Genomic DNA, 237,519 nt, shown 5'->3' with positions numbered 1-237,519 from the left:
ACCTCCTCTGCCCCACGCCCGAGCTGCATGACCGCAACCCACATCGCCGCACTGTTCCCACCTGCGACACCTCCTTTATCCTCTCCGCCTCCGCCTCACGCTCCATCACCCGCTGCCGCTCCAGAGCCACCATAGCCCTCGTGCGCTCCACCTGGAGGGAGGGAGGGGTTGATCTTCCGAGTCACAACAAGACGCGCCTTGACCCCACACCACACTTGAACCGGCTAGCTCCCTCTCGTGTACCATATAGGCAACATGGGGCTGGAGGAGAACCCCCATATACGGACGGAGGGAAAAGAACTCAAAATGCCAAAATGCCAAAAGTCCAGAAATCAAAAGCCAGCAAACGGGGGGGGAGAAGCTCGCAACGGGGGCCCCGGAGCCCCCCCCCCAAGCACCCGAGGTAGGTGGGCAGCGTGTGTGTGTGTGGGGGGGGGGGGCCGGGAACCGCCAGATGATGACCGGATGACAGAATCCGGGCGCCGGCCGTTCCGATGCGCGGTAACACCAGGAAAAACGGTAGTAGAGCTTTCGTTCCCAAAGCCAATACATGAGATGTGCCCCTGCTCCCTGCTCCCTGCCGCGATTTCCCCCCTCACAACCCCCCACCCAGCCAACTCCCCGTGGGCTGTACCGCTGTACGGCGCAGCGGGGGAGGGCGCCCTGTGTATTGATGGACCCGCCGCCAAGGCACAATGCAGCGGCTTATTAACCCACCTCCACCACCACCTCCACCTCCATTTCCAGAAAAACACCTCCATTTCCAGAAAAATAACATGGAAATCATACACCGTGCCGTACCTCCATGGCCACGTAGTTATCCAACACGGACTGCGGAATGGTGGGCTTGCTGACCCGCACCGCGATGATTTCTATGCCGGGCGCGTAGCGGTTGCAGTCCGCCTGCAGAGCGTCCTTGAGCTGGCCCTCGATCTGCGGGCGCACGGAAGAGATCTGGTCTGGCTGAGAGCACCCGGTTGAGGACCACAGCCAAGAGCAGCTGTGGTAGCTGGCCGCTGTTTAAAGGGCTCTCTACTTGATGGGCGAGTTACCTTTATGCTTGCGGCATGGCACCTTAGCGTGTATTTAAAGACGATGTGTGCCGTACTGTACGACAGCTACAAGATCAACCCAGTCAGGTCATGGCGCCGGGGGGGGAAGACGTGCTGCGCCCTGACTGCATGATAGGATTGCTCCAGGTGTGGGTCGGGGGTGGTGGTGGGGGGTCGGTGGGGGTTTCGGGAGGGAGGGCTCGCGGATGAGCGCACCTCTCCCGGGGGGGGGTTGGTCGGGCTCTAGCCGCGTCCTTGCATGACCCTCCACAACGCCCCCCACAGGGCGCGAGGTCGGGGCCCCTAGGTCACATCTTGGGGGACGTGACGCAGCTCCAGGAGGGGCAATACACACACAGACACACAGACACAGACGCGCACATACATTATATACTACATACATACTTATGCATGTACGCATGTCACCTGGTCAAACTGGGTGATATAGACCTCCTCCAATGTACGACTACTGCAGAGCTGACTAATCTCGTGACGGGCCTTGTCGTATATCCAGATACGGTCGTACTGCACGCCATAGTCCCGTATTGTCTCGTATACTAAATCGCGCCGGAGCCGGTTTACGACCTGCGCGCGGGTGCCACATCATCACACCGAACGGTGATAAGAGTGCGGCTGCGAGTGCGAGTGCGGACTCATAAGCATGACACAGACGGGCGTGAGAGGAAACCCCTAATGGCAACAGCGGTCATGGTTCAATTGATGATGGTACGACGACACTTTTGGCACGACCCCAGAAGATGCACATACACCGCCCGGGGAGTGGAAAGCCAAGTCAGGCACACGCTCCTCCGCACCTCTACGTTGTCGAACGTGATGGTGACGCCACCCTTTGTACCGCACAAAATGTCCGTCAACCTGTCTGTCTGCAGTACGGGCAGTACGAGGGGGTGCGGTTGCGGGCGCAGCAAATTTCCCCCCCCCCCCCGAATTAGCCCCCGATTCCCCCCCTGTGTGCCCCTATCATCATCATCCCGCTCGGCGGCGACGACGACGACGCTACGGGTGACGAGAGCAGCTGAGAGCCCAGGACGCGTCCATCCTGGTTTGTGCGCATCTACGTGAGTGGGCCAATAACCCGCATGGGACCTCTCCCGAGTGGGGCTTATCTGGGTCTTAGCTGGGTCTTAGCCGGGTCTTAGGACGACATTCCGCTGATACAGAGTCGGTGATACACTGCGGCATGTCGTGGCTTCGACCCGCCCTGTAAAAGCTGTACAACCGCGCACGATGGAGCTCGCGGAGTGCGAGGTGAACAAACACAGGCACGCTGTGAGCCACCTGCCCCTAGCCTACGCCCTGCCCAGTCAGACGCTGCTGTCCTGATGGGCGCCTGGTGGACACACCGCCTGTCTGGGCAGGTCCGGGAGGTTGCCCGATATGCTACTGGGCGGCACAGCAGCCCCAACCACCCCTCGAGAACGTGGAACATGGAACATGGGAGATTACTCGCACGGCGCATTGGTCCATTCAATTCCTTGACACCTCCCTTGCCGTGCCGTGCCCCCTGTGCCTGTGGCCCCTGTTTCGCCCTCTTTGGGACACAGTTGCCCTTTCATCAGCAATAAGACCATAACGTTCCCCCTGCACATCAACTCATTCGTTGTCGTAGCGTCATACCCGGCACGCGACAATCAATTGGATACTGTTTTCCCCCCAACCTCCAAGGCCCTGGCAGCCACCCCCATGGTGGATGGTTGTGGCCCTGAACGGCCACCCCCTGAGGCTGGCTGCCTGCTCCGACACAACGGAGGTGCTGCCGCATGTCCCCTCCCTCCTTCTCGCTGACACGGGAGTCTGTACATGGTCCGTACCTGCATGGTGGTCTGTATCGCCTCGAACGTGTCCAGGAGCGGCAGGCGCACGCGGATACCCGGGGAGGTGGTTCGGTGGAGCAGCACGCCGCCGCGCCAGTAGACACCCACATGGCCCTTACAGAAGTGGCAGGTCAATCAACGGGGCGGATTAGAACGGGGGTTTACAAGGAAGCTGGAAGGGAATGGAGCGCACAATGGTGGATCAAAATGCTGAATGCCATCGGCCCAGGCACACATCGGTATGTAGTAGGTTGGCTTCGTTCACGCTCCTTTCAAGCACGCACGGTTGGTTTGCATGTGGCATCTGCTATAGGTGTGGTTGCAAAGTGAGAATTAAGCCCTTTCCAGAGAGCTCCAGAGAGCCTCAATGATAGACATCAGCGTCGCTGCTCGCTGGCAAACATACAGACCGGCATGCGGCTATGTCGGAAGCTTGATTGTTCCCTACCTCAGGAATTTGATGGACAGCCGTTTTGATAAAGAGGGCCACAGCTATAGCGATTATGGAAATATAAATGGGCAGGTTCAAATATAGAGGAGATGGCGCCGTAACCCGCCGGTCCGCCGGGCCAAGTCCATCTCCAGTCAGAGGCACCCGGTTGCTAGGACCTGATTGCGAATTCATCCCCTCGTGTTGCCGCGCAGCTCCCTCGGTAAAGAGTCTTTTAACCGCGACAATTGCATTGTCGAGACTTCCCACACGCCACAAGAAGTGCGTCTGCCATTTTCAATGAAATAAAGGACTGTGTGATCTTGAATATGGGACATTCCAGTACCACAAAAGCTTATCGAAACCGTTGGCTGGGACGAGACATCCAGTACGGTACAGCACGAAAACCAACGCAGCATGTAAGCTTTCCGCAATCCCAGCCTCCTTGGCAATCGCGTCCATTGTAACTCCTCGCTCATTGAAATGGCCATTACAAAACTTTCTGTAGCAGCGTCTAAGGTAAAGGGAGAGATTTTAACAGCTTCCATTATAGAAGCAGAAACTACTAATAAAGAACCAGTCCCTAGCACGAGTTTATCACTAAACTCTTTTTTGTAGAACTAAGTTTGTGGCGGTCAGCCCACTGAGCGAACTGGTCTCGGTACCATGACGTGCAGATTCCACGGGATCTCTAGTCTCCTGCCTTATTAGTCTTTGCGTTTTATCTCCCAATTCTGTAACAGAACGATGTGCGAAGGTTGCATGCAATACGTGCTCAAGCAACAGAATTGTCACTAGCGCAAATTTAGGTTTGTATACACCGGCATCTGTCCTACAAGATAGAGGCGTGGGGGGAGGGCCATTTGGCACCACACTGGAAATCTTCTTTTACATGGCGGCATAAGCTTTAAATTGTTAGGGGGGAGAACAAACAACACCAATAAGGATAATATCAGAAGCTTGGAAACGACCTGATGATAAGCCACAGGAATTCGCTCCCCTCGTTTCGGGCCCCAGCTCCCGACCCCCTTCCTCCTGGCCTTCAATAGTCCCCATCCACCAGTCCCGGTGTCTTCCTACCCGCTGCCCAGCAGCCTTAAGAGACACAACCCAACTAGGTGCGCTGATCGCAACTAAATGTTTGCCTCTGCATGCAGAGCATGCCGAGTACATCTCAATTTCCAGCTCGCCACCAATCATCCTCAACTCTTTTCACGCTCATGGCACCCCACGACAACATTGCAAATACACAGCTCAGCTGCGTATACACACAGCTAGTGCCGTCAGCACAGGCGCTTCGGTCGGTGGTCCCACTTACTGGTGCATCATTTACTTCAAATTCAGCGCCCTAGGCCCCCTTGGGGCGCTGGTTAATCCTCGCGTTGCAGCCGCATACGTCACTCATCCTGACGCATAGGCACCCTCCCTCTTCGCACGCACATACATACGCACATACGCACATCCACACGCATCTCGGACGCAGCCACCTCGTTTTCGTTCCTCTAAAGGCCCTGTGTTTCTTTCCGTCTTGGACTACCCTGGACATCCCTCTCTCCGGGCAGGATACGACACGTCCGCAGCGGCACCATAGCGCACCACCAGCACAATGTAGTGCAGTACAGCACAATGTAGTGCAGTACATGCAGTACATTACAGTACATTGTGGTGAAGTAGATTGCAACACAGTGGCCAACTCCTCGCCCGCGATGCCCGTACTACACTAACGGAATGAACGCCTCACGAGGGGATGGAAGAACCTCCATGAGCTGCACCCGCCTAAGCGCGCAGGTCCTGTCACCTCTCGAGGACACCTCTTTCAAGGAGGCGGTCACAAGTGTTGGCAGCGCCACCCTTCCCTCTTGGACCCCCCCTCTTCGTCCTTTTCCAGTTCCTGCCTCCCACATCCCTTAATGTGTCGTCGGCTGTCCAAGCAAAAGGACAAACCAAGGGTCCCGAAAGAGGAGCCGAAGAAAAGAAAACTCCTCCACCAGCTCCTGCATGCTTGAGCTTTACCGCCAGCAGCTGAAACCCTAAGTGTTCGGAGAAAGCAGCGCCGCCTATCACGCGCTTCCCTGGCTGAGTGCTCGACGGTGCACAGCTGCAGCCTAGCTATCTAGCTGCCAGAGGCTCAAGTCAAGTAGCCCAGGCAGGCGGTGCGCTGCTGCCGGCACTGGCGCCGGCATTTCCACGGCTGCCGACGCCACTGCTAGGGCCCGCATTAGCCGCACCCGGATTAAGACCGGCCGCTGCCAGTAGCAAGGCCTGAAGCAGCTTGGGGCCATCTAGCTGGGGTCGCATTAGCAGTGGAGGGACCCCTGATGGGCCCGTTGCCGCAGGTAGGGGCTGAAACAGCAACGCCTGCAAGACGCCCTGCTGCTGCTGCTGCTGCTGCTGCTGGTCATGCAATGGCAGCTGCTGTGGCAGCAGCGGCTGCAGCGGCTGCTGCTGTAGTTGCAATTGCTGTTGCGGCTGGACTTGCTGCAGCAGAAGCGAGGCAGGTTGCTGTAGCAACCCTAGACTTGCCGACTGGCCCATGTACCGATTCCAATCTAGCTGCTGCTGCTGCTGCTGATTCTGTCCCGCTGTCGTACCTATCGTACCTGTCGCTGTCGTACCTATCATGGGCAGCGGTGCCAGGTAGTGCTGTAGGGGAGGTCCAAGCGGTTGGGTCGACTGCAGACCGCCAGCGGCCGTAAGCTCGGCGCCGCCAGCTCCTACACCTCCTCTGCCGCTTCCGCCGGCACCGGCGCTGCTGCTGCCGTACCCTCCAGGGTTTCCGCTGCCTGGTGACCGCGCCGCGTCGCCCACCGCCGTCGCCGCCAGGTCTCCCTGGAACCTCGGCCGCGGCCGCACCGGTGCCGTGGGTTGCTCGAAGAACGGCGGGTACTTCCTGAGACGGAGCCACGGATACCACTGTCCAGGGCGAGTCAGGGTGATCGGCAGCCGCCGTACCGGAGGGTGGGGCGCAGGCACCGGCGGCACCATGGGCAGTCCCTCGTACGGCTTGGCGCGATGGCGGTTTGCAGCCGACGCTGCGGCGGCGCCGCGAAGGGCACCTTGAGGTGGCGGTGCGCAGACTGCGACGGCTGGGATGCGACGGATCGCTCCCCGCCGCTTCGCCGCGCTCCGTGAGCTGCTGACCACTCCGTCGTCAGTTTCGTTGTCGTAGTCCGAGTCGGAATCCACTTGGGACGGTGGCTTGCTGCTGGCGGCGGCACGTTTCTGACCGACGGGCAACCGCCGCCGGGAGCTCTGAGGCCGCTCCCGTGCGGGTAAAGATGACCGGGGCGCAGGCGGCGGAATTAGCGGCATTGGCAGCGATGCCGGCGGTTGAGTTGGTTGGGGCAGTTGGAGCGGTTGCGGCTGTGAGGGCAGTGACAATGGTCGGGGAAGCGGCGGCAATGGCGACAACGGCTGCCACCGCTGCTCATTTTGCCCTATCTCCTGATCTCCTTTCATCTGCTGCTGCTGCTGCTGCTGCCTTGTTTCCATGCGTTGCCTTCGCCGCTGCGCAGCACTGGAGGAATCCGTACCGTCCGTACCTTCCAACCGTACCTCAGCTGCGTGGATTCCAGGCATTGCGCTCGATTCGTCAGACCGCTGTATGCGGACCGCATTCCATTCTCCTAGCTGCAGCAGCTGCCCGTCGCCCGTCGCCCGCACTTTAATAGGCAGCGGCGGCAATAGCAGCGGCGCCGCTGCGGCCGCCACCGCCTCAGCCGCCGTTGGCCGCAGCGCGTGCCTTTCCTGCTGATCTTGCTGCTGCTGCTGTTGCTGGCCCAGCCGTCCTAGCATCTTCCGCTGGTAGTGCAGCCGATGCGTATTCGCCCCCGCGGCATGGTTGCCTGCGTCCATTGCAAGAGCCGCCGCGCTGCCAACGTCGGGACCCACTGCCATCTCGCAGCGCTCCGAAGCCGCCTCCCTCCAGCCCCTGTGCGGCTCCAACGCCTGTCTCAACAGCTGCTGCATTGTCGTACCCTGTACGGTCTCCCAGCTCAACGGCTGCGGAGCCGCGCCGTCGTTGTTGACGGTGGCGGCGCCGGCCCCAGCATTCTCCGCCATCACCGTCGGCTGCTGCTGCTGCTGCAGCTGCAGCTGCAAAGGCAGTGACAGCTGTGGGCACGGCAGTGGCATATGTCCCATAATGGGAAAGCTGTTGGGCGTCGTCAGCAAATGACCCATGGGTCCTACAACTATATCTGATAGGCCCATATGCGTTACGTCCAAGCTGCCTGCCAAGTGCTGAGCAGGAGGACACGCGTCATGGTGCGGCCCTTGTAGCAGCTGCAAATGATGAGGTGGCTGCTGCTGCTGCAGCTGCTGCAGCTGCAGCTGTAGCTGCTGAGGTTGTGGTTGTGACGGCAACGGCGGCTGTACACTAGCTGCTGGGCAGGGCACTAGCGGTGCCACGAGCAAGTGGGGAGCGGAGTGCTGCGAGGGTGGAGGTGGTGGCTCGAGGGACGGCTTGGTGGCAGCGGAGGCGGCGGCCGCAGCCTCCGCACCGGATTCGTGGCTGGCTGGACGCATATGCTCGTCCAAGACGTCCAACCGATGGCAGTTAAAGTCGTCCATCTGCCGTACATACTGCCCCAAGAGCCGCTCCTGAGGCTGTTGCTGCTGCGGCTGCCCAAGCTGCTGTTGCTGCTGCAGCTGTTGCAGTTGCTGCAGCTGCTGTTGGAGCGCCATTCCAGGTATTCGCATCGATAAGGGCAGCTGATGCAGAGCGCCAGCAGCCTGAGGCCACAAGGTCGCCCCCTCGGCGCCGCTGCAACCCTCCGCAGGTGCCGACAGTGCTGCCGCTGGACGGGCGGCTGCCGGCAGCGGCTCCGCCAGCGCCCTTCTTCCCACTTCGTCGTCCAGCGGCTGCTGCTGCTGCTGCTGCTGCTGGTCGCTAGCACACGGGACGGCAGGAACACCAGACGGCGCGGCCTCGTTGTGCTGCTGTAGGAGTTGCTGCTGCTGCTGCTGCTCTTGTTGTTCTGACAAGTGCGGGAGAGGTAGCTGCTACCAGCCACCAAATCACAATGACGGATTTCAACATGGTGGGAGGAACGGACAGGGGTTGCAGGGTCAACAGCACCAGCAGCAGCAGCAGCAACAACATGGCACACATTGGCGGCGTTTTTGCTTCTACTGCGGTGTCAAGATGCCCAAGGAGGCTATCTGACTAGGACGTATTGGTGCGCCGCGCATTGTACTACTAACTCATCTATGTACCTGCGTAGCCCTAGGGTAATGTCGTACGTCACAAGTACACACAAGTGGTCAAAGGCGCCGTGTGTGACTACCAAACGTTTCATATCACGTAGCTCTGACGAAATGTTTTCCTTCGTAACATCAATGCTTCGTGAAAGAGAAGAAACCCGGTAGGTTGGTAAGTCTTCTCGTACAACCCGATGCACGTGGTGACGTTGACACCACGAGGACCACATGCAGGGCGAAATGCAGGGCCACTCGCGCTGCAGAGCTCCCAATAATCGGCCCCAATCAGCCTAGTCCTACCTGAATACCATTGCAGCCCTCCGTGCTGCACCCTCTCGCCAGCCATACACCGTTGTCGCACAGGTCAGCTCGGTCCCTAGCGTAAACGCCCTTGTCGCCGCCATCACCGGGAAGCCTACCGCCGTTACCGCTGACGGCGGCAGCGGGAACCGGCGCCGTGACCGCCGCCGCCGCTTCCCAACTCAACGCCGGGCGCGGCCATCTGCCGCTCGCGGCATTTCCATCCCCCGCCTCCGCCGGGCATGTTACGGCGCTGGCGGCGACAGGGCACGAGGGCCCCGCCGCCGTCGCCACGCGCCTGTCGTACAATCCAGTCTGCAGCTGTTGGGATGTGGGCATCGCCGCTGCCTCAGGCTGGCGCGGCGGCCGCGGCAGTGTTCGCACTCCCACCGCCCGGGTGTCGCGGTCCACAATCTCTAAAGATTGCCTCCCGGACTGTCCCACAGGGTTGACAGACGCCAATGACGCCGGCGGCTCCTCCGGCGCCAGCGGCGACGCAAAGAGCCGCCGTACAATGCTGCCCACACCACTCCAACCACGGTCACCGTTGCCGCCGTTGCCGCCGTCCACGTGATCATTGCCGCCGATGGCTTCTTCGAGCGCCTCGTCCGCCATCAGGTCCTGCTCAGTTGCGACCCGCGGGTCTGTTGAGGCTGCCGCAGCGACCAGGTCATCGTCGCTCGCACTACAGGCGGTACCCGTCACAGAGCGGCCGCCATGGCGCTCCGGGCTCCTGGCCCGCTGGGCCCAGCCGGGGCGACTGCCGTCAGCCTCCCGATATGGGCTGCCGTACGTACGGGGCTCCCCTCGTGATCGTCCCCCGGGTGACAGCAGCATGGCCCTGGGCATGAACGCTGCGCCGCCAGCTGTAACAGCGGACATCCCCTCCAGCGGCGGTAGCGGACGCGGCGCCGTCATCGCATCCTCGATCATGCTCGCTGGTGGCCGTCCCGTGGGTCGCTCCTCAGGCGCTGTGCTCCCAGGTTCCCTGGCCTCGGCGACCCCGGGCCCCATGGCCCCTGCTGCTACTGGCGCGACTGAGATGAAATGCGGAGCCGACGGTCCGGCTCCATATCCACCTTCCTTGGATGTGGCTGTGCTGACAGGCCCAGCCGGCGAAGACGCGCTGCCAGCTTTGTACAGCTCCGCCGCTGCCGCCGCCGCCGCGAGGGGTGGTGCCGCCGGGGTCCCCCCCGCCTCCACATCCCGGGATCCCAGGAGGCGTGGCGATGCCGGCGACGGCGGCGCTGATGGCGGCGCTCGCGGCTCGATGGACGTCGTCACCTCGGATCCCGTCTCGAACGCCGCCGCCAGGGCCGCCGCCGCTATCAGGGCGGACGCTGCCGTTGCCCCCTGAAAACCCCCCTCCCCCGTTACAGCTGACACCTCATCTCCGCCGTCCCCCGTCACGCTGCGGCTTCCCTGCCGCGCCTGCGCCCTCGCCGCTGGCTCCACGCTGACCCGTGGGCCGGTTGCAGCACACGCTGCGCGCACCGTTTCAGTACATGTGCGCTTCGCGCAAGGTTGTTGCCCCTGCACCCCGCCGCCAACCCCCCTTGCAGCCCTTTCCTGGAGTCGGCAGCTCCTGCGTCGTACAGGTAGTAGATTCTGCAACGACCCTGGCGGCGATACCGGTGGTTCCGGAGCCGCATCCAGTGGCGTCGACAGCACCGATGGTGGCAGCGGCCTGGCTGCACTGGTACGCGTTTCCAGTTGTGCTTCCTGCCAAGGACCGTCGTCCCTCGGGTTGTGGCCATCCCTGAAATCCGGCCGAGCCGCCCTGGCTTGGAAAGCGGTGCCGTAACCCGCACCGATTTCTGCCGGAACCGCCGCCGCCGGCGCACCGCTTCCCGCGTATCCCCGTCCAGGGAGCCATGTTTTGTTGCTGCCCCCGTCAAAGAGACCACCTGGAGCGCCGCCGAAGACAGCCTCGTTGGGGCTACCGCCGCCATTGCCGCCCTTCGGTAACCCCCCCCCCGCCGCCACCGCCGCCGCCGCCGGCAGCGCAGCTTCTCCCCCGAACGGCCAGGACCCCGCTAACTGACCGGCTGCGTGATCCTGTAGACCGCCCTCCTCCTCCTCCTCTTCCTCCATCTCCTCCTCCTCCACCTCTGGATCGTCTTTGCCTTCGCGGGCAGAAGGAAGCGTGGCGACTCCGCCGAGGTGGTTCGGGGCGCCGCCACCTGTGCCGCGCCGGTCTGTGCCGCGGGGCCCGGTCGCTTGACGCGGTAGCTGCCCGGATGCTGCCGCTACTGGTGCTCCGCCAGTAGTGCAGCTGTTTCTGACGCCGGTCCCGACGGGGTCGACGACCGTATCCAGTACTTCAGCGCCGTTCTGGCGGTACAGCAGCCCATTGCTCTGGTCAGGTCTGGGCAAAGGACGTGACGCGGGTGATGGCGGCGGTTGTGAAGGCTGCGGCGCTGGCAGAGGCGGCGGCGGAGGCGGCGGATGCGGAGGCTGCACGGGCGGACGCGAAGCCATCACCGGCGACATCCCCGGCATGAGCCGAAGAGTTCCTGGACCCAGGCGCCCGTCTGGATATCGATAGCACGGCGTGGGTGGCACTACCGCCGCGTGACATGTTACGAGTAAACGAGGAACCTCTGCGGCCGCCGCCGCCGTCCCCGCCGCCGGCGGCGCCCTGGGGGTCGTAGGCGGCGGCCCACCAGCCTGACCTTCCCGTGCCCCCACGTCGCCCGCAGCAGGCGTCCTGCCACTGGAATGGTTCCGGAGCCCTTCGGCTGACCTAGCTATCTCGCTACTCGCCGCTGCCGTCGTCACGCCTTCCGCCGGCGGTGTTGATGGCGGCGGCAGGGCAGTGGCAGCGGCAGCGGCAGCGCCGCTGTCGCTGCCGCCGTCGCGGTCTGCTCCCCGCGATACCGAAAGCAGCGCCGTTTGCGGCTGCGGAGAATTTAAGATGGAGGAGAAAGAGGGCAGGAGATCGCCGGTTCCGGAGGGCGATGTGAGCAAGAGGGAGGGCAGACGCAAAAAAGCTGGCAGCGGCGAACCAAGGGACGGCATCGTCACCATGACGACGGCGTCGGTGTTTCCGTCCCCTGCTGCTGTCGCCGTGGCCCCGGGCTTATCACCCGCTCCAGCAGCACCAGGCATCAACGCATCCACAGCAGCATCCTCATCAGCTACCTTTCCACGTGTTGTGGTAATTTCTGCAGCTGCCGCTGCTGCCGCCGCTACGGGGCCAGCCGATACCGTCGCCGCTGGGGCAGCGCTGTCGCCGGGCGGCTCCATCGGCGGCGCCGCCCCAGCCTCCAATGCCAACGCCGACGGCAACGATGGCCGTGGTGGCCGTGAAGGCGTTACATCGTGACGTCGCTGGCGCTTGCAGGCAGAAGCCTCAGTTCCCGAGTCTGCATCGGTGGGGGCTTTCCGCCGCTGGCGGAGGCCTTGGTACGGCATGTACGACGACCGTTCGAGCCCATTGCCAGGTGAGTCTTTGATAGTTGCAGCTGCAGGGCCCCGGTCGCCATCGCCGGTACCGGGTACCAAAGGAACTCCTCTTCCTCCTGTCCCAGCCTCCAAGTTAGCCGACGGCGATGTGGCTGCGCCATTTGGGGCCGCTGGGGCGGCGGCGGCGGCGGCGGCGGCGGCGGCGGCCGGGTGCCGCAAACAGCTGCCGAGCTTCGGCCGTCTTGCGGCTGATGGCGCAGCTGTGTGACCGGGGGTCGCCGCTGCGGCGGCGGCGGCAGCATCTCCACGTAGGGATGTCGTCCCTCTCTCTGGCTGCAGAGACGGCTGCCGTACTGCACCCTGTACGGCATAAACCCGACGGGCCGGTGCCTCCACCAGCAGCCCCTCAATTGCAGTTACTGCGTTTAGTAAAGTGGCGTTATGAGTTGGGACGCAAAGAGGAACATGGAGTGAAGCAGCGGGAGGGCGTTGCGCCCACTCTCACCGGGACACGAGAAAGGTGATGATAGCAGATGGCCATTCGCAGCGACCGTCGAGCCGCCGCGCATATTTGCCGTACCCATCGATGCCGCTGTGGGGCTGCGGCGCTCGCTATTAGCATTACTGGCCTTAGCAGCAGCAGTAGTAGTAGTAGCAGTAGCAGTAGCAGCAGCAGTAGTAGCAGACGGGTGTTGAGGTGCACTGCCGCTGCCGCTGCCAGGTCCTTCGAGCTCTACGCGCGGCGCTGCCGCCGCCGCCGCCGCCGCGTCCGTGCCGCACACGAAAGGAGCACCGCTAGGCTCACGGCAGAGGGTGCTCAGATACAGACTAGAAAACTCCAGCCCGCTCCGTAACCGCCCCGACAGACTAACACCGCCGCCGTCGCTGGGCGCTCCAACGTCACCAGCGTCGCCGGCGACGCCGGGGGCCCCTATCAGCGCCGCTGGGGACGCGAGACCGGCGGAGGACCGGAACCAGTCCGACGGCAGATGAGGCAGAGAGAACACCGCGGGGAGGGACAACACCCGATTTGAGGGCATTCTGGAAATTTGCAATGGTGGCGGCGGAGCTGACGTGGGCGCCGGCAGCTGCAGGCTGGGCTGGCGCTGAGGTGGGGCCGTGGTGGCAGCGTCCGTCGTAGGAAAGCCGTCCTGCCAAACCGTACCGCCCAGTAACGCCGCCAAGTCAGCGGCGACGCTGCCGCCGCCGCCGCCGCTGCCGCCGCCGGCGCCATTCGCGGTCATGTTACCCGGACCGCAACCGCTGCGCTCTGCCGCCGCCGCCGCGCCATCGCCGCCGCCGCCATAGGCAGCCATCGGAACCACGCTGCTATCCGCTGCTCCATGGCTCATGGGCCTCGATAAGGTGTCTCGGCCGTCAGGCTGCACAGACGCATCCATCAACTCGTCTGTTGCTGCCGCAGGAGTGGTTTCGGGGCCGCGGCGGCCAGAAGTACTTACGTGCGCTGGCGCCGGCATTGGCAACGGCCGTGGAGAGGTGAACCCGGGTGTTGGCGACCCGGGCACGAAGCCGTACATCCGGCGGATGAGGTTGAGGTCCAGCAAGGGCCCTACATCAAGAAGGAAGGCCGCCATCAATCGCTGGATGGATCGGGAGTGCCGGGCGCTGGATGGATCGGGCGGAGTGCCGGGCGGTGACGTCATCACTATATTGCACCCTCGAGAGCTCTTGGGCTTCTCGGTTCCTAGGTCCAACTTCAAATCAACATTCAGGCAATTCCGACAATCCGTCCTTCGGAGACACCGCTGGGGGGCCCCCTGCACACCAGACAAGGCCTCCAGAAGTGGCGCCTCCGTTTTCCTTAAAATCCTAAAAAAAACCTAAAACCCTTCTGGACTCACCCCCGGGGCTGAGTACGGGCAGCTGCAGGGATAGCACGGAGGGAAGCGACTCCAGGGAGGGGCCTTCCCCCCCCGGGGCCGACAGCAGGCTCCGGGACGGAGTCCACCCCTCCCCTAGGGAGGCGGCGTCCAGCAGCAGCAGGGGGTGCAACTGGGGTTGCAGAGGTGACGGCTCCGAAACCTGAGCAGGCAACTCCCGCGCGGCCCCGTTCAAAGCGGTGGCGGTGTTGGCTGTGGCGATGTGGTTATCAGTCAAGACTTCTTCCGTAGCACCCAGTTGGCGTTGATGGTGCATCTCCCCCGAGCGCTCAAACGAGCCGGAAGACGACAAGGGAGGCAGGCGCGGCGGTGGAGGCTGGGCCTGTCCTTGCGGCGGGAGTTGTAACGGCTGTACGGCTGCCGATGTGTACGGAAGGCTGCCGGGTAGCGCCTCCGCTGTCGTCACCTCTGCGGGTGGCGCCTCCGGTCTGAGCGGCCAGGGGGCCCCCGGGGGCTGGGAGGGCGGGGCCGTATCAGGCGCCGCTGCCGCACCCACCGTCTGCGAAGAGGAGGGGGAAAAAGACGAACCACGAGCGAGTAAAGCTGATGCCAAGGCAAGGCTGCTGCGGCGGATGTAAAGAAAGCATAACTAACCAGCCGGAAGGGGGGTAGGGGATAGCGCCGCATATTCAAGAAGCTAAGGGCCAAGTGTCGGCGCCCCAGGCGAAAACGGCGGAAGCGGTTGTACCAGACACGTCTTCATATTGCCGCAGAGACGAGTCTTTCTACTTGGTGCGGTGTCAACAACTCGGCCGCAGGGGTAGGAAAGGTTGCAAGGTTGCAAGGGGCTTCCCGGTTACCGGAAGGGGGGGGGGAAATATCCATCCCGCGTTGCTGGCGGTGGTGGAGGTGATAAGCAAACAATTCTGTGATCTAACGGAAAGCTCAAGGTGGCTGACCTTCTTCAAGAGAACAAGATTAAACGTCGTGGTGCCGAGCAAAGAGATGGATCAGAATACGGCGAGAGTGAGAAACACGCGGCTGTCGTGTCGTGCCGTGTCATGTCGGGGGTGCATTTTGCCATTCATCTAGGCAGTGCACCAGTCATCCAAGCCCCACCCAGGGCCCCCAACCCAGGCATTGCCAGCTGCCAGCTGTCAGGCACCCACCCTGGGCACGGGGGCCGCACTGAGGGGCTCCAGGACGAAGGGGGTTCCCGGGGGAGAGGCGAGCTCGGGCAGCAGAGCCTCCCTGACCCGGGGGCGGGAGGGGGGCGAGGAGGCCGCATTCCGACCTGCAACGCCACGTACCAGTAGGACGAGGAGGAACGGGACCAGGGAGGGACGGTTTTCATGTTTACTTGCGTCCACCGCCGTGCCGTACTGTCCAACCGACTCTGTACGGTTAGTAGTGCTGGGTGGCTAGCGTGTCAGTTGCAGTGCTGGGCGGCGAGTGTTATATAACATAGTCTGGAGGTACGCAGGAGGTACGCAATAGGTAAAACACACGAGCTCACACCACAGGCGTCGTGCGGGTTCATCATTCCTGCCGTCCCCCCGAGCTGTTATGGGCCCCCTCTCACCGCTAAGCGATGGGGGGGGACTTAGCAGGAATTGCAGCTCGGTGGACTTCGTGAAGGTCCCCGACGGGAAGGTGAATTCTGCGTCGTCGTGGAAATCAAAATGTTGCAATAGTTGGAACGGCTGATCAGTCTGCGGTGGCAGTGGCGGGGACGGCGGCTGCAGCAACTGCCGTTCCCCTCGTTGTGGCGCCATGACCCACGGGTCGTTGTTCCGCGTGTGTCCGCCCGCGGCGCCATCGGAGTCTTGTAACACACCACCATGCGGTCGTGCAGAGCCAGAGACCAGTGCGTCCCGTGTTGCATTTTGGGTTGTATCAATAAGCCTTTGCAGATGAGGACGGTGTACTGCTTCTGTGAGGGCGTACGGTGATGCGGTACTGGTGTCGGCGGCGGCAGCGGCCGCGCCGTCGCCGATTCGCGTGCATGCGGGGCCACCATGCTGTGTTACATCTGGGTCGTTGTGTGCCTTCGCCGCATGCTGCCCACTATGGCGACGGAATGACATGTAGCTATCAGTATTGAGCGATTTCGTGTTGTCTGGTGGACCGAAGAAGTCGTGCCGAACTGCTTTCGCGACGAACGGACGATATTTTTGCGCCAAGCGGCATCCAAGACCGCTCACAATTTTGGTTGGAAAGTTATTGGTGTAATAATTTGCTGCGAGCTGCTTTAAAATTACTGGTCCTGTCGCTAACGATAGAACACCTCGGACTAAGTGAAGCAAAACGGCACGGAACTACGCAGGTGACATGTGAAATGCTGCGAGAGCTCCTATAACCATGTGGCGCGTCAAAGTGTTAATTACACGCCGACGGTGTAGAAAATAGAGGCCTGCAAAGCAAACGGTGCATGATTTGAGCATGGATCGCCGTCAGATGCGCCCTGAAGGAAGAGTCCAGGGACCCCGACGAACGCTGCTGCGCCGGGGGTTGCGAACATACTTTCTGTACCTTTCCATCCTTGGAAGGGGAGGGCCGCTAGGGGACAGCGCAAATCGTTTCAAACACGTACTTTGGCGCGCGCGATTAAAAAGTCTGCTGCCACCAGCTGATCGTCGGGTCGACCGCTTGCATCATAAGCCTTTTACAAAAGAAACAACTCTTACCTCAACACGTGCAGCATGCCAAGCCAGGATAGAGCTTGCATGGAGGTACGCGGGTGGCGCTCTCTCTGCGACCGGGCTGGAGCCGAAAATGCTCTGTACAGCACAGCGCAGCGGGGTTGCTAGGGGATAATGGGGCGTAGTGGCTTCCAGAGTAACTTGACGTTTGTCATGACGGGGAAAACGAAAGGTAAGGGACCGTGAATGCTTGTTGCATGGGTGACCTTCAATGCATGGGCGCATGGGCGCCTCTTTGGGCGATCGTCTCATACGGCCTCATCGCCAAAGAAGCCAAACCAACGTGGAGACTCTATGACTCTATGACTCTATGACTCTATGGAGACTCTATGACTCTATGGAGACTCTATAAGGAAGGTCTCCAGACCAACATGCCTATATCAACGCCATCGCTTAACCGCATTACATACGAGGTTATCTCTGACTTTTGGGCCCGTTTAACTGCTTTTGCGGCACGGGATTACTTGCCAAAACATTGGGATCATGTACCTCACAATCACCCTTTCTTATATGTCAATGACGCAGACATGGTTGCTTGCCGTTTACCGATATACAATGACGAAGTTTGAGGGCGCACGTCGGAGCCTCAATTTTTTGTTTAAGCGTACTAACTGAGGCCGTGTGTCCAGTGAAGTTAGTACGGCCTGGCCGAGTTCTTTTTGAATAAGGCCCACAGTGTTGTGCGGGAGGCGTTCCTATGGGCGCTGCACTCGACCCGTTCGGGGTCCACTGTAACAATCGCATCTCTATGACGCTTTATGCGTTAACGTTATGAAAGACAGTCGATTAACTGTCAAATTCGGCGTTCGAATTGCCTCTAGTCGTTAGTGAGCTTTGCGCGGTAGGGCCTTGGCTCCTTCCAGTTTGGGATGCGATATACGTCGACAACCCTCTCCAGGCCCTCGCAACCATTCGAGCTCCAAGGAGGCATACGCTTTGGGACCGGTACAGATCCGGGGCCGCGGGATATTCTATCACTGCATGTCAACGTTTTTTCTACCTCATGTGCACGAAATTCCTGGCCATCTTCCATCTGCGACAAACGCTAAAGCTAAAGATCACTTGCAGACAGAGCATGGACTGTTACGCTCGCATGCAGTCCTCTGAGTACAGGCGCTTCAAGAGAAGGCCACCGGCTGGGCTGGGCCGTCGTGTTCCCTCTCCTTTCCTCGTTCCCACAGTACATATGGAGTTTTGCATTATGACAGGATCTGTGTATGTCGTCGTCTTCATCCAAACAGGAAATAAAAGTGAGCGTAAAAGCAGTGGCATTATTACTAAGCAGCCACGAAAAGCTGTCGCTAAACTTCGCCGAAAACGCTGACGGTGTCAGCCCACTTCCGTCCTGTACTTCCTACCTTTTACTATTATATAAAAATTGTTCCCAGAAGCCATGTCGCCACGCCTATCATTGATCATCATCGTGGCACCACCGCATTGGACTGGGCTTCGCGACATGCCTCTCGGTATGTAAACCTTTTTTGGTAAACAACCCGTCCAAACTATAAGATCATGCAGGAACACAGCGTCGCCTTAGGTGCCATATTGTGCCAACATGCGCCAGCTGCCCAACCCCGCTATCTCGGCTCCACCGCATGATGCATCCCATGGACTCGATGTCTGCACCGGCCGGATCGCGCCCGGCGGACCGGGACCAAATATGCCTCAGCCGGAGCCGCATTCTAGTGCCTCTCACTCCAGTGAACTCTAGTGTGAAATTCCGGGAACAAAGACGAAAACGTCCGGCCGCTGGATACCTTATACACATGTAGCTAATACACCATAGCTGGAGAACGTATACACCTATCCAAAATGGCGAGAGGGGGACAAAGGAAAGGCTAAGGCTAAAAGGACTGCATAGTCCGGCCGCACATTTCCGATAGCATCCCTCCCTCCCTCCCTCTCCCTCCCTCCTTCCATCCACCCCTCCCTCCCTCCCTTTATACATCCCTCCCACCACCCTATGGCATAAAAGGGTTGGTAACCGGCCGGTTAGTTATAACCCAACAGGTAGGGTAACCGACATCTCGAGATAACGACCCGGCAACCGACCGGTAACTTTACCGGTCGGTTACCTTAGCGACCGGTAACCTATCGGCCGGTGACCCCCAATTACTGGGTCGTTAGCTCGTTATGCCGGCTACCCTACCGACCAGGTACCGAAGCGACCAGTTGCCGACAAGTTTGGTAGGGTTACCGACTGCTGGTGACAAGCAAGGATAAGTCTGTCTGTGGCCCTGACGGCCAGGGCCGACCCAAAATTGGATAGCCCTGCTTCCGAGATGGAAATAGACCAACCAACCAAGAACACGATTGCATCCCTTCGCAGTATGCTGCACACGTACCCAGCAGTTTCACACTGCCCTGAGCCAGACTTCGTTGTGCCGGTTGAACAGCCTGAAAGGGCTGTCGTACCCGGCGTGGAAGAAGGTGCTTGCATCGTACGTCAGACCTTGGTCCTCCAGAAGCTGCATCAGGCTCGCAGCCTTGTCCACGATCTCCTTTTCATTCGTGCGGCCGCCGTACGACAAGACGTAGTACTTGACGGACGGTGCGGGGTCCACGAACAGATCCTTACTGAGGGGCAATGGTGGCACGTCCTGGCGCACGGTGAACCGGAAGGTGGGTGAGTACGCAGGAGCCATTTTAAAATTTATAATATTATAATAATATTATTATTTATTATTTGTATTTTTCGTATGAATTGTTAGTTATTTTTATTGTTCGTATCTCCAATATGAATATCAAAACTGCCAGGTGTCGCTTGACACCACAAAACCCCAAAAGTTATACCACGAAAACACGCACAACACCAGACCACGGAGCCCTACGGCGTCACATTATTGAGGCCAGATGAGAGATAAGACACAGTGCTGCGAACATAAAGCCACATCACGCGGCGGAGCCCACCTGCAGGTCGAAGGGCACGTAGAAGGACACCTTGTAGTGGTCCTCGCAAAAGGGCCCCGCGCCGGGCGTCATCTCCACACGCACCGGCGCTGTCATCTCGATGCGCTGCTGCCCCTCGTTGGCTCCGCTGATGTAAGCAAACAGGCGCTACGGGAACGGGGGGGGGTAGGGATGGAACACGCTGATCAACCGGCGCCCAGAGGGGACTTGGGCGTTCTTAATTCCCATGGAGGCAGGGAATTGAAGCTCGTCGGCTGCTTGGACACCCATGCCGAAGGGCCACCCTCCCCCCCTTCTCTCGCAACGTGCGTGCATGAGTTCAGGCACAGTAAGCGGCCAGCAGGACGAGGGACGTGTACCCGTCAGCCAGTACATCAGCCATGCGCTGCCCTTCCAGATGCCTCACCATGAAACCGGTCCGCACAGCCTTGTCGTAGTCCATGCCGGTCAGGTTCGTGGACATCCACACGCCTGCACGTAAGCACGCAGATGAGGAATGCGACACATGCGGCGCAACAAGGCATGATTGGCTGGTGATTTTGACTTGACGGTGAATGTGCCACAGATCTTCTGGTGTACAAACATGCGGTGGGACAGCTGGGATGTGATTAGCATCGTGTGAATTAGATAGAGCGGGCACAGAGGTAGGAATCATGCTGCGGGAAACTCGACTTTCGGAGTGCGTGGTGAGTACTGAGGTTTGCGAGCTTCACCAGGCGGCCGTATGGGTGGGACGCACAGAGACGCGGTTTGGCAGCTTCCCGTCGCGGAGTGGGGAGAAGCCGTGCAGTTCTTAGAGGGTAGGTAGGCATCGGTGCGACTTTGATTTGGGTCCATTTCAGGTGGAATAGCTATGAGGGCTCGAGCAAGTCTGGAGGGCAGGGTAAGCACACTTCGCACTCCATGCAGTTCAAGGTGTATAGAGTGTGGCTCCAGAGTCAAGTAACAGCTTGAATGCGGTTAGGCTCTTCCATGACGGCATCCCCGAGTCTCGGTCGTCATCGCGTCACAGTCATCGGCTGCAGTGCCGGTCCTAACCGCCGCACCCCGCGGATCGCGCAATATGTTACCTACCCGCGTCGTATGACCTAAGCTCGACATCCTTTCCAAGTGTTTCAGTAACTTCGTAGGGTGGACAGTCAAGGTCATGGCAGAACCAGGGAACATGGCCAACAGAGCAATGCTCTGGGGCCTTTCCAAGAGCCAACAATGTAAGGATTGTGCACAATATTCCAGCCATAGTTCCCGAATATCCCAGCCTCGCACAAAGCATAAGTTGTGATTGTGATGCCCTGACCGTAACGGTTGTACGGCGTTGCTAGAGGTGTCATGTGGCGTAATGTGTAATGTTGGGCAGAACACCGTTTGAACGCCAAATTTGTCGTGCATAATTGTACACATCTTATGTAGCAACGATTCTTATCCAAGGCAGGAAGGCGGGTATTAATTATCCGCACAAGAAAACTACAGCTTGCCTAAGAACAAAGAGCCCAAACAGCATGACGTTGTGGACCCTATTGCAAGTGAGGGCGAGGCCTACTGCAATAGGCGATACGCCGAGCATTTAAACAACTTGGATTGACCTGCGTTTCGACAATCATTCACATTCCCGCAGGCAGTCCTTCTGATGTTCAACGGTGTTGCAGTATTAAACAATGATCGATTTCTGGAAAAACGTGAGCTTATCAGGAGGATGCTATCTGCCGTTGCCAGATGGACCATTACATCCTGACTGTCGCCGCAGGGGGCTTCGGGTTTTCTCAAATGCGGGAGTCCAATTCGTTAAAGATGTCTATCATAGGCGGTATACACGCCGTCCACTATTTTCGAGGTAAGGGAGTCCATACATGCCGTGCCAAATACCCTTGCAGGGCTTACCCCCTTTCCGCCGCCTACCCCTGTCCTTCTGCCTGTCTCCAACCCGACAGGAGTACTAGTGCCAATAAACGTCCTCGTCATCTTAATCAAATTAATATTTGGCTGATTGCAAACATGCACTCAGAGCCAGGACGCATCCAAACGTTACTCGAAACCAAACGGATGAGGCAGGGAACGTTCTTGGACGTCGCGTGCTATAGCCAAGGCCATTCGTCCTCACCAAGTACGAGGTGAACGTGTCCGCACGCGAAGTTCTAAAAGGTGGCGCCGGATTCACGCACGGAGGGTACAGTGCCTATCTTCAAGTTGCAGAGCCAGGATTATTATTGTAACATAGCGACCGCTTTGTGGACCTGCATATGCTGCCGTTAATTCCACACAGCTTGCTCTAGAGACACTCACGACTTCCACCATCCACCCATGATACGCCCCTACGGGGTACTTGTGCATGAGCGAGCATCACAAGCGGAACGCATCATGCGTTTCGACAGACACCAGGGAAAAAATACATCGAGTACACGCACAACACTTGTAGACGTGCGGTTCAATATCTGAACTGAGGATTGGAACATATCGCCGCGCATGGGTGCCCGGCTTGCACTATACACGCGTGTTGCTGGTATACGAGCTTGAAAGCGACCAATGCAATCCTTTCTAAATACCTGCAATGTCAGGGCGAAATATTCGCCGAAGGATAACGAAACAGAGCCCTCCTGGGTAACCAACAAATACGCTCATCAGTCCACTCCCTCACTGCACTAGTCGCTACGCAGCGAGATCACCTCACAACTAACCCCAGAGCTCTACGCCCAGACTATATCCCCCTCCAATCCCTTCGTGGTGGACGGGAGACAAGAATTGGGCAGTTAGGTACAGACCGGACACGCTGAGCATTGCGCATTCCCAAAATCCAGCTCAGCTCTCCCTTGCCTCAGCCTCGCAGCCTCGCCAGTAGCGCCTCTGCCGTGGCCGCGTGCCGCTTCATGATCTCCGGTCGCCGCGGCTTCATGGTGCGGGTCAGGGTGCCGTCGTCCACGCTGAGCGGTGTACGCACCACAGTGATATGCGCCACGTGCTCGAAGTGGTGATAATCAGGGCGCGAGGAGTTGAGCCTACACGAGTAGTGGGACCCAGATGTGCAGTGCAGGTCAATATACTGGCATTGCAACGATAACCAAAAACAGTTGCAAGCGAACAGTTCACGATTCCTCTCAGCGCCGCCGATCCAAACTCAACCCACAACGGCGGTGGCCTGGTGACACGAATCGTGGGTGCGAACGGGATGCCCCAACTCAGGCGGCGCGACACAGGCAAAGCCCCGCCAAAACACCGGTGCAAACCCTCCAGAGAGCGACTCGTCGTCCAAGTCGTCAAGTATCAGCTGACAGGCAGGCAATGCACGCACGCACCTGGCCACCTCGTCCAACAGGCGGTCCTCCAGCTCCGCCGGCGACAACGAGTTCTCCGGGGTTGCCGACAGAGCGTCCTCATCGGGCCACACAAGGGCCCCCAGCTCGCGCTTGTCCTGCATTGAGGGGGGGGAAAGGGGTTTCAAAGGATCGCAACGAAGAACCCACGGGGTGGGGTAAGGTTGAGAGGAATTCAAACATGAAAGCAAGGCAAGAGCCTGACAGGGCCGGGGTCTACTACCGCAGCTCATATCCTACCTGCCCGACCAGTACCACATGCTTGATTAGGCCCGACGCTGCCACGGCGTCCTCGATGGGCTGCGGCTCCACGTTCTTCCCGGAGCTGAGCACAATGGTGTCCTTGGCCCGGCCCGTCAGGACCAGGTGGCCCGCGCAACGGGAGCCTGTCACGCCCGTTGGGGCTACCCAGCCCAGGTCACCTGCTCGATACCAGAGGGGCCGGGAGGTTGGACAGGGGGAGGTGGAAGGCATGAAAAGCCAGGCCTGAAAGTTGTATTAGGAGGAAAGGGGGCAGGTATGGGGAGATGGGGAGAAAGACGCACCACGAGCAAGTGAAGCATGGGAGATGGGGGATGGAGGAGAGCAGGCAAGGAGGTGGCGGCCCTGTTCAGGCGCGGCAGCGTTGGCAAGCAGGACATCTCAAAATGAGGATAGGACGAGGAAAACGCGGACCACTCTGGGGCCCACCCACCCATTTGGAGCGAACTGGAGCGATTACGACAAGCAGCGCCGGATTACCCCGCTGTTCAACCCCGCCAGGCGGTAACCAGCCCGCTAACCAGCCACAGCGCACCCGTGTCAAACCAGCCGTCGCCCGCGCGGAAGGCCCGGGCTGTGGCCTCCTCATCAAGGAAGTAGCCAGCCATAACACCAGGGCCGTTGGCCAGCACCAGACCCTGACGCCCCTCCGGCAGGGGGTCCAGAGTCTCCGGGTCCACAACACGCAGCTGTGTACCGGGAGTGGGCACACCCACACTGCCGCGTATGTTCTGTTTGCCCGGGGAGGGGGGAGGGGAAAAGGGGGAGGGGGAAAGACGCACCACGAACGAGTGAAGCTCGGGGGAAGAAAGGGGAAGGGGGAGTAGTGCGTGTGCGCAAGCGGATCACAAGGGCTGGTATAACTTTTGTCACCCGTAGAATGATAATAAGCTGGAAGCGGATAGAACTTCGGCAACATGATCCTGGTCGGAGGGTCGGAGGGTGGGTGGGTGGGTGTATAACGGTATCTCACCAGACACGGCCAACTTGATACCACGGCACCACGGCAAGGGCCCCCTGCTTCCCAACACTCCTTCCTTAGTCGCAGATAGACCTGGCGCCCGGAGCCGCATCACCACCACCGCCACTGCCTGAGCCGCACGCACGCCTACGGCCGAGCCGCACCGCCACAGCAGTAACAACAGCAACCGCAGTCCCGTACATCACACCACGCGTCTCCCCCCACCACCACCTGCTCCGGCGGGTCGGACCTCCTGCAGGCCAGCACTGGAGACGTCTCTGTCAAACCCCAGCCGTTCAGCACGGGGAGCCCCAGAGCCTCGTAAAAGTCGTCCAGGTGAGCGGCCAGGGAGCCGCCCCCGCTGACCACCGTCTTGCGGATGCCGAGCGCCTCGCGAATCTGAATGCCGCGGTGCAGTACAGTGCAGTACAGTACACCGGGTTGTCAAGGGAAGAGGGCACATAGATCCACACCGGTTATGAAGCCGCGTCCCGGTGCCGGTGCCGGTCACAAGTAATTGAGGCCACCTGTGAACGTTGGATGACTGAGGCCCTACCGTGCCACACGGCTATTAACTTCTTCACACTTCCTCAAACATGTACCGCCTCACCTTTACCGTACCGCCTCACCTTGCCGTACACCAGCTTCGACGCCAGCCAGTGCAGCGGCGTCAATAGCGCCGCCAGCACAGCGGCACCTAGGATCTGTGCCCAGCGCCGCGCCAGGCCGGCCGCCGTCGCCACCAGTCCATCGCTCGTTCCCCGATCCGCCGGCGGCAGCGCGTGCTGCACCGACAGCCCCGTCGCTACGCGGCGCGCGCGCACATAGGCAGCGCCCGCCGCCAGCAACGCTGTCGCGATAGCGGCACGGTGTCGGGGCCCCGCTGCCAGGCGCTGCCGCACCCTGGCGTGGAGTGTGTCCAGCACCAGCGGCACACAGACGAAGTGGTCCGGGGTGAAAGCTGTTAGGTCGTCGCGCAAACGCCGAATGTTGGTGTAGACCTGCGTTGGCGGCGTACGTGGGGTTTTGCCAGAGGGCGGGACGTGTTCTTGTGTCAAGACAAAGACGGCAAGAGGTAAACCGTATCACGGGAAAAATGGAATGGCCCCGAGCCCGGTCAGAGGTCAGTTGTAGGTAAGGGCAAGCTACGAAGGTGGCCTGAGAGCTCGTATGCGAGGAAGAGATCCGGTTTATTTTCCTCATGCCCACGTGCCGGTACGGCATTCAAGCAGGTTATGAACCCGCAACAATATACATGCATACATACATACATACATGTACATACACACATGTATGTGCAGATGTACATACACAAATCCATGCGTTCCTGCTCGACAAATGAACCCAAGAACGCGTACACATGCGTGCCAATAGCGCATACACAGCCCATCGAGTTCACGCGCGCATTATCCTCGACATCCACGCACGCTCCCGCCTTGGCCTTTTCGCCCACTAGGCCTCCCTCCCTCGCCCCTACCTGCTGGCCACCTCGGCTCAGGACAAAGTAGGAGCACGTGCGCTCGTAGATGTGCCAGGGCGGCAGCAGACTGAGCACCCTGTCTCCGGGTTGCACGGCCAGGAAGTACGACAGGTTGCGAACCTGGTACGTCAGGTTGCCGTGAGTCAGCATGACGCCCTTGGGGTGGCCTGCAGGCAGCAAAGGTGGGGCCCGGGTTGGGGATCCGTGTATGTATGTAGTATGTATGTATGTATGTATGTATGTATGTATGTATGTATGTATGTATGTATGTATGTATGTATGTGTGAAGGGGGGTTTGAGGGGGGTAAAGACGAACCACGGACGAGCGAAGCAGATACCAGAGGTATACGGATACCCCAGGATTAGACGACAGAATCTTCGAGGAGTTTTTATTGAGTTACCGAGCAATAGTGACTTGGATAGTAGTTAAGGGGTAGTAAAACAAACTTAACACTGGCAAATGAAGTTGAGGGGGGAAGACGAACCACGAGCGAGTGAAGCTGATGCCAAGGAAAGCCTGATGCGCCAGAAATAAAAAAAGGCGCAACTAATAGCCAGTTGAGGGGGAGGAGAAAATCAAACTATGCAAACCGCAAAGAGGCAACTGCCACAAGGATCCCCAGCGGTGATGTGGGGGTAGGCCATGGGGAGACACGCGCGGGCGTGTATGTTTTGTGTGTACATGTATGTGTGTCAGGCAGGACATCGAGGTTACGGTAACTGCTTTGTGGCGGAGGCGGAGGCGGCAGCAGCTGCGGACCCATCCAGTCCATAGCGGATGTACGGACGGCACGAAGATAGACAGGTTGCCCTCATACGCAGGCGGTTGCTCTCACATGTACACACACGGCGAGGAAGCCGCTCTTCCCCGAGGGCAGCCAAGCCGCAGCGAATGGAAATCCTGGATGACTCCATTACGACCACCTACCCCTACGTGTGACAATCACCACCAAGATAGCGACGGCGACGCTAAGCACCCGCATGCAACCCCCATCCACAAAGCAAAAGGCGCGTGTAGCAGGCAGCACTGACCCGTGGTTCCCGACGTGTACACCAGGGTTGCCAGGTCGTCTGGAGACACCTCAGCGGGCGAGAAGCTACCCGCCTTCAACGACGCCTCGCCTCGCCGCAGTACGTCATTGTACGACAATAGCGGGCATGTCAATGATGACACATGCGCTGGCTCGGCTTCTCCCCACAGCAGCACCACGAAGCGGAGCGCGCGGAGCGGGTTGGGCTCCTGCACACCCAGCACAGCGGCAATGCGAGGGCAGCGCCGGCGAACACGGGAATCGATAATGCCGTCAATAATGTCATCCAGGCCGTCCTAGGCACCGAAAGTGTGCCGGGCGGCATGGCCTGGGCTGCCGCGTTACAAGACACCGGCAGCGACCATTCAGCGACTAAACCCGCGACCCTAGGGAGAACATGACCCCCCTCCCCTGCATGGCGCCTGGACGCTGCTGCAGGGAAGGCACCGGTGTGCCACGCAGAATGCAGCCCTGGCAGCAGTACAGAGTCCTAAGGACCTGGTCCCCACCCCATGGCGGGGCCCCCTTGCAATAGGGCGCCATACCGCGCGGGTTGCTTTCCAACACGAGACACCTCTGTGCCTTCCCGCGTGTTACCAGGGTCCAGCGGTGTTGGCGGGGGGGAACCAAACTGGCTAGTCCTAGTGCGGACCTGTCCGAACGCCCCGTATGATCTGCAGTCCGCCAGAAACACATGGCTCCAATCAAGATACAGTACCCTGTGACGCGCGACGACGAAAAAGCCACCGCCACCACCACCACCACCACCAGGGCGGTGCGCTAGGGTACAGGTCCCTTGGAGGCGGCTGGCCATACGGCAGTGGCAGCATAGGCCACTGTCCCTGTGGCCCGTTCCTTCACCCCTACACCTCTTCCACTCCCTCCTTGCTCACTCCTACCTGCGCCCGCTCATGCGCCTGTCCCGCGGCCAGCAGCTTGCCCAGCGCCGCGCCATCTTGCACAACCAGCCCCACGGCTCCGCTGTGCTTTGCGATGTAGAGCAACTCCTCGGCCGGCGCGGAGGCGCCTCTCACCACCCCCGCGGCGCCGCACGCCATGATGGCGCCGTCAGCCACCAGCCAGCGGCTCGAGTTCTCACTGAACAGCGCCACCTGTTACGTGATGGACACGCAGCCGGTGAGCAATAGCAGCAGCAGTCGCAGTAGCTGCAGCAGTAGCAGCAGCAATCGCAATAGCAGCAGCAGTAGTAGCAGCATGATGAGGATGTGGAGAGGTACGGCATGCTGGTGTGGTCCCGTGCCGTGTATTAGCAGGGGGTGGGCCGGGACGAAATAGAACGGGGGAACGGCAGCGACCAGGACCTGGCGGCTACGGGTGTTGCTCACGTGCGAGGATTATCTCAATGGGGAGTCAAAATGCTTGCAGGCGATTATTTCGGCGTGCAAACATACCGCTGTTAAGCCGTGTGCCTGGCGACAGCAGGTTCGTGTGTGGAATGGGAAAATGAGCTGGAAATCAATATATATACCTTGTCATGTTTGGCGACCCCCAGCTCATGGAAGCCCGCCGCAAAGCTTTGCATGGTGTCGTACAGATGCCTGCAAGCAGGAGAGGCCCAAGGGGTAGCAAGCCCGAGGTCGCGGCATGCCGTGCACCCGCGAATCATCCGGGGGCTGTATGATAGTTTATGCTGCGAGGCACATCGTCGAAGCAAGCCGCGCGCGCATCAAGGAGGAGAAATCTGCGTGTAACCTTCATGACCGAAAGATCAAAGCTTGAATGCTTGAATGTCTCACCTGAACGTCATCTCGGGGCTCCCGTCCTGGTGTGGGTCACGCACCGCCACCAGACTGCCGTATTGGTCGGCATTCCGTGACCATCTGCTCGGCATGTGAGATTGGTTTCGAATGTTACAGCTGTAACGTTGACAGGACCATTTCATGCAAGGCCAAGGCTTCAGAGAGCTTTTATTTTTGAATTAAGGCCCACTAACCAAGTCCATGAACCGCGCGCAACAAGGGCACTTATCCCCAAAACGTTGATGATTGCCACAAAGGGAGAACTGGAACCTCCAGCGTTAAAAACATTCCAACCTCACAGAAGTCACAGGGACTCTTGACGAAAGACCCTGCTCCGCCAAGCAAAATTCACACAATACTTACATGTCGCACAAAGTCTGTAGTGGTTCCAATTCCACATATTGCTTAGGATGAGATTCTGGAGCAGTACTTTTAGGTTCGGCATGAACTGTTTCAGTCGGCTCGGCTATGGCGACCTGCCAGGGAAGGCAGACGACGTGTTCTCCAAGGCAATCGTCAATACTACAGACACTGTGACAGACCTGGCGGTCCACCTGAGCGACCCGCAGTAAGCGCGTTCTCAGAGCAACCCTGTTAGCCGATATAACTGAACGCCGACCAGCGAAACCACCATGCTGCTGGCCAATAGCTTTGTTAGATTTTGGGGCGTGTTGCCGCATCCTTTGCAAAAAGTTTTAAATGCAAACGACTTCTGCGGTTAAAAAGTGCTCCAGCAGCGGAAAGTGCACAAGCCGTTGCACTTCTCTGTTCTGTCACGCCTTAGCGACCATTAACTTTTTTGCCAAAGCTGCGGAAAGTTAGCTGTCATCTGTATGCATCTAATTGATCATGCCACTGGCCGTAATGTGAGATTGTAGTACTTTTGACGCCGTACTGTGGTGTAACTAACACCAATTACCTGTTATAACATGAGTAATCACCCAACAGCTTCCGGCAACCTATGGTGACCCAGAGTTATGGGACCGTCCGTACCGGGCGCTTGCAGATGTTAACCAGCTTAGTTACGGTGAACCTTTCTGACGAGTAAGCACGTTGAGAAGCTTTTAGGCACCAATGGTCGTTCTATTAATGAACCTGACCATCTGGCCGTCGGTCCTCCGGTTCCCCTTGGTTTTCGCCCTTTTCCGCGTGTGCACCCTGTTTGCCTTAAAACCTGCCAGGGACGACTGTTGTGTTGCCAGAGAAAAACTGATGTGTGCTAAACGCGCTTGTACATATTTGAGTTGCCGATGAGGATGTTTGCTTCAATCATTGCAGGCGGAGTGCTTCGCGTTGCGTTCTGCAGAATACAATTTCACCCCACACCATTTCTTAATACCCGCGAAGCATCCCATGGCATGGCGAAGGCAGAAGTCAAACCACGTGCATCATATGAGTTTCTGTGCGCAATCCTTCTGCGCATGACTGCGTGTGCCTCAGCGCTTGGACATCCGGTGAGGACCTTGCGTGTCAGGATAAAGCAACCTCAGGTGCATCACCCTCATACCAGTGACTGTAGGCACTACGTAACAAAAATGCTACGTAACAAAAACGCCCATGCTAACGGCCTTCAGGTTGATTTGTCGGTGTGACGGGTAATTTGTCAGTTGTTTGTTGCACAACCTGGTTACATTCTTTCCAAATGCAGCTTCCCATACGTTTTAGCGTCTAAGGCGTCAGCTTTGCATAGTTCTAAGTGCATTTTGAAGCATTAATCGGAAGGGTTTAGGCGTCAGGGTTCAGTAACTTGCGTAAGGAGTGCTCGTGCAATCGTCGTGTTCCTTAAACGTTATATTTAGCACATTAGGTTCCATAAGGATTTATGTACTCGTAGAAATGGATGCTTTAAGTGGAGGACAAGTTTTACCAGGCGGCGTGCTTGAGGTTCGGACGCATAATCGGAAAGGGCGGAGCCTGTACACCACTCGACTTGTGAAGGGTGGCGAGACTGTCCTGGATGAAGCACCGCTGCTTCTCCTCGTTGCCCCGGAAACGGCGCAGTCCACCTGCATAGCATGCCTACGGGCCGTTCGGCCGCAAGGTGAGAGGCGGTGCAAACCAGAACAGCTGGCATTTGCATAATCCTTCTTTGCTTGTATTCATCTCAGCAATGCATGGCACGGCTAATGCTCCGCTGCGCCGCACACGCCGCATGCCCACGAGCATCTTCGCTTTATCACTCCGCCATGCCCGCGCTCCGTGCCATGCTTCTTTTACATGCAGAGTGCATCGAGTGCTCCGTGTGCCGCCAGGCGTGCTTCTGCAGCGCGACCTGTCAGCAAACAGCCCAAGGGACACCTTGGCTGCACTCGCAGCCCCTCTGCAGGTTAGCGCGGGAAATCGGAACGCAACCATTCTCCCGGGTCACCTACAGCCGCCCACCAGTTTCTCGGCAGTGTTTCGATATGGCCGTGTGTGTACGTACGTATGTACGTATGTCTGTGCGTGGGACAGTGTGTCACGATCACGCGCCAGAAGCAGCACGCCTTAGCAGGTCGCCTCCTTTTGGGGGAGTCCAGGCATCGCGCACAGAAACGAAAAGAAGTGAATGATTCATGAATGCTTTTTCTTTTAATGGAAAGCCTACAGTGGTCTCCTGGCCTCGGCTACCCTCGCTTCGCTCTATCCCACTGCGCGTCCCCATGTCCGCTCCTCCCCGCAGCGCCTACGCACGGCTCGCCATGTTTGGGCTGCCGCCTGAACAGCAATCCCAGCTGCGGTTCCTGCTGCACGCTCTTGCGCTGCGGCACGCGGGCACTGCAGAGGCAGGCGAGTTGGGAGCCGGACCCCAACCACTGGGGAAAACCCCAATCGGGCGCCACAACCAGGAAAAAGGGCGTGCAGCTAATCAATCCATCCGTTCGGTCCAAAACCTACCTGCTCTGGCTCAACCACTCCGTTTTTAAAAGATCTGTCTGTCATTCAAAGCTAACCGCCATAAACATATAACGATCACAACGTTCACCGCTTGAGAGCGGAAGGAAGAATAATAATTGTGGTTGGTTGTGTGGTTGGTCGAATCACACGGTGCATCTTACAGGCCGGCCTTCGGTGGCTTCCCCCGGTCTCCCTCCGCCCTCGCCCCTCCGCCCACGTAGAACGCAGGTTCGCCGCGCTGTCATGTCTGGTGGGCGAGGCCACGGAGGCGGAGCGGGCTGTGGCGGCTAGGCTGGCACCCCTGCTGGTGGAAGCCCTGAGAGGTGCGCGGAAGGGAAGGACGTCAAGGAAATAATACATGAAGACAGCATGCAAACATCACCTACTCAAAACTATTGTGAATGCTCTAGGAGCAACGGAGCTTCCAGCACGACGACCGCGATATCCAAAGCTCTCCTCAGGGGATTGGTTTCGGGAGGCCGCAGGGAAGGGAGGGAGGAAACGGCGGGTCCTGAGCCACTTGCCGCGGTTTGGATCGCGCTCCGCCAAGTTCTCACAACTGCGAACCGCTCCAGCATTCACCACCTGGGCCGACCACCATCGCCACCACGAACTCAAGTCGTAATGTGCTTCCGTCTCATATCCCTTCTCCCCTTCTCCCCCCCGCAACTTCCACTCCGCCTCCACCACTGGCGGGTGCGACCCGCTGCTCCCCAGATCTCCAGGGAGTCGGCGGCTCCCTGCCCATACCTTGGGACGTAGAGGAGCTGGCCAGGTTGCTGCGGAAGGAACAACTCAACTCCTATGGCGTGTTGGCGGCACCCTACCAGTACCAGCACCATCACCATCACCATCACCATGGAGGAACCGCGGCGCCTGGACCCGGCTGCAGCGGCGAAGGTGGCAACGGCCAGACGGCCCCCAAGAGCAGTTGCGGTGCGGGTTGCAGTGGCGGCGGCAGTGGCGGGGAAGCGGGGGATGGCGAGCGGCGGCTGCGGGGCAGCGCCCTGTACGCGCAGGTGTGTGTGCCAGGCGGGTAACTTGGGCTGGGTTGCCCTGCCTGTAGCCTTCCTTGACCCCCGCCACCAATCCGCAGGCCTCCCTGATCAACCACGAATGTCTTCCCAACGTGGCGCGGTTTGACGACTTTGACAGCGACCTCCCCGACCGCACCCACGTCACATTCCGCGCGCTGCACGACCTGCCTCCCGGTACGGAGCTGGCTCAGAGCTACGTGCCGCTGCACTGGGATCTGGCGGAGCGGCAGGCGCAGTGCAGGGAGGTGTACGGCTTCGCCTGCACATGCCCCCGGTGCCAGGTGGGCCTTACCGCACCCGGCGGTTCGGCATGGGGTGGGGTGGGGTGGGGTGGGGCGGGGTGAAGAGAGGGTTCTGGATGAATGAACAACGCAAAACCCGGTAGACGTGCAGGTGCACGAGGATTGGGGGGGGTGTTTAAGGAGAGCAGCAAAAGGCTCGTGACCGCTGCCAATCGGCGAATGGTCCTTCATTGCGTCTGGCGGAGTGGAAAGCCACACTCTGCATTTTCTCTATTCCCATTTTTGGAGCGCCGTTTCCTCTTTGACTTTTCCTGGGCTCTCTTATCTATCTGCAGACGGAGTCCCGATGGAGCGATGATGATGATGATGACGAGGGTGAGGAGAGCGAGTGGGAGACGGACAGCGGCGGCGGGAACATGGAGGCCGATGGCGAGGACCGGGGGGCACCTGCGGCGGGCGGCGGGGAGGCCGCTGCTATGCCGGGCGATGGCGGTGTGGAGATCGAGATGCAGGAAGCCCAGGTGCGGTGTCCGCGTGCTTGGTCCTGGCAGACGTGACAGATGGGCAGTGGCGCAGGGCAGTGCGCGGGGGCGGGGGGGGGGAGACGAACCACGAGCGAGTAAAGCTGCTGCCAAAGAAAGAGTGCTGCGGCGCCGGGGGGCCTCAGGTCGTCGGTAGTTCTCTCTAACCGCTGGCTCGAGTTGTGCTTACGCGAACGGTATTGGGCCTCCGGGGCGTAGGGGGGCCACCGGGATTGTGTGAGATGGCGTGTTCCGGACGGTTGCAAGATGTGGGAGGGAGGCCGGGGGTTCGGTAGGGGGGGATAAAAAGGGAAAACGTGACCGTCGCGGTGGTTCCGGAGCACGACGGGAAGTTTTACTTCCGGTTTTGGAAAGTAGAAGCTTTGTTTGTTTGTAATAGTTCAAATCTCATTGGCATAATTGTTTGGGTGTGTTTCTGTACCTGCTAGTCAGGTAGTTGCTAGTCAGGTGTTCCTGTACCTGGTACTTGGTAGTGGGAACCTGCCAGGATGGGATAAATTGCGTTTTGTTGGCTCATACTGCTAATCGTCGTGTGGTGTCTTGCAGCCGGTCATCACCGCCCCGCCGGGCGAGGAGGGACCCTTGGAGCCCGCCTACCTGCGCCTCTTCCTCCTCAAGTATATGTGCGCGGCGCCGGGGTGCTTCGGCACCGCTGCGCCGACAAAGCCAGGGTCTTCCCTGCTCGAGTGCAACATATGCGGATGCTCGCGTTCGGAGGAAGACTTTCTGCGCGAGCTTGAAGGATTGCAACAAGACGAGCAGCAGCAGCAGCAGCAGCAGCAGCAGCAGCAGCAGCAGCAGCAGCAGCAGCAGCAGCAGCAGCGGCGGTACAGGTGCACAAAGCGCTGACTGACCCGACGGGAGTAATAGCGCAGATGGAGGGCTTAGCAGAGGAGGAGCACGCGCTAGACCCGGAATTTCCGACCCATTTCCCGCTTTTAGAGCTGGAGGGCGGGCTGGACCGCGGCTCGAGTGTAACTGCGCGGTTCACGATCGCATCGGTAACGGTTTGGAAGACGCGAACAAGGAGCAGTTGCCAACTTGGGAATTGATATAAATGATTTAAGAGAGTGGCCTTGCGTGGTTTGTATATTGACCAAGGCTGGACCTAGCTAAAGCGAAGTTGCCCCGATCGGTCGGTTGCTGCTGCCCACTTCAATTCGAGCTTGCCCGCGCTCCTGTTGCAGGTCCTTAGCACAACATCAATTGAACCGCTAGCTTTCAAACGTATTTGCTGACAAGATTGATTGCTACATGTTGCGTGCTGGTGTCCTGTGGAGTTCGACTTTGCTTTTCCAGAGTGTTGCGAAAAACGGGACATGTGCCGTTGAATCGCTATTCCGCCACGAATTCTGCTGACACGAACCAACGGTAGTTAATCGAACCACTATGATTTGTTGCGCGGATGTCAGGAAGTTAGTGAGGACTGTTCAGTTTTGTGAGCTGGAGCTGACTGGAGCGCGACTTTTTAAGCGCTGGTACGGCCATTGTTGTATATGTGAGAGCTTTTTGCCCATCGCAATAACTCGACTTGGTAAGTTGATTTCTATACTTCCTGTCATTACGTTGTGGAAGTCCGATAATGAATAGAGGCGTCGCGGTCGCATGAGTGTTGGGGAATAGGAATTCTACTCGTGTGGTATTGCCTACAACTCTACTATTTCGTTATTTTGAAGCTTATAGGAAGTACCTGTCACCGGCCGGTCCCGCGGGACGCCTCTGCTGTCCGTTTCCCTTAATCATGTACTAATCAGACGTCCGGTACGGTAAGGTACGCCTCGCGGCCCACACGGTCATGTACATTGCTTGTGTCTCTGATGCACAAAATCTGGCACTGTAGGAAATTGGACCTGCTAATAGTGTTATTGAAACATGTAGCTTTTTCCTTCTGGTGCACGGGGGGACGTAAGAGCCATACGTAGCGGTCCGACGGACGGAACGCGAGAATCTGTCGTCGTACTGGCAGGCGTGCAAGCCACGACAATGTGGAGCAACATCGCAATACAATAGATATGATTTCTTTAAGGACGTTTTATTTGCTTCAAATGAAGCTTCCTCATATCGGATAGCGACTCGGATAGCCGCCGTACGAGTAAAAGCGTTTAGCGCCCGCCCTATGACGTTATAGGCAGCACGACGCATTCTGCAGGAAAGTGCATGTTCTGCATGATTACCTCCTCATAAGTTATGCCTTGTGGTGTGGAAAGTATGCAAGTTTTTTTCGTTATGCCTTTCCCAGATGCCGCATTGTCACGAATGCATGCCATACTCAACTCAGCCCTTCATGCAGGAAAAGAGAAACAGTTCCACGCTGAAATATATAAAAGTTTTGTCTTGGTTCGCGGTTAATTTTCAGTTTTTGTTCCTGTTGAATTTGTTTGATGGTACGGAGCTCGCGCCTGCAAAGTGCATGAAAGGTCATGAAAAGTGGATAAGGTGTGCGCGAAAGACAGACAGCAACCTAGAGAGGGTTTTGTTTAATTGGAGCACGTTCACAATGTTGATAATCGTGTAGCGTTGCGAATGCCATCGGCTACTTCTCAGTACTTCTCTGTAGTGCGTGTGAAGGACCGCGGCTGCTCCGAAGGATGACTGAACTGAACTGAACGTCACTAAACATGTCCATGTCATTTCAGCAATATTTTATGGTCCTGCAGCGAAGGCCTTTTTGATTTAAAAATCTAACAGCTTTGTCGTTGCAAATCGAACTACGATCGAGCCGTGCACAGATAACTTGATTTTTGCCGAATATCGTTAAATGTAACCCAATTGACGGCATAAAGAGAGTATCGGCCGACTGCAAAATGGGCATTGCAGGTAACCAACCATACTGGCCTGTCTTGGCCGTTTTGATTCAGCGCCTGGATGGCGCCTGATTGCGGCGGGCGCCGTCATGCACGTACGGACTGACCTGAACGTATCAGCGCAGCTCACTGCAAGAGCCTATCTGTCAGAATGTATTGGCTGGCACCGATGCCGCCAGTGGCTCCCATTCCTTCATATTGTATGCATCCATCTGGTTTCTTATCCAGACGTTTATTCTTCCATACTCCCCGGCTTTCTAACGAAGCTGTTCTGCCTTGTTGGCGTTCACGTGCGTAAGCTTCGACCAAAAGAAACCACTTAAACAAATCTAAGCTGGTGGATGCTGATCTAGTCCCTTATTGGGGAGTAATGGCCATTCGCGCAGTGGGTGCGAGAGTTCCAAGCATGCCCTGGATCGTGTGTTGACGCCAACACCAGGCAGGCAGGCCAACCAGCCAGCAGGCAGGCAAGCAGCCTGCCCTGCAGCGAACAAAGGGCGAGGAAGCCCGAGGCCCTTTCGGGGTCGAGGCCTTCGGAGAGCTCTAGGCGCTTGCCTCCGCTGCATGCATTGAATCCAGGTTCCGCTATCCGTGCGTGGCCGGAATGAACGGTGGTAACCGATTGCGAATATGTCCATGTTGCTTGGTTCTTCTCACCGTCTGGCGCCATGTCATGCTGGGTATCGGGGATTGTTGGGTTTTAGCTTATACCATTTCGTGGCGTTGCGGCCCTACTTCGGTACGGCACCGTGCGGTCGGCCGGCCGGACACACGATCGTGAGGAAGTCGGGCGAGACTATGATGAGTACCGGCGTAACTGGACACGCTGTCATGTTCTTCGGGCTCGGATTGAGTGATCCAATACAGAAGCACCTTGGCATTTCCAAACATGGCATCAACAAGCATGGTGTCCATTACATGAGTTATGGAATTTGCGACCCTGATGAATTGTTGTCAAGGATTGTTCCCTTCCCTCTTAACCCCAAGGAAGCAGCACCGAGCTCCCTGGATGGGCCAGAGTAGTCACAAAGTGCTCGTGATTCTTGGGATCACAGCCTAATTTGCCTCATTTCTAAGCAAGGCGCTATCCTATTTTCTCATGTATGGCGGCATGGCAACGGACCTTTTTGACCTTTTATTACACCGAATTGCACAGCCCTTGCGCCTGAGGCACACTGGTGTTTCCGCGCTTCGTTATCTCTAGCTTAAACAGATATGCTCCGGTGTCATGAAGCCGCATGGCTTGCCGTTGCAACCGGCGTACTGCATGTATTAATGCACTTTTGGGCATAAAGAGTGATTGTTTGACACTTACGAATCCATCGACCGACTGCCAGGTACGGTCTCTAAAATTTAGAGAGTATAGGTGAAAACTGTGCTGGATCCTGGAGTGCGACTTGATAAAAACGGCAGCAGTTGGCTTTGTAACTGTAAGGGCGATAGCTACCGTAAACCTAAAGCACTTTTCCTGATCTAATCCAAAAAAAATTTTAGCAATAGAGCTACACATTTCATGTAAGATTAGAAGTTGTCAAAGCCACAGGAGTCGCTGACCTGAATGTGGCGAAAACTATGTGGCGGGCGCAGTCGTCCAGACGTGAAATGACATGCATGAAGCTTCGTAATTAAAATAACTATAATACGTGCCAGGATGTATTAGAATCAAGCTTCTCAAACAGCAAGGGGCTACATGCCTATCGTCACTGCCACTTAGGTGGGCGCGACCAACACGCCGTACCTCGAGGTTGAACATTTTCGTGGCAGAGCCGACATGTCGACGTATTGTTGCGCCTTAGTTACAGGTTTAAATTGGTTCGGTCCTGTTTGCAGCCACCGTATTCCACTTGCTCACAGGCTGCAGAGATAGACGTGGACTTGTTCAACAAGGTGTTAGGTGGCAATCCTTAGAGAGCAAGTAGATCAATACGCCCTGCTGTTGTGCTTTGCCAGCACGTTGGACCATCAAGCAGCGGGACTCTCCCAACTGCAGCGGCATTCTTTGACTCGCTCCTCTTCGGCGTTCGTCCGATCCTTCTGTCTTGGGAAGTTGGATTGTAAAGGACATTTTTGACGAGTTTGTGGGCGCCTGGCTGCTGCGCATTTCGCGTCACCTACGGGACACCTGTCCCCAATGGAAGCCAGTTGTTCGCCCTGCGAGGAAACCGCTATGGATACGGGGGCAGCCCCTCCAAGGGCAAAGTCCAAGACCGCCTTGAATCGAAGGCCCTCTGGCTACTGGAAGGTTTTCAGTAATTGGTGGCGTGGGAGATACGCAGCGCTGAAGACCAGGCCGACCGTCAATGAGGTCATCGAGTGAGTCTTGCGCCACAATTCGACCGCACTTCACGGGATTTACGGGAAATCAATAGCCTATATCGCTCTGTTGGTTGGCAACTTGCCAAGGCCGCCCGGCAACCTTGCATTTCGGCAACAACTGCTCAACATGGGAACGGATGTTCGCCGAAGTGGAGGTCCAGCAATTGCAAACGATATCGACAGCAGCGAAGGATGAAATGCCTTCGTCTTCATGGCTTTGCGGATGCCCGCAAGTTTGCATGCTGGGACTTCAGTATCAGCCCCCGTCTTCGTCTCGAGCTCCTGAACTGCCTGTCGCCGCTCCCTCACGCACCACCGTTCTCCTTCCCCTCCACCCCAACACCGCCGTCACCCTCATTTCCTCCTTCCTTGACTATCATCCCTTCTCACCCCCGCCCGGGGACCTTCGCACATTCCTACCGTCCTGCCCCTCCCTGGGAAAACCTCGCGCTCCTCCGCACCCCCTGTTCCATCTCCCCTTTCCATCTGCGCTCCCTCCTCCTCCTCACACCCCTCCGTCCCTACTCCTCCCTGGTCCCTCTCCTCTTCCCACCGGTTTTCCACCATCGCCTCCTACCATAACTGCCCGTGCTGACCACCTTGCCGGGTTTTACGGTAGATGGTATCACCGCAATGCTGCCACTTCCTGGCCTGCTGGCCAAGTTCCCTGTCTCAAGGCCGTACTGAGGCAGAGCAAAGGTGAGGGGTCACTTACCACGAACTGATGTACAGCTGTCAAAACTCACGTCGTTGAAGCCGCCCTCCGCAATACTGAGTTTTTCTGTAAACTTCGGGTACGGCAACGGCTCTACCGGGAATGCGTGATATCCATGTCTTTCCTTCCTTGTGTCGCAAGGCGGCCGACGGGTCGTTACCATACTACCCGTATTGTCCGACAGAAATTGTTGGCGATTACAGAAGTTGTTGGCGTGGTCGCCAGCAGGGAACCTTGCCTGCATGATGGCTTGTACGGCCATCGTGCCAACTGTGTCCTTTTCAAGCACGTTTGTGCTTTAACGGAGCCCACCATAGCTACTTTGACTGCTGTTTGACTTTCTTCGTGTTTCCTCAATGTAGGGTTGCGGCCCATCGACGGCCTCAAGGAGTACTTCCGCGAGTACCGCAAGAAACGGAAACAGCAGGCAAGTGAGGGGCTGGACCCAGGGGGCCGCTTTATCGCGGCCTTGTCACAGTGCTGGGACTTCCCTGCATGCATGATCAGCTAATACAGCAGATTTTTTTAACCACACGACTTGGCCATGTGTTTGTTGTAACAGAAAGTAGCTTTTTGGCTTGCGGTGTTGCGTAAAACAAATGCTCCGGTCAACGAGCATAAGGCCCTCTTGGTTGCCTTCCCTCTGTCGGTCTTGTCTGCGTTCGGTCTTATTAACTTTACCACTTCCGCTGTTCACTCACTTTCACTGATTCTAGGGTGGTCTCGCATTGAAGGCTGGTGAGGATGCATCGCAGCGGCGCGCCAGGGCTGTGAAGCGCCGGCGGGGTCGTGCAGCCCACAAGGATAGCTCTGACGAGGACGACATTGACGAGCTTGAGCAAGAGGGCAGTGTATGCTCCGAACAGTCCAGCGAGGAAGATGACGACGACGAGTTCGAGAATACGCCGCCACGTCGCCAGCGCAGCACATGCGCCGCGCGGCGCGCTGCTGCAGCCATTGCTGCCGAAGAGGACGCGACTCAAGCCGCTGCTGGTGAGGAGGATGAGTGCATGGCCCCTTTCCACCCTGTCAGCACCGATGCTACTCCAGACAATGGCGAGGCCGCGTGCCCTGCCGGTGGCTTGGGCGCTGTGCAAGCCGTGTTTGACGCCTGGCATCAAGTTGCACCAGGCGCCGCTGCCGCCGGTCTGGCCCTAGAGGACTGCTCAGCTGCGCCAGCTCTGGCGGATCCCGTGTTGCTACCTCCGGAGCTGGCCTGCGTCACCGACGACGCCGACGGCTCCTTCCTTGCACTGGCGCACCCACTGGCAACCGCGGCATCGTCCCCTGGCGACCCTGTCCACCCCGCTGTGGCGGATGGCATGGTGCCCATTGCACCCAGCGGCTCCCCACGACCTCCGCACGCGCCCATGTATGGAGCTTGTTCTCCTCATGCACCGTATGCTTCCTACGTCCAGGCCGTAACAGTCCGCCGCCGGCCGTCACTGCTCGCTACGACAGCTCGGAGCCGCTGCAGGACTCCGGTTGGCCTCCCGCCGCTGGCCTCTGCCCGGGCGGCAACTGCTGCCATGCCGTCGCCCGACACGATTAAGTCTGAGGCTGGCGCCAACAAACACGATTCATTCTCATCACACGAGGATGACTACGCCCGTGACCGCTGCAGCACGGGCGGCGGCATGCCCGCCCCCTGTGATGCCCGCTTCCCTCGCACATACACGCACGAGCGCGTCTTCGATGGCTACAATTACGAGTACGGTGCCCCCTACGACACGCCGCCGCCATATGCCTGCGCGCCTCCTCATCCCTGCTGCTACCGCGCGACGCCGTATCCCGTGCCGCCATACCCCTACCGCGCAATGCCTTCAGCGTCGTACCCGCCACCAGATTGCAGCATGGGAGGTGGCGCGACGAGTAGTTTCTCCCCCGCAGCGCCCTGGCCGTCGATGCCCACAGCAAAGGATGCCAGCGGGGTGTTCCCACAGCGCCAGAGCAGCGTGGAGTCCCCGGCCCAGCTTGACTCCTGCTATGTGCACCCAGCCCCTCATCATCACCTCCACCATCATCCCCATCCAGCCGCCTGGGCTCCTTGGGGACCTGCTGACGCTGCCGCCAGCGCCTGGCAAGGCAACCCGCTGCCACCCTTTAGCCATGACCCGGCGGGATGGGGCCGCAATAACATTGGGCGCAATGCTCTCCCGCCAATGATGCCCTGCAATTTCGGCCGCGGTGGTGCCATAGCGCTTGCCTGCCACTGCGGCGCCTGCCCCGAGTCGGCGGCCTTCCGTGGCGCCGCCAGTCCATGCCACCAGCATCCACAAGGCATGCATCCACCGCCACCGCACATGTGCTACTCGTTCGGACCTCGCCATGGCATGCCTGTCTACCCCGGTCGCCTTGACATGTGGGTGGCGCCACAGCCGAGCCCGCGTGATCAGGTAGAGGCACCCATCGTTGAGGGCGAAGCCTGCAGCAGTAGTGTGTCGGAGCACGATGGCCAGGAGCATGGCCGCTTGTCCCCGTGCAGCGGCACCTCGGCCTCGCAGCAGCCTGGCAAGCCGTCATGCGTTTCCCCCTCAGCTGCGACAAGTGGCATGCACTGGGCCCGCGGCTGTGGCCCGATGCAGCCGTTCCATGTAGTGCCGCACGGTGGTCACCATGTAGGTCCTCACGGATGCTGTTACCCCCTGGCCACACCGTATCAATATGCGCGGGGGCTTGTGACTGCTGGCAGCGTTACGAGCATGGCGAGTTTGGCGCAAGTTCCAGAGGAGTCGCCGTTCATGGCAGGCGCCAGCAACGCCTTTGACGCCGACGCTGTGCGGCGCGGTGAAGCCCCAATGGAGGCGCCGGCAGCGCCTGCCGAGACCACCACGGCCTGCGACGCCTGCGACGTGTTGCCGTACCTGGCGGACGACCCGGCTGCACCGGATGGCACGCCCGAGGCCCGTGGCAAGGAGGTTGGTTCGCCGGAGGCCGACGCAGAGGGATCGTCAATGCAGCGCGATGAGCCGCAGGGCCCACCACTCGATTCAGCCGAGTGCGGCCTTGGCCTTGGCGATGGGTTTGGAGGTGTGGCGCGGGACACGATGGACCAGGACTTGGCCTTCGCCTTCGAGAACTTCGTTGCGTGTGACACGCCCTTCGATGCCCTGGCCTGTCATTAATGGATCGTGACTTAAATTGCATAAGGCCATGAAGAGGGAATAGTTAATGATGGAAAAGCTGAATATAAGGATGATGGCTTACGATACTAACGTGGAGTGTAGTTCAATTCGGTGCAGACGAGATATTAGACCGACAGGCATGAGGTTGATGGGGCAGCGCGACTGTGTAGTAATGCATGGCCACAGAGTGCTGCTTTCTCTTCCCTGACGGCCTGGGCATGACTGCGGTTTCTATTGCAGTTGTTCATTAGCTGGAGATGACTGGCGCCGGCATTACAAAGTAGGTACTCTTTCTTCGCTGTGCATGGATGTACGGTTGCAGCAGGCTGTGCAGCAGTACCTGCACCGTGCCGATCGTCTAAAGCATGTGGACCAGTGCTTGAATGTGCGCAGGAGGGTCGTGAATACGCAAAAGAAAGCATGTTGTGGTACAAAATTATTCGTCGGGAGATGCATCACCAACAGCGACTATGGCTCTTTGCCGAGTCCACACTTCTAATTTTCATGGAACGCTAGTACTTGTTAGGGTTTTGCGAGATCGGAAGCGGAGTTGTCTACGCGATTGTGAAGTGATCAGTTTGGCATATTACCTGTTGGGTTCTTTGGTACCTTTCATCCTCGTTGAGTCTTTTACTACAGAGAAGACACGTTCTGACACGGACGATAATGGTGTGTGTGCTTGGATATCTCTTCCATAGGTTATGGCGTTTTGTTCGGCACTGCTAGCATCGAACGTGCACCTGTGAGGGCGCACGAAGCATCAATCTTCATTCTGGCGCCAGTGCTGCGGGGATGTCGACAACTACGTTGTTCCGCTGCACGGTTAGAAGCGTTTTTATTATTGTTTAGTTTTGGGACGTCTTCGGACGACAAGATCATAAATTCAGAGCGACGGATGCATTCTACTCCACGTGATTAACCGAAACTTGCTAACTCGGCCAAATTTTTAACCGCCTTGTGACTATTTTAGATCGTGCTGCGGCATGGCATCATATTGGATGGCAGGGAACAGACAAAGGGGTCGCTGTACAGTTTTAAGCGGAAAGATGCACGGTGTCCGTTTCGCGATTTATGTAGGGGCTATCGTGGCAGGTGTTTTAATGTTCGCCCATGAGGAGCTGTGAACTGGATTAGTATTTGTAAAAAATGCTGGCACCGCAAGCGTCACAGCTAGTCCTGCAGGGGAAGGAGGGGAATAAAACCGGCTGTGACTGTGCAGCAACAGGCTGACGGTTTTTACTCGAGTCGGAATTTGACCGGTACCAAAGGAAAAAGCCACAACACCCACGGACGCCATCCTTCTCCAAATGCTGCAACCGAAAACTCCACTCCCAACCATTAGCCGTTGCCGCCACCATTGCCGCCACCATTGCCGCCACCATTGCCGCCACCATTGCCGCCACCGTTGCCGCCGCCGTTGCCATTGCCATTACTTTGCGGTACAGGCACGGTGAACACAGCGGTAAGGCCGCCGGGAATGCGGAAATTGCCGTACGGCCCAAAGTTGACGGCTGTTGTAGCGAATCCGGGCCCCGTGCCCGTTATGACCCAGATGGGTTTATAGTTAACGCTGAACTCGCAAACACAACAGGGGCAGGACAGGGCAAGGCGGGAGTAGTGAGTTCTGGGGTGTACAACTCTCAAAAAACCATTAAGGCGTAATTGTTGTCACGACCACTCCCAGGCTTCACCAATTTCACCAGTTCTCGCGGGTCACGAATGCGAAACCCGAAAATGGTTTACCTACTCCGTCCCTTCCATCTGGTCCCCGCGCACCGGTCAAACGTGGAAGTGCCGCGGCGGTCGAGCAGGGACACCTTCACAGAGTCAGGCCGCAGCCGACCCTTGGGTCCTTGATCCACGTCGGTTTGCTGCAGCGGTGGGAGAGCCGCCGCGGGGTCAGTCTTACGGAGCTATGCCGGCCTGTGCAGACTTGCAGTCCGCCCTAGCTGCTGCGCCCAGCTGCAGTTGTGCCCTAGCCCCGACATCTGTGGGTCGGCTAGGTCCGCAGGTGGCCTACCGCCGCCTTCGGCCGCTCCTACCGGAACCCCTTCCCGCCGGGCGCTACTCCACAACGTCTTCCGCAGTATCCCCCAACCCCATAGCCTTAATAACAAGCATAGGCTTGAGCTAGGGCCCTGATACCAGCACCCAGGCGCTCCTGAACGACCCCGACAACATCGTAGCAGGATCCAAAAGCCGCCGTTGTGTCATAACTTCCGGGCAGGGACTGCACGAGCTGACATATACCTGGCAATTGGTGTGCATGTATGAATTGTTCGGGAATCTCGAGTCTAGGGGTGACAACGCAGCGCGAGAGCGCAACCCACCGCGAGGCGCAGTTGATTTCCGGCGACTCCGTTGAAACCGTTGAACAACACATTGGATGAGAAGCGCAGGGCGTTGGACTGCGTAAGGGAGCTGGTCTTCGTCCTGTCGTAGAAGTTGGGTGTGGTGGTGCCGACCAGGGCGCGCTGCGGTACGACATGTGCGTGAGGTCAGGCAGGTCACACGTGTGAGCCAGCTCAGACACCGCGAGCGAGGCCGCCTCATTATTGGCCTCAGTACAACGATATAATCAAGCCGCGGCAGCATTTACACATGCTCAACGCAGATTGATAGTGGGCGTAATGGCAAAGGATGAAATGAAATGGGGGTAGGAAGGAGGGCAGGAAGGCAGGCCCTCTCACACGTAGACGCCGAATACATTAAGTATACCTGCGAAATGGCGCCGATGCCGGCGTACTGCTGCACTGTTGGGTCGTACACCACCTGCAGCAGCACATGGGAGGTCTTGGCGGCTTGCTCGTTCGCATCACATCATGCTGCTCTGACACCGCCCTCAGCAGCAACGCGGCAACCCTTTCACCGAAACCGCTGCCGCGCCCTCATCCGGCGGTTCTTGGATCGCCCAAAACCTCATCCAGCGATTTTGGCACATGCCCAAACGGAAAAACGAAGAGACACAGCCAGGAGGCCAGGACCTGGACAGAGCGAACCACCACGAACTGACACCTAGTGCTTCATCCACATCGCCTGACTGTCGACACCTCCGACCTGATCGGTTGTCACACCCAGGAAAGTGACCAAGTCGCGGTCCGCGCAGAGGAGGTACGGCGGCCGGCAGAAAGGAAACTTCTTTTTGCCATTCTTATTACCCGTGCCGCCATCCCCACCGCCGCCCCCACCGCCGCCGCCGCCGCCACCGCCGCCGCCGCCGTCGCCGCCCCCACCACCGCCGCCGCCGGCCCCACCGGGCTCTCCACCTGCGCCACCGTCGCCACCTCCGTCAACCATAGTACCCTGTCTTAGCCCTAGTGCAAGCCCAACGCCTCTCCTGTTGGCCGACGTTAGTGACCCTGCGCCAGTGTCTGCTCCTGCGGGTTCCATGCCCGCCCACTCGCCCGTCCCCCTGCTCGCTGCACCCTCGGGCCATCCGCCGTGCTCAGGAAGCTGCTGACGTGGCTTCCACACCGGCTTGCTACCGGCAGCTTCCGATCTACCGACGCCAGTGCTGCCGTACACATCACTGTCGTACTCATCATCGATGGCGTTCCCGTCAGCAGGTTCGTCAGCAGCGGGGTCAGGACCGCGAGGACCAGAGCTGTACAAATCGTACAGACCCCAGAGTACATCATTGGAGGTCAGGTTCTGAAGGGAGGCGAGATCAATTACAAGCCCCACGCCCTTCACCCTGTCGGCAACGATGTCGCGGTCCGACGGCGGCGACGAGACGGCCGGCGGGGGTGCCGGCAAGCCACGATCGCCGCTGCCAATGGCGGCGACGGCTTTGCCATTCCGTGAACGGGCATTCAAAGCGACTTCCTCTGCCGGGCCCGCGCCTAGGCTATCGCTGGCAGTCCTGCTGTCGCGGCCGTTACTACTGCTGCTTCGACCGCCAGTATTATCAGCTGCGTTTCGAATCCTGTCACTGGTACCATAGCTCCCACTCAGGATCCCCATGCCCATCTCGTCACCTGCCTGGCGCCACGCCTGTTTCAGCTGGGAGATACGTAGGGGTCGTGGCGCAGCATGTGGCGCTGGCGTCCCCTGGGGCTCGGAGATGGCGGAATGAGCGGCCCCTACGGCACGCTCGTGCAGCTGTTGGGGGGCCCGATGCTGCAATGGTGTCGAAGATGCTGCTGCCGGACTGGCGGCAAGCTCCATAGCTAGCTGCTGCTGCCGCTGCTGCTGCTGTTGCGGTTGTTGTTGTTGCCCCTGGAGTTGCGCCCGCGTTGCCGGGCTCAATAGAGAAGCTGTGAGCGAGTCTGACATGACCAATCGCATCATCTGGTCTTCATCATGCCGCTGTTGTTGCTGCTGCTGTCGTTGCTGCTGCTCCTGTTGCGACTGAGGTCGCTCGTCTCTTTCCTGACCCGCGCGCGAAGCTGTTTGGTCAGCGCTGCGGCGCCGCTTGCCATTGCTGCTGCCATCGCCCCCATCGCCTTCCCCGCCGCCCTGCTGCAACAGCTTGCCCTCCCGCTTCATCATGTTCGCGTAATGCGGATTGCGCGATGCCAGAATTGATTGACCAGGCTGGGCGACGGGCTGGCCGGTCATATCGGCCCTGTTGTAAAAACTAGGCACGACGCCGTCAAAGTACGGCATGGCGGCGGCGTCGCCGCCGCCGTCTGATGCACCGGCGCTGGCGGCGAGTAGGAGTTGCTGCAGGCGGCGCCGTGTTGCCGCTGGCGCGGAGTAGGTGCGGACTTCCTCAGAGCTTGGCGGCAGCAACGGAGGCGTATCTTTCAACTTGCCGGGGACTCCGCGGCTATGGACCCTTTCTGGATGGTCGCCCTGGAGAGGACCCTGAGGCTGTTGCAGAGCGACGTCTGCAGCCGCCGCCGGGCTGGACAGCGATATCATCAGAGCCGCCACCAAAGCCCCAACAACCGAGGGACTGCCCATGGTGGGTACTGGCAGCGGGTTGTAACGCCTGCGGAGCTGCCGCTGCACCGACGTTGATGGGCATCGCCGGAGATAAGGATGCCGTGGCGCCATCTTACAATTGGATGTTGCCGGGGTCCGGCAGGTCCTAGCGGGGCACAGTGATCACAATGCAGTCGTATGAGGTTCCCCGCTTGCAGCCCGACCTCGCTGGGATGCCGCTACTGACAGTGCTGAGCGACACCGTCTGTGCTCTGTCACTCTTATTCGAGGTTCCGTTCAGTTCTGATGACCTGGCGGTCCTATACGTCGGTATCTAACGACGCAACGCAATGAATCACGAGGGGTCACTAGGGAAGTTCTTAGCTCCTGGGGTAGAGGCTGGAGTCGCGATTGCGTGAGGGAAAATAAACCAGGAGGGCGGCACGGAGGGCGGCAATGCTGGGGGGGAATTTGGTGCAATCGTCTTGAGTGATCTGAGTGAGGGGTGCCGAGGATGCCGAACGGGCGGACAGATGAGAGGTGCGCCGCGAAGGGCCGGGCGGATGTGTTCGGATGGATTTGGTTGCCGCTTTCTAGGACGGTCCGACGATCCGACGCAGGGCCTCCTTCCTCTTCATATTCAGTACTATCAGTACTAAGGAGGAGGGACGTCCAAGGCCCAACCCAGCGCTCAGCCGAGTCATGTGCTGTGTCTCAGATACGTGGACGTCGTGATGCCACAAGATAATAGAAAGGTCCGTCAGCCCTAGCCAGCCTGACCCAGCATTGCACGCTGGTGCCGTCGCCGCAGGTGTGTCAATCTCCTCGTGGCATCCTTGCGTCAGCAGAAGGTGCGCTTAGGTGCGCTGCCATGGTCAGCCTGCCGTGTCTGCAGGGGCCCCTATTTCCGTTCCCGATTGCCTGCCACCCGTGAACAGCCTGACACGATTCCCGGCGACGCCGCGTAACATGTGCACGAAATGGGCAGCCGAGCTTTAATGGCCTCCACTTCGGCGGCAAAGCGACATCACTAATGCTTTATGCTGGTGATCTCAGTCTGCTGGCCACATCCTCGGCACACACACAGGCACTGCTCGATCCCGTTAGGGATTTCAGTTCCGTTTTTGGGCTCAAGCCTAGTGTTAGTAAGTGCGAGCTCATGGTTTTTTCCCACTCCAAGGAGGTGGAAAGCGCGTGCCTAGCTGACTGTGAGGGCCTGCGGTTGGTAGGAGAGGCCATCCCTGTTGTGCGGGGGGCCCGGTACCAGTCCATGTCGTCATGAAGCCATGAGAGGCTGTCTGCAGTAAGCACCTCAAGGTTTTCTCTCGGACGGGAAGCAACCAGCATTAAATTGGCTAAATACAAGCAATGGATGAGGTGTGCCCTAAGCCTTCCTCGCGTCTGCGCCTCCTCAGGCTCTCCGCAGCAAAGCAGCGCGGAGTGCTAACGATGATACTCGTAATGACGACCTGATATGAAACATGTAGCAGGCCTGGGTGAGACGCGCGGGCCTTCCCTTTCCCAACCGGATGCGGAAGTTCCAGCCGCCATTTCGCCCTCACCTGCCTGCCATCAAACAAAACCTATCATGCTCATCTTGTACACGATCAGCCTGCAGTGAGAAAATACTCCTTTACTTCACAAAAACTGTAGTCGAGAGAAATTACTCCCCGGATGGGTTCCTCATGCCCACATGGGCCGCCGATCTATCAAATCCCTCGGCCGACAGACGCAGCAATACAACAGCAATGACACACGATCCCGCGGGGCGCCTACCCGCGTGGGTAACTGAGTCGCCCCTTCCAGAGGAAACGCCAGGACCAGCGCCAGGACCAGCGTGGCGTGGGATCACAAGACATGTTTAAACGTTGTGAAGGTAAGGAGGAGGTGCACGGGGTTCCAGCCACTAACGAGGCTTTCTGCCCTCGCTCTCTCACCCCCTCCCTCACGGCATCTCTCTCTCTCTCCTGCCCTCTCGCACTCTCCAGAAACTTCCTCTCCTCTCGGCAAAGCCCCTCCACGTGCATATACAGCCTGAATTTATTCTTGTTCACAGCGGCAATTGATTCCTTAATGTTGCCATGCAACTATCTTGCCCATTCGGAGATATGATGTTATAGTGGATAGGGAGGGCATCGCCATGTGGTTTTATGCAAGACGCTCCTGCTGCCCCACCTCCCGCCTGTCCCTTCAGCTGACGACACCAATGCCGCAACCTGGCACGGCATCATCCCATATCATCATCCACAGCTTCAGCCACAACAACTCCACTCGTGGCGCTAGACCGGCCCCCCCAAGCGCGACGCGTGCGCTCCGGCATGCACATACGCGGAATGGAACACCCGCAAATACAGAGCTATAATGCGAACTATCATGGCGGAAGGCCCCCCTGTAGCTGTGGCTAGTTTTATCTCTGGGGGTTCTGGGAGACCAGGAGGCACATCGCGCTCAGGCGTGCCAAGCCCAGGCGAGCGGGAGAGGGCGTCCACGTCCTTACCCGGAGCCACGATAATGGCAACGACCGTCCATGGGCCCCCCTCAGGCTTTTACGGGCGGGCCCCGCATTTGTGCGGAACTTGTAACTTGTGCAGCACCCAGACAGACAGACAGACAGACAGATGTGACAACGGCACGCATGCACACGCGCTCATGCCCACGGGACACACAACACCGCACCTTCCCGGCGAGATTCGCTCGAGAGATGCCTATGCGCACGACAAGGGAGAAACGTCGCAGTCAGTCGCTCAGAACACACCACCTAGGTAGCCGGCTACTAGATAGTTGACGACAAGGTGATAAAATAGAAATGACAGCCCAGTGCTACAAAACATATCTTCATGCTGGCAACGATGCCCGATACCACAAAGCGACGATACCAGAAGAGCCAACCAGCAGGCTACAGGGCCCCAACCCCGCGAATGCAGGGGCCCCCTAGGAACCCGAGCTCTCACGCCACACGGTGTGGCCTGAGGCACGGCAGCCTGGAAACACACGCCAGTCAGCCACAGGAAAAGAAGTCAACGCAACACCACACCAGCGTTACGGCCATCAGAGGGCACCTAATTCTGTTCTCACACAATCCTCTATTGCACCGCCGTGCCCATCACCCACAAACGTAGTGTGGTTGCTCTCACTGACCAACAGGAACCAACAGTTCCTTTAAGAACCTCCGAACGAACATTTGGATGGGGCGCCGTCGCAGCCCTTTCTGTGTTTGAAGTCTTCCAGGTCGCACTAGGGGCCTCTCAACATTCCAGCGCATCGGCCCTCCATCCCAACACGACAGCTCGACGCCTTCGAACGCAGACATCCGAAAAACATGCCCAGGCTACGCAACCTCCACCCTTCCCCAGCCCTCCTCCAGCGGCTTCGAATTTTAGTCCGGTCAGTCCCCTCACTCTTCCCCCTCACATCCGGCCCTCCAACTCCGCAGCCAGCACCGGCTCCAACTCCACCTCCCACTGACTGTACGCCTGACGCAACCCCGCCGCTGTCGCCGTGTCAATACCTGCCGGCATACCGCCGCCGCTGCGGCCCCCTTCTGCGCTCCACGCACTCGCCAAGCTGGCCTGCTGCTCGCTCAGCCACGCGGCGCCAGGGCAGCAGTTGGCTCGCGCCAGCGCCAGCACCAGCCGCGCGTGACTGCACGCGTCGAAGGCATCAAAGCGTGATGCGGCGGTATCCGCGAGCAGCTGCAGCGCCGCGCGTTGTGATGGCGCCGCCAGCCATTGCCGGTCGTCGGCGACCGCCACCACGGACTCTAACAGTGTGACCAACTCGTGGGCCCGCGCCTCGGACAGTGAGGCGCAGAACGAGGTGAGCATGGCTCCAAGCCAGGGTGCGGGTGCTCGGCAGCCGAGCTTGGCCAGCGCTGAGAGTGTGTCCACAATCTGCACATACAGATGCAGCAGTGGCAGTGGCAGTGGCAGCAGTGGCAGTAGTAGGGTTATTGCAAGGGAGTAGCACTGGAAAGGGAGCGGGCGTTGCAGTAGCGGCCACACCAGCCTGCAGACTCATCCAGTGTTTGAATGCAGGAGGCACCGGTGGTCCTCTCCATCCCCCGGTGTAAGAGGAGTACTAAACTCAGCAATCCACGTGTCGCTGAGTAACGACAGCAATGCAACCACGAGCAGCACAAGGAATGCCAGCAACAATAGGAGAACGTGCAGGACATGAGTAGTACTAGCAGCAGCAGCAGCAGCGCGGTAGTAGGGCGCGCCGAACATCACCTGCAACGGGCTACGAGCTGCACCCGCACCGCGACTAGCAGCAGGACTTTGTAGCACATTGCCAGCTGCCCCGAGCTAATTCATTCGCAAGGAAACCAGAAATGAAGTCATCAACCCAGGGGTAAGAGGGTTAGGGGGAAAGGGGGACCCCGTCTGCAGTCGCACCTGCGCGGGCGGGTAGTCGCTCAGCCTCCGCCCTGAAGCCCGGAAGAACTCATCCAGGAACCTCGGAGAAGGTTTGCAGTCCCAGCACGCCAGAGCCCAGATCAGCTCAGATAGGGCCCGGTGGCGCAGGTGGGCGAGCTTGGGGGTGCTCACCTCGATGAACTCCCGCAACCAACTGAGGAAAGCGGAGGGAGGGGGGTAAGCGGAGGAAAGGCTCAGGACCTCAACACAAGAGACCACCGAAGGGGGGTTGCGGACTGGCCGGCTTCCAAAGGAAACCACACACGGGTGTCATTGCTGGGCATAGGGTGCAGGGAGTAGGGTGTGGAGGCTGTGGGGGGGGAGAGGGGTCATAAGGGCACCGAGGACACCCAGGCCAACCAGGAAGGGGGGAAGAAGGGGGAGATGACGCAAATGACACAAAGGGCCTAGAGAGACCAGGGTAAGATGGGGAAAAGACGAACCACGAGGAATAGGCAACAATTTTCTTTAAATCAAAGGTAAAGCTGCTACAAGGCAAGAGTGCTGCGGCAGATGTACAAGAAGATGGGGAGATGTGGGCGGTAATGGAGGCCCGAAATGAGAGTTGCGGCTTGGGAAGGAAAGAAGACACGTCGCCACCCATACGCACCTACATACACACATAAGCATACACCCACGCACGCACGCACGCACCTGCGCGGCGGCGTGCAGTCCACCCTCGACAGCGACCAGAGCAGTCGCGAAAAGTCGGCGTACGATAGAGTGGGCCCACACGTCAGCCTATCCTTCAGCACCGCATACAAGTCCAACATGAAGGCGCGACCCGGCATGTGGCTCATACACACGGCCTGGTGGGGTTGTAAGGTGTGTGGGGGGGAGGGAGAGGACGTGTTGCATGCCCGTGTAGTTAATTGCAATCTCAGAAGCATAAAGAAGCCAAAGTATGGAATTTGAAAAGCCAAACATAGAGCTCGCAAGCTTGCGGCAGAGTCTCTGAGTGTCATGGCATGCCTGTGCGGTTAAGGGGTGCGACGGGCAAAGCGTCAGTCCGGGAGGTGGGGAAATAGGAAGACACGGACGGAGGACATATCGACTGGGCAAACAGACATGACCGGTGTGACCAGGAGTTAAAGAGGTGTATGACGTGTGGGATGCAAGGGCGCTGAGAGGCGGGAGGGAAGAGAGGAATCATAGGCAATGTCAAGGTAAAGAACTGATGACTGATGCCCCAAAAAGGAAACGGGACGAAAAAGGGACAAACCGGACGCATTCCCGCATTCCTCCTCAGCCCTCCCCCGACTACCCCCCTCCCCCTTCGTTCCCTCCCTCGTGCCCTAGGAATGACCTCCTCAAACCGATAACTCACGTCCATCCATTCATACCGAAACCAACGGCACCTGCGACCGCCACCACCCCGCTATCCTCCCGGCCACCCGCTTCCATGCACCATGCTTCCATCCCCACCGTTACTCAGCATTCATCCCCCTTCCCCTCCCCTTCCCACCCCTCCCCTCCCCTCCCTCTCCCCCTCCCTCACCGAATGCACGACCGCCACCAGGTCCCCGGGCGCGCCCCCCCTCAGCCCCGGCTGCATGGCCGCCAGGAAGGACCCCAGCACCTCATCCCCAAGCCGGTAGTTGTACGCGCAGTAGTACCGCGCAAGGCACGTCAGCAGTGTGGCCCCATCCGCCACCGAGTGGCTCCTCCGCAGCTGCTCCAGGCAGACCGCCATCAGCTGGTCCATCAGCCAGACCTCCGGCATCAGGTCCAGCTTGGCCAGCCCCCAGCAGAGGTTGGCCAGGTCCGGCCCGCTGAACGACTCCAACTGGCGCTCCAGGGAGGTGTAGAAGCACGATAGCCAGGAGCCGCACGGCTGCACACCGGCAGTGGCCAGCTGCGGACGCAAGGGGGACGGGGGAGAAAGACGAACCACGGGGCGGGGGGGGATTAGTTTCAAGGATACTACTAAAACAAGGTAGCAGGAGCTAGGCCCAGTCAGTCACAGGGTTGCGGGAGGGAGGTTGGATGAGGATGCAAAGAAGGTGCGGATTGGGTTGGGAAAAAACCCGCAGATTAAAGTGAGAGGTCTCCTGCCCTCAACCCCCGGTGGCCCCCCCGCACATCTGCCTCCATCGGGCCCCAGCCAGCGCCCCCTCCCTCTCCCCCCAATCCCCCCGGTCATGAAGCCAGGACAACTGTCCCCCGCTCACCGCCCACATGAGGTTGGCCAGTGCCTTGGTGGTGAGTCCCGGCAGTCGGGGCTCCAGCTGGGTCAGGAGGGCGCGGAAGACGGAGGACTCCACCGTGGAATAGCTGCTGAGCTTGGCCTGGAAAGGGGGGGACGCGGTGGACAACACAGGAGGAGGGAAGGAGGATCAGATCCACCGCAGAAGGGACAAAAGGCGAGCGGGATGAAGGCGGAAAGGAGAGCAGCTCTGTGGCTGCGCATCATGTACATGCAATTCTGTGAAGTAAGAAGTTACGTGGGCGATGCCACTTGCCACCTACCAGCCCATCTTCTTAGCCCCAGGAATCACAAGACCCAACGCAAGGCGCACGCAACCCACCGGGGGCCCGGGCCCCCTCATATACACCCCAGCTAATACACCCCACCTCACCCACATCCCCCGCCGCCCGTCTGCCCTCGTTCGGTCTGCCGGGCCGCTCATCATTCGTCGCCCGTTTCGATCTGGTTTCCCCACATGTCCCACCTCCTGATGCAACCACCTCCTCGACGCCCCAACTATTGGTCCCGAGCCCGAAGTAACCCTCCCCCCAATCCCCTGGCAGCAGCTTCACTCGTTGTGGTTCGTCTTTGCCCCCAATCCTAGGTCGCACTCCTACCCCTCCTCAGCTCCCTGACGGTGCTGCAGCCAACTCACCAGCCCCACGGTGACCGTTACCAGGCCGTTGGAGTCGAATTCCCGCAGCCTGATCCGCACCAGCGCCACCACTCCCCCCACCAGCCCACTCAGCTCCCGGCTGTCCTGATCAGACAGCTGCAATGCAAACCGCTGATGGCCAGCAGGACCGTTCGTACCCGCCGCCGCCGCCGCCGCCGCCGCAGCAGCAGCAGCAGCAGCAGCAGAAACAGCGCTGTCCGGGGGGTTGTTGGCCGGCGCGGAAGGCGCCGCTGTCGTAACGACAGGTACCGCTGCACGTTGCACAGCTCTAGGCAGGCTAGATAGGATGGCTACGAGACATATTGCGTCGATGAGGCGACCGCCTGCGGCGATGATGGCCGCAAAGTCCTGTAAGCTGCGCGCAGCCTTGACGCAGCCAGTGAGGCGCTTTTGAGCGTCCAAAGGAGACAGTCCCTGGAGCTCCTGCTCCAGGGAGGCTGCCGGGAAAGGCCGGGGGGTGCTGGATGATGAGGAGGATGCGGAGAGCGAGGTTACCTAGGTGGGGCGGTTGGATAAGGTACAGGGGTTGGGTTAGGCGGGCACGGTAGGAAAAGTTAGCGCAGGTGCGTGCGTGCGCCAGTGGTGTTGAACAGAACGGTTGGGCGGTTGGAAGAGGGAGGCAGGGAAGGTACATGGTAGGGAAGGGGCTGATGCGGCCAGGTTCGGCAAGGAGTTAGGCGGTGGTGGTGGTGGTGGTGGGTGCAAATTTTGTGGCAAGCTAGAGCTTTATGTCCCTCGCCATAGTCGAATGGAGCGGAAATCGGTAAAGTGAAGAAGTCGGGAGCGATAACGACTGAAAGAAGGGATACTGACGAGCTTTGCAACCGCCATAGGACTGTGATTGGCCCTGCATGCTGGCGTGTGTTACATCACCGCGATCACCTACGGCGGCTGATGCTTGCACTCTCAAGTTATGAGGTGCTTTCAGAAAGGACGCTGCAAGAATGTCGCGCTCCCATTCGACGGAATGAAACGCACGAGCTGCTACCTTCTCAAGGACAGTCAAGTTGCTCGGCCGCACTGTCCGCTCTCTTCTCGATATAATCTGCTTGACAACAACATCCTTGGCCCTCGGTGACTGCATCAGAACGGACCCGTTCAGCATCAGAGACCTCCCACGACGGCTGCAGCACGCGTATGAGCACAACGGACCTGAGCTCTGGCGAGACAAAGGATTACTGCGCGCTCCCTAGTGGTCAATCGTAGGGGACAACAACGGTGCGGCGTAGATATTGTAGTAGCCATGGCCGGCGCATCGGCTAAGAAATACACCGATGATTATGGATTGTCATTGAGCACGTATTGAGAACAGCAACCTCTACTGCAATACTGTCAATGGACCGTGAAGTCCGACCGGCGTAGGATGGATAAGCTCAAGGGTCGTAAGGAAAAAACGATGATGCTTAGCTCCAGTTCCTTATGGGTTTCCCTTAGTGGTTACTCTGTGTTTCTGAAGGGAAGATACGCCGAATGGTACCGCCCCGGTTTTCGTGCTGTGTGCAATGAGAAGAGGGCTTGCCGTAAAGCGGTCAAGCGCTTAATTTAATAGGTTGACTCAATGATTGTCGTCGCATTAGGACTTCTTCTAGTTGTCTTCTTATGGTGGTTCTTGCGCTTGCAAAGCCGAGAACCCAAAAGTTACACGAACCATCGCGCGCTGCTTATCGTCGCACACCCGGATGACGAGTCACTCTTCTTTGGAAATTACATTTCAAGTGCGGTGAATGCTGGAATCGAGTTACACGTGCTGTGTATGTCGACAGGTACGTCTCCACCTGCGAGGTGTCACCCCCCCTTCCCAACATCACACAATACGCAACGCAACCAGGTTGCTTTGCACAGGCAATGCGAACGGACTTGGTCATATTCGCGTCGGGGAGTTGCGATCGGCCTGCGCAACCTTCAAGGTATTACGTCAGCACGGCAGGCGTAATCACGGAACGCCGTATATGGCGACACCGCATTGGGGATCTGAAGTCGGTCATCCTTGACCACAGGCCTTACAGACAGAGCGTGTCCACTAGCAGGCCAATGCCAACCAATTGCGATTCCACCTGTTGATCCCTTAACACATAAACCAGAGGCGGAGAGACTGCATCGCCTGCTCACCGTTCTGCCATCTGCGCGTTGCACACAACCTCCGCAGGTCCCCAAGGCCCACCTCACCATATTGGATGATCCAGAACTCCAGGTGCGACCCTTCTCAGATGCTGCACACAAGCCTTCTGATACAAACGCGGAAAATCCTGACACACGCAGCTCGGACTCCTGATATGTAGGCGCTTCGAACCACAAGCCTGGCCAGTCGCCAGGGTCTATGGCTGTGAGCGAGCGTGTGCGCATGCGCATAGACAGGTCATGGTTCTTTGGACCACGCCGGCAGGCACCCATGTACTCGGTGCTGCGACTCGTTTCTAACCCCTAGGCCCGTTTTAGGGTTTTAGGCCTTCCTCACTACCACTTGGCCTTGCTTTACGAAGGCCAAGTTGCAATCTACCTAACCTGATGTACCTTTTCCTATATTGTGCGTGTGTTTTGAGTTGTATCCTGGACCCGCTATGCTGCTAACCATGCAAAGCTCTCATCCATTAAGAACGCCGTGACCCCGGTGCGGTTGCTGCGCTCCGTAGGACGGCTTCCGGACCTGGGGTGTGAACGCCGTATGCAAGCACGTGGCGTGTACCGTACAGTCACTCCAGCCAGATGAGGTACGGAGGCGCGTTGAAATGAAGCGCAACTAACGTGGACTGGGAATAACTGTTGGGTCCATTCCGAAGCCACCCCAAGCCGCTTCTGACACCGAGCAGCCCGCTCGGATTCGATTACGCATCCTCACCTCAGTCCCTAGCGGCCCCGCCTCGAGTACCGGTCTGTTGTTTGGACCCTTCCTGAGATCCTGACCCTCATTGTCCCCGTGCCTTCGTTGCCCTGCACCGTAGCTGGTAACCTTTGATGCGGGTGGAGTTTCCGGCCACCCAAACCACACCTGCATCTACCACGCCGTCAGGTGGGCATTGGGTGATCGCCGCTACCATTACGTGAAGCCTATCGGACCTGTCCGGATATTTGGATTGTGTTAGTGCATTGCGGCCCGTGGTTGTGCTCTTTTCCTATGCGCTGCAGCTTGCAGGCCGTCTGCAGCTTTCCCCTGATACGCGGTGCACCAGCCACTCGCTTGGTGCACTGCATAGTGGCAGGTGGACCCTAAGAATCTGGAACTTACCAAGTGTGGGAAACCCTGGTGGCAGGCACGTAATGGAGGCCCGGGGCGCGGAAGTCAGCGGCGTGAGGAAGGGAGGCGGACGTGGCAAGCGGTGCCGGGTCTATACCCTGGTGGGTGGTGACGGCCTGTGGACCTGCAGGCTCTCTGCAGGTCTGCAGGCTTATGTTCTATCTTGCGCCTCGTATAGGCCATCGGAACCAGCCGCTTTGTGAACCACACGAGACGGTCACTTTTCTAATAGCATGGCAGGTGCTGGGGATGCTGCCTGCATAATTGCTTGTTTGTTGACTGGCCGTTACACAGCAGCCCGGCGTGTGTCGGCTTGGGCTATGTTCTGCGGCAATCAGTCGCCCACTTCGTCTTGCAGCCCCCCGCTGGCCTCTTCGCGGTCCCTGTACTGGCGGTTGGTGAAGTAAAGGTGCTGGTGGTGCCCCATCGTTCTCTTGCGTGCCCATCCCCCAGGTAACCCATCCACTGCTGCTCAAGTTCAGCGGCCCCCTGGGTGTGATGTTGATCACGGTGCTGGCGGCCGTCACGCCCAGAAGCAGGCCAGGTGACCGGATGTTCCTGACCCGTGACCCAACGCTGTGCTTCAGAGCCATGATCTGCCACTGGAGCCAATTCGTGTGGTGAGAAGGGTCGTCGGCTTACCTGCAGCTCTGGCCTTCGCACAGTCGGTTCGTAGCAAGCAATGAAGTTACCTGAGTTATGTGCGTCAGTCCGTCATCACTCGCCCATTAGAGCCAACCCTATAAAAATTCTGTTGCGATGCCGGCAAGTCATGTACAAGCACATTATGCACCTACAGTTCTTTTGGACCCTCTGAACCATCGCCAAGACTCCAGTGCCTGTCGTGCTAGTACTACATCGTATTACCCTTCCCTACGCGGTGCCTCTTCCCGACGCGCCACTTCAGGTACCGGCTGCTGTTTGTGCTCTTCTCCACATACACCTACGCCAACCAGCTGCGCCCCATTGGCGAGTTGCACCTGGATGTATTCAGACCTCAATAGGACCAGTTCCAACGGCAACAGAAGAAGCAAGAAGCAGTGGAGTAGTAGCTGCTGCTACGCAGGCCCCCAAACCTGATAATGGCTTCGAAGCCGAAGCCGGGCCACCCAAATTGCGCAATGCCAATCGAACAGGAAGCGCTTCTGCCGCTGCCTGAAACCCGCATGCGACGGACGACCGGGCAACGCGGACAAGGAGCGGCCGGGACAACGAGCGCCACCACTGTACATTCCTTTTCCTGCATGTAACAGTCGTCTCCAGCTTGTCCATGCGATCGACGCTCTTTTCTTCGAGGTCGGGTAACGCAACCGACCGTGCATTTTCGTCAAACAACATACCCGTTTAGTGCATCCAGGTTACCCAGTTCGTTGGTGCTTTTCCATCCTCAATACAAACCAAGCAGCCCGTGCCTGTGCAGTGTGCACTTGTGTGGTTACCCATCACGACAGCCTCCTGAGCGATAGCCGCAGCCGTGCGCGCCGCCGTCACTCCCCCTTGCCCTGAACAGCTCGGTCCATTACCAGCTACACGGGTAACTCGACTATTTCCGCTTCCGTTTCAGGGCCGCAGCAAACCCGAACGCGCTGTTGTAGTCCTTCTCAGGCGGCCTGCGTGATAAAGCAAAGAGCAACGCGATTACGGGGTGAACATGATGCGCGACGGTGGGAGCATTGGCTGATTGGCACACGCACATGGCGGGGTTCCTTCAGTAGCACGAGCGCGCGGACAGCTTGGTGCTTGCGGATACGCTAGGGTGTGTCAGACTTGGGAAGGGGGACACGGCCTAAGCCAGAAAGCCGCGTGAGTGTTAAAAAATGCACGGTGTCAAGTGTGTGTTTATACCTGCTGCTACCTCAGTCGGGCACCTGGGTGACAGTGCCGTGCTGGATGCGAGCGAGGCAGCCCCAACACTGTTGAGCAGCCGTACCCGTGTCCATGTTGACAACACACCACAACTTTGATGCATATATGCACAGGCGGCAGGAATGCGCGTTGATGCATCCTAAGCAGTTAGGCTCCAACGCAACCCAGGCGGAGTCACATGAACGGTATAAATCCAAAGTGTAGCCGACGCACTCCATTTGCTCCTTTGCAGGTGTCCGGCCCAGCTCTGCAGGCCGTAAACTCACCCGTCCGGTAATACAGCAGTTTTCGCTAGCAGCCCCCGCTGCTTAATGCGCTCCTCTTTCTCTCTCTGCAGCCGCTCGCCCCGCAGTTGCTCAATCGACTTGGAAGCGGGCGCGCCCGCGGTAGAGGACAGGAGCTTGCGATCGTCCCGCTTAGTTCTTGACGTCGACTTCGACTTGGATTTTGACTTGGACTTTGACCTTGATTTAGTTCTGGATTTGCTTCTCTCGCTGCGCCGGTGCTTACGCTTCTTGCCGCTGCTCCCGCTGCTATCATCGTCACTGGGCGACCGTCGCCTCCGCTTGCGGCGATGCTTGCTGCCACGGCTGTTGCTGCGTTCCCGGGACGGTGACCGAGAGGACCGACGTCTCCTCTTACGCCGCCCGCCGCTGTCGTCGCTACTGCTATCGCTTGTTGAGCTGCTGCTGGTGCGGGTACTGCCGCTGGTTGTGCTACCGCTGTCGCTATCCGTCGAAGACTCCGAAGTTGAAGACGATGTCGACGTGGACGCACTGCTTTGGTCCGTCTCATCATCACTGCTGCTTCCGTACCCCTTGCCTTTTCTATGTCGGCGCTTCCCCGGCTGCTGCTGCTGCTGCTGATGATGATGATGATGGGGATCCACGATTTGCCGGCTCCGGTCCGGTCTAGCCGCCTTAGGGCCACAGAGCAGAGGCTGGGTGTGGACTCCAGGCTGCGTGGGAATACCTGCTGGCAGTCCTGCTGCTGCAGCCACCGCGGCGGGGCCAGTAGCACGGTCTTCAGGCTTCAGAGCTTGAGCGTACCAGGGCTGCGAGATGTTATGGTTGCACGTTGGATTAATGGCTCATCATGCGGTTAAGTTAATTATGGGGCGGCAACTCAAGAGTTCCGGTCGCAGATAGCCAATGAAGCAGCAATGGGGCCAGCAATGGTCCATGCCGGCATGCTGCCTGCGCAGGGGATCATGCTGTGCCATAAAGTCGTGGAGCATGGTGTTCTCTCGTCCTTAGGCGAGTACTTGCAACGAAGAGAGAAGGGCGTGGCACGTTTTATGACGACCGTTTTAAGGTGCCGGGTGCTCCGGGTATGTGCGTGCGTTGTTGTACCGGGAGGTTTGCATTTAGCAGGCCAACCGGCAAAGGTTAAATTCTGTTAAGGTTAGTAATGCAGGTTGCCTATCAAGCTGTCCTACAGTGTAGAACCCTCCCCTGCAGAACCCCCGGACAGGGCCCTTCTTCCCGCTGCGGTTCCAATCTGCGCCGGGCGCCTGGTTACCACACATCGCCCCTTAAAAACCACATCGCATCTGGCCTTGGAGCACATATATTTTCTGTCTCGGTGGCTCACTGATGCCGACCGCTCCCACAGTCTTACTTTTTCGCCGACAAGGCCGTACGCAAGCGCGAACCGCTCATCGAACTTGGCATCGCTCGTGTAGAAGTCCGGGTTGCCACGTCGCTTCAACTCATCCCGTTGCTGCTTCTGCGCGGAGTTATTGCCAGGCACAGGAAACACCAGGCGAGTGGTGGGACATTGGACCCAAGGTACGTGTGCATGCGGGAAGGCTAGGACTAGGAGATCTTTTTATGTTTGGATTCAAACCTGGCCAACGAAACGCTCGCCATAGCGGGAGGCAATCCCGAGCAGGTCGATAGCGATGGCAGATCGACTTGTACTCGTGGACAGAAGTTCTGAACACGTAGAGATCTCAGTCACGCTATCGACACGGAGGCGTAACGCAAATAAGGCTCGTGTGCCGTTGGCTGAGCCGTTCGCCTGCCACTTGCCTGATGGACACGCCTAAAATGCCGTATGAACAACGGGGTCAGGGTGCGATAACGTCGTAACAACGTAAGAACACCAGAGAGCTAACAGTTGCTACCCAGGACCCCACCTCGTTCTCCGGGTGTTGCAACTTGGCCTCCTCTTCCTTCCAAAAGTTAATATGCTCCAGATGAACTGCCGAGGGCTCCCCTCTTTCCGGGCTGTCTCCCCGCGTATGGTTGCCAGCAGCAGCATGGCGAAGGAGAAGTTGGTGTCGGTGCTCACGCTCCGCTTGTTCATGGCGCTCGCGCGCCTCATCTTCCTGTTTCTTGGCCTTCGCCTCGTCTTGTGCTACTTTAAGTCGATTATCTCGATTATATACTGCGTTCCCAAGGGCCGCCCCTTTAGTTGCAGCTTTAGGATATTATTACATACTGTAGAAAAAAATTGTAAGCTCACCGTTCCAGCGCTTTTGTGGCAGAATATTGAGACCACCGTGACCACCCATGGCAAATTATCTAACCAGTTACAGCTGCTGGGCTCTGGTCTCACACAACTGCCGCCCGTGTACGACAAGAAAATTTGGCTAGACCTGTCGAAGATTTGTTGTTCATGCCACACGCCTTACAGAGATGTTGAAATGAACTGTGTAACCTTAAGCATGGAAAATGGGTTAATTTGCGCATGGCATGCGGACTCACGATGGGATTTTTGCTGTTTGCCCAGGAAGACAAGGTTATGGGCATTTTTTAGAGGATGCTAAGAATAATTTGGCCTTAGGCTGATTTCTAGGTTTGCACCCTGGCCCGCGGGTGCTGCACCTGAAATTGTCTGCCACATGCTGGAGATATATGAAGTATTTGATGCCAGCAATGAGGAGCTGCTTTCGGAGCTACGAAACTTGCAGCAGCTCCTTAGGGGCGCGGCAGGCCCAAACCATGTCCAGTGGGTGTCGCAAGCGAAATACCCCCTAGACGCGCGATTGACCCAGAAGAGCCATTGCTAGGCCCCAGCCTCTGCCAAGCCTCGGGCGCTGCCAGCCCCCATCCGGTTACTAACATCTGCACCATCTGCGTGCCCTTGCCAGGTACAAAATGCTATATGACACGGTGCGACAGGAGCTGGAGGAGCGTGGCGTTTCATTCAAGGTATTTCAACAGCTGGCTCCCGCAGAGGTGGGTGAATCGCTGGGAAAACGGAGCGGGCTGCGTGTACACAGGAAGCGATGGATGGGCCGTAACCTTCGCCGGGCCCGTGCAGCGTGTGCTGTAGCCGGAGTACGTAGGGGCCCGCATGGGGCTTCCTCCGGCATCCCAAGTCCTTTGCAGAATTATTGCCGAAGCTTAACACGTCTATCCGCAACACCTGACCTGCATTGTCTCGCTTCCATTACTTGATATTTGGGACCCACAGCACCTGACTACACAGCCATCTGTTGGCGCTGGCCTGGGACTGGGCGCACCGAGCCCCATAGGGGCGGCCTACCCACCCGCCGTCGTTGTGCAACAACCTGTACAGCCTGTCGCGGCGCTGTACTCCTTCGGCTCGTTTGGAGCAAGCGGTGCCAGCGGTGGCAGTGCTGGCGCCATGGCTGGCAGTGGCGCCGCTGCTGGCAGTGGCGCAGTCGCAACCGCAGCCGGCGGAAGTGCTGCCGCCGCGGCACCGAGCGCCTTGCCGTACGGTTTCGGCAGCGGCCAACACCACTTCCTGCTTTCTCACCAGCTGGGCGCCCAGGCCGCCAGCGGTGGCATGGCCCAGGCGGTGAATGCCATGGTGGCGGCAAGCATGCGGCACAATCAGCCAACGCAGCTGGCCAGCGCGGCCCAGTCAGCTGCTGGCGCAGCAGGCGCAGCTGCGGTGCTCCGTCCTCAGCTGGCCAACCTGCCGCCATCTGGGTTGTTATCCGGGTCGGTGCTGGCGCCGGCCGCACCACCTGCGGCCGCCAGCTCCGCCAGCGGCGGCGCATCCGCTGTGCATCCGCTCCTCCGCAATTACGACCTGAGCGTCCCGACGCCTACAGCAGTGGCGAAGCCTCCGCCACCGCCAATGCCTCCGCGGCCGCCGCCACCGCCCGCGCTGACGTTGCAGCCGCAAAACCAGCCTCAAGCACTGCAAACGCCACAGCCCCAGGCAGCACTTCAAATTCAACTTCAAGCACTCTCCCCGGGCCCGACGCCCACAGTTGCAGCGATGCTTACACCGGCGGATTTGGGAAGCGCTAGGAGGAGAGCGCATAGCAGCAGCAGCGGCGACGGTGGCGGCGGCTCCGGTGGTGGTGGCGGCGGGGCCATTTCCAGCAGCGCCGCTGGCAGTGAATCGGAGGGTGACGGGCTGGCAACGCCGGCGGGAACGGCAACCAATGGCAAGGCAGTACGGCTCGGTGCCGAGGGCAGCACCATAAGCGTGGCCGGCGGCGGCGGCGCGGAGGGAGGGGCAGCTGGCGGCGGCAGCGGTGGTGGGGCTGGAGGTGGCAAGCAGCTGACTCCCTGGGAAGCGGCGATGCTGGCTTTCCAGGAGGAGCAACGCAAGCTGCGGAAGGTGTGTGTCCGTCGGCATGCCGAGCACTTGAGCATCCAGGGGCTCCCTGGATTCAGTCAGGTGGCGCGAGGCGAATGGTTCGCACCGCCACGGAACAATGGACAGTCTGTACTTCCTCACGTCCATCGGGGACTATGTGATGGCACAAGAGCCTGAGTTAATGAGCGTACGGCTTACCGGATGCTGTGCACCCCCTCCCAGCTGGTTGGGCAATAGGGAAGAACCGGAAAGGCTTGGACAGCTACCCACCGGGACGGACATTTCATTCAGAGGTCGAGGGGGAGTCCTGTGCCTTTGAGACGTCTGGCATGGGGCTTCCTAGGCTGTTTCTTTTTCCTTGGTGCTTCACAACTGGGGGGACTGTGAAACCTGTGGCTTCATCAACCTGTGATGTGGCTTAATGAATGCGCAGGGCCCCCACCAGCAACATACGCCATCCCCCTGCGATCTCGCCATGTACTCTTCTCCTTGATCATTCTTGTTTGGGGCGCTATCGTCTGCACTGTAGAGAGCACCGCCTGGGCACATACACTCACATACACTCACCAGCTGAGACATGCAACTGGCAGCAGCAAAGCCCGCGGGATAATTGTTCCTTCGTGCAATGAGACCTTCCACTGCTTGCCAGCAATTATGGAATGCACAAAAAGGCGGATCATGATGGCGTGTGTTCCCAGTTTAGGAGCTTCCTAGTGCCCCTGCGCTCACGCATGCATCGGTGCCGCCGCCACGTTTACGCAGGCGCGCAAAGCCATCCGCAAAGGGGCGCCCCCAAAGCCCACGGCGAAGAAGCCCGTGGTGGTGGTGTCGCCTTCACACGCTTCCAGTCACCACCAACAGCCGCCCCTGGGCGCCGAGTCCTCCTGTAGTTCCACGCGGCCCGGGGCCAAGGCGCCAAGGCGCTCCGGGACCGGTACCACGGCGACGTCGCCTGGCGCCGGCCGGTCCGCGGTGGGGCCGGCGGCGGCATCGCCTAACTCACCACACGGCGCCGCTGCCCTGGCGGCTGGCGCCGCTGCCCTGGCGGCTGGCGCCGCCGCGGCGTCAAAGGGTGTGGCTGCCTCGGGGGACGGGGCCAAGGGCGGGAAGGCCGGCGGCGCGGCGAGTGGGCCTGCGGGCGGCGCCGCGAGGGCACCGGTTGGAGGTAATGGCAGCAGCAAAGCAGCTGCTGCGACGTCCTCAAGTGTGGTGGCAGCGGCTCCAGCTGCTTCCTCTACAAGCACCGCAGCAGCAGCGACAGCAGTGCAACCTGCACCGGCGGCAGCAGTGCAGGCGGTAGGTGCAGGACCATCAGACACCGTAGCAGGGTCAGCAGCAGCAGCATCGTCAGCAGCACCAGCAGTAGCAGCTCCTGTGGCGGCGGACCTGGACGCGGTGCCTGAGGAGCACGGGCTGGCGGCACGGACCCAGGCTGTGCCGGCAGACGCGGCGGCGGTGCAACACCAAGAGCCGTCTGAACCGGAAAGCGTCAAGGTACAGGGGAAATGGGGGTTAGGGAACAGGAGATTCAGCACGATGCACGATTTGCACTTGCCTTTGCTGCACGTAAGGTAGGTTACTACAACACGTCAGTAGGCCGTGACCCTCCTTGCAAGCCATGGAGTTACAAAAGTAGCGGTCCCGCAACCCCACGCCATCAGATCGGGCCGCTGCCCGGACACTCCCCGGAGGCTCCTGTGCGATGTAGTAAAACATCACCCGCGTAACACGCGTGTGCCGACGTTCCCTTGCGGTTATTCGAGCCTCGTTACCGGCGGCGTCCGTGATTGCTTTGCCCATCCATGCGCCATGCATGCGGTGCACGACAACGAACTCGGCATCTGCATTTGGGAATGTATGAACCCTGCAGCCGTCGCAGCCAGCGAAAACACTACTGCGGCCGCCGCAGCACCCTCCACTGCGGCCGCAACCGTCGCAACCGTCGCAACGGCCCTTTGCACTACCACCACTACCGCCGCCGCCACCACTACCCGCCAGACCGACGAGGAGTCAAGCGAGCTGCTGTCAGCGGCGATGCGCGAAGCTGCCGCCGCTGCCAACTCCGGGGGGAGGGATGGTAAGTGTGGCAACGATGACAGCGCCATGTCAGACTCCGACCCAGAGTCCGTCAGCTCTGGATCGCAGCACTCAGGACAGGAGCAGGAGCACGAGGGGCAGCGAAGGCCGCGGAGGCAGGGGCAGCCTGGCCCGCAAGGCAATGCGGCGCGGGTGCAAAGCGGCGTGCGGAGCGCTCCCTCCGGACCCGCGGGTTCGGACGGTGCAACGGGGGCACTCAGCGTGACTTCGCCGCCGAGGACTATGTCGGCATCCCACGCCTCGCCTGGGCTGCAGCAGCAGCAGCAGCAAGGCCAGCAGCAGCAACAGACACCGCGGCCAGGCCAGCCCACTCTGGTGTCAACAACATTAAAAGCCCAGCCTAAGGCCGTGGTTTCAGTCGCAGCGGCAGCAGCTGCAGCCGCGCCGCGAAGTGCCTGGGGTGCTGCGCCGGGGCCGCCTGAGCCGGACATGGTGTCTTCGGATTCAGATTCGGCTGCAGGTAGTGACGTTGGAAGCATCTCTGATTTCGCGGAGACGCCTGGCACGCGGAGCCGAGCGGGGTCAGGGCATCCTGCCCTGGGTAACGGTCGACACCGTCAGCTGCATGGAGGAGAAGAAGATGAGGAGGCAGCTCGGCAGCGGGCGATCGCGGCGGCCGCGTCAGCAGCAATACAAGGCCGTAGCGCCGCCGACGCGTCTGCATTCGTAGGCTCAGGTGCGTCTCTGCGGGTAGTAGGTCTGAGCGGGCTTGGTAGGTCGATGACAGCTGGTGCTTAAGCGTGAATGGTCTTAGGCGTAAGGCTGTGCCCTTTTGCAGGATTACTTTTAGCCTGATGGTCCCTGAAGCGAGCCGGTCCACCCGCCGCGGCATCTCTTGGCGCTCTGCATCCCTGGAGTCCCCCTCGACCGCTGCCCATGTCTGGGTTCGGTGTTGCCTAGCGCCCAGCCAACAGCTGGCAGCCGCATGTCTCCCGAGATGCGTACATTGGTGCTTCAGGTGCCAAAGCAAAGTGCAGGAAGAGAGGACCGATATCTGTTCAGGCACGTGGCGTGACCGCCTCCGCGCTCTTCCTCCCGTCCCGGGTTCCCCTCCCTTTCGACCATTGCGTCCTGCAGTGAACCAGCTCGCCCGGGCGGTGATCTCCGACGCGCCTATGAAGGTTGATCGCTGGTCGGACTGGGACCTGGCGGACAGCTCCGACTCGCTGTCCGCCTGGGCAACCCACCACGATGGCGACCCGGTGAGGGGTGGCCATCTACGGGCGCCACGGCCCGTGGGTCACTTGGCGCCGCCGGAGTCCCTCGTCACGGGGCCGCCCGGCGCACACGCGCAGCCGCAGGGACCGAGGAGTGTTGGGGGCGCGGAAGGTGCGCCGGTGGTAGGCAGTAGCGGTGGGGGATCGCGGCAAAGCTCACGACCCGGCGACGCAGTTACGGCGGCGGCGCCGCGCGCGAGCAGTGCGCCACACAGCAGCAACGGACGGAAGGCAGCGGCGGCGGAGCCGCCGCCGCCGCCGGCAGCGGCTGCTGACGGAGCCAGGGACAGCGACGGAGCGGATGGCAACGGCGACGGCGACAGCAATGGGGCGGGAGACGCTAGCGGGGTGGGTTCTGCACGCGGCGGCGCGGGGTTAACGTCTCCGCCACAACCTCTGCCACGCTCGGGCGTCATCCTGGCGGGCACTAAAGCATCAGCACTCGCGAACTGTTCCGCTGCTCCAGCTGGCGGCGCTGGGATGGCTGCTGCAACCGTGCGCCGGCCGCCGCTGGCCCCGGGGCCATCCACGCCGCCCCATTCCGCAGGCCGTTCTGGCCCATCCTCCTCCAGCGGCACACCCTCGCTGCCCCGCGGCGGCGGTGGCTCCTCTGGAAACCTTGCCGCCTCTGCCTCCCCTGCCTCTTCTACGGCGTCGCCGCCGTCAGCCTCCCCAGACTCCGCAACCACCGGTGCCGTCGCCGCCACACCGTACTTGCAGTACTACAGCGCGTTTCACGAAATCCTCACCGTCTGCTACAGCTCCCTTCCGGTCATGCTAGACGCTGCCGCCTTGTCCTCCGCTTCGGTGGCGACTGTGGCCGGCGCCGCCGGCGGCAATAGTGGCGGCAGCTGCCGGCCGCCGTCACGCGCGTTGCTCAGTTCCGCTGCCGCGTCAGGCTTCGACCTGATGGAGCGGTACACCAGCCTGTTGGCAAGGTGCGAGGCGTGGCAAGCGAAGCTCCGCCAGTTGACCAGCGCCATGCCAGAGGATGGCCCTGCGGCGGCGGCAGAGTTGCCACAGCAGCAACCGCAGCAGCAGCAGCCGGTGCCATTACCAACGCCGACTTCGCCGCAGGCAAGGCGCTACGTGGCGATTATCGACGACACGGTACATCCGGAAGTCCGCAATGTGGTGGTGGCGGCGCTGCAGCTGCTGTCGCCGGTCTGGGCGCTAGACCCGGCTGACCAAGTGACCGAGCAGGCCAAGCCTGACGCTTCGGCTGATGACGACGCCGGCGGTGGCGGCGGCAGCAACCCCAGCAGCCGGCCGACGACGGCGTTGCCGGTAGGATCTCGCGCGGGCTCGGCCACAGGGTCCAGCGGATTGGCGCAAGGAAGCAACGCGGCTTCGGGACCAGGGCAACATGGGTCCTCCGGATCGGCGACAGGGAGCGGCGGTAGCGGCAGCGTCTGGGCGGGGGGCAGCGGCGGCAGAGGGACGAGCGGTAATAGCGACGGGAGCCCCAGCGGTGGTGGTGGAGGGAGCGCCACTGCTGCTGTCGGCGCTCGGTGTCACGTGTGGAACGTCCTATGGAGCTGGAGTGTCAAGGTGCGGGTGCCGGTGAGCGAGCTGCTGGTATGGCAGCGGGTCAATCATTTCTCGGAGGCTCGGCAACTGACGAGGAAGGACCTGCTCAAGAAGCACTTGGCCAAGTACCAGGTGCGTTGGTCTGGCCCGGCCGGACCGGTCGAAATAACTACGGTGAAGCTCGGTTTCAACCCCCACCACACCTGCTCTGAACATCTTATATTGGGCCTTGTTCAGGTGCCCTGGGTAGCCTGGCCAAGCAGGCAACCGCCGCCGCAACAGGCTCGTCCCCTCATGACTCCGCAACTTCAGGGTTTCCTGGGCTTCTTCTCCGCTATCCTATGCCTATGGCGGCCTGCCCCCTTCTCTCGCCCTCCTTGCTCTACCTCTAGGCCATGCACAACACGGGTCGTTCCGCGGCGCTGTTCGACCGGCTGACCCCCACCACCTTCGTGCTGCCCAAGGAGGCGGCGGCCTTTGAGGAGGCCTTTGTGCGGGCGCTGCACGGAGTGGAACCCACGTGCGTGCAGGTGAGTGCATACATAGCTTGCAGGGAGCTGAGCTGCGAGAAAGGAAATGGGGAGGATGACGCACATGCGTGTATGTGTATCAGCATGTGCGTGTGTTTGGTTGCTTGTGTGGGTGCGTGCCTGCTAGCGCACGCGTGACCAGTGCCAAAGGTTTGCGAATGTGTGTATCTGTAAAGTGGCGGAAGGAGCCGACACATACTCGGGACTTTGCTTGTTCATGCGCCGCCCTGGGCCTGTGTGGGGCCGAGGGCGCCCTCCTAGAGTTAGGTGGACAAGGATTCCACCGGCACACAACCATCTTATCGTGCAGTTCCTGGTTGTCCGCTCCTCCGGCAGCCTGTGGGTCTCAACCTGTGGATCCAGAAGCCCGTGGGACTGTCCCGGGGCCGCGGCATCAGCCTCATCAGCTCGCTCAAGAAGGTCAACATGGCGGAGGCAATGGTGGTGCAGAGGTAAGAAAAGGCGACCCACGGGTCACACAGCTTCGAACAAGGGTTGCAGTAACCATGTGGCTTAGCACGGCTGCAAACGCCACCACGGGGTTTTGGTTTGCGTGCTACTTGGTGTATTCTTTCTCACATGGCTCCCGCACCTATGCTGGAGCGAATTGCTCTCTGCCATTAACCTCTCTAGCCATTAACCCGTTTGGGTAGAGCCGCGCCGCGACGTGCCTGTCCCCCTTTAAAGCGCAGGTACCTCACCGAGCCGCTTCTGGTGGAGGGGTACAAGTTCGACCTTCGGCTGTACGTGCTTGTCACCTCGTTTAACCCCCTGGAGGCTTGGATGTACGAGGAGGGCTTCGCCAGGTGGGTGTACCCCAACCTGCGCCCGTGCCCACGGCCGGGCTATGTGTGAAGAGTGCATGTCTCCGGATGTATACCCGCAAGAGGCGCTACCATCTGGAAGCGCTTGGGTATTTTCATCAAGGTCAATGTGAACAACCTTAGCCGTGTTGTTCGGTGGTCGTTTAGGATTTGGCCTGCGCTGAGCAGTCTGGAAGGCCAGTTGGGGTTAATATTTCCTCCTGGCTTCCCTAGCGCGATTAAATTAGAAGCTGTGCAGAAATGGTAGGAGGGCTGCCTCCATATAGCACCCCGCCGGCTGCTTTACAAACGGTGCCCTCCCGCGCGCGTCCTTCTGAAGAAAGATGGCCACCATAATTCGCAATCAATGTTTGACTGATGGATTTATCCGCCATTGTCTTGTGGCCTCTTTTTTCCACTTTTCCACTTTCTTTCCTCTCATCACATGCTCTCTTCACTGCACCTTTGCTGCCCTTGATTATCGTTATGCCAGGTTCACGACACTACCGTACACATTGGACGAGGCGGAGCTCGGCAACATGCACGTCCACCTCACTAACTCGTCCGTGCAGCGCGTCCGCGCGGAGGCGGGCCAGCTGCCTTCCTTCCTGCAGGCTGCAGGTGTGTCGGTGGTTGCGTCAATCTTTAACCCAACCGCAAGTCCCCGCCGCCACTCAGATAGCATCGGCGTGCTTTTCCCACCCGCGGCCGACTCCCCCGGCACCTGCTCAGACGCCCCGGGAAAAAGCTACGGGCTGTGCCGTGCCGAATGCAGAGCAATGCGCTCACCATCCGCGTTGTCCTCGTATCTGGGTCCCGTCTTGTTTGCTTTATCCCCTCCTGTGGTGGTAATACACTGGACACCCGCGGGACGCCCCTGTTTAGTCGCCGTTCCTATCCGTGTTGGTGCCGCCACTCTGCTGGGGCATCCCGCAGGCTAATAAACCCCCCATTGGCCCCGCCCTCCGCAACGCACCACGGATCGCTCCCCACAGAACCCGCGGGCGGCTCCAAAACCAGCTTGGCTACGTTGCGACGGCTTCTGTCCCGTCACGGCGTGGACTGGCCGCTACTGTGGTCGCGCGTGTGTGAGGTGGCCACCGCAGCGCTCTTCGCCGCACAGGACGCCATCCCGCACTCGCCCAACAGCTTCGAGCTGTTCGGCTTTGATTTGATGATCGACGCAGAACTCAAGGTACCGTCATGCATATCTGTCCTGGTGGATGGTGTTGTATGGTGTGATAAATCGTAGAAATGGCAATGTGTTCAAGTGGCCCAGAAGCCTCCCACTCTGTAACAATTCAATTCAATTCATATCTGTCCTGGCCGCCAAGCAGGCCAGTCAAGGTCGTGGGACAGCTGCCATGCGGTTGGGGTAGTAGGGGGAAGTAGTTATGCCCGACACCGGTTGCCGGAGTCCGTTCCCGTGAGCTGATGGTCCGCTGCCCGCGCGCCTCCCTAGGTGTGGCTGCTGGAGGTGAACAGCAGCCCCAGCATGGGTCTGGATACGCCGCTTGACCGGGCCATCAAGCCCCGCCTCATCGCCGACGTGCTGGAGCTGCTGGCACCGCTGCCCTTCGACCGCGGCGCACTCTGCAGTGCTCTACGCGCCCGGACGAACACCAGTAGGTTGGGTATAGCGGTGGCGGCTACCTATGGGAGCGGCAGCGACAGCGACCTAGGTATTTACCCCCGGCTCCTATCTGCTGTGATGGTGCCTTGGGTGCATCTAGGCAGGGAGCAGTAATTGTGCTGAGACGGCACCGACGAGAACGCCGTGTCATGTGTTGCGGTAGTTGCCAGCTTTATACACGTTCCACGTTCGTGGCGTTTGCGGTATGCATCCTGACTTTGCGGAAGTGTTGATAACTAACTATTCGGGGTTAGGGTCAGCCGCTTTTCAAGTCCTGGGTGCGGACATGTAGCGCGGGATTTGAAGACAGCCGCATTGCAAAACCCTTGGGCTGGGGCCCATAATGTGGGCAGAGTGTTTAGTCCGCAGCGCAAAAGTGTGGACAGTTGGGCTCCCGTCTTCTTTGGTTCCCGGGGTGTTTATCCTCGGACTTTCAATCCGTTCCGGTCCTTCTGCAACCTTTCCACCTGATCCTGACTTCATCCCCCGTCCCTTGCAATCCGCCTTTCATTGCCCCACTCCCCCGAAGGGGTTGCCCTTGTGAAGGTATTTGCATTTGATAAATTGCGTCTCACCGTCCCTCCTCTCCTGCGCGGCTCCCCGCGCTGGCAGGTCGCAGCAGCCGGCGCGGCAACCAGGGCTTGCTGAGCGGCACGCCCAGTGAGGAACGGGAGCTGTGTTGCGCGGATCTACAGGCCGTGCTTGGCGGCGCTCTACCGCGGCGCTACGGCGAGCGGCCACGAAGCACGGGCGGATTCACCACGTGCTTGGCACCATCACCGTTTCATGACCGATTGCTGAAGCTGCGAAGGCCGCTACCCTGATTTTGACGCGTCTTTGTTGGGGGAATCGTCTCGCATAGTTTGTTGTACATTGTGCTTAGCGCTGCAGCATTTTGTTTGGCGGCGTTGGGGCTGGAGGGCTTTTGGTGGGGTAGCATGTCTTTTTGACTGGTGTGGCGGACTGGGGAGCGGTACCAGGGACAGGTGAGGTGGCCTACGTTTATACATCAAAGTTCGAAGGCCGCTGCAGCTCGGTATGCATTGGCGTACGACGATGTACGGTGCCTTTGTAGGTTCTCCTAAAGGCATGGGGCATGGGGATGACATACGCATGCGCTAGACACGTGGGCTAGGACAGGGTGACCTAGACCCTGGCCCCAAGATTAGTCGAGAGGATGTTGGCGTGTGCTGTACGCCCTTCAGTCTGAAATGCTAATGGAGATACAGAAGCAACTCGAGAGGAGCGGTACATGAGGAGAGCTGAGCAGGTCGGCTGGTACACGTGTGCGGGCCGGGCCCTTCGCACAGCTCCGATAAATCCCAACTGATTGTTAACCTTGCTTAGAGTACAGTGCCATGCGCCCGGCTTTAAGTATTCTGTTGTTCTGGATATGGCCTACTGTTTTCAGTACGCTGTTCGTCTGCTTTAGCGACAACATAACAGGCCAAGTAGTGCGATGGACCTCACACCCCTACACTTTTTAATTAGCGGAAAGGCACATTGCATGCAGCAAAAGGTTGCACTCCACGGATCTTGTCTAGGCAACGACACAGTCTTTGGCCGCTGACTAATAGTAGGTACCACCGTAATGCAAACGGGGCTTCTACGAGCCAGGCGGTAATTAAGAGATGTGATAGAAACGACATAATAAGACAATTGACATTATTTAGCGATTGTTGTGATTTTAGCCCACCGCCGGTGGGCGTATGGACTCTCACGAAAGCAAAGTAGTTATGCACTGTGAACTAAATATTTAAACAAAAGTGACTTCATTATGGTATAGCACGTTTAAAACTCGCCATTTGCATCTCGCATGGCTCTACGTCCTGCACTTAGACGCTGGCATGTAACCTGATACATATAGTGCAGAGGCGACAAATGCAGAAATATGATATTTTAGGTCTTTACATAGGTGTTAGCTGCAGACCTGTGGCCTAAGGCTGTTTCTGGATCCAGACGCCGTACCCACATACAAACAAACTGCAGCCTGAGACAGGCGTTCCTTCGATGTGAACATGTTTCTGTTGAACCAAATATAACTTTGATTGGACTTGTAGCAAAAGAAACGCACGCAAGCGCGTGCTCGGCAGAGGACGCCACGATGCTGACGCTTAGGGCTGGGCGGCAGCCGCAGCGGCGAGCTGGGACATCTGGACGACCTGTCCGCAGGGTAAGTTACGATTCGAGTCGTCTGGTCATTTCTTGAGCGTCTGCCAGTGTTGGCATGTATAATTGCCAACTCAAAGGCGAAGACATCCTAAGATGCACGGATCAGAGGATCATACTAGAATAAAGTCAAATGTGGTTTTGGATGCAAATTGCGGTTTTCCCAAGAAGAGGATTCGCGAGTCCCTTTGTAATGTGTCGCGCCGCAGGCCTCGGAAAACGCTACGAAGGTTCCGCTCAGCAAGAAGTGCAAGCTTGACATTAAGCGAAAACACCTGCGTGCCGCGATTCCGGGATGCCTGGCGGTCAACTCATACGCTGTTAACCTGCAGCTGCAGGTGTGTTCTTCTGGTGCACGCAGCACGACTAAGGTTATCCACGCAATGCGCAGGATGTTGCCTAAACATGATCCACAGTTGGCTTGGCACTTACATTACAGTTAAGCGGGCACAGTATCACCTTCTGGCCCAGATATGCGCGTTACACACTTTTTGTGTGCCATATTCCGATTCTCGCGCAACCTACAGATTGACGGTGAAAAGCTTCCAGACCTGTATAAATGTACCATCAAGAAGCACGTTAACAACAAAACGTCTTGCGTTTCGTATCGCCTCCAGGTGAGTGTTTCCGTTGAAACAGGTTACCAGCTGAACCAGGGGTCGCTCCTCTTAATGCGTGTAAGTTAGGAATGAGGTCATCAGTTTCGGTGGTGGATGTATCCGTGACTCAAAGGGAGTTCCCAGCCACTTTGCAACACACCAGCGATTTACAACTAGCCTTCACCCATTCTTCCACGCAACGGTCCTGTGAGTAGACGAGCACATGTTGTCCGTGTATGGTTCATCAGGGCACGGGCATCTACAACCACCTGCGCGGACTGTATATGCGAGGCTTCAGCTGTGGCGAGGAGCCAGGCGTTGTGGTGCTTGTGGCATCACGCCAGGCGGCGCCGGATCTGTCCTACAGCGTCCAGTCCGATGGCGAAGATGCGGACTGCGCAGGTGCGGAGTGCGCGGCAGCCAACGACGACACCGATTCGGAAGCTGAGCGGCGGCAGCAGCGACAACGACGGCAGCAGCGACCTCGTCGGCAGCGGAAACGGCGGCGGGAGGATTCGGATGAGGAGGATGTGGAGAATGACCGGTTTGGGGACGTGGAAACCAAGGATGAGGTCATAGGACGGCCGGCGGGGGCGTTGCCTGTCACGGGACCGTCGAGCCACCACCCAGGTTTCTACCAGGAAATCGGGGCAGAGGCAGCCCTTACTGTCCACCAATTCCAGCAACACCAGTTCCAGCATGTACATGCCCACATGCATACACAGTTCCAGCACGTGTACCATGAGCATCGCCACCAGAGGCTTCGGTCCCACCCTGTCCAAGCGTTCGACCTGAGTCCCAACGGCGAGCAGGTGGAGGGCTTCGTTGGAATCCACGCACACACGTTGTCTGCCCCGGGCGACGACAGTGCGGCATTAGTGTGCCACGAACATCCCCATGACGATGCGGTCAGCACTCTCAATGCCGCATGCGTCGAGGCCGAGTTCGTTGCAGCCGTGACTGAAGCCGAGCGGCGCACGGGACATGCTGGGTCCGGGCCGGGACCGGGGTCCAGCTTGGACCCGTTCGACCACCTAGCTCTCGGAGTTAACATGGGTTCCATGGCCTTCGGGGGCGGCCTTGTTGACAGCAACAGTTTAGTGAGCAATGCAGTGCCAGGACATCCCTCGTGCCTAGTTGGCCCGGGTTTGCTGGGGCCGGACGCGGGGGTTTGTGATGCAACGGCAGCAGCTCAGCTCCAGGACGGCGTGGGGATCATCGGTGCTGTCGAAACTGACGGCGGGGGGCTGCAAAACGCCGTGCCTGCCCTGCCGCCTGGTTTTGCGCCGCAACGGGACCCGTTGTTGGACCTACCACTCACCTTGTCGCCTTTCTCGCCGCGCCTGCTGCAAGAGTTAACGGGTCGGCCGCACTTGCCTCGCGTCGGAGGACACCAGCCGCCGTCGCAATTGGTGAGGCGCTGTATCTATTGGGTTCTGAATCAATGCGCCCTAATCGGTGCCTAGAGATGCATGTCTTCTGTCCTGCATGCCATTGTCAAGAAGTGTTTTCGTTCACGGACCTCTTCCTGTATCCGACATGGATTACTATCCACTTGACCAACTCGGTAACTTACAAGCTGCGGTTAAGCCGCATTTGTTAATCGTAACGAGCTGCCACGCTTGCCTGCTGTGCCATGCAGATTAACGGTTGGGGTGCCTTGCCGCTTGACTTCGACAACGCGTGGCCACGGCAGCATCTAACATGGCCAGATTCGCTAGGGTTGGGGCTATGAAGGGTGGACCATACTATTGGACAAGCGTTCAATTCCGTGCTGTCAGTTGGAACCGTCCCTGGTTGAAGTCCATGTTTCATCAAGGAATGAAGCTGCGCGACGAAAGGAGCGCTCTTGCAACTTAGAACCTTAAGCACGCTACGGATGTCTGCGAGTATCCTCTATGGCTCTGCGTGCTTGTGGGTGTCCCGTATTCCCTGGCGGCTGGTTTTGTGCCGTTGTGTAACAGGCGGCATTTGGGCTGGGCTGAAGCCGCAGTAAGGGGCGGCATAGAGCTGGGCTACAGCCGTAGTATTGCGTGATGGCTTAGGTTGCAGCAACTCATGTGTCTAAGGCACGAGCTCTTCTTAACTGTTCGTAACTGCCTTACAGTGTTTTTACGTGCGGTGAGGCAGGGCTTGGATAAAGTCAGCGGGAGGCTGGCGGGCTGGACAACAAGTACTGACTGTCACAGTGTACAACCTTGCTTGTCCTTTCATATTGCGTGCGCTATTCGAGCATGATGCAGATGTCTGTGCGATAGTTAGCTATGACTTCTGCAGTAGCTTGTTGCACTGTGGTAGATCAGAGACCTTCGAATATAGAGAACTGTATCCTGGCCTGAGTTGACCAATGCCTGTACCCTGGCTTGACTTGACTAATGCATAGATCAGGTTGCATAGATCAAATCTTGTAGGCAATGCAGGCAGGCTGACTATGACATCCATAGGTAGGATTGGTGATCTGGCATGCAAGAAATTATGAGCTACGATATTCTATCCGTTAGCATATATAGCGGGATAGTCGCGGGAGAAAAAATGGTTACATCCGGTAGTCACCCATCCAACGCATCTGCCGAAATATGCCTGTAAACCATCGCATTCTTCACTTAAATAATATATTCATTGCCGTGTCTTGCCGCATGAGGTCCTCGTAATGCTCGCATAGCCTCGTCATGCTCGCCACCGCTCGGCTGATTCACATCATCATCTGACGCTGGATCTGCGGAGCAGGAAAGTAACATAGGCTTAATCACTTAGTTTAACCACTGTTCAGGCGCACAAATAAACGGGACACATGCGAGAGCTTCCATTTCCGGCGCCCCGGCCCTGACTACTCACGTAGTCCGCGGACTCGCACGCAGCGTACTCGGAAGCCAACTCCGTGACTACCTCCTTCGCATCGTGGAACTCCTCCAAAAGCACCGTGCCCCCACCGTCGGCGAAACGGGGTACCTCCTTGTACGCTTGCAAGAATGCTTGTCGCTCCTGTAACACACCGTTCGGCCCAAAATTTGCCGCGCTTAACCTGTATATGATAGCTATAGCTACAACGGGAAAGGCGATCTAACCAACACGCGAGCGGGTGTGTAATAAAATTTCGTCAAAGCTGCACACAGGAGTTCAGCACCACTGTAATTTGAAAACACCTCCCTTACACTGACTTGCATGGGGTAAGGTTCCCATTCCCCGCACCTGCTTCGGACCCATTAGCTTTTCATAGTCCCGGAGCACTTTGGCGAAGAGGTGCCGGATGGACGTGTGGTTTGCCAGCATCAGCCCGCTCACACGGTGGGCGGTCTGCACGTAAGGACTCTTCTTGGACAGCGCAACCTGCATATGGTGTGTTCCTTCAATCAGTCAATACACTGCTTCAGGAAGACACCTGACAAGCGGCGTTCAATGCGCCTTCGCTTCGCTAAGCCAGTACTCAAGAAATGCAAAATGCAGGATTACTAAACCCTAACCCGCTGCAACGCGGTCAAATTTGCGCTATGCACACAGCACAGGCCTCAACCCGTTCCATTCGAATATCGAAGCACACCACACCTGTGTCGAATTCGGCCCATGTGGCGACAGACAAGGGGCTCACCTGGATGCTCGCTGGACCCCACTCGATGAAGTTGGCCTGGCGCCGTTCGCGAATGCGCTGCAGGCTCTTGTGCACCTGGCTGGGGTCCACCTCGCCCTGTATGATGTTGAGAATGGAGATGTACTTGGCCGAGCTCATGTCCCGCGACTTCGTATGCGTCGACACCTGCGTAGGGCAGGACATGGCGTGAACAAGGCAGCTCACGCCGGAGCGCCTCCACACAAGGAAATGTTGCAAGGCAAAGACATGTTTCATCATGCCTTTACAGTGATGAAGTAGGACATCATGGCGGCAGCGGGCTGAGGCCATGGCCGATGGCATTTCAAGAAAAGCAAAAACGGAGGACCCGCCAGCTACTGAACGCTCCAGAGTGCCACCAGGGCACGCGGCGCACCATGATGTTCTTGGGCTGCAGTAACCGCCGCATCACATCCAACACGGTTGTCTTGCGGATATTGGATGTGACCTGCCCAGCTGCGTTCTCCGCTGTAAGTGGCGTGTAGCCCGTCATGAGGAAGTGGCAGCGCGGGGTCGGGATGAGCGACGCCACCAGACCCACTAGGTCGTTGTTCATGTAACCTGAGTATTAGGCCAACAAGGAAGGCAGCACAGCAGCGCTGAAGGGCTTGAGCACAAGCGCACGGCGGTTAAAACGTCCCATGGGAGTTGATGGGAAGGAAGTGACCTGCGGCGAACAACGCCTTGCCATCCCGGATCCCAAACGTACATGGAAATTTGAAGGCACATGCATAAAAAACAAGCAGTCCTATGAAACCGCCAGGGCAGCGGCGCTTGCAGGGGTACAGTTCAGTTAGGAATGCGGCGCCTGCCGCAGCACGGCATTTGGGTCCTGTGCACTATGGGTGTCACTCGGGCCTGATGGCTGATACCCTCTCATGCAAACCTCTCGCTGTTGCGCAACGTCATGGGCACCTTCGCCAGCATACATTCCTCAACCATGCAAACCCAAATGCCACCAGCACTTCCCTGGCGTAATCCTGGTTCTCCTACCAGTAATGCCGAAAGGCACATGCAGAGGAGCAATTTGGCGCACCTGGGTACCGAAGTGTGGTTGTTGATGCAGCCATGACCGTGGCGATGAGGCTGTTGATCTGTTGTACGTCCGGCTTATGCAGGTGTAGTCGTTCCACAGCGATCTTATCGAGCGCTGTGTTGTCTAACACCACAACCGCGTCGGCGTGCAACGTGAGTCGTTTAAGCGTAAGCAGTGAGTTGTACGGCTGTACGACAACGTCACTGGACTCGGACTGATTTGGGAAGACACTGCATGCAGATGTTGTGGGAGGGAGACGGAGGGAGACGTGATGCGCGGGCGTATTCTGCAGGAAACCCGCAGACACAACCCATTAAGGAAACCCAAAAGGCCTCTGCATGTAAAGTTGTTAGCCACGAAGTTGACGGATGTGCACCTGGTCTTCACCGCGTGGTATGTCGTAGAGGGGACGTTAGGATCTGGCACTTAGAGCGTGGGCATGCCGCAAAGTCCATGGAATACACAACCGTCGCGGCTACGGAGTGACCCTAATCAGCAAGCTTTGTAATTGTTAGTGCAAAAGACAGCGGGACAAATAAGCATGTGGTTAGCACTTGCCTTCCCATGAGCTGATGAGGGAGCTGATGCGGGAGCTGATGAGGGGACACAGAAGGCCCCCACGCACAGGACACTCCACCAACCTGTATGTCTGGATGAGCTTCTTGCTGTATCGGTCGCTGAGCAGCTCTAGCATGTACGACCCCATGCCCGAGCCCGTACCACCGGCGATGGAGTGGCACATGTTGAAGCCTTCGAGGCTGTCGCAGTACTCAGCCTCGCGATCTGGTAGAGTTCGCAAACATTGGTGCACAATAGGATCCCGTAAAAAGGTGACGAGTCCGACGGTGCCAAGTATGAATTGGGTCAGGCATCTCACCGGGGCATCTCACCGGGGCTGGTGCAGTTCGGTCGTCTCTGCTCCGGACCTAAGGGTCCCTGCCCTCTGCTAGAGTATGAAGGTGCGATGACTCTAGTGAAAATGCACATCACGTTCAACCCTCACCAATCATGTCTAGGAGCGTTTCCTGTACTGCTTCGCCCTGTGTGTAGCCGCTCGCCCAGTTGTTCCCTGCGCCACCGCCCTCCTTCGATATGAAGATGTTTTCAGGGTTGAATAGGTTTCGTAGATCCGACGTTTGGATACCGTTGATAACCCTGCATATCCAGGATGATTATGAACTCCCCAAGCATGACCCGCTACCAGGGGTGAACCAGCAAACCCACCGTGGCTCCAAGTCAAGGAGGATGGCACGGGGAATGTATTGCTCATCATCCGCCTGGTAGAAGAACACATCTTTCCGGTCGCCTCCCTGCGCGTGCCGCGGTTAGGTCCTGAGCTCCCTGCTTGCTCGCCTTCACCAGCATTGGCGCGAAAACTACTCACCAGCGTTGCGAAGTCCTCAAGCCGTCCATCCTTCGCTATGCCATGCTCTTGACACAGCTGTCCACAAGCAGGAAATAAAAAAGGAGCTGCTGAGCAATTGTATCGGAGCTGTTCCAGCCGGTTTGCTCAACAGTACGCCCACCTTTCGCCAGAACTCACTGCCAACTTGGTTGCCGCACTGCCCTACTTGCAAGTTGATTATCTCCCTGGGCATTCCCTACTAATTCCCAACTGTTAGAAGATTGAGCCTTGCTCAGAAACGATGCCGTTCAAGTCTCGGAAAGCAACAACGCATACGTTTTCGAATTCTAGATTGAGGTGGCAAGCAGGGAGATTGCACTGCATTCAGCATACTAAAGGTAGGAAGTACGATTTGTGTACAACATTTTGCCAAATCACATTCTGCTCAGCTTGTATGCTACCACTCTATGTAAAGTTTACGCAATAATTGCAATCCAGTAAATTTTGGGATGTGTAAGCCGAAAATCGGTTGACGGCCGCGGCGTAAACCTTATTAATAGTCCATAACCTCCAGCAGTGCCTGACTCCAGTTAGGTCCAAGCGAGTAAACGTTGCATGCATAATGACGGGCCATGACACAAGCGGAATGGCTGGTAGCGGTGCCATGTCGGGCATGGGCGGGATGATGGACTGTGAGGGGAAGCCAATCCCCGAGCGACAGGGCAACACACAAGGCCATGTGTTCCCGGGTATTATCTTCCTTATTTGGGCCACGCATGTACGTCTGATCAGTTTTAGACTCTGCCAAACCTCCCTCTGAGCTACCCAGCATGCACATTGAAGCTGGTTTGTGCTGAATTCGCAGTGGTTCATTTCAGCTAGCTGGCGACATGTCACGGCTCAGCGTACCGGTCGCCCGTACCAGGCGCGCTCCACCGAAGGCCTCCTGCCTATGATACCCGCATTAAGCGAATTCAACAGGTATGCATGCTTGTATACGTGTGCCTTGGCAAATCATGCAAGGAGATCGACATCTCATCCCGGAGGTTACATGCTGTTGGAAGTTTGGAATATGACCGGAAGCAGCAGTAGTGGAGTCCCCCATGTGCGGGCCATGCCGTCGGGGCTTCCGCGACAGCCCGTGAAATGAGCACACGGGGCATGATGACATGTAGCATCAATCGTTTGCCTAGGCGAGCCACGGCCGGATCCACTTCTAACCCAGATTGGGCATTATGGCCCTTTCCAGGTACCCTGTGGAATCAGCCCTAAAGGCCATTGGCGGAATACTTCTATTCATCCTGCAAATCACATATGGAGGGTACAAGTAAGCCTCATGGTGGAATGGTGCAAGTTTTCTTTGTTAGGCAGGTGCCCGTCCGTACCTGCCAACACAACGTCCACAGCATGGATTATTGGCCCTTTGCTTGAGGTGCAATGGGCTGTCAATTGGCACGGCGTCATCCTGTTTATTTGTATGACACGCAGACTGAATACAAGGTATCGAAATGACACTGAACGCCTTCCATCGTCGCGCAGGTACCTAGTTTGCCCTGCGAGCATACGGACTGGCCGCCTCGTTACGCAGCATCTTAATTCGTGGTCTCATGCCACCATGAACCTGGGGTTCAGCTTGTCTGGTGAGAGCTTTGCATAAGGAGTTTGCTTCGTGTTATCCATTGTGAAGTGGGTTACACGGCATGGCATACCCACTGCCTTAGTTTCCAGACAACGAACTTGCATACAACCTTGCCCAATCAATTCCTTGCCAGGTATCGTTGAGTTACTCGGTGCATACGTCAAGTTCCCTGCTGGCACAAATCTGGTGCGTGCTTCATTGCTCGGGAACACTGTGATTGGGTTATATGATGGTCCACTGTAAATATGTTTGGGCGTATTGCGTGGACGTTTAGGGTTTTTTAGGACAAGAAAATTTGTTGACTCACGTGGGTACCTGGGAATAGGAGCAGAGCATGCTGGGGCTCGTCTCGGAGGGGCGTTGTTCGTTGGTACCTAATTGTTGCTGTTCAGAGTTCTGGAGATAACGCCCTTTTCCTTTTTCGCTTGCCGTCTGCTCACCCAGGGCATATTATCTGGAGCTTTCCTTATTGAGGCCATGCTTTTTAGTATGCACGAGAAGAACGGACATCTGGACCAGACGGTCCACTGGCTGCTGGCGCAGGCCTGCTGGGCTGGCGCAGTGTTTTCTGTGCTGGAAGCTGCCTTTCCAGAAAACTTCTTGCTTACGGCTGGACGCGCGGGCTCCATGCTTATCCAGGGCACGTGGTTCTGCCAAACGGCAGCGGTCTTGTTCGGAGGTGCGTTTCATCATATCTAGGGTGTATGGTAGCAAACCCTACAGTTCGCGATATTGTAATTTGCCCTTCTGCGTTGGTTTTTAGCAGAGCCGGGGTACTGATCAGGGTGTCTTTCACCTCGTATCCTTGGAAGCCTACCCTTCCACACAGTGCCACCCATCCCTTGACCTCTAGCTACGCATCATCACTTTCCCCCCACAAATGGATGAGTCTTCGAACGCTGCATGGTATCTGTTTCTTGCTGGTGCACATGTTTCCATGGCCTCTGGTGATTATGACGTGGGTGTGTCCCTCCTACAGGGAAGCTGATTTGGAACGACATGTTTACCTTCCCCGACAGCGCCTCGGCAATCGAGGATGAGGCGCCGGCCATGTTCCTTCCGATGATCTTCACCTACCACTTGCTCTTGGTCACCATTTACATGGTTGCAGGCAAGTCGTAGCCTTTGTAATACTTGCTTCTGTTTCTTATTTGAACTTCGGTTACTCATGGCAAGCTGTGTATCTGTGCAGTGTACGCCTGTGTCGAGGCCTACAACAGGCGCCTACACCCTGGGGCTACAGAGGGAGTCAGTGGCAGTCCATCTTTCGGCGGCTTCGAAACATCACGACTGTTGTCTGATGAACCAGCACAAGAGCATGGCGTAATGATGACGCCTGTTACAGGGTTGCGGAACGGATCCCGCAAATAAGTAGTTGGATGTTGCAAACGTTGTCTGTCCGTATATGTACCCGTACAACCATGGTGAGAGGAGCGAGCTGCATTTATATTTAATGTCTTTCTTAAATAAGATATTTATGGTTGAAGCAGGGCAAAGCGACCTTTGGCTTAGTATTGTAGGGACACCGTGAGTAGTCATGTTGCTTCAGGCGCACACAGTCCGGGTTTCGGCTGGCCCAAAGCAGCTTCGACTCACCATTCCGGCCGTCCGTGCTAGGGTGATCCGTGTTGAGGCAGCTGCAGGTGAGAAGGGCCATAGCAGGCTTTCGGCGTTGTAGGGTTCTCTGGTGGATTGTTCGCAGAGGTAGACTCCGCTGTTTTGAGTTATGCAGTTATGATATGTCCCTTCCTGAAATGTGGCAAAGTATATTATCAAGGATCTTCCTTATGTATTTGGACAGGCGGAACTGTAACAACGCCGGCTTCCGCTATCACCTTAACAGCTGAGGCTTTAGAACAGCTTAGAAAGCTGAGAGCTGAGCACAAAAACCAGGAGAGTTTGTTACTCCGAGTGGGCGTGAAACAAGGTGAGCATTCGGTGTTCCTCCTCCGAGACTTCTATTGTGAAGGAGCCTTTGTTACTTCACAAGAGAGGTAGCAAAGGCCCCACAAAAGATAAAAGAAAGATTTTGCAGCAAGGCGACAGCAGCGATGGGGGCTAAGATTTTTCCGCGATATGAGCAAGCAGCTTTTATGGTGGCTAAGACATGTACCGTTTTTCCGGGAGAGAGGGGGGAGCTATGTTATATCCGCACTAGTCGTTTCTGCGTGTCGGGGATCCAAGGCAGTGAATACCGGTACTGCATGCAAAAAGCCGCTACTCCCTTATGCCGCCTCCCCCAATTTATATGCCACACCTGCATGCTTGTCAAACAAGCATCGTTGCTAAGAGCCTTAAAGGGGGGCCACCTTTACCACAAGGCCCCTCATTTAGCCTGTCCAGTCTTAAGGAGCATGGGAAAAGCGTTCAACTTGGCTCGGTGCAGGTGGTTGTTCAGGGCTATCATACCATATGGATTTCGAGACTCAGGACAAGGTTTCCGAGGATGACCACGTGATGTCGTATGATGACGGGTTTCGACTAGTAGTGGACCCAAAGAGTCTCCTATACCTGTTTGGCATGCGCCTGGGCTACAGTTCCGCTCTCATTGGCGGCGGTTTCCAGTTCCATAACCCTAATGCCACCGACTCGTGCGGCTGTGGGAAGTCCTTCGGTGTTTGACCGTTGATAGAGCGTATGAATTGCGTGGCCTATGACCCAAGGGCCTGTACATTAACGAGAGCAGAGGTGAGTGGGTGGCGGGACTAGGTAAAGCAGTACGCGACTTGGTAAAGCAGGCACGAGAGCTGAAAACGAGCGGGGCCGAAGGTTGTGCAGAATGCCATGGCCATGCCAAGTGCGTTATGCAGCGGCCGTACCCTGCAACATATCCAAGTCGGACTGGTGGTATGTGAATGGCTGTGTAGGGGTTGCCATAACTCTGGAGAGGGAGGGGGGAGTCTGGTTTGTATCTGTTGGTTGATAACGCGCCATATCTGCTCGCGTATTTGATTGTGCTCGAGCGGTGCGAAGGGTTGTGATATCATGGGACACTACCGCAGGTCAAAACCAACCAAGAAGCTATAAAATATCCGTGAACTGTAAAATTTTATAGCATCCTTGCGTCTGTCATTCCACTATCGGGATGTTATTCCCTTATATTTGAGCCTTGGTGGTATCCTGCTGCCGTCCAAGGTGGCATCATCCTATATATACCGGCACACAAGAAAAGACGATGGGTATACAAATAATGTTGTTTACAAACGTAAACCCAAAGAAACTTCTGAGGACAACCGACGACACCTTTGTATACAACGCGAACCATATGGAGGCCATCTGCACCCAGCGTATATAGCCACTCGCCATCCCCACGAGGCTTCTGCACCATGAACACCTTCATGGTAGAACCTGCTACCACCACAACTCCCTTCGAAACCAAACCTTAAGACTACAATGCCGGCATTCGTAGACCTTCCGACGGCCCTGCTTCGCTAGACAAGCAGGAAACATTTGATGCCCCGCCCTTCGGTGCACAAGCCGAAGTCGGCCGCGGCAGCTACAATACCCCTCACCCCTTACCTCTATCCAACGGCGCCCCATACGCCTCTTCCAAAGTGCCGCCTTGTCAACTTCGCTTTTGTCAAATGCTTGCACCGAAGAACTTTAACCCACTGGCTAACGCCAACCCAGCCGCACTTTCCGTTCCCATGGAAAATGACCCCCCCCCGCAGCTCAGTCCACGACTGCATGTACCACCCTCAACCCGTCGCTCAACCCGCAATGACCCCAGTGCTCAGTTACAGTTGACCTTGACGAAAGGGCCCGGCGTGAGGTCGTCAACCAGGCCCACCTCCCGGAACTGCTTGACCAGCGCGGGTGGTACCGTATAGTCGCCCTTGCCGCGGATGATATCATCAATGAGGCCCTCCATCTGCCAACAAATGTAAGGCCCCGGCCCCAGCCCCCGGGAGCCACGAATGAATGAAGCGGTTTAATCGGGCAGTTCGTCGTGTGTATGGATGTACAAGGAGAGCGCCCCAGACATGGGGCCCTGCATGCGACACGGCTACAAAACACTCCCTGCCTCATTCATGAAAAACAATCTTGGCGATTTGAGACATGCGATGGGCACCACGACGGGCAAAGAACACGTTCGTTGCATCACCAATCCAACGTGTGTGTACAATTAGCCCAACCTATGCGGGCTATGGCTGCGAGCCCGCTCACGCGCCAGTGACGTCACCTGTCTGTCTAATGTCGACACCTGGTTAGCTACGTTAGTTACCTGCAACACACCGTCCATGGCCGCCCGGTCGATTGTCCCATCTCCGCCCCATCCTCTGCATGTATCCATTCCACACCTCACCTCCCCACTTCCCCCCCACAGCGCACCTTGGCCTGCTCCGGCGTCATGAAGTAGTCGCGGCAGGTGGCCTGCTCCACGGCGTCCTGGCTCATGCCCGTGAAACGCATGTAGTAGCGACTGAAGATCTGCGCGGCCAACGCCAGCAATGTGGGTCCAGCCATATGAGTCCCTAGCGGCGGCATACGACACCCGCGAATCACTCGCCGTGCTGTGAATGCCATGCGACATGGACACGAGAACCACATATCCTGTCCCCCTAAAGGCCACCTAGAGGTGCCACAACATCAAGGCTCATCCAGGGCGAATCCCCGTCCGGAGTACTCCGTACAACGTTCCTAATTACAAAAACCTGGACCCACGGAAGCCCTGCAGCGACCAAAGCCAAACCCGCCCGCAGTCATGTAACCGCTCAAAACTGTGGAGGCAAACCGGGAAGAAAAGGAACTCCAACTTCCAGGTCGCAGCCATTACGATGGATTGCGGAGGGCCTAGCAGCCTCCCCTTTCCCCACCCCCCCACACCTGGTAGATGGCATTCAGCTCCTCCACGGTCTTCTTGATCTGATAGATGTCACCCTGGGAACCGCCTGCAACCGGACGCATGCACGCCAGGAGCAGCAGCAGCAGCAGCAGACCAGCGCAAACCAGGTCACAAATTCGGGGGTGCTGCGCAAAAGCAGAACGAAGACATTCCACTAACCTTAAGGAGCGTGCAGGACTCTTAAAATAAAAATTTGGGCGATTGCTTCCTAGTTCCGCTGGGGCAGGCGCATTTCCTGCCCCTTACCGAAAGCGAAAGGTTCCGATTGCCTCAGGGTAAGAGGTGCCGTATCGCATCAATTTGCACAATCTAGGTGTGCGGGAGGTGCCTGCACACCTTGGCCGGGACCCTGCACCCTTCACAAGGGTTTTCCAAAGGCTCACCCAGGGAGACAAGAGGGGCACAGAGGCGAGCCGTTCCTGCCACTCCTAGAGTCCTGCCCAAACCAAGGCACCCAGCTAAAATCCATACCAGCCCAGCCGCCCCTCCAACCCGGCTCCTGTTCTCCCACCAGCGCTTCCGTCCACCCAGGGGGACACACACATAGTGGCCCGGCATCCGCCCTCCCAACTGTTATTCGTCATCCCCCAGATTGAAAATTGAGTGGAAATCGCCAGACAGCCAAACCCATGCGCGGAGAGCAGGACACACGATTTCGCACAACCCCCATCCCGCATCCCCCAGTGCCGCTGCGGGTGGCACTGGCCTCCTGCTGACGGAGTCCAGCAGCTGCTCCCCCTGCGGAAAAGGCCATGGCGCCAATCCAGCTGGAAGGCATCACATCTGCTGCAGCTCCTGCCCCAGCTGCTGCTGTTGCTGCTGCATCCATACCAGTGTCACGCTGCAACAAGTTCTAGCCCAGTGCTGCAGCTCCTCCGCTGGCTGCGGCGGCGGTGACAGCGGTAGCGGGCCCTGCCGCTGAGAATGCCCTTGCGTGCAGCGTCTACGTAGCATAGCTCCACAGACAAGTGAAGCATCCCTCTGATTCAGGTTATCACTTCGGCCCTAACCCCGCCAACTGCAATCGTGACCGCCAACCCCAGCTGCACAGCTGGTAGGCAGAACCCGGTCATCTGCGCTCATTGCTATCACGGCCACGTGGCCCCCACTTGCTCCCTCCCCGCAGCATTCTTCCTCAGCAGCCCAGAGGGAGTCTGCCCAGTCATCATTTGCGGTACAAAGCCCTGTTTCCAGCCGACCCAGATGCTGCGAGCGTGCGCTCCCGGCACCGCACCCAAGGCCAATACCTTGAATCCTGGACTAGCGGCAGTTGCGTCATTGCTTGGGACTAGGGTAGATGGTGTTTTGTATTCCGGAGATAGGGCTGTCGCACGTCATTCGCCACAGAACGCGGCAACTCTAATGCTGCCCACACATCCCGCCTTTATATACTCCCGGAGTCTCACCCATGGGTTGCGTCATCATGATCCGAGTGTTCTTCATGGCGTACCGCTTGCCCTTTGTCCCCGAGGCCTGCGAGGTGAGGGAGTGAGGCGCCACCAAAACCCCGCAAGAGTGGGCCAGGAAGGGCGCCAGCAGCTTCTCTAGTCAGTCCCACGTGTAGCCCAAAGCCCAGATCGTCCATGGAAATCAATGGACACGCTGCCACGCCGCATGTGGTGGCATTTCGCTACTGGCCGCCACTTTCAACATGATGCAAAGGAATGTGGTTGTAGTGCAGCAAGTGGGCCTTTAAACGGCTGATTCATAAAGTCTGGATAAGTAGGAATAAGGCACCTTGGATAATCCAGCCCATGCCGGCCTCCGCACGAGGATGCTACTTCCAGGCATGGCAAGGCCGTGATGGTAAGGGAAGCAGGAAGATCGGACATGGGTTGGTTAGGGCGATGGCACGGGTGGGGAGGCTGTCGCGCCTTACCAACAGCAAGCTGCTGTAGCTGTAGCAGGCCCCCAGAGCCACAGTCTGGACATCCGGTTTGATGGACTGAATTGCGTCCACCACTCCTAGGACAGAGTATGGCTGGCCACCTGCAGGGGAGGGATGGGTGTTTAGTGGTACACTCGAATATGGACCACGGGTGCTCAATGGATCGCAAAGGGAGCCATCTGCCTGCGTGTGAAGCACCTGGAGAGTTTATGTACAGCCGGATGTCCTCATTTTCGTCTATCGCCTCAAGCGCCAGCAGCGAACCAACGATTTGCGTGGCCATCTGTCAGGGCACGCAGCCGAAACCGCGTGTGATGGTGAGAAAGGCTGGGGAGGAAGGTTAAGCCCTAGCGACATCCCTAAGCCTTGCCTTATCATTGATGTAGCCGCCGACGAAAATGATGCGGTTCGTCAGGAGATACCGATACAAGTCCATTTGGATCTGTCCCAAAATAAAGGCATAGCTTATCACAGACGTGGTGTGCATCAAGAACAGCAATCAAACCGACAACACTGCGCATACCGCGTCTTCACCCTGTCCAATCTGAATGTCAGGCGTCACAACGGGGCTGCGCCGAATACCCCGGGCCTCCACATTACGAAAGCTGGACCTAATGTGAAGAAATGTAGAAGTTTCATGACGCAGAATGTGGCCCAGGCATGCAGTGGTATTCCGGACAGGATCAACCGCACCTCGCAAATGGGGTAACTGTGAAGACTGCGTGCTGATGGTGGCAGGGCTGGCGAAGCGATGCCGTCGCCAGCGGTGAACAGCTGGTCACGCACCGCTCCGACGGCACCGTCAGTACTCGCCCAGATTGAAGTAAGCTCACCATAGCTATATATTAGGAAAATATCCTTGAGTGGTAACTATTCGTGGCGATGCACCATACAACGCTCCCTGGCTACGCCGTGCTCACGCTCAAGCACCTCGGTCCTACCCTATCGGGGGCTGTGTAAAACCATTGAACAGTCAATATTGGGTACGTTTAACGTGCGATTGTTGATGCGATTCGCTCTTCCACCGGGTCCTCCTCCGGATGGAGTGGACGAGCAAAGGTCAGCTGGCCTCCATGGTTAATACTTGCTTTATCCAGGAACAGCCACGGCCGCTTCCATAAACATCCTTGCATACACGAATAGACACACAGCACACAAAAGAAGATTAAACTGATGCTGATATTGCAAACAAGTATTACAAGGTCCGATCAATGACTCCTTGTTAAGTTCGCTACGTTTCCTCTGTTGCGTCTATAAAACCAAAGCTGCTATGCAACTGGTACTCCGATAGCATGTTTTTTGGGTGCCCTCTGAGGGCTTTTCCTTTAATACCGAAAGAGAGGAAATGGCACGCGGAGGCTACACGGAGGAACGCGAGCAAAGGTTTTGGTTCGACATTCTGTCAGCTATAGTGCTGTTTATGACGGCGATCGGCGGTGGGTTCGGCTGCAACAGCCCGCCTCGGTCTGAGGCACAGTGTCACAGAATTCTTGGCTTTGGGCATTGCAGGCGCGTGGCTCCCCAAGTATTTGTGCTCGCATGGAACGCATGTCAGCAGCTCAAAGAGCCTTGCATTTCATGTCGGCAATATGCTGTCAGCAGGAGGTAAGAACTGAACCGGCTGGTGCTGTAATACATGACGGACGCGCACTAGGGTCACTATTTTTAACGGGAACGTGAGAAATTATGGACGATAATGTAGCAAGCACCGTGGCTCTCTACTGTTGGGTGCCCGGATTGGTAAACCCCCGTGTGTCACGCCGTAAGAAGGATGGAGGTTATGGATCTCTTCTGTTGCCACAGACGGGAATACCTACGCAACAGGTTTTAGCCGCTGGGTTGGAGAGCGATGACGCTGGGACGCGGTAGTCCTGAACACCCAGGAGCCGTGGAGTTTTCCGCGCTCCCAGCGTTTGACAGCCCATGACATGCTCTGAAGACTTCTCACCTTCAGGCCGGATGTTGCCAATCCCTTCCATTGACAGTTTTTTCCGGCCTATTGACCTGCAGTGATGCTGTCCGCGGGCTTCTGCCACCTGCTGGCGGATGCGCACCGTAGCCTCCTCTTCCTGCGACGCTTTCCTATATCCAACTTCCTGGCAGCTACCGGCTACATCGTCACGCTGCTAGCGGACCAGGTAGGGCCGTTGGGTTCCGAGGATGCAGTCAGCAGTGTTGCCCCCCGCAAGCATGGCTAGCGGGTTCTTATGCTCTTGCACTGCGTGTGCATAGAGCGCCAGATCAGGGTGAGCTTACCAGCCGGCGTCGCCCGCTGACAGTCCCGCTGTTGCTGCTGCCCTGCCTGTGCCTTTCCCCCCAACGCACCGCAGATTGTCCAGTTTGTCAGCGAGCAGCAGGCGTCGCAGGCCAGCAAGGTAGGAGGAGCAACTGGGCCTGGCAGCGGGTTGCCGCCACTGGGGGCAGTTCTTCGCAATGGGGGCTATCATAAGCTGTCCTCGGGTGCGGAGCTGACGAGCATGGTGCCATCTGACAAGGTGGTGACCTCGACAGAGGGGACGTTTACCACGGCGGTGCACCGGGAGGCTGCCATAGTCGCCAAGGCCGGGGCGGCAGCGACGGCGGTGCACAATGCGGAGGTAGCGGTGGCTGTAGCGCTTCCCATGGCCGAAGGCAATGGGAACTGCAACAACCTCCTTCCCAACGGGCGGAGCCACAACGGCTTAACGGGGTCCGGCCGCAAGCACAGCCAGGGCAGTGGCATGGGAGGACAGGATGACGCCGACGGTGAGCCCGGCTCGGGTCGGTTGGTGCATCGCAGTCCGAGCACGGGTGGGGACTGCCACTCGACGGGCGTGGCCGTGCTGCTGGGCGGAGGCCGCAGACTGTCCTTCGCGACGGCAGTGCTGCTGGCGGCTGCGTTGTGCATCCACTCTATCCTAGAGGGCATGGCGCTTGGGGCGCAGTCTAGCATGCGCAGCACGGAGGACATTATGGTGGCGATTGCGGCGCACAAGGGGCTAGCGGCGTACGCGCTGGGGGCGAGTATCATGGAGAGCGGTGCATCCTCAGACAGGCAGGTTGGGGATGGACCCTGAGGTCTTCCGGTGGCGGTGCTGAAACAGTACTGTTGATTTGTATTAGGATGCGGGTACAGGCGGGTAGGTGCGCCTACAAGCTTTCGGTACTTAGGAAGGGGTCCGGGGACTGACGGGCAGGCGTTGCGTGGGGCTTGTGGCGTGACATCAATATTACCGGTGCGCCTAAGAGATTGGATGGGTAGTGTGCTGGTTAATTAGATCGCTGGAAGCATGGTGGCAGGGCGGCAGGACCAAGGCAGTTCCAAAGGCCACACAGGGTCGAGCTTAGCTTGGCTGGTTTTCTGTGCCACCTGCATCGGCCAGCCTGACCCCACGTGAGCCCGTCTCCCGTCTGTGGGCGCCCATGGCCACTGGGGGCGGCTCGTTATGGGTGAGGCAGCTGGCTGGCGGCAGGATCCGTATTAAGCGCGCTTTCTATCCTGGCGACAGAGATGGTAGCCCAGATAGCCCTTTTTGCTCCAATCATTGAAAAACTTGTTGACACAAAATTGCGCACGGGGCCTAATTGACAAACCAGGTTTTGGACCGTCATCGGTTGCTTCTCGTTGGCCACTCCGCTGGGCATCTTCGCCGGGTACGGCATGTCGACCAGCTCAGCAAGCGGCACGACCGGTGCCGCGCTGTCAGCGCTGGCCTCGGGCACCTTCCTGTATGTGGCTTTTATGGAGGTACGGTAGGGCGCGCATCAGAGCGACGTTGACGGCAGCGGCAGAGGTTCTTGGCCCCAGGATGTGTTTGTGTTGCAACGCCCAGTTGTCATTCGCCGTGTTCGCCCGTAGTAAATTCGCTGCGGTGAGCAACGAGGTTTAGCCGTCGAGGAACGCACGAAGAGCCGTGGCGTAGGCGCCTTGGCAGCGCAGTCTGTGTCGTGTTGAAGAGATTGCTACTCCCTGCTGTCAGGTCCATCCGGCCCCATTCTCATCCTCATCCCTTATCCACCGAACACTGCAACGCGTGTCTCAGCCGTGAATACCATGTGTCTTTTTACGTACAGTGCGCAACGGGTGTTAATTCCTGCTGAGAACTTAATTTACCGCGTCACTTATTTCGCCAGGCCAAGCTCGCCCTCCTCAGGCTGTCCGCTTTTTCCCTCCAACCCCTTACAATGCGTTCCCCACCAGCGTGACCAGCTCGCTCAGCCCTCCGCCTGATCTCGCCTTGGGGCCACCATGTGGCTGCGGGCGCCCCGTACCTTGGCTGCCCTCCCTCGACCATCTCTCTCTACCGCCAGGTCATACCCAAGGAGCTGGCCGATGGGAAGCACCGCATGGCCAAGATGGCTGCTTTCTTGGTGGGTTATGGCCTCATGTCGCTGCTGGCCGTGTGGGCGTGAGGACGGGGCCAAGGCCTACTAGACGATTGCTCCACCACCTCCGGTAACAGGAAATCACAATTGGGGGGTTTCAGGCGAAAGAGGGGTTCAGACTTCTTTTCCTACTGCTGCTCCGGAAGGTCAGGTCAGGGTGCAGGGGCGGACTGGGCGTGGTATGTTGCTGCTGATATGGAAGTGTGCTTGGTCCTCCGGAGTGAGGGTTGTACAGGGTGAGTGCTTATGTGGTTGTTGGTCAGTGGCGAACAGAAGCTTGCTAGGCAGCCATCCGGTCCTGGATGGAAGCGAGCGCCAGGATGGGTCCAGGCGGAGATAGGCATTAGTAACTATGATGACGATGCGGGAAGAGCGCTTAAGGGTGCCGTTCATAGCTACGCGTCACAACGTCAGAATAACGTAAGGCGCCTGATTCATGCAACGTTTAGACATTAGGGCTCCACACTTGCGTGCGTGTGTGTATGGGCACCGGGCGTGGCCTTAGGGGAACGCATGGTTTGTTGAGCAGGTTTTCACTCGTCCCGTGCGGCAGGTATGGGTATTTGGGGCTGCGGGCCGGTAGTTGGAGTGCGCTACTCAGCGCCGGGCAGGCAGTTTTGCCCGTTATCATTGCATGTATTGCGGTGACGTCCGCCATTTAAGTTGTTGGGAAAGGAGGTTGACAATGAATATCGCTGAACGATAACATGGCCGAGGAGGCCGGCAGTTCACGTGTGGGGCCTCGCCTGCTGAGATATTGTGGATGGGGGTAGGTGAGCTTACTCGATATCCCAAGTGTGCCGACGCGGTAGTCACGGGTCGATATTGTCGTAGCTCCTCTTCACCTGAGTAGCCGCAGGACCACCAATGCCACCAGCGTCCAGCAACAGTCCACACACGTTTGGGGAAGATGGCCAGTTGGTTCGTTCTGACTCCTGGGCTCTCCGCTCTGGAAAGAACGGGTCCATGGCCGAGAGTTGCTCGCGGGCGGCAGTCGCCGCGCCCGTGTTTTTGCGCGTGTGGTACTGGTGCTGAAGTTCTGGGCACGGTCTAGCACAAGAGGCTTCTATCTAGCGTTCGCGTGAAGGGGTTTACAGTGTGTGGCACAGCTGGCAAGGCTGTTTGCACCAAAGCGTCTCTGATGCATGCCGAAGGAAATTTCAGTTTTTATAGGTTTGGAGGCGAAAATAGCGATAGGCGATAGACGGACGAGAGAAAAGCAAATTGTAGAGTGCTGTAATATACCTGGGACGGTAGTGCTGTGCTGTCCTTGGGTTTGCCAGAAGCGGGTGGGTTGCGACAGTCTTACCATTACGGGATATCGTCTCCAAACGGAGCCGTCATTGCCACGAAACCGTACCTGCCTGTCTACAGCAGTGTACAGCAACAAGGAACCAAGCCTTTTCAAGGCGGACACCGCGCTCTGCGCTTAATGCGGCATCGAATCATTACCGTGAATGGTAACAGGGCTAAGGTTTTCCACCATTACACGGGCCACCGCAGCAGCAGGCCTAGTGAATGGCGTTTTAATCCATCCAACAGGTAGCAACGCGACAGAAGCATTAAAATCCTAGGAAAACACTAAAGAAACCGTCGGCCCTGCCCGCTGCTTTCCACTGGCTGACACGCCGCACCGTGTGTGTGCACCTAGGCACGTTTGCATGTCTGTATGTTGCGTAAGGAAATGTGCGCATGTGCATGTGTGTATTTCCCACTCCTCCGTTGTCCCTCTGCGCGGTTGCAAGGTTTTCCGCGCTCATTGACAGCCACAGTACGGGACTGTCTAACGCAGGACTGAACTTACTTGGACGACCGATCGTTTTACCATATGAAAAGTTCGTGCTTGTATACAATGAATGGCGGATCAAACTGTGTACGGGCATACGACTCTAGCTTCTTGGCCACTGGGTTTGGGCGGACCTAGGCATTTACGTAGGTGTGTAGCAGCGCCTGCTGCTTCAGCTGCCAATTTGGTCGGCCAAACCGGTCATGATGAAGTGCTGTAAGCGTGACAGAGCGGTTTCACGTGCCATTCACCTCCTAGCCAACCCGGTGACGAAGGTGGCGCGGTCTCTTTAAGGGGGCTTAAGGGGACACGGGAAAAGGAGGCGCATGGGTATGGTCAAGGAGTGGTCTACGCGTGGCGGAGTCACGTGCCGTACAACAGGTAACACGCAGCCACACGAAATGCGCAACTGTACGATATGGATGCAAGCTGAGCTGGATTCGGCTGGGAACGCAGGGCTGGATGGTTTCTGCTGACATCTTTGTCCCGGGGATCGTACCGAAAAGCAGATGCGGGGATTAATACCTCAGCCACGCCGCGAGGATTGCTCGAAAATCCCGGGTACCAAAATCCATCTAACGAATGACTACCGAGCCCATCGACCGTCTGCTCCTCCATGCGCACAATGAACGTGCCAGGCACATGCCATGACATTGCCTCGCATCCAGTACTTGCCTCGCATCCAGACATTGCCTCGCATCCAGTACTTGCCTCGCATCCAGTACCAGTTCCGGGACCACGTATGGCCTCCATGTGGGCAGCAGGCGCGGGCAGGAAGCAGGCGGCGGGAAGGGGCCACATCAGGACGCATCAGGCGCCCAACAAATCAGGCGCCTTGTGTGTTTCAAAAGTAACGACATGTAAACGAAGCACATATGTGCAACACCACTACACTAGATTCAACGAGCTGCAACCCGCCACATTCCAAACCCGTACACATAATAGGTATATACAAGTTATAGTTGGTAACTTGTACCTTGTTGTAACATAAGATATATGTGTCTGTGTGTGTGTGTGTGTGTGTGCGTGTGTGTGTGTGTGTGTGTGTGTGTGTGTGTGTGTGTGTGTGTGTGTGTGTGTTACACCTTGAGCATTACTTTCCGAAGGTGTACCGGGTCCATATTAGTCGGGGCCCCAAGGACCAGCCGAAGGCTCATACGCAAGGTGGTCTCGCCTCCGGTGCTTGCAGCGGCCTGCGGGTGAGAAACCTCGCCCAGCCATGGCCAAGTGATGTGCGCCATGGCAAAAGAACGCAAGCACTTGGTCAGGCCAGGCAATACAAGACCCGTTCTGTCATATTGACAAACGAGGAGCGCTCACGTGCATGCCTGTACACAGATGCGGACATGCCCCGAAATGGAGAAATTATGCAGCTGGCGGGTTAGCGGCTCTGATCAAAATTCCATCCTATGATTGTATGCAGAAAGCCGGAACATATAGATGCGTGTACGTGCAGATACCAGTCAGTTAGTCACTCCTATATGGTGGTACAATATCTCCGCTCACGCGGGATCTTTGATTCTTTGGCATGCCCAAGCGGCAGCCTCAAGCCGGTAACAAGCACGCCAGTCATTGCCACTTCTACTGGTTTGCGTCCGTTGCCGTGGTGGACGAGAATGCTACCTATGGTCACTTGAACGCCTGAGCAGTACGGACCATACCCGCCGGGCGACGGGGCCCAGCCTTGGAGGAACCCCCCTGCAATCTAGCCCTGAGCTTACGACACCTAAGAAGTGTCGTCTTTTAAAAATGCACCTTGCCTCGCGGCCCGCAGCAACAGGTAGGTTGGCGGCGCAACTCTGCACAGTACGAGCTGTTGCAGATAGACATATTCACGTATATGTGTAGCCAAGAGGAAGATTTAGGGCCGCTGCCAGAGCTCCATGATCAAACTGGAAGACAATGACCTGGAATGATATCCCTGAATCTCTCTAAACCCGTCCGAGAACTAGGCAGGCAAAACAACGTTTCAAGGCCTGCACTGCCCCGGAATCAGGGGCTTCTCATGTAAGATGTCTATTGGCGCAGGATTGGGCGAATCAAACGTTATGAACTAACCAATGCTACATATTCCGTCCTGCCGGGGGCGGTTAAACCGGGTGCGACGATTGGTAGGATCATTATGAATGTATAGGTGTTGCAGAATTGACAGTCTGCGTGTGTGATTTGGCGAGAGCTTGGCATGACTGCGTTTAAGGTAGGCAAGCGCGCTCCGTCAGGAAGGTACCAGAGCCGTAATACCTGCTAAAGCCTTCCCGCACTGCACATGTATGGCATAAGTAAATATACGGAACAGCGATAACACTGTCATGGCAGTTTATATTGATGAATGTGTGTTCCAAGCTTCCAACGTTCCAAGACCCAAATCGAGACAAAGTGTTGTCCTTGTGGGTGAGTGGAGACATCGGCAGAGGAAAGTATAACGCGTGTGAAAGACCCCCAATGCATTTTGGGCCGAGGAAGATGATTTTCATGTTATGGACGCATGAAACTACGTGGTTTAGCCTTAACTCCACTCTGTGGACCAACCTTAGCTGTGAATATGCGCAAAGTCAACAAAAGGCAAGGCAAATATCGTAACCCAAGGTAAGGCGTCGATCTATTGCTATGTCCTGAACTATTGCTGAGTTTAAGAAACTGGAGCCTACCTTGTCGGGGTTGCTGCAGCCATATCGCTTAGTCAGTTAGGCACAGGTGTTATTTTTCCTGGTAGGTTGTACATTTAACTTTACTTGTATTGTTCAGAAGGCAGACCTTGCTTCGTGGTACCTGGCAGTCATCCGCACACAATGCCGTACAACAAAACACTTTTCCCTTCATTGTCCGAGTCCCCCGGAAGTGAACCTGGCTAAAACATTTCTATTGTAACACTTGTATTCAAATGATCAATACATAAACGGAGCTTTACTGGTCCTGACCTTCCTGACCTCTTCTATTAGAGTTAAATTTATTTCTTTGCAGCAATATATATTCTACGGGAACAAATTTCTGCAATCCGCGCTGGCCGCTGTCGTCGGAAAGAAGGCGAGCCATGTCACGATACCCCAGGAACTGATGACTACAGAAAATTGAATGAACCTTTTCACACACTACGATGCGTTACATATATTTATTATGGAAACAGCTAGGGTATTTGGAGAAAACCCGCGTTGAGCTGCCCGGATGCGTAGTCGTCGCCTTCCTACTCATACATTGGGCAATCCTCTCTCAAGGGCAGGACGCCGACCGGCTTCTGGAATTCTCGGATTCGTGCTCTACTTCAAGTCAGTTCGTCGGTTGGGTTGCAGGCTCTGACGCCTGCAGCTTCTCTGGCGTCACCTGCACGAACAGTGCCGTCACGGACGTTGAATTAAATGGTTTGGACTTGAACCTCTGCCAGATCCCCACTACCTGGAACATCGGTTAGTCGGATTTGGGGGTACGGTGTGGGCACAAACGCTGCGTTGGGGGGCCATCCCCTTTGTTTTTTTCCCCATCCCCTAAAGGGGAGTTAAGGACAAGAGATGTGGAAAGTGTCCTGGGCTGCGCCGTGGCGATTTCTTACACATCTGGATGCTTGTGCCACTTGGGGACCCTTGTGGCCGCCTAGGGTGCTTGTACCAACGCGGGTGATCATGTGTTGGCATAATGCACAGGAGGCTCCTCATATGGTACATGGGCACGAAACCTGCGCCCTGTGTGTCCTTGTGATAATGAGCCGTTCTATACAGGCCTCGACAATGTGTTGTAGTATCCTCTTGCTGTGGCCCATGTAGCATCACCCAGACCCTTGCTTTGTACGTCGTCATGGCACGCTTCGTTGGGGCCTGTGCAGTTTCCAACGACTCACGCCTAGCTGACTTTCTGGACCATTTCACGTGTCCCTGGTGCATGGCCAATTCCAGGTGACCCCAGCACGGGTCTGGAGCAGTTGACGCGTCTGACCTTTAGAAATTGTAACAATTTCCTCATCTCGAGCGATCTTATGTTCGTGACCCAGTTGAAGAAGCTTGAACTCGCTGACACTACAGGTGCGTCCATGCAGCACTTGGCCCGCAGTAGGGCCGCAAGAGTGTGCCGCAGGGGTTTTTAACCTCGACCTTGTTTGGCACGTTCAAGTTCGTTGCGCAGATCATGACCCTTATCGAGGACCCAACTGCCGCCGAACGATGTTCACAATGTCGTGCATTCGGTTGCACGGTTACTCACAAGCCTGCACTTGCACTTGGAGTCGCAGTGTGGTTACCATAGCTGTCTTGCAGCGCTAGCTAGCCGCGAATGCCTGCCTGCTTTTCGCAACTGCCGAAGGATGGCATTTGCCCAGCGGCCTGACCTACCACCATTGTCCATGCTCCTCACAGAGATCGATCCCTTGCCGGCGCTGGCGGATTTCAGTCAGATGGTCAATCTCGTTTCCTTGAGGCTGCCTAGCGTCGGCTTTACGGGTGAGCAGCAGCCAGGAATCTATCGTCTGGGCTGCACAGGGTTTATGCTTGCCGAGCCAAAAACATTGCGATTCGTGGAGGAGAGAGCTCATGTGCCTTACCGCTAGGCTGATCCGGACTATTAGGATGGCCTCCAGTGCTTTCTTAGGGCCTGTAGGATGGAGGCCGGGGTGCATGGCCACCAAGTGCAGTGCACTCCCTTTGCATGACGTAGATGCGATATTGTTCGTGAGCCTTGTCGCACATACAACACTTGCAACACCTGCAGTAAGATGGAACTAGGTTCACGAAAAAAGTAAAGCATCTGGCATCTGGCTTGTACTCTTAGCACAACACGCATTTATTGCGCGCGAAAACACGGATCATGCTATTGTACTTCCACATTCTTAAATACACATCGTACTTTTATAGCCGGCGCAATTCTGGCGCACGCCTTGCATGTGGGCCAAAACCATCCCTTAACCAGGCTTGGCCTGACCCTCGCCCGATCCAGATCCGTTTCCTGCTGAGTTTTCCGCGCTAACGGCTCTCACGGAGCTCCGACTGGGGGACAATGCCATGACTGGCAGCTTACCAACAGTACTCTCCACCCTGAGTAAATTAGCAATCCTGTAAGTTTCGGACTCTGCGTTGTTCTTGCATTAGGGAACTCACGGGCATGTAGCTTGCGGGGACGTCGGTCGGGCACCTTATGGTTTTCCGTGGCTTGGGGGAAGCGCCATCGGCGCCATGAACACGAGTGGCGTTGTCCTGGACGAAGTTCGAATAGCATCCGTATGGGAGCAGGATTGAAGTGACCCAGATGGCAGAAAGAGGCGCTATCCACGTCCATTAGGATGCAAAACTTGTTTATGGTATGAGTTCCAGGGAGGCGCATGAACACAGGTGATGGCGCTCCGAGTGTGCCAATTACTTCAGACGAAACATGTGAAGCTGAAATGCGAAGCCTGCTGACAGTCCTCGTCTGTATGCCATATGAACATCATCCTATCGGATAACAAGTAAATCTTTGCCTTGGCAGCTCGGAGATTTGGAAGCCTACCGTACTGCGGAGCACCAAGCAGGATGCCAAGAGCATGATTGGTTGACGGCCTGTCGTATTTCTGCCGGGTCTCATGCTGTACAGGGATGTACATGGCAACACTCGCATGTGTGGCCCGATTCCATCAGGCCTCAAGGCGTGTCAGGAACTGAATTATACCGGGACCTCCATTGGTATGTAGTGAGATAGTGAGAAAGCCTCGAACTTGCGTGTTGGTTGCTTCAGGACAGGTCGCTGCAGCTTCGTACTGCTTCTCCAATCCCCTGACCCCATTCAGCGGCCCAAATTATGGTGTGACTCCGCGTGATGCTTTCAAATGAAGTGAACATCTGATACTATGTTTTTAGGACACGATGTGTAGTGGAATTTCACTGCGCAGCTATCCTGGTCTGGCAGCTAAAGGTTGTGCCCTTTTTCACTTCTTGCATGCCACCTGCAGATTACGGCTGTATTTCTTCATTACCCCTGGGAACTGCATCTTTGCGCGCCGTAGCCTGTGGGAGTTCAGGAGGAGCCTCTCCGCCGCCGAGCCCCTCAGCCTCTCCACCCCCAGTAACATCCAGCCGGCCACCAAGTCCAGCACCACTGCCGCCAAGCCCGACACCACTGCCCCCAAGCCCGACACCGCTGCCGCCAAGCCCGACACCGCTGCCCCCAAGCCCGACACCGCTGCCGCCAAGCCCGACACCACTGCCCCCAAGCCCGACACCGCTGCCGCCAAGCCCGACACCGCTGCCGCCAAGTCCGACACCACTGCCCCCAAGCCCGACACCGCTGCCGCCAAGCCCGACACCGCTGCCGCCAAGCCCGACACCACTGCCCCCAAGCCCGACACCACTGCCGCCAAGCCCGACACCGCTGCCGCCAAGCCCGACACCGCTGCCGCCAAGCCCGACGCCATTGCCGCCAAGCCCGACACCGCTGCCCCCAACCCCATCCCTCCATCTCCTGGCCCCTACCCCTCTCCCCGCCACCGGAGCCGCCGAGCCCGATCCCTCCATCTCCTGAGCCACCTAGCCCCTCTCCGCCGCCACCGGAGCCGCCGAGCCCCATCCCTCCATCTCCTGAGCCACCTAGCCCCTCTCCGCCGCCACCGGGGCCGCCGAGCCCCATCCCTCCATCTCCTGAGCCACCTAGTCCCTCTCCGCCGCCACCGGGGCCGCCGAGCCCCATCCCTCCATCTCCTGAGCCACCTAGCCCCTCTCCGCCGCCACCGGAGCCGCCGAGCCCGATCCCTCCATCTCCTGAGCCACCTAGTCCCTCTCCGCCGCCACCGGGGCCGCCGAGCCCCATCCCTCCATCTCCTGAGCCACCTAGTCCCTCTCCGCCGCCACCGGGGCCGCCGAGCCCCATCCCTCCATCTCCTGAGCCACCTAGCCCCTCTCCGCCGCCACCGGAGCCGCCGAGCCCCATCCCTCCATCTCCTGAGCCACCTAGCCCCTCTCCGCCGCCACCGGAGCCGCCAAGCCCCATCCCTCCATCTCCTGAGCCACCTAGCCCCTCTCCGCCGCCACCGGAGCCGCCGAGCCCCATCCCTCCATCTCCTGGGCCACCTAGCCCCTCTCCGCCGCCACCGGAGCCGCCGAGCCCCATCCCTCCATCTCCTGAGCCACCTAGCCCCTCTCCGCCGCCACCGGGGCCGCCGAGCCCCATCCCTCCATCTCCTGAGCCACCTAGCCCCTCTCCGCCGCCACCGGGGCCGCCGAGCCCCATCCCTCCTCCTGAGCCACCTAGCCCCGCTCCGCCGCCACCGGAGCCGCCAAGCCCCATCCCTCCACCTCCTGAGCCTCCTAGTCCCTCTCCGCCGCCACCAGAGCCGCCGAGCCCCATCCCTCCATCTCCTGAGCCACCAAGCCCCTCTCCGCCACCACCGGAGCCGCCAGAGCCCCATCCCTCCATCTCCTGAGCCACCTAGCCCCTCTCCGCCGCCACCGGAGCCGCCGAGCCCCATCCCTCCATCTCCTGAGCCACCTAGCCCCTCTCCGCCGCCACCGGAGCCGCCGAGCCCGATCCCTCCATCTCCTGAGCCACCTAGCCCCTCTCCGCCGCCACCGGAGCCGCCGAGCCCCATCCCTCCATCTCCTGAGCCACCTAGCCCCTCTCCGCCGCCACCGGAGCCGCCGAGCCCCATCCCTCCATCTCCTGAGCCACCTAGCCCCTCTCCGCCGCCACCGGGGCCGCCGAGCCCCATCCCTCCATCTCCTGAGCCACCTAGCCCCTCTCCGCCGCCACCGGAGCCGCCGAGCCCCATCCCTCCATCTCCTGAGCCACCTAGCCCCTCTCCGCCGCCACCGGAGCCGCCAAGCCCCATCCCTCCATCTCCTGAGCCTCCTAGCCCCTCTCCGCCGCCACCAGAGCCGCCTGCGCCGATCGCGCCATCAACCGATCCACCAAGCCCCATGCCTCCATCACTTGAGGCAACAAGTCCGTCGCCAAGCTCCTGATGCCGCCTTCAAGCCCAACATCCACGCCCTCACCGCTGCCGCCACCTCCCACCGAAACATCAAGCCCCACCCCTCCCACCATACAGCCTGCCAGTCCAACGCAGTCCAGTTCCGATCCACCGAACCCGCCACCCTCAAGCGCTGGGCCTGTGCCGCCTCCGTTCAGCAGCGCGCCACCGGCGTCTAGCAGCTTACCACCAATGCCGCCGCCAGTCAACAACACAACGCCACCTCCCCGTAACTGGGACCGGCTTCTGGACACTTTCCTGGAGACCCCTCTGCAGCGTGTGGGCCGCCCGCTCGTAGTGCTGCTCCGCTCGCACGACTCCCTGGACCAGGCGAACACCCAGAACTGGACAGCTGCAATCTCCGGTCCCGGCAACTATATGTCAGTGCAGTCGCTGGGGCCCATGTCAGGGCCAACCCCTGTGGCTGCCGAGGTCCAATGGAACGTGACGGTACCGGGAGGCCAGCTGCAAGAGGTGAGTACTCGATCGCATGAGGGTGCAGCGCTGGAGACAAGCCATACACTGGAGGCTATGGGGGCTATCTTGCATGTTGCCTGATGACGGGTTTGTGCAGCACGGAAGCTAGGATCTGCAGCGAATTTAGGTCGATTAGTGGCTCTTCTTGACTGTGGGATGACATCTCTGATACGGCTCTGGTTTGGCTTTCACTCTCTCTTGTTACAACTACTGCTGCCGTGTCTGTCGGTGTACCGGTGCCTCCTGTTGAATATAGGCTGGCAACTATACGCTGTTCGTCTACTACAACGGCAACCTGTCCATGGCGCCAGCGGTCCAGGGAAATGGCAGCACTGTCAGCATATACCCTGGATTGCCCCACCCGTCGAACTGCAGCCTGCAGGTATGGATAGGGTTGCTTATTATCGGAAAAATGTGATAATGCGTACGGGCAATTACAGTCAATTAGCTATGCAACCAGAGTCCACTACTGCACGTTAAAATGCCAGTCACCGGATAAATCAACGACTGCGCTATGCGCCTATCGATTTTCTCACCCTTTTACTGCTGCTGTTACCGCTCCCAGGTCAAGCCGTTTACGAACACAACAGCTGTGGGCGATTACGTGGCTGTTGACCTGCGCCTCCATGATGCTTACGGCAATCCAGCTCTTGCCGCCCGAAACGTCTCTGTATCGCTGCTGGGCTCTGTTTCCAAGCACAAGATTGTGTCGGGTGCGAACTTCACCAGCCTGGAACCCGCCGGCAGCGGGCTGTTCCGCTATGTGCACGTCCTGGAAGCCAGGGAGCAGCTGACCGTGTGGCTCAACGTCTCGGGGACGGCCGTCGCCAACGTGACCCTCAATGTTTCCGCCATCTCCCCTGCAGCGGTTGCATTCAATGAATCGATGAGCTCGGCGGTGATGCAACTGTATGGTAGTACGACGGTGCAGCATCTGCCGCCACAGGCCGCACTGCGGCTGCCTGTGCTGGTGGTGCACCGGCTCGAGGTACCCGTTTTGCGATCCCCTTCCACCTGGTCTTCTACGAGCCCCAGTTTTGGTTCTGACCCGGGCCTGGTGGCGTCCCTGGAGTTGATGGCACAGAATGGAACACAGCTGATGTTTAGTGGCAGTTGGCACGGCGGCAACCACTCATATGTTATCTTCTTTCGTGTCCTAGCAGTTGGGCGGTATACGGGCACCGTCCGATTGCAGCACCCTACCAATCAAACTGCGCAGGTAGGTTGGGAAATCCGGACTTCACCAGCGCACGGGGCAGAAACGTGCATTATCGCAGCGTGCTGGACTACTTGGGGAAGAATGCACCGCAATGTAGTGTGATCAGGTTGCTTAGCAGAGGAGCTTAGTAGTGGGAAGGAAATCGTTCTAAGCTAAAACCTCAAGAGGACTGGAAACGTCCTGACAAGCCCTTCTCTGGCCATGGACTTCCCCCTCAGGCGTCCCTCACCCTGCCGCTCAACGCGACTCTTTCACCGGTCGCCAGCTTCAGCCTGGTCGTGGCTGCGGCAAACCAGTCGCGTGTGGGTGACTGGGTGTACATCACCCCCACTTTGTTGGGGACATTGGGTGAGCCAGCAGCAGCACCTACCGGCCTCACCCTCACTGCTCGTGGCACCTACAGCGGTGCCCAAAGCCTGAACCTCTCCATTGACGGGATCCGGTTCTCCCCTGTACGGTACACGTTTCAGATCCAGGAAACCGTCACATTCGTGCTGGCAGTTAATCAGGTGGCGGTTACAAATGCAACTGTTATCGTACAGGGGGTTGCACCCTCACAGCTGGACCTGCCACGGTCGCTCGCTGCAGCTTGTTTTCTTGATGTCGTCGGCGGCGCGGCGGCAGGTGCGTCAGGCAGCTGCTCCACCACCGCCTCATCTTCGGCTGCTGTGCGGGCCAACACGACGTTCATGGTGCAGCAAGGCCGGCAGGCGACTGTGGAAATGCCAGTATACACGGTGGATGGGCAGGTGTGGCAGTCGGACCCGGGTCTGAGTGTGGTGCTGACACTGGTGCCATCAGCGCTTGTTGAGTACATCGACAACGCATACCCGGGCAGCCTGAGCGAGGCACGGCGGCGAATGCTGATTCTAGCTGTGGAGCAGAACAGCGGGCATTCGGTTGAGGAGCTAAGTGCTTGGGGAGGCAGCCTCAGGGCCGGCCGGTCCCTGCTGCAGGAGTACGGCAGCAATTACGGCGGAGCGCAGCCTTACGATTACCCAGTGTATTACGGTATGTTGTGAGCAGTCAGTATGGAAGGGTTTGGGCGTGTCTACAGAACAAGCTACTGCAAGAAAGCGCTTTCTTGTTCTTACTCATGGTTGGCCTCGTTAGGTGTGTCTTCAACATGACGCTGGTGAGCCCGGCTTAATGAACTTGACATGCACGTTTGCAACGCCTGCAGGCGAGTACGCAAATATAAACGCCGCCGGTGCGGGCTACGACCCGGACTCGTACGATCTGGGTGAAGAGCCGCTCAGCCCTTGGCCAGCCTCTGGCAATTGGAGCTTGCCGGGTGCTGCATCGCTGAACATTGACTCCCCGGACGGCAACAGCACACTGCAGGAGCTGCTGGCCGAGGAACCCCAGGTCATTAGCATTCGAGGTGCGTTGGTGGTCAGAACGTGATGCTGGTCGGTGATGGGGACTGCAGGGAGTAGGAAGAACAGCATGGCTAGGGCTACACTCCCTTTGGTGTCCACACGCCGTTCAGTCGTAAATTTGGACGCTTGTGCATTTGGCCCCACCTTGGCCCACATGCTGGCTTGGCCCATGTACATTCCGCCTCACAGGCAGCTTCTCGACCTACAAGCAGTCCTACCAGGTACCGGTTCTGCTCAATGACTCGGACACGTACCGGGCTCTGCTCTCAGTACGAAGCCCCGCACTGAATGGCTCACTACGTCTCTCACGGTTCTGGGTTACGGCCATGGACGTCGCCAAACTCAACACTCTGGGTGAGCCGGCGGGCGAGAGCACGATAGCGGGACTTAGCTAGAGCTGCTCGGCTGGCATCAGGTGGTGGTTGGTGGTGATGGTGGTTGATGATGGTGGTTGGTGGTGGTGGTGGCTGGCATCATCTGGTGGTTTCGGACCGCTGTGTACAAATTGGCAGCCCGTAACCTTCCTTTCCAAATCCCTTTTTTAATATTCCGCCTTCATGCCTGTTTTCTTGCCATTTCGTAATGCATCTTTCCCTCGCCCTTCCCTTGCTACTCGCAGTCAGCAGCAACACTACGTCCTCAGCGTCATCCGCGTTGGACCCGGCGGTCAACCCTGTGGTATCGCTCAACCTGACGCTGTCAGCCGCTTCAATAACCTCGTACCCCGGAGGCCCCGAAACCATGCTGGCGGACTACCGGGCGCTGCTGGCATCGCGGGCCGGCCTGACATCCACCGACAACGTCACCGTCTCCATTACTGCCGGAACCATTGGCATTAACAGCGGTTCATCAGGCACCGTCATGCTGTCGTTCCAGGTGGGCTGACGGCCGGGCTGCATATTGGAAAAAAGGTTGGGATACGGCTTTGCAGAGCGACCCGTCGGCTGCACTAAGTTGCAGGCACGGGCAGGTTATTCCCCGGCCATATGACGGCCGGAGGACATCACCATTCTGCCCAGGAAAAGGCGACCGCTTGATGCTCTGGATAGTTTTGACAGTCTGGCCTTGTAGCATTCAAGATGGGATTTGCCAAATTACAGAACGTTCGCCGATGGTGATCCCTTGGCGGCCCCCCCTCTGTCATGAACAGGTCTACTTCGACGCGGATTGGGCTAATACAAGCAGCAGCTTCACATCCATGACCTCCCTGGAGTGGTTTTACTTCCGGATCATGAAGTTGCCGGAAACCGTACTGCAGGATACGGCAACTTACCCTGCTCTGAATGCGTCAACAGTGCAGGTAGGCGGTTTGGCAAACCCCGTCCCTGGCGTCCCTCCTTTCGATCGACAACAGCTCGTGTAGCTGTCCGCATTCCTCCAGAAAGCCTGCATTTTGCTACTTATATTACATACACGAGCTGATGGGACTTTAAACTTTGAGTTCATAATAAGTCTGCGCGAGTTGGTCTCCTTCGGGGACGCTATGCGGCACCGCATGTTCCATGTTATAGTGTGCAGTACCTGCTTGCAACCATGCGCCCGGATATGTCTCGCATCTTTGTGTTATTTGGATATTGCCCTTCTTCCTTTGTGGTAGGTGACTGCTGTTTCCCTGGACGAAGCGACTTCATCAGCTCTGGCTTCCAAGGCAACTGCCTCAGACGTCGCTGGCAGCACGGCCGAGACCTCCATTACAATACTGTCCGAAGACCTGGACAGCGATACTTCAGCCGCCACGACATCCTCCTCGACGTCCGTTGCGACCCTCCCAGCCTCCTCTGTTTCTTCTCCTCCTGTGATTACGTTGATTGGGGATCCCTACATGGAGGTTCAGGAGGCGGACACCTTCTCTGACCCTGGCGTGTACGTGTACGACTCCATCGATGGCTTTGCCGTGAATGCGCGAGTGACAGTGCGCATCTGTGCCCGGACACCAAACCTAGAGGCGATGATGTATGCTCTCGATGCGGCGGCGGCCGCAGCTAGCACTGTCGGTACGGCAGCAGGGAGCGGAATGTCCGTTGCGGCCGCAGCAAAGGCAGCGGCCCAGGCGGCACCGCCGTCGGTGTTCACTTGCGTTGGTGGCACAGCAGGCAGCAACTCCACCACTGGCCAGCTGACCATCTACCCCAACGGCGGCCTGACGCTCGACAACAGTTTTATAAACGCTGTGACCCAGATGTACCTACTTTCATACAGTGCCGTCAATTCCCGTGCTACCGCCGCCACCCCGCGTTACCGGGCTGTTGCTGTCAAACCGCGATGCAGAACCGCCGATGGGGAGTTTTGGTGCCCTTCGCTTTCCGCCTGCTCGATTCGGGGTGTCTGCAACAGCACCCTGGTAGCTTTGAGCACCGCGCTCCAGAGCGTCGCAGGTGGTTCAACCTCCTTATCCGCCGACACCGCTGTTAGCGCCGCATCTAATGCCATTCCTGGAGTTGACCCCTCCACATTGACCGTCACGTATACTCCTGCGGGCGATATGACCGTCGTCTCACCTGACGGCAGCCTCATCATCGTCGACCCGCTGTCGTATGCTCGTTCATCATTGGCAAGTCCTGATTCTGAATCCTTCGGTATCCTGGGTGCCATCATGTCTGGCGGCATTGGTGCTTCAACCGCATCTGCAGCGGCCTCACAGCAGCAGCCAGTGTACATCAAAGACACCCTCCCCCCGGTCATCACTCTCCTTGGTTCGGGTAAACTCGCACTGACCCCTAGCGGTGCAGCAGTTATGATTGACAGCGTGTTGGTGGGTTCGGAGTGGACAGACCCCGGCGCCACTGTGTGGGATGCGGTTGATGGCGACCTCACGGCCATGCTTCAAACGTTTGGCGCTGCTGCGGTGGACACGAGTCGGCCAACGAAACAGGGCTCCTTGTACTCCTACATGGTGGAATATCAGGTTCGTAGGGCTAGGCTCTTGGAGGCGGCAGTGAACACATTATGGGGTACCAGGGTTCCTACTAGTAGGGTCCCAGGATCCTACTAGTAGGGTTCCTACTAGTAGTGGACAGTACTGTCCACTTTGAGGTTCAGAGGTGCAGTGGTCTCCCTTCAGCGCACCAGAGGCGGATATGCATCCTTCGTTGCCCTCCATCATGTCGCTATGTATTACCTTGACTCATAGACAGGATTACCTATCGAAGAGGGTGTAGGATCCTTGCAAAGGATGGACTGCTAGTAATAGGATCCGCTCCTTCGCACACTAAGATGAAATCGCAATTTTATCGGTTAATGTTTTAGTGTTTTAGGGCTTTAGGGTTTTACCATTCCATGGCTCTGCTTGTTCTCTCCGCTTGCAGGCAACCGACCTGACTGGCAATGTGGCACAGCTGGCGCGTCGTCTAATTAAGGTAGTCTGCCCCAGTAATGAGAGCTACTGCACCGACAAGGATGATCTGCCATCCTGCACAAGTCAAGGCATCTGCGGCGACACCCTGGCCACCGTCTCCAGTGGTGCCACTTCTGGCTCGTACAGCACTGGGTTACCCCAAATCACAATTGTGGGGCCTTCCACTATCCGGGTCCAGCAGGGCACCAAGTACGACAGGTGTACAAGTTTAATACCGCAGAACCAGCCGTGCGACCCAGGTGCAGTGGCCCTTGACGCTCGGGATGGGAGCCTGGACCTGAGGGTGCAGGTCTGCGGCATTCCACTACGTGCGGCAAGGGCAGGTCAGACACTGCTGCCACTGCTGATTGCATGCAACGTGTCTGTTTCCAGACCTGGCAACTACACAATCACGTACTCGGTGGCCAACAGCGCGGGACGCTCTGCTAGTGTGTCACGTGTCCTCATCGTGCAGCCTGTCTGCCCTTCTGGGAAGATACTCTGCTCGGATGGCATATCCTGCTCCGAGGACGGCGGTGTCTGCAGATCTAATGTGGAGAACGCCAGCGTCACAATCTCTTCAACAGCTGCTTCTCAAACCGCTGCAGGAATGAGTGTTGCTTTGAAGCCGCGGTTAACTCTAATCACAGCCACTGCAGCCCCAGCACGAGTGCTGTTGCCACGCGGCAGCACTTATGGCCCATGCACTATTGGTGCTGATCTCGCAGCCGCCTCGACCCCATTCTGTGAGCCAGGCGCTACGGCCGTCGACTCCGCTGGCACAGTCAACTTAACGGATCGTGTAGTGGTGTGCCCGCCATCGTCCTGCCTATACGGTGGCGGCTGTTCCGCAGATCTGCTGCGAAGGCATACCCTGGCTTCCAAGGGTCTAGCGGGTTGCGGGATTAACACACTCGCACCACCAGGTGCAGTTTTCCACATAAACTTTTGGGTATGGGATTACGCCCGTCCGCCGAACAACGCCACCGTCCGCCGCACCATCGTCATTGTGGATCCATGTGCAAATAAGTCCGCACCTTACTTCTGCTCTGATGGGTCCGGCGGCTACCTATGCTCCCCATTGCCCTGCACTGCCAGTGCATCCCTCCTGCCACCCAAGGTTCCTGGTCCCAATATTACACTGCTGCCACCTGCTGACGTGGCCTACGTGGAGTACGGAAGCGTGTCACCTGTGTACCTGGGGCCCTGCACCTCCATGTTTGATACACGCAGCTGTGGCGCTGTTGCGACTGGTGTGCTGCTCCCCACATCCCCCGCTGCCAACACTACGACTGTAGACCTGACAGCCCAGCTCAGCGTTATCAATACGACGCCGTGCAATACGACATCTGGAGGCAGCACCACTTGCCAGTCTTGCAGCTTGGAGGCACTCGCTATGGGCAGCAGCAACTGCTTGCCTGGAGTGTACACATTCCAGTACTCGGTGACTGATGACCAGGGCGTTACTGCGACTGCAAACCGGACCGTTGTTGTTTACCAGCAAGCGATCATCAGCGTTAACCTGACATGGTTGGCTGACAAGCTGACCGATGCTGAAGCTGCCGCACAGCTCAGTATTAATCTTCTGAACAGCAGCCATCCCGACCATGCATCTGCAGTACAGGACCTTGCGACTCGTATGGCCAAGTACGGTGTGCAGGCATCTGATGTAGAGATCTTGTCAGCGACAGTATCGCCCACTTCCCCACCTCCTACCAACAGCTCGCCAGCGAGTATGCTGGTCGATGTAGCCATACACATCTACAACCCGCGCCGTGTGCACCGTTCTGCGACGGGCCTGACATTGTCAACCCCCACCAGCAGTTCTGCCTGGCGCAGGCGCCAGCTCCATAATGACGACGAGAACTCGACACCGTCGTCGTATTTAATCTTACATGGTTCCAGTAGCAATCAACGTTATCACTGGGACGTGGGGAAAACGAATGGTATGGTAAAGCAGCCACTCGAGGAGGTGTGGGAAGTTCTCCTTGCGGCACGTATGCAGGATCTGCAACACCGGCACCAGCGGTTGCTGCTGCAACTGCAGCAGCCTGATGCCATGGACCGCGCCTGTCGGCATGTGGAGACCGCAGGATTCCGTCAGGGTGACTTCTCCCAGCCTGCCTCAGCTCTTAAGAACGACATGGCCATGAACCTGGACCAGAGGCGCCATGGCCTCCGCAGCCTGCTCCAGGCCGCTAGCAATACCAGTGCCAACAGCACATCGGCCCTGGCCTCTCTGGCTACATCTGCGGCGTCCTCCCTCAATGCCACCTCTGTTATTATCACGGTCCCATCTGCACCGGACCTGACTGCCGGCTACCTTGAGTCACTGGTGGGCCTTGTCCAGGCCCTGCTGCAGACATCAGATGCCGCTTACACGAAGGCCAGTACGCTCAATTCTACCCTTCCTTCAATCCTGGGTGACACAGCGGCGACCGCAGATGAAGAGCGTGGCACAGCCATTAAGACAGCAGTGGGCGCTCTTGCGGTGGAGGCAGCCGATGCACAGAACCGCACGCTGGTGGTTTCAGCGCAGGTGGAGGCGGGGTTCGACGCCCAGTTGGCAGCCGAGCAGCAGCTGCTGGAGCAGAGCAGTGAATTGGACTTGGAGCTCCGTGAGCTGTCTGCGCTGACACGTGCCCAAACGGACCGCGCACTGTACATGGCGATGGTCGCGGCGGAAGCGGCCAAGGACGCAGCTGAGATAGTAATGGACCAAGACTGCTACCGGCTGCAGTTAACAGGTTTCCAGGCGGCCTTCACGCTGTCCCGGTTTTCCTTACCGTCATCGGCGGGGTCTCCTAACGCAGGCAGCAACGCGACTGGCAGCAGCTCCATGGCTACGGGTACCCGCAGGCGGCTGTACCGCGGCACTGAAGATGAGAGCAGCAGCAGCAGTGGCAGCGTGGTGCCATGGCTGGGTTACTATTTGTTGACCCAAGGAACATCCGCTCTGGACACTCTATTGGCCGAAAGCGAGCTGGATGTTGGAGCTGACCTGCGGGTTGCTGTTGCGCGGCGCTATGCCGGCACACGAGCTGAGAACCGGGTAGTGGGCGGCCTGCTGTTGCATACGACACGCCGAACTTTGCGGTCGCCAGCAGAAGCCGTGGGGCGGAATGTATCGTCAGAGACAGACTCATGCAGCGGTGTGTTCTCGGGCTTGGACGCCAGCTGCCACTGGTTTGACGTCGCGTTCCTTCGGGACGTCGCCTCGGGGTCCAGCTACCTGCAACGCTTGTACGCCGGGACAAACAACAGCGTGGCACCTTATGGGGTTGACCCTGTTTTCCTTAGGTAGGTGAGGTATGGGGCCGATGAGGCTTGCCTTTGGCATTGCCTGAAGTTACGGGAAGGTCGCGGTTTGCTCTATCTCCTTTCGGCAATAGGTCGTCGCCTGACAGTCGATGCATGCACCTGCATACGTTTATTCATCGTCCCTAGCCCTCCTCCCTGTGTCGCGTTCCCCTGCATGTCACTAAGCCTTTTCCTGTGCATATCATCGAAATGCCGTGTTGACCTGCTGCCGCGGCAGGTCCTCCCCACTTTACCGAGAGGACCTCACCTCGCAGCTCAGCTGGTACTACAACACGTCGGACCCGGCGCAAGTGAGTGTCACGGGCACACCCTACGGGTTCACTTCCCGGGCCCTATCCGGCCGCTCACCCGGCTTCCCCGTGCTGCTGGAAAGCGGACTGTCCGCCAGTCGTGCGGCCCAGATGATGCGCTATCTGGCGGATGGAAATTACTTGGACCATCGCCAAACCGTGGAGATGACGGCCGAGCTGCTGGTAAGCTTCAGGCAGGGAAACCATTTACTTGGGGGCCGACACTGTAAGGAAGGATGTTTCAAGGAGTTTTTTTCGGGCAAGGGCCTCGCATTGGAGAGATAATCGTTTATCGTTTGCACTTGAATGGCTGTCTGCGAAATATTATAGGTTGATGTTGTTATTATTTTGTAAAGCCAATCGCTAATGCCGTTTCCTTGCCTGTTAACCTTTCTCGGCTCATTGTATCTGCACAGGTCTACAACCCTGGCCTCCACGCCTTCGCCTACTTCCGTGGTGACTTCCAGTGGTCGGAGGCGGGGGCCATCATAGGCCACCTCTCCACTGTGGGCTTCCCTGCCATGGCCTACCTCGAGGAAGGCGAGGCGCTGACGAGGAAGGCTTTGCCTCGCATTTTTGCAAGGGAGTTACTGCCGCTGTGGGTGCTGACAGTCTTCTTTTCGGTGGTCACCATTGTCTCGACTGTCTCGGCGACTATAAGGGCTGCACGCTTCGCAGCTGCGGCTGCCGCGGCAGCCGCTCGTGAACGCGCTCTCACAAATGCTCTCAAGGCCTTTGAGGGGCCTCTGCAGCGCACCTCGGGAGGTGGAGGCTTCGAGAAGGGCGCCAGCATCGCCATCATTGCCGCCAGCGGCATTGCTGAATCTACTGAGGGCACTGCCGGGGAATTGCCGGCCTCGCGACCGGGCGGCTTTGCCGCATTGGTCGCCGGAACAACAGGTACCGTCCCATGGGCGCAGACGGGATCCAGCGGTGGCCAGGCGGCGTCAACTGCTATCGGCGGCAGGGGTGGCGCCGGAATTGCCAGCGCTTTCGGTGGCCGTGGCGGGGTTGCTGGGTTGGTCGGTGCCTTTGGGAGTGGCGGCGGAGGAGCAGCTGCCTCGCACATTCGGATCCTGCGGGATGAGGTGGCGGCGCGCCGTGAAGAACGGCTAGAGCTTCTGGGTGCCTCCAACTTCTCGGCCCGCCGCGTCTGGTTTAGGGAGTTTGTACGGCGTGATGGTGGGCTGCTTTACGACATTCCCTTGGCACTGCTGCTGATTGCTGTGGCAGCGTACTGGACAGTCTATGTGGAGCGTCACCTGGTTCTGTACAACGCTCGATCTTATTACCGTGTGTACGATGCATCGGCGTCGACATCGGCTCGGTGGCTTCTTGCAGCTCGGCAAGACCCTGGCTCGGTTTCTAACTCTGCATCTGTCTACGCTGAGGCTGCCAGTATGGGCATCGACCTGCCTACAGGCGCTGGCGACCCAGGCCGGTGGTTGCTGCCTACGGAAGACTCGGACTGGGACGCACTGAACGACGTGCTGCGTAACGCTCATACCCTGGTGGACATGTGGACCACATACGGCATGCTGCAAGCGGTAGTCATTGTTGGCTTGGTTGCAAAGTAAGCAGTGCGGGGCTAAGCACGTTGGCCAGATAGTCCCTTGGGAAATTTGGATAACTAGTGGCTCGTCTTTTCGTTTCCATGTATAGCTTGTGTGTGTGCACGATCAGTGATAGTGTTTTGAGAACTGGACGTACATGACATCAGCCCGCAAGGATGGCCCGTAAGGACAGCGTCCTGATGCGAATTCATTACTACGGAGCCTTTCAGATGTTCACATTCAGCGCATGGTGGCTGGTGGACTATAACGGCAAAGTTCATACAACCATCACCCCCACGGTGCCTGTCCCTGCGTTCGCAGGCTAATCACGGTGATGTCCTTCCAGGCGCGCCTGGGCATCATCTGCCGCACCCTCATGACCATGTTCACCCCCGTGCTCCACCTGGTCATTATCATCGTGGTGGTAGCCGTCATGTTGGCAGCAGCCGCTAATACCGTTATGGGCGACCGCATGGCGGCGTTGTCCAGCCTGGGGGGCGCCATCAGCGATACCATGTCTACCATTTTAGGCCCAGCTAGCATGGACAGCGTCGACCTGCTGTCCAGGGGCCTGGTCATGCCGGGCGTGCTGCACTTTGCTGTCGCTGCCGTGCTCGTCACCAAAGTCTTGCTGATGCTGTTCATGATGTTCAACTTCTTCGTCGCCGCCATGGGGCATATCTTCATGAAGCAGAAGCACAGCATCGACTGGGCACGCGCTGCGTCAGTGCCGCAAGACCTGATACAGGTTGTAGTCCCTGATTTGATGCGTCGGATCATGGGTGCGATACCCGGTTCCGAGTCGCGGCGCTGGCGGCGCCGCGGCGAGGGCGCTACTGCTGCCATCACAGCCTCCAAGGACGGAAGAACATCCGGCGGCGGCGATGGAGATGCCGAGGCCGCTGCCGTCGCCGTGACTGGCTGCACGCGGCTGTACCGCACCGTGGATACACCCACCAACACGCAGGTGCTGCATGCGCTGGCGTCGGGAGGTATACATGAGCTGATGTGTGCCGCGGAGCTGCCCAAGACTTGGAACGGCCGAGTACGTGCTGCAAAGGTATCCGGCGGACGGCTGCTAATCGACAAGGCCACCATGCGCCAGCTCATCGGCCTCGTCGCGTCCAGCCCGTCCGCTGCAGCGGCCAGGCTTCCATTGAACGATGATGACGAATCTGAAGGAGATGCTAAGCGTCGCGCCGCTGAGCGAACCGTGGCGCAAAGGGAGCTTGCTATGTCGGTGGCGCGGCGTGTGATGGAACGCGTCGGCCGGACTTACGGCTCAAAGGCGCCTGAGTACCTGATTCTGGAGAAGGCGGCAGAGGCGGAGGCAGGGGCGCGTCGGCGGTCCAAGGCAGCGCCGACGGTCGTCGGTACGGGACTCTTTAGGGCGCAGGCGCCGGTTTCGCAGCAGGAGGAAGGTAGTGATGAACAATTGTCCTCCGAGTCGGCGTCTCGGCCACGGCGCAGGCTGAGCAGCGAGATCCAGATCCACTTGTCCATCTACGACGCGCTCAGAGCTGCGATGGAGTCCATTGTGCGGTGGCAGAGCGGCGTGCATCGCTGGCAGGTGAGCTGATCTTCGGCAAGCTGCATGTGCTCTGGAGGACAACGTAATTCAAGATGAAACACACACATATATGCGGTACCGCGACCGTGCATTTGGGCCAGTGTCACCCCAATCCGTGGTGCAGGGGTGAAACTGCTTTCATCCCACAAGCTCTTGGCGCTGGTTGCACGAAACACATTTATTGCACTAGTCCTTTTCATGCTCCCCTCGTCCATGGCCTCAACACCCATGCCTCAACTTTTGCTCTTCCGCGATGGCTGAACACACTGTGCTCCACAGCCTTGTCATAAGTTAGTTACAAGTCCCGCACGAATGCGGGTGTCTCCGCCCAAGCCCGGGGGCCATGGACTAAACATATTGAAAATTAGTTCCACCGCACGAACTGAAACTCGAAGGCGGTTTGGGGTCCTGCTATCTAGATCCCTCCTCATCCAGTCACCCGACATCCGCAGAGACATATCGGCAATCACCACCAATCCAGCTTGCGAAACTTACTCCATCAACTAGACCTCATCTCCGCACCTCAGTAGCTAGCCGTAAGCTCATCCTCACGATCATTGTCGGCGTCCACCATTGACCATCGCACCATCACCGAGCCCTTCCCCGCGCCTGGTTAACGCGACAGGTTCGCACCTGGAAGCAAATGGCCTCCGCTTATCTCTTTAACCAGCAGCTGCTGGCCGGTCTAGGTGTGGCACCTGGTCCTGCCTTCGTGGAGCGGCCCCCCGATCTGCAAGACGACGACTTGCCGCATGTGGCACGCGTGTCGCTGCAGCGGCAGCTAAGCCCAGCACAATCCATGCAAGTCCCGCCTTTGCCGCTTCAGGGCTCGATGAGGAGCTGGATGGGCGATGATGCCAACGGCATTCTGTCGCCCTCGCAGCTGTCTGTAGCGGATATTTCGCGGCGCTGCAGCCGGACCAGCGACAGTCCTATGCAGCTTGGCACAAGGCGCAGGACCTCGCGTTCACCGGCTAGTGTCTGGCCGGGCCTGACACCCAAGCCGATGACACCACCCTCGCCGCGTGTACAGAGTCCAAGTCAGCGACAGTCGGCGTTGCTGGAGGCGCCGACCGGCGCCCAGGGCTTTGAGGAGCCGGCTGTTGAGGTGGCTGCTCTAACTGGGTCTCGACCATCTTTCCCGCCGTCATCAACAGAGGCGCCATGTCTCGCTGCAGCTGCACCAAGCCCCGGGTCTGCTTCGTCATCTGTGCACAACCTCAGCGCCGCCGAGGTCCCGGCTGTGTCGTCCCGCAGTTATAGCATCGGAGGCGTTCCAAACACGGCGACGGCAGTGCCAACACCCTTCAGGGCGTCGTGGAGTCCCGGAACCGTCACTGGCGATGGCGCTGCCGCCGCCACCGTTATTGGCGCCGGAACGGGCGGCAGCCTACCGTCCTTGCCGTCGGGCCGGTTCCTTGCGTTACGGGCGCCTTCCCGCTGGATGCATGCTCCAACAGCGGCAGACGGCGCAGTCAACGCGGGCTTGAGTCGCGGCCAGAGCTACAGCTATGGCTTCGCTATGGTACCGGAGGAGGAACCTAGTAGCCCCGAGCTCGACGAGGACAGCGGCAACCTTGAAAGTCTGCGTGCAGCTTCCGACGTGGTGGCGCGAGCGGCAATACAACCCAAGGGCCTGCCCTCGGCGCGGGATCGCACCCGCTGGGGTGGCGTCGCGCCTATGATGGACGAAATGCGTGAACGGCTGATGGCGCTCATGAACCGGCGTAACAGCCGCACAGCGACGTCGGCCGGCGCCGGCAGCGGTGGCCGCCGCAGGCGTAACTACTCGGGGTCGGGGTCGGGACCTAGCTCACCCATTTCGCCCGTGTCGGCTGCCCACAGCAGCAGCGGCGCTATTGGGCCGAGCGAGCAGCGGCAGTCTGGGTCTGGCGGTATGCAGGACGACCCCAACCTGGTATATGATATTGCCCCCTCGAGAAACAGGCCTGGGATGAGGGATGAGGAAAGTGCTGTAGACAGTGACTTGGTGCAGGAGCGGGGAGGCCGCCGGCCGAGCGCATGACGTTCCGCTTAGCATGGATAGATTTTGACGGGGCATGCCTAAGGACGCGTTTTATGCCGGAAATGACAGGTAGGGCAAGCTGCGGGTACATAGGGGCGTTGCAACGTTGATGTGTGCAGGCTAGGTAAAGGAGACCGGGTTAACCATGTGCCTTGTACTTGTCGTTTGGTATGTGCTAAGGACACGTTACCCCTGATGCTGCAGGGAATTTTTAAAATTTTAGGCGTAGGTGAGGGTCCGGCCAGGGGGTTAAGGCTTCTCCGTCTATGTTGTTGTTATGAACGTCTATACTGTTCGAGAATTACGCAGAGAGGCCCTATTAGAAGCTGCGCGGATCTGCATGCAAATAAGGACTTGGGGGCTGGCAGGTTATTGGATTATGTAGCACCCGGAAGTACTGGCGGTGAGTATGCGTATGCACTTGTTTTATCCGTGATGTGCAATTTTTTTTCGCTTCTTTGTTACGGTTACAGACTGTATGCTGGCAAATTATGGTACAAATTATTCCTTTACCCTTATTAATATCTCCTATGCTCTTTTGATTGGCATTTATGACTGTCGTACAGTGACGTGTATGACCGTGTACGCGGCGGCCAGGTCACGATGGTCACGCTGCACTGCAATACGTTGGTTGTGCCTCTTCGACGTGCTTAATACGGGCGGCCGGTTCTTGACATGATAGTTTGATCCCGTAGAAGGAAATTCATCCATATGCCCTTTTTGTTGTCTTTCTCCCAGATGGATTAAGGCACAAGTTCAGTGCTGTATGTAGTTGGACTGTAGGTTCCGGGCTGTACATAGTTGGTTACGTTGTGTATTATGCAAGCAGCTGTTGTGGAGACATGACCACACCTTTTCGTGGTTTGGCTTTTGTGACCTGGTCAATCAAAGCTGCCGTGCTCTGTTGATTTACATGTTATTAAGCGGTCGTTAGAGACTTCGCAAGGGAGACATCCTGGGGCTTTAGGGAGGGCGGCAGTTGCAGTATCCCGCATGCCGGCAAATTCCCCAGACGTAGCCTTAATGGAATCCTCCTCTAGTGAGTCCTATAAACCCGACTGCCTGTTAAGGGAGATTCAACGCGGTTACCAACGCAATAGTTGCTGCTGTGATGAGCGTGTGGCGTCCGAAAGCTTGTCATCATAGCATCCTAAACGTTTACCCAACTGCCCCATAGAGCACCTCTTACAGATCGGCAGCAGATGCAATCCATTAGGGTACCATGCTATCATGAAGTCACGGAAAACAGTAAGGGCCAAAACCTACGTCAAAAAAGAGGAAGTAAACAAGCAAGCTGCGTATTATGAATGGCGACCATTCGATGCAGACATGCACAATCTCCTGCCATACGCTCCAGTCCCCGGGACCCTCACTGCCTGCCCCTGTTTCACCTTCGTGGTTACGTATATGCATTCTTAACATACATGCCATGATGGCTACAGCTACTGGTTCCTACACGTTTGGAGGGGCTTGCTTGCGGTGAGTGGGAGCCATAGACGTATGCCTAATGGCGAACATAGCCGACCGCCATACTTACATATGGACAAAGCACTTAAAACGTACTACAGATGCGCAGAGTTTCCATGATAGTGCCACCGGCATGGCACAGAGAACGCCCCGCTAGCGCACGCACAGTCCGGGCCATTGCACTCTCTGTAACAGACGCAATTTCCATACCCGTGGCTGCCGGGCCACACGCCGTGGGTCTGCGACTCGTGGCTGCCACAACCGTACGAATGTGTCTGGGCAGCGCCACCAGCGAAGCTGCTCCAAAACCTGGAGTGCTCGCCATACGCATTCACACTACTTGTCGCAGCTATGAGAGGCCAAGGAAGTAGCGGCGGTAGCGGTGGTGGAGGTGGCGGCGGAGGCCGGCTCCATCGATGACTTTCCGGCCGCCGCTGATGTTGATGCTGGGAATGCTGCTGATGAGGCAACGCTCCGGCGTGTTTTGCTGAACCATCAAACGCAGGCTTCATGAAACCATGTGCAGGGGCCGCTGCTGTCTGCACCTGCGGGACTGCGGCTGAAGCTGCAAGCGGCGCTTGCTTCGCTGTCTGCTGCCGCACTGCGCTGGAGGACTGCATCTTGTGCATTGATGCCACCGCGTGCTGCTTCGTGTTGTATTGTTCATGGTGCCCATTCCTAGCGATTCCAGGCCGGGGAGGTAGGGTCCCGCGGCGTGGATCCCCGCCCGGCACGGCGGAATCACAACGCGAACTGGAAGCAGCCCGCCCTGAAGCATGTAAGGTGGCCTTACATAAACCGGATGCAGTCGCCAGGCCAGTAGCGGCTTGTCCTGAACCTGACACGGCTGCCTCACATGCGGCCGCTTCTGAACAAGGTAAATGAGCACCCAAACGTGCAGGCCATTCAGCGGCGGATGCGCACGGGGCGCCGTCGCTTGCCACGTCGTCAGCCTCAGATTTGGCTTCAAGCGTGCCGTTACAAGGGCTGGGTTGCAGGCCCGAATCCTCAATCGTACAGGGCTGCTGTCGGGAAGCCTCAAGAATGGGCCCTGACCTAGGGGTCGCAATCTTGCCGTTGCCTACAGGTGCGGCATGTGCCGTTGGCAGCCTGCGAAAAAGTTAACATACAGTGACTCCCAAAACCTGATGGGCGGCGATAGTGGTCCTACGAGCCTCTTACGCTTTGGTGGCCGCTCCGTGATATTGCTTGTATTTTTGAATTGTCAGTAGGTAGGATCTGCAATCGCTCACGAAAGTGGAATTAGACGCCTTCGCTTTCGAGCTGAATCCGAAAATGCTTTACTGTTCTGGGAATAGCCTCTCACTTTACCAAGAAGTCATTTGCCAAGTCCTCCAATTGGCCGAACATATTGCTTCAGCCCTGATGGTATCGACTTGGGCACCAGCAGGCAAAGATAATCTCAAGGCAAACCCTTAACTAATAGAATGCCAGGATATACTCTATAATACTATGCTAACAACATCAACAACGGCTGACACGCGTGCACAACCTCTGCGATCTAGTCAGGTCCTGAGGATTACAGGAACCTCGTTGACATAAGACCAAATTTAAGACGCGTATCACTGCATCACGTATCGCTAGGAATCATAACATGAATATCCCCCATGCATAGTAAGTAGGACGGCTATACAGCACGGCACGGTTGTCCGTTGGCATGGGTTTTACTTCACCAACGCTTGGTCAGGGACATTAGCAGCTCCAAAAACTCCAGGGGGTTTCCCCTCTTGTCCCTTCGTGTTTTAACAGACGGGGTTTCCTCCTGTTAGGCAATGCGGAACGGCACCCACTCAACAGGTCTCGTAGAAGAACAGCAGAGCGGCTGTAGCTGCAACTTCGGTGCCTGTAAGCTGCAAAACGGAGAACGAAGAACAGAGAAGAGCAGGAGAAGAACCTATAGCTGCAAAACGAAGAAGAAACACTGTATCATTTGCTACGGGCTCGGAAAGGAGGCTGAAAAGTGGCGTGAGGCGGTGAACGGGGTGCTGAAACGACGTCATGACCTACACGCAAACCCACCTGCTTAGTGAGGGCGGCGAGCGCGGAGCGCCAGCCTACCAAGAGCACCCCATTAACCGCCAGTCCCACCACGATGAAGGGCACCGGGGGCACGTAGCCGCGGAAGAGGCCCCGCAGCACCACACCCGCGGGTATACCCACCGCCCAGCACTTGATGGCTGTCAGGGCGGCGGTTCGGACGCCCTTCTTCCGCGCGTCAGCACCGAAGCCTCCAAGGAAAGGCGCCGTCACAAACCAGCCTAAAGAGCACAAACAAACAATTGGTTGGTTAACTACGCAAACCTGGCCGAATTGTGTTCAGCGGCATTGGACTGGTGCAGGCACAGAGGGGGTGGCTCCACAATGCACTGGTTGTGTAACGCCAGGCAACATCATAAACCCCCACAGGGATACAACAAGCCTGTACCGGTTTCCGCACGGGCAGCATGCTTTACGCTAATCCCCGTCACATCTACATCCTAGGGCCCCTGACGCCACCACGAGCAACAACCTAGTACAAGCGAACATGCCGCCGACGGCAACCCGTTGGATTGTTGAGGGATTGTTCAGGCCACTGACCCAGAATGAAGGGAAGCGCGGTCGAGAAAGTCTCCCCGCTGATTGGTTCACCGTGATTTGCACGGCCAGCCGCTGCGAAAACCAGCAGGGCCGCCAAGTCACCAGCGGCCAGGATGGCAGCGCTCCTGCGAAAGAGTTCGCAACAATTGAATTTCCGTATAAAAAAAAGGCCCGAGACTGAAATAGCGCGCATGCGGGTATGCCTTGAAGCTTTGGTGGTGTACGTAACGGGCCTTCTGCTGTCAGCGGTGCTCTGGGCGGATGCTCCTGTTGGATTGTAGACTTGATCAATATGCCATATGCGTACGGTAGGACCTTTCCGTGCTGTTTGGCGCAATGGTCCCATAGCGTCACTAGTGTACAGGGTGGACGAGGGCTTACAGCCAGTCAGACTCCTGCTTATCACCGCGGTCCACACGTGCAACGCCGGCCCAAGCATCATCGCCCGTCTTCTCGACGGGAACAACCTGCAGGGGAATTGATGGGAAACAGAATTAGCCTGAGCGCTTGAATGTTATGCTCTGCCGAGGTTTCGGGTGCCGGGGCCATCGTACCGATGACCCGTACCCTAAAAGGACACGAACAGCATTTCCCAACGCGCACATCCGGGCTTGGGGCAGGACTTTACCTCAAGAGGCTGTCCGTCTGGTCCTAACATGACACCAGGCCTTGGAGGTATACCAGGAACCGGCCGCGGCGGAGGCATGGGCCGACCGGTGACCGGTCGGGGTCCCGGAGCTGGCCGTGAGGGCTGCGGAGGTGCGCTTGCGGGACCACCTTCACTAGCTTGTAATCGAGCGCTTCGGCGACTGGAGTTGGCAAAAGGTAGAGCACGCCGCTGTGCGCAGAGAGTTTTGGTAATCATACTTGTGGTGTCTTACTGATGCCAATCTATGATACATCAATTAACACCTTGTATCTCCTGTAAATCTCTTAAAAGTTGTGAAGCAGGTTTTCAGTGCTCGGTTCACTAGCTTGTCAATACCGTGTCCCGTACGCAGGGCCAAAATCAATGACGCTCCAGCCGTTGGTATAGCCACAAATGGTGTAAAGTCTACAGGTATACCCAAATTGTTATACACGTGCAAAATTGCACCCTCGTAGCACTTACGATAATTGAGCTTTGAGGTAACTGACCGATAGGGCCTGTACTGTGTCGTGTCAGAGCATAAGGGTCCTACTTAAAAGTACAAGTGGTCAAGAGACCTTCATGGGGATTTAACCCTGCGCCTGACCCAGCCCAAAGCTTCTGGGCTGGGGAAGGCTCGGTGCAATTTTCGCATAATTCATAGGCTTTAGCACTCTGAATTAAAGGGGTTTTGAAAAATGGTGCTCGCGGAGCTAGGAACCCGCATATCCAAGGCCATCTCGTCGATGGGCCAGGCGATGATCATCGACGAGAAGGTCTTGGATACAGTACTCAAGGAGATCTGCACAGCCTTGCTTCAAGCGGACGTTAACGTTAAGCAGGTTGCAAACCTACGCAACGGAGTTAAGAAACGGGTGAACATAGCTGAGCTGGCGGCCGGTCTTAACAAGCAGCGTGTTATTGAGAAGGCGGTTTTTGATGAGCTCTGCGATATGCTGGACAGCGGGGTTGACCCGAAGAAGTTGGAGCTGAAGAAGGAGAAGGGCAAGCAGCACACGGTTATGTTTGTGGGTCTGCAAGGCAGCGGTAAGACCACCACCTGCACGAAGTACGCGTATTTCTACAAGAAAAAAGGCTGGAAGCCTGCGCTGGTATGCGCGGATACGTACCGTGCCGGTGCGTTCGACCAGCTAAAGCAGAACGCCACGAAGGCGCAGATCCCCTTCTACGGCAGCTACAAGGAGACGGACCCGGCGGCGATCGCGCAACAGGGTGTGCTGCGTTTTAAGGAGGATGGCCGGGACCTGATCATCGTCGACACTAGCGGCAGGCACAAGCAGGAAGCTGCCCTGTTTGAGGAAATGAAGCAGGTAGCGGCGGCGGTCTCGCCGGATCTCATTATTTTCGTGATGGACGGCAGCATTGGGCAGGCGGCGTTCGACCAGGCGAAAGCCTTCAAGGAAGCCGTCGAAGTTGGGGCCGTCATCATTACCAAGCTTGACGGTCACGCCAAGGGTGGTGGTGCGCTAAGCGCTGTGGCGGCAACCAAGTCTCCAATCATTTTCCTTGGCACGGGTGTGTTCCTGACGGGCTGCTGGGGCCGGGGTTTGGTTGCCTGAGGTGCGACTTGGGTTCTCCATGTATATCAGGGGTGAAATGGGATGACAAACGGCCTCTTATAGAGGGCCGTCCCCTATCCTTAGCAAGCGCGTGGTGCGAACACCGCCTTCCCAAACCGATTCTGTGTTTTGTGCCTGGCCTTCGCCACAATAGGCGAACATATGGATCAGTTCGAGTCGTTCGAGACCAAGCGTTTCGTGCAGCGGTTGCTCGGCAAGGGTGATGTTAGCGGGTTAATGGACAAGATCCAGGACGTCATTCCTGAGGATAAGCAGCCGGAGCTGCTGGACACGATCTCCAAAGGAAACGTCACGATGAGTGTATTGAAGGACATGTTCGAGAGCGTGCTGGAGCTAGGCCCCATGAGCCAGGTGGGGACTTGGGCGGTTCTGGCTTGGATGCAGATGTGGATGTGCTAGGGCCAAGGATTAAGGGAAGGTACGGAACTACATGAAGGCGGATGTGGAGCGGATAGAACATACCTCCGTGGGCGTTGCTCCTGGGGTGATGGTTCCGTCGGTTGACGGAACTGGGTCATCTCCCATGGCTCATATGTAAGCGCTGTGTTACTATTCGGGCACTTACAGGGTGACGTCGTAAGTAGATGGGCGGTCCCAGGATAGTGGATGGATGGCTATCTCCAATATCTCCACGTCAATTGCTAATATGGTTATATGCATGCGGCACGCGTTACAGGCGCCATGCCCACCCAAGGCGGTCAGGAACATTTTGATTCCTACCTGCAAGGAATCAGGCTTATATGCCTGAACATGCAGGTTGGAACGGGGTTGTGCACACTGTGCCAAAGACCGACGCCTGCGCGTCTGTCAAGACATCTATCAAGGCTATCCTGTCAAGCTGTTAACGTCCTTACCCCGTCCCTCTGCAGATGATGTCGATGCTGCCAGGCTTTAACAGTGACCTGCTGCCTAAGGGTAACGACAAACAGAGCCAGATGATGATCCGCCGCTATATCACAATTATCGAGTCCATGACGGACAAGGAGATGAACACAACCAATATTAAGATCCTCCAGGAGCCATCGCGGGTTAACCGCCTCGCACGCGGGTCGGGGTCGACGCCGCAGCAGGTACTCGCGCTGTTGGAGTCGTACAAGCACTACTCCAAATACGCCACGCAGGTGTGTATGGTTGTGGACAGTCTTCATAATTCATGGATAGCATGGGCACGACGCCCATGTCACGCCCGAATTTCGCGCATGCTGTGTTGGCACCTTGGACAACTGAATCCGTTGGGGGGGTTGTTGCACGAAGTGATGTTCCGTTACAGATGGAACAAAGTCGGATGAACCTCTCCTTGCCGATGATCCGTGTGTCTGGTGCAGGCCCTCAAGGCGGCGAATCTCCCGAAGAACCTGAAGTCCATGAAGGGCGACGTTCAAATGAATCCGCGTCAGATGCAGCAAGCTCTGGGCAAGATGAGCCGTGCCTTGCCGCCGCAATTGCTTCAGCAGCTTGGCGGCGTGGGTGGCCTGCAATCGCTGATGAAGGGGCTGGATGGGAAAATGGGCGGACTTGGAGGCTTGGGCAAGTGAATGTTATTGACCACTGGGCTGTCGGGTCTCGAAACGTTGCAGTTACTTGATGGTTCTTGTTCAGTGTATCAGTGTATGACCAGACAATTTGTGCTATTACACAAGTTGAGGGATATCATCCTCGCAGTGTTTTCCGTGTCGATCTGGCTTTGTTTTTCGTTGGTGTGCTTGTGTTCCTGGTCAAGATGTGGTCTGATCAGTCGTAAATTGTAATGTGTGGAGTTGCGAAGTGGAGTTGAGCTGTGCATTTCCAGTGCCACTTCTACATGTCCTTGTCTCTGGGCCAGTTTGGCAAAAGGCCTCGGGGAGTTTCTTAAGGCGAAGTTACAACCATTGTGGCAAAGATCGGGTCAACAGTTTAATTTGGCTTGTACACATTCAAATTGCGTGCGCCATGCGTCGGCCGGCCTTCCACTGAAACTTTACTGCTGCATGGATACGGGTAACTGCCTGGCTGCATGCTTGCATAATTTCACCCTAGGTATTCAACGGGGACATGCAGCATATTCACGTTACAGGTTGCATCCGCTTAAGCCGACGCCGAGCCGCTGCGCAGACGCTTCGCCAGCTCCACCTTGGTGAGCTTGCGCTCTTTGGTGTCCTGCGCACAAAGGAACAGTAGGACACATCATAAGTAGCACACCTTGCCCTGCATGCTTTCACAAAGCCCGAATGGTTAAGCCAGTCCCGCAATTTCTGCATTGACATTCGGTCAAGACTTCCTGGCTGTTCGTCCCAATTGAAAGCCGGTGATTCGTTTCAAATCTCCAAGATTCGCCATTTCAACCAGCTTGCACATTTTTGCGTTTCAAGTTTCGCGGAAACGGCCCCTCAAATCCTTGATTCTCCATGGGATGGCAATTAAAGGTGACAGGTCGATATGCACCTCAGTGTCAACAGGCATCGTCGCCGTAATGCACGCGTAAACATGGCCCCAATCCTTCAGGCCGCACTAAAGACGCACACGCAAACACCATACCATTAGGACGGCGCTTGCAAAAATTGAAGCCCCCGTTTGATATAATGTATGCAGGTTTCCCTTTCCCTTATCTGCAAGATGACTCATGTTACCCTTGGTCCACAGCAAGGCTGTATAAATTCGGGTCCTCACTTGCAACACCATTTGGCAAACACCTCCCAACGACCAAAGAACTAGTTCCGAAGATGGTCTAGCGCCCCAACGCGCTCCAATTTCCTGTACCCACCTTCTCGGCCTTGACGCCGGAGGACTTCTCCGAAATCATGAGCTCGATGTGGCACGGTGAGCTCATGTATGGGTTCACACGACCGTGAGCGCGGTAGGTCCGGCGGCGCTGCCGCATAGCCCGGTTGACCTGGATGTGCGAGATGTAGCAGTTGTCGATATCAAGGCCCTTCACCTGTAAGGCAGCATTTATCGGGTGAGGAAAGGCAGCACTAGGTCACAACGTCTAAAATGGCGGCCAAACACACTCCGCGTGGATGTGCCCCGGGTGCATTTGCAGACGCGGATTATCCTTCCTTGTCGGATAGGTTACACCACTGAATCCGCTGACCCTTATTTGTAATGGGCTCGTGCCTTCCACCAGAGTCCGGCCCCTATTCCCCACGTGGCGTCCTATGGCATAGAGTTATGCATCCATCTGCCAGTGCCGCTGTTACCAATGCTAATGGCGCATAACTGTCGAATCTTCCACAAATGGCTCGTGAATGCGCCGGAACCTCTGGTTCCCAATACGACGGCAACAAAAACCAGGTGATCATGGCCCGCAGTACTTGGTAACCCCCACTAGCAACGCTATAAAGCCATGAGCAGTCGGAACCCTGTAAGCTGCTGAATCCACTGCCGGCCACCTCCAACACGTCCAGGGGGTCGCTGCCATTTCTGCTGCTGCTGCCTCCCTGCCCCTGCTCAGCTCCGAAATGCCCGGAGCCAGCTCCAAGACTGATTATGCTGATCTGGCGCTGCTGATTTGCTTAATTGGATATCTATGGTCTCTCCTTGTATGTACCTCAGCGTTGCTCTCCGCGTTCTTCAGGAGGTTCAGGATGAACTCGGCCGACTTGACCGGCCAGCGACCCTGGCCGCCGGGGTTGCCCTCATTCTTAGCCTGGGCAGTGCGGCCAACAGCGCCCTGGTACCGACGGAACGGGATGCAGCGCTTGTGCGCAATCACGTCCTCAAGGTACTTCTTGGCCTTGTTCAGCGACATCTTGCGAAGGGCAAAAGCGGTTTCCCTGGTGTTCTTGAAGTGCACACGCAAGTCCGACCCCTTGGCCTGCGAAATTGGGAAGAAGTGCCGAGTTCATGCCGGCGCCAAAGTAAGAAGGCTTTATCTTATGTTTTTCGAAGAGCAAGCACTAAAAGCCTCTACATCTTCTTGGCTGTACTGATACGAAGGTACTGCTATAGAGGCTTTCAAGGTGCAGGTAAAATGACGGCCGCAGCGCCGCACCTTAGCGGTCTTGTCCGCGTTCTCCGGCTCACGCGCGTACTTGACCATTTTTGCGTCGTTTCGCTACGTGCAAAGCGCGACGAAAGAGGAGGATACCTACTCCGGTCGGGCGCTCTGAAGGGAGCCGCCCGGATGCGCATGCGCCGTACAGTGCTGCCCCGAAACCCTTCTGGACTTCCTATTGTTTTGTCTTCGACCAACCATGTATGCACAAGTATTCTACCGGACGGCTGCCTTTTCGCTGAATTTACATACCTAAATTACACTCTGAGTAGTAGGATTATTCGTTTGGTATCCAATCATGCAGGCGCTTGCCGCTGCAGCTGCTTCTACCTCTGAAATTACTTTACGAAGTTTTCCTATGCTGGTGCAACATCTAGGCCGGCGTCTTTACCACAAGAACGTTGTGGAACACTATGAGCGACCACGCAACGTGGGCTCCTTTGACAAGAACGACCCTGATGTGGGCACCGGTCTTGTGGGCGCACCAGCGTGTGGCGACGTCATGAAATTGCAGATTAAGGTGGACGCGGAGGGTAACATCGTGGATGCGCGGTTCAAGACTTTCGGTTGCGGGTCTGCAATCGCCAGCAGCAGCGTCGCAACGGAGTGGGTCAAGGGAAAGTCGCTGGACGAGGTACTCCAAATTAAAAACAGCGACATCGCGAAGCACCTAAGCCTGCCCCCTGTGAAGCTGCATTGCAGCATGCTGGCAGAGGACGCTATTAAGGCAGCTGTGAAGGATATCAAGGCCAAGCGCTCGGCTAAAGCTTAGGTTGAGAGGGCTGTTTTAAGGCCCAGAGGAGCGGGCTCAGTGGATTGATTGAGGCTGTAGGCTAAGCTTTGGGGGCAGTGGATTGATTGAGGCTGTAGCCGCAGCGCTTCGTATGCTGGAGCGTGGGCTGAATAGACTGTTGGCACGCAGTCGTTGTGTTTTTACTTAAGCACGCAGGGACATGAAATGTGCACGTGTATCACGTGTATAAGAATTGATGTTGTGGATGAACACTGATTTTGGTGGCGGGCTGTTGTATGCTGTGATGCTTGCAGTTTGATGCTTGTTGTGTTTTAGGTTTTGGGGTATTATGTCTTAAGCCTCATGGCATTCGCATGCTTGCGTCGTGGGAGAGACTAAGCTTGGGAGAGGAGAATTTCATACAACCTGTTACAAACGATCCGTTTGACTGACAAGATACGTTCCGGGTAAGGACCAATGGTTCCGATAGTTACCTGATACGACATGAACGCAAATCCCCGATTTCGACATGGCATGTGCCATACAGACTGACGCACTATGTAACCTATGGCCATGTTACTACGTCAATTACCATAGCCCCACGTCGGCAAATATCCTTGACCGTGACCCGCGTCGACACGAACCCCTGAACCCCATCCACATATCAGTAAGCGATGCGTACACGATGTGCCGACCAGCCACCATATTAGATCCGCTCGGTCCGCAAGCCTGATGCATGTATGAAGGACATATCCCACCACCGCTGGCGCGCTCCTATTCCCATGATCTTCATTTCTTCGCCTCAAGGACAGTTGCTGCGTCCACGTAGTCTACCACGGGCACCTACAGGGCATGTCGCAGCATTGCCGTGTAAGCCGGAGCCCAGGACATCCCCGCAGCACAGAACAGCCCCAGGACACAGGACAAACACCGGCCCTCACCCACCGAGTAGTCGGCCGGCACGTCCCAAGCCTTGCTCTCTGAACAGTCAGGGTAATATATCGTCATTGTCTCATATATCGTTCAAAAAGGCGAACATCAATACGCACCAAGCATGTAAGAGACCAGGCGTTCCTCCTCCTTGCACTCCTTAATGAGCTCCTCCAAGTGCGCATCCAGGACTTCCTCGATAGCAGCATCTGACTCATTTTCCTGGCACACCTTCATGCGATAACTGCACGTCGCCTCAACAGCCTTCCGGTAATCGGACGCCTCGGGTGCTGCCTTAATTGCATTCAGCACAGAAGACAGCGCTTCAATGAGCGCTCCTCGTGTCCCTGGCTTTTTGCTGAGATGGTCCCTGATGCCAACATACTTTTTCAGCACCTCCCGGTTATTAAAGTCTATCTCAACATCGGCCACCGCCTTGAAGCTGCGCGTGAATGCAACTGGAGCAATACCACAAGAGCTGCGGAGCGTTCCCGGAAGAAGAAAACTTAGCTGCCTTAGCATGTTCTTTGCAAGCGGTTGAGCAGTTCAAGATAACTTAAAGGAGAAATGTCTAGCCGCTGCGTTCTCCGGAAGCGCGCTAAGACCGACACTGTATTAATTACCATTTCTTCCTTGCATGCGTTGGATGCTTTTTCCCAAGAACTCATGTGGTCGTACGGCGTACGAATACGCACTTGCATTCGACATTCATGCCCAAGTGCCACCGCGTGTAATCCACATTAAAACTTGAGTGCTTCAACGCATCTTGCGCTCGCTAAAACTTTCATTGCTGTATGTCATGTACACCTGAGACGCCGGTGAAGACACAGCCGTGTGTTCGCGATGTCGAAGATGTCTGCCAGAGCATAAGGTTTCCCGCGACTCCGCGCAAAACGGACATGAGGTTCCTATGCCCATGAGGAGGGCCCCGTGCAACAGTTAATTTACCCCTTGGTGCACCCAAAGAGCAAGGCCTCCATGGCCATTGACGATTAATTATCGTTCCCAGTGGGCATCGATTGGGTCCTGGAGTTTTAATCAACGTGCTCATGAGCATATCCTGCGCAGGAGTGAAGGTGTACTGCCTTGTTGTTATGATTAAGGACGAACATACTCTTACAGCTTGGCAGATGTTAGTTCGCGACGCTACGGTCAGCAAGCTTGTCGCGTCAAGCATACGAGCAAAATTGGCCTAAGTGTGACATGGCATTGACGCACGATCGATGAAGTGTCACGACATGCCAAGCGGGTTGACCAGCCGTGACTAGGGCCCATTATCTGCGACGCTTCTGCATTGGAACACAATGGTTGACGCCCGCTGACCCGGTGACTAGCGCACTACCAATATTTGCTCAAGAGGCAATCTATATGCACTGGGGAAAGGCTCTACCAGGCTACACTGCACACTTACGCACATCAACTGCATCATTATTTCGCGGTACTGGGCTGCCAAGTGCTATCACATGTATGTACAAAGCAATTGACTTCTTCTTGAGCGAGCTGTTCAGTATTTACTGGTGCCACGCCCCAGATACTTCCCTCCCCAGCGGACGGTTGCAGGCATCAGCAGCATGGCCTCTAGAAATTCGGACATCAATATGTAGATATCATGTCGCATTCGGTCGAACCTTTAGAGGATAGTTCTTGCTGGAGGACGGAAAATAAAGCCACCTAGGTTAAAACCACCATCAACCGATGCGATGTTAACCTCAGTGGCCTACCAGCCGCATAATTGCTAGTTTTTAACTTTTTGACGTGTTCGAAGCTTTCGATCTACATTGCCCTAACTGAGCCGTCCACGTTTGGCCTGCGACAGCGTACGGCAGGAAGTGCTCAGAGCGGACAATTCAGCAATAACAAGGATGCCAATTAACTGCCTAGGCGTGAGGAGTATGGCGCCATGAAGGATTCATCTTACTTTCATTGCAAATTAGGAAGGTATTTGTAGCAAACCATTCTGGGGCCCAGTTAAAGGCACGCACCGCAAAGAGCCAGTCCTTTTTGGTGACCGTTTTTTACAGTAAATTAATAAAAATAGCTTGTATGAATAGGTAGATGTCGGCGTCCCCAAGGAAGCAGGTATTAGTATGTTATATTGTAACCTCTCCTAGGTACTCTTCCGTAGATCAAAATTCGATGACGGTAGCCAAGCTTCCTTGCTCCTGACTATGTACATTGACAGGCGTCAGTGCCGATCGGCGGCAGGTATCTACCTTTCCTACCGAAAGACAACCAAGCGTGGCAAGCTAATGAAGTCATTGTATCAATAAACGATGATCTAGCACACCTGCTGAGCTTGCCTGCGGAGGACTTCTGGTCGACCGTTAGAAGGGATGACTCACTGCATGTATGCCTCGACACTTACCTTCGGTACAAGAGGTGGGAAGCTGGCGGGACATTGGCGCCCATCGCCAGGGCCACTAAATCTTCGGGAACATAGGCAGCCCCCGGGGGAAGGGGTTGACTTGGGCACTCCAGGACGGTAGGAACGGATGCGCTCCACGAATCCACATCTGATTCTACAAGGGGCCCCCCAACAGCATCAAAATTATCGTACTAACAACAAACTCACCTGCAGCAGCCTTGTCGCTCCTCAATCGCTTTGATCCTGTGGTGCCCTTACGACAGGCGTGTATATGATGATTTTCGGGAGGAGGTGGAGGGCGCATCCGCCACGAGCCAGCAGCTGGCGCGCAGGGTATTCATGGTCCTCCTACGAATGTGGGTCTTATGGCAATGCATTTGACCCCATCGCCGCATGTTCTGCTAGGCAGCAGGCCCACCATCACCCCACATCAGGTTGCCTCACCCCACTTCGCATACGCAGCACAGGTGCACAGCATGGCTTCCCCTAACGCCACGCCACAGCATCAACTTAACGTGATGGCACGGTTGAGGGCAAGGGCAAGGGCGTGGGTGGTTCCTGGAGAGGAGTTGTGATAGACCTGGCTGCCGCGCCCGTACGAAGTGAGCTACGCTGACCCCCCTCCCTGGAGCGCAGCACCTCCGAACTAGGCTACTGGTTCGGATCTTCACTCTGGAAGCAGCCAGAGGCGATCCGGATCCAGATCTGGAGGCCATGGCAGGCGCGAAATCCTGCGCAGGGCATCTTTCCTGCATAAGAATTTTCTGTGCCAAAAGCACACGCCCAGCATCTATTCCGGTCTCCCTGCGTCTTTCTGCATCCTTGTGCTTGCTGCTGCTGCTGGCCGCTGTCTGCGCTCAGGGTTACACCGCGCGAACGTGACCCGGGAGGCCCCCCCCGGGACCAGCAGGCGCAGATGTTGTACGACATGTGGCTGCTTGACATCCCTAAGCTCATGGATGTGGCCGTACTGTACGGCACCCACAACTTGGACCTCACACGCAAGTTTCTATGCCAGGCGCGTAGGATCTTGGGACACGTGGGGCCCTGTAACATCTTTTTTCGTGTAATACCTTGATGGGGGTACAAAATCACCTTAGGCGGGGCCCCCGGTGGAGGTAACCTGGGCGGTGCACACATTCTGATAATCCTGTAACTCGCTGGCTGGCGGAGCACGGGTTTGTGGGGCCGAGGTGGAAGCTGACGCTTGCGTGGGTTAGTCTCTCAGTGTCGCATTGAGGCGGGCATGTCCCCGCCGCAACCAGATGCGCAGCGCCACGAACCCCACACAGCTGATCTGCAGCTGACACGGACAGTGAGACCGCCAAGAACCGACATCCGCTAATAGTAGGCACTCTGGCATCCCTCACGGTTGGCCCTGGGCACGGCCAAAGCCACCCACCATGTCCTGTGGAGTGTCCTGCACGACGCTCGTGCTTTCTGGACCATACCCCGGTCCGTCTGCCTGGATCACCCTACTCCTGCCCCTGTCCCTTGTCACTTCACTCGGCCGCCTGCCCGCAGGTGTTTGAGCTGCAGCCCCGCTACAGTGACGACCTGGCCGCCTCCGCTCCGCTGCTGGTGGGGAACCTTGCGGAGGTGGTGAGTCGCTGCGGGGTGGCCGGGGACAAAGCGCTGAAGACGGGGTCAGCAGCTGCAGCCGCGCACGCGAAGGAGCTGCGAGGTGAGCAGGGGGATCAGTGAAAAGGGGGGAGCTCGGGACTTGGTGTAACCGAGGTGCCCGGACGGTTAGGGCGTCGGTCGGTCGGAGTCCGCGTCATACCGATACCGATTGCGCCGAGAGAGCAGCACTTTGATTTCCGACACCACCCGTGTTATCTGGCTGGAATGAGGCTCGTAAACCTCGGCACAGTGTCATGAAATGCGTTTCCTCAGGCCCAACTCTTTTCCCCCCCCCCGGTCCCCTGCCTTAAATATGCCCCTCGTCCTTGTCCACTGCCACCTAGACGCGGTGGACTACCTGCGCGACGCCGCCGTGACGCTGACGGCCTTCGTGGCGTGCTACAGCCCCGCTGCGGCCGCATTGCTACAGCCGGATCACGGCGCGTTGCTCTGTACTCTGGCATCCGCGCACGACAGGTTGCTGCCGCAGCTGGCCCGAGTGTTCTCACAGCCCGGAGCGCAGACGCCCAAGCAGCAGGCGGCCGGCAAGGCGGAGGCGGGTGGCGGAGGCGGCCGGGATGACATGGGTGCCAAGCTAGGTCAGGTGGCGGCTGGTTTGCGGCGGCTGGGATACCTGCTGTTGTTGTACGGCTGCTGCGGTGTGGCGGCCCCAGGGTCCAAGCGGCAGCCCAAGCCCTCGCAGCAGGTAGGCGCACCCAGTGTGATTTGCGGGACCTGCAGGCGGCATGTGGGTCCCATCTCCCCAGCGGTTGGGCGACGCTGCGTCCCGGGTTAGACCCGGGTTGGACTCGGGTTAGACCCGGGTTGGAGAGGTTAGACCCGGGTTGGACTTCGCCACGTGCAGCTCCCGGCAAGCAGCTGGAGGGGTTGCTTTGGAGCGCAGGAGGGTTGTTGAAAACAAACCCCATTGGGAAAGCAACTGCTGGGCATCATGGGAAAGATGGCGGGCAAGGTGAACGTCCCTTGCGCTTTACATGTTGTGGCCACGAAGCCAGGACATGGCAGGGCAAGGCAAGGCAGGGCAGTAGAAGTCGCGAGCGAGTCTGTTTTTACAGGTTTATGACACGTCACAGCGGCGTCTGCGCAACAGCTTCCGCAGGTACTCTTCAGCATGGGGCACGTCAACGCGATGGCACATGTCCACAGACCTCTCCGATGGCGAGTGGGGTTCCTTCTGCGCGGGAGTAACATTGCGAGAGGAACCTACCTCCCTAGCTGGTCCCTGTCCTCCGGTGCAGGTGGCGGAGCTCCGGGGCAACGAGCTCATGTCGTTGCTTATGGCCGTATCGTCTGCCGGTGCGGCACCAGGAGGAGAAGGGCAGGACGGCGCTAGTGGCGCGGGTGGCTTCCTCGGGGTTATCAATCAGGACAGTCGTTTTGACGCACAAGTGGCATCTGCCCTGTTGGAGGTAAGATAAGGGGGCTGCAGTATCGAGGAAGACGGGACCCAGGCAAGATCTAATCCGCCGGGGATGCCAGTGCGTTACAGAGCTGCAGCCCGGGCTGAACTGCAGTTGCGCCGGATGCTCCTATCCCTGGGCCAGGGTTACGTTTTTTGCCAATTGAGTTATCATGTTGTGAGGCATGTGGGATGCAGGTGTGCTTGCTCACCGTGTTGCCAGCTTGAACTCGTGTCTTTGTCACCATTGCCCAGGGCCTTCCTGGCGGCCGCAGTCCCGCCAACACACTCACAGCCTGTGAAACCTACTCCCTCACAACCCGCCAATTTCTTCATGTGACGTCCCTAATTCCCCACGTGCTATTCAGGGCACGATAGCGCTGGATGATGCGCAGTTCGATTACCTGCTGGCCCTTGTTGGGGGTGACCCACGGGTCATGGACCGAGTCAGGACGCAGCGCCGACATGGGGAGCCGCAGGCGGGGCCGCATTCTACGGGAGCAGGGGCGGCCTCCTCCTCCGCCGGCGCGGGTCCATCTGGTTCTTCCGGCGCGGGGCCGTCCGGTTCCGGAGGAGCTCCTGGTCGCAGCGACGACGACGCTGCAGCCGCCCTGCGGGCCTCCCTCGTCAGCCAAATCAAGGAGCTACTGGGCGACTATGGGGACGGCTTCTTGGCGGCCTGCCTGGAGGTGCTGGATAATAGCCCGGAGAAGGTAATGGATGCGCCTTGTCACCCTTCGGGTTGGTGAGACTTCGGCCTAGACCCTTCCTGAATCAGTGCCGCACGGCCGGGGCCTGCTGGTCCCCGGGGCGGCGGGCGTGCAGTCGTTGAGTGCGTTACCGCACCGGCCACAAGGCAGCTTCAATGTAGACTTTGCGGCGTTTTTGGTGTGAGCGCGGCAACGTCCACGACTCTGGATGCCCTATGCGGTACCCGCTCTCACCCGTTTGGGGTATGTGAAGTATTTATTGGAGCGGGGAGGAACGAGCCATTTGGCAGTGGCGGGATAACACACACCTCTCCCGGGCCCATGGGGCGGTGCTGTAGCGGCCAATGGAATGATACGCGCCCCCACCTCCCAAACCCCTGGTGCAGGTGATTAACGCGCTGCTGGAAGACAATTTGCCACCCCAGGTCGCTAAGCTGGACAGGAAGCTGGCCACGTGGGGCGGGACAGAACCCAAGGTGGGCAACTGCGGCTTGGAGTGCGGTTTACCAACGGCTATAAAATCCAGTGCCTCGTGCCGGTGTGAATGCAGGGAAAGAAGCGGTCTACCGAGTTCCTGCACACTTGATGCAAACTTCTTGAAGTTCGGAGCTTTATCTTCCTGGCTCTGCTCGGTTTTGACTTGAGCGGCTTTTCCTTCCTATGCACGCACGCACTTATTCTACCAATGGCAGCTCTGCGAACCCAGTCTCGCCCGCCTCATCGCTCTGCAGGCAGGCGCTGGTCCCTCTGGCTCCGGAACCAACTCCGCGCCACAGGACGCTCTGGCGGCCATGTCTTCCTGGAACGCACTGGCGGGACTGGCTTCGGCATCAACGTCATCACCGGCGGCGGCGGGGCCAGGGTCCGCCCAGGTTGCAGGAGGCGGTTCCGGTTCGGGGTTCTGGAGGACAGCAGTCGGCGGGAGTGGTAGCGGTGGCAGTCTACATCGGGGCACACTCAAGATCCTTGACCGAGTGGATAAGGAGGTCAAGGCGCTTACGTCACGGCTCGGCGACGAGCTACAGTGGGAGTACGACGATGAGTACGACGATTCCTTTGACGACCTGGCCGGCGGCGGTGCTGATGGCGTGGCGGACGCAGAGGGCGACGATGAGGACAGCGGTGCAGGTCGGCGGGTGGCTGCGGCTCGTGGTGCCGGGGCTGCGGGGCTTGGCCCAAGCCGCTTGGGCGGGCTTGGGAGAAACAACCTGGCGGCGTCGACGGCCGAGTACGAGGACGAGCCCAACGACGCTTCGTACAGCAGCCGCGGGCCAACGGGCACGTCCAACGCCTATAGGCCTGCACCCAGCCGTGGCGATGCTGGTTCAGCTGCGTCGGGGTCGTCTGCAGCGGGACTGCGCGGTACAGGAAGACCACCCGCGACGGCGGCTGCGGCCGCTGCAGTGGCCGCCGCGGCGGCAGCCTCCGCAACGACAAAACAAGACGGCGCACCTCGTCGTGCTCCTACGATGGTCGGACACGGGCCTACGCCGCCGCCAACAGCCGGTGGTCGGACTGGCGGTCGCGGCGTCGGGGCCGCGGCCATGCCAGTTCCGGGTGGTGCAGGTCGGGGAGGTCGCGGAGGCCGCGGCGGGGAGCGGTTGTGGGTGCTGGACGGCAAGATCTACAACTATGCCAAGGAGGGAGCGCAGATGGTCAGCAGCCGCCAGGAGGCGGATGCGCTGATGGACGCGGCTCGGCAGGCGGCCATGGTGAGGAAATGGGGATTGTAGCTGCTTCTTGCTGGCTCTGCTGAAAGGCTGTGTCTGCAGTGGCAAAGAATCCGCGACATTTGCGTCCTGCCTCTAGCTGTAGGAGGGATGTGGGGCATACCATGGATGCAATGTGGTAGCTTGAATTCATGCGTCTTTCCTGCCCAGCGATCCGCAGCGCTGATCCAGGCGACTCATGGTACGGTCAAAGCGAGGTTGGGCAGGTGGTCCAGCCCAAACGATCCTCTCGTCGCGCAATGAGTCGGCGCCATTGAATATCTCACTTGCTGCCTTCAGTACATTGCACCTCTCCCCAACAAGTTGCCTAAAACCCCACCGGTTGCACATCGGTAAACAGGTGCTTTTGCACTCGCGGGGTCAGTGCCCTGGGAGCTGTGACGAGTCTTTACTCGGGTTGGTCGCCCCCTTCCATGTAGGCGATCCACGGGCTGGGCCCTGGTGGCAACAAGGGCCTGATGCGGCAACAACAACAACAACAACAGCAGCCGGCAGCGGATGGGAGCGACAGCAGCGAGGACGAAGGGCGAGGAGCGCAGGCAGCACATGGCCGGGGTGGAGGTGGTCGCGGTGGCCAGGGTGGCGCGGGAGGCCGCGGCAGCGGTGAGGGAGGCGGGAGTGGTGACAGACGGCAGCACGACCGGAAGGAGAAGAATAAGGCGGCGGTTGCAAATCACCACCGGAAGGATCGGGCGCTGCGCAAGCAGGGCTTGCTGTGACATCCAGGTGCTGGGCTGCGACGCGGCGCCCTGATTAGGGCATCATTAGGAGGTGCATTCGTGGTTGAAACAGCCGGATACAAATGACTTGCGTGGGTTGGGTGCCGGGGATATGTACTAGGTAGGCAGACAGACGACGCCAGCTCCGCAGCTAGTTTGATGCAGAGCCCCCGAGCAACCGTATGCCTCGTGAGGACAGTAAAGCGCTTCGGTGCCGACATGCGCGGATTGAACACGAGGGCACGGCGGCTTTGGAGAAATCCCCGGTTGAGGGAAAAGCCGCCGGGGACGGAATGGCGGTTGTTCCCAGCTTAAGGCTCATGTGCTAGGGCACAAACCGTAAGCTGGAGACCTAATGTTGCATTCCTTCTTGGATGTTAGGTTAGTTGTAGGCTGTGTACAGGCTGGACATACGCATGTGCTGGGGCTCTTCGGATACGCTAGAATGGCCTACTGCATAGGAGGCATGGCTTCTGGGAGTTTTGCATGGTCAGATTCTGTGGACGCATGTGGTCGTGGCCCGTGGCAACAGGAAAGGCAGGACCGCCCGGCCTTCTGCGATGGCAGGATGGCGTAAGGATGGCTATTCACTCTCTTTGTCGTTACCTGGTTTATGTAAGGCACTGACGGTCGGGACACCTTGGGGTATGTGAAGTGGCATGACGTGCATGCGGTGCGCCAATCTGTATGGAGTTGCTGAAGTAGGCGGAAGTTAAGCGGGAGGTATGGGGCGTACATCTGGCTCCATCTTTCCCCACCCGCTTACCCTTCAACTCGCGAATTGCATCGCTGCTGAAATGTCCTACAGTGCCGGACATCCGGTCTTAAACAACCGTGCACGTCGGAATAAAGTGGGCGGCTCTTCGGCCGCCCGGAACACACAGCCGGGTCGTTGCCATGGCTGGAAAAGCTATCTGAGGAGCACTGCACCAACATATGCAGCATCATTGGAGAGCGCTGAACTGCCAAACCTGCGGTGATGTTCAGTGGCAACCGCAAAGCCCTGTAGCGTAGGGTTGCCACGTGTGCACGTCCGTATGTACATATACCTAATTGCTGCATTCTAGCTGCGCCCCAGTCCCTTACGAAGAGGGCCGCAGTCTAAGCCGTCTCGGAACATGAGACCCGTAATCGAGACCCTCAACACCCCGTCTGAGATCCCTCCTGCCCACTCCCGGTTCGCACCATCTCCAGAAGCCAGGAATTGAAGTATGAATCCAGCGAGGATGGGCAAGCAAAAATGTACAACGACATAGCGACATGCTCTTCCAGTAGCTCGTTCCTGTTTATGCGAGGAGCGTGCAGTGTGTTGTTGCGCCGCCCTAGGGTGTCAGCCACCGCAGACAGCTCTTTCCCCCCAGCCATGCGACTCCGATCACATCCTACCACACCGTTACTGGCTCTCGCTCTCGCTGCTGCTGCTGCCACTGCTGCTACTTCTACTGTCTTCGCCGTCCTCGCTGCTGCTGCCGCTGCCCGTATCACTACTGCTCGGCACAGCGGGCCCCGGACCATAACCCTTGCCCTGGCGCAGGTGCCGGTCCATTGCCATAACTTCCGCAGCGCAGCCGCCCAGGCCCGCAGGGGCCGACGGACCGCCTAGCTGCTCACCAGCGCCCCTGGGCCTCCCATGGCCACCAGGCTGGCGGACGGGAACTGATATCTCGTCATCATCGAAGCTGCGGCTGCGTTGACGGCTGCGGCGGCTCCGCTTCCGCTCGCGCTCCCAGTCCTCATCGGTCTCCTCCGCTGCCTCCCGCTGTTTACCCCGCCACTCTTTCCTGCGCACGTCCCCATCGCCATCCCTATCCTCATCCCGCTTGCTCCGCCGCCTTTTAGAGCCCCTTCCTTCCCCTCTATCCTTCTCCTCTTTCTCCTTCTTGCCCTTCTTCGACCGCCGCTTCTTGTGCCGCTCCTTACTGTCACGGTCCTCATACCCTTCGAGGTCCCGATCCCGGTCCTTGCCCCTGCGCTTCCTCTCCTTCTTGCCCTTTTTTTCCTTCTCCTTCCCCTTGTCCTTATCCTTCTGCTTCTTCTTTTCCTTCTTCCGCTTGCGGTCCTTGCTCCGATCCTTCTTGCTTCGGTAGTGACTCTGGAAGAAGCTCAGCGCGGTCCGAATGCGGTCCTGCACCTCGGGGTCCACGGGACCCAGGATGCCGCCTGGGGCCATTACGGCCCCTCCCGCGGCGGCGGCAGCAGCGGCGCCTCCGCTGGTCGCCGTTGGTGCGGCACCCGCCAGCAGCTGCTCCTGCAACGCCTCCGCCTGCCTGCTCTCCCTCGCCTCCTGCGCGCGCTTGGCAGATACCTCCTGAGCCCGCATCAGCGCCTCCGCAAGCGACTTGGCGGGACCGACTGTGGTGCCGCCTCCGCTTGCAATAGCGGCCGCTGGAACACCAACGGGGCCCCCTTCAGCGACCTCGTCGCCTGTCCGGCCCCCTGCATGCTTCCCTGCGCCTGCCTCCTTCTCCTGCCCTTGGCCCTCCTCCTCTTCGTCTTCCTCCTCAGACTCAGCCTCAAAAATAGCAGCGAACAGGTCCAGGGGCTTGTCCAGCGGCATCGTTATAAGGTCATCGTCCTGCAGCACTGGTGGAGGCTGTTGCTGCTGCGCCACCTGACGGACGGCCGCATCTTGCTGTGGCACCCCAGGAATTCTGGATGCGGGAGCTGTTGGAGCCGGCAGCACCTGCAAGGATGATGACGGGGATTGCGGATGCAGGCCAAAGCCTGGCTGCGCGGCGGCAGACGAGGGAAAGGGCAGTGGCGGCGGTGGCGGCAAGGGCAGCGGCGGCACCATGTTGTCAGCAGAACCCCCGCCGCTGCCGCCGGCTGCAGGTGGAAAGAGGCTCTGCCCAAACGCTGAAAGGAAGGCGCTGGCTGCATCGACTGCTGAGTGCCCGCCGGCCTCCGGAGGTCGTTGCCCAGCCGTTGGGGGTATCAACGACGCCGACGTAGTAGCCACCGCCGGCAGCAAAGACTGCGCTGCCCTGGGCAGCGGTGGAGGCCCTGGCAACGGCCCTTGCGGTAAGGTGTGGCTGAGCCCAGGCGGTGGCGCCGTGGCATAGGCCGCTGCCGGACCTGCCGCCACACCTGCTGATAGTCCGCTGGTCGGGCCTGCTGGCAACGGCGGCGGTGGTGGTAGCGACAGCGGCTGCACTGCTGCTGTTGGTGACGTTAGCAGTTGAGAGGGCCCCGGCGCTGTGGTGATCGCAGCAGCGGCGATTGTTATTGAGGTGGAAACGGTGGTGGTGGTGGTGAGGGTAAGGTTGCTGGTCTCTGGGAGGGCCAGCAGGTCGGTTCGGAAGCGGGGTGCCTGCGGCATTGGTGGTGAGGTGTGGAGCGGCGAGGAATCAGACAACCGCACGATGTAATGCGGGAGCAACCTGGGAAAGTGCAGTGTGAGTGCCCGGTAAGAGCACACGACGATACGCCCAGTCTGACCCAATGCTGATGATGTGCGTAGTGTGACGGGATGGGCAGCGTTCAGCATGGCATGAGCGATTCGTGAAAGGCAGGCATGTCGCTGCTCTGTTTACGATTACAAGAGCAGCTGGCAAATCGATCCAGTTGAACCAGCCTCTGTGAGCCACACCTGTGACTGGCACCTACCATAAAGGCGGCTCCCCTGACGCTGAGGAGAGTCCGTGACCGCCGCAGGTGCTCGGCGAGCCCTCAATCCAGCCAACAGGACATGCAGCCGCCCGACCCCGGCCCCATACCCGAATTTTAATTTCACCCAGGCCCAGCCACCCACGCACACCTGCAATGGCGGCGGTTTTCCCTTGTACGGGTCAGGCACGTTGAAGCGCTTACACACCAGGGGCTCCGGGCGCCACTCCTCCACGCTGCGAAGTGGCTCCTCTCGGGGCGCCGTTGAGACCACTTGGGCTTGTTTGCCACCACCGTCACCGTCCTTGCCGGCCTTCTGTTGCTGAAGCCCACCGGCACCGTCAGGTTGCAGTACGGCGGTTTCGGAGGAGGACCCGGTGGTGAAGCGGGACAAGAACGCCGCGGCGGCTTCAGCCGGGACGGTCTGCGGCGCGGAGTCGGTAGATAGATCCTGGGGGAAGGGAAGAAGCGAGAAGGTAGACGGACAAGAACGCTTCTGACGGATGCGGGAAGGGCGCGGAAAGAGGTTTGTGACCTGCGCCACTGCCGCAGTGTGGCTGGATGCCACCAATCTACACGCCTAGAAAGCATCAGTTACAATATCGCTATTCATTTAAGGATCAGTAAGCGCCTCCCGCATTGGGTTACCTGTATCTCCCCGCGTACAAAGTTGCTGCTGAGGAGCGCTTGCAGGTGCTGTCGGTCCGCCTCGGCCACTTGTGGGCGGGACGGCGCCGCCGCCGCCGCTGCTGTAGGAGCGCCGCCGCCGGCTGCCGCTGCCGTCACCGACGTCCCCGCCGCTGTGGCAGGCAGCGGTTGCTCTCCCAGCATCGCCATGCGCTGCTCCACCGTCAGGGGCTCGGGTCTCCCGCCGGCCGGCCGTTGGGCTGCGGACCCAGCGGCGATGGCCGCGTTGGCGGGACCAGCCTCGGACGGCGGAACAGCGGCGGCAGCAGCAGCAGGCGTAGCTCGATGCGGCTGCGGTCCGGCATTAACTGCTGCTAGTGCCGTCTGCAGGACCAGCACGCGCAAGGTTGTGTGTTGGGGGGGAAGCACCTGCAAGTGATACCGAGTGCAGCTGCCCAAGCAGACAGGGAAAACGCGTGCGTAGTGGCAAAAGCACAAACTGCTGATGTCCATCCTGCAAAGCATCCAAGCTTTAAGAGACGCCAGCGGATGGTCGTACTAAAATCCAGAAGGTTACTTCTGCACTGCCAATATGGGCGACCCGGCAATACTCCTCACGTGGACTCAATGTCAGGTGTACAATATCCAGCATTCTACAGCAGCAACACATCGATACACCAATCGCCGCCCGGCTCCCCCCACCTGTATCTTGTGTAGGCGCCACAGGTAGTACTGCAAGCCCTCCCCAGTCAGGAAAAAGCTGTACTTTGTGCGTCCGCCGCCCTCCACCGCCCCTTTCGCACCATCGCCGCCGCTAATGACCCCTGCTCCCGCACCCCCTGCTGCTGCGGCGGCTGCTTGCTTGCGGGCAATCTGTTCCAGAGCGGAGCCGCTCCGGGCCACCATAGCTGCCAACACCTCAATCTCCCGCCGCAGACCCGGGTCCGTGGGCGGAGGTACTTCGGGCGGCGGCGGCGGAGGAGGAGGACCGCCGACAGCGCAGGTTGCCGTGATGGCGGACTGCGACGCGGCGGACCCTGCACCACGCAAGACGAGAGGAGTTGTGGCCCATGCGTGTTGTAACAGGGACAGCAGCGCCAGTAGCCCGCAGAGAGCGCCCGTCTGGGGCGGAGCGAGGGCGCTGCGACCGCGTGAAGCAGTAAGCGTGGTGAGAACTACGCATAGTCACCCGCGTGGGGGCTAAGCGGCAGGCAGACGAAACTGACTCGCTCCTGCACGGCGGCCATGCCTTAGGCGGATTGGAACCCTCTCTCCTCTGCTTCTGCCCTCCAGCCGCCGCGTTGGAGCATCAGCACGCATTTTTTGCGACCTTGTCTCTCAGCTCTCTACCCGCTGCACTCTGCCGCTGGCTGCCTGCCTACCCCCGCCTACCCCCACCTCACCCTCACGTCATATTCGCCCCATCCACTCCGCCGTACCACGTTCCCTTCCCCAACATCTCGTCCTGCGCACCTTCACCTTCACTCTCACCTTCAAGACGGAACTAACCCTCGCCGGCGTACCTGCTCCTGCAGCCGGTAAAGCAGAGGTGAAGGCCGCCCGCAGATAACCCGCCCGCAGCCCCGCCGGGAACACGTGCCGCCCGCTGAAGTCCGGGGGCACCTCGGGCGCCAGGAAGTACTCAGGCACCACCACACCGCACGCGGAGGAGGAGCGACTGGGCCGGAAACCGGGGATGAGGCTGTCGGGCGCGCGGCCGTGCCCGCGGGCCTGCAGCAGCGGTGGTGGCGCTCCCTTCCCGCCTGATTCCAGTAGCAGCGGTTGACGCCGCCGGCCGGGGCTACGAAGAACACAGCAGCGGGTAAAGGCCGTTCAAAAGAACCCAACACGCTCGACCTTGTGCTATGTTCGAGATGTCCTGTCCTCCGGTGAGCCGGACAGCTCCTATATTTGCATCAGCGCCAGTGGACATGGACCCCCAGGCGTACAAGCGATCAACGACTAGCTGCACAGCCGTGAAACACATCCTCCAACCCCGGGAGCTCTCACCCACCGCGCGGGGCCCCCACGGCCGTCGTCGTCGGACTCGCCCTCCGAAACCACCTCGTACGACAGTGCTAACTGCTCCCAGTGACGAGCTACACCCCCGCCGCCGTCGTGGGCGCTGCTGCCCAGGGCCCCAACTGCGGCACCTGTTAGACCTCTGGGTCCCTGCCTCCCATCTCCGGAACCTCCCGGCAGCCGCTGCTGTGGTTCATCGTACACCTCCTCTACGTAATCCTCCAAGTAACCAAAGGTATCCGTATCCTCCAGCACTCCTGGAGTCGGAAGCAAGGGAGACGCGGGAAGGGGAGAGAGGATCAGAGCCACCGCTGCATCCGGACGAGGGCCAGACGTGCACGGCCCCAACCCGCGAGTTACGAGGGTGTTGGACTGAGGAGGTGCATGAAAGTGGCGACGCCCATTACGACATTGCCATCACCGTCATCACAGCGAGTGTGTGCAGCTATGCAGCTGCAAACTCGACGGTCCGTCATTCATATGTACGTGTAAGTACTCAAGAACGGGTGGTGAGGATGGCTGCGAATGCTTGGTGGACATTCTCTATGCCGCAAGGAGGAGTGTGAAAGGAGAGGCAGGAGGGTGGCGCACCAGTTCCAAAGGCGATGCGGCCGCGCCGCTGCGCTGCAGATCCGCCAGTCCCCCGGTCCGTGTTGGAAGCACCACCCGCAGCGCCCTCCCCCGGCGCCCCGCCGCCCGCGCTGCCCCGCTCCGCCACTTTCCGCCTCTTGGCCGCCTGTCGGAACTCCTCCGCACCTTCGAAGGGGTCATAGCCCAGGCCGTGAAGGTCCGCCTGCAAAGCGGAAGGAGACAGGAAAGTATGACATACACGTCCGTCCGTACGAGAGTGCAGCTGGAAGCATGGAGTGGGTGGACTAAAAGGGCTTAAGGGGGCCAGCCCCTATTCCCGCATCCAGGGTGGTGGTGAGGCTTTACATCCGGACTCGGTATTCGTCAATCAATCGAAATGGCCGGGTGATGGCCGCTGATGGCCGTACTCCAAACGGCAATCCCGTCTGTTCGTCGGATTCGACATCCAGATCCCAAGTGAACAAATGCCTGCAGGACACCCCCGTGCTGAGCCTCACGCCTGAAGGAAACCCCTTTTCCTGAGCCCCACGCACGTACAAGCGCAACTCCCAGCACCAGCAGCTGCCGCGAAGTACTCACCAAACCTGTACTGCTGCGGCTGCCGCCTTAACGTCCCCCTTTTTGAGTCCCAGCAGTGTGGTTACTAAGAACCCCGGCCCAGCCGGTCCCGCTCCCCCTGAACCTCTCCCGGCCGAACCTCCACCTGGGTCAGTGGCTCCTCATATAAAGCCCCAGAGCACTACCCCAGTACCTCACCTTGGGCTCCAGTACGTAGAGCGGCGTGTTCTCCAGACTCACTCCCGCCACACTGCCCCACTTGCTGCCGGCCTCTTCCGCCTGCCGGCTGGGCGCCGCGGTACCCACACCCTTACCGGGCCGCCAACCCAGCTTCTGCAGCAGCCGCATGCCTGCCAAGTACGCGGGTTAGAGGGGGAGCAACACAAGCGACATGGAGTCCACCCAGGCGGGGGGAATATATGGGGCATCATCCAAAAGTGCGAGCGGGCGAAGGAAGGTGAAAGCAGCAGGGAGTAGCGGCAGGATGGCGCGTCAGCACCTGGTAATGCAGATGGCTGGGAAGAGCACAACATGGCCCCTCTTGCCAGAGACAAACACACGCGGGCTGCCCAGGGAACGAAAAGACGGCCTGGCGTAGGGAAGCCTGGGCAGGTGCTAGGGTAGGGGATTGGTTCAAAGACCCCACCCCGCTCACTCAATCGGTGCGGCACACACGTGCTACAACCCTAACACCCCTGCAAGCCAGCAACCCCACCGCCTTCCGAAAACGTACGATACCAAATACCACCCTGTCATGCGTGCTCAGAATGGCGTAGAGGCCCCGGGTCGCAAGGGGCCCCAGTCCCCCTTTACAGAATCATAGCAGCACTCATAACGTCCACCACACTCACGGGCTGTCGGCCCCTCTCACCCACTCCGCTGGCCACCGGCACCACCAGCTCCTCAATGATGGGCCCGGGGATGAGCGAGGGGCGCTGCTGGGCCTCCCGCTGCGCGGCGGAGCGCGCGGTGTCGGCGGCAACGGTTCCAAACGTGTCGTAGTCATTCTGTCGTGTGGAAACATGGCGCAAAGGTAGGGCGGTAAGTTCAGTACGGGTGGGGAGACGACGTGGTAGCGTCGCCAGGGTTTATGGGCTCCCAGGCGTGTGATGCCAGGGGCAGTCGTCTGACTACGAAGATAAGCCTATGACAAGAACCAAGGTGGCACCACATGTCCTGCAGACGTTAATTCTATGTAGCTTCGGGCCGTGATGCAGTGGGCCAGAAAGCTGCTTGAGTTCATCGAGTATGTGTACAACTGGCACGTTCACAGCATGGTCCAGTGGCCTACTCCACCCGAGTCAGCACCCCTCATGTACGATACAAGCCAGGACATCTACGACATCGTACCTTAACCGTCAGGACAGTTCGACTGCGCGCCTCCCGTTCATCCTCGTCTAGGAAGTCGTCCACGCTCTGCTGTACTACCGCCTGTCGGGAGCTGCGTGAACTCTTGAAGGAGGCGGGCTGGAAGCCCTCCTGGGGTAACAGGTAGAGGGGGGCGAGGAGAGGCAAGCGCCAGGAGGACGATCGCATCAAGGAGCGTCAAAGTGCTATAGTACCTACGGTGGGCTACGCCAGCGTCTGTCCACATCAGCAACAGTGGGGTACCGAATGTGTTTTTGCTCCCAGGCAGGTACCCTACGTGAACGACATGCCTACCGAGCTCCCGACGCTATTGTAATAGCCGGCGCTGAAGCCACCCGTAAAAGCGCCATGGAAACGCTTCCGTCCTTGCTCGTCAGTCGCCTCCTGCTTCCAGATCGGCAGTGTACGTATCTGAGCTGGATCCTTCACGGGCCTACGGTATGCGCTAGCCCTGCCCTCTTGCTCGTCCTCCAGGGGCGTCCCGTAAAAGTGGTAGTCTTGTTCCTCTGATTCCGCCATATTAGCAACACGGGCTAATTCATGTTAGATGTCTTGACATAGGTGAATAGGTAACCAGCAGAATTGAGCGTTCCGATGAAGGCAGATAGGAGCAGCAAGGGCCGACAGCTCGATCCTTGTTTCGTAACATACGAAGCTTATTGTCAACTCAGTAGGGTGAAAAAAGCCGTTTGATGACTACAATAGAGTACAAGGGATGGTCAAGTCGATGGCAACTTGCAGATGGTTCGGCCCATCTGGACCCTATGTAATAAAAGTAGCTAAGGTTCCTAGGTCATCTTCTCATGTCATGTCTAGGCTATGCACGCAATTTGCTTCTGCAAAATGGTAGGAGTACGGAGTAATAGTGTTCAGTATCCGTACATGGCGAACATTGGGTAAAGTACGTACGGCTGGCGTGCTTGCGCCACCCAGACAAGCCTGGACCTATCATCGCGGTGGCGTCAGAGGATCGCTTTGCCAAACTTTTCCCCGATGACAAAAGGGCGGGCAGGCAGACAAGCAGGTCCCGCCTAGGCATCCATTCCTGATCCCTGGGGCGTACTAGTACAAAGCCCTTTCGCGGCAGCGGCTAAGACACCAGGCGCTTGCCTTTCCCGTCCTTCATCATCCACGTTTTTTATCTTGGAGCAAGCGATGTTTCCGTCGAGCAAACGGTCCTAGTGACCCCGAAACCCGGAGTTTTTAACGGACCAACCAAAGCTCAAACGTCGGAGCCACCTCATCCCTGCCTTAGGGATGCTGCCTCCTAATCACGACTGCCACAACAAGCCCAATCTGGCACGCTTAATCCTATTGGGGAAACTCCCAGCCGTACAGCTCCTCCGTACAGCTCCGCCAAGTAAGGGTCAAGCAACAGGGGCCAAGAAACCCCCGGCTCAACCGACCCTGTGCCATGCAATTCAGCTGTGTGGTAAGCAAGCTCAACCGCAATCGCTGACACCCAAGGCAACGAGAAAATGCACACGCCGCAAGAGCAAAAGCAGCACCAAGCAATCAACTATGAGCGGGCGACCGCACGGGCCTTTGGAGATGTCAACCAGCTGCATGACACTCACATACGGGACGCAGGTGAGCCGCAGCCGACAACACCCTACACCCGTTTAAGCAACCTGTCCAAACAGATTCCTACCGCACGTGATTAGCAACAATACGGGCGACAGCCCTTGGGCAAATCCCATCAAAACCATTAAACACAACCTGACACAACCCATTCGATGATCATGGACATGCTTGCAGATGCTCCGCCGCCGTCAGGCCAGGCCGTGCAAGGGCAAGGCCGTCGGGTGCACGAGCAGCATGCAGAAAAAAATAAAGACACGAAACAGAAAAGAGGGCCATTACCAAACGATTGTCCATTGCTAGCAAGTCAAGACAACGCCCTGGCTGCCCGAGATCCGCGGAGGGGACGTTTAGAAAGGTTATTAAGGGAGAAAGAAAGCCAACACTGTCATGGCGCAGGGAGGGCTTGCATCCGCAAAACCCAGTCCCTACCCATCCTGGCACCGCAGCGTTGACCAACACAATGAGATTCATGTGAGCCCAAGGCCCGGTTGGTCCAAACACACCCGATCCAGTTGTACTCAAGGAAGCTTCGACAACAATCACAACAGATTGTTGACGGGCCGAAACGTGTCGCCAGGTTGGCGCTACCCAGAGGTAGCTCCCCGCCCACGAGACGCCTCATGCAACCACAGGTTCGCCAACAATACTTCCGCATCCTGCATGACGTGTCATATACGGCATGGCGACGTCGCGCATACCGTCAATCACTTTCCATCATTGCCTTCCCCCCGCACAGCAGCTAACCCACTAAGCCCACCAACCTACACACCTACGTACCTTTTTTTGCACCCCAACAACAAGGCGGGCGTGCCGATCGATGCACTGAACTAAACACCATGCCGCCATTCCAGGACGACGGACTACAGCACCGTGTACTGACAACTAAAGCCGCACATCTTCCTACACAACGCTCTGCATGTCCCACAGCACCTGTAACAAGCTTGCATCAGCACCTGCATCTGATGCCTACTCCGCCTAGTGCTGAGCTGGCTTGGTCCGATTCTAGCATGAGGATGCATGACCCGGCCCTTACCGCATCTTAAGCCACAGAGCCGCACTCTCCTAAGTGGAACCCTAAGCAGCCTAAGCAAGCCACCTTCAGTCCCTGCTGCAGTTTGCTACTAAGTGCATTTGAAAGAATCCCCACGAACGCTAATATCCTCGATTTAACGGGCTGCGAGCAAGGCATTCAACACGGCTTTGCGAGCAAGCTCGCCGTGCCTTCCTGCCGCCGCCTAGCAAACGATATGGAACTTCACAACCCGCCGCACAACTACAGCACATTCCTGGCAGCGGCGCTCCCCAGCAGGCAGTCCGTCAGAGCAGCCAGGGACATGGTCAAGGCGCACAAGTTACCAGCATATAAAGAGCAACAGCCCGTGAAACACACGTAAGCAGTGTGGTGCGAAACACAACTCCAAGTAGGCTAAATGTCAAGAGGACCATGGCCCCATAAGCAGCAGCCATGGATCCGCCGCCTAACTACCGTCAAACCTTCAACGGGGTTCGGACATTGTCGATGTCATGCCGTCTTTCCCACCAGGGTTACCCTTCAAAGTGCAGCTGAAAGGGACAGAACCTCCGACGGACCAGACACGGAGGCGACGGGATGGCCCCGAACATCACGTACATTTCCACGGCGAAAAGCATGAAAAACTCAAAAAGGTACATAGCCAGGGGTAGATGTGGATTACCCGTCCCAACGCCCCGCGGTGTTTCAGGCGGTCTAAGATTTTCTTTGCCACATCTCGAGTGTTAGTTAGTCCGGTCAAACACAAAAGAAAGAATTCTTCGAAACCAAGCAACTGCAAAACTGATACCGACTATTAAAACTGCTATAGAAAACCAAAATAGCCAAAATGATGCTAATCACGCAAGAAAGAGGGACACGAGGACGGCCGACTCGTTACGTTTGGTCTTTGGATATCCCCTCATCCATTCGTTCGCCAATGCCTCCGCCGCATGTATGCGATGATGCGCTACGGTCAATTCTCCAAAGACAACCTCCTCATGAAGCCTTAGCACGACACGCAGGCGAATGAGCTGGGCATTAATAGCGCCGCATCACCCGCGGCAGCGGACCCGCGGAATGCACAGGCCCACCACACCACGCACTCTCATGCAGTCCCATACCCCAGTTGCCACAGGCATCCAAATGAGGTCGAAGGCAATAATGCCCGCAGGACACGCGCGGTGCCAAAGGCACGACCCGAAAGTCGGCGTGAGGTGGGGATGCGCGAAATTTGGAAACAACCTTACTATAACCATTACCACGCTGCGGGGAAAATGTGGTGTTCCTTAAAAGTCCTGCAGCCAGTTGGTCGGTGGCTGCTGAGGATGTGGGCGGTGTGGCGCCTGCACCTGCTGTTGCGGCTGTTGCTGCGGTTTCCCCGGTGCCGCAGGCTTGGGCACCTGTTCCGGCACAGAGCTGCCGTAAAAGCCGAAAAAGCATGCCACCGACTCGGCTTCCTGTTCGTGCGGCAGCGACACCGCCTGCGACCCACCAAACAATAGGCGCCTCAACCACTCATTTCACTCCGTCGGTCAGCTAGTCGGCCAATTCGTCAATCAGGTAGGTGGCGCAGACGCGAGAACATGCTCGGGCAAAGCCTTGGCGACGGGGCCTGGGTTACGGCTTACGGGTCCCCTAGATGACCTCGCTGTGGCAGCTCCCGATGCAATCCGTATTGCGGCCAGCAGGGCTGAGGGCCGGGGTACATGGTCCCGATTTAGGAACGTGGCCACAAAGTCACCGGAAGCGCACGCCGCGCTCGCAAGTAGACGGCCTACCCGACCCCATCCCATCTCATCCCACCCCATTCCATCCCATCCCCTGACCGCACCTGGATGGGGTAGGGTGGCGCCATCTTGCGCTCCTCGTAGGCGTCCCAGTCGAAGCCCTGCGGCGAACAACGCAGGGGACGCAGGGTCTTGGAAGGAAACCGACGGGAGAACCCACCCGCAAGCGGAAAGGCATGTCGCGTGTCGAACTTGCTGGTGGCATTAATGCCTGGCTACTGCTTCCCTGCGGCTGGCTGCTGCTGCTACTGCTGTTGCAAGCAGACGCGGCAGGCGCTGGCAGGATGCAGCCTGGAAGGAGCCCACCTGGAGCCACCAGCGGGCTCTGGGAAGTGCCAAGATGGCGCAAAAGGGCATTCAATCGCAAGACGGCCGCACGGTAATTCCATGAAGCCAGGTACCTGGAGCTAGGTACCTAGACACATATTTAAGAACACGTTACACAGAGCTCGACGCCCTCCGCCTCCTCCTCCTCACCCACAGGTCTGCGCCCACCCATCACGCTTGTAGCCACGAGGAAAGGCGACACGAGCCCTGCACATGTCCTTACCGCGAAGAAGGGATGCGCCCGAATTTCTTCCGCGCCCCCGCCCCCGCAGCCCAGGCGCCACTTGGGTTGCCGCACCAGCAACCGCCGCAGCAAGTCCTTGGCATGCGGGCTGAGGTACACGGGCAGGGGCACCTCGTACCAGGGATTGATGATGCGGACCAAGACGCGGGTCGGGTCCTCCCCCGCCGCCTCAGCCTCAGGCGGGCAAAAGGGCTTGCAGCCCGTCAACAGTACGTACAATACGGCACCGTACGACCACCTGGATTGGGAAAAGCGGGGTGGGCCAAAGGGGCGTCACACGGGATGCACAGTGTTATCGCACAAGGTTCCTGCGTGCTTCATACCGCAGCAACAACGGGGGGGGGAGGCGTCATGGCCGGGGCCAAAGCAAGCTGCGCTCTCGTCAGCGATTCTCCAATCGTGCAACTCCCAACCCCCGCCTTCAGCTGTTGCAGCATGCTCATATGCTGCTGCTTATCGCCTGATCGGCGCAGCAATGGGTCATATGCCCTGCTTCCCCAAATAGACAAGTCACGGGACGCAGAATCCCCCAATCTGAGCTGCAAATTGCTCACCAATCCACGCCAAGACCGTACGCGCCCTGACCGCTGTCTTCGCGTCGCCGCCGGCCGGGCCCTGCCTCCCCATTGCGGCCGCCGCCGCCCGCCGCCGCCCCTCCCGCCGGCCCAACCCGTCGCAGAGCACGCGACTCCACCAAGTCCTCCAGCACCTGCGCCTTGCCCTCCTTGGCCAGCTGCTCGCACTCCAGCTTGACGATCTCGGGAGCCTACAGGGCGGGATGGAACCGATGAGGGGCGAGCATGGAGTACCCGAACTGGCGGTAGGAACACGCACATTCCTTGTCCAGGTCAGGTGCAGGTGCAGCTGCGACACGGATACGGTCATAGACACACAGAGGCAGCAGGGCAACCAAGGGAGAAGCATGGCAGGCAGCTACCCGGGAGCCGCGGCAACCCCCGGATCAGAGTAACCATTAGGCAAATGCACCAGTCTCTGATTTTCCTCGCCTTGAGCTAGCGGCACAGTGCACGCTGCGCTTTCCAGGGAGTAGCTCTCCAGCAAAGTATGTGGGTCCGTATCCCGACGGCAGGATCTCTCACCATGTAGTCCAGGGTGCCGCAAGCAGACGTGGCGCGACCCGTGGGTCCATTCAGGACCTTGGCCATGCCGAAATCCGCCAGTCGGGGATAGCCGCTGTCGTCGATGAGCACGTTTCCAGGCTTCAAATCGCGATACACGATGAAATGCGAGTGCAGCTCCTGCCGGTGATCGGGAATACGGCGGGGAGACGTGAGGTTGGCTGGGCTGGGCTCGGCTTCAACTTCTTAGTTATGGGGGGGGGGAGTTCGGGTGATGAAAGGAAAGTGTCTGCGGTACGCGTGTGTGTTTTGCAAGGGGAGCTTTTCCACGCATGACCAGCTGCAAAGTGGGAATGTGCTGGGAAGTGCTTTCTAGGGGTCCGGCATCCCAGCGCGCCCAAGGCATGGCATGCAACGCCAGCGCCGCAACCTGGCCACTGACAGAGTTAGGCCCTGCGCCTCAAAGGCACATGCACATTGACTTCGTGTTGTCCAAATCTGCCGTACATGCATTCAGGCATAGGTACAGGCACACATGCCCCCATGCATGCCCACAGCCGGCCCCCTCTCGCCCTCTCGCCCACCTCCAGCGCCAGCAGGATACCCGCCGCGTAGAACCTGGCAGCCGCCTCGGGCAACCCCCGCCACGCCACCGCCGGGCCCCCCACCACCTGCGCCAGCCAGCTGCTGCGGGGCACCAGTGTCTTGCGAGCCATGGTCCGTACCAGGCGGTCCAAATCACCTCCCGAGCAAAGCTCCATCAACAGATATAGGTACTGCTCGTCCTGTCGAGGGAAGCATAGGAAACACGACGCACACACGACGCACACACAGGCTCAGATCACTGGCCGCAACACCTCCTGCCATTTCCACCTAGGCGGTGGTGTGGATGAGGCTCTACAGCAGGCTGGTCTTCCCACATGCGACTACACATTCACGGCATGCATCCCCAGCATCTTGCCGCCAAAATGGCTTCATGAACAACGACCTCGAATCTTATAGCCCGCTGTGCTCCCGTGCGCCTCAACCCAAAGCCTGGAAGCTAAAAATCCTGAATCCTAAACCTCGGCGGCTGAAACAAGCATTCGACAGCCATTTCCAACCCCTCCGACTCGCACAGCCGCATGACACAAACGTCTGCCCACTTCGTGCCTTACAAAACCCCACAAGCCCCGCCACCCCTGGCACTCAAATCTTTCACACAGACGCGGATACCTGGAATGTCCCCAGCTGTCGAACGCAGAATGATGGGCCCCGCCGCCGTCTGCACCAGCAACGGCGTAGCTCCTGCAGCTGCTGCTGGTGTGTCTGTTGATTTTGCTGCTGCAGCAGCTGCTGCTGTTGCCTTTGCTGCTGAGGAGGCGACAGACCCGGCCAACCGCGCGCCTGCTGCTTAGCCAACCACGCTGTACGAGCTGCGCCCATCGTCTGCACAGCGGCATCACCATTTCCCGCCTGGTTACGACCACGCCCCGCCGCTGCCGCAGCAGACGTGCAGAAGCGACACTGACACGGCCTCTGCGACTGGCCGCTGCCCACGACCGCGGCAGCAGCGCAGCGAGCGCTCCCGGTCCGCTGCGCCCCAGCTGTAGCGGACGACCCCGACGCCGACGACGTTAAGGAGCCAGCGGATCCCGCGCACACATGCAAACCATAGCGTGCTGCAGCACCCTCATCACCGGACGCATGCGGTCCTGTGATGCCTCCACAACGGCTGCAGACGCCGCGGCCTCGCGGCAGGTTTTCCTTCTCCTGCTGCTGCTGCTGGCCACCATCAGCAACTTCCGCGGCGGCTCTCGATGCGGCAAGCTGCTGCTCCGTCATCAACAGACGCAGGGCCTGCTGCTCCTGCATCACATGCTTGGGGCTGATGGCTGAGCGGCGCAGGCGTTTTAGGGCGTAGGAACGCTCCGTGACCGCGTCTGAGGAGGGGAGGGTGGGTGGCATGGGTGTAGGGAGGCATGAGTAAGAAAGGGCGGCAAGTGGATCATCCGGCGTGGTGAAGCCCGCACCCCAGCAGAGCGGGGCTATAGAACTGACGCGTGGATCCAGGACTGGAACAGAGGACTGCGTTGGGAAGAGTCAGGGCAGGGCAGCGGTACCTGGTGACATTGCCGGGCTCACGGCGTGGGTGCATTGAAACGGATAACCGCCCACCCCACTCCAGCAGCCCGCTTCAGCCTCCGGCGCTACCGAGTGCTAACCAACCCATTCGACCTGCTCCAGCCGCCGGCGATCTCCATCCAGTACCCACATCCCTTGGGAGAGTCCTCCTCATGCAACCATCCGAGTTCTAGCTGAGTGCCTATACTAAATGCTCCCTCATCCTGGTCCCCATCAATTCCATCGCTCACGCGCAGCTGCTCTGTGCGGTGCATAGCCCCAAACAGAAGCCGCTCACCAGTCACCAGCGTTACGAAGCCGAAGGCGCCGCGGCCCAGCACTGCCTCCTCCACAAACAGCAGGTGACCGGGCTGGGCGCAGGTGCCCTCGCCGGCAGCCGCCGCTGCCATGTGCCGGGCCCGCGGGCGGCACAGCGGCAAGCTCGCATCATCCACATGGCCCCGTGCGGTCGCCAACATGGAGCCGGTTACAGGGTCGCGAACGATGCAGCGGAGACGTAGCGTTGCTGGCCGCCGGTGCGGTAGCTGCAGGCCCATAGAGCACAATCCCACGTCCTGAGCCGGCAGCTGCAACCGTGGCTCCCCTGCATTGTCCGCTGCCCTTTGATCTGCGAGCAACCATTCCCCTCCAGCAGCGCCTGCCACCGTCGCCGCTGGCTCCACCCGGAGGCCCTTACCCTGTGCCGGAGCCTGGGGAAATGCCTGCTGCTCGCGCTGGTCATGGCTACTGCCGGTGGACAGGCTGGTGCTGGAGCCCGACCTCACCGGAGCAGAGGAGGTAGCTGCGGTAGCCGCAGCAGCTGCTGCAGCACAAGGAGCGGCCTCCACATCCGAGGAGGACTTGCAAGCTAGGCCGACACCGTTATGCAAGGTGACATCTTGGGTGCCGGGCAGCGCGGCCAAGTTGGAGAGGGAGCTGCGGCGGGAGGATGGCGGCGATACGGGAGATAGCACTCCGTCGGGGCTGGGACCCGGGGCTGCAGCCTCGGCAAGGCGGGAGAACGCGTGGGCTGTAAGCGCTTCTGCGACCGCAGGCACAGCGCCTGCAACACCAGCGGCGGCTCTCCCATCCCCTGCGCTGGTGGGGTGAGCACAGGAAGGTAGATGTATATCGACAGCCGGCGCTGCTGTGGTTGCAACAGCGGAGGGCTGCGTGCCTTTGCCCTGACGCGGGCCCCGTGCAGAGCCCTGGCACAGGCCTCTAGGGACTCCCGCCAGGGCGTCCGAGTTGGAGGCCGCGGAGCAATGCGGACAGGAAGAGCCGGTGTCTGAAGCTAGGCGCTGAGGTTGACCGAACTCCTGTTGCTGCTCGCCGTTGCGACATTTCGGTCGCAGGTCCAGCGTGGCCAAGGTGGTTTGCTGAGCCAAATCACGCTCAACCCGCCGTGCGAGGTTCTCCTGTGCGATACAAACGTTTCGGTGAGCGAAGGAGTGGGAAGGGTGGATTGGTGGATGGTGGTAACATAAAGATGAAGTAAGTGGGGAGCCGTGCGACAAGAAAGCAGCTAGCATATCCAAAACCGCAATAACTTAAGCGAACAAGGGTTCGACATTTCATTCCAGGATGCACTTGGAAACAGGTATCGCGACAGGATAGCAACAACCGTTACGCAAGCAGACGGACGACAGTCATGCGGCTGAACCGTCACCTGAAAGGCATTTACAATCGCTCTCCATGGCAACGCCGTTGTGTTGAATATGTTGGCCATCAAACCGATGAGAAAGGTATTGTTGTGCGCTCAGTTTACACCTCCCGTTGCGACCACCGACTAATACGGAAGCAACACAGCCCACCGCCACTTTATCTTAGTTCAGACGTGGGGGAGCTGCTCAATAGATCAATAACTAGGTCAAGTCGAAAACTTGGCAGTGCCATGGAGAAAATGTGTGGATGCTCCTACATTGACACAGACTCCAACACAGCCTCAGCTATCAGCTGTTTTCATGCGATGCTCAAGCCCTGTGGCCATGCCATTTTTCGCCCGTGTAACAAGAACTGCCTTCCCTGTGGCGAGAATTCAATATGCAGTGCGAAGCTTTAGATATTGTAAAGCATAAGAACGACGCCATTTAAAATGTATGCAAGACACCGAAAGCACATAAGTGCGCCATAAGGTTCACGGCTCGAACATCATCCCGCATCAACAATCACATGGCTCCGTGACATATCGCATCCCTGCACCAATTTGGCGCTTCTTTCTGCTCCACCAACTCAATCTGCGCTGATTTCCCATATTGCAACCCTCTGAGAAGTCAAGTCAGCCGTTCAAATAAAACTTTTGTTACCTTTCTCAATGACCGTCAGCCAACATCGCGGTTACTTCACCTTTGGAAATAAGCAAATATTTGATGAAGCAATTTGCTACCCGTCCCCCGCCGTAGTCCAAGTCCTCACCACAGAAGTCGTACATTTCGAAACCCCGGACCCATTAGAGCATGAGTACCCAAGCAGGATACCCAAATCTTAAATTCTTCTCTTTCCATTTATCCACGTGTCTGGATTTCAGCATCTGGTCTGGCCTCATCAGCTAGCCGCCGCTGAGTCCCGCGTCTCAAGGCCCCCAAGCCCTGTCGCTCCCTCGTACATTTTGGCCGCGCCGCCGCTCCCCAGCACCACCTCCCCTTCACTGCCACATAACCGCTCCAGAGCATTCGGATCAGTCTTGTCCTGCAAGCAAGGACACAAGAAGGCGCCGTGCGGGACCAAGTAACAACGCAGCAGCGACGCCATAGGCATGCAGGGCCCTCCCCAAGCCAGATGCAAGAAGGGAAGAGATTTTGCTGCCACCAGCACCCCGGCCCTAGGCCCCAAAACAATCCTCGGGGGTTTGAGATACCGCAGCGGGCGCAGTTAAAGCGGAGATCATCATAACCTCACCGCCCACAATGCCCCATGTCACCAACAAATTCACCGTCAGCGGCAACCCATCCCCTATGCACATCACATCACATCGCGAAGGAGCTTCCCGACCCCAGCAGACCTCCCACGCTATCCACTGAGTACCCATGACCTGCCTGCCGTGCATCCCCTCCCTACCGTACTTTCCGCTGTAAGCACGCAAGGTCGGACCTGAGCGCCACCCCCACCGTCGGCATATCCCACACACCTCAACTACCTGTCCTTTCTTCGCCTCCTTAGGCCAACTTCCCAACACACACCACTAGGGCTCTGTTCTGCCCCACTGGTCCTTTCCCGCACCTTGACCAGCTGCAGGAACTCCTCCAAGTCGCAATCCAATGACTCGTCCGACCCCTCGCCCCCACGACCACTCGCGGCGCTGCTGCAGCCAGGCACTGGCAGCACCTGCTCGTTGTACAGCAGCCGTACCAGGTGCTTGGGCCGGCCTCTGGGGTGGGGGAATGAGGGGAGGGTGCGGGGACGTACGGGCGGATGGAGGCGCCCGGCGGGGTCCGACGTCAGTTGCAAGCTGGTGGGATTTCAGTGGTGGTACCCTTGGAAGCACAATCCGGCGTCCAGGGAAGGCACAACTCGCCACCAATCATACTTCACCACCTTTTAGTGGCGAGGTTCCGAACACCCGGGACTCTCCATGACCCTAAAAACATGTTAAATCCCGTTTCCGTGGCGGCTTCGCCCCCTTGTCGACGTCTCGGCGCACACCCTTTGCCGCCCTCAGATGGCGCGGCAGTCCCCACACAAGCCAGGCGAGCACTCACAGCCGCACCCCCCTGGATGCACCTCCCACCCAGGGACCCCGGGCGCGCAACCTCCCTAACGCCGTACACATGCACTCGTCAGTCCTGTTCGCTGTAACGACTTCCAGGAAAACAGTCCTCCGTCTCTTCAAAAACCTTTGATCATGAAATTTTCACTACTCACGATAAGTTCTCAGCTTGAACTTCTTAACTTATTTCCCGGCGCCCTCACAGCCGGTTGTTCCCCTCCCCCACGCGCACCCACACACCTACACACACCTTGCAACTCCAGTTGCCAGGCACACCAACGTAAACCATTTCGTCAACACCCCCACCACCACACACCCCAGTCACCTGGGAGCTCCATCGCCCTCCCTCCTCCGGTATAGCACCAGCGCCATGTTGGCTCCGAAGGGCGCGATGCGGGCGCCCTTGAACATGCGGTAATCGTCGCAGGTGAACATGGGGTACCAGCCCTCGGGGGGCTCCACCCAGTCAGTGGGGGGGGGAGGACGGCCCTTGTAGCACACGTGGGAATCTTCACTGGCCATGCTACCGGGACTGCGGCCTCCGCCTCCGCCGCTTCCTGGAGATCCCGAGCCGGGGCCCCGCCGCCCAATGGCATTCAGGTGCTGCAGCCTGTACAACCGGTGGCAACGGGGGAAAGACGAACCACGAACGAGTGAAGCTGCTGCCAGGGCAAGAGTGTACGGGGCAACGGGGGACGGGACAGGGCGTCTGTTTGTCTGTCTGTCTATCTATCTGCCTACCTGTCTATCTGTTTCACGTGCAGGTTATTTGGTTAATGTTTGGGTTATACCTGGAGGTTTGCGTGACGTGACGTGGGTTGTGAGTCCTGTCTTGAGCCGCGACGAGGGAAACTTGTATGTGTGTGTATGTGCGGCGGCTTACCCTCCTGGCGATTCCCCCCTCTCTAAACACCAACCCCCCCTCCCCCCAACCCCCCTCCCCGGGTCACGTACCCGGTCGCCATCATGTGCAGGTCCTCCAGGGTGTCCAGCCTCCGCAGGTGCCGCTGAGCGGCTGCGGGGGACACGGAGGCCGCCAGCTGCGCCGAGGTGGCGCCAGGGGGCGGCGGGACAGGGGGCCGGAACAGCCCCAGCAAGCTAGCCAGAGGAACCAGCGTCTCGCAGTGCGCAAACAGGAACCTGCGTGTGAAGCCATGTGTGCGGGTGTGTATGTCTGTATACGTGTGTGTGTGTGTGTGTGTGTGTGGAGGGAGTGCCGGTGGTGGTTGGCGGTGGCAGTGTCCTAGGGAGGAAAGTGGTGGCGTGCTCCCTCGGTGCCCCTCGGATTTTGGAGGTGCGAACCGGAGCAAAGCACAGCGAGGCAATGAGCAGATGCAACAAGAGTTACTTCATACACAGAGATCAGAAAACAGCGACGAATGCTGTCAGCGCCCTCACCTAGCCACGGGCGCCATCGCGCCGTCCGGCGTGTGGGCCGCCGCCGCCGCCGCCTTGAGCGCCTCCGTCGCGTCGTGCAGCAGCGGTGCCGCTATTTCGTAGTTGATGGTCGCTCCGTAGCTTTGCGTCTCCAAAAGGTGGATGTCGTCCACCCACTCGAGCATCATCACCTCCTGATCAATACGGCCAGGAGGGGCGGGGGGGCGTGCAACGTCATTGTTATTGTCATGGTCGTGTGGAGGAGGTGGCGGCGGGATGGAGCGGGCAGGCCCTGATGGCAGGCCCTTATCTCCCCTCCTCCCCCCAACAGCCTGTAAGCGAGCTGCCCTGACGGCCCCGACCCCGACTCACTTCGCCCGATGACATCAAGCCAGCATGACCTGTACTAAACCGCACAAGCCTCCTCTCTCTTGCAATGCCGCCTCCGGCTCCCTACTTCCTGTCCTGGATGCCCTCTGACCAAGCTAAGCAATTTCTTGCCCGTTCACATGCCCATCTGACAGTCAGTCTGTCTATCTGTCCGTACTTTTCCCGTCCGTAGCTTGTACGGATCTGTCAGCCCCTCTGACTCCCCTCCCTCTCCCACTTGCCGCACTGCTGCCAGCCGGGACCCCTCGCTAACAGTACTCCTAACAAGCACCACATCCCCCCTCAGCCTCATCACCCACCTCCGGCTCAAACAGGCTACACGCCTGGTTGGTTATGTCGTACAGCCCCGCCTCGAGCAGGCAGAGCTGCCACAGCGCCTCCACTTCGCATGGGCTCATGTCACGAGGCAGATCCAGACGCTGCTCCAGGATGGGCACCAGGCGGGACCAATTGCCCTGGGGACGAGGCGAGGGAGAAAAAAATCCAATTGCCGCCTGGTTCATGGATAACGAGGCCAGAAATCAGAAAGATGACTGGATATGCAATATGAAAACTCAACACGGGCCAAGTGGGAAAAGAAATTTAAATTTTGACCTGAGTTATGGCAAAAACCTGGAATGCGATATTGGCTTAATGCTCCGGGTGCTGCGCGGCGGCGCAGGGCTACAGGCCCAGTGAACGTGTTCCGGTGCCGCAGCCCGGCTCCTTAGACCTCCTCTTGCCATGTTAGGGGGTCACCCACCTGCATCCAGGGGCCGATCCACTTCTCCGTGAACTCGTCATGCTGGGCGTACGCGGGACAGACCTCGAAGAAGCGCAGTAGCGGGTCGGCGTCCTTGGGGGCCATGCTGATGGCCACCGCCTGGGCCCGGGGCCAGGGTGCGGGGTGTCGGAGCGGAGTCAGGGGGTTCTGCCGCGGTCTTGAGAATGGAAAAGGACCCTGAACCGCACCGGAAACGACTTCTCTTCCTCACCCTCCTCCTCCTCCCGAAAGGGCTCCCAGGTTTTCCTTCTGCTCACACACACCCCACAACGATATCTCATATGACGGGAGGCTGTGTCAAACGGCACCGTAAGGCCCACCTGGGGTCTTCGGATCTTGGGCGAGTCCCGCAATGTCTCATCCAGCTCCTCGTGGAGAGCAGCGGCCGCCACCAGCGGGGACTTCAACCTGCCCACAGCGGGGAGGGGGGAAGGGAGGTACGGGGGCCAAGAGTTAAGGGATCCCACGGAGGCAGGGAGAGGGGGAATACTGCCCGGGAAGATTTCCAGGGAGCAAGACCTGCCGACGGGAGCTGCAGAGGAGGATTTGGGCAAAAGTCGTGGGGATCACCGTAGCCATCTCATGTACACAGGCACGTACAAACGACTACAGGCGCAACAGGGATTCATGGGAATGAACGTGCGCTCACCTGCCTCCCTGCAGGGCCACTCGCCGCGGCTGACCCGCCGGGTCGCTATTCATCACCTCGCCGCCGCTCCGCACCGCATTTGCATCCGCCGGCGCCCGAGGCGGCTCGGGGTTGACGTCGCGCGAGTCGTCCGCGAGGTCCTTGGTCCCCACGCCGGGGAAGAATCCGGACGTGAAGGCGCTGGCGCTAGCTGCCGTACGGGCAACCTGAAGGGGACGGGTGGGTAATCGACCCGCCGGGGGAAGGTGAGAAGGGGGAAATGGACCAGCTGGTACGGCAGGCAGACACGATGGACGATGCATGAAGCCCCGATATGTTACTTCGGACGTATACAGCCATGCCGTACTGGTAAGTGACAACACCAGCTATGGTGAGCGCGCATGGTACGGCACACATGCCGTCCCAGACAGCTCGCCCCTCATGTCCCCATATCCTCTCTCTCACAGAGAGAGGAGACTTCCGACCCGCTCTTCCCCCCACCCCTCCTCTTCCCCCCACCCCTTCCCTTCCCCCCTTACCCCACACACACACACCTGCGTGGACACCACAGGAAACCGCTTGGGGAGGTAGTCCTGGCTAGAGAGGGAGGGGAAGCGCTTCCGCAACCGATAGGCCAGGTTCCAAAGCTCGTCCGCCCCTGCCCGGGGGAGGGGAGGAGGGAGGCTGTGAAGAAGTTCTGACAGTGAGCGGGCAAGACGCAGCTGGATAGAGGAAGGGAGTTAGGGCCCGGAGCCCCACAGGGAGTCACATGAGGCGGGAGGGCAAAGGGTTCAACCCAAGAATTAGCTCGAAGCAGGTCCTGCGCACGCTGGGAAAGGAGTCAGATGTCTCAGTCCAAACCCCTGATGTATGAGGTCGTGATCCCCCGCTGATCTTCGCTGTTACGGACTTTGTGTTGTGCGGCCGTGAGACTGTCAAGATATCGCTGCTGTCACATTCCGCCTCCCTGGCGAGCCGCCACGCCGTCACGCAAACCAGTTCCCACTCATCCATCCCTTTCGTTGTTTTTCCCTTCCCAGAGCCTTCACCCCTTCCCGCCTACGCCGCCACTGCCGCCACACCAGTGGGGTGCAGCTCGCCGCCCATCAGAGCCACATTGGAGAAGGGCGCCGTCCAGTTGCGGATCCACGGGTGGTCGGCGGTGTTGCGGGCATCCTGAGGGGACGGGGGGTCCAGCGGTGATGGTGAAGGGGGATGTCATTCGACTTGCCGGGCGGCTTGCATCACTGGCTGAGACGTCCACTCGTTCACGGGGGAGCAGCATGGTTAGCGGTATTCCCGCCCGGGCCCACGGGCTGCGTCTCACCGCAAACAGCGCCTCAAGGCTGTTGATTTGCCGCATGCGGTCGCCAGTGGGCCACCGGGTGCCATGGCGGGCCAGCAGATAGAGATGCACCGGGTCGTAACCCTCCGGATCCGGTGCTTTGTAGACGGAAGGCGAGCTAGAAACTGCCAGGCGAAAGGCGTAGCGAGTCTGCAGGCAATGGAGCGGACTGAATGCTGGGTTTTAGGAGATAGGACTATTACCGAAGTGCGCAGCATGCCTTACCTTCGTGCCTAGGTGACGCCTGACGTCGAAACCGCGGGCTGCTAGTGAGCTGAGACAAACCACTGTCAGTATTAACAGGGGAGCAGCGGAAATGGGCCCCATTTTCAGGTCAACCGTCGACATAGCGCTTGCAAGGTAATCATGCCCAACCAGGGCTGCAAGCCGCAATATCCATCCATAACATACAGATCACTAAAAGTATCTAGATTCACTTGCCAGCATATGCGTTAGAACTGATGCTCTCTATGTACGGGGATTCGTACTCACTTGGCGCAAACCGGAAGACGGCCCCGCGTGTTCAAATAATTAACAATGAAGCGACCTATGACATTCGAATACACCAGCAATTTTCCAGGAATAACATTTGATGCTCAGCGTAGCTCTACATAATGCCAAATTCGGAACTTATGGATGGCGCATCAGAATCATGAGGCTGTGCTCCAGAAGAATAGTAGTTGTCTAAAGGTTGAATTTCACAATCTCTTTGATATAGTGTCGGGGTAAATTGAGCAGTAGAAGTTGTAGGTGTCATGAACAGCGTGTAAGCACAGACATTCCGTTTAGGATGCGTTGCACTGCAATTGGACCACTGTAAGTGCTGTACATGTGAGGTTGCTTTCTTCCTAAAGCTGAAACAGCCATAAGTAACTCGCATAGTACGTCTCGTACGTCGGCTCGCAATCATTGCCAGTGTTGGCGGTGGTATTTCTTGTTGGGGAATATTTGACTATGTTGGTCGCCATAGTTTATCGCCAATTTTTCACAGTAGCCCCTAAATGTTCGAATCAATACAAAACTGCGTTCTTTGCTGCCAACCGAACCCTATCCATGCTGTAAGGCATCCCTCTTCAGCTGAGCTGCTAGGACCTTCAGATTCCACCCCGATTATGGATCCCCTGGGCAATGTTGCATAATTTGAACCCATAAACGGCGTCAAATCGTGGCTCGTATCCCGTTACAATAGCAATCCAGTTGCGCTGCTGGCCCAGCCACTGCAGTTCTCCAGCTCCACCTCCGCCCAGGACGAGCAGGGCGCAGCAGCGGCACTCAGCAGAACCCGCCCAGCTGCTCTGACGGGGCGGGGGCCTCTTTACGCGGCGGGGGCCTCCTCGCCCGCCGGGGCAGCCGGCCGGTCGAGCTTGGTGCCCACCTCCTCCGAGTAGTCGCCGTGCACCTCCATAAGCTTCGTGATGTCAAACTTGGGCGCCTTAAGCACCTTCACCTTACGGATGAAGGTGTTCTGCAGAGCAAAGCAGCAAACCGTTAGTGAAACACGTGGTAGAGCACGTGACAATAGAGGACGCTGTTCACGGCCCCATGGACAGCAGAAAGAACTCGGGGAAACTACAGCGAACCTCATGTCCTTCACAGCGCAAGACCAAGCGTGCGCGCGTCAAGGGTATCGGAATGACCGCAAGCCTTGGTGTGCCGAGGAAATGCAGACCACAGCGACCATATGGCCACCCAACGAATCGCCTAATGCAAGGTCCCAAACGACAAGAGGAAACTATTGTTTTAAAACCCACCTGAAGGGGGTAGATACCCTGGCACGACTTCTCAATGTCCTTGCCGATAGCCTCCGGGATGAACTTAGCCACGAGGTCCTTCAGGTCGCAGCTGGTCGCCTCGCGGGTGATGATCTCCGTCATCTTCTTGCGGATTTGGCGGATCTACGAGGGGGGAAGGACGAATCATATAGGGCGACGGCTAGATTCGTGGGTTCCAAATTTCCAATTCCATAATTGCCCAACATGGTAGGCTTCCTCTATGTGTCTATCGTGTTTATGCATGGTCCATACTACATATGGAACAGCAAGGATCACAAATCCATCCTTGGGACGCCAACACACCCCACTCCTTTTCAGCCGCGCATCCGAACGGAATGCATGTAATTCGGCTTGAAGTTAAGCTTGAGGGCGCCTTTGATGGCCAACGGCAGGGTGAACCCATTTCAACGTACAGGTGGTATGCCTCTGTTGACACGAGACCGCGGAACCATTGCATCGCCCATTGCAGCAATACTGTCGTGGCCTAGCTTCCCAAGATGGCACGCCGACTGGTTTACGGAACGCAGGTACCCGTTCGGTCATAAGCAATTGCTGCCACATCAAAGGAAATGCCATCCCAGCCACCTCACAACCCCGCTTATCCGGACTGCACGAATCCGTTTGAACGTTTGATAAACAGTTTGGAAAACCCGCGCCGGTCCAAAGACCGATTACGAAGGGCTGCGGATCACAGCATATCAGGTCCCAAACAACATCACCGTGCTTATTGGCTATTTCCAGATTCCATGTAGGTGGACCAGGTGAATAAACCAGGCCGGAGCTTCCTAGACATTCTCGAGTCGGAATGGCACGGATCGTGCCTCGTACGCCCATGCATGTGAATTAAGATTGCGTGCACGTTTCCCCGAACCAATGCCCGTCCCTTCCGAGCCAAAACCCTATCTGCGGGCGTACCTGCGCGCTCTGGGCGTAGCAAGTACGCTTAATTTGGCCCTGGCGCTTCTTGGTGAACGAGATGCAGAACACGCGGAGGGTGTAACCGTCTGTGGTCTTGACGTCCACGTGCGCCTCAATCAGCGTCTGCCACTTGCGGACCAGCGAGCGGAGCTTGTCCGTCGTGAAGTCCATACCCTGTGAGTGGCAGCACCACAGCACCCAGATTAACACACCTAATAAAAAAACTGGGTCCGAAACCTGTCGTAACCCCCTCACGTTGCTATGGGAATACTCGCTTCCAGAGTACCCGTTCCCAAACGCCAGCCTAGGAGGAAACCCTGCTATGCAGCAGGCCGTAACAACACAAATATGTTGTCCTCGACAGCCTCCGGCTGGGATATCAGATGATAGCCTACTGATGCTGGAATCCCACACTGGGGGTCTACTGCTGTAGCGCGCCCTGTCCGCAAGCCCCAGCTCCAGCTGCTGCAGGTCCTTCTACAGCATCCTCGGCGCAGCCGAGCTGCTGCATTGGCATGACTTATCCGTACTTGTATCAGCAAGCGAGTGTAGGCACCGATGGTGCCGAGAGCTGCTTGCCTCCAGCAGCTGCTGCACCTCGCCCCGATGCAAGCCCAGTTATAAGCGCGTCCAAAGATAAACTATTGCTCGCAACAGCTGCTTTGGATTGGTGTTCTTCAACGGCGCCGCCGTGCACCCTGGTCCCTTGCGTGGGGCACATTCAGGGCCAAGATATGTTATCAGCCCGTAAACTCACCCAGAAGTTAGTGAGGCAGTTGCGGCCCTGCACGTCCTCAACGCGCAGGCGCATCTTGCGGAAAGCATCGTCCTCATTCTGCAAATCCGATGAATAATTAAATGTTATCAGACCTGGACATAATCTTCTGTTCATAGGTGTTTTAAAACAAGCATTTTCTGCGTTTGTGCGGGTAGGCCGCCGTCATCACCTTCTGCAGGTCGGCTAGGGAGACCTCGAACACGCGGCCCTTCAGCGCCTCAGACGCAATCTGCAAAGAAATTTGTATTTGTTGGCCAAGCAGAGCATAAGTCGCTAATGACATCCCTGCGCCGCCCCATGGCTGACCTTGGTACCCTGAGTCCTGGTCACCAAGGTCTTGCCCACATTGCGGACCGTGAAAACGGTGGGAGCCTTGATGTCATACCAGTCCTTCTTGGCGAAGGGGTCCGAGCTGCGCCGCGGCGGGAAACGACGTGAGAGTGGGCCTGAGCCTGGCGCGCTACATGGCGTACTTACGCCTTCTTCTTGCCTCCCTTCTTCCCCTTGCTGATGCGCTTGTTTTTGCCGACAGCCATGGTTGCTGCGGTCGTCAACAAGCAAGCTGCTGACCAAAAGAGGGAGCCAGTGTATGCAAACGACCTGTAACATCATGCCGAAAATTGGTTGGCTCCAGGAGAGCGGCTGCAACGGTCATATTTGCGCCCTGTTACATGTATCTTCGTTATGTTTAAAATGATAATCTCATTGCTAGTATTTCTTGCATGCTATAAACAAAAAGAAATTGCTGTCGGCCAGTGGAAAAGCTCCCCCCTATGGAATAAAGTTCTGGAGTTGCAAAACAATGTATTTTCAGGGCGGATCTTTCGTCCTGTATTAAGGCAAAGCGCTGGACAAGCCTATCGTTTTTCTGCTTTACGCCGGCGTGTAGAACAGCGTCGCCTTTTGCCTCTAAACCTTATGCCGCACGTTCACGGCAGGGATTGGCGATAGCCACTTAGCAAAGGATTCAGTGTATAGAGAAAATAATGCCCGCTGTGCCGTAACTAGCTTGCATCGGCATCTTGTGATTTCCTTGGTGCCGCGGAGGACGTTTGCGAGCAGCGGTCCTTAGCGGGCTGTTTCAGCGCAGACGGAGCACCGTATGGCCTCATGGCGCTAAGGATAGCACTTCTATGGATGCCCGTACGGTACCGTTGTTTGTAACTGTTTGTAGGCTGTGCCGCGTTCCGATGCGCCGCCCCAACCCCGTACCATGTGCTTGGCTGTGACTTATACACGGGATTACACACAGTGATACAGCAAATGGTGCCTAAACCTTTGTGCTTCGACGGACTTGACATGACGCAAAGCACGCATTGGGCTGCTTATCTGCAGTCGGAGCTTTCAGCCATCCTGAGCAACGGGCTTTAAGCACAGGCAAAGGCTAAGTTGCTCTCCTGCCTGGGTAAAGAGGATAGGTGTTGTACCCTGGAAGGGCTAAGCTACCTTTCAGATATGTGCGCGAAATGACCTTAAATCTATGGTATGCAGTTTTACTTGGAAAAGGGGGCCCCCAACCTTGGCTGCAGGTCGATACGGTCACAGGAAGGGAAGCCTTTTCGGTACGACAATGCAGAATCACCGCAGGCTTCGCAGGAGTCACGAAAGTAGCACGCAGTACATGTCAGGCCAACTGGTATACGCAGGCCCTCGTAAACACAGTGAACTACGTGCCCAGCTACCCCAAGCTCGCATCTAGTTCGTCGCCTGAAAGGTTTCCTTCGCGTGCGTTCTGTTTCCCTGTCCGAGTGTAGGAGGACACTGCGACGCGATGAACCCCACCGCAATATCCCGCCCTCGGGATGTCACACATCCTAGGAACCATGGCCTTATTTACGGTCGCGAGACACTCTTCCCCCTCCTGACCAGATATGCCGCTGGGCGCTGGCCTGAAATTACACCTCTATGCAGCATCGCATGTGTGTCGGGAAGGCTGCTTTGTCACGCCAAATAATCTGGTTTGTTACGATGTTAATGGCTTCGTTCTCAGATTGCCCCACAGTGCGCATGGGCATCGGCTAGTAAGCCAACGGCATCTGGCTTTTGTTGACCTTAACGAAGCGTCACACAGGTCAGGGCACATAGGGCAGGTCAGGATCGGCAGGGTATTTCAAACTTCGCCAGACTGCGAACTCGCGCGTAACGGCAGGCTGCAGCCCATGGAGCGCCGCCGGTTAATTGCGGCACTCATCGGGTTCTTGTTTTGAGAGTGGTAGGTTTCAGTTGCGTGTCAACCGTTCGTTTGCGGCTGCCAGGGTTTGTATGCTCTATTCGTCACGGGCAGGTACGGGTAGGTACGGGCACTTCGTCACGTGGATTAAAACTTGCCACGTGGATTCAATCTTGCCTTGTTTGCCACGATGCCCACGGGAGCAAACGGCAGCCAGTCTGACCGTGAATTATGGTAGCAAAACGTGCGAGATTATTCCTTGTCCTTGTGGGAATTTTGGAGTTTTGATGATATTTCCAAAACGACAAGTACAATTGTCATAAGAATGGTTATTGAGCACAGGACACAACAATCATGTTGGCCGTTGCTCTGGTTGAGCTGCCTTCGGAGCGGATCCGCCGGTGCCACAGGTCCATGCAAAGCAAATAGTTCCATAGATCTTGCGATGAGACATTTTATTGCTTATAGATTACTCGCTTCGTCATTATAATACTTATTTAATTTTCACAATGCAACTCCGCAACATGGGAAGCGCTACCGCGCTCAGTCGCGGCCGCGTCACTGTCACGCCGGTGAAATGCGTGGCCCGTCCGCAACAGAAGACGAAAATTGCGAATGGAGAGGTCAAGCTGATGTCCTCTGCGGTGCCACGTAAGTGGAATTATGAAAACTTGTTAATGCCAGTTTTGATGCTGATTGGCCCGATGTTCACTTCCGCCACAGTCTTCAGTGTTGCAGCCGTGGATGCCATCTATCAATATCTTAAGCCTCAGGCAGAATACTTTAACACTCTCAATATTCCTGAGGTACGGGGTCACGTTGCGCTGTGGCAACTCGGAACCAAGAAACACTCTCAACCTCTTTCTCGCCCTCCCCGCCGCTTCCTAACGGACGCAGGCCATTGTGCACTGGGGTCATCCGGGCAATATGGCCGTGGTGCTATTTGCGATGGGTGGCTACGGCGCCGCGTATCTGGGCTGGCAAATCCGGACGTCAACCGACGGGGTGAGCAACTGGCAATGCCTCAATCCTCGGTGTCCCTTCTGCCTCGCTACATGCAGCGGCAATTTAACGTGTCAGTTAACTGAATGCGTTAACTTTCTGCACGCCCTGCAGGAGGTAGTGGCGAGGGCTAAGGAAGCGCACCCTAAGGTACGGCGCGCCTTGGCGTGCGCCGTAATTGGTTGTTATCGTAAGCCTGGAAGGCGGTTCAGTTTCCATTCCGCGATACTCGCGTCATATTGCAATTTACTAGTGCGTTAGGCTAATGGATATGGCGTTCGGCATTCCTGACTGGCCGCCGAAGATGGAAATCCGACCTATGTACATTTCATTGCGTTAGCCTGTGCCTTCTGCTGTCTAGCCCCTGCTAACGGCTGCCGCCGGGCCCTCGGAGTCCCGAGGCACCCCCTGTCGCCCTAGCTGACCTTGCCTTACCCTTCGTTGGCCGGTTCGTGTCCTGGCAGCTCGCCGCAGGCATGTTCTTCTTCTTCACCCTGGGGGCCTTGGGAGGGATGCTGTCCCTACTCATGCAGGGCAAGCCCATCTTTGAGAGGTACGGCGCTGTCCTGCTGCGGATCACCCGGGGGTGGCCTAACTAGGCATAGGCTGGTGCCTGATGCGGTGTATGCATGATGACACCATGACTTGGAGCTGGGAGCAACTGTGTCAAGCTGAAACCAGAGTTGAACCCGTTTGTTTATCTGCCCTTGTGAGCTACTTCGGCTCATGTATTCTCCAACCTCAACAAGCGGTCCCACGTGGCCAACCAAACCCCCCTCGCAGCCCCCACGTATGGACGGGTCTGGTGGGACTGGGCCTCCTGGGCTTCCAGTCGTTGCTGCCGCTTGCCTTTGCGAGTGGTACCGGGGAGGCCCGCACTGCGGTACGTGTTCTGGGAGTTCGTGATGGGCAGGAGGGGAGCTTCTCAGTGATGCCGCTGCAGCCGGATTTGGGACCGTCGTCACGTCATTCCCATTGTCGTTCGTAGACGAACAACAATAGAATTGTGTCACCATGTGCCGTAAAGGTCCAAACGTGGCTACGGCATATGCGTCATGATACCCGGGGTGTGGCCCCAGCTGCTGCCAGCATGCAACTCGTCATGCATATCATTGCATTTTGCATAGGAAACTCCGCCTCCGTCGCACGCTGCTCTTATTATTGCCTGACAGCCCGCGTTCTGGTATGCTTAGCCTATCGTTCCGTGCCCGTGAGCTTCCCGCCGTTACTACTTGTCACTACCGCCGCCTACTTCGTTACCGCAGCACGCTTACCTGGGTTCTGCCATCATGGCGCTATTCCTGGTGCATGCGGCGCTGGGCCTTCAACTCGGTCTCAGCTTCTGAAGGACAAATAATAACCGCCCTTAACCGCTACGGAGGATGGTCAGTGCGAAAGCTCTGTTTGCCGGGTATTGCTATGGGTTCCTTTCCTGCATGCACATTGATATGCTGGCCTGGTTATATTACCGCATATTGCGGTTCTGAGGGTTGATAGCACAAGGCAAGCAGTTCGCACAGTCCGTGATTGTGGCGATGTGATGTGTTGTCGGGTACTATCACTCCTTATATAGAAACTACCGAGAGCTGAGAGATATTGCGATCGGCTGTATTATGGTGCTCGGGATTGTAAATTTTTAACTGAGTGGGTTTTCACTATCAACTTAGGTTAGGACAGCGAGTGTGCGTAATCGATATACCTCTTCCAAGCAAAACGATTAACGAACCTCGCGGAAACGCTTCCTACGGCTTGTGCAGCTGCTACAGAACGTGTATTTTTGCCTAAAACAAATAACACCATCAAGCATGCATCCTAGTCAATAATGTACTGGATATGACAGCCTAACTATGCTACGAAAATTCCTCATGGCCACGTTTGTACGATGCAACCTTAACTTCCCTTGCCAGTTCAGTCGTTACATTGAACTACAAACATACACACACATTTCACCATCCTACAGACATTATCAAATTGAAGGCAGATCGCTCACCTACAATAATCAACAAAAAGATAGCATTAGCGTTACAGAAGAATGCACTAGCATGCCAGCCCGTACCCTGTAATATAGGTATAACCCCTGAACCTCCCAGCACTCCGCTGCCGCAACCTGTTATAATGCTTGCAAGATACTATGCAAGACGTTTCCCAACCGTACCAAAATATCCACATTCTCCTGCGTCATCCCACATCATCCCACATCCCTCAAGGCCAAATCCCCAACACCGCCCCACCTCATCCTATCCAATCCCGATGACACGCACAATCATCCTCATGCTCACAAGGCGCTGCTGGCCGCCGCAGCGAGCTGGTTCACGTGGCCAATCGCCAGTCCCGTCGTGAGCAGTCCAAACACCAGGAATGGCTGCGCACTGGCCTGGTACTTGACATCGTTTGCGATGGGATCAGGAATGAAGTACTTTGCTTGAAAGTACATCTGCAAACAGACATGCAAACAAGCATCCTTAGCACAAATCATCCACTCAAGCAGCAACTACAAACAATCTTAATGCATGCCCCGATGATCCCAGACCAGAAAACCATGGCATAGACCCACAAAATCATGACGAGTACTTCAACCCCTGCACCGCGCATCTGTTCTCCTCTGTTCACATGGCTCCTCCCAAACTCCTTCCCACCGGCTCCCGCACCTGTGGGAGGATGAGCCCCAGCAGCACACCCGCGTACGTGTACTGGTGCAGACCAAAGGCCAGGTAAGCTGCCACACCCAGCTGCGTTACGTCAATGGTGGAGACGCAAATCCACTTGGCGGTGTCGACCCCAAATGCGACTGGCAGCGACTGCAGGCCCATCTTCCTAAAAATCAACAACAGGGCGAAGAACTCAACCGTGGTGATCACATCCAGAGCTCTCAATTAGAATTCCGATGGCCGTCCGGAACAGCTTCCCGCGGTGCTCAGTCCGCCATGCAATATGGGCGAGCGCGCGATTTTATCCCACGGCGAAGTTTGCTATGCTGGGCATGGACGCCGCACACGACCAGAGCACATTAACCTAGCGCCGCAGTGGGCCCTATGTATTTTAAAAGCCATGTTTCCTAACCATGCGGGTTCTTCTGCTGGCGGCATTCCGTCATTACTATTGATTGGTGCTGCTCGCTACGGCACCCAGAGCCATCCCCATGCCTAACCGTAAACTCGGCATTCCATATCTTCCCCTGGCCCAGCTCCGTACCTGTCACCCTCAATGCTTTTAAAGTCATTGACAATGGCGATGCCGAGACCCGCCAAAGAGTAGGCCACCGTCAGGGCCATCACGTCCAGTGTCAGGGTGCCAAACAAGGCCTGGAAGGAACCGACAAGGTCGGGGAAGGCAGTGGACCAAATGGAGCACTGCTTTGCCAAGCTGTCCGGTTCCAAAAAGACAGTGGCTACTCCCATGCCAAGAGCTAATGCTGTCATTTGGTAGAGATCCCGACATTGCCGAAGAGCAGATTGTCCACATATCGAGACGTTATAGCTCAGTGGAGCGACTAATAGCCGCGTTCGTTTCGGGCGACTGGACGCGGACCTCCCATGAACTGAAGTCACGCACCGAAGCAGGAACACTTGTGTATCGGCGTGACGGCAGCAGCGCCCCTCCCATTTAGGTGCTGCAGCTGCCCAAGTATTTCGAATGCCTTTACAGGACGCTTATTCAGACAACTCTCTTATTCGTCATTACACAAACCAAACCCATCCTCGCCACCTCCCCCAATCCGCCTACCTGGCCGGCCCACCAGGGGAGGGCAATGTATGACGAGCCCAGTGCATAGTTCCCCGCCCAGCCGCTCTGCTTAAGCTTCAATGGTGGAGCAGAGTAGATATAAGAGATGAAGGAACCAAAGATGGCCAGGTACAGCAGTGTCGGCTGTTCATGTCCTGCCCACGTATCCAGGCCGTAGGAGATGCCCAGTCCGCCCAACAAGAGCACCCAGATTTGGATAATCACATCACTCTCAGAGATGCGGCCTGTGGCATCGTTGGTTCAGGCAATGTCACGGCACGCGAATGTCAGGGGCATTGACTGCAGGTGAAGCCCGTTACAGGCTAAGGTCCTTAAGGGAGCCTTGTGTCGCACATTCGTCTGGATAGCATGCTGAGTGGATTGAAGTAAGCAGTTTGCGGACCGTATGCGGACCGTATGCATGGGCGGTCAATCAGGCGCGAGCACGTTTTGAGATGCTGGAGTCACATCCGATTCCGGTGCGTTACCTACTGGCACCAGAGCGGGATGTGCAAGTGACAGCGTGGAAAGGTGTCCGATAGAAACCTATAGGATGGAGCCACACAAGCCACTTCCCAGAACCTGAGGTCTTACAGACACTCGCGTTTCGATGTTCGCTGTCGCGTGCAGCCTAAGCACACCACCCACCTGAGGGAATAGGACGATAGGGCTCATTGATGGCGTCAATCTCCCGATCATACCAGTCGTTTATTGTCTGGGTGTAGCCCGTCAGGAAGGGCCCAGACATCATCATGCATGTAAGCAACTTTGCGATATCAGTAGGATCATTCCACTGGTAATTCCCAGAAGCAGCAGCCCCGCAAGCGACACCTGCACGTGGAGCGCCCAATATCGTGGTCACGCAAGCTAGGACAACCCAAAACATTCAGTGCGGACCCTGTGGCACTTACCCCAGATTAACGGAATCCATGTGACGGGCTTCGTCAATTGCACGCGGATCTTCCAGATATCCGTCTCCAGCGCTGCACCCTTCATACCAAGGAGCTGGCGCGCCGCGCTGTCAGAGTTCTTCTTCTCCTCGGTCGCTTGCTGGTTAACGGCCTTAAGGGCCACACGTCCTATCGATATAAATGCGGACAAGCGGCGCAGCGTTACAATAGCGTTTCAATCCGTTTCCGAGGTCACACCATAAGTCGCGCAAATGAACCAAATAGTTTGCTTACCAAGGGATGGACGATAGCACACCGATCCAAACGGTCGCGACGATACAGCCCGCGCGGACTTCGCCGCCACAGAGCGAACATGATGGCGATGGGAGCATTGGAGAGCTTGCATTTTTGAGCAAGCAACTTGCAAAATCTTATCCTGGTAGACCTAAAGGATAAAGAATTTAACTCCAGTTTTGTAGTAATAAAAGTTACAGTTTTACTGGCAACTTTGGTGAGTACGGTCTAGTACGACAACAGATGAGATGGACTCCGTTTCGACGCATGCTTCTTTGGACTCCATCAAAATGATGTTTGCAGCGCACGGGAAATCAAACGCTTAACTTTGTTGGACGAAAGGAACCGGGTTTTATGCTTTGGTACCTTAATACTGCTTTAAGACTCGCCTGGCCCCTGAGGCTTCTCGCACTAAGAACAGCGTTGCCTCCTCCGTGCACTCGCTGGAACAACTTCCAACTGTATTTCCCTAAATGCTCGAACAGAGCATAAGGGTGCCATGTTTTTTCGCTTTCCCATACACACCCTTGCGGCCTTTCATGCCTTGACCTCACCTTTTGCCTGGGTGCTGTTTTCGCTGCACACGTGTGCCTTGGCCTCGGTTCGCAGCAAACTAACAGGCTGTGTCTCTCGATCGGCCAGGCAGCTGCCATACGTTGTGTCATGGCACAGGACAGTTGCCAACCCCGGCGCGGGATGGCCCAAGCCGCGATGCCATGGGAATCTGGGCATGGCGCGTTTTGGCCGCTGGCCGGCGGCGAGGATAGAATTAAGCGCGGAGACGACACGCTTCAGCCGGCGGTTTCTCACTGAACTGCGTTACCTTCATCCCTTTTCCCACTTTAACTTTAAGTTTTGGGGACGACTGCGTTACATTTGGGTTGGCATTGGTAAGGCCGGTATCTTGGCTTGCCATACTGCAGCGGACTCCAAAGTACGCGTATTGCTGACAGTAGCAATGCCTTGCACATCATCAGGAGTTGGCGAGGCCTAAGGCGTGAAAACCACGGCTGTAATACACCTCATGCGAAGGGACCTCCTGTGATTCCACGCCTACATAACGTCGCAAAATTCTTAGCCAATGGAAGGCCCTACTCTCCTAGCGTGCGTGAGTAACACATGGCCTGCGGTGCCGAGATGCGAGTTAATGCAGGAAAAAGGCTTTCTCGCGGAAAATTCTACCTGTGCCTGGGTCGTTGCGCTTATGAATTAGCTATGAAACCAGCACGCACGCCGCTCACAAGTCACACGCATGCGTGGACACACATGATCATGTCTGATCACCGGGATGCCGGGACTTAAGGAAGTCAAATGCCATGTACGAATAGTACCTCATGCGTTCGGGGAGAGGAATTGCCGAAACCTCTTACGGGAAACCGAAATTTCCACTCAGCGACTGTGCAAGTTTCGTCCCAAGCTTGCTGAGACGTTGGTTGATCTTGTCGAGCTTGCCACGCAGGCCTGCCCGCTCCGCTTCGCTCAGGTCCCTGTAGTAGGAGGTGCAAAATATCAGTAGGCAGCGAGCGACACAAAAGTGCACTACGCGGCTTGCATCCCAAGTCGGGCATCACTTTAACTGACGGCAAATTGTAATTACCAAAGCGCGAACACGTCCTGCAGTGCTGCCACAGTTAGATTTTCTGCACCTCACGAGCGGCGCCGGCATGCACACGTGTTACTTTTTCCCCTGCCGGGCACCAAGCGTCCTCGTGACGAAATTACGGGTCCATATCAACGCATCCCGGGGAATCATACCCGGGACCTTCATATCATAAAGTGATAAAGTTATCATGGCTCATACGCGCACGTTACAGCAGCACCATGCAGGGTGGAGCTTGGACACTCATTTGCGCCATGCAGTACCATGCAGTACAGACGTATACACCTGCCTATCATGCATCAATCATGCATCCGTTCTCAATTTCAGGTACACATGGAAGTTACCCATACCTCGTTCGCCCGCCCAGACCCCCATGCACGTACCTATTGGCCGACAGCTGCGTCTCGTACTCCCGCGCCACCTCGGCAAGATCCTCGCTCTCGTCAATGCGGCTAACAGACGGCTTGAGCACCAGGCAGTTGCGGCGACCCTTGCGCAGCACACACTCGGAGTCCGGGTTGCGGAACACGTACCTGGCCGGGCGCCGCAGCGGACATAGCACAAGGAAAAAAGGGTGGCCGTGCGGGGCTAAATGGGAGCGACATGCAGAAGGATGCGCCCTGTGGGTCCGTGGCGCTGCAGCGAGGAACCGCCCTCGGACTAAGGGGCCATCGGACGCTGGCTGGCATGCAGGGCGAGGTCGTGTGGCAGTGGCAGTGGGGCATCGCTTGTGCAGAAATGGCATTGGGTCACGTGCTTCGCAAGGTTCGCAAGGTTTCCTGGTTGCGTGGCGGCTGTAACACTGCGAGCCCCAGGAAGTTCCCACCTCGTTGTGCACGGGCAGAGGCGGAGCCTGGCTGCCGAAGCCGCACCCACCTACCTGTTGCCCTTGAGCCTGTCGTCAATGACCACTTGCTCGAACCCCCAATTGCCGGGGCCCAGCGTCTTGCCCTCGTGCCAGATCTGCATGGGCAGTGCGCAGCAGGCTAACCAGCACGGCGGGATAGGCAGCGGCTGTACAACAGTGTCGCTCTGCACCATGCTGTATCGATGGCCCAAGGCACATAGGCAGATATAATCCCTTGGGCCAGTTATGTGGTACTATGGCGGGCTGTCGGGCCAGTGCAGCAAGGCCTGCTGCACCCACCTTGAGCGCGAGGAGCTGACCCATGTCCCCGGTGTTGCTGTACAGCGTGAAGCGGTCAACACAGCCGCGCTGGAAGGTGCCCCGCTCCTTGGGCAGGGCCTGGGCGACGGTAGCCTCCCGGCCTAACAGCTCCAGGTGCACCTGAGAGGCAAGGAATGAGGCAGGGAGTCGCTGGAAAGACGCTGGCAACGCATACCGGAAGGTATGGAAGGAGGTTGACGCAAGCAGCCCATCGATTCGCCTGGTGTCAGAATGCCATCGCTGACAGGGAGCCACGTGTGCAGGGAGAAGGAACGTAGAGCGCAAGCACGCAAGCCTACCATAGAGTTTCCAAGACCCGCGTTGAGCTTGTCGGCCGTGAAGATCTTGATCTTATAGCCGTAGGAGTTTGCATGCGTGCCCCGGCGCGGCTTTAGCGGCACCTCCGTGAAGCCGCCACCATCCTGCCCATCGCTATTCGCGGACTGGTGCTGGCCAGCTGTTAAGTCCTGGCTTGCTCCCGCTACCATCGAGTCGACTCCAACGGCACTTGAGCCGCGCATGAGGTCATCATAGCCGACACTTGAGGAATCAGGCCTGTACAGCACAGGAACGACGCAAACTAGCACATCATCTCCCGAAATCTTCCTTTACCACAGTATCGCACGGCATACGCCTGCGCATGCACCCCTGTATTGCCCGTGCCCTCTGCAATCCCTATGCCGCGTGGGGCGTACATGCAAACAATCCCCCAAGGGTTCGCAATTGCAACGATGCCGCCTTTCTGGTATTTACGTTGCGAAGGGCCCCAGGCAGGTAAGGCCGCCGTGCCAGCTATTTGACCGCACCGACGCACGCACCTGACCGTTTCGCCTTGGGCCTTCAGGATGTCGTCCTCCGTTAGGGAGGCCACGGAGCCGCTGCTGCTCGCGTCGTCGCGCAAGAATTCAAACTCCTGTGCGTCATGATAACATGTAAACGGATTCACACACATCCTAAGCGGTTGGTACTGCTCGCGACTATTGTTTGAAGCTCGCGTTTCTGGCCGAACATCCGCCACACCACCTGTGCTTCGCGCCTTTTTTCCGGACTGGCGCCTTTTTTCCAGACTGGTAGGCACGCGGATTAGATTCAGGCCGCAGATCGCCCTACTAGGGTAAAATGCCATTCGCTTGGGTAGTGCGGCGGCATAGCCTCCATTTTCTTATCCGCTTTGACACTGCTAGCTTGGGAAGCAGCAGGGCCCTAACAGGGTGTTCACATGCGTGCTCAGCTGCCACGCTATCTCCCCAAGGCCGATACATCAAGATGCCTGCCACGCAAACTACGCCTTTTCAATCGCCCTTTGCTTCCCAGCACCTTGCCACAGGGGGTAATGTGACTTTGCACCCCTGGATTAATTTATCCTCTTCCTTATACCCAGTCAGCTTACCTCCGCGTACTCAGCCCAGGAGACGCGTTTGCGGCTGGTGCCCACGTAATCCACCCCAATGACGCAGCCTGACAGCGGTGGTGGCCGCACGCCCTCCGGCGCATATAGTGACAGGGAGGCTGCCGACGCAATTGACAGCTCGCTACCCTCAACCGATAATTCCGACGCTAGGTCACCGCCGTCCTCGCCGTTTCCGGATAATCGCACGCGCCGTCGCGTATTGTAACCGCCGCCTACTCCCGCAAGTGACTCCAGTGAGCATTCCGTCTCTAGCGCAGGGGCGGATAGACGTCGGCCGGCGGAGAAGCTGCTGCTGCTGCCGCTGTTGCGGCGGTTCAGGGGCGGGGTGGGCGGTAGCGGCTGTCGTCGGGCTGCGGCGCCGCTGCCTAGGTCCGCACTGCCTTCCTCGAAGTCCTCAGCTAAGGAATCACGGCGGCGGGGCGCACCCGGGGGGAGCGGTGGACGCGGGCTGACTAGCGCGGGGCCGCTACGGGAAGGTACTAAGCCCATGCTGAACGCCGCGCCTGTGGCGGGCGACGGGGAGGTGGCAGGTAACGCAGCTGTAAGGAAGCCTCGCGTAACACCGGGTGGCGCAAACCGGTACGATTTGTACGTCGCTGTCAACGGGACACCATTGGTGGCGTCACGTTTGTTACAGTGTACGACGGGTGCTTGTGCAAAAATGGAGGTTTATTACTCGAAAGGCGTTAACATTCACTCTGCACTCCTTAAGACGGCAACAGCCATGGCTGCAAATCGTCTCCTTTATAAAGTCGTCCAGCCAGTCCGGCCAGCGGCCCGGCTACAGGTGAAAAGGGGCAAAGTAGCCCCAACCTTACAACCAGCAAGGAAAGCCCACCAGCCACCAAATGCGCCACTTAGCCCCAGCGGCGTCAAGAATGAATAAGCATAAAACGAGAAGTGAACGCACATATTCTGTGCGTCGACCTCCCGCACCACACTGCGTGCACCCAAAGCTGCACCCTGACATCTCACAGGGTTGGTCAATGTAATAACATCATTGCCGTCTACTTACTGGTCGACAGCATTCCATCAACCTCCTCAATGTCTTCTTCAAGTACCACGCCGATACCCTGTGGGACATTGGCGGCCATACGGGGACGCGCCGTGGCCCCCACCGCGGCGGTCGCTGCTGCCGCCGCACCCGCGAACACCGACTGGGGCGTGCTAGCGGGAGCCGTAGCCGCGCGGCTCGTCCTCCCTGAGCCCATGCCGGGCAGGAGATCGTCCCCATCATCCCCGTCGCTGAAGTGTACACTGCCACTCGTGTTCGTCGTGTTCCCGATGCTCCTCTCTACCCTGATGCGTGATGAGGGAGCGGCCGACGCGGCAACGTCGTGGCTCTGCAGGGTCGCCTGCGCCGCACGCGAAAGGCTTTCACTTAATGAGCCCCGTACGCTTCGGCTACCGGTTGCGCCAGCCATGTCAACGGGCGACGGCATATCCGAGGAAACATCCATGGACTCATCCCCTATTGCCGCCAAGCCGCGGCGCTTCGGAGCACCGCCACCGCCGACAGCCGTGCCCGGCAGTGGCGAGGGTGGCTGCGAGCCAGCCAACCCTGCACTGGCCAACCGGGCCAAGCTGTTCTCCCGGCTAAGGCTTAAGTTCGCGCCGGGCAACCGCACGACACGGCCGCCGCGCTGGCCGCCGCGCACCCACTCCTGCACAGTGAAGGCCCATTCTAGGCCGGTCATTAGCTGCTCCACAGTGACGGTCTCCACGTACCAGGAGGCACTAAATCCTTCGCCTGCGATATAGACACCGCGTATAGGGTAAAACAAACCGACTAACGGACATGTGGCAAGATTAAGTGCTGAGAATCCTTAGATTAATGACGGATAGTGTATAGCACCTAATTAGGCTTTGGGTCCTCGAAAGCAGCTGGGGACACTCTACATAGGCTTCTACTCGGTGCGTTCCTGGTATTGCACGCGCGTGGGCTTACCCTGGTGCCAGATATGAATGGCCGACAGGTCGCCTAAATCCTCAGCGGTGTCTATCATGAAATCGTCGGTGGAACCCTCCCGGAGGCACTCGTCTTCATCAGCGTTTTGGCCTCCAGAAGGACCGTGCTTGGCGCTACGCGCAGCTGGGCGCAGCTGCGCCACGTGGGTGCCCTCGCTGCCGTACAGAGTCAGCCGCACAGTGCCCTGGCTGCAGCCCGCGCCGGACCGACTACCAGTTACCACCTGGCATTAGGGAACGGGGTTGGATTGGGAGAGAGGGACTCGTGTCTTTGTTGTCAAGTGACAACACTGCCTCCAAGCGTTTTGTGCTATGCCATTAGCTGTTGGGCCACTTAAGATCAGGTCACACACATGGCGCTATAAATGGCAGTAAGAGGTAGGCGTGCTCTCTCACATATGCTCGTTACGTACAGATGTTGACAAGGATGTGCATCAGGTCTAGGATATTCACCTATGCGGTCAGCGCCAGCAAGCAAAAATGGCCCAACCGCGTCGTCACGATTCGCTGCGTTTGTCTAAAAAGATGCCGCCCTAAGCAGTGAGCATGCACACTTAGATTCCACGCGCAACCTTACCTGTACCCGGTACGCCCCACTGCTGGTGCTCAAGTCACCCAGTGAGTCGGCAAAGGGAATGGCAGGCACGGCACGCCGTTCCTGCTCTTGCAGGTGCATCCGCAACGAGGACGCGGACGTGTTACTTTCGTTGCTTAGCCTGCGTGCCCGGTTCCTCCCTGCCGGTGCTGGCTGCTGCGGCTGTGCTGCTGACGCCGGCGGTGGTGGCCGAAAAACCTCCAGCTCCATTGAGTCATTGCTGTATGTGCGACTTAGTCCGGAGTTACCTGCTCTGGATGCATCAGCGCCGCCGCCTGCAGGGCCGCGACTGTAAGCCACCGACATCCCTTCCTGGCGGCCACCATCGCCGCCGCTACGACCAGCGTCGCCAATGTCGCCATCGTCGCCGCTGCTGCTCACCTCCTCCTCTTCATCATAAAAGTCCAGGCTCCCGTGCACCCGTGCACCTGCCTGGACGGCGGCTGCTGCAGCGGCCGTGCTGGCATAGATGCTGCGAACGCCGCCTGCGGTATTGCCACCAGCGCTGGCACCGGCACCGGCTCCTGTGCCATCGGTGATGCCAGGCCGAGGCGCGTAGATGCTTCGGAGGCCCGTCATCGGCATGGGCGGCGGTGAGACGATGAGCTCGTCGCTATCGGGCAACGGCCGCATGGGCACGATGACGCTAGGCTCCATTGTGGCAGGCCCCTTGCTGGTCGAGGCTCCGAAGCCCGCGATAGCACCACTCATGCTGGTGGCGCCGTCCGCGCTGCTAGCACCGATGCTGGGCTGTGCGCTGGACAGCATGGCCGCGATGCGTTCAGCTTCAACGGACAGCTCCCCGTTCAAGTCCATGGACGTGCTGCTAGGCTCGATAGCCAGGCCGCCCTGCCAAAGCACCCGCAACCCAGCCCAGCGAACAGGTGATAAGTGAAGGAGAGCCGTTCCTTGGAACTCCACCCAAATTAAGTCTACGCATAGCTAAATCACCACAGGCGCGAGCAAATCGAGCAAGCGCACCGGTACAGAGGATACACGCTGTTACGCCTAGCACCAAAATCATGGCTTCGAGCAGTAGACCGCTGGCAACTCTTAGACCCAGCCCTAACATTAACAGCTGCACGTAGCGGATTAGGCACAGCTGCTATCCTTTGGCATCGTGAGGTGAGGTTGGACACACCTGACGCAGCCCGCAGCAATGCTTGCAGCATACGACCTCCTTTAGTCGATTCACGAACCCTGCAATGCTTAATGCCGTCGGACGAACCTCCTACCCGCAAGCCCTCATTGGGCTATTGCACAGCTTATACTTAACGAGCAATCCCAAAACGTCCAGCCGCTCCACTTACCGCATCCGACTTCCGCTGAGCCGATACCGACTCCCCCGGCCGCCCGCGTGGCTGGCCCTGGGGCAGTGACTGATCCTTAGAGCCCTGGCTCTGAATGGGGTTGCGCGAGGAACTCCACTGCTCCGCGGTGCCACCAACTGGGGCCTCCACCATGCCGCCCGTCGCCTCAGCGTCGGTGCTGTCCCCAAAAATGTCATCCTCATCGCTGCCATCCTCGAGCAGCCCACCACCAACGCCTTCCGGCGGTGCAATTAGTGCCAGGCTGTCTTCCGAAGTCAGAAGGCTCATGCGGCTGCTCATTGTGGCTGGCGGCGGCGCCGTCACCGGGTCGGCGGTACGGCGCAGCCCTGGCGGCAGCGGCGGCAGAGATGATGCGGGAGCAGCAGCACTGCCTCGGCTGGGCAGGGGTGGGGCAAGGGAGGACAGCGAGTCGCTGGCGCTTAGGTTGCCGCGGTTGGCGACACTTCGAGGTACCTCCAGGTCCGCGTTAGAAGCACCGTCATCGCTGTCATCCCGGGGTAGAGCAACCTTGAGGGACGCGGCGGAGGGTGCATTCGTGACCGCTGGGGACACGCCGCGCGGCGCAGAGCTGTTTGCACCGTCATCAAAATCGTCATCATACTCCTCCGCCACCTCCTCCGCCTCCACGTCATCGTCGTCCTTGTTGCCGCCGGCCGGCGCCGATTCATGGACAGTGGCAGTGCTGCCACGCAGCGGCATCTCGGCGCTGGGGCTTGCTTCCTGCCCACTGGACGCGCCGGTAGCCCCTGTATTCTGGCTTCCATGTCCACCATCCATGCTGCCTGGTGGTAGAGCAGCAACAGCGTGCCCGGGGGAGTTGCCGAGCTGGCTTGCATTTCCCGTCAGGGGGGAACCTGGCGGAGATGAACCCAGCGGCGCCAGGGCTCCGGCACGCGCAAGAGGAGGCAGCGCGCCAAGCCGGGGAAGTGGTGGCAGCACCTTGGCGCCCACAGGACTGAGAGGAGGGAATGGCAGCGGCGAAGCGGTAATGCCATCTGCGGCAGAGGCATCGTGTTCGCCACCGCCAGCATTAGTAGCTGCGGCGGCAAAGCTGTTCCCGCTATCAGCGACAACCGTATCACTGACCGCAGCACCGCTGGAGTGTTCACCGTGGAATGACTCCGAATCCGAGTCGAGCAAGGCAGCTAGGCCTCGGTCACTCGGCCCCGACTTCACAGTCGGCAATGGGGCTGCCCCGGCACCCAATGCGTTGTTTGCTGGATCTGCTGTTGGAAGCGGCGCCAAGGGCGCCTGCGAGGACACTGCTGCGAATGGGTGCGTGGACGTCGAAGGTTCCTGTGATAATCCGGACAAGTCGCCCATGTTGTCCACGTAAGGCATTGAACCGCTTGTGTCAGTATGCGCCTCCGGCATGGCCGGTGCAGGCAAGTCAACGTCCACACTCTCGGAGGGGTGCGGCTGCTGCACTGGCTGAGACAGCAGGCTCCGAAGGGGGCTGCCGGGCTCCACCATAGTGCCCACAAATGGCGAATCGCCTGGCAGCGCCTGCTTGGCAGGCCCACTGCGGTTAACAGCCTCGCCGGTCGGACCTGCCACGGGCGGAAGACCGCCGGCGCGCTGCAGAGGCGCAAGGGGTGCCAGGGTTCGGACAGGGGGTAACTCACCCAGGCTTGCCTGCGCAGAACGGCGGATGCACGCGCTCAGGAGACAGAGTGCATAGAGTAAGGGACCATGAAGGGCGGGGAGGAGAGAAAAACGGGGCTATAGACATGCGCTTCACCCGAGAGCCTAGCAGGCCAAAACCTGGATCGAAGGCATCTGGTGCTTACGTACCGCTTACGTACCGCATCCCCATATGTTACGCACCACTGATTGATGCAAGTCGACCAAGAAAGAATGCATTTACCTAAATTGGCCTCATTGCCCTAAAGACTCTGCCAGCTAGCAATGCATGATGCTACAGGTTCTGACTCGGGCTTGGCACGCACCTGCAAATCACCGCTGATATGGCCGCTTATGTTCCCGCTGTTCTGTAGAGAGGCCAGCGATGGCCGAAGCAGTGGTGGACCTAGGTCTAGGCCGCGGCTACTGGAAAGGGCGGGGTTGAGACCACTGCCAGTAGGCCCTACAGGCGGCAAGGAACCCAGTGGCGGTAGCTTGCGCCGGCTGAGATTATCTCCGCTGAGCGAAAACATGGCAGCGGCGCTGCTGGAGAGCTGCAGGGGCGCCAGCTGCGGGCCACCAAGGGCGCCGCTGGTGCTGAGCTGGTTAGCAGGGCCCTCAGCTGCCGCCGCTGTGTCAGCTGGAGGTGCCACGGACGATGCTTGGGAGAGGGTCTTGGGAGCGTTGGTGCTTGGGGAAGCGCTCGCAGCTGCGCCGGCAGGTTGATCTTCTGCATCAGCAGCTACTGAACCCGGCTGCAGTGCAGGCGGCGGTGAGGTGGCGGCGGTGCTGGCCGCTGGTCCCGGCCAGGCAGAAGATATGTCCTCGTCGTCATCGAACGCAGGCTGGTTGACACCAAACTCGTCCGCGATGTCCTCATCAATGTCGCCGCTGTCCGAGGAGCTCGAACTTGAGGAGCTAGAGCTGGAGCTGGAACCGGGGGCGTCCTGCCCCTCAATGGCTCCTTTGTCGCGAGGCTCATTCGTACCGGGGTTTGTGGATAAGGCAGCTGCAGCTGCTGCTGGTGGCGCCAGACCGGCCAGGTCCAGGTCATCATCATCATCGAAGCCCTGGGTCGTCGCCAAGTTGATGTGGGGCGCAGGGGCATCAAGCGCATCCTCGCCGCCATCGTCATCTGTCGCACCCAGCCTAACCTCGCCAGCATCATCGCTGTCACTGCTGATTGACACCTCCTCGTCCGCATCACCCCTGCGGAATGTGCGCTCGCGGTTCAGAAGGCCTGGCCCGCCCACCCGTGCCCCGCCCTCATCATCATCGCTGCTGATGGCGACCTCTTCATCTTCGACACCCCTGCGGTATGACTGTTCACGCCCAAACACACGCGGTGTACCACCCGTTGAGAGCGGGCTTGCGCCCGTAGCCTTCTCATCATCATTGTCGGCAGTCGCTCTGGGAGAGGATAAGTCACCTGAAAGCCCACCGGAACGAGCAGCACGCACGGCGGCCAGTGCCCCGGCGGCAGCCACAGTGGAGGCGGCTTGCGCAACCGCGCCGGTGGGCGTCTGGGGCAGGGAACGGCTGTTGCCGGAGGCCAGTGCCGCATGCCGCAATCCAGCTAGCCCTACGGCACCTGCGGCTGTAGTGGCGGCTGCGCCGGGTGACATCGGCTCGGCGTCCTTCAAGTCGCCCAGAATCGCAGCTGAGGAGGCGAATGGGCCGCCGGCATCACCCGTGTCTTCGCATCCAGTGACACGCAGGGGCTGCGTACCCATCATACTTGAGTCCTGGGACGGCGCCCCGTCAGAGGTGCCCAAAGCACCCCGGGCGCGCCTGGGAATTACACCAGCCTTTTCAGTTTTGCTGGCCAAGTTTTCATAGAACTGCGCCTTGTCGCGCACGGTCGCCTCCTCCAAGACGATAGGTGGCCGTGCAGCCTCACCTGGAGTATGCTGTTGTGAGCTCGGCTCGTTGCTACTGGTGTGCACATCTGTGCCCGACACGTGCACATCTCCTACCGTAGATGAAGGCACGATAGCACCAAAGACATTGTCCTCGCTGGATGCTGAGTAAAGAGGGTTGAGGATGGCCTGCGAAGCCCCACTGCGGGTTGCCGGCAGCGTCATGCTCAAACGCGCCCCGGTGTCGGAGGCCTCTCGGCTGGGCGACTGGCCCACACGTGGCGTGTTCTCCGCCACCGCCGCTGCTGGGTCTGGTACGGGTCGGGGCGGAAGGGGCAGCGGCGAACGGGCACCTTTAGGTGGCGGCGTGGCATTCGGCCGACTCTCCATACGCTGCAGACCGTCCTGCAGCTTGGCGATCGCTGCACTGTGGCCTTGTAGGTCTGCTGTGATGCGATCCACCTGCCCAGCGGTTTTCTCGCCACAGGAGGCTACTTTTGCAAGCTGCTCCACAAGGCGACCTGAGTCAAGAGCGAGGGACTCCAAGGACGCCTGTGCCTGGGAAAGCTCGTACGCGAGTTCCTCCGCACGTATGCGAGTCTCCGCAGCAGCCTGTTGTCGTTTGGTCAGGTGGGGACACAGATGTCTATTTTGCTGTTGGGAAATACATTACTACTGCTGACAGTACATCGTAAAGCGATACCCTGCTGACTACTTGGACGAAGCTGGCATGCTGCAATTCAGAGCTTGCTGGATGAAAGCCAGGGATATCGAACGCAAGACGGGTCAACGCTGTAGCTGTACCAGTATAGCGCGGTCCCAACACAGGTTCTACGGGGCCAAACTCCTTGGTAAAGCTGAAAGCCTGCCTACCTGCGAGTCCTGGCTGGCCTTTGTGAGCAACTCGCTGAGGGCATGGACCTTTGCCTCCAGTTCCTCCAAATGCCCTTGTTGTGTCGCAGCGTTGTCTGACACCTACGGAGCCGGACGCGTGGATAGTACAGTGTTGACCGCCGCGTACATGCATGGGACACATGAGCAAGATTCCCTAAACAAGAACGCATGAGCAAGCAATCATGGCAGGGGCCAGAGTTCGCTTTAGTCATCCAACACGTTACTTACGCGCTGTTGAAGCTCGGACATTTTTGAGGCAAGGCCCTGCGTCTTGGAAGCTTCTGACAGCGCCTGCGCCCCACACAATCACAGGGAAGGACAGGGTATGAACCACATTAGCACTCAATCACGTCTGGGACACTACAGCATCTTAAACGTGTGCAGCCGCCTTATAGTGCATGTTAGAATATATTACTGTAGCCGCCTTATAGTGCATGTTAGAATTCTCCCCCGGCCGTTCCCTCAACCAACAGACTTCCCCACCTGCAGCTTTCCGTCGTGATCCGCAGCTTTTCGCAAGGCATCTTCTGCAGTGTTGGAAGCGCGCTCCACACCATCCTGCATACGCGTCAGAGCGGGTTCTTACGAAACCGAATCGTTCCTACTTACGATATGCAGGAGACTAGCATTATAATAGTGGGAAGCTTGGGGAGGGCTTTCACTTTGCACACCTGCAGTTCGACGTAACTCGAAAGGATCTCCTCACGGAAGGCCAGAAGCTCCCTGGTCTGTGCATCGAGTACCTGCGGGCCACAGACCCCAGCAACCGCATGAACGACGGCATTTGCCACCCTTACGGTTTGACTTCTAGATTCTGATCTACGCCCACCCCAGGCCCGGTGGTTCCGTCGCCAAAACCTAACCAAGCTGCTTGCTGCAAACTAACCGTCCCGCAATACTGACCGCATGCGGCTAGCCAGTCAAAGATCTGTTTCGGCCCACCGCCACATACGTATTGGAACGCACCTGGACCTTGCTGCCGAGCTCCTTACGCACGTCCCCGATGCTAGCGCGCAGACCCTCTAGTTTCGTCCTCAGCTCGTTTCCAAGCTCCTCTGCACCCTCCTTGTCCATTGCTGTCCCGACGCCGGATCCTGGCAGCGCGCGGCTAACAGTACCAGCACCCGCGCCAGCCGTCGCCGCTGCTCCGATTGCAGTCTGTGCCACTGCCGCTGCAGCAGCACTCGCAGCCTCGAACGCCTTTCGCTGCTCTTCTTGTTGCTCTGCCAGCTCTACCATTTTGTCCTCCTGCGCCGCCACACGCCTGGACAGCCCCTGCACGGCCGCGTTCGCTGTTGAATTCTGCTCCTGCTGCTGCTTCCGCAGCTCTGCGACTGCCGCCTCCTGCCCTCCCAGTCGCTCCCTGAGGCCCTCCACGACCTTCTGCTGCGCCGTCTGCTTTTCCTCCAGCTGCTCCAGCTTGTTCTCCTGCTCCTCCAGTCGCTCCTCAAGTTTAGCGGTAGCCCTCGATGAGAATTGCTGCCGAAGCTGCTGCTCCAGCTGTTCCAGCTTGCCGTCATGGTCGTCCAGGCGTTCGCCAAGCTCCTGGATCGTCTCCTCCTCTGCAGTGCGCTGCCCTTGCTGCTCTGTTTGCCGTCCCTCCAAGACTTCCAACTTGTCCTCCTGGCCCTCAAGCCGTTCCGACAGCTCCCGCATCGCCGCATCTGTGTTCACCCGCTGTTCCAATGCTTGCTGCTCCAGTGCCGCGACTTGGCGTTCCTGCCCGCCTAAACGCTCGGTGAGGCCCACCATTGCCTCCGACACACTGGCGAGCTGCTCGTCAAGCCGCAGCAATGCTGCCAACTGGTGGCGTACGTCATCTGCGTCAACGTGCATCTGGCCGATGGAACCATCCACGGACGTCATACGCGCCTTCAGTTCCGACATCTCGGCCGCCAGGCCGTTGCGCAGCGCTTCTAGCTCATGTTGCAGCCGGTCTAGGTGCGCCTGATGACGCTGGAGGCGGCCAAAGATGCTATTATGGTCCTCCATCGCGCCGCTCAGCTCCTTGACCTGCAGCTCTAGCATACCAACACGCTCCTGGAACATGGTTGCAACGCCCGAGTTGGAGAGATCGCGTGTATGAAGTTCTTGAGCAGCAACCTCGGCCACCTGGGCGTCCAGCGCATCGACGCGGTCGCTGAGGATGCGCAGTTCTGTGACCATCTTGCCGGCGTCGGGGGAGCCCTATGGGGTGATACCCAAAGGTGAAATGCCATTTTAGTCAAACGCATGTGGACTAAGGAGGACTTACACTGGTCCAAGAAAACGGCGGGTAGGCTGGTGCGAAGATTGAGCTCGAGCATGAAACCGTCGGGGCTCGTCAGAAATGGTAACAAACCCATCGCTCCCTAAAAGGGGTTGCGATGATCTGCTCTGGGCTGGGCTCAGTGCACACAACAGTCGCACGAAACACTTGGCTTTGCAATTCTTTGGCTTGGCATTGCACGCGTGCAGACATCAATATAACCCGGCGTCCCGTCTTACCTGATTTTGCACCTGGCCCTTCCGTAGCTCGGAAACATGCGCCGCCAGCTTTTCCAGCGTGGGTCCAACCACATCCTGGAAGTCCTTACGGAGCTCCAGCACAAACTCCTCGGCCACAGCAAGTCGGGCTTCCTGCAATGCAAGTGGACAGGATGCAGCCAAGTGACAAGGGATTAAGTTGGCCAAACCATCCAACCCCCACTTGGAGCGCTATGCAGGCGGGAAACCGTTGGAGCGAGGGATTCCCATATGGTGGGCTTCACCAGTAATGTGCCGCGTGACAGGCCGTCTAGCCACATGCTACGGTCTGGTCTGGGTTGACACTACTGCAATTAGCGGTTTAAGATCCTGGATTCGATTCCTGGGGAGAACCCGAATTAGTCGGGAGCGCGAGATTATGGCTAGCTGTTAAGATGTGAAGTTGAGGTCACAGTTGATGGACCAGATTCGCACGCTGGATTGGTGGTGATTGCCGAACCCTACGTCTCATCGGGTGTACGGGTGAATGGATGAGGAGGGATCCCTGGAGGCTGGATCCGCCGCCTTGGACTTACAGTTCGTATGGCGAAGTACAGTGTGGTAGTGGTGGATGGTGCTATAAGGTGATTAATGATCGCAGAACTGACAATGTGATAAAGCGGCCCAGAAGCCTCCCACTCTGTAACATTACATTACATGCTACGGAGCTGGGATGGCATACCTGCGCCATGGCCTCGATGCTATTTTCAGCTCTTACGATTTGCTCAAGCCGCTCCATGCGCGCCAGGATGGCCTGCATAGATTTGGAGGACATACCCTGCCCGAAGGAACCCTGAAGCACCGTCTCCTCCAGCACCTTTACCCGCTCAAGGATATCCTGCACGGGAGCCGCGCTGGAACGTCAGGCCGGCTCCGCTTCCTCAAAGAAAACAAACAACATGAAAGCGCTTGGATGTGAAGGCGGGACGGGTATCAATCCACTTGAACTTGAACAATTATTACCTAAATCAATAGCTATCAAGGAAAACGCTACCAAACCCTAAGTCGCCCAGCACATATCGACATTTGCGGGTGTAACATCTGCATTTGCTGCCTCTACGCACCTTTGGCTGTCCAGCCCCGTACTGCTCGGAACGCCGCCGGTCAGCCCCACTGCTGCTGCGCAACCCAGGGCAAAGGGAACCAGAAACCTGTTAAAAACATTGGCCATTGGCGCCGGCAAGACGTCTGGCAATCTATTGACATTGACATTGACAGTCCAGCAGCCCCGCGTGCACAGCCTTCATAGTAAAATATTGTAGCGATCGAACCGTAGGTGATGCACAGAACTTCAAGCAGACACATGTGCATCAATCCTTCCAAAGTCATATCCTGGTAAGGACCAGGAAGCCCTTGCACACGGCAATCGATGCCCATGCCCCGGCCCCCAGGTTTGGATGTGGCACGGCGTGCTGGCCTGATGCAAGAATCGAAGACATACGCGCTCTAGCGCGACCTCGTCAGCGCCTTTTTGCTATGCTGTATACGAAGCCAGGCCGCTTCTGGACTAACCTTATCGAGGCGCTGTCTGTCGAGGGGTATCCGAGCGGCGAGGGCCCTCTTCGCCTTTCCTGTACCTGGCTCGACTGCTCAGCTGCTGCCAGGCGGGCCATATGCTGCTCCAGCGTGGCCAGGCGGCGCATAACCTCTTGGGTGTCGAGATCGGAGCCCGAGGATGGAGACGCAGACATTGGTGTTGACCGGGAAGCTGTCGCAGCGGCAACTGAGGTCTGTGCGTGGGGCAGAGTGAGCGCAATATCTTCGGGTGCTCACGCTAGCAGATAATAGCAAGTTGGTTGAGGAACTGTCCGCTGAATGCCCAATGGGTGCTACAGGGTTGGATAACCGGTGCTACCACACCGGTGCACGGTGCGTTCTCTGTCATAACAACGCGGTGATCAAAGGGCGGGTCCGAGACCTAGAGGGAACAGTTCGGCCTGCGGCACAGCATGAATGGGCATACCTGTAGCGCCAATACGCGGGCCTCAAGGTCGGCTATTTGCTTTGACCGCGCGTCTGCATCTCCCATCCGCGCCCACCGCAGCTCCATGTCGGCGAGCCTAGCCAACTTGCCCTCCACGTCGCCCAGCCGTGCCATCTTCGCCTCCACATCCCCAATCCGGGCCAGCTTGAACTCTGCATCTGCCAGACGGGCTAACCGCTGTTCCACGTCGCCCAGGCGTCCCACACGCGCCTCCAAATCTGCGAGGCGCGACAGCTTCCCCTCCAGGTCACCCAAGCGCGAGAACCTGGCCTCCAAATCGCCCATTCGAGCCACCTTCACCTCCAAGTCCGCAAGGCGTGCTATGCGCGCCTCCACGTCCGGCAGGCGGGCCGTGCGCGCTTCTAGTTCTGCAATTCGCGCGAGCTTGACCTCGGCATCGGTTAGCCGGGCCATGCGCGTTTCTACGTCACCCACGCGTGCCATGCGTGCCTCCAGCTCCCCCGCCCGCGCCGCGGCGGCCTCCAACTTGGCGGCCAGCTGACCGTGGCGGCTGGTAGATATTGCATGTTCGGAGTCTGCCTCCTGTTCCAGCTGGGAAAAGCCATTCCATCCGAAGACATTATCGTCATGTTAATGTTACGCTCCTGGCAGTATGCACTAATGTTTCAATGGCTTATCCGCCAGCTTAATGGGCTACTGGGCACCTGAGGGTGGTCGAATGTGTTTCCGTCACCACCACAAATCACCAGTTATCACGCCTACTTTAGTTCATATTTAGACTTGTGACGGTTTCATCTTCACCTTCCCTCTCGTCACTTTAATCTGCCTCTCAAGTGGCCGAAAATGGCCTTGCCCTACTGTGGGCGGGCGTTGCCACCCAAATGCCGGAAAGTAGTCACAGTCGCGGCGTTGGGCTTGCAGGTCCAGCATGCATACGTGTCGAGCGGCATACATTCCTTTGGACCTACCTTCTGCAATGCAGTTGTCATTTGGCGCATGAGGCGCTGATGCTCATCAATGCTTGTCACTGTGCGGTCCTGGTTTGTCTCCAATTGGACCAACTTGGTGGCCACCCGAGCAACCTCCGCCTGGAGCTCTGCTGCGCCTGCAAGTCCCACCAATAGTAACGATAGCGCGTCGGCGAAGCAGCCAGCAACAAAGTGGAGGCATATGACAACCAGTTGGATGGAACGGCAAGCGGCGAGCTATGGTTGAAAGACCTTCAGCCGTCGAAAACGGAAGGCTGGCCGCAAACTCCTATAGTTATAACGCCAGTGCATGTGGGTTCCGGACAAACCCACGGGCCATGACTGTGCTCACCTGAGCGCTGAGTTAACAGCGACTCGACCTGCGAGGAGACATGGCACATTTTCTCCCAGTGCTGCCGCGACGCATCCTGCAAACAGTTAGAAAGTACACAAATTTACATGACACGGCGATATGCCTCGACGTACATGCATTTTCGGGTACATGGGACTGCGATGTTACCAGCAAGCTTGCTAAGCGCTTCTCCACGTCTTCAGCCTCTTTGGCGGCCGACTTCTGAAGCACGTGCAGCTCTTTGCTGATATCCGCCGACATCTTCTCTGCTGCATCTGCCTTGTTCATCGCCAACAATACCAGTGGCGATGGCCCCGCGGATGAGCCAACGCCTCCGCTGCCATTGGCGGCGGCTCCTCCTGCAGCTGCGGGCAATGATGCCACGGTAACCGGCGCTGTAGCTGCTGCTGGCGCCTCCAAGGCCGGATGCGCACCGGCTGCCGCGGCAGCAGCTGCCGCAAGGTTGCCAAAGCCGGTGAATAGCTGGGGGGGCGCGCTACTGCGCATGAGCATTTGCTGCTGTTGCTGCATGGCTGCAGCGGCCTGCACTGCCTGCAGCTGAGCCCGCAAGCTCTGCTCCTCCAACGAGCGCTCAATCTTGTGTCCCAGCTCCAGGAGCCGCTGATCGATTGTCTTGACAAGCTCCTCATTCTGGGGTGCAGTGGAGCTGGATATTGACGCAGGCGGCGTGGAGATGCTCGCAGCCAGGAGGGCCGGCGGGGAAACCGCGAGACCATCAGGGCCTGCATCAGGGAGCCCAAGCAAGTTGTTTTAGTTGTAAAACCATACTTGTACGGCATTCACTCGTAGCAACTACCGTTATTGCAAATGTAGTCAGGGAGCCATGACACATGTGTGCCATTAACCAGGATTTGCAGTCTGTGCGCTGAACGCTGATCCCTGCCCTTCGGCATGCTCTACAAATCGTCCTTGGTTGTCAAAAATAGGGCCGGCCCGTGCTTAATTGCGGGCCCCCTTCATCTGCAACCCGTAAAGGCTACGTACCTGGCGGGGACGGGAACAAGGGGCCGAATGGTTGCCCATAAGGACCCATCGCAGCTGACGTACGAAGGTGCATAGGAGGCGTAATTTCGCTTGCAGAACGGTGGTCCCTTGGCCGCGACTGTGCCGATCCGGATCGGCTGGTGGCACCCCTGGTCACCGGGGATGAGTACCCGGCAACCACCGCGCTTGCATTAGTAGAGATGCGCTTAGCCGCTGCGACCTCCACTCTTAGGTCGGCCAACGAGCCCTGTGCATGTTGCAGCCGCATATAATTATTGCACTTTTAAAGAAACGTGGACAGCGAGCAACAGCAGGTCATGCCGACGCCAGCACGCAAATCAGCATGTCGCAAGCTAAGCATGCTGCTTACCTGGACGGAAGCAAGCAAGGTGCTTAGTTCAGCACGAGCAGTTGCAACTGACTCTGGATGTGGAGCTGATACCTGTGCAGGAGACCCAGGTCTCAGCTGTCAGGACATTGACGGTCCCGCTTTCATGTTAGCCAGAACCTTACCCGACCACCAACAGGCAATATCGAGCTCGCCGAGAGCGTAGGCGCCACATCTTTTCGTATGCTTCGCAAATTGCTCTCAGTTCCCTCCACGAAGCCAGCAACTTGACTCCGCCAATTCGTGGCTTCGTTCCGGTTTGACATGTCGTAAGGTAATACAAGTAAATAACGAAAACAGCAGTAATAATCGGCTGTTAACCCAGCCTTCTTCCCCTCAGGTCAAGATGGTCATCTTCAAGTCACAATACTACAAGACACTGGTTGCATGCAATACAGCTCGCGCATAACATACCCTAGTCCATCTTTGTCCTATGAGTCTAATGTCAGTCCACTCTAGTTCCAGGTAGCAATACCGTTTTGAGGGACAGTCGTTGACGCGCCGTACAAGTTGGAAGGTAACTCAAACCTGTGTCCGATGGACAAATTTGTCCTGTCCTGAGTGGTTAACTGTGGCCGAACGACTTACAGTCATGAGAAACGCACAAAAGCTCCTTGCACCTGTGTTAGAGACTCTCGGCGCAAGAGGTTATGTCGCTCCTGCGCGTTGGGCAGCTCGAGCTGCCGAGGAGGTTGGCACTGTAGATAACTCGCACCGTGCACCTGCGAGCGTCATTGAGGTAATGCTCCTTCTTGTTCAGCGCCCACCTAACGAGCCTGTCGCCGGTTAGCCACGCGACGGCTATATAGGGCAAAGATCAGTTGATGCGTCCCTCTTCTAACCATGGGGAGTGCTTTGCAGGTACCGAGTCGGCTGTTGATGGGACCTGGTCCAGCAAATGCGCATCCGCGTATATTGGCCGCTCAAACATTGCCGCTGCTGGGGCACATGCATCCGCCTTTCCTGAAGGTGAAAATTATGTCGCTTAGGCTCATCTGCGTTAGCAGCGATCCCTGGAATTGCGTAGTAGGGGTTGACAGCCGCCCCAGTCTAGTCCATTAAGGCTAGCTTGTGCCCTTATCTCCTGATTTACTTAGGTGTGTGAATACACGGCTTCACATGAAAACACTGCTCTCGGTACAGCGCAAGGTATTGGTTTCTCGGTGTTGCAGCCGTGTTGTCCGAGCCCGCGACTCGCAGCCTTGGAATATTGAAGATTGTTCTTAGTCAATGGGAGTAACGCTGTCAACGCGAAGCGCACCCAAATCCTCCCGGATGGACGTGTGGGTTGGCATAGCCCGGGACTTGATTATCCTATGACCCTTCCCTGCACGGGCTGTCCCTTCCTTTGCATGCTGCCTCTATTTCACCTTCTCCCTTGCTGAACGAGCGTTGGAATTGCACAGTACACATGCTGCACAGATGCCTGGTCAAAAGCAAGATGCATTATTCGGTTGCACACCTGGCACAGATCATGGATGAGCTGTCGGAGGGCCTGCGCTATACCTTCCAAACCAAGTCCAAGTACACGCTCATGGTCAGTGGCACGGGTCATGCGGGCATGGAGGCGGCCATTGCGAACCTTGTGGAGCCGGGCGACAAGGTGGTGGTTGGCAATGCAGGCATCTGGGGCGAGCGTGTCGCCATCCTTTCGCGCCGCTACCAGGGTGAGACTCATCCCCAACCCCTCCCCCTGCTACTGCTCCCCCCTTGCTACTGCTCCCACCTGCTACTGCTCATACTGCTTTCGTTCCACTGCTCCGGTGCAATGGAAGAAAGCTCCTCTCTCCCCTTCCCCCCTCTTAGTACGCCATGCAATACCGGAATACACAACCCGGGCATTGTTGGCGCAGACTACGCGTAGTCTAGGGCATCGGAATGCTGGGAGATCCGCAATGAGCTGGTTGGGTATGTAACTGGAGGCTGGCTGCGTAGCCGGAATCCGGATTTGTATTTGAGGGTCATGCGATTAGCACGACGTGTTGCTCACAATCAAACATCTCATATTATGCGGAAAGGTAGGTGCCAATGGTCGCTCGGTTTGCTGACATGCACGGCCCCGCTGCGGCTTTCACACCTCTTGCTCCTCGTGCGCCTCGCAGCCGATGTGGTGGAGATTAAGGTTCCCGCCGGGCAGACATTCTCGTACGATGCATTGAAGCAGACGCTGCTGGAGCACAAGCCGGCGGTGCTGTTCCTGTGCCAGGGCGAGAGCAGCACGGGCACGCACCAGGTGGGCCAGCGGCAAGCAATGCCGGACCAGATCAGGACAAGGATTGAAGTAGGCCTCAGTAGGTTCTTACACTGCTTAGCATGTTGTTTGCCCTGCGGCTGACGAGGCCTTTTGAGCTCCTGTACAAGTCTATCCCTGCAGCGCTGCATTGTGGGCCTGATGGGGGCATCAGGGAGGTATGCAGAATTTCGAAGACGCCGGTATGGGCTGGGTGCACACCCAATTTTGTGCCGGAATGCAGCTGTACCAATATCGGCAGCATTTTCCATTAAAGGTCTAGCGGCTCCCCCTGGTGCCCTCAGTCGCACATGTTCCCTACCAACCTTTGGCGCCTCCTGCGGCTGCGTACAGTCGCTGGCCGGCCTGGGCGACCTGTGCCGCCAGACCGGCACCCTGCTGCTGGTGGACACGGTGTGCTCGCTGGGTGGTGTGCCGCTGTTCGCGGACCAGTGGGGCGTCGACTGCATCTACAGCGGCAGCCAGAAGTGCCTTTCAGGCCCGCCAGGTAGGGCGGGGTGGGACGGGGTAGGGAAGCACGAAACAAGAGAAACAGAGCATCGTAAGCGTGATGGGACAGGGAACGATAGCGCGTGTAGGGGTACGTGCGGCCTTGGCGCCAACGTGCGCTACAGAGTGATGCCAGTTGCATTTTAGTAGTTGCATACCAAACTCTGTCTCCAGCATGATCGTTACAAAGTCCCCTCAACACCCTGCGTTAGGTAATACTAGTATTCTGTGTCGGGGTAATTCGAGAGTAGTTCGAAAGTTAAACGATAGGCTACGCACATTGTTCAGGATTAAGAAAAAACAGCATTGGCATGCCAAACTGGACGCCTGTCGGTCATGTGTTCTGCTGGTGCAGGCGCTTCTCCGTTCTTCATGTCGGATCGCGCGATGGAAAAGCTGCAGCGCCGCAAGACGCCCCCTGCCACCTATAACCTGGACATGAACCTCATCGGCGACTATTGGGGCTGGTTTGGCAAGCGCTCCTATCACCATACTGGTAGGCCTGGGGGGGACGGATACATGGAGAGCTAGCATAACGCTGCCTGTCTTGAAGGGGTGTGGAGGTCACGGGCATGGCTCGGTGAGCATCATGAGTTGGCGAATGCCGAAACGGCTGTGACGGTACCTTCAAGTGAGGGGCTGGATGCAGGCGCGGTTTAGGGTGGAGGGCATGGCATCAGGCCTGCCCAGCTATGTTCCATCCTTAAGAGGTTTGATACAGCGTCCCGGATTGCAGGGCTCCCTATCCCTCTCCACATCGTGTGAACTACATAGCACCAATCAATTCCTGGCCGATCTTGCCCTCTCGCACCACCTTTGCCCTCGCCCTTAGCCCCAGTGAGCACTTTCTACGCCATGCGAGAGGCACTGTCCCTGGTATCCGAGGAGGGGCTGGAGGCCATGTGGGCACGGCACCAAGAGCTGCACCACAGGTAGGGTCGGGAACCACTGCCTGCTGTTGGGGTTGGAGATGGCTTCTTTCTTTTAGGAACGCATCTGCGTTTGTCAGCTTGTACTGCGTGTCGAAATCGCCAGAATCCGTTCTGTGCCGAGCCGGGTGCTGGAAGAGTTCGGCTAGCTGCCATCCGGGCCCTGCTGCTGCCGCTTCAGCCATTCGGTGTTCCATTCGAGGGTTATTGTATAGCGTCGGCATGACGGCACGTGTGCTTGCTTTGGGACCTGTTCGGGCTGCAGTTCCATGTTGGCCTGCCTTTCCCCACTTGCACCCCGTGCTTCTGCAGGCTGTGGGACGGCCTGCGCAGCATGGGCCTCAAGCCCTTCGTGGAGAAGGACGAGGACCGCCTCATCACTGTTAACACGATCAAGGTGGGTCATGTGCGGGTTGAAACTCTGCTGGGGGTTCAGTGGACATGTGGGGCCAAAAGTCACGTGTTTCATTCTCCCTGGCATGCCGCCTTGGTGCCCGTTCCTTGCAGGTCCCGGAAGGAGTGGACTGGGCAGCGCTGGTGAAGAACGCCATGGACACGTACAGCCTCGAGATTGCCGGTGGTCTGGGCCCCACCGTGGGCAAGATCTGGCGCGTGGGAATCATGGGTTTCAACGCCAAGCCGCAAAACGTGGACCTAGTTCTGGACGCTTTCAGGGACGGCCTGAAGCGCCAGGGCAAGCTGTAACGACGTATGCCCCTTCCATTGTGCGGTCATTGAGATGAGGCCTTGGTGGCCTTCTGGATAGATGCGCCATAGCTGGACCCGCTTGTATGGCTCGTGGGTAAAAGCTATTGGCAGTGGTGTTCGGGGCATGCTTTGCTAGGTCGGGAGCTCTGCTGATTGATGAGGAGGCAATAACATACGTATGCATGGAAAGGAGGGTGTGGTGACAAGGAGGTTAGTGCGGTGATAGCAGTTATGGGATCCAGTGGCATCTCTTTCCTTGCGTAGTAGGGTTATGCTGGACAGAAGTTGGTCGAAGGTGCGTCAGTGAAGGGTTGCATGGGTTGCCTTTTCCATGGTCGTCGAACATACGCTACTAGCGTTCGTTAACCCACGAGGGGTTTGGTGCAAGCAGCAACAATTTTCGAATGCAGCTCAGGTGGAGGACTGGTAGTGGTCTCGATCCTCGAGGGAGGCCCATTTTGAGGCGGTGGCTAGCATGTTGGTGGCGAGGTGCACGTTTTACATTTGTGATTACCTTCGTCTTGCCAAGCATGGCGGCCGGCGTCGGGCATGTGCATGTGAGATCATTCGGCGTTTTAAGGTATTATGGGTCTCAGGTTTTGCAATTACATGCCCTGGTTCTTTCATCAAAGCCTTAGGCTTTTGTCCGTGTGCCGATTGGCAAAGCGTTGATGCTGCATCAAGCTATGCTTTGCTGTACACCCCAAGGCGAGGTGACGCTGCTGAGGTGACGTCCGTAGCTTGCAGACCCTCACACAGCGCTAGTTAAGGCCGCTGCAGTCTACCATCGCTACCACGAGGCCAGATGCAAAATTTACTGAAGACACCTAGTAGGGAAGGTCTTCCCTGTGAACGGGTATGCCAGGGATACGCGCACTTTCGGTCCAGGGAGATCCCCCTTGGTGCCAATTGATGAGATCATGGCACAGCCAGGGCACAGTGCATCGAAGCAAGGGCCCCAGGGCAGAGTTAGCCTTACCGAACGACTTCCCAGTTCCATCTGCCTTATTATTGCTGCAAGCAGGTATTCCGCAAACACAACTCAGTCCTAATTAGTCACTCCATGCACTAAATCCTCTATATCCGGGAAGTAATCTCCAATCACAGGGTGTTGTCTCAACGAGGGCTTCCAGATCTCACTCTTATATGAGTTCAGCACCTGAGCTGCAAAGCGGCCATGCACCGAAGCACGACCAAAACCGCTGCACACATCTCGTGAACTTACGCGACATGCCATCAAACAGCGTCAGCGCCATGCAAGCCACATAAATAGATACAGTTCTTGCGCTGAGGACAGAGCGCACGAAATGTAATGAATCTAAAAGAAGACACCACCTCATGCCGCGACTTAGAGCTATATCCAAAATGTCCTGCCGTACATGCGCAGCTTATCCAACCTTAGCAACGCATCCTAGCCCAGCACGAATGCCAGCAGCTACGGCAACCTTGCATGACTTGTACGAGGACTAAAACCCCTGGACTGACGGGTAGGGGATGTAAGGGAGGAGGGGCATCAGCGGTGAGGGACAGCCCCTTCACCGCTTCCTCCGCCTTCATGCCGTGTTGCTGTTGGGGCCCCTGGAACTCTGCCGCATGACAGCTAATGCCGTCTAGCCGTTTTGGTTCTGCAGCCGCCTCCATCACCACCTGCTAGCTGTTTCATCACCGACACCAGCCAGTCCCCGGATGGCGGGCGGGATGGCGGGATGCTCCTTGGCTGCCGCCGTCGCGCCCGCGCCCTAACGGCCAAACTTACGGCCACCGCCAACCCGACGGCAGTGCCCATGGCCACGCCGCAGGCAACTACAGTTCCTTTTGGGAGGTCCTGCATGCCCCTCCTGAGCCGCTGTCTCACCTCCCGGACAGAAGCTGCACACGAAGCCCATAGTTCCTGCAACCGCAGGCCCGGACCGCCACCGCCTTCACCATTCAGCCTCTGTGCAGGTTCCACCTCCCCATGCTCCCCATGTTGCCTCTGTTGAAGCTGCCGCTCCCTCAGTGCCCGGGGGCACAGCGCTGCGATGCTATCCGCCAGCGCGATGCAGGGTGCCAGGGCCTTGCTTTGTGACAGCGGATGGCGGCACATGGGGCAGTGCAAGTGCGAGGAGATGGAGGAACTCTCATCATCAATCCGGCGCGACGCCCGGTAGCCCTGAAGCAGAGAAAGGCATGGGACTTAGGTCGGGGTCGGGGCCACATGCGGTGCATCTGCTGGAGGAATCGATACTGGGGTAAGCACTTATGGTCTGTTGGAACATAAGTGTTATAGTATTCGCATATTTTCTTCTGCTTGTTAAATGGGCATCTAGCTTTATGCCTTTAACATACTCTTTACTGGCTAAGCCACGGTAGTTGAAACTTCTCAGGAGCAACAGAAAGAAACAGAGAGGCTTAACCAAATCTTCAATCATTGGCCCAGTTTCACACAGTCATTCGCAGTGGCTCCGGAGATGGCCTCATCTGCACCCCAGTGGTAGTGTTGGGGGGCCGCGGTGTGCAGAACGCAGCCAGAGAGCTAACAGGCCAGGATAATGACAGGCTTTGTAACTGTAAGCTGTAAGCTTTCCCAGGCCGAAATGGAGCTGGCGGTACGAGATGGGGTTCCAAAGAGATGAGGTTCCGAAGAGGCGCATGGGGATAAGGGGGGATGAACGAAAGCATGGCAAACGAGCCCATCCGCCTCGCGCTTCCGAATATCGACCACTACCACCATCATCACCGCCCCATACACCCCCCCACCTCGAAGCAGTCTTGGCAGTAGGCGTGTCCGCAGGGTGTCACCACCGGCAGCAGCAGCAGGTCGCAGCAGATGGGACAGGACAGGGACTGGCGGACGGAGGGGGTTTCGAGGGGGCCAGGTGACGATGGGGATGGCGCAGCAGAGCTCCTGGCTGTCTGGAAGGGGGAGCTGTGTGCTGAAGGAAATGATTTCATGTTGGGTCCAGCCTTGGCGTGCTGTTTGCCGTCAAAGTGGCAGAAAGGTTACGCAGTGTCTGTCGGCCCCCACTTCTGCCATTTCGTAGCTGCAGGAATGCACATCGTGAGTTAGCTGTAGGTTAGTATCAGTCCGTATTATTATCGTGAGGGGTTTCTGCTTTTGCGCCTGCTTGCGTGTTGCAGCCCGTTAGAGCGTTACTGTATTAAATCGCAAAGCGATTAAGACACGACTTGATAAAAACTGATCTACGAACAGTCTATGAACATCTTGGAGTTTATAAGTGTTTCCTAATTAAGGAATAACACGCATTCGAGATTCCTACAGACACATCGGTTTGAGCAACCGATGGTGATTTGAAGAGACACCGTACGATAGAAGTTGTTGCGGCCTCCTAAGCAACGAGTGTTTATACTCGGGAGGGAGCCTGGGTTGGAGGGCAACAAGATAGAGAGATTCTAGAAACACATGTTTCTATTACTCTTTACTTTGATAAAAGCCCAGACCTTGACGGAGCGAAACCGACCTGTAACCTGTCGGCTCTCGCCGATATTACGCGCTAACATTGCGGGTTATTGGTCTTGCGATGCGGTACGGTCTGGTCGTGCATTCAATTCCACTGTTTCCCAACAAGCTCTAAGCTTGGACAGCAACCGATATCCTTACATACCACCAATGGGTTTTGGCTTGTGAAGTCCCTTGCATGTGACAGACGGTTGGCCAACGGTCGCATTTTGCCGTTCCAGCAAAATAATTTGGGTCGCTTCGTTCCGGAGCCAATGAACCTCAAGACGGTCTGATGCAAGAGGCAACACCTAGCTAAATATAAAAACATAATATAAACTATATATATTCTATAGAATATATAAGCTAAGTATATATAAAAAATATATATTATATGTAAAGTATATATTATTTAGCTTATATCCACTTGTGCACCACAGGTTATTGCTCCACTCTACGCTGTTGGGCGCCAACCTTTTTTTCCACCTGGGTCCATACCTTGTTCCACGAGTGGAACAGTATACATAAACAACACAGAGACCACAGCACTGTATAACTCAATATACGCCGCACCTGTACATCGATACCTGATAAGCTTGCACCAGTTTTCACCATTTCCTGCACATTATGACTTTGCTTTCCATTTTCGCCATGTGGTACAACGGATACCTCCTTAATGTTTGCGCGGTTCCAGTTCCCTTTTGACCGACAGCGTAGAGTTCTCTTGCTCGTACACCTGGATTAGCGAAACGCGCGAACTGATATTACAGTCGCCATCGACATTTTCCACGCCCGTCTAGCTAACCAGGTGTGCAAATTTTCCTGCTCCATGTCGTGGGATCGAAACTAATACGCACATGAGGCACTTGTAAGCGGTCCCCTTGCAAGGTTTTCTGTAAATTCCTTAAAAGTCATGTGCTTTTGGATGCCAGCCCGCGCCAATCCTGCCAACTCGACAGCTAATTCGACACCCTGAACACGCTAATTCGATACCCTGCAAGGCCAATTTGACACCCCGTACAGGTCAATTCGATACCCTGCAAGGCTAATTCGACACCCTGTCAGGCCAATTCGACACCCCGGACAGGCCAATTCAGGCCCAGCACAGCCCAATTCCGGGGCTCCACAGCGCAATTCGAATACCTCCGGCGAGCCAGCCAGAACAATTCAAGACCCCGACGGACCAATTCTTTTGTCAGGAATAAAATCCAGGCTAATTCTGCGACAGAGCTCTTCCCTAATTCCAGCCCGGATCCTACCCTCCTGTCTAGCTCACCATGAGCGGTTCATGCTCAACCTATATCCAAGTCCTGTAATCCGGCACTTTCAAGCCCTAACGGCAATAACTCTGGACCTGTCCAACCCTAAGCCAAGCAACACCTGGACATAATCCACGGGTTCAGCTCGAACGGCCATGAATCGGCTATTGCATAGTGACGCGGTCGCTTAGCTGTGAGTGAACAGCGGGCGCCGGACAGCCCACAAACCCCCGTGCTCCTCCGTATTTTCACGCTTGCGGTGGAGTGCGGGAAAGCGACCGTCGTCGCTCGGCAGCTGCAGCCCCCTGGGCGGCAGCTGCCCCTCTGAGCCAGCTGGCACCGCCCACCTGCGCCGTGGGCTAAACCCACCTTGCCCTTCAGCCACCTCACCGCCACCGTTGCCACAGACGGCCGCAAGCGCCCCCTGCACCGCCGCGACCCACGCGCCCACACCCTGCACCCCAGCCCAGCTGCCGCTACCCGCTACGGGGCCCTCATGCGACCGCATCTCCACAACCGCCAACCGCAGCTCTCGACAATGAGCCGCCAACCAGCTGCCGAACCCGCCGTCCTCCCGCCATCGTGTCCTCCCCCTCCGCTCTTCCCCCTTCACCAGCCCCAGTAAGCACCCGCGCCGCCTGTGACGCGCCCGTGTCGACCTCAGCCCCCTCCAACACGACGAGAAGTCCCGCAAAGTGCCCGCATGCGCGCTCCACTTGGTGAGCCACGTGTACCACCAAGCCAACACCCCCTGCGCCGTAGCCATCGCGTAGCTGAACGACACCACGTAGAGGGCGACACCGCCGGCCACAATAACAACTTCCAGAACGGGCTGCTGCAGCCGCTCAACAACCGCCGAACAAATCCTCAGAATTGCTCGTAGCCGTTGACGCAGGCCACGGCCGGCACCTCTGAAGCCACCGCCAGCTCCCCCTCTGGGGCGTTGCTGCTGCTGCTCGTCGTGATTGTGGTGTTGCCTCTGTTGAAGCTGCCGTTCCCGCAGCGCCCGGGGGCACAGCGCAGCGATGCTATCCGCCAGCGCGGTACACGGCGCCAGGGGTTGACGGGTGAGGGAGCGAGGCAGCCGCCCTCGACACATGGGACAGTGCAGGCGGCCGGCGGAGGGCCGGGCATCACTGGCCTCACTGGCGTGGTGTCGATAGGTCTGCGTGCACACGGAATAGGGCCGCAGCCCGCGGTCAGCGCAGTTCAGACGCAGTCCTAGGGAGCTCCCCACCGCAGCTGCGGTTCTGCACCCACGGGGCCACCTACACCCGAGCTCTGAGAACTCTCCGCCACAATATCACCCAGAACCCGCATACCTACGCACACCTACCGAATATCGACCACTACCACCATCATCACCGCCCCATACACCCCCCCACCTCGAAGCAGTCTTGGCAGTAGGCGTGTCCGCAGGGTGTCACCACCGGCAGCAGCAGCAGGTCGCAGCAGATGGGACAGGACAGGGACTGGCGGACGGAGGGGCTTTCGAGGGGCGAGGGTGCTGGCGAAGGAGCCGGCCGAGGCTGCGCGCTGGCCGCGTTGGGCCGACCCTCAGCCGGAAGGCATAACGCCATAACGCTGACAGCTCGTCGCGGCGAAGAGCCCTACGAGCTGTGGCGATGTGACGTGTCGGTCTCGTTACTGTTCTTCGGATAGCGCCACGGTCGCGAGTGACGATAAGCTGTAGAAGAAGAGTGACTATTATATTTTTAAGTCTTTGGATACACAACAGCGATCGGCGTCAAAGAGATCATATGTGTCGGATATTACGTCATACACAAATCATTTCACAGCAGGAACTTGGACGCTATGTATAAAAGAAGACCGTACCGTGGGAGGCTTAAGCCTGAACATATAACAAAAGATATTATGTACATACAACCTAGAACTGGTGCCAAATTACCGCCACTCCAGGCATGCTTGCGACAGGGAGAATGGTCGTGCGCGTCTTGGGCGACCCCAGGGTCGGCCCCCTGGCCGAGCGTTAGCCGCTGCCAATAGAAGCTCATAGAAATGGAAGCAAATTCGATGGAAAAATCTTTGCTTAACAATATTGAAAGGACAAAGTTAGCTTACGTACCATACATGACATTAGCATGCACGCACCAGCACTTTGGCAAGCAAACCCTTCGCCGCGCGACAACTACAAATGCATTCACCATTTCCGCTTCGTAGCGTACCCAAGTGTAATCAACAAATAAAATTAACAAATTGTCTCTCAAATCAGTTCGCGACACACCCGTCGCAACTACGCTTCCGTCCCTGCCAGATTGCCCAAGTCCCGCCTCACTCCGGCTCGGCAAACGCGAACACCACGCTGTGCCGCTCCAGGGTCGGCCCGAACAGCTCATCCGGCCGACCAAACCAATGCAACAAGCCCCCTGAATTCCCCCCTCTCTCTGTCCCTGCTCCGCCTCCTCCCTCTTCTGCTCCTACTTTTCCCCCTCCACCTCCCTGCCGGCGCCGCAAACCCCCCGCCACCGGCAGCTCCACTCCCAGCCGTGTCCCGTGGGCCCATTTCCACCGGGCATCACCACTGAGGTGCAGCAGCGCCCCCGGCGTAACCAGCACGTCAATGTCGTACGATGTCCACGACTTCTCGGCATCACGCCGTACCTGCTCCCGCTCGTCCTCGAACGACAGCCAGGATATCCAGCGAGTAAGTCGGTACCAGTTGTAGGGACTGAGGGTGAGCACCGCCGGCGCATCGACGGACAGGATAAAGATGTTCTCTCCGTCATAGTCCGGGTCCAGGTGGGGATCCAGACGGAGGAAGGACGAGTGGCGCCAGTTGAGTGTCACGTCGCGCAGGCGGCCCAGACGCAGGCCAGGGAGAGCGCGGATGCGGTCCACGGTGGCCTGTGTGCATGTATCCGTAGGTGCGTGTGTTTCATTTGCCATCTTATCATTGTTACTTGCTTTTATCGATGTTGCTGTTGTTGTTGTTGTAACTAATCTTGCTGGGTTCGGTCAAGGAACGGGGTTGGGACGCAGCACCGGAAGCTTTGGAAGGTATGAATTGGACAACTGGAGGGACGAAGAAACAATAGGAATAGTCAGAGCCCTAGTGCGTGAGGCCATCGCGTGAACCCGTACGGCAACGTGGCATGTACATGCTGGGATGATAGAAAGACGAAGAGTGGGATTGAAGGCTGGATGTGTAGCGTACCTTGATCGTGGGCGGAAGAGCGGATTCGTCAAAGGTATCTCCGTAGCCCCAGGGCCGTTGCTGATGTGCGTGCTCGGGGCGGCCCGTTACACGGAGCATGTTAACTGGGGGTGGACGGGACAGGTAACTCATCTGCCATCTGGGGAACGTTGGGGTAAGGAAGGGGGCTTTGACCTGCCAAATCTATACTGCACAAAGGTGCTGCTTTTCTATTTCAAAAAGCTTGGTTGGGCATATCTGCTACATGGTAACGAGGCGCTCGGAGATTAATGTCGGTCCTCGAGGCACAACTTCATACCCAAGAACAAATTCATAACGTCGAAGGCTTTGTAAAGGATCAATGACATACATCATCATATAAAGCACGAATCCAAGCGCGCGCACGCAGAAAATATGTCGACTTAGCTCCTACACGATGAAATAGTCCATTGATGACAACGACCAAGTCGCGACCTGCACACCTGTAAATGGCTGCATGAATAGGTTCAATGAGGTTAATCCCAAACTGCCTTTTGATGGGCTGTAACTCCTCAAGGAGCGGCTGTGTGTCGTCCAGAAAGCGTGGAAAGACCCGAGCGCCTGGATTGTGCGCCGGGTCAATAGGGGCCCCATAGGGTACGGATCGGATCAGAGTGCATTGTTCCGGGGTGATTGGATCATGCTTGCTAGGTATGGATTGGTAGGTTGGCCATGCCCAAAGCAATGTCCCAGCAGTCGCCGCGCTGCCTAGGCCTAGGACTCCCACAAGCAGGCGCCGTCTCGACATCTATTCGGAGAGCGTTTTTGACGGAGAACTAGGCCCTACGACTAGTGCCCGGTGCCTTACGGCGACGTTGCCGGTAGCTGGCAAGTCGTACAGCGGAACCTGCATCAACACTACTCGTCACACCACGCACCCGGCTACCAGATCACTAGTAGATGCACATGCACATGAACATGAAAATTGAGCTGCAAGCTACTCTGAAGGCTTTAACCTAGCTCTATCATCGACAGCCGGGGGTGCATTAGGCTTACAAAGCGCTACTGGTGAAAGCGCAGGACCAACCGACTAACCGACCAGAGGTTACACGGACTGGGCCCTATGCGCTGGTGCTCCTACTGGCGTAATTCCAAGTAGCACATACACGTCAGACTTCCAAAAGGGAGTCATGTGCGGCATGTCGTCTCCCTCCACCCTGCTGTCCCGAACTTCTTCACGTCACTGGGGGGACGAACTCGTTCTCTCTAAATCCTTACTTGCACCTGCCTCACTATTTTCACCGCCAGGGGCAACAATACTAATAATGAAGCAGAATTGGCGGGTCCCCTTCGGTGGTGAAAAGTGGCGCGCGAGCAGCTGACTGCAGGTTAGGTTTATCGAGGTATCCACTTGGACAAATTATCCTTCACCTCTCGGCGTTCGAGACGTGCCGCCCTTCACGCTGCCGTGCAGCTTTGGTTACTATACCCGGGAAAAAAACCTATAAAGATTGAAGCGTCCGATCCCGGCTGTCACTGCTCGTGCTGGTTATAAGAAGGTCATGTTTGTGAAGGCCGGTCAGGTGAAAAATGCAGCAACTAAGCGCCCGGCGTCGTCCGAGGACTTCGCCTCCGTTACCATTTGCCACAACGACGCCGACGCGGCCCCAGCTGTCCGAGCATGGGCACTGAACGGCAATGATGGCCCCAGCGTGCAAGCCACCGGACCAAATCCGGCTGCAGCCAGTACGGCGGCAGCAGCGGCGGCTGTAGTGGCAGCGGCATGGCAACGCCTCCTACTACCGTTGCCGTGTCAGCAAACCATGGGCCAGCTGAGCCCCCAAAGGTGCAATCAGTGCTGCTATGGCGCTCAGCCTTGCACCTCTTGATACCAGGGCGGGCATGCCAGGACATCGAAAGCAAGAAGGCGTGCGGGTGCTGGACTAAAGGCCACGCCTCTTACGAGCACTAGTCCACGGCGGCAGCGGACTGAGCCACCGCCTGACGAGCGCTGCGCTCATCAGCGCACACAAGTGGAGGCCTCCGCGGGAGGAGTGGGCGGCGGCAATAGACTTGGCGGCGGCAACGGCTGTGTGTAACAGCAGCTAGCGGGAATCCTCTGGGGACTAGCCAGCTGACATGGCGACAGTTCGGGCCAGGGGCGTAGTGAGGCCTCAGGCAAGGGCCACACGTAAGTGCTGTGCATTAGGGCGCCTTTTCCTAAGGAAGCGCAGCAGGTCTTGCTGTATGAAAGGTGACAAGTTGAGGCTTAAAGGCAACCCTAAGTTGAGGCACAATGGCAACCTGCGGATTACCCGTTCCTCTGCTGCGTGCCTTGCACAACAATATCATAACATGTTTTGGCCGTTCCGACTTTGTCGAGACTCTTTTCCAAAAGCAAAGCATCGCATGCTCGTCATCGCACACTGGGAACAATCGCGGATCTATGAAGGAACATCTTCCGCTGCTGGCGCACGTGCAGCTAGTGGCCATGAAATGGGTGCCAGAGGTGCGCAGCAAGCTGAGGTCGTCTAGATCTGAGGGTTACAGCTTACAACGGAAGTCAAGTCTGCAGCTTGCGCCGCAGGAACCAGCGGTCATGGCCTTCAAGCTGGGCGTTCATGCGGTACCGTCGATGTGCCAAGTTCAACTTCACGTCGTGTCACAGGTGCGCAATTGTTACTACTGCTGCCCTCGTGCCAGCTCGTCCTAGCAACGTTCGCCCGATCACGTGGCTTTCAACTTCGATGGCGTCACACCGTCTTTCCTGCTTGTTGTGATAGGATTTCGACTCGGCGCCGCTGAAGAACAAGAAGCGCTGGAACAGCTTCAACACAGCGGCCTTCCTGCACCTAAGCTTTTGGATACGCTGTTGCGAGCGAGCTCGACTCGAATGACCGACTCAGGCTCATAGATTCAAAAAAGCAGACGCAGCTGGGAAGCCAGGAGCTGCGGTGACCATGGCTGTACCAAGCTTATGAAATCCTGACAAAAGCTGAGGCATATTTTTAATTGCGGTGCCTTAAAGCGAATCTGAGACGTTTTGAGTAGAAATGATTTGGGGCAGAATGTGCAGAAGGGGCCCGCCATGGGGAGCTTGTTGCATTTCCGCTGCCGGGTTATGGAGGCATTTGCGGGGCCTTAAGCGATGCGTCACCCGGGTTGAAGGTGTAAAATGGCTTGGGTCACATTGCCAGCTGGCCGAGGTACGGATTTGGTGATAGGCCGGCTGCTTGGAATAAAGTCCATTCCAGCTCACATACACAACCTTCTTTTCACCGTTATTTGTTTACAAGCTCAAAACAAAACTGCTAGATACATGTCTATCGGCTCTGTGCCCGGTGGAATATTTAATACCCGTCCTCGGACATTGGACCAAGCTTTTGTCATCGATCCTGCGGTGTCGGTCCCCAAGGCCCCTTTTCAGCAATGCCTGCGACATCAGCTGTGGTAAGTAAAGTAAAAACGGACAGGCGCTTGAGCTCGTGGAGGCCAACTGGCCACGGTATGCCTTTCAGGGACTCGGACGCTCTGCCGCTGCTGCGGCCCCTAGAAACAACATACTGCTAAGTGGACTGGTCAGACCATCATCAGCCCCTACGCGCCTAGTTTGCCGTCCTGTGCTGCTAGCGCCAGGCCCTCGCTCTCCCAGGTGAGCTTTCGGTATGTATGGGCATGCTTTCATACCTGCAACACCTTTCAACTGCCCTTGATTTTCCCCAAAGTTTACGACCTTTATCTTTAGGATGTGCGCTGCTCAGCCGTGTCCGTCCTTTTTTCGATCCATGGCGTTTTGCAGGCGGCACCGTGCACGGCTTGTCACAAAGAACTTCAAACAGTCTCATGAAGGTACTGATGATTCTCCAGTTCTGAAGCAAAAGCCCTTGCGACACCCCCTCACGGTAAGTGCTTTGCGACTGATGTCGATTCTTCTGCCAATTGACGCGGCGAAATCCTTTTCAGGAGGATCCGTTCGCCGGTGCCAGTCCTTCTGAAACTGCTACTCAAGAGGTTCTTTTCAGTGGGGCTTCGAGCGCGGCTGCTGCGGCAGCAGCCCCACAGGTGCGGCCCGACCGGTTGAATGATGACTCAGCTTTTGTCTACTTTTTGGGCCAAGAATAGGAATTGCTGTAAAATAACTGATAATACAAAAACTATTTTTTTTGCAGACTCACGGACTCTTCGGGTCCACGGCTACTGCTGCTTGGCAAATGGCTAATCTCCTTACGCGGCCGCGAGCGCTGCTTCGAGCGGTAGCGCGGAATGTCGCCCCGTTAGGGTGTGCTATTCGCATGTCCCACGTTTCGACTGTGAACAGTTATTAATTGTCTGATCATCTTTTCACCTCGGCTTGCCTTGCAGGGTCCCGTTGCTGCTAGTTATTTTCGCGCGGGAGCCGCTCATTTCCTTTTGGGCCTTCTACTGCTTGTCGTTAGACAGCCATCCACTCCTCACAAAAGTTGCGACAGGTACGAGTAGGCCTGCGCTTTCCTTAACGTACTAGAGTACGACCTGCATACCATAAGTATGGAACGTTCTGAAATTTGGAACTTCCTGATGTGCGACAGGCGTTGTTGGCGCAATACTCGGCGACTACGTCGCGCAGAAGATCAGCTATCAAAGAGAGGTTCAAGAAGCTAAGTTGCACGGCAAGCCGGCTCCGCCTTTCGCCTTCGACGTTATGCGGACTTCGCGCCTAGCCATCTATGGAGCGCTTGTGGGCACCCCGGTGGGACACGCATGGTTTCAACTCCTTGATACGGTGCGGAACATGTGGGGGTGGTGACATTGGAAAGCGCTGTCATACACTTGTCATGTTCCTCGATCAGAACTAGCATGACTAAAGAACGGACAGATGCCTGGTGTATAGAATCCGCAGCGTTGCTCGCGAAATTAAGAGCATGTTTTCGATTGTGGTTATAAATTATTATGTGCATATTTTCCTGTGCCCCTTCTGCTCCCTTCGTCCTTTGCCCCTCCCCGTTGCTTTGTAATGTTTTGCAGCATATCATGCCCGAAGCCATGACGTGCCCACAAGCTGTGCTCACCAAGATGATTATGGACCAGGTGCTTATGAGCCCGGCATCTACAGCCCTCTTCTTCGTGGTCATGCGCTGCTGGGAGGGCCACTCAAAGGACGCGGTCCCGTACATGCTGGTCAAGATGGTACCGACGCTCAAGGCAAATTACCTGCTGTGGCCGATTGCACACATCATTAACTTCGCGTTCGTGCCGCCGACTCAGCGCATTCTCTATTGTAATGCGGTGGGCCTTGTCTGGACTGTCATCTTGTCTACAATATTGAACTCTAGCACGCCGTCTACCTCGCAGTCTGTGTCTGCCACAAGCGGCAGCTCAGGTACGGGTCCAGCGGCCTATGGCGAAGATGGTGCCTGCGGTGCTGGCACGAATGTGGGACAGTTGGATATGCCCAGGCACGCGCACGCTGCATTCACCCCAGGCCTTGCTATGGGGACGGCCGACACTGCCGGCAGCAGCGCTGGGTTCAGCGTCAGCCCGCAGCAGCTGCGCGAGGGTCGCAAAGGCGTTCCCCAGCCCGGCATTGCAGCAACGGCATTTGTGCGTCCTGTGCAGTGGGACGTTAAAAGCAAGGATGCGTGAAGCGTCGGTGATAACAACGCGTTCGGCGCAAATAGATGCCAGCAGCAACTGCTCCAGCATTGCATTTGCGTGTCATGTATAACTGCCCTTTGTCGCGCGCAGGGGAAGCATTCTCAGGGGGGTAATGCGCCCCCCGGACTCTTGTGATTGCAACCAGGAACCGGGAGCACGGCTGCCTGCATGCGCTCTACGCAATGAGGTCGGCCGGCCTTCGTATGCTGTCCTATGTACAGTGAGGCTTTTGATAGGTTGAAAAAGGGCCTAAACCTCTGGGTTGCTGTATGCACCGTCTTGCATATCTCCGCGGCCTGGGTTAGTGCGTAGATTGGTCGGCAAGGAGGACGTTTTGTTGCTTGGTTGGAAACTGAACGGCTAGTGACCATCTGTGAATTCATGCCGGGTTGAATTTTGTGAGGAATTGTGAAGCGATCCTAGTCTACGAGACATGGGGTCGAGCGGGCAGGAGGTTTCTGTGCACCTGTCCGTGTTCCTTTGCAACTGGGCATCGTTTTGGACTGCTGCTCACATTGTAGGGCATAGTAGGCGCGCGCCGTGCGTAGTATGGTGTCAAGTGTTAGTACATGAAGGCCCTTTTTCTGTCGTATACAGAGTGGACATGGTTTTGACACGTGTGTGACCAAAACATGACGCAGAATCCCAATATCAACGCGTGGAGTCGACGTTGGTATACACGTCGTTCGTTTATGCGGTTTGACTTATTGGATACCGCAAGGAGGGATGCAAAGATCTTTCCTTTCCTAATAGAATGGTGTAAAACCATGCAGCATGACGTAAATGTGCAGGAAGTGTAAGATTGTCTATCCCGAGGACAGGTGCATGATTTGGTTGTACACAGAAAAAAGTGAATGTTGCACATCATGCTGTGGAAGTTCTGTTAGGCACTTGTGCTACGAGCCACGAACCTCGTTGGGTTGCCGGGCTGGAGGCGAAAGCAAGTATCAGTTAAGGGGAACTTACGGTTATATAAAAGGGAAGACAATTATGTAGTCTCCAAAAGTCACAACCTCCTCAGATAATGCCACACACGGGCCGTTGCCTGTTGACCGGGACCAAATAGCTGGTTACCGCACTTAAAACTCATATGCACAGGTCATACGTTATTGCTACAAATGATCTACGGCATGAACAAACAAAAAACTATGCCCCTACTGCCTGTAGCTGGTCTGTACAATTCCATTGCATGACTCGAATGGCGTTCGGGTCCACCCGCAACTCCAGATACCGCGCACGCCTCCTAACGCTGATATCTGCAATTCGCTTTGCAGGTATCCATATTACGGTGGATTTACAGCCGGTCAGCACCTCAAATATACAAAAGGATGTAAACCTTCTCACGCACGTGACTGTGCTAACATTAACCATTAACCGCGGACAGAATAGGCGAGTACGCGAGTTACTATTTTGCCTGCTTTACAACTTTGCATGCTGTTTTACCCGCAACGCTATCTCTGCGCAACAGGAAGCGGTAATGCGCATTCCGCATCTAGGCTAGATAAAGCATTGGAATGGAGCAGAGAGTACTGTACCACATCTTGTGCTGTGCTGCTGAGCTCATCTAATCGCGCACGACCAATGTCACTGAGGTTGCGTGAGTTGCAGGTTAGCTTGTGCATTGTCGTACCTGCCGCAATGCTGTGCCCACCACGATGATTCGGTCCATAATGACAACGACCGAGGTCGCGACCTGCACACCTGTAAATGGCTGCATGAATAGGTTTAATGAGATTATCCCAAACTGCCTTTTGATGGGCTGTAACTCCTCCAGGAGCGGCTGTGTGTCGTCCAGAAAGCGTGGAAAGATCCGAGCGCGTTGCCGGTAGCTGGCAAGTCGTACAGCGGAACCTGCATCAACACTACTCGTCACACCACGCACCCAGCTACCAGATCACTAGCAGATGCACATGCACATGAACATGAAAATTGAGCTGCAAGCTACTCTGAAGGCTTTAACCTAGCTCTATCATCGACAGCCGGGGGTGCATTAGGCTTACAAAGCGCTACTGGTGAAAGCGCAGGACCAACCGACTAACCGACCAGAGGTTACACGGACTGGGCCCTATGCGCTGGTGCTCCTACTGGCGCAATTCCAAGTAGCACATACACGTCAGACTTCCAAAAGGGAGTCATGTGCGGCATGTCGTCTCCCTCCACCCTGCTGTCCCGAACTTCTTCACGTCACAAGCCCGCTTCAGTGTACGACACGGCCGAAATATGACCGGAACTATGACGTTCGTGCCTGCTCATGAAAACCGCCCGATACCGCGGGAATACCAGCCGAGCGGATAAAAAGCTGCCGCCCCGCTTGCCTGTAATACGCATACATACATACATACATACATACATACATACATACATACATACATACATACATACATACATACATACATACATACATACATACATACATACATACATACATACATACATACATACATACATACATACATACATACATACATACATGCTTTTAATCCAACAAATTCAAATTTTTCACAGAAAAAAAATTGCGCACGAGACTGAGGAACGCATCTCTTTGCTACAGCCCCAAGGCAGGCAGACAGACAGACAGATACACACAGAGACAGGCGCAAGGAGTCACAAGCAGTAGCAGCATGTAGCCGACGCCTCTCCACTCGCATTCCACGCTCCAGTACGTAGGTCCACCGGGAGGACATTACCTCCCCTCCCTCTCCTCCCCTCTCCCTCCTCTCTCCTCCCCTTCCCACGCTCTGCTCACCAGTTCTCCTGCGGGATAGGGAGACACCAAAATGGAACCGCGGAGGAACGGAAACACGTGCACAGGTTGATAAGCCGCTTGCAGACATGCATACATACACGAGATGTGGATAATACACGTTTAGGAGGTCATGCACTACTGGTAAGGCACATACTCATGCCCCCGGAGGTTCCGGCATTGAGACCTGTCAGGGTCGAAAATCCTTCCGACGATGGGAGGTAAAAGTGCCCCTAGTTCGTTGATGGACGGTGGTGACCTGGGATAAAGTTGACCTGCGAGCTGACCAGGAATGGGGCCCCGTTGATTCGGCAGATTCCGTTGGATGGCGGTGGTGGGTGCTGAACCTGAGCGATCTACTGAGAAGTTGGCTAGGGTGACTGGATGAGGGTGCCCCGAAATACCTGGGAATGCAGGGTCTGCCGGGTAGCGGCCGCAGGGTGTAGATCAGGGTGAAGATCACACATACACATCATACACGCACACGGCCAGCAGCACCCAGGCAGGTGACACCACAACACCCACCCGGCCCCCCACAGCCACCACGCCTTCAACGACCCCCTACTATACCTAGATACCGACTTCACGTCGCAAGCAGCAATGCACCTGCACACACACCGCCCAACCCCCAATGTCCCTTAGTCCCACCTGGCAAGGCCGCAACAGCGCCCGTACCGGCCCGGCGGGTCAGTGAATAATCCCCCTCCCCCACGAGCCGCCCTTCCCCCCTTCGCCCCGCGGGCCCCCCTATAATTCCAGCAGCTTGCGGATTTGGACGTCGACAGCCGGCTTCAGTTTCTTCCGCACACCATCAACATCATCACCATCAGCATCGCTGTCATCAGCATCATATGATTCCCCTCCCCCCTCCCCCCCCCCACACCGACGCACCACTGGGAAGCCCACCCCCCGGGGCACTCTGCTGGACACAGCATCCAGGTCCGCCACCTCCCCCGCACTCAGCCGCCAGCCCAGGGCACCGGCTATCTCGCTCAGCTGCCGCTCGTTCTTGGCCCCGGGTATGGGCAGTGTGCCCTTGCAGATACACCAGTTGAGAGCCACCTGTTCGAGTAGGCGAGTAGGGGGGAAGGGGGGTGGCAAGGAGGGGAACCAAATGATCATGCTGATGATCATCACATCGATGGAGAAGGAGAGGAGGGCAAGTGTCGTCGACACATACAAGGAACCAGCGCCCCCTACTCCCCACCCCACTACTCTCCATCCCTTACACCTTCCAACTTAACCACATACAGAAACACATACACACCCACACACCTGCGCCATGGTCTTGCCCCGCTCCTCTGCCACCGCCCTCACAGCCGCCAGCACGGGCTCCACCTCTCGCAGCCTGGACTCGGAGAACACCAGCTGCCGGGGCCCCGTGGGCTTGGGGCCGTCGGGGGAGTACTTGCCTGAACAGGACACGGCCGCGCGTGTGTAGTGTGTGATGTGTGTGATGTGGTAGTGGGCGCCAGGCGGGCCTGATAATTCATTGCGTGTCCCAATACCACAACACCACAACCACTCCCTTCCCCTCTCTCCCCGTAAAAACCAACAACATCATACGGTCTCTACATACATCATACGTGTATTCCCCCCTCCCTCCTCTCCCCTCTTCCTTCTCCCCTCCACTAACTCCATCACCAGCAATTCCCTCCGCAACCCCTGCAACCAGCCATCATACACCGTTTACCCCGCAACCCTCCATCCCGCCTCCGTTCCCGCACCGGTCAGCAGCCCCTGGCAAAGCGGGCTGTACGACACCACCGTCACGCCCGCCTCGCGGCATGCCTCTAGCACTCCATTCGTTTCGGGGGCGCGGTACAATAGACTGTACTGCACCTGTGCTGGACGATCAATTCAGGGCCGCACGGCATTGAGGAAGGGATGGGCCGAGAGGCGGGAGGAGAGGCTGTGTTGTGACATTGTCGTACAGTTTACGATAAGTACGGTGCATCAACGTTGTGTGGAAGTGGCTGGCGAGGAAGGCTCGTGACCGCGTCCCGTAGTGGGGCGGCAGATGGGGATGGGATGAAACGTATTAAACCTCCTAGCGCCTAGTTAGGCAAGGTAAACCAGAGTAGCGCGTTGGCCGCAAACATGCGCGAGCACAGAGGAAACTCATACAAAAACCAACTACTGGCTCATGCAACAAGTGATGCACAACATACGCATAGGCCTGATTAGGCCACATACAAAGGGCTGCACCGGGAACGGCATGTCCTAATTAGGCTCCTTTTATGACTCCCACTCCGCTACTCCGCACGCCCCCCTCCCCACCTGGTTTGAGGCCAGCGGTATCCCTCGGGCCCCAAGCAGCTGTACGGCCCTCCGCACCCTCTCTGCGTTGAAATTGGACACCCCCACTGCCTGACACAGGCCCTGCTGGTGGCAGTCCGCAAGGCCCTCCAGGTAGGAGTCGTTGAAGAAGTACTGCGGGCCGTAGCCGGGCCTTGGAGCCGCAGCAGGAGGAGTTGGCGGCAGGGTAGGGCGGGTAGGGGGAGGGCATGTCGGAGGGAGGGAGCGCGGGAGGGGTTGTATATGTGATGATTTTAGTGATGATATTGGTGTTGGTGATGTGGGGAGTACTAGCGAGCAAAGTCATGGTGTGGAGCCGGGGAGAGGGGCCCTGCGTTGATGATATGCACCCCCCTAGAGCAAACGCCAAACACCAAACCCCGCAACCGCAATCCCCACCAGGACACAACTCCCCCACCTCCATTCCCTCCACATCCACCTCGTAGTCTATTCTGTCCTTTGCTGCCCCCCTTCCCCACCAACGCGTCCCAACACTACTGTGTTGATGCACCCGAACACAACGCCGCGCACGATGTCCCCCCCAGGCCCTCGCACCGCACCTCTGTACCCCGACCTCTCTCTCCCTCCCTTACCAGTGCTGCATGTACAGCCCCATGCTGCTCAGTCCCATTCGGCGCAGGGAGGCCCTGGCCGCCTCCACCACGCCGGCGCGAGTGAAGCGCCAGGGCAGGGGGGCGAACTTGGTGGCGATGACGGGGGCGGGGGAGCCCGGGGGGGAGGGGTCGCGGAGGAACTCACCGAGGAACTCCTGAGGGTGTGTGTGTGTGTGGGGGGGTAAGGGCGGGGTTGAGGGGGGTTGGAGGGGGGTTGGAGGGGGGGGGTGAGGGGGCCGTGAGGGTGTGTGTGTGTGGGTGGGTGCGGAGGTGAGGGTGGGGAGGGCCGTGAGGGCGGGGTTGAGGGGGGTTGAGAAGGGAATGTTCCCGGACGGCTGCAAGGTAGCGTAGCTGCGAGGGAGCTGACAGGAGGGGCAGTCGCGAGCAGTACGGCACATGCAACTACAGCAACATGCAACTACAGCACGTACCTCACTCTTGCCGAAGCCGTACACCTCGGCGGTGTCAATGAACGTCAGGCCTGAGCGCATGAGCGCCTGTCGGGAATGGAAGGAAGGGTAGCGCGTTGATTTGGGAAGTGGAATCTGTGAGAGGAGAGGGAGCGCAGCACTGAAGACGGGGGGAAGGCCGTGCATGCAATCCCATTGAACATAGCCGTACACCACACGTACGGATGTACTGTACACCGTAATCATATTCCTCCCACTCGCACACACACATGCAGTATGACAATACGAATTAAAGCACACAACTTTCCTAGTCGGTTATTTCTGAGGACCTCGTTTTCAATATTGTTGAATGCAGTCTCCCAACCGCATGCCGTGGAAAGCACCTCGTCGTGAGAGGACTAGGCAGGAACTGACGAGGGGGTTATCAACCTCTCTGACGCGGCACTCAATCCGACTTGAGTTCCGCCAGCCCATGAGGGCGCTTCTGTAGACTACAATTCTCCAAGGGGAGATTTTCAAGTTGGGCTATTCCCGGTTCGCTCGCCGTTACTAGGGGAATCCTGGTTAGTTTCTTTTCCAGCGCTTAATGATATGCTTAAGTTCAGCGGGTAACCTGCTGCGGCCCCACCCGTCTTTCCTTCCCCCACGCTTCCTCTTCCCCCTCATCCCGTACGCCCTCTCTGCCGCCTCACGTATCCCGTGTTTGCTTCCCTCCAATTTGAACATGGCCTTATGTTAGCAAGCATTGGGTAAGTGTTGTACGTGTGCCGATGGAATCCGTAAGGGGGGATTCGCTACAGGGGCCCGGTGACGAATATCCACCTTGAAAGCTGCGCGACTCTCCTCCTTGCCGTACTCGCGGCCATATCCCCAGTAGCCGCTGCGGTCACCCCAGGACCATGCTCCGACGCCCATCACCGGCACCCGCACGTTGGTCTTGCCCAGCGTGGTGTAGTCCGATGGAGAAATTGAGATGTTCGGCGCTGCTGCGGATAAAGGCTTAACTGATCTATGATGTCTGCGTATCGTGCGTTGCACATTTCCCTGGTTGATCCCACGTGCCCGCGTCATTTTAACGTGTTGTGAGTACATGCTTGCACAAGAGCTTCACACGTTTAAGGTTTTACGATACGTGTGACTTTTGATGGCAAGACGTTCAGCGTAGTCGTCTTTCCCAAGACTTCTTTATTAAGGAACGCAAGGCTAGGAGAAACGCGCTCCGAAACACAATGTGCGATATAAAATACCGCATGAAAAACATGTATCAACCAAACCCAACATATTATTTTCCCATGAGAGATTTTTTGATCACAGCAATCAGGGTTTCGGTCCAGAGCCGTCTAGGATGGAATCGCTAGGGTTAAGGTGCGACGGTTTAGCTCCAAGACTCTTCACCTTGTGAAGAGTACAACCTCAATAACGATGCTGCCGAACTGAGCAGCGCATCGCCACGCCCATTCCTGGGTCAACCCCCTCGGGCAGTCCACCTCGCCCGGCGCATCAGATGTTATGGTCCAGGCCTCAGACCCCGAGGACGCTAACAGAATTGTGCCGGCACGCAATATAACCATGAATTAAGCATGCCAATTCCAGTCTATACGCCGCACAGGGTGGCATTTCTTCTCCTCCGGAGCAGGGACAGGCCAGTGATGTGGTATCGGAATGCCGCAAACTGTTTCTGAATGGCTATGCGATAATCGGCGAGACTGCAAGATCGGCGATGCAGGCTGGAGGAACGGTACGGCATAGAGTACGAGCGGCGTATGGTGGTGGCCGCGCTGGCCGGCCTTGTCGCCATCAAAATGTGACAGGTAAGACTATGTGTCCTTGTATTTTCAAAACAGAGGGACAAACCTACTAAGTCCTAGCTTCCTCCCTCATGCACGTACTCGCAGGTGTCGCCCTCCATGTCAGGAATCGAAGTGGCCAGGGGTTCCCGAGTTTTTGAACACATGCCTCGCATCATACACCGTGCATAACGGCATGCCAAACGGCTGCCGCTTTCTGACTCAACGCTCGGCACATGCAAATTCGCGTTTGCACGGATAGACATTCGCGCAAGCGCGTTTGGAAGTAGGCGGCAGAAGGCAACATTCAGCCCCACTCTCTTCTCGGGTTTTCTCGATTTTTGGTCTGCACGCGTCCTCAGCACTTGTCACCCTCTCCTCATTCCCATGGTGTTCCTGATCTCTGGCAGGATGGGTGCGGAGAGAACAGGAAGTAAGGAAGAGTCGCTGTGTATTGGTATCTGCGGGCCACGCTGCACTGCACTCTCCCCTGTGTGGCAGTGTTGGCCAGATGTCTTGTAGGGTTCGGCCAACGGTTGAGATGAGCGACGGTCAGGTTGTCAGTTCGGGCTGTCAGCAACGGCACCTGGGTGATGGGAGGTATCGAGAGTGTTCATCGTCAGATATGTCGCCGCCACCCCCTTCGCCTTTGCGTCGGGCACAAAGGCACGAACGGCTGCTATGCGGTGTGAACCTCGACCTGCTTTCCTTAAGTGCAACACGTGATGCCATAATGTGCCACCGACAGCATATGCACCTTTTCCGTTGAGTTAAATTTGGCTCTAATGAATTGCTGGCCTCTATATCTGGGGCGATATGCCCTGCAGCTTGTCCGGCCCTGACCAATACAGCAAAACAGTGGTCTGTCCAGTTCCCCCTTCACAGGGTTCGCTCTACTACCCAATACGCGTGGCGGGTCTTAGCTAGGCCTTAAGGAAGCGCCATTATATATTATTTTGCATAAGCACGGCACTGCTTTATCCTTTCCTCCCGAATTCGTCTTTTTGGGTCCCGTAGCACGAAAGTTCATATCATCACCGTCACCTCACAGATGCGGCGATTATGTTGCCCTGCAAGTTTTCCTCGTTCCCTAAATCTTTCAAGGCTAACCAGACAAAAGCGTAGAACCATCAGAAACGCGACCCCAACGGGCCGATCGTGTCCTTATCTATGTTTGCTTGACACGGGACAGCATGTTATAATCGCCGTCTTTGTCTTATGTACCTGGCATGCACAAGGGCCCTTTCCACAGATTTCGCCGTGACGCTGATGTTGAGACGGTTAGTACGCGTACTCCATCGATGCCGAGATGCCTAGACGTACCTGCTCAAGCTAAGCTCAAGCTCAGCTCAAGCTAAGGATGTAATTGCTTTCGATTTTCCAGCATTAAAATCCCCCCTATGCGGACTCTTTGGCGGCACCGCAGGTTTAAACGTACCAACCACTCGCGCCGTTGGCCTGCGACTTCCAGCTATCCTCGTCTTCCGAGCGCCGAAGATAGCTTAAGACACCATGGGAAACCAAGCAAGCTCAGCAGGCAATTTACTGAGCGCTGGTAGTCACAAGCTGAGCTTTGCGCTGAAAACTGGGGACGCGGAGCTGGAAATCGTAGCCAAGGGCCCGAACGGGAGGGACTGGGAGCCCCGCATAAAGATTCCTGTAACTGAGGTCTGTATTGATCTGGTGTTGGGAGGCAGCTCTCAGCTGACGGTGTCAGGTCGCAGGGCCGTGACGTCCTTGAGCGCTGCAACAGACGGCAAGAAGGTGAGGCGAGGTGAGAGACCACATCCGCTGAGAAACAGTGTCCTTTCAACCAAGAAAGGCGCCAAAGGGGCGAGTGCTCCCACTGTCCAAAACTTTGGGCGTCGTGGCCCCAAAGTGGTCGGGTGGAGGGAGGTCGGGGAGGAAGCGGAGCGGTCAAAGAGGCCAACAGACCAACGAACGTTAGGGCCCTCTCCTCCACTCCTTTGTGGGTTGGATAGGCTGAAACTCTGTGCATGTACGTCGATATGAGCCTCCGCCCAGTTTGGCGTGTCCAGCGCTGTCTGACATTGCTATACTAAATCGCTCTTGCACTGCACTGCCGCTATTTGCGTCTTTTTGTTTTGCGGGAATACATCGCAAGTTAACGTGACTCGGTTGGTTGTCGGCCTTCGCCAGTTGTCTTATTTCTTTCCTCCTGGCGGCCGAAGCAACCACCCGGTTGGTTTCCAAATCCCACTCGCGCACACGCACGTACTCCTCGCTTTCCGATATATTGCTGTCTCTCCTATTGTGAAAACCTCCTCATCAACTTACACCTCACACAGATATACATACATACCTCACTCCATCTCCGCCACCGCTGTCGCCGCCGATGCCCTTAGGCCTGACTATTTTCCTTCTTAGCTACCCCTCTCCCCCAATCCCCTACCCCCTTCCTCCCCCGCTACCCCCTCTCCCCTGGCCCCGCTGCACCTCCACTGCCGGGCAGGTCTCCGTCCCCCTCCTCACCGTCACAAAGGAGTTCACCCTCCGGGAGCACGAGGGCGGGTTGTTTAGCGAGCGCAGGGGAGCGGGAGATGGGGGGGATCCCTCCCTGCAGCCCCAGCAGCAGCAGCAGCCGCTCTCGGGCCCCAGCCAGGAGTGCAGCTGGAACCGCCAGTCCACCACCGCCACCACCACCACCAGCGAGTGGCGCCGGGTGAACGAGTACCTGGAGATGCGTGTGTCCGCCACCTTCGCCGCCGCGGTACGGGCGGGGTCCAAACTCAGCTGGAAGGGCTTCTGGACCCGAGTGCAGGTGGGTGGCGGCTCAGCCGGGGAACCGAAGGGCTGAGGGGCCAGCGAGCGGATACCTGGGGTGGAGGGGTATACCTGGGGTGGAGGGGTATACCTATATAGCAGCACTTGCCACAGCCTAGGCGTGTTGCGGACGCATGACCTGCATATGCTGTACGTGCCGTACATTGCCGTGTAAGCGCGTATGTATATATGTACGTATGCTGCGTGGTGCCTATCGTACAGGTCGTTCGCGAGTTCCTGGAGGCGGAGGCGGAGGTGCAGATGTGTTTGGAGGTCCGTTGGCGGCAATCACCCACCGTGATGCGCGAGCTGCTGCTCAGGTACTACCACAGAGAGGTGCCGCTGCCGCCGAGGGTGGAGCCGCCGGCGCACCCGCAGCTGCCGCAGCAGCGACGCATGAGCGCACCGCTGTGGGGCGACCCCGGCCAGCTCGGCCGCGCAGCCACATTGATGCGGGAGGACAGGTTGCGGACGGAGGAGGACCCGGACCGGCGGCGGGTGGGTGAGGCGGTTGACGTGGGGCTCATGGCGGCTGTGTGGCCACGCGTGGCTGCGGCAGCATACTTGGGGCGGGTGCAGGTCGAGGGCTCGGTGAAGTTGCTGACGGTAACTAGAGGGACCAGCTCGGGGTGGTCCAGCCGGTGGGTGATGACGGCGCTGTGAAGGCCCCGGGGGAGGCGGTCGGTGCAGAGGAGGAGGGAAGGCCCCGGGGGTGGCTGTGGGTGGAAGAGGGGAAATACCTTCAGGGGCCCGCACTCCCACGTAGTGCCTCGTGTTGTGGCTCAGTTGGTGTGTTTTCAACTCCACTGACTGGAGCGTCGGGGGAAGGTGGGGGGTAGCGACCGACCCTACGTATATGGGGTTTTGGGGTGGGGGGAAACCGTGGTGGGAGCAGAGCTTGAGGGAATGGTGCAGGGAGTAAGAGGATGTGCTGTCCAGCCGCGGAATGGCGGTCAAGTGCCCGGAAGCAGCTTCTCGAATGATGCGTGTACAGGGTGGGTTTCCATCAATACGGTTTGGGTGTATGGAGAAAAGGAGAAGCCAAGAAAGCAACGCCGCGAGGTGGCCAGGCTGACACGTGGCTAAGGTGAGCCACTCGCAGCGGATCCTGCAGTCGGAAAGCACAGGAGCCGACCGCTGATGACGCCGCTGCATGTCGGGTTGCGTGTCCACAACTGCACATAAATCACCATCATCACATGATCGCACAAATAAATGTACTTTTTTCGACTGGACGCTATTGCGCTGCCCAGAAAAACACTTTCAGTCTGTCCTTACATCATATCAACAGTATTTTTAGTGCTGCTGTGGTCACTGTGTGCACTTGTTGTGCAGTTGTTTCGTTGGGCTGCGCTGGCCCGCATTGGGTACGGCAGTGCCAGTTGCTACAGTTGGGTTGAGTTTGTCGTACGTGCTAGCAGCAGAGTATAGTTAGAGCTCGTATATCCATCAGAGGTTATTCGAAGGATCGGCGAATCCTTAATCGTAACCCCATTTAGAGCGAGGTCGGAGCATCAAAGCATGTGTCCGCTTCAGTGCCGTAGTGCAGCTCTTCCATTCCTTGCGTGTTTGTACATTACATCCTGTTATTCACGTCCCTATCAGATTTTGGCGATTGTGGGCCCTCTTAGATTTCCCATGCGGGGTCGTTAAGAGGCGTGGTAGGTCTCCGGGGTAGATGGATGCGGACGCCAAAGCGCCCGCCGCGAGTAGCTGCTGCCGCTATCATAGATGATCTTCAGGCGGCAGGGCGCAGGAGACCATCCGTTTGGAGCAGTAGTCCTGACCGGACTGATGGGCGCTGGTTTAATACTGGGTAGGAAAATACGTTACTAGTGCGCCACCATTCGCAGGTGTTTGCGAAATAAGCAGGACATCAACCTGCCGGGTATGGCAACCTATACCTGCCGTATTAAAAGATGATTCAGAGTTAACAGGTTGGGTTTGGGATCTCAGCGTTTATCTTTTAGATTTCTCGGTTGAGTTTTGGTTAGTTGACATTAGTTGTGCTGTCGATTCTGTTTGTCGGTTGCCAGTTATTCCTTGGATGGTTGGATCCTGTTGCGCCGAAACGATTGCATGCCGTCCCTGCCGTCTGACGGCGCCACTGCCTCTCACTCCACCATGTATAGCATAGACCGGATAGGATCATTATAATCTTTAATACATTCCTTGTGGAGTAACCTTTAGTTCACATACTTCTATGGCAGGCAGCTAGCAGAGGTTAAGGCCTGACTTCTGCTCCCGGAGTGTCCAAGTTCAAATTCGCCTGCCGACCTTTCGGGTGTGTGAGAGGTGTTGAAATGGAAGGTGGCCCCCCATCTTATGGACGGTGTAGGACGTGATAATATCAACTTGCGAGCTGAACCAGGAACTAAGTTGAGGCGCCGTTGATCCGCTAGATTTGGTTGGATGCTGGTGATGAGTTGCTGAACCCAACGAATACATTCTGAAGTCGGATGGGGTGAACGGATTAGGGTGCCCCTCTAGCAGGGGAGAGCAGGGAACTGCCTCTGGAAAGGGGGCCGCTGGTGAAGCTATACCACCCTGTAACAATATACATATTTCTGCATCGTTCGCCGATACTGAAGAGGGGACGACGACGAATGTCGCACAACTAGCGGTGACGGCCCGAATCCAGACTCTTCACCTCCACCTCCACCTGCACCTACGTCCCGCCCGAGGTATCCGGACGCTCTCTGTCCCCAACAGCCGCACCTAGACCAGCCGATCTCAGAAATGCAGCCTCCAACTCCAACAACCTGGCAAGGACACACCCCTCCGCTGCCGCTGCCGCATCCCCCTCCTCCCCACCACCACCACCGGCGTCGCCACCGCCACAAGTGCCATCTCCCGACGGCGGCAACGGCAACGACAGCAGCACTTCCCGCGCCGCCGTCAGCAGCTCCCGCCGCCTCTCATTAAGCGCCCGCGCCACCGCCGCTCGTTCCGCTGGCAGTGCCGCCGCCACCGCCGCCCCCAGCGCCCGCCGGGACCGCAAGTCCAGGGCGTGCAGTTTGCTGGCTGCATTGGCGGCCCGACCCTCCTCGCGCTGCCGCAACAGATCCTCCTCGCATGCCGGTGTTGGCGGTGCGGAACCCCACAGCCGCCAGATCTCCTTGCACAACCACCTCGCAACGGCCCCCGGCTGTCTGTCCTGACGCCCTCTTCGCTCCTCATGTACCCCCTTGTCTTGCTCCTGGTGTGCGTGATCGTGGTGCGGATCCTGCTGTGGCTGCTGCCGCTGCTGATATTGAGTAGGCATCGGCGGCGGCGGCGGCGGCAGTGACAGTGGTTGTGGTGGTGTGGGTGGGTGCAGGTCGGGAGGGTCCTGCAGGTTCTCGCTAGGGCGGCGGCGAACATGAGGCCCGACATCACCGCCACTGGCACCGCGACTGCAGCCGCCGGCGTCCACACGGCCCTTGCCTGCCTCATCATCACCATCGCCGGCAGTACTACTGCCATGCCCAACGGCGCCAGTGACGTGGCATCCGTACGAGGTCGTGGTTATTGCGGTTAGCGAGGTTGCCTCCCAGGCGAACCGTTCCGGCTGGGGTGGCTCCAGGGTGGCGGCCATCCGCAGGAACGCCTCCGCCGGCACCGCCTCCAGTCCGCTGCGCAGCTGGTTTCTGGCCAGGGCCTCCGGGACGCTGCAGGACACGTAGAGCTGCAGGAAGGCGGCGCGGGCGTCGCGCGCGGCTCGGAAGAGCTCGTGTCGCATGCTGCATATATAACCGGAGAGTAGGCAGGAGAGAGGTGTGACGCGGAGGACGGAAGTTAGAGGCGGGTGTTTGAAGCAGTGGCGCCGCAACGCGGGGGTGCATGGGTCTCGGGAGCAGGAGGGGGACGTAGGAGCTCCGAAGTTTTCTTCGGCTAAGGATGATCATCGGGATGCCGGTGTACGGATGCAACTTTTTTCTTTGAGCTCAGAACTAAAAAGTCTGGTTGGTAGTCTGAATGATAATCGATAGGGATTGCTACCCAGGTAAGCCCGGTCCAGGCTCACAGGTCCGTTGAAGGAGGTTGTGCAATTCGCACCTGCGCAGGTGATTATTGTCGTCTGCGATGATGAGCGTGTAAGCCCCATCACCATTCTTGTTACATTCTGCTGAAGATTTTAATAGATTTCTCAGCTTGGTGAGGGCCGCTTGCCGGCTTCGTTGCCATGCATCCGCGCTAAAGTCGCCCGCCAGCAGTTCGCTATGAAGCCAATCGTCATATGTGACAACGTGGGTATTTATTAAAGGTCCTGGTGAAACAAGTTGACCGTTATTTTGTTCGACTTGCTGCAAAACCTCCGTGACAAGCGTCGTCTTGCCGCTGCCCGGCAAACCGCAGAGGACAAGTAAAGCACATTTAGCCCGATTATCCTGCGCACAGTCCATAGAAAGATCTGACGTCGAAGCGGATGCCCTCCGATTGTCAATAGTCGCAGTAGCAAGCATCCATTGCCGTACACTCTTACTTCTATTATTTGCAGCAATATCTTGCACTTTAGCTTACTCTGCGACAGCGTCCTATCCGCTTTTGCATTGCCATCAGAAGTGTTTCGTTTCTTGCTTTTTTGCCTTTTTTCCAAGGAGACTGCGCAGGTCCTGACACGCCATACCGCCTTCTGCGTGATACTGAGCCCCCGCAACCCCCAACACACAAACAAACGGCTGCCAGATATCCCCAAAAATAAACATCTGCATTCAAGTGTTGCTCAGCGTCCTCGAGCAACCTGGCCCCGGCAGGAACTGGCAGGTTATGGGAGCGTTTATATCTAAAGCGTGTGGCGGATCTGCGCGGGTGGCGGCGGATCCCGACTTCACCGCGATAGGACCACACAGAGCCGCGGTCGGAACACAGTGCGTGTCCTGGTGGTAGTGGTTGGGGCCTCTGCACCAGCGCCTGTCGAAAAGATTCCTCGAGGTTTCGGAGCGGACCCAGCGCCTGGCTGGCTGCGCGCCTGACCTGCTCGTACACCCCATCCCACCCTTCGCAGCATACGTGCGAACAATCGTTTCATTTGACCGTTACAAGTCCGTTGCAAGACCGTTACAGATCCCTCCTCCAGGAGGGGCTCCTCCGATATCCCGCCGGCATCTCTGTCCTCCCCCTCCCCCTCCTTTCCCTCTCAATCGCTGTCTTAACGCCCTCCAACAGCGAGGAAAGGGGAAAGGGGGAGCGAAGGGGGAGGGAAGGGGGACCCGCTGCGCACCGCCACCACCTAGGGGAACAGGCACGGTCACGGAAAACAAACGTGGGACAACTACATACACACATGCACAAACATACATACACAAACGGCCTCGTCTACCCTCTTATCCCATCTTCATCCGGGTCCTGAACATGTCCACGGCGTGTTCGGTGCGACGTCGGCGTGACACGGGTTACAGGCACGATCCCCTGCCGTACATTAGGCGTCGCGGGGCCAGCAAGCAAATCCTCCACGTGGAAGGGCAAATAAATGCTGAACACCGCTACCATCAGCCCCAACTAACATCGCAGCTCAAATGCAAAAACAGAAGAGAAACAGAACAGCTTTGAAAGTCGTTAACCATGTACTAAGAAGTACTGTCGTTCTGCTGTTGTACAGGATGTCGTACTGTGTACGAATTCGGTTGATACCGTTTACGCAAAGGCGGCAAGCAAAGAAAGGTGCACACATGACGACGACAACTGCCTCAAACGCCTTTAAGTCCTCGAATGAGACCAAGCACCAAGCAATACCACCACCACTGGTACTGTAAATCTGAATGTGTGGATATGTGTCTTTAGCTGTTTGTGTGCTGAATGATGCATCCACAATGATCATCATACGCCCCAAAACGTACATACATACGAACAGACACCTTCATAATGGACAGGAGGTCCTCTTTCACCCGTGGGTCATATTTACCAACACCCAACGCGCAATTACGCGCGGACTCCACCTCCTCACAGGTGGTAAAGTGATATCACACCTTAGAAGAACTCCGCCCGCACTGTGATGGCGCCATGTGATGTGATGTGATGTGATGTGTGACTGCGCTGCGGTGAAGTCCTTTGCCGCCTCCCAACCTCAATATTGAGACTTGAGAGCTCTCACGGCGCCAGGAGGCTGCTGCTGCTGCTGCAGCTGCTGACTTCGTAGCACATTTGTACAAAAAATATCAACCAAGGAAGTTTTTAAGCACTGCCTGGACTGTCTCCCCCAGAGCCCCCCTGCAGTTTACCACCTAAACCACCTAAACCACCAAGAATGCCGGACACGACTACCGGCAGGTAAGAACCTCCTACCCCCTACTCACCCCTTCCCCGCATTCATCCACAGACACCCAAGCTACCAGACAGGATAACCCGCACACACTTAGAACGTGCAAATACAAATCTGCACGTGTATACATGCAGACCTACCATTCATCTTCAGATAAGATCAGGACAGGACCAACACCACCCGCATCAATACAACTTGATGAAGCACTTGCGTCGGCCATCAGATGCAGCAGCTATCCATCCAAAGCAGTTCCAACACCACCAGGGGCGCATTGCAAAGCAGAGCGGGGTGGGGCGGGTGGCGGCGGAGCTCGGTGGCGGCGGAGCTCGGTGGCGGCGGAGCTCGGTGGCGGCGGAGCTCGGTGGCGGCGGAGCTCGGTGGCGGCGGAGCTCGGTGGCGGCGGAGCTCGGTGGCGGCGGCGGCAGCCCCGCGGGCGAAACGAAATGAACCCACACCCACACCAAGCCACACACGCTCCCTTCCCGGTACACCATCCAGGGGGCCCCCCTCGGAGAGCACTTGCACGCGCCAGGGAGGGGAGGGGAGGGACGGCATTCCAACGGGAACGAAACCCGGGACAACCACCGCAGTTCCTGACCGAGACCGGCACCGTTGCCTATTCAGGACACTTCGCGTCACGTCACACCCTTGTCACGGACCGGCCTCACCGAACCCGCGGCAGCCCGCAGCCCCCGTCCGCACTCCCCCACCACAACACGTTCCAATGGGTCCTCTCTCGCGCCGTGTCCTATCTCATCACCACGATGATGATGGTGGTGATAATGGTGATGTGGAGGGGGGGGCGACGGGGGAGGAGGACATCGATCGGTGGGTAAGTGGCCGTCATAGAGTCATGACGGAGCGGGGTTTGAGGGATTTTGAAGATGTACCCTGGGAGGCGACATACCACGCACCCACACACCCACACCTTCCCGGGGCGGCAAGCCAGAGCCGGAACAGCAGTGCCACGTCCCACTTCTCATCACTACCCCATCGCTGCGCAGTACATACAAAGCGAGGCATACAGACAAAAATAAGAAGATGAACATATAGACAGAGAGATAGACAGACAGACAGACACGTAGGCAGACGTACACCACATCACATCACAACGCCATAAAGTGTGTTCTGATGGCTGATTGCTGAATGATGTGATGTGATGCGGCCCCAAACTGCCCAGTCCTTCCACCCCCAAACCCCCAAACCCCACCCCCAGCAGCCCCACTACCTATACAAAGCGACACCAGTCGAGGCCAGCTGGGGCGACAAGGCAATATTGCTCCACGCTGGAATCTATGGAGACCTGAGACCTTCGAATTCTGTTCGCTAAAACCCTCCCGGGGGGGGTTCCCCTCTTGTTAGTAGTAGTAGGAGGGGAAGGTGGCGTCAAGGAGAAGTGACACGTAATTCCCTATTACCACTACTACTGATACTGCTATACTGTTGGTAATGGTAATGATGGTGATGCTGCTATCAGAGATGCTACACCAACATACATACATATGCACACACTGAGGATACACGCTGGATGTCGTACTTCAGGGCGGCCAGCTCCAAGTCCTAAACAGAGCGAAACAAATGCACACGAACCAAAGCCACAACAGCAACAACTCCACCCCAGTTTTACGAAAAGAAACACGGACGTACAAACAGACAAACAGATGGGCACGCGGGCGCAAGGACCCGACACGGCCTCTTCACCACCAGGCTCTTTGGATAACAGCCTACTATTCGAGTCATACCAATACGCGGAGGTCACGGAGACTGTGGCGCTATTGGCGTTACGGTTCCGATTGGGCGATTCGCGGGCAAATCCCATGTCCAAGAATGCATTCCTGGACATGGCTGAGATTTGCTCATCCCAAACTCTTCCTACTATGTAGTACACCCCGCCACCCCTCAATTATGCTCCGTACAATAAATGCAATACAGTTGATCTTCTCTTGGGAATACAGCCGCCCCGCCGGGTGGCTGGAGCCCTCGTGAGACCCTGGGGGCCCAGCCGCCCGTACCAAGAACGTCCCCGCCTTGCAAACGGTTTGCGGCTTGCAGCGCGCGACTGGTGGTGGATTCCTAACCCCCTTCCGCAGGCGGCGGAGGGCTCCGGGCCGCCAAGGCGGGGTGTAGCGGGGGAGATGTGGGCGGATGCCCGGCGCCGCGACATCCACATAATGGCCAGCTCCAAACACTGCCGCACAGCCACTGCTACTCAGCGGCAGCTGCCGCTCCGCCGCTCTGCTGCTGCAGCCCTCTCCTCCGTACCCCGACTGGATAGGCTCCGTGGGCGGCGGCCGGGGCTCTCCTCTCTAGGCGGGAGCTCCTCCTCCCCAGCAGCAGCCGACCCCGACCCCAAACCCATTAGCAGTGGCGAGAGGTCAGGTTGCACAGGTCCTTGGGGGCCGGGAGCAATGGCGGCAATAGCAGCAGCAACATAGGACACAGCGAGGGAGGGCAGGGGATCGGTCGGTGGCGAGGAGTGCACTGGTGTCCAAAATTCAGCGTCCGTATCCAAGGGCACCGTCCGCAACAGGGAATTTTGTCTGTCTGTCTGTCTGACTGTTAACCTGACAGAATGGCTGGTTACAGCAGCAAGCAGCATCCCCCTCCGCTTCCCCGGCCCTCCCAAAACCTCCGCGCCGCCATTTAGCCCACCACGTCTCCCCCAACCACTGCAATTACTTCCCCTTCCCTTCACCTCCTCCCCCCCACCCACATCATCACCCAATCCCAGTCATTCGCAATCCCAGTCACACGCACCTCGTCATCCAGTCGGCCGACCTCCTCCCCCGACTTGACGTGTTCCACAAACGACTCGTTGGGCGTCATGAGCTGCAGACAGTAGAGCTTGCTGCCGGTGCTGGTGTTGTCAATACCGTGAACCGCGCGAGGAGGGAACACCACACAGTCCCCGGCGCGCACGGGGAAGCGCTGGCCGTTGCAGAAGGCGACCCCCTCGCCCGCCAACACAAAGAACAGCTCGTGTGCGGCCTTATGGATGTGGAGGGGGGTGTGGTGACCGGGCTCAAAGACCTCCACGCCGAAGGACAGAGACAGGCCGAGTTCTGTGGGATCGAACACAAACGCCTGAACCGGCGGAGGGGGGATGGGGAAGGTGGGGAGTGGGGAGGGGAAAGGGGAAATCATGATGCTGACGGTGACGATGCTACTATGATGGTTGTGGCAGGGGCGCAGTGGTGCAAGACGAAGCCAAGGCGCTCAACTGCCGACTGTAGTCCGGGGATCCGGCTGCTGGAGCCCGAAGCAATATTCTCCACGCCCGCATCTTCAAGCCACCAGCTCCTCCAGCGCTGTCCTGTCCTGTCCTGTCCTGTCCAGCTCGCGTGCTGGGACCCCGTCGCCAGACAGCCCTTCCCTCGACCTCTCAGGCGGTTCCTCTTTTCCCGCACAACCCACCGTCATCTCAAGGATACTCCATCCCGCGCCTCTGTCCCTGACCCTTCTACCCCCTCCCCCCAACCCCCGCTACCCCTAACCGGGGGCTACCCTGCGACTCAGCCCCCTGACCTCACTCACCAGTTTGTTGGTCTGCCGGGGGAACCGAAACGCCTTGAAGTCCTCCAGGGCCCTCTGCAGCAGCACACACCCCGAGGATGCAGTCCGGGAGCCGCTGCTGGGACTCGAACTGGGGAGCGACTTGGAGCCGCCATACAGACTGCTCGCCACTGCACCGGGCCCCTGCTGCTGCGGCAGTTGCTGCTGGGGGAGATGCTGGGGTGATAAGGTGCCTGCTGCTGCAAGGGACGGTCCCTGCAGGGGCCGCGGTGTAAAGCGGGCTGCTGCCCGGGGAACAAAGGCAGCTGCTAGAGCGGACTTCAGCGCTCGTATGGATGAGGCCGCCGATGCCGCAACGTGGCGCAGCAGCCAGCCCGGAAAGTGCGGCACCGAGGGGCGGAGGTCGGGGCTGGGGCTGGATGAGGGCGCGGAACGCGTTGTTGCGGGAGCCAGCGTGATATGCGCGGTGCGGTCTGGCATTGCGGACGCATTGGGACCGTTGATTTCGTCCAAAGTGGATTGGGATTGGGAATTATTATTGTTGTTGTAGAGGTGTGCAATAGCTTTAGAGGCGCGCTGCTGAACGCCGCTGAGCATGTCGGCAGCTTCTTGCTGAGACAGCTCGCCATCATAGTCGCCTTGGCACTCATTGACCAGAATTTGCAAGTCGGCATGGCTGGGAGAGGGCGCGACGACGCATCCTGGTGGCAGCATGAGAACGCTGGCAGGGAAATGGAATTTGAGGACAGCGGGCGGCTGGTCGTCGCTCGTGGAGCGCAGCTCGGTGGTGTTGTGCCATGCGATAAGGCTGTCGCCCGCGTGCAGCCTGCGGACTGTGCCGTCAGCTGTTTCGACACTTCCTGTGCCCGCAAGCACGTACAAGACGTCCAACATACGGGAGCTCGTAGCAACAGCGTCGTCTGTCCATGTACCGGAACCGTAACTTGTGCAACGCACGGACGCAGCTCCTGCAACGTGCGGCTCATCAAGCGAGCTCCTTTTGACGCACTCCAATGAAGCCCCAAATGGGAGCTCCGGCTGCCCAAATGCTCGGCCAGGCCCGAGCAACGGGATAATTTGTTGCTCGCCCTTGAGGAGTTTTGCACTGCCCGCGAGCTTGGCAACTATTGCTCCTCCGAAAGGCAGCTGACTTTGGCCCATGGCAGGGCTTGAGCTGGCAGGGCAGCTGTTGAAAGGGCGAAGCAGAACACATTTCAGTTTGCAACCGGGACCGTAATCCCGTAAGGAGATTGTAAGAATGCAAGAGAACCCGACTTATAAAGGTAGAGTACTCTTTGCGCACACGACTCCTTACCGAAAGGTCTGCCGGTGAACCCGGTTTCCCAGCCGGCACGAGCCCCAGGTCCTATCCGAATGGCAGCTTCGTGACGTGTAAGACATGGTAAATCCAGTTAGCAATATGCACGCGAAGTATGCCGGGGTTTTTGTAAAACAGCCTGTTGCGCGAAATGACTAATCCTTTCTATGGTCGCAGGTAAAGCACTAGGAGGAATCGTAGGTATCGGCGATGTTGGTATCGCGAAGAAGAGTTCGGAATTTGTAGGATTGGCTAGTACGACACACGTAACTTGCAAGTTGCGATTCGTTGCATTTCAGTGTTGCATTCATATACAATGCGCGTTATGTCTTCATTACGGCTTTTTTTTGAAGCGCCTGATGAGGTTCGATGTTAAGTGGTGCAGTCGCGGAGACCTTGCGGGAAGGTCGCTATCTACAACCTGTGCGTAGAAACAGCCATCAGGTCGTTTGCGCTTTATTCTCAAGTCGTTAAAGGGCTTTCTGACAGGCCCGGAATGCTGGTTCCTGAACTGGACCAACCGTCGCCTTCCCGTCAGCCTCCATCAGTCAGCATCATTAATTTCCCCGGCAATCATTGGGCCCGTTGGGCAGAAACAATTTATGGTGTAACTGACGGCGCGATGAGCAAAAGTCACAGCCTCTACTGCCCCCTTCAGCGGCAGCTTGGCGCTGCAGCCTTGCCTGGCCGCCATGGGATGCACCCAGAATCCTCACGCAAACCCGCAGTCCCGCTCATAGCTCAGGGCCCTTGATTCACGCCAAGTATGGAAGGTCCCCATCCCTTCCTCAGGATCTGGTTGTTTCTTCCCGTGTCCCCAGCGCACGTCATACACGCACCACCGGGCGTAGCCCCGCCAGCGCCGCTGCCGCCAGTAGGCGCAAGACTGTGGCCCCGTTCCGCCGAAAGGTTATGGTGTGAAGTAACTGATCGAGGCGCACACAACAGACATAGACAAGAACTAGAGACTCACACATGGCGGCGACACATATAGGGGACATGAGCAAGGGGCGGCATGGGGCGTGTGTATGTGTGTCAGGAGTGAATTGCAGAAATTCCGGGGCTTCATTCCCCAGGCTGTATCCAAGGTACACGGAACTATAGGATTCATCTTAAGCAGTCGCGCGCACAGTGCGAATGCTTCAGCTTGTAATGGCCAGCAGTTCGGCTTTATCTCACGGAGGTCGAAACTGGCGGATGTGGCGCGCCTGAGCTAGTTTCTCAGGGAGCCGTGATACCTATGGGCGAGCTTCTGTTCTGTACTCCCCCCGTGGTGTATCTGAGATATGCTGAGTCCACCCGACGTGTCAAGCTTTCGCATTCGTACAGAATTCGTACAACTGCAAAGCGGGAATAGCTAAACAATATTGCTCCAATACTTTATGATCTCGATTAAGATAAATGGAGACAGCCACAGAAAATGCCCCGGCGAGTGAGCCAACACCAGAGCAACGGCAGGAGCAAGAACGCAAGGAAGTCCGTGAACGAATACGCTTGCTTCGTGAGAGGCTCGTCTATAGATGTAGGGATGTGGGAAGATGGAAAATGTTTACGCCTGCATCTGTGGAAGTGCCACGAGAGCCGGCCAAAGCAGAAGCGGAGAAAACGCTGTTCAATATTATCACTGGATGCCTATTCGATCCGACAACGTTAATTCCTGTGGAGGTGCAGGCGCTGCACAAAAAGGTTCGTAAGCTGGCGATGAAGACTTTGACGCAGCCGATCAACTGACACCAGACTCGTTACAAGAGCACATGACGCAGTAGCTGTCGCTAAGAGAGACATGAAATCTCTTATATCTATGTGTCGTTCCCTATCACTCCCTTCATCCTGTCCGCGCCGTACGCCTCCCTTCCAGCCTTCGGCGCGCGCGAACATTTTTTCAATCCTCTCCGAAGCCCACATCCTACTCACACCCCTGGCTGACACACCTGCCGCTCGCCCGGGGTCCACCACCTGCCTCCACTCCGGTTCCTCACTCCTCCACTTCTGCCAGCAACCCTATCGACCCCCGCAACCGTGGCCACCCTATCCTTTGCCACCACACAGATCTTGGCGGATCCCGCCAGCGAGCACTACGAGGAGGCCCTTTCCGCTCTGGGGCTGTCCACCCCCGAGCCGCTGATTCACAAATTGTCCTCCATAACATTCAAATTCGGGAACTCGGAATTCAGCTGCCTCAAAATCGGCCAGCTGGCGTTTGCAGACGGTGTCCGGATGTACGTGACCCGCGTGGACCGGCCTGCGCTCACCAGGTGTGTGTGTATGTATGTATGTTCGTATGTGTGTCCGTTCGTATGTGTGGTTGCTTTTGTAGCGTTCCAAATTAGTGTGGTTTGTGGTTTGTGGGATTGCGGGTGTTTTGTGCCACGGTGTGCCGAATGAGGGGCGCTGGTGTGTCCGTCCCAGAAGTCTCCTCCGCCGCCTGCTCTCCCCCAACCTCCCGCGGCCCTCACACCCCCCCCCGGCCCGCGGCCCTCTTCCACGGTGCCGCAGGCTCACCGGCATTGAGGACCCCGACCGCCACAAGCAGCAGCAGGGGCAGCAGCAGCAGCAGCAGGGGCAGGGTCAACAAGGGCAGACGGGAACCAACCAGGCTGGATCAGCCCAGGCTCAGCAGCAGCAGGCTCAGCAGCAGCAGGGCCAGCAGCAGGGCCAGCAAGCCCACGTGCAGGTGCAAGGCCAGCAACAGCAGCAGGGGCAGCAAGGCCTTATGGGGATGGCGGGGCAGCCGGGACTGGGCCTTATGGGGCCGGATGGCAGCGGCGGCATGGCCGTAATGCCGCCTCTGGGTCCCGGCGGCATGGTGGGACTTCCCCCTGGAGCGATGATGGGGCCGGGGGCAGCTGCTGGTGGCGGGGGCGGGGGCGCCGGGGGGGGATTCGGAATGCGGGCCCCCCTCGGCCCCGCGGGTCCTCAAGGAGCGGGGTTCGGGTTCATGGGTGGTGGGGTCAGGCCGCCAGGTACGTGTATGTATGTATGTATGTATATATGTATGTATGGATGTATGGGAGCGTGTGCGGTAGATAGGCCTGAGTACGTTGGCTTGGACTTTAGGGGTGGGGGTGGGGGGTGGGCAGGTGGGGGGTTTGGACGCAGGTGCGCGGTAG

General features: G+C 57.7%; 35 protein-coding genes across 35 annotated transcripts in view; 16 read left to right on the top strand and 19 right to left on the bottom strand.

The window, feature by feature from the left end:
- The window catches only part of VOLCADRAFT_59054 (uncharacterized protein), a gene marked incomplete at both ends in the record, with an annotated part of 5,061 nt that extends 1,549 nt beyond the window's left edge, over window positions 1–3,512 (bottom strand). Inside the window, 6 exons of the mRNA XM_002949102.1 lie at window positions 62–151; window positions 802–933; window positions 1,479–1,637; window positions 1,868–1,936; window positions 2,885–3,001; window positions 3,336–3,512. Of these exons, the coding sequence (XP_002949148.1) occupies window positions 62–151; window positions 802–933; window positions 1,479–1,637; window positions 1,868–1,936; window positions 2,885–3,001; window positions 3,336–3,512 (744 nt within the window). The remainder of the gene's footprint in view (window positions 1–61; window positions 152–801; window positions 934–1,478; window positions 1,638–1,867; window positions 1,937–2,884; window positions 3,002–3,335) is intronic.
- A 5,292-nt stretch (window positions 3,513–8,804) lies between these two features.
- VOLCADRAFT_89568 (uncharacterized protein) lies at window positions 8,805–16,796 on the bottom strand (the record flags this gene model as incomplete). Its single annotated transcript, XM_002949101.1, has 6 exons — window positions 8,805–12,646; window positions 13,033–13,797; window positions 14,090–14,627; window positions 15,238–15,362; window positions 15,651–16,135; window positions 16,756–16,796. The coding sequence occupies 6 exons, from the start codon at window positions 16,794–16,796 to the stop codon at window positions 8,805–8,807; spliced, it is 5,796 nt and encodes a 1,931-aa protein (XP_002949147.1).
- A 2,328-nt stretch (window positions 16,797–19,124) lies between these two features.
- On the bottom strand, window positions 19,125–20,920 carry VOLCADRAFT_89567 (uncharacterized protein; the record flags this gene model as incomplete). The annotated part of the gene is made up of 4 exons (XM_002949100.1): window positions 19,125–19,370; window positions 19,681–19,827; window positions 20,087–20,151; window positions 20,755–20,920. The coding sequence occupies 4 exons, from the start codon at window positions 20,918–20,920 to the stop codon at window positions 19,125–19,127; spliced, it is 624 nt and encodes a 207-aa protein (XP_002949146.1).
- Window positions 20,921–21,446: 526 nt separating this feature from the next.
- Window positions 21,447–28,570, bottom strand: VOLCADRAFT_120723 (uncharacterized protein; the record flags this gene model as incomplete). The annotated part of the gene is made up of 12 exons (XM_002949099.1): window positions 21,447–22,670; window positions 22,968–23,083; window positions 23,226–23,407; window positions 23,782–23,977; window positions 24,439–24,606; window positions 24,837–24,992; window positions 25,032–25,208; window positions 25,685–25,854; window positions 26,720–26,927; window positions 27,618–27,830; window positions 28,208–28,277; window positions 28,476–28,570. The coding sequence occupies 12 exons, from the start codon at window positions 28,568–28,570 to the stop codon at window positions 22,490–22,492; spliced, it is 1,932 nt and encodes a 643-aa protein (XP_002949145.1). The 3' UTR covers window positions 21,447–22,489.
- Window positions 28,571–30,160: 1,590 nt separating this feature from the next.
- VOLCADRAFT_104220 (uncharacterized protein) lies at window positions 30,161–36,527 on the top strand (the record flags this gene model as incomplete). The annotated part of the gene is made up of 8 exons (XM_002949232.1): window positions 30,161–30,519; window positions 30,702–30,804; window positions 31,141–31,316; window positions 31,577–31,678; window positions 32,073–32,374; window positions 32,452–32,673; window positions 32,970–33,155; window positions 36,420–36,527. The coding sequence occupies exons 1-8, from the start codon at window positions 30,315–30,317 to the stop codon at window positions 36,525–36,527; spliced, it is 1,404 nt and encodes a 467-aa protein (XP_002949278.1). The 5' UTR covers window positions 30,161–30,314.
- A 1,584-nt stretch (window positions 36,528–38,111) lies between these two features.
- Window positions 38,112–42,405, top strand: VOLCADRAFT_120721 (uncharacterized protein; the record flags this gene model as incomplete). Its single annotated transcript, XM_002949231.1, has 5 exons — window positions 38,112–38,293; window positions 38,916–38,995; window positions 39,374–39,442; window positions 39,807–40,004; window positions 40,062–42,405. The coding sequence occupies 5 exons, from the start codon at window positions 38,112–38,114 to the stop codon at window positions 42,134–42,136; spliced, it is 2,604 nt and encodes an 867-aa protein (XP_002949277.1). The 3' UTR covers window positions 42,137–42,405.
- Window positions 42,406–43,474: 1,069 nt separating this feature from the next.
- VOLCADRAFT_117078 (uncharacterized protein) lies at window positions 43,475–48,578 on the bottom strand (the record flags this gene model as incomplete). The annotated part of the gene is made up of 6 exons (XM_002949098.1): window positions 43,475–43,706; window positions 43,913–44,007; window positions 44,467–44,610; window positions 44,855–44,908; window positions 45,194–47,072; window positions 48,568–48,578. The coding sequence occupies 6 exons, from the start codon at window positions 48,576–48,578 to the stop codon at window positions 43,475–43,477; spliced, it is 2,415 nt and encodes an 804-aa protein (XP_002949144.1).
- Window positions 48,579–49,284: 706 nt separating this feature from the next.
- VOLCADRAFT_104218 (uncharacterized protein) lies at window positions 49,285–55,560 on the bottom strand (the record flags this gene model as incomplete). The annotated part of the gene is made up of 10 exons (XM_002949097.1): window positions 55,437–55,560; window positions 55,273–55,362; window positions 54,264–54,779; window positions 53,592–53,708; window positions 52,919–53,275; window positions 52,075–52,229; window positions 51,400–51,574; window positions 50,417–50,895; window positions 49,682–49,710; window positions 49,285–49,427 (listed from the first exon to the last, which is right to left on the bottom strand). The coding sequence occupies exons 1-10, from the start codon at window positions 55,527–55,529 to the stop codon at window positions 49,285–49,287; spliced, it is 2,154 nt and encodes a 717-aa protein (XP_002949143.1). The 5' UTR covers window positions 55,530–55,560.
- Window positions 55,561–55,862: 302 nt separating this feature from the next.
- Window positions 55,863–59,792, top strand: VOLCADRAFT_104217 (uncharacterized protein). Its single transcript, XM_002949230.1, has 9 exons — window positions 55,863–56,047; window positions 56,127–56,191; window positions 56,431–56,475; window positions 56,915–56,992; window positions 57,224–57,291; window positions 57,533–57,617; window positions 57,970–58,136; window positions 58,424–59,126; window positions 59,649–59,792. The coding sequence occupies exons 1-8, from the start codon at window positions 56,038–56,040 to the stop codon at window positions 58,518–58,520; spliced, it is 615 nt and encodes a 204-aa protein (XP_002949276.1). The 5' UTR covers window positions 55,863–56,037; the 3' UTR covers window positions 58,521–59,126; window positions 59,649–59,792.
- Window positions 59,793–68,744: 8,952 nt separating this feature from the next.
- Window positions 68,745–71,833, top strand: ttlA (tubulin tyrosine ligase; the record flags this gene model as incomplete). The annotated part of the gene is made up of 6 exons (XM_002949229.1): window positions 68,745–68,984; window positions 69,647–69,735; window positions 69,976–70,089; window positions 70,580–70,711; window positions 71,107–71,281; window positions 71,549–71,833. Coding segments are annotated over 6 exons (1,035 nt in total), but the record flags the coding sequence as incomplete, so codon positions are not given.
- Window positions 71,834–73,823: 1,990 nt separating this feature from the next.
- Window positions 73,824–76,222, top strand: VOLCADRAFT_89559 (uncharacterized protein; the record flags this gene model as incomplete). The annotated part of the gene is made up of 5 exons (XM_002949228.1): window positions 73,824–73,892; window positions 74,098–74,226; window positions 74,416–74,505; window positions 74,736–75,899; window positions 76,130–76,222. The coding sequence occupies 5 exons, from the start codon at window positions 73,824–73,826 to the stop codon at window positions 76,220–76,222; spliced, it is 1,545 nt and encodes a 514-aa protein (XP_002949274.1).
- A 1,031-nt stretch (window positions 76,223–77,253) lies between these two features.
- On the bottom strand, window positions 77,254–80,725 carry tubG (gamma tubulin; the record flags this gene model as incomplete). Its single annotated transcript, XM_002949096.1, has 10 exons — window positions 77,254–77,466; window positions 77,677–77,814; window positions 78,074–78,238; window positions 78,468–78,652; window positions 79,128–79,357; window positions 79,769–79,910; window positions 80,131–80,282; window positions 80,352–80,437; window positions 80,512–80,568; window positions 80,654–80,725. 10 exons carry the CDS (start codon window positions 80,723–80,725, stop codon window positions 77,254–77,256), a joined length of 1,440 nt encoding a protein of 479 aa, XP_002949142.1.
- Window positions 80,726–81,707: 982 nt separating this feature from the next.
- Window positions 81,708–83,233, top strand: VOLCADRAFT_89557 (uncharacterized protein; the record flags this gene model as incomplete). Its single annotated transcript, XM_002949227.1, has 5 exons — window positions 81,708–81,799; window positions 82,012–82,112; window positions 82,245–82,297; window positions 82,556–82,790; window positions 83,091–83,233. The coding sequence occupies 5 exons, from the start codon at window positions 81,708–81,710 to the stop codon at window positions 83,231–83,233; spliced, it is 624 nt and encodes a 207-aa protein (XP_002949273.1).
- A 72-nt stretch (window positions 83,234–83,305) lies between these two features.
- Window positions 83,306–85,162, top strand: sufA (iron-sulfur cluster assembly protein). Its single transcript, XM_002949226.1, has 3 exons — window positions 83,306–83,754; window positions 83,913–84,038; window positions 84,498–85,162. The coding sequence occupies exons 1-3, from the start codon at window positions 83,649–83,651 to the stop codon at window positions 84,731–84,733; spliced, it is 468 nt and encodes a 155-aa protein (XP_002949272.1). The 5' UTR covers window positions 83,306–83,648; the 3' UTR covers window positions 84,734–85,162.
- A 133-nt stretch (window positions 85,163–85,295) lies between these two features.
- On the bottom strand, window positions 85,296–89,818 carry VOLCADRAFT_120717 (uncharacterized protein). The gene is made up of 9 exons (XM_002949095.1): window positions 89,539–89,818; window positions 89,369–89,456; window positions 89,216–89,287; window positions 89,044–89,128; window positions 88,837–88,946; window positions 88,364–88,430; window positions 86,939–87,003; window positions 86,444–86,542; window positions 85,296–85,982 (listed from the first exon to the last, which is right to left on the bottom strand). The coding sequence occupies exons 1-9, from the start codon at window positions 89,679–89,681 to the stop codon at window positions 85,845–85,847; spliced, it is 867 nt and encodes a 288-aa protein (XP_002949141.1). The 5' UTR covers window positions 89,682–89,818; the 3' UTR covers window positions 85,296–85,844.
- Window positions 89,819–89,981: 163 nt separating this feature from the next.
- VOLCADRAFT_104214 (uncharacterized protein) lies at window positions 89,982–118,086 on the top strand (the record flags this gene model as incomplete). The annotated part of the gene is made up of 30 exons (XM_002949225.1): window positions 89,982–90,281; window positions 90,355–90,450; window positions 90,856–90,983; window positions 91,176–91,883; window positions 92,208–92,218; window positions 92,422–92,572; window positions 92,658–92,696; window positions 93,136–93,195; window positions 95,635–95,749; window positions 96,186–96,195; window positions 98,327–98,397; window positions 98,881–99,006; window positions 99,337–99,420; window positions 99,914–100,031; window positions 100,902–101,598; window positions 101,652–102,255; window positions 103,120–103,388; window positions 103,648–103,773; window positions 103,957–104,610; window positions 104,829–105,621; window positions 105,794–105,994; window positions 106,182–106,346; window positions 106,612–106,868; window positions 107,143–107,292; window positions 107,590–108,897; window positions 109,298–112,626; window positions 112,865–113,120; window positions 113,354–114,510; window positions 114,812–116,060; window positions 116,686–118,086. The coding sequence occupies exons 1-30, from the start codon at window positions 90,191–90,193 to the stop codon at window positions 118,084–118,086; spliced, it is 14,424 nt and encodes a 4,807-aa protein (XP_002949271.1). The 5' UTR covers window positions 89,982–90,190.
- A 2,784-nt stretch (window positions 118,087–120,870) lies between these two features.
- On the bottom strand, window positions 120,871–123,129 carry VOLCADRAFT_120715 (uncharacterized protein). Its single transcript, XM_002949094.1, has 5 exons — window positions 122,780–123,129; window positions 122,533–122,618; window positions 122,152–122,276; window positions 121,594–121,832; window positions 120,871–121,336 (listed from the first exon to the last, which is right to left on the bottom strand). The coding sequence occupies exons 1-5, from the start codon at window positions 123,014–123,016 to the stop codon at window positions 121,244–121,246; spliced, it is 780 nt and encodes a 259-aa protein (XP_002949140.1). The 5' UTR covers window positions 123,017–123,129; the 3' UTR covers window positions 120,871–121,243.
- A 71-nt stretch (window positions 123,130–123,200) lies between these two features.
- VOLCADRAFT_74111 (uncharacterized protein) lies at window positions 123,201–126,289 on the top strand. Its single transcript, XM_002949224.1, has 4 exons — window positions 123,201–124,315; window positions 124,514–124,731; window positions 125,250–125,501; window positions 125,706–126,289. Exons 1-4 carry the CDS (start codon window positions 123,478–123,480, stop codon window positions 125,913–125,915), a joined length of 1,518 nt encoding a protein of 505 aa, XP_002949270.1. The 5' UTR covers window positions 123,201–123,477; the 3' UTR covers window positions 125,916–126,289.
- A 125-nt stretch (window positions 126,290–126,414) lies between these two features.
- Window positions 126,415–128,423, bottom strand: rpl17 (component of cytosolic 80S ribosome and 60S large subunit). Its single transcript, XM_002949093.1, has 4 exons — window positions 128,351–128,423; window positions 127,907–128,173; window positions 127,121–127,249; window positions 126,415–126,516 (listed from the first exon to the last, which is right to left on the bottom strand). The coding sequence occupies exons 1-4, from the start codon at window positions 128,396–128,398 to the stop codon at window positions 126,445–126,447; spliced, it is 516 nt and encodes a 171-aa protein (XP_002949139.1). The 5' UTR covers window positions 128,399–128,423; the 3' UTR covers window positions 126,415–126,444.
- A 166-nt stretch (window positions 128,424–128,589) lies between these two features.
- nuoB13 (NADH:ubiquinone oxidoreductase 18 kDa subunit) lies at window positions 128,590–130,619 on the bottom strand. The gene is made up of 3 exons (XM_002949092.1): window positions 130,136–130,619; window positions 130,032–130,066; window positions 128,590–129,929 (listed from the first exon to the last, which is right to left on the bottom strand). The coding sequence occupies exons 1-3, from the start codon at window positions 130,536–130,538 to the stop codon at window positions 129,876–129,878; spliced, it is 492 nt and encodes a 163-aa protein (XP_002949138.1). The 5' UTR covers window positions 130,539–130,619; the 3' UTR covers window positions 128,590–129,875.
- A 1,746-nt stretch (window positions 130,620–132,365) lies between these two features.
- VOLCADRAFT_89548 (uncharacterized protein) lies at window positions 132,366–138,583 on the top strand (the record flags this gene model as incomplete). The annotated part of the gene is made up of 10 exons (XM_002949223.1): window positions 132,366–132,395; window positions 132,844–132,848; window positions 133,243–133,420; window positions 133,906–134,065; window positions 134,349–134,710; window positions 135,264–135,434; window positions 135,793–136,137; window positions 136,521–136,610; window positions 136,866–137,846; window positions 138,284–138,583. The coding sequence occupies 10 exons, from the start codon at window positions 132,366–132,368 to the stop codon at window positions 138,581–138,583; spliced, it is 2,622 nt and encodes an 873-aa protein (XP_002949269.1).
- Window positions 138,584–139,646: 1,063 nt separating this feature from the next.
- VOLCADRAFT_104208 (uncharacterized protein) lies at window positions 139,647–148,152 on the bottom strand (the record flags this gene model as incomplete). Its single annotated transcript, XM_002949091.1, has 12 exons — window positions 147,650–148,152; window positions 147,338–147,466; window positions 146,859–146,994; window positions 146,186–146,337; window positions 145,430–145,631; window positions 144,827–145,095; window positions 144,340–144,547; window positions 143,519–143,853; window positions 142,838–143,200; window positions 142,341–142,640; window positions 140,195–141,893; window positions 139,647–139,771 (listed from the first exon to the last, which is right to left on the bottom strand). The coding sequence occupies exons 1-12, from the start codon at window positions 147,872–147,874 to the stop codon at window positions 139,647–139,649; spliced, it is 4,143 nt and encodes a 1,380-aa protein (XP_002949137.1). The 5' UTR covers window positions 147,875–148,152.
- A 724-nt stretch (window positions 148,153–148,876) lies between these two features.
- On the top strand, window positions 148,877–149,918 carry VOLCADRAFT_89546 (uncharacterized protein; the record flags this gene model as incomplete). Its single annotated transcript, XM_002949222.1, has 4 exons — window positions 148,877–148,945; window positions 149,114–149,160; window positions 149,386–149,571; window positions 149,867–149,918. 4 exons carry the CDS (start codon window positions 148,877–148,879, stop codon window positions 149,916–149,918), a joined length of 354 nt encoding a protein of 117 aa, XP_002949268.1.
- Window positions 149,919–151,237: 1,319 nt separating this feature from the next.
- Window positions 151,238–164,027, bottom strand: VOLCADRAFT_104207 (uncharacterized protein; the record flags this gene model as incomplete). Its single annotated transcript, XM_002949090.1, has 23 exons — window positions 151,238–151,432; window positions 151,783–151,839; window positions 152,289–152,547; window positions 152,864–153,075; window positions 153,144–153,173; window positions 153,410–153,568; window positions 153,973–154,173; window positions 154,928–155,310; window positions 155,429–155,455; window positions 155,790–156,909; window positions 158,129–158,179; window positions 158,711–158,858; window positions 159,523–159,807; window positions 160,152–160,337; window positions 160,596–160,768; window positions 161,264–161,419; window positions 161,707–161,826; window positions 162,048–162,135; window positions 162,377–162,582; window positions 162,910–163,013; window positions 163,438–163,531; window positions 163,683–163,850; window positions 163,926–164,027. The coding sequence occupies 23 exons, from the start codon at window positions 164,025–164,027 to the stop codon at window positions 151,238–151,240; spliced, it is 4,524 nt and encodes a 1,507-aa protein (XP_002949136.1).
- Window positions 164,028–164,818: 791 nt separating this feature from the next.
- On the bottom strand, window positions 164,819–167,847 carry rps3A (component of cytosolic 80S ribosome and 40S small subunit). The gene is made up of 7 exons (XM_002949089.1): window positions 167,646–167,847; window positions 167,475–167,580; window positions 167,338–167,397; window positions 167,148–167,225; window positions 166,388–166,564; window positions 165,452–165,595; window positions 164,819–165,165 (listed from the first exon to the last, which is right to left on the bottom strand). Exons 1-7 carry the CDS (start codon window positions 167,702–167,704, stop codon window positions 165,016–165,018), a joined length of 774 nt encoding a protein of 257 aa, XP_002949135.1. The 5' UTR covers window positions 167,705–167,847; the 3' UTR covers window positions 164,819–165,015.
- Window positions 167,848–169,847: 2,000 nt separating this feature from the next.
- VOLCADRAFT_89542 (uncharacterized protein) lies at window positions 169,848–171,686 on the top strand (the record flags this gene model as incomplete). Its single annotated transcript, XM_002949221.1, has 7 exons — window positions 169,848–169,989; window positions 170,062–170,144; window positions 170,236–170,343; window positions 170,455–170,490; window positions 170,805–170,893; window positions 171,124–171,223; window positions 171,606–171,686. The coding sequence occupies 7 exons, from the start codon at window positions 169,848–169,850 to the stop codon at window positions 171,684–171,686; spliced, it is 639 nt and encodes a 212-aa protein (XP_002949267.1).
- A 552-nt stretch (window positions 171,687–172,238) lies between these two features.
- VOLCADRAFT_80530 (uncharacterized protein) lies at window positions 172,239–175,393 on the bottom strand. The gene is made up of 7 exons (XM_002949088.1): window positions 175,248–175,393; window positions 174,975–175,142; window positions 174,712–174,894; window positions 174,064–174,308; window positions 173,533–173,642; window positions 172,989–173,154; window positions 172,239–172,774 (listed from the first exon to the last, which is right to left on the bottom strand). Exons 1-7 carry the CDS (start codon window positions 175,357–175,359, stop codon window positions 172,616–172,618), a joined length of 1,143 nt encoding a protein of 380 aa, XP_002949134.1. The 5' UTR covers window positions 175,360–175,393; the 3' UTR covers window positions 172,239–172,615.
- A 1,220-nt stretch (window positions 175,394–176,613) lies between these two features.
- Window positions 176,614–195,453, bottom strand: VOLCADRAFT_104203 (uncharacterized protein; the record flags this gene model as incomplete). Its single annotated transcript, XM_002949087.1, has 29 exons — window positions 176,614–176,734; window positions 177,231–177,380; window positions 177,728–177,810; window positions 177,995–178,135; window positions 178,315–178,570; window positions 178,834–178,928; window positions 179,406–179,824; window positions 180,442–181,176; window positions 181,375–181,618; window positions 181,972–182,838; window positions 183,300–184,898; window positions 185,270–187,113; window positions 187,156–187,414; window positions 187,676–187,777; window positions 187,925–187,987; window positions 188,180–188,254; window positions 188,368–188,439; window positions 188,663–189,883; window positions 190,184–190,315; window positions 190,884–191,039; window positions 191,266–191,352; window positions 191,779–191,931; window positions 192,165–192,683; window positions 193,115–193,251; window positions 193,467–193,542; window positions 193,635–194,209; window positions 194,472–194,718; window positions 194,842–194,913; window positions 195,448–195,453. The coding sequence occupies 29 exons, from the start codon at window positions 195,451–195,453 to the stop codon at window positions 176,614–176,616; spliced, it is 10,506 nt and encodes a 3,501-aa protein (XP_002949133.1).
- VOLCADRAFT_74092 (uncharacterized protein) lies at window positions 195,422–199,861 on the top strand. Its single transcript, XM_002949220.1, has 9 exons — window positions 195,422–195,598; window positions 195,721–195,828; window positions 196,331–196,526; window positions 196,962–197,092; window positions 197,444–197,597; window positions 197,955–198,095; window positions 198,432–198,531; window positions 198,841–198,925; window positions 199,036–199,861. The coding sequence occupies exons 1-9, from the start codon at window positions 195,452–195,454 to the stop codon at window positions 199,231–199,233; spliced, it is 1,260 nt and encodes a 419-aa protein (XP_002949266.1). The 5' UTR covers window positions 195,422–195,451; the 3' UTR covers window positions 199,234–199,861.
- A 423-nt stretch (window positions 199,862–200,284) lies between these two features.
- VOLCADRAFT_89537 (uncharacterized protein) lies at window positions 200,285–207,208 on the bottom strand (the record flags this gene model as incomplete). The annotated part of the gene is made up of 8 exons (XM_002949086.1): window positions 200,285–200,395; window positions 200,993–201,388; window positions 201,976–202,062; window positions 203,249–203,411; window positions 204,282–205,099; window positions 205,320–205,470; window positions 206,231–206,799; window positions 207,110–207,208. The coding sequence occupies 8 exons, from the start codon at window positions 207,206–207,208 to the stop codon at window positions 200,285–200,287; spliced, it is 2,394 nt and encodes a 797-aa protein (XP_002949132.1).
- Window positions 207,209–209,666: 2,458 nt separating this feature from the next.
- On the top strand, window positions 209,667–209,964 carry VOLCADRAFT_59035 (uncharacterized protein; the record flags this gene model as incomplete). The annotated part of the gene is made up of 2 exons (XM_002949219.1): window positions 209,667–209,735; window positions 209,851–209,964. The coding sequence occupies 2 exons, from the start codon at window positions 209,667–209,669 to the stop codon at window positions 209,962–209,964; spliced, it is 183 nt and encodes a 60-aa protein (XP_002949265.1).
- A 422-nt stretch (window positions 209,965–210,386) lies between these two features.
- Window positions 210,387–212,689, top strand: VOLCADRAFT_89535 (uncharacterized protein; the record flags this gene model as incomplete). Its single annotated transcript, XM_002949218.1, has 6 exons — window positions 210,387–210,517; window positions 211,031–211,129; window positions 211,430–211,536; window positions 211,636–211,796; window positions 212,072–212,426; window positions 212,529–212,689. 6 exons carry the CDS (start codon window positions 210,387–210,389, stop codon window positions 212,687–212,689), a joined length of 1,014 nt encoding a protein of 337 aa, XP_002949264.1.
- Window positions 212,690–216,191: 3,502 nt separating this feature from the next.
- Window positions 216,192–219,873, bottom strand: VOLCADRAFT_80526 (uncharacterized protein; the record flags this gene model as incomplete). The annotated part of the gene is made up of 7 exons (XM_002949085.1): window positions 219,589–219,873; window positions 218,788–218,853; window positions 218,336–218,511; window positions 217,725–217,896; window positions 217,172–217,286; window positions 216,720–216,856; window positions 216,192–216,506 (listed from the first exon to the last, which is right to left on the bottom strand). Exons 1-7 carry the CDS (start codon window positions 219,856–219,858, stop codon window positions 216,192–216,194), a joined length of 1,251 nt encoding a protein of 416 aa, XP_002949131.1. The 5' UTR covers window positions 219,859–219,873.
- A 2,192-nt stretch (window positions 219,874–222,065) lies between these two features.
- VOLCADRAFT_89533 (uncharacterized protein) lies at window positions 222,066–224,428 on the top strand (the record flags this gene model as incomplete). The annotated part of the gene is made up of 5 exons (XM_002949217.1): window positions 222,066–222,317; window positions 223,027–223,335; window positions 223,560–223,978; window positions 224,124–224,165; window positions 224,332–224,428. The coding sequence occupies 5 exons, from the start codon at window positions 222,066–222,068 to the stop codon at window positions 224,426–224,428; spliced, it is 1,119 nt and encodes a 372-aa protein (XP_002949263.1).
- Window positions 224,429–232,362: 7,934 nt separating this feature from the next.
- VOLCADRAFT_35798 (uncharacterized protein) lies at window positions 232,363–232,662 on the bottom strand (the record flags this gene model as incomplete). Its single annotated transcript, XM_002949084.1, has 1 exon — window positions 232,363–232,662. A coding segment is annotated over one exon (300 nt), but the record flags the coding sequence as incomplete, so codon positions are not given.
- Between the last annotated feature and the right edge of the window lie 4,857 nt (window positions 232,663–237,519).

The sequence above is a fragment of the Volvox carteri genome (genome assembly GCF_000143455.1).
Source record: "Volvox carteri f. nagariensis unplaced genomic scaffold VOLCAscaffold_13, whole genome shotgun sequence".
In the NCBI taxonomy this organism is placed as follows: Eukaryota; Viridiplantae; Chlorophyta; class Chlorophyceae; order Chlamydomonadales; family Volvocaceae; genus Volvox; species Volvox carteri.
Note: the sequence above shows the minus strand (reverse complement) of the source record. Positions and strands in the feature narration are given on the sequence as shown.

Bases quoted from the DNA above. Each gene is read 5' to 3' on its own strand.
- VOLCADRAFT_104217 (XM_002949230.1), top strand. The intron at 56,476-56,914 runs GTGCGACCCTTC...TGCGCTCCGTAG, and splicing joins TGGATGATCCAGAACTCCAG to GACGGCTTCCGGACCTGGGG. The intron at 56,993-57,223 runs GTACGGAGGCGC...CCTGCACCGTAG, and splicing joins AGTCACTCCAGCCAGATGAG to CTGGTAACCTTTGATGCGGG.
- sufA (XM_002949226.1), top strand. From the start codon at position 83,649: ATGTTGCTTCAGGCGCACACAGTCCGGGTTTCGGCTGGCCCAAAGCAG. The intron at 83,755-83,912 runs GTGAGAAGGGCC...GTATTTGGACAG, and splicing joins CCGTGTTGAGGCAGCTGCAG to GCGGAACTGTAACAACGCCG. The intron at 84,039-84,497 runs GTGAGCATTCGG...GGCTCGGTGCAG, and splicing joins CCGAGTGGGCGTGAAACAAG to GTGGTTGTTCAGGGCTATCA.
- VOLCADRAFT_120717 (XM_002949095.1), bottom strand. From the start codon at position 89,681: ATGGTGAGCTTACTTCAATCTGGGCGAGTACTGACGGTGCCGTCGGAG. The intron at 89,457-89,538 runs GTGCGGTTGATC...TCTTCACATTAG, and splicing joins ACAGTTACCCCATTTGCGAG to GTCCAGCTTTCGTAATGTGG. The intron at 89,288-89,368 runs GTATGCGCAGTG...ATTTTGGGACAG, and splicing joins TTGGACAGGGTGAAGACGCG to ATCCAAATGGACTTGTATCG.
- VOLCADRAFT_120715 (XM_002949094.1), bottom strand. From the start codon at position 123,016: ATGATTACCAAAACTCTCTGCGCACAGCGGCGTGCTCTACCTTTTGCC. The intron at 122,277-122,532 runs GTAAGCCCTCGT...ACTCTTTCGCAG, and splicing joins AAGCAGGAGTCTGACTGGCT to GAGCGCTGCCATCCTGGCCG. The intron at 121,833-122,151 runs GTCAGTGGCCTG...TGTGCTCTTTAG, and splicing joins CGCGCTTCCCTTCATTCTGG to GCTGGTTTGTGACGGCGCCT.
- VOLCADRAFT_74111 (XM_002949224.1), top strand. From the start codon at position 123,478: ATGGTGCTCGCGGAGCTAGGAACCCGCATATCCAAGGCCATCTCGTCG. The intron at 124,732-125,249 runs GTGGGGACTTGG...GTCCCTCTGCAG, and splicing joins AGCTAGGCCCCATGAGCCAG to ATGATGTCGATGCTGCCAGG. The intron at 125,502-125,705 runs GTGTGTATGGTT...TGTCTGGTGCAG, and splicing joins ACTCCAAATACGCCACGCAG to GCCCTCAAGGCGGCGAATCT.
- rpl17 (XM_002949093.1), bottom strand. From the start codon at position 128,398: ATGGTCAAGTACGCGCGTGAGCCGGAGAACGCGGACAAGACCGCTAAG. The intron at 127,250-127,906 runs GTACATACAAGG...TCGCACATCCAG, and splicing joins ACGCGGAGAGCAACGCTGAG to GTCAACCGGGCTATGCGGCA. The intron at 126,517-127,120 runs GTGGGTACAGGA...CTTTGTGCGCAG, and splicing joins CCGGCGTCAAGGCCGAGAAG to GACACCAAAGAGCGCAAGCT.
- nuoB13 (XM_002949092.1), bottom strand. From the start codon at position 130,538: ATGCTAAGGCAGCTAAGTTTTCTTCTTCCGGGAACGCTCCGCAGCTCT. The intron at 130,067-130,135 runs GTGCGTATTGAT...CTGACTGTTCAG, and splicing joins CCTGGTCTCTTACATGCTTG to AGAGCAAGGCTTGGGACGTG. The intron at 129,930-130,031 runs GTGGGTGAGGGC...CATGCCCTGTAG, and splicing joins ACGTGCCGGCCGACTACTCG to GTGCCCGTGGTAGACTACGT.
- rps3A (XM_002949089.1), bottom strand. From the start codon at position 167,704: ATGGCTGTCGGCAAAAACAAGCGCATCAGCAAGGGGAAGAAGGGAGGC. The intron at 167,398-167,474 runs GTCAGCCATGGG...ATTTCTTTGCAG, and splicing joins CCAGGACTCAGGGTACCAAG to ATTGCGTCTGAGGCGCTGAA. The intron at 167,226-167,337 runs GTGATGACGGCG...TCGGATTTGCAG, and splicing joins CCCTAGCCGACCTGCAGAAG to AATGAGGACGATGCTTTCCG.
- VOLCADRAFT_80530 (XM_002949088.1), bottom strand. From the start codon at position 175,359: ATGCAAGCTCTCCAATGCTCCCATCGCCATCATGTTCGCTCTGTGGCG. The intron at 174,895-174,974 runs GTAAGTGCCACA...CTCCACGTGCAG, and splicing joins ATGGATTCCGTTAATCTGGG to GTGTCGCTTGCGGGGCTGCT. The intron at 173,155-173,532 runs GTACGGAGCTGG...GTTGATTTTTAG, and splicing joins AAAAGCATTGAGGGTGACAG to GAAGATGGGCCTGCAGTCGC.
- VOLCADRAFT_74092 (XM_002949220.1), top strand. From the start codon at position 195,452: ATGAGAAACGCACAAAAGCTCCTTGCACCTGTGTTAGAGACTCTCGGC. The intron at 195,599-195,720 runs GTAATGCTCCTT...AGTGCTTTGCAG, and splicing joins CACCTGCGAGCGTCATTGAG to GTACCGAGTCGGCTGTTGAT. The intron at 198,096-198,431 runs GTAGGCCTGGGG...CCTCGCCCTTAG, and splicing joins GCGCTCCTATCACCATACTG to CCCCAGTGAGCACTTTCTAC.